Raw genomic sequence first — 288,358 nt, 5'->3', positions numbered from 1 at the left:
CAAATCTTAAAAAAAGTGTAAACATTTAAAGAACCGCTTATTTTTAGACAGCCAGCCAGAAATAAGTACTGTGCATAGTGAAAATGTTTCTGCTTTAAAGTGTAGACTATTGAATACTGAGAAACAATTAATTGGAAACTGCTACCAAGTGTGAATTTAAATCAGCTTAAAATTTTGGAAGCTAGTTTAAATTACTCAATAAAATAGAATGAGGCTATGGAGGAAGCAGTAAATAAAATCCAGGAAAGGTTGCCCCAGAGGAAAGAACAAATAGGCCCTAGATCTGAGCAACAACAATGCATCCTACTACAAATACCCCCACTCTACCTTTAATACCTATTTACAGTGGTTACATTGATAGTATGAGTCAAAATATGTCCAGTTTAAATATTTGTAATAAATTAAACAAACCTGTAGAACGTTACTTGGAAAAATTCACAATAACAAATGGTCTTGTAATCCCTGAGCTACTAAATGTTTTGAAAAATCTGTTGAAACTTAAATTTTAAACCAGCTTATCAGAAAGTGAAATATTAGCCTTGTTACCATGTTATGCAGAAGGTCCTCTGTTAGCCAAAATAATACAGTGTAAGTCTGTTATGCCAAATGTTAACTATATACATAGGGAAATAGTAAGTTAATTTATCTCCGGTGGGCCTACTTGAAAGAATTAGACTAGATTTAGTATTTAGGCCACAAAGGCATGATGAGTCCCTTTATGAATATATCTATACTGTTAAAGAGCTCAGCCAAATAGTATTGTGTAATGTAAGCGAACAGGACTTGGTAACTTGCATAAAAGAGGTATTAATCCTTCAGATAGAAATAATTTGTATTTTTTAACAACCCTGTTTGTTTCACTGATTTAGAAATGTATAGCTAGTAATAGCATAGCTTTTAATGATAACTTAAGGGGTACTTTAAATAAGTTAACAAGATGTATCCACCAGATGTTAAGCCCACAATAGGCACTGTACAGAATTCAAAGTTATGTTTCAACTGTAATAAGCTTTGTCATTTAGCAAAAAATTGTTTTAGGAAACCAAAAAAAAAAACGAGTTGGCAGGGTAGAGGTATTACACACAAATAAAAATATCCCTTCCCGGATTCATAAGTCTGAAAATAACATGTTCGTAAATAATCACTCAGTAAGAAAAGAAAAAAGCTGTTTTATGAACATTTATGTTAATGTAATAAGAAATTGGAGTGAGCTAAATTATAGAAAATCTAAACTAACACTAAAAGTAAGAGATTGTAAAAAAAATTTCTTTAATTGAAATTATAGTAAACATTAAAAACTAAAAATGCTTATTAGACCACAGGTGCAACAAGAGATATGAATAGTAAAGAATTTTATGATAGCCTATTGTTAAACAAATGTGTATCAAAGTTAATGAATTGAAATGACAGGATGTTTGCTGCAAATAATGCTGGAATTAAATATTTTGGTTACTGTTTATGCTAAGATACAAATTTCCAAATTTTGTTGGAAAATAAGGCTTACTGTATTAGGTCATTTAAATTGGGACATTGTATTAGGAAACTCATTTATAACTAACAGCCAACTATTTGTTACTTCTTACTGAAGACTCCGGTCATTTTAAATTAAATTGTAGTAATAAAATACCTGTTGTGAGACAACAGCCCCTAAAACAGAAATTAAATAACATAGATGTAAAAATAGGGTTCACTCAAACTGAGGGTGACATTCCAAACTAATAAGCGATTTTCCAAATGTTTTTCTCCAAAACTAAGAGAGGCTATGGATTAGAATGTCAAATTAACATTAAATAGCTCCACACCTGTAAATATTAGGCCTTATGAGTCCTCCAACCGTAAACAAAATGAAAACTATAATTCAGGATTGGCTTAACCTAGGTATAATCGAACCTATTACTTCAGCCTACTCTAGTCCAGCCTTTTTAACCAAAAAGGACAGACTTGTAGTCAACTATAAAGAACTAAATAAATAGTTGTAGAAAATCTATTTTCCCATAGGTGATTTAAATAATGATTATCAACATGTTAGTGGAGCAAAGTATTTTACTAGATTTCAGAAAATATTTTGCAATGTCCGCTATCAAATGATAGTCAAGACATTACGTCTTTTAGTACAATATTTGGCAAATATAGATTCAAAAGGGTCTCCTCTGGATTATATATTAGAAATGTTGTATTATCCTATTTCAAATCTGTATTTTCCTGAAAAGTTATATAAAATTTAATTACTTGATACATTTTTGTGATGTATAGCATAAGTTGGTGTATAGTAAATATCTTAAAACGCATTTATTGCATGTAAGATAAGTAGTTAATAGATTAAAAAAACGTGGCCTAATGGTAAACCTAGAGAAAGTTAAGTATTGTTTTGAGAAAATATCATTTTTGGGAAATTTAATTAAAAATAATACTGTCACCATAGATCCCGAGTCAACTAGGGGTACATGAGAATTTATGTCGCCTAAAAATGCCAAACAAGTTTCACAGAATGACAAATTTCTTTTCTAAATTCATAAAAAATGTTGCCGAACTGTGTAGCCCCTTAAATCATTTAAGAAGGAAGAACGTTAAATTTGTTTGGTATCAATTTACAAAATCGTGACCATGGAAAGGTATGTTAATTTTTTTTTCCTGAAAACTACAATTTTTCCTGAAAACAATAGTGAAGAAAAAATTCGTCGGCAACGAAAATCAAAGGAGTTACGATTTTTTGAAATCCTCTGAAAACTCTGTTTTTGACAGTACCTCTGGCAATTTTACTGAAATGATGACGTTAATCCTGTCAACGATGCCTGCCCGCTGCGCAGTGCTGCGCACTGCTTGCTCTTTTAGAAAAAAAATTAACTCGAGCTTGCAAAAGTCGAATCCCAGATCACGTGATGCCCCTGATCCTTAACCCTCCAAGTGTTGTTCGACAAAATTTTGTCGGTTATTTTCCATCCTTAATGCAATAATGGCCGAAAGGCATCAATATAATACAATGATATACTTTCCCCCCAGTTTATATGCACCTGTGATAATAATACTTGGCTATAAATGCCCAACCCATGAAAAAAAGTCCATTTTTCATGGTCACGGTATTGTAAATAAATACCATTTGTTTTGTCTATTGAATGTCAAAATTCATTTCTTAAGTTAAAAGAAGACATAAAGAATCTTCCTGTAGAGCAGTTAGCAATTTTTTAAAATTATTTATAGTAATGACCTGTGGCGCATCAAAAATGTCTGCTCTGGGGAGTGTCCGGAACATCGTGGAGTCGTGAGCATGGTAAGCCCCGATATCATAAGTGGGATTCGGGTTCCCCGAGATATTTTGAAATATTAGATTCTAGAATCGTTATTTTATAGTACTTCTGAGCTAATAAAAAGGTGGGCAAAGATCAGGTCAGAGTAAAACCACTCTACCGCCCATCACCAGGTAGTTTATACAGGGATAATTAAAATATTCTTAAATAAAATACAGTTATTATATTTAACTAAAACGAAATTTAGTTATAACATTAACAAAATATTGTACAAAATAGTTGCGTTTAAATCTCAAACGAAGACCGAATATCAATCTTGATGTTTACTCTCGGATCAAAAAGCGTAGATATTAGTGTTTTAAAGTTGACCACAAACTACTTGATAGGCTACATTAACTGGGTTATACCAAAATTTAGTTCGTTTATTTCTGTGTTTCTACATATGAAACTGTTGGCAAAAATAACTTTCCGTTTTATACCGATAACAACGAAAATATATCGATTTTGGCGTTTTTCAACCAACTGCAAACCTTGAAAATTCATAATTTGGAAGCTTCTGTTCCGATTAATAAAAAGATTTTATACAACATATAAGTGTATTACACATGTAAGAGACATACGTAAATTTAGAATTTGTAATAGTATCAAAATAAATTGTTATTAAATAACCAACTTATCTCTTATTCTTCACCGGTGGTTCGGGTGGTTCACAAAATTCGGCACTGGTCACGTTATGGAGTTAAGAGTCATTTGCCTTGAGCATGTAATCTTGTCTACCACTACTTAAAACGTTTAATTTTTAACACATATTACATTGAGCAGGTTTTGATAATTTTCCGGTAACTGCTCGTATTACCTCGCAAGTCGCCAGACTGCGCCCAGGGAGGTGCTGCCTCCTATTGACAACGAATGACAACAAACTATAGTTTGTTTTTCTAAATAAGATCCTTGACGGAGCCGGGTCCTGGCGGCTTCCCTCACACGTTAAACATCTAACTTCAAACCTCTACCACATTACAATACACACTTATGTTACGTATAAAATAATATTTTACTAATTATATAATAATAACTCTTGTATTATAGAAAAAGAATAATATTTTTAAGCTATTATGGTGACCAAAAATATGGACAAAAACATGGGTTTTTTGTATAAAATTTAAGCTTTCTCCACTTTAACTCATCATTATTCCAAAATTAATTGCAGTAAAAAAAAGTCTAATTCAGCATTTGATGTATGTCTCTTAACGGTAAAAACGGTATACCAAAACTTGAGAGTTCTAAGTTAATGATTAAAGGCGTAATTCATATTTTTGTAAACGCTTACGAAATCGGTCATTAGTTATTATTTTGAGATTTCGAAATACTGTGATACTATAGGTTCTGCATGTAAATACTGATTTGGATTTATACTCATTAAACTTGTACTTATTTATAAATCATTCAACATTTAATAATTTTTGTCTTTACTTGTGAGTATTGGTGCAGATCAAGCGAGGTACAGTCATGACACTTACTTCTGGATATGCTTGGTTGAAAGAATGAAAAGACTATGAATGAATGAAAAGAGCAACTATGTAGATGGATCCTTCTATTTTCTTAGATAGAACGTAAACTTTCTTAGAAAATAATCCTAGCTAGCCAAAACAGTATCATTCGGTTTGGTGAATGTGCTCAATGGCCTGTAATGCCTCTCACCCTCAATAAAACACATCCGATGTTCTAGTAAAAATATGCTTTTAAACCATACAATGATCACTCTTGAATTCCCAATTTTTCCATGTCACAGGGTAAACTCTGTGGGGCGGGTACTTCCGTCTTAAATTTGCCAACCAACTTGGGATGCTGCTAGTGATTTAGTGTTTTTATTCATAAAGAAACTAAAAAGAACCTGACGATGTAAATATAACGGCAATATAGTTATTATTACATGTTACGTGAATAAATTAAATTTCATGCTGAAAAATTATCTTATTCACTTTGAATTAAAATTATAATATGTTTGCGTTTTATGGTACTTTGTGACAACTGACAGACAGTAATTAAAGATGAACTGGACGTAAGCAAAAGCACTAATTATGATTTTTTTAGTATGGGTAAGTTACTTTTCACATACGGTACTGAAATTGATCACATTAAGCTAAAGTTCTAAAATAATCATTAGTGAACTAACGATAGTTTTGCAGAAACTAGCAGGAAACTAAAAATTTAAACTAAAACAAATTAAAATGGTTGATATTACTGATATAATAATTCATTCATGGTAACTTACAGGAACCAAAAATATGCATATATCGAAAACCTAATTATATTTAAATGTGGGTAAACTACGTGTTATGATGTGAAATTGACCTTTTCACATTCAATCAGAGCTTCAAATTAATAATATTGCTGAATTGATGAATTTTTCATTAGGAGAAACAGGAACTAACGATGAATATGGGAAAATGTGGTAAGTTACAAGTTGGTTATGTCAACTCACTGACCTCTTGGGAAAGATGACCCTCAGCCACAATTGTCGGCTGAAGACAGAGACTTTACTCCCAGCCCAGGAAGCAACCAACCACTGCTCACCCGTTGTTATCACCAAAAGCTCTTTTTAAATATCTTATATTTGTGGGATGGTTTAAAATGTAATACCACAAATCCTTATCAGATTTCACGGCCGTACTGGAATACCGTAAAGAATAGAAATGTATTTTTAAAATCTCAAAATAACAACTAATAACCGATTTCGTTTATACAAAATCTACGCCATTAATTATAAACTTAGAATTCTCAATTTTTATTATATCGTTCTATAAGAGGCATGCAACAGATACTGTGTATGAATTTATTGTACTGTCATTACTTTTGAAATAATGATGAGTTAAAGTGAAGAATTTTATACAGAAAACCTTGTTTTTATCCATATTTTTGGTTACCATCATTCACAATAGAGTACAAAATATCTTTTCTTTTACTATAATACAATATTGAATACTATTCAATTAGTCAAAATTGTTTTATACGTAATATTGTTGTGTATTTTAATGTGGTAGAGGTTTGAAGTGAGGCGTATAGCGTGTGAGAGAGGTCTCTTGGGCCCGACTCCGTCAGGATCTTCTTTAGAAAAACAAACTATAACACATTACAGAACTGCTCAGAGCTCGGGAAACTCAATCACTACTGTGACAACTGATCACGTCGGAATTACCGCGAAAGATACTTTGTACCGGATACTCGTCTGTCCCGAGAGTAGGTACAAGTTACCGGTACAGGTTACTGCTAAAGGTACTTTTACGATATAGATATTTTACACTTTTACTGCCGATCCTGGTACAAAGTATTCGGACTCGTTTATCAGTAACAGAAGCTGGAACATGTACTAACTATACCATTTTATAAGTATTCTGTAACATGTGTTTTCTGCGTAAAATATTTAGCGTTTTGAACAAAATTGAATTATTACATCTGTAGTGCCGTGTATTTCTAAAGTTAAAATATATGTAAAGGTTGAATTTGTATATTTTATTAAGACTAATATCAAAGATCCGACATAGTTGTTCTTTTTAGCCGATTAAAATAATATTAGACAATCGATTTTAAATCAAATGCTCTTGGGGGGGCCGGTTCCGTTCGTCCCTCCCCCTCCCCAGAGAGTGCGCTCCCTGGTAAAGACAGGTGCTAGCGGAATAGCCGCAGGTGGTTGTTTATTGCGAGAAAACGACCAAAAGGAATTAATGACTATAGCCTATTACTTTAGGAATTTCTCTGATGCCGAGTTAGGGTACACTATTTACGAAAAAAATGATAAGTGCACTAATTTGCACAGAAAAATGGCATGAATTGTTAGAAGTTAAAACTTTAAAGTTAATCACAGATAACCAAGCTTTTTCTTATGTTTTTAATCACAAACGAAAGGTAGGAGACTTCCCCGGTGGGTCGAGAGGATTTTGAATTTGCCTTTTGAAGTAAAATTTAAAAGTTCTACGGATAATGCGTTAGTGGACGCTTTGTCTAGGAAGTTTGTGAGAAACGATGACCCGCCCGAAACAGCTGTTGTGAGTGACCTTGACCGGAATAAGAATAACTTTTTGATCGCTGCCTGTAGTTCAGACTTCTCCTGAGGGTGAAAATCAAAACAAAACATCAAATGTAAAGCCTAAACTTCATGTTATCAGTAAGAACAGTAATAAGGATAATTTATGGTTGTTAATAAACGATTTGCTATTAACTTTTAAGGACTTAGAAAAATATCAGAAATTTGGAAAATTGTTCAATCTATAAAAATAATGAAAATAATTTGTGTTATTTTATTAAAAACAATCTACTTATGTACCAAAAGAATGTAAACAGTAAGAGTAGGATATTTTTACCTACCCATCTATTCCATTTATTGTATGACTTCTTTCACAGCTCATACATTATTAGGTGGTCATTTAGGTATTGCAAGAACTCAAAGGAAAGTATATCAATATTTTTACATACCTAATTTGAATGAGTTAATAAAAGTTAAAGACATAGAATGTAACATATGTAAAGTGTGCCAAATTAAATATGAAGGTGATCTAGTGTTACCATTTAATAACAACATGGATTGTTTATTTATAGATCTTTTAGGCCCATTAGTGAAAATTAGAAACCGCAATTTATTTTTACTTGTAGACGCCGATATTAACTTTCTATGGCTCATTTGAGGGAATGTAAGAGTGTTGAAATATGTAACAAATTATACCGCATAATTTTTAACAACTTCTCTGTACCCAAGATAGTGTCAGACAATGCTGTTTATTTTACATCACTATATTTAAAAAAAACTTTTGATTTTTAACAACGTGGGTTATCCCCTTACAGAAGAAATGGAAATCAGTCAGAAAGGCATATTAGGAATATAACTACATTATTGCGTAGTTTCGATTACAGTTCTAACAGTAATTGGGATAATGACCTAGGATATAGACAATTAAGTTTAAACACCGCCCATAGTAAATACTAAGAAGCACAGGTTTTGCTGCATTTGATTTAATGTTCAACCATTCATATAACAATGCACTATCTAATTTTTGGAAGTTAAATTATCTAATCGGAGAAACATTTTTCCGCGGGATATATTGTAAATAATTTGAAGAGAGCTTAGTTAATGTAAAAAGAAGTATAGCACATAATAGTAATAGACAACAATACTCTGAACAAAATCTAAAACATTCCTTTAAGTACTTGTAAACAAATTCAAAAAGAAAGTGATGAAATGTATTAAATCAAAACTGTAAAATCAAAGTTGATTACAAAGTAGAACAGAAAATACTGGTCCTACTAATATCTTTATTCGTATTTTAATAGGCTCTTTCTGAAATTCGATAACCACCCTTCTCCTGGTTACTTTACGATTATATTATATTAAAACACGCTGTTGGTAAAAGATTATTCGATTAATTAAAAATTCAAAGAGAAAGATTGACAAGTTTATTTGACTTGTGGCCATCGAAACGATATATACAGACCTAGTGGTCTATTACCTTTAAAATGCCCCACACACTATGCGAACGCTTCACTAATTTTAGGATTTTTCTACATCTATGCAACGATCTCTACGATGTTTGCATAGTTAGGAGTCTTGACTGATGCTGACAGCCCTGTCGACCACAACCCACCACTACTGTTGTGCGGTCTATAATAATAACAGCAGGGATATAAATTTACAGGAACCTCTACATTGCAATAATTGCATTTTTCACACAATATGTTTTCCACTTTCATTCAAGGTTAGTTGAATTGGACAGGATATAACAATTTGCTAATATTAGTCCATCTATGGCATGGATTTAGTTAATTCCAAATAATAATTTCCAAATACAACATTTCTTTGAGATTTACTTGAATGGCAGAAGCAGCTTGTAGGCAAGACTCGCTTCTGCAGGTACTCAGTACTTTTTGTGATACAATGTTTACTAAAATATTAAATTAGGCTATTGCCATTTATACGAATTGTATTCATGTAAATAGAGATAAAATATATATATATATATATATATATATATATATAATTTAATTTAATAATATAATTAAGTTTTATTATTAACAATTTATTAATTAGATAATATACATATGTATGTATGTATATATATATGACATTTCAGATACACTTTACCCCATGACGACAGCCAGTGTAATAATTACAATCACGCTGGCAAAGAGCGATCGAGAGAAAACAAAGAGTAACCCTTTCTTAAATTTAGATAGGCAACGTCAGGTTAGGTTTTAATAAATATATATATACATATATATATATATATATGTATTGACTGACTGAACATATTTATATAAAACTACTTGACAAAACCTTATTTTTATAATTACTTCGTAGAAACCTCACACAAATATTTTTATATGCTCTAAATTCGTAATAAGACCATATTTTAGTTATTTCAGCCCGTAAGTATGTAATTATTTCAAATAAGTTGATTTTCTACATGGTGCTTACCTAATTAACGAGGCAGCTGAACAATCGTGCCTTCTAAATCATGCCATGCACTAAAATTTGGTTCACGGGAAATAGTTATAAAATCCAATGTGTTCACAAACTTTCCCTCTTTTCATATGTTTAAAAGTCCTTTATAAGTTTCAATAACGTACATAAATATGTATTTTATATTTTCAGAGATGTGTGGAACTTAATTTAAGACATACAACGTCTGCCTGTCATCGAGGAACGTGTGCTGATGATGTTCAACCTGTATAATTCACCCTATCTGTGGCCAAGTGTTATTGTTTTATTTGTGCGCATTAACATGAGATTATACGAAAACATCTAATTTCAGGTAAAAAATAACCATTGTAACTCCCATTTAAAACTTCGCTACTATATTCACTGGCTGTGAGACATGTGAAATAGATTTCTGACCTCGTATTCTCATAATACCATCTGACTTTCAGTCTCAATGTAAAAGACTACAGTTTTCAGTTAAACAACAAATAAGGCTCAAGGACAATCGTTAAACATGGCTGCAGTGAATTTAATAATATAATAATAATAAATCGGTGCTTTATTTATGACATTGTGCAATGTGTAGGTTCCACGTAGGAATAACTGTAGACTCACAATATTTACGGACACTCTTTTCAGCAATGGCCGTAAGGCCATCTGCTGGGTTGGCAATGAGATAGTATTTATATGTTAGATGGCTTATAACTTTCTACTCTGCATTTAAAATACTAATATAATTTCGTAAATACAGACAACATAATACTTTGTAAATACAAATTATCACTATTTAAAAACAGTTTGTTTCAATAAAATATGTTTTGAAATAGACTAATCTGCAATTTAACAATGTACTTAAAGCTATTATTACATTAACTCCTTGTTTTACATCAAATTGTTTTGAATGAAACATATTGTTCGAGCACAACAAACAAGGTTTTGAAATATATGAACCTTATTCACCTATTCCTTGACAGGTAGATTAATACATTAAACACGACTAAAATAATAAACGTAACAATTTTATTCTAAAATATAGCAGCACAAAACTAAAACAATAAAAAGAAGCAGAACAAAACTAGATTAAGACGTATGAATACAACAAGTAAATGATTTCATTCACACCGATCAAGAAATTAGATAATCTTTTCAAAATTAAAACATGAATTGATGTTAAAAATTTAATTCACTTATTAGTTCCCACCTTAAATTCCTAGCTAATTTTAAATAAACCTCTAACTTTCGCCAAGCCCTACCATTCAAATTCCTCCCTATATATCTCTGCTTTCATAAAAACGTTTTATTTCTAATATTAGCCAATATAGGAAATTTATCAACATAAAGATATACATCTTCAAACTATTGTAAGTTACAAAACGAGCAATTATAGTTTCTGCCAATTATCCACGGTTTTTAATTTAAATCCACTACTCCCACCCTCGCTTTCAATATCCATCGCATAATATCAGTGCCAATATTATCAGTAAGATCAATAATAACAGTGGATTTACGGAGCCCGTGTTTCTGCTACTGCCAGCAGTATCTGGCCTGCTCTCGGGTAAACTCTCTGGAAGTCTGGAGATTTTGTGTACAGGGCGACAAGTTTTAAGATGAAAAACTACCAATATTAATAACTGACTCATGTATTACGATATCTAATGCACAGTCTAGTTGGTACATAACAAAATGACTTAAACAGGTTTAAATTAGCATGGGCTGAATGGTAGTATTGTTATAATACAACAAATTTATTATTGAGTTCTTCTTTCTATTATATATTTGGCAGGTGTCATGCGATTGTGTTTGTCCTTTTATTTTGTTAAAAAAAACTATATTCAACCTTTTTTACTTAGTATCTACCTCATTGCACTGTAATCATGAGCATGTTTCTTGTACAAATGTATATGATGTAATTGTAACACCTAATAAGTGATAATATAATAGTTATTATTACATTAGTTTATATAATTGTAATAAGAACATACAAAATAATATTAAAAATTATGAATAAAGGGCTAGCGAAATTTTAAAAGTATCAGGTAATACTGGCACAATAAAGAATAAAATGTAAAATCACAAAATATAGCTACATGTATTTGGGTTAATTTCTTAACGAGATATTATCTGATATATCTTCAAATGTGAGTATTCAAATATGTCGTATAGGCTCTACTAAGCCAGTGTTGGAAGAAGTAACTTATATAGCGCCTATTGGTAGACCTCCAATACCAACGTTCTGCTGACTTCAAACTCTGTTGCAACTTTGTGAGAGGTAACCTCATTACGTTGTGCATAAGACCATGAACGCCTAATCTCACCAAACCCCTAGAAAAACTCTTTTAATGGAGTATCCTAAGTAGAGCCCAAAATCTCGACGTTTATACGCTCTAAACTTACCCAAAGTATTGTAAGAGGAAGTAACCTAATTAGAAACTGAGATAAAATCACAGCTCTTTTACTGGAAAACTCCAAAAACTATTCCAAAATTGAAACAGAACATAAATACTAACTTAAAGTAAACTTTACAGAATTAGAATACAAATTAAGTAATTCTAGAACGAATTTTCCTCAAACTCAAATAATTTATGTATTAACAGCGTACATGAAATGTTTTGCAAACGGGTTCATTATCAATTATAATATGAATATGTCCATAAATCTGAGGAATATTCGTAGTCAGTCAAAAATGTTGGTCTCCTACATATAAAGCGGTTTTCTTTCCTGCTTACCAGTTAAAAAGGTGAACTATCTTACTGTTGCGTGGAACAGATGGGCGTAGGATGCAATTTTAAAATTAACAAACATTGAATTACAATTAATTTCCGATTACAATATGTATTTATTATAGGAAAGGGATTTAGTGATGGAATTTCTCATTGTATAAAATTTATGAAAGTAAATAGTATATTTTAAAAATATTTTGATAAATAAACCAGAAAATTTCGTATTACATGTTGGACAAATAAGTTTTATGGTAGAGCACCTTCACAATATTTGTCGTTTGATGATAAAAAAATGGATAAATTCAGAAATATATGCAATAGAAGAATGGAAAAAAACGATTCTAGAACTTATTTAAAATTAATCAAACTGTTATATTGTTATTGTCAATGTAAATTTCGCAACGTAGTCAGCCAGTATAATATTCTTGAGGTTTATCTAGAATATTCCAAACGTTTACATGAATCTCATAAAGATTTGCCTCTAGCACCACAATATTATAAAAATAAACTTTGCACAACTTTATTAAATAAAAAATATATAATTCATTCAATAAAAATTAATTAAAAATATTATTTAGAAATAGGGATGATACTGAACAAAATTAATAGAGTTATTCATTTTAATCAGAAATCTTTTATGAAAGAATATAGAGATTTAATACAAACATGAAAGAAAAGCTACAAGTACTTTCGAACAAGATTTTTATAAACTGATGGATAATTCATTGAAAAACATATGGAAAATTTTAGAAACAGAATTTATATTAAATTATAAAATTTAAAATTACGATAAAACAAGCGAAATAAACAGTCTTGTTGTCAGATTGTCAAATGTTGTGACATATTTGGCGAAAATTGTATTTGAAGTCACATGTACTAGCAAAAATTACAATTTAACAAACCGATTTATATAGGATTTTAAGTTTTAGACCCTTCAAAAGTGCTTATGTACTATGAAAAATCTATAAAGTATATTTCAGATTTGAACTTTTGTTATATGGACACAGACAGTTCTTTTGTAGAAATTACAAAACTCCGTATACATTTATTACAGAAAAAGTTAAAAAGTTTTATACGAGTGATAGTCCAAAACTCACGATTTTCTTATCAGAGTTATAAGAAAGTTCTAGGAAATTTTAAAGATGAACTGAAAGTCGAAATTTTAAAAGAATTTTGTTGAATTAGATCAAGAATGTACTCTTATAAATACCAAAAATCTCCTGCTAGATGTAAAGGACTTAAGATAAATGTTGTAAATAAAGCAATAAATATGTAAAATTTTAAGAGTTAGCAATTTTTCAAAGATAAAAATTTTGTTTGTGAACATAACAATTTTTGTCAAGACATTTTTTTTATTATTATAAAATTAATAACACAAATCTTGCAGCTCATAGCATAAAAGATTTAAATGGTGAAGAAATAACCGGTAACTTTTATAAATATGAATCGAAAAAGGGAAAATAAAATTGTTCTTTTAATATTTTTATGGTATACCTTAAGCCTCCAAATTATGTATATTAATATATACGATTTTATCATCATCATCAACGTTTAATCTAATTGCTTGCCTTGTATTTTGATATTCTCAATTTTTTAAAATATCTTATATTCAAACCGAATTCCAGTATTCTTATCTACATTTGTTACAATACTTTTTTAATTAAATACAAGTTGGCTATTTGTTATATCTATAACTGAATTCACTTATATACAAAACAATTTATTTCAGAATATTACTATTCCTTAAATCTTAAATAAACAATTGTTTTACTTTCATTTTTAAACAAATTTCCTTTAGAGTCTTGAATATTTTGGATAATATGTTGAATTCCTTAAATATTATTTCTAATTTGAATATAATCGATTTCACTAATTTTTTATCCACAGGCGAAATTTCAAAAAAAGCATGTAAGATGTCAGATTCTTTATTAGAATGTTCAGATTTTTTTCAAAACTCGATTCAGCAAGTTTAAAATTAACTTCAATAACATATAAAGATACGAATTTCCGATTTCCTTTTAAAATGTTATGTAGTTCATTCATTTGATACTAAAATTTCTTTTTCAAACCCTAATAAATCATCCAAAATTAATTTAAAATAATGGTTAAGTGGAGATTTTAATAGAGTTTTGTTAAGTAATGTTTTAATTTCAAAGTACCGGTATGTTGTATTATATTTAAAAGTGTTATCTGATTGTTTGAATATCCTTAAGTAATTTTCAATAAAATGTTTAATTTTGTAAACAAATCTTATGAATATTGTATGATTCAGAGCGAATATAATTTAATTTGTTATTTGTAAATATCACAACCACGTTAAATTTGTAAGGAATTAATTAAATTCCTTGCAAGTGGGGTTTGCCACGGGCCGAACAGTCTACTATGGCTGGACAATTCCAGGGACCGTAGTAGACTTACAGAAAAAACTGGTAACCTGAACACAGCGTGGAGTTGGGGATTTGGTTGATAAAAGTAGTAATCTAAATCACCCCACTGGCCCGAGTTAGATGATTTTATAATTACAGCCACCGGGAAAGCACGCAAAATGTTCTCCCCTACTACCTATTGGCTATTTCTCGGCCCATCAAAGATCAAGTGCGGATCTAGCCAGCCTTATGCTCCTCACAATCACCGAAAGACCAAGGGAACCTCACGTTGCAGTTGGTGTATATAAACCACGGTCTATGACGACTCCCATACACCATGAACCACATAAACTCGTTAACCCTTGAACCACAGGTCAGGTTCTGAGCCAAGGCTGACACTACCAGCACCGTAAACAATTATAATACCTAACCTGCCAGTTATATGTAACCGATTAAACGTTACTAATTTGTATCAAGTATCTAATGATTTCTAATAATATTTCTATAACAACAAAATCAACTAAAAAATCTAAATACTCAAATATTAAAAACAAGAACACTCACAAATGTTACAATTATACTACTAGTAAGCTTCGTAGCCGTAGTGTAGCTGTCAAATGATCTCTGAACAAGTCACAGGCGTGACCAAAATATACAACTGACATCACTGCACTGTTACATTTCGATCAAATAAAAGCAAAATACTTTAAAATTAAATTGCTTAAAAAAGTACTCCTATACACATCCTCTAACATATAAGATAATGCCAAGCAATATATTACAACTGAAATTAAAAATTAAAACCAATTTTAGTAAGGTCGTACAAACTGGAAAAGCTATTCAGCAATTATTCAAAATTGGCTAAATAAAAATTTATCTCCGAGCTGTTCAGGATCCTAAAAGAATAATAATAAGTTGTTTCGTACCTCATGGGTATTTCAGCAGCCTCGAAGGCGACAGGCTCCACAGCTACAGCAGCTCGACTGCAGGACCCGGTTTGGCAAGTCTTTTACGCGTCTCTCCGCCAACCTGAGTACCACATACCGGCCGTTATTCCGCTCCTGGCCCCACCACCGGCGTGGTTGAGGCTTGTGCTTTCCTGATTGGCTACGACCTGCAATAATGGCCGTTGTTACCTCCTTTCGGATTTACCCCATTAAAACCTCTCTCCACTTCGGCTTCAAAGCCTTCGCCTTGTAAGCCAAAACCTAAACCAAATTAAAACGAAATCAAAATTGGAATAAAACGTTTCTTATAAATAAATTCTGTTAATAACTATAAAGCACTCGCTTCAAATTTATTATTCGACCAAAGTTCTGTTGGTTCTCCAGATCTGCCATATTTCTGCCGGATGATGAAATCATCCATCCGGACACTCACTAGGTTCTACACAATTTGTAAGGACGCCTCTAAAGTTGTACGCCTCCAAACAAACCCCGACGTACTAGTCCTGAAATTTAATTCAGTTGTGGACTATTGTGAGACCTGGGACTTGTGACTATCTCCCCGACGGTGCGGGCCGTGTTTTCTAGCTGGCATATCCTCCAGCGTAGCTAAATATTTCGCGGGTAATGTCGCTGCTTCACGGGTAGAGCTTTCTGTTTTAAGCAAATCCTGAACTCCAGTAGGTGAAAAAGTTGCTCCTGTTATTTGCTCAGACAACGCATGTTTTGTTTCCAAAAATTTACTCATCACGGATTCCTGTTATGCTGATAAGGGTTGAGCGTTGACGGGATCATTGGGGAGTTTCCCCTACCAATGTCCTTAAATATCGCGACAAAGTTCTCTGTCATCCTTACTTAGTGGATTCCAATTTTGCGAAGTTCCGCAAACACTGTCCCGACCATATGACGTTGATTCTATTACAAAGGCTCGGTCCAATGTTACCAGTGCAACTCCTATTAACAACAATTATACAATTATTATTCTCTCATTCATCTCGATACCGGTAATCCTACACGACATGACTCTGACCTCAGGTTCTGGTCGTAGCTGGAGCGGAAAAGATCCACAGAACGTAGGAAATTGAACATTTAATTATTCGGAAATCTGCAACTCAGTAAAAAGTGTAATATTCGGTATAACGGGCACAAAGATTACTGCAGGCACGGCAATTTACTGGTTTAAGAAATGCAGGGAGCTTTACAATTCATACGAAAGTTTCCAAAAATTCTCAGAAATCCAGTTCTTCCTATCTGGTAACCAGTAATTAGGAAATCCGTTAAAAAAGACACTGGGACCGGAGTGTAAACTGTTGATCCGCCGATTGTAGTGTGTAACGTTGGCGCAAATGACAAAGAGGGACTGAGAGTACGAGACATACCTTCGCAAGAAGAGCAGCTTCCGCACACTCACTCCTCCTTCAGTAACGCTGATTCTGTAGACCGCGGACGTTCGTAAGAAAAGTATCGAAAAGCAGTTCTAGTAGATATGTCACGATGAGCGAAACCATTTGGGAAAATACCAACAATGTTGGAAATGTCCAGGAGTGGATTATATTGAAAAGCAATGGCGGACAGAGCAAACAGGGACAGCTCAGGTTACTTGAGCCTGGAATGTTGCGAATCGTGACCTCCGGAGACTGGGCGAAATGACTCAAAGTAATAATCGCGCTCGTTGGAGATGTAGGTTCTACTAAATTGAGAATCCGGCCATTCGCCGCGGCGACATTCTTTATGTGGGAAGTAGTTTTGTAAATATTACACCATACTTTAGTGTATTAATAAGTGTGATGGTATCAAATATAAGTAGTATCTAAATAATAAGTCCAAAATTAAAAATTCTATTAAAGTTATGTAGTAGTTAGAAAGCTAAATATGATATTCCTAGAGACTGTAGTAAACTGTAGAAATTCATAAAGAACGAAAATTCCAATAACGCATTTCGTTGGTTATGGAAGTTGATGGTGTTCTACTGGATCCTCTATTTTGATGTTTGGCATCTTTAAAGATTATTTCGGTGCAATTTTAAATTGCTATATAGTGGACCAGGTGATGGTAGAGATAGCAACGCTATGCCTCTATCCATGGTTATTTGAGGAGCTTCCTACACGATAAGATTTCAGTTTATCTAAAACAATTAAAGTCAAGACCCCGGCATATTCCGTTTTTTCTACAACATGTATTTGAAGCATGTACCGACATTTCAACTCAACAGTTGCTATCCTTTTACAATTTAACTTTAAATCAAATATATTTCTTTAAAAAATTTAAATTAACAATTTTGAATCAGGGAAGGAATCACAGATGATAAATTACAGATCTATGACTGTTTTATCAGCAGCAGTTATTTCAACGCATAACAAAAAATGTTCATATAATTTAGAAACTACTGTCACTAAATACACATGGTGACTGGTTGATCAATTAACAATGGCAATTCTATAAGCTACCATTGTATTAATTGTACACAGGCTGATAAAGTTACACTTAGTCGAGTTAAGATATTACATTATATATGGTCCCATTAATTTTAAAATTCATCAAGGTAGATTCTTGTTTGTTTAAAACAACGATAACAACATGAGTGACATTATAAAATCAGTAGAAGCTCTGTTACTACCTGGCTATTTGATATTTGAAATATCATATTTGTTTAGCGAGTTTTGCAATAAATTATACAGATTTAAATTATATTGTTGAGTCAAGCTTATGTAATAGAATGGAAAATACGTCGCGTCGTTAAATTCCAATGTTACAGGTCATTTGTCTTTTGTTCTTCATCCTACACGTTAAACGTTACAATTAATACCAATTTATCATTTAAAAATTAAAATGACACTGGTTTAAGTTCAGCGATCCGTATGACAGGGTTTATTGCAAGAAAAGGGGGCTAAAATTTTTCAAACTTATTGTATATGGTACATACTTCATCAAATAAAATTTTGTAAACGCTGTCTCTGTGTAGAATTATGATCACTTTATTTACAAAGAAACGTTTGAACAGGTGATTGGAAGTTTTTAAAGTATTCATATAACAAGTGTTTTAACTGTGAATGCCGTACATATTTAGTTCAATATCGTGGGTTAAGTTATTCTGATTCTGAAGAAACGGGTTAAATGATAGTCGCTATGATAGTCGGTGCGCTATGATAGTCGGTTGGATGACACGTAATGTTTGACAAATGCAGGGACGTTTTTAAAGTATTTACAATACAAGAGATTTTTACTACACATACCGTACATATTTAGTTCCATAGTGTGAGTTTTTACATCTAGGTAGGTTTAGAGCGCTTGAGTCTAAAGAAACAGGTTAAAATCAGCAATATTGCCATTTTCAAAGCTCAAAATTATCAATTGGTAAATTTTCACTTCCGAACCTCAGCCAAAAGAGGAGTAGTCGCAGTTTTTGTGCTGAATATTTTTTCGTTTGCTCCTGACATCTTTGACGAAACAACAGACAAACACCTGGAAATTACTGGAGTGAACATACAAACAAACAACATTCCATAGCTCATAATTAGAGTGTACATGTCCCTAAACTGAAATGAAGTTTTTTTTATTTGAAGATTTACTGAGAGACGTGGTGAGAAAAGAACAAAATTTTATTCTCATGTGCGATTTCAATATCGACATTTTAGATACGGAAGGAAGCTTTTATGACGAAACGCTGTGTATTTCGGTCTCGTCTGGTCAATATATTAACCAGCACTTCGGCAACATCAATCGATAACGTCGTCACCAACATAACTGACTGTAAGGTGTTAGTGATCAACATAGACATCTCGGACCATTACGGCCAACAGTCTATAATCAAAGGTCACGAGTTAACACGGGATCAAATCAATAAAAATACAATAAGAAACACGAGGCCCACAAAAACCGCGCTTCTAAATCCTTTGATGATCCCATAGAACAGCAATTTGAATCTTTTGAAGAAATGTTTACTTTTCGCCTGAACGTGAACTGTCCCTTAAAATATCACAACAAAAACCGAGAACAGGGAAGTCCGTATGGGTTACCAAAGGTATATTATCTTCGAGTGAGCATTCAACACACCAAGAATTCAAATTTTTTTTTTCAAAATACAAACGAATTTAAAGAAAATTGTTCAGATATGCTTTAGATATGACACCGCTAAAGCATTGCTCAGATCCAAAATTGTTTCAAAACTACTTGCGTTATAATTAACAATACACATGCACATACCGGCAAACGAATTGATATACAGATTGGAAGTGAACGAGTCAATGATTTCACCAGGGTCGCTGATGATTACAACAAATTCTTTGCTGGCTGGAGGTAACCAAGGATTTAGTCCGCGTCAAATGCAGCTTCCCAGCATTAGTACGATGCTCAACATGGTCACAGAGGAGGAAATTGCAAGAGTAATAAGAGATTTTACATCCAAAAGTCCAATCATTTAAATTATGTGTCAACGTGGCTTCTAAAACGCTCAAAACATTTGTTGAAGCCACTGGAACACTTGATACATGTATCTTTTCGCCCTGGAACTTTTCCCTCCTCTCTCAAAACAACCAAAGTCATCCCGAATTTATAAAAAGGAAACCCGTTTTTTGTTGAAAATTACACACCATTTTGATTTGCCGGCTTTCAGCAAAGATTTTAAAAGCCTTCTTAATTTGAATCGCGATTTTTTACACACAATCTCCTATCAGTAAACCACTTCGGATTCCGAAGTTATAAATCAACATTAAACGCAGTCTTGTGTCTAGTTGGTTTGATAGTAGATTGACTTATAGGTCAAAGAGACACACTAATTTTGTTTCTAGACATCGAAAAGCGTTTGAATACGTTGATAATTTCACCTTGCCTCAAAAACTGAAATATTTTAGGATACGAGGACTCGAGGAGTGCCTCTCGATTGGACCAAATTGTATCTTAGTAATTGAAAACAAGTTGTCAAAAATTTCAAACATTCAATCGGGGGAGGAGTGCCTGAGCTGTGAAGTCTTTGAAGTCTTCCATACACAATCCGCTTCTCTTCTTGTGGTATGTTAACAATGCCCGCTCATCACTTAATCAAGGGCAAATTATCCACTACCAGATGACACGACTCTCTTTTAACTCAAGATCAATCCTAGAACTGGAGGTTGTAACATTCAAGAGCTCAACAATGCAATCCAGCACGTCAACGAGCTCAATCTCAAAACAAATCCATTAAATTCAACTTTCATACAATTTTTTTTATTAAATACAGACCCACATGGGAATTCAACAATGTCATTTTGGATGAAACTGAAGTCGAACACGTCCGGAGTCCGGTTCTTCAAAAATTGCTAAGCGCGATGAAACTTTTTAATCCATAAATTTGGGTGAATGAAAAATTATGTCCGAATAAGAGCCACTGTAATGAAGAATAAAATATTATAGATTTTAAAGTTTATGACGCTTGAAATGCAATTTTTATTATCTAATATGTAATAAAACATTGAATTGAACTGAGACCCTGGTGCGCGATGGTAGTCGGTTTGAATGACACGTAAGGTTTACAAGTTCAGGGAAGATTTTAAATATTTTATAATACAAGCGTTTTTACTGTGTATACCGTATACATTTACTTTCATACAATGGGTTTTTAGATATAGGTAGGTTTAGAGCACCTGAGTCTGAAGAAACGGGTTAGAGCCTGTTGCGCGATAGTAGTCTGTTGGTTGTTACGGAATGTTTGATAGCCATCGGCTTGTTCAGATGCTCCGATAGTCTAAATGTTTTATGGAAGATAAAGGACTTTTCCAAGCATTTGCTATCACTCAGTGGTACAAACACTAAGTAACACAACTGTCACAAGTTTTTTTATCACTGAACTATGATCTGGGAAAAAATCCTTTTTTCCTTTACAATGCTTCCATTGTCTGAAACAAACTTCAAACATATAAATTATTATTTTACAAGTAGTATTTATGTGAGCAATATACAGTTTAATAATAAAGATTTGTCTTTTATAAGCAACGTATATCTAATTTATGAGACCACTAAATGAATAATATTAATATTACACAATTACTTCAGTTTCAAGCGACAAATTAGGAGGACGCCAGACCAGTAACATACTATGTCAAGTAACGTGACTATGGGCGTTATCTCCACGATTTCCTGGTGGGTTATGGTTCATCTCATTGTACTAAAACTGCCTTGACCTAATTACCATGCTAGGAGACCGCAGGGAGAGAGATGGAGAGGGTCAGCATTGGTTCATATTTTCCGTGTTTTACTAATCAGGGGGCTCGTAATCGCCGCCCAGGGGCCCTTGTGACATCTTTTTGCGGTTTCCACTCGGATGGGGGATCGCGTCCGCCGAACTTGCGGTGACGAATCCCCCGAGCTAAAGGCTGAGTCTCAGAGAGATTGATTGATTAATTACTTTATTAGTAAAAAGGAGAAGTTAGGACCTCATGGTCCTTTCTCCCACTTAACCATTATTCTATTTACAAAGCGAATCCTTTTCTTACTTTGAAAGATATTAGAACAAAAATGTTAAACTTAAACCAAAACTACCATAAATCCTATAATATTTTGTTTATTCACATATTTTATTTTATTTGACAAACTAAATTAAATACCATACAAGATTTTCCATTAAAAAAACATACTAACTGGCATTCACTCTTAACACTATCCCACACATACATCATACACACTCCACAAGCTCGCACACAGAGCTATAAAGGTCAGTTGTCCTCGGGCCCGGCGGCCACGGACATCCGCTCCAAGAACTGTCCTCTCACGGCTGACACGAAACCCGTCCGACTTTCCAGTGATTTAATGGTAGTAAGGAATTCCACATTCGGCACGCAGTAACAATAAATGGTTTGTTAAATATTGCAGTTCTGTGATGGGGAATTCTCAACATGGACGAGCCAGTGCGAGTGCTTCTAATGCCTTGGTTACTTGTAATAAATTGAAAATCGTTTAAAAATAATTCGGCAAGTTATACTTGAAAACAGAAAAATATAACGTTAGTATCCGGCAGATTCTTTGGTCAGACAGTTTTAGAATTGAAAGCCTTACATACTAAGAGGTTGTGTGTCCATCTCTTCGTAGATTAAGCAAAAATCTGATGGAATAATTTTGACTTCTTTGCAATTTATTTGCTAAAACCATAGTCATGTCATTAACTACAGTACTACAGTAGGTAAAGTAAAGAAAGACTAGTGATTTAATAAGTAAAGGTTTAATGTATTAAGGTAAGTATCGTTGCAACTTTTTTAAAGTGTGAATAGATGCAAATACTTTGTTACAAGTATTTGTAAATTAGTCAGTCCAGTCTAAGGTATTGGTTACAGTTAGTCCCAAGCGTACCGTACTACTTTGTCACAGAAAGGGATTGAAGTTTTATCTACTTCAATGCTGTGTGTATTTTCGTAGTTTATCGTATTCAGCAGTAGAGAGTAACCAATTATTATACATTTTGTCTTGTCTGGGTTTAGTCTCAGGCCATGTCTTTAGTCCACTTTACTATCCGTTTTATGTCTAATTCATATTGTACACAGTATAGTGTCAGCAACACTACAGTGTGCATAAATTTGTAAGTCATCTGAGTAGCTGTGAAACTTACAGTAAGTCAAAGTTGAAGTTATATCGTTTACGTAAATTTAAAATAACAGAGGCCCCAGAATAGAACCCCCACAAGTCACCGGTTTCCAGTCTGATTCATTGTCGTTAACACGAACGCACTGCTGCCTTCCAGATAAGAATGATCCCATCCAAGTAAGAACATTTTCAGAAAATCTTAAGTGGTAGAGTTTTGCTATCAAAATTTCATGTTTAACTGTATCGCATGCTTAAGAAAAATAAAATAATGTTAGAATATTGCATTAACTTTTATCCATTGTATGCCTTATATCGTCTGTAACACGCAATAACGTAGTTTCGGTACTGTGGAATGCAAGGAAACCAGACTGATAAGGAGTTAGAATGTTATTTGCGTGTTAAAATGAAGATATTGAAGAATGAACAATTCTTTCAAGGCCCTTAGATATAGCAGGCAAGATACTAATCGGGCGGAAATCTGGAGGTCGAGTAGTCGTTGGGATCTTATTGAGAGGGCGAATTGTGGCACACTTCCACTTATCAGGATAAATACCAGTTCATAAAGACCTGTTGAACATTGACGTGAATATGGGGATGAGAACAAAAAGAAGCTTTTAAAAAATTTGATATGTTGTCTGAACCGATAGTATTAGTGCCGATGCTCCGAATGGCTCGTAAAGTGTCTATTTGTAGCACTGGTTGAAAATTAAAATTTGGGTAAGAATGAACTGACTTTTCTGTGTTGCGAAGATATGAAAGATGATTCTGCAGAGCTGGGTTGCTGTTGTGTGCAAAAAAAGACAGGAAATAGTTGTTTAGCTCATTGAGGGGGGTTTCGATTGGAATCGGCGTTGTCTGTTTCCCGAAACCAAGCTTTTTTCGTAGCGCCACAAAATACTAGACGACTGTTGTCTCTCTGAAAATAAACTATTGATGTACCTTAACCGAGAGTTTCGTAGATTCTGTTTAACGCTATTTCTAAGTCGGCGGTAATGGGTCATGAGGTCTGCATCACCAGTTCTCCTGGTTCTCCGGAAGAGTGCGTCCCTTTGAGCCATCAATCTAATAATATCCTTGGTCAGCCAAGGAACTGGGTGTTTTTTGTTCATTCTTTTAGTAACAATGGGTGAATGTTTATTAAAAACACCCAAATTCAGGGAATTTAGTTTATTAACCATTAAATCAACAATATCCAGGAATTCAATGATATTCCAGTTTGTCTTAATAACATCAGATAGAGAGGCAACTTCGTCAATTAAAAAAATCTACTCTCTCCCTTATTCTGTTTGGTAAGATCCACGCACAGGCCAGTGGCCTATGAGGACGGGCAGAATAAGGCAAAAAGGGGGACCGGCTTCTCCTTTAAAAAAAAGAAAAAAAGATGGCTGGAAACAATTCTGCAACTGCATCATATTTCAGATGCTGCACGTGACAGGAAGTTTAACTGAAGCAAAACTCAACATTCTGTATTGAATCAACCCTTCCCACCATAGCTGCATTTTTATTCAGTTTTGCAAATGCATTACTAACCATTACAAATTTACTGCAATAATGAAATAAAACCGTTTTGAATAAGGAACAAAAATATACAAATTAAATTACTTGAACATTTTAAAAATCAAATTAACTAAAATTTTTTAGCGACATAAAGTAAATAATATTAAGAGCAGGATTAAAAATTACATGTTAGGTCCGGTGTGGAGTGCAGTGGTGAAGTCGGCCAGACAAGTGTAGCGACGCCCAGTTTCAGTTTCCATATTGTGTTCCATACTCTGCAATTGGATATACGTTAGACCCAGTCCACGTATTGCGGAATCCGAGCAGCGGTGTCACTCTCCTTAGTACCTCCATCCACTGTGCTGTCAAGTCTTCTCTGATCTTCGCCCCAGTAGACTTTAACTTCACAGCTTGTCGGTCACGAGAGCTAAATTACCGGACGATGATGGCTTTGTGTCTTCTTTTTCCGTCAGGTCCAGGTTGGTGTTGGTGCTACCTGCAGTTGTTTATTATTGGTAACTCCACAGCGAGCTGTCTCCGACAAAGGTCTGTGTGTTCGTCCTTCACCTCCTAGATCCCGAAGACACGGATGTTGTGTCTCCGCTGGTACTATTCCAGTTCGTCCGACGAAAGATTCGTAGTTTAAATAGGATATAACAACTTAAAAAGGAAATTCAGACGACAAATCTAATCGCACTATTGATGCTCACACGTATATGGACTCGTCCTATAGCATTCTTAGGTTAACAACCTCTGTTGGCTGTAGGCAAGGTGGAGACTTGGCAACCCGGACAGATTCAGTTGGCACTCATGGTGGTTCTCAATATTAAGGACAAGTAATATTACTTTAAGCATCTCAAAATATAATTTATGCACTAAAGAAAGACCTTAAAGTGTGAAAATTCCATTTACTCACTAAACTTTATTGCAAGGTTGCCAGATTACCCAAAGACAATTCATTGACGAATTTCATAGAAAGTGTTAATATTAGTGAGTTCCAATCTCCACTACCTCTGTCAAAGAGCTACCCTTTATTTTCCGAGACTTTCGAACAATAAGGATAGGACATAAATAATGCCAGTCACGCTGTAAATAAAACAAAACGACGGAAAAAGGAGAATAGTGATGAAACCGCACATCCCCGTTTGCACACCCAAAGCAGACAATTAGGAAGCGAGCACCCATTGGTGGCGAGCGGGATGGCGGATCAGAACTAAACCTAGAAGGAAAAAAGAAAAAACCCGTGGATATCGTGCTCAGATTCATTTACTAATTCTAAATCACCGCCACAGAGTAGGAAAAAAACATCTTTAACCAAGATAATAACCTTTCTGTCGAAATAACAATATTGGCTAGACAATTAAAAAAATCATTACTGCAGTTAACATAATATTTCTGTCATATGTCTCAGGTGCACCTGGATAAATACAAATTACGAACAGCCATAATTTAAAAAAATAAAAGTCAATTTCACCCGATATCCTTCGGCTAACGGCGGGCTGAAAGCCAAGAAATAAAACTAAATGGCATTTAAACTAAACTTAAAAACTAAATAACAAAATATAAACCATAATAACTGGCAACAATAACAAATTAAACAAATAGCAGGGTATCACAGATGTTGACTAGTGGTATTCAGCTCATCATGGAGGCCAGTTTTCCAGCAGAGCAGGAAAACCCTGGAACTGATGTCTGCGACCACCCGTGATGAGATAGCAGCAGGAGGCAAGAGTTCTTCTCCTAGACCTCGTCAGAGCAAAACGTTTAAACTTACGCCAGCATGTTAGTGGGGAAAATTTAAAAGGAATAGCATAAATAATTTTAAATAGTAAAAATTTACTTCACGTACTTCCACTAACATTCAAGAATATCCGAAGTTCCTCTGAAGAGAAGCCACTCTGAAGAAGATTTGCAGAGCGCTCTGAAACATTACAGTCAGTTCCTTCTGCAGCCACAACGAACAACACTTATATATACTATATAAATAAACATATACAAGAGCCGGGGAGATAACTAGGCTCAAGACTTTGAACCGACTCAGTAACAATAAAGGCTAGGAAAGCTGCAGCTAATCAGTTATAAAATAGTCTTACGTCTCGTAATGCCATTAGCGATCAAAACAGTCGCAAAGTTTATGTTTTTGGAAACAGCCACGCAATAACGTTTATTCAATTTTCATTCCAAAAATTTCACCTAAATGTACCGTAATTGTTTTTGTAAATGCATGCTAGGGTGTAAAAATGAGCTTCTTCCTCATAAAAGATAAAGGCTGCAGACTTCGGGAAGGGCGATATAACAGGTTGGTGTGACTATGGTGTGATAATCACTCCAAGAACCAGCAGACCCACAGCCGCTTTCAAGGGGCAACTGGAGAGGTTCATCGACCGCAATCGACATACTAACTTTGTCGGTGTGTAACTATTACTCCACTACCGCGAACACTAGTTTTCCAAACAAAGGAATTGGAAAAGTAAATCACACCCTAAAGGAATTATAAAAGTAAGGTGTTGTTGTGTATGTGCTTGTGTCAGGCTTCCGGCCTCCATTATTTGAAAGACATAAATGACAAGCTGACTTAGACTTACCAAATACAATTTTTAGGGACACCACTTACTAGCAATGGACTACATTTACAGACGTATTTCAACAAGTAAAACAATATCAAATTTCAATCAAGATTCAATACGGCTGCTTCACTAAAACACTCAATTTGCCACTAACAAACTGGACGAAATAAAACTTAAGTATGAAGATTACAGACAGATGTACTTGTAGTTACCGAGAACGGTTTCAATAACAAAAAAGCAACTGTTGATAAATCCCAAAATTTAAATTGGCCAATTCGTATTTGCCAACAGTTATTTAATTGAGGAGGGGTCACAATTTTTATGAGACAAAAGTTTTTGACACTGTTTCTATTAATGGAACAATTCAATAAGACTTTAAGCTGTCTCTATCAAAATTTACACAAAAATTTCAAAAATTATTTGAAATAACATTTACAGTATATCCAGCGGGAATATAATGAAAACTTTTTTTCAAATAGACTGACTGAGCTAACTAATTACATACAGGATGATGTCTTGATGGGTGATTTTAATATTGACGCACTGCATAATGACTACTCATCCACAAAACACTTATACGGTTTGTTAAGGTCGATTGGTCCTGCGTTATCAGGCAAAACACCAACAATAGTGAAGGTGACATCTTAGTCAGCAATCGATAACATTATTGCCAACATATCAAGTGCCGTAGTGCCTGAGGCAAACACAGCCATTTTAGACCACGACGGTTAAGAGGTAATAATTCGTGAACAAAAATTGGGACCCAAAACTACTAAAACAATAAGAGAAACGAGGCCAGGAGACATCGCTTTCCTCAACATATGAATTTCTAGAAAAAATTTGGAATTTTTAAATTAATCAAGATCTGCTTAACAGTGTTTTTGTCTTTCTCTTAGCCTAATGTTTCAACCACCATTCTTAGCATAGCTGTCCTATAAAAATTTAAGTATGCCCCAACAGTAAAAACAATAAATGGATCACAAAATGAATTTTGTTTTCAAGAGAAACATTCAAATTTCAAAATCAAAATATTACAAAATCCAAAAAACGATTATTAGATGTAACGAAGAGCTGAAAATGTGTATTTGAAATTACAAGGGAAATCCAGAAAAGTCATCCAAGCAGTGAAAGCATATGTTGTCTCTAAATCAATTATATCATCGATGAATTTATACAATTGTTTAGGACTTACAGAAAACAATTAAAGTCAAAATTTGAGACTGGCTAGTGAAGAGAGCGACTGAGGTTGCAAACGAGTTTATCGGATTATTCGTGTCTGTTGCCCGTGAACAAGGTCCCTGTCCACTACCGTTACGTTACGTTATTGGTACTGGCCCCTATATTTGAAGAACTGGAAAAAATCCTTCAATAGCTCCCGGCTAAAATGGTGATCGATGCTAATTTAATGTCTTTGAAGCTCTTAAAAATTGCTTAGGGCATATTGTGGGACGGTTAACTCAATTTATCTCTTGTTTCTACAGCTCGTGAAAATTATCCAGTCTTTAAGAAAGATGATCAGTGATCTACTAGTTTTGGCCAAACTAATATAGGCCTGATTCAGTTTTGCTGAAAAATATCAGTTTGATTGGAATGCTTGAGTGTTTGCATAAACACAAAACATTTTAAAAAACTACAACAGTTGACTCTCCCCACATTTCTGCATATCTAAATGTGCAATGAAAATTGGTTGCGACATACATGCGTATGAAACAATAGACATATACACTCACGCTCGCAGGCAGAAGTTTGTATAGTCAACAAGTTACCAGACGCCAATAAAACGTCTCGGCGCTTAAAGTGTTAAACGCTCGTTTGAAACGTTCCAGGAGTTTTACAGTGCTAGCGTGTTAATCGCGTACGACTGGACGCGCAATCAATGTACGTACTGGCAACCGACACTGGATGTGGTATGAGTGAGACTGCGGTGTGTTTCACCGGGGTTTAGAGGTATTGAGGATGTTTACAGTTTTAAAATTTCAAATAGTACTTTGAAAATTGCTATACATTTTGAAATATTCTAGAAAAATAGAATAAAACATCTGATATTATTTAACTTGAAACTATGAAACATTCCGCTCTTGTTTCTGCGGACCAGACAAATGATTTAACAGGTGGAATGTAGTAATTTCTAGCACTACTCAATGCCAACGTATAGCACTGTATGCGGAATCACCTTCATTTTGCCCACGATAAAGCTCAAAACATTTTAATGAAATGAAGGATATTTTTTGGTTGCTCTCAAAATGTAAAAACATTCTGTTAATTCCTAAAATTTTGTTCAGACCATAACATCTATCGGATAACAAAAATACTTCTTTTACTTGGTTGCGGTCCAGATTTGAAAGATACTAGACAAGTACCAATTTTGACGAAGCCCTTCGGCCTTGGCCCTCATGAAACACAAAACACGCACAATCCTTTGTTGGAATATCATATACAGTCAAGTTAAAAATAGTTAGTATTCTGTGATAAAAAGTTGACTATCCAAAAAATGACTTGCAGCAAATCAAATACGGCGCATACCAAGTTTCTTCAGCCAAATTAGTCTTAAAATACCTTTTTAATTAGGTCACGGCATCTTTTTCAGCAATATTAGCTTGGTAGTTGTTTTCAGGCTCTGCTTTTTTCTGTCATCGCCAGCTCTGTACGAATTGAAAAGGGTGCTGTGGTCTTTCTTATGATGATGAAATGCTAGGTTCATCTTATTATCCGGAAACAGATGTTCGTTGACGTACGTACTGTCTTTTGGAAAGGACGCGTTGACATCTTGAGCTGTCATCTTTGTCTTCTCCCTGAACTTGCCAATAATGTTTTCTCGAGTCAATCTGCTGACGAACTGGGCAGGAAGGTGGGGGTGGTGATCCTTCCTGAATTTCGGCACTCTGTGAGCAGCTGAGATGTCCTTCTTGTCGATCGCCATCCTTACGCCTGTTCCGACGCCTTTGACGAGCTCGACAACATTCTCCTGCGGGGTAACTGGAAGACCGCTGATTTCAATGTTATTCTTTCTAGAATATTGTTGTAATGCTTTTACTTTCTCATTTAGTTTAACTACTTCATTTGTTACACTTATGTTCGTAATGTGGAGCTCTTCGTTTTCCTTTTTTAAAACGGCAAACCCGGTCTTTACGTCTTTCATGACTCGCATGGATTCACCAGGTTTGTCCGAAACAAACTGAACACTTGACGTCAGGTCTCTCATTTCACTTCTGAAAGTTTTTAGCTATTCAAGAAAATCGGTTTTAAAGTCATTTAACACTTTAAAGTCATTTTGTAGTGACGAGGCAAATGGCTCGTTGGCTTATGTTAGTGCCTGGTCACTCTTTTTTTTCCTTAAAATAATGTAAATATTCCGTATCACACTGCCCTAGAATCTCAACTATGGGTATCTTACGTGTATATATTCACAAATTTGTTATATAATTGAATCTTATAGCAATGTTACAATAATTGCCATAAAACACTAAATGGCGGCATACATCATTGTGCCAAACGAAGATTTTATGATACTGCATTTAAAAATTATTTCATTAAGTTTTGTACCGATTTAAATCTGAAAATTATTATTATACCGTAACAAAGACGTATCTCGGGAGTGGAAAATAATAAATAGTTTGACAGGTCAAGTCTCAGACAAAAGTACTGACAGTATTAAATTGGCGGAAGGTACTATTGTAACAGATCCTTGCGTTATCGCGGAATCCCCAGAGGTCTCGGGATCTGGTCTTTTGTGCTCCATCCAGCCTTGACTGTTTAGTTAAATTTTGAAAGTAAAAAAAAAAATAAAAGTATGCCAATCAAATATGCCAATTTATATAATATGGTATACACCTCCAATCACCGATTAGTTACAACTCTACATAGCCGCCTGCCCATTCCCCAGACCACATGTTCCTCTAAATAAAAATAATTTAGTTCACCTTAATTGATGCCAGTCACGAAAAATATATTATTATAAATATATTTATCTAAGATAGACCACCGGGTTCGTCTGTTGGCACTGGAATTTATTCGACTTGTCCACGTCTGAATTCTGCAGGAATGGTGCGGGGAGAGTAAAGCTATGAGTAACCGGACTGCCAGCCTACCACACTCAATTCGTCACAAGCACAAGTTTGCCATGGCGGGCATTTTTAAATTCCGGGCTGACCGCCACAATCTTCCCCCCTGCGGGGACGAAGAAAATAAAAAAAAAAACTAAAATGCGAATGATAGGACAGGAGGACTTCATCAATTAGTAATTAATTGAGGTTGGAAACTGACTAAATGTTGTTTCCCTAATCGTCATATATCTACTTTGAGTGACAAGTATCCCCATCCGGCTCTGGACGGTACGATGACCACCCTACGGTCATGGTTCACGCGCGACGCGGCGGGGGTTTCGGGGAGTCCGAAGATTCCCCAGCGGCCCCTACACGACCCGTTTGCTCAGCCTGGCCCTATTGTCACTTATAGTGGTATCCAAGCTCAGTCATTTGTCCGATACTCACACATCAGATTCAAACGCAATTGATATATAATCTATGCGCCTCGCCAGCGACAGCAGCAGCATCCATAACTCCCCGAAGAAAAAATTGATAGCACCTTTAGATATCAGCCTATGTTATGTTATGTTATGTGCCAGGAATGTTCGGTAGAAAGAGTAACCAAGAACTATACTAGTGACATTCCCTTTTTTTACTCTTTTTTTATGTAACATTTAGGGCTTAGAAACGTAGTGGTCCATAGGTGCCTTAAAACATGTGTTGAATTTACAATGAAAATATTTGACGTATATGCCTTGTAGAGGTAATAGCTTTGGAATAGCTCTTTAATTGTTTTATTATTGTTTGCGGTGTTGTAACAATTTCTATTTAAACATTAAACATTGTTTTAACTATTGGCTTATTGAAGAATAGGATATTTTTACACCCACTGAATATCTGTTGGTATCATTTTATATGAGAAGTTATAACATTTTATGCATAATATTACTGATGCAAATGCGGTCGAAAACCTAAAATAAAATAACAAATTTTGTTTTTTATAATTCCATATTTTCTCTACACAAATAATTCTAATGGTGAGATTTTGCTTTGCTTTGAACTTTAACCTATACGATGAAAATTTCAAGAACCGAGCTTAGATGATGCTCACTGGATACAACAACACTAGACTACTGGAAGAGATTGTGTTATTAGATGTAGGGCAGGAAGATGGCAGGTGGGAAAATTACATCATAAATGTATTTAATTTACATAATCGACTAATCTGTTTTAACATTGAGGAACCAGTTCCTTGAAACACACAAGTCAAACGCAAATGAAGTTTTAGGACACGGTCATCAGAAGGCGTCCTTCGAATCATAAGTAAAATACAAAAGTTAAAAAAGGCTAGTATCATAAAAAGACTGTTTTACAGTTTAAAATACAATTTTATTTACTATGAAAAACCATTCTAACAACCATTTCCAGGCAGTTCAGAGGAAGTGTTTGAAATTAGTTTTCCGGTACGACTCTAGGAGCTTTTTGTTCTAGGGCCCTCGAAAAGAACTTCCTCAGACGGAACTACTCCAGACCCACAATAGGAAAATATTTTAGTGTACGGAAGGGTAGAAGAAACGAAAAGACTTATAGCTAATATCAATACGGAGCATCAGGCTAATACGTAGATACCTCTGGGGTTACAATATTTGGAACAAAAAACATTTTCAATTGAGAAACGTGAGCATTTCCAATAAACTTTCCAGTTGACGGATTTATAAGATGGAACGTCACTGTTAATGAAAACATTCTATAGTGCTCGATTTTGACCAAAAGGGCAGAAGGCAAAAAGGGCAAGTTTATTTGACGTTATCAATTCCTTGTTTATAGGATTCTCCCTAAACATTATCCCATCACAAAGTTTTAATTTGGAAGGCTTACTGTCCTTGTTATACCGGGTTTCTCTACGAATTCAAGCTCTTTTTAAATTTTCGAGAGCCTGGGACCATTTCACACGTGTTGAGTCTGGACGGGCATTGCTTATCAGTTTATCTAAATTTAACTCTAATTCAAGTGGATGGAAAATGTTGTGACCCAAAAAGAGATTGAAAGGTGAAGTTTTGGTGCTTTCATGATTTGCTGAATTGAAAGCTATTTGAAACCAATGTATATTGTCACCCCAATTATCTTGATTTCGGTAGTGGAAAATCCTATTGGCTACCTTCAGGTTTTAATTGAGGAGCCCTGCGTACTATGGCTTCCGATAGTACGGACTTGTATTGATGTGCTGTATTCCATACTCTACGCATATATCTTTCATTTGATATGATCTAAAATTGGATACATTATACGATACAAGGTAGTTTGAAAAACCAAAGTTGGCAAAAACACCTTTACTAAGTACACTAACTGAAGTTACAGTTTTAGTGTTTTTTGTCGGAAGAAATAACGAACATTTTGAAAAGGCATTCACGACTGTTAGAATATATTTATTTCCCTTTGTGATGTAGGTAATGCACCTATATGATCAATGAAAATATTTTCCCACGGATTAGAAACAACTTCTGAAGACAGATTTCCCACTTTTTACGTTGCTTGCTTGCACCTTAGACACAAATAGCAAGATTTTACACTATCACTGATAATTTGTTTGAGATTTTCGGCAAATAAATATTTACTAATAAGATCAAGAGTCTTTTAAATACCTAAATGCGCTGACGTTGGGGATTCGTGGTAATGCTTAAAAGCGAGATCGAAAAGTTTAGCTGGTAGGACCACGCGAAGTTTGGTCTAATTTGCTAATTTATGAAGGAGAATAATGTGCGAAATTGAATAGTTTGGTGGTCTGTTTGGCGATTTTAAAATGTTCATTAAAACCGGATCCTCTTACTGGTGCTGATGTAAACTTTTGAATGATTTTGGGATTCCAAACAGACTCATAGCATTATTTTCCTCCTGTATTTGCTGGGGGGGGGGGGTAGTGTTATCTCGGTTTGGTCGGAATTTTCAAAAAGACGTGAGAAACAGTCAGTGAATACGTTTTCCTTGCCCTTTATATGTTGCACTGTACATTTTAAGGCGTTAATAAGGGAAAACCATCTTGTAATTTTGTCTGCTTGCGAGGGTGATTAAGTAGCCAAGTGAATGCGGAGCAGTCTGTGTGTAACGCAAACTCCTTGTGTTCAAGACTTTGTTGGAACTTCCTGAAGGCAAATACCACCGCTAGGCATTCAATCTGCAATGTCGATTAATCCAGCTCATGTTTATTGAGAGGTCAAGAAGTAAATGTGGTAAAACGTGGTTGTCATGGATTTGTGAGAGAACAGCACCCCCTGCTGAGCCGGATGCATCTGTGTGAAGGACAAACGGTTTCTCGAAATATGACATTCTCAGAACTGGTTGAGAAGTGATTGAAGCTTTAAGTTTCTCTAATAAGGATTGCTGTTCTGGACCCCACGAAGTTTGATCCTATTACTACTGGCAGTTTGGGTGTTATTAAAAAAGGAATATTCCATGACAGATGGTCAATTTTGAAATGTATTATCGCCTCTATCCTAAAATTCAAAGGTATACCTGAAATTGTTGCCTAGGTTGACTTCTGGATTGGTTTTACTGCAATAGAATTTGGTTTTAGGTACTCAATATATTCTTCAGAAATTAAGGTGAATGAGGAACCAGTATCAACTAATGCGTGGATGGAGAATGGACCAAAATTTAAAGAAACATTGCATAGATTTAATTTTGGTATTGAGGGAGCTTTGGTTGACTTCGAAATTCGTTTTGAATGATATCTTAACGTATTACAGTTGTTAGTGGCGGATAAGACTGTTAGAGGGGAGTGCCCGCATCCTACTTCCCTCCTCTTGAGTTTGTTTTGGAATAATATCGGTGGTTAGAACCTTTAGAATTGAACATGGAATATATAAATGTTGTTTGGAAGGGAGGGCTGTGTGACTGGTATCCAGAGCCACTGTTAGAATTGCGAGGGTAGTAACCCCGTCCATGGTTGGTGAACTGGGGTGGTTGATCAGTACTTTGGGGGAATATTGCGAGGAAGATGGTCCAGGGCGATAACTATTTGTGACATAACGATTGTGTAACGGATAAGTAACAGATGTTTGTCCTCGAGAAACAGCTGGACCTGGAACTTCGCCCATATTCCGTGTAATATTACAGCTATACTGGTTCTCTGTAGACTTGATCATTTGAACTCGAGATGCAACCGCCAAAAGATCGCTGATAAAAGCTGCTGCAGGAAATCCTGCTAGCCTAGCACGCGTGGCTGTATTGAATCCAGTGAGAGCAATCTCCAGCAGTTCTTCAGATAGTCTGGCAAAAGAATAGCCGCTAGTGCTTGTAAGTCGGTTACAAACTCAGCAAGGGTTTCGTTACGTTTCTAAACCCGATATATGAGCTGCGATATGGTTTGCTGTTTTATTCGTCCCAGTAAAAATATGGATAAGACCATTACTGTTAAATCGTTGAATTGCGTCTTGTCTTCTATCGTTTGGCTCCACAATGTTCGGGTTTATCTACTGTTTTCGGTAAATGTGCCAATATCAAACTATAGGAATCAATAAGTCCCAACTTGTGAATTTGCGCAATCTGAATAAGAAACCTGTCGATGTTATGAGGATTTGTACCTGAGACTTGGAAGGAAGTGTATCTATCATAGCAATGACTACTTTATTGGAACTTCCTCTACCAGGTGAACTAGGTTGATTATGCTGATAGTTTGCTCGCAAAAACACCGAAGCAACGTGCGGCTACAGTTGATTGCTCGAGGTCGGTCCAATTAGGTGGAATATTTGCGGACTGTCGTACTACAGGAGTTTCATTAACTGCAGAGTTACTCAGAGCCTGAGACTGGACTAAAACCGCCAGCAGTGTGATTTTTTTAATCCTTCAACTTGACTCTATTAGCTTCAAGTGTACCTTCAAAGTTAATTCCAAATACTAGACACTGCTGTTTAGCTTGTTCAGCATTTAATTAGTTTACCTATGAAATTCCAGTTGGAATCTTGTCCAGCTGGTATGGTTGTTTAATCATTTTAAAGATTTTCTAAAAATAAACCTAATGCAAAATGATTTAACTAACAAAATTCCCAAAAAATTTGGCTATTTCTTAATAAACAAAAATAAATAATGGTTGAATAATTTCAATCAATAAATATGTCTGAAATGAGGATTAGGGGCCTACGAGAAAAGCAGACAGCAAGGTAAGAGTACTTTAATGTGTGAGTGCACTACATAAGATTCTACAGTGAAAATAAAATAAATAATCATTAATTATTTCCAATCAAATTGATAGTAACAAACATTTCATACTTTCTTCCTAAATTCCATAACTACGATCACAAATATTTCATTTCCCACAGCAAATATTTCAACAAGTTAAATAAAGCTTTATTACCCCTGGTATTGAGGTAAAGCCCATCAATTCTCGTTGGGTTAGGATAAAATGTGTGAAAAATTTTCATCAGTTACATAGTTTGTTAACCTAACAACTTTAGTATTTGAATCCTGTAAGTAAATTAAAAATGCATTAAATGTTTTTGGTAAGTTAATTTGTTCCCCGTCGCATTAAAATTTAGGAAATTAAGGAAGCTGGACTAGAATTAAAAGTATCAAACGATGTATCCTTCTCAACATACGTATAAGAGATCGTATACGTAAATCGTAAGTCCGGGTCAAAGTCAATCTTAATAACCAAATAAATATGAGACGCACAGAAATCGTTATATTCGTGTTCTAGGTTTGTTATAATATTATATAAATTAATCTTAATATAGTTAAGGGTTGTCAGGGCTGGATGGGCAGTCAAAAAATGTGGGGAAACCCCGGTGTCTAAAAAATATTTTGGACACTGTTATTCATAATTTTAATATATACCTCTGTAACCAATAAATGCTTATTGTTACTAACGAAATTTAAAGGAATGAGTCTTTACTGGCTTTAAAAGATTTAAGTATAATAAGTTTGAATCCAAATAAGAATAATAAAAAGTATTACTTCTTGATTTAGTTACATTACTTGTAATAATATTTTGAAATATAGAAACAACAATAAGAAATTTTTATTTCGTGAAAATGTAAAAAGTTGAAAATGTAACTGTATTGGTCACCATCAATGGCTAGATAACGAACAAGAAACATTCCAGGATACAGACTGCTGCTAGCAGGAACGGAGCAGGTTCGTGACAACAAGTTGTGAGCGATAGTGGAAGTGGCAGCGACGATGTAATGTCGGAGGCTGTGCATGAGAGTCTTACGACAATGTGCATTTCAATACCTGCTTGCCACTGCCATTCTGATCTAAATAATGTAGTCCGTCGATAATAAAGTTATATAAATGTTTAATTGAACACTATTTTACACTAACAAACTAAAAATACATAATTATGTACTATTAGTTTTGGCTCTGTAATTAAAGATTTCAAACATTTAATTCATTAATAATGTTACATACAATAATTTAAGTTCTCAATATAACAAGAACTTTTTAAACTTCAATTAAATTTTAATATTTTAAATAAATGATTTATTGTATGCTCGGATTGAACAACATATTGGGACTACCAAATAAATTGAGCTAAGTTTAGCTATCTTCTTCATTAACTGGTTACGTATTTTAATATGACTTGTTACTACTGTTTTTAATTTAAGACAATATATAAACACCAGTAATGTATTTCTATCAAATGGCTAAATCATTTTGTCATATATGTGTATTCGTTATAAATTAATTTATGTCTTAAGTTACACAACTGTCATAATAATTGTGACTCAAAATAAGATATAACATATGGTTATTAATTTGAAAGGAAATATTATTATAAAGTCCCCATGTGTAACTCTCACTATGAACACAAAATAGTATATAATAGTTGCTCCGAATACTGGTTCGTTATTTTAAGGAATAAATTACAAAAGTAGAAATTAAATATCTAAATGTTAAATAGTTTATTACAAATTCGTGTTAGTTTGTTTAAGACTAATTAATATAGTTTACTGCCAAGCGTACATATGTATCTTCTTTTAAAAACAAAACAATTAAATAATTTAACGACCCAATGGGAGAAAATAAGGAGCTGGGTGGAATAAGGGCATTTTGTCCAAAGTGTCCTTTTTCCGTAAATTGCTTCATTTTATAGCTTTGAATCCTATACATCGGATATTGCAGGAACCACATCACTATTTTGAAAATCAGCTGATCTACACGTCATTTACTGAAATGACAAGTGCCCTTTTTCTCCAGTTATCGCACATGTGAGGATATGTTGCCAGTGTATCAATCACATCAGTGGTTGTGCAGTACTGTGTTGTTTATGTTTAAAACTAAACACTGTAATGTGATTAATATTACAAGTTATTCTTTTATTAATATTTAAAACTTATGTCTACTAAAATGAGTGGTGTTAGTACAGGGTATAACAGTGATATTAGTTATACAAGTGATACGCCTATAACTGAAATATCTGATCTGCTATTGAAGAAAACAAACAATTTAAAAGCGAGTCTTTATGGAAAAAGAAATGTTACTAAGATGAGAAAAGTCCAAGGTGTGTCATATCAAAACAAAAAGATTTAAAAAACGTATCAAAATGTTGTCAGAATAAGTGTTTTAACGATCTACCAATCCAAGATCAGAGCAAGTTTTTTAACTCATTCTGGGATATTGGTCATAAAGATGCTCAAGACCAAATTGTTGTTCACTTGTTAGTACCTTCCACACCTAAGAGAAGTATAGTAAACAGCATCTGTAAGGAAGGAATGTCTAGCTAGAAATATAAAATAAGCATTGGGTGTAGTTCTTTTGAGGTGTGTAAGAACTTTTTCCTAAGTTTGTTGCAAAGTTCTGCTAGACGACTGCGTGTTATCCAGCAAAATTTAAACGGACACATTGTAAAGGACATGAGGGGCCAACATGGCAATAGGCCACATAAACTTGGTTTGGAAAATGATTGAAGAGCATTGAGCCTCCATTCCATCATCCGAAAGCCACTAATCTTTAAATAAAACAAAACAAAAATGTATTACGATAATCTTGATCTTAATTTGAAAAAAACTTACGAGCTCTTTAAAGAATATTTCAAAGAAAAAATGGAGAGGATTTGCAAATGACGTATGAAACATACCACAGGTATTTTAGAACGCATTCACATTTTGCGTTTAGGCAACTAAGAAGTGATGTCTGTGATTTTTGTGCAACATTTTGCTGAAAGAAAATCCGAATGATCCATGTAAGGCAAAATATGATCTACATTGTAAAAGGTTTGAAAAGGACAAGGAGATTAATGCAAATTATTTATTCAATGTAAAACAGATCAATCCTTATTGGTTTTTTTAATTTGATTTTGCCCAGTACAGGCCTCTTCTAAAACTTGTAGTTAATTTTCAATTTTACAAGAGACTTTTGTGAAAAAAATGAAAACAACCACTCTTTTCACTGATGAGGAGATCAAAATAAAAGTGTTAAGGTTACAAAAGTTTGGCTTGGTTGTCTACGGTATTAGCTGTTGAAACAGAACACATGTACCCAGTAAGAGGGCATTCTTACTGTGCGTGTGCGTGTGTGCGTGTGTACGTGCGTGCGTGCGCGCGTGTGTGTGTGTGGGGGGGGGGGATATGAAGAGTGTCGCACACAACCCAATCTATTTCAAGTTATTCGTGCAAGAGACATTTTTTTAAACTGGACAATCGTGCTGGAACCATTCATGTTCAAAAAACCTGTAACAAAAAGGCTAAATGGAAAATTCAACAATACTGTTACATAAAATACATAAGAGGCATTGTAACTCTTATCATGACTTGGTGACGGGACTTTGGATCATGGATTTTTAGTTCCAGTTCCCTTCCGTGTTGTAAAATCATTCTCTGCTCTTTTTTCTTCTGAAATGGATTTAAAATGTGTTGATGAACACATACAAGAGAAGAAAATTAAAGACATTAGAGCATTGATGCCATTTTATATGCAACTGGGAAAGCCTTGTTTGAAAGAAATGTAGTTTAGATTTCTTCAGGGTTTGAAAAAAATAACCTATCCAGTTTCAGTTCAGTTTTGACTATTTGATTATTTTCAACTGTTCATAGTTTTACTTTCATAATTATTATTATTATTTCTTTTTAAGCCAGTACCTTTAATAAATGTGTTAAGTTCACAGTTATAAAAACTTTTCAGTGTTTTACCCCATTGCATGGAAAAAGGGCACTTTTAATTCATAATATTTCCATTATTATTGAAATAAATATACACCCAAAGAAACGAAACTTTGAATAAACTGATTCAAAAACAGTCAATTAACATTACTTGAGAGGATTTAATAAGAGACAACACAATAAAATATGATTTCAACTGATGTCAAACTTTCAGTCCCAGCTCCTCAAATATTAAATTTACTGGGATCTGTGTAGACGACCAATGTCTAACATTAACTATAAAAAATAGCGTAATTCCCACTTTTGTATGTGACATAGTTTAATATATAAGGCAGATACAATTTATTTGAGTTGAGGTCTGGAATGAATATTGTTATATTTATAGATTAAAAAGACCATTGCCGATTTTAAATATCACTAAAATATACACTTACTATTAGGCTCATTATGGTAAAAATAAATCACTTGTAATTCTAAAATATTAAAAGTTTTGATGAATACTTTTATTTATTTACTTTTTATGGCAGTGAACATAGACATCGTGGATAAAATTTGGAATTTTGAAATAGCAAATAGTAACATTGTGAATGAACGTGGTCTGCAAAAATGCAAAATAGTGGCTGGGCACAAATTACGTAAAAATATTGATCTTCGGCCGTCTGCTACAATTTGCGACATTGTAAAATGTAGCTAATTAGTAGCCTTAGTAGGGGAGAGTCGTAATTATCGCCCGGTCTCCTGCTTCCGATATCCTGATTTGGATATTAAATATATTCTAAACGTTTAGATGTCAGGTTCGATCCCGCCCGTAACCAGTAGACCATGCACGGAATCCCCAGAGGTTTCGGGATCTGGTCTTTTGTGCTCCAGCCGGCCTTGATTGCTTAGTTAAATTTTGAAAGTAAAAAAATAAAAGTATGCCAATTAAATATGCCAATTTATAAAATATGGTATACACCTCATATCACCGATTAGTTACAACTCTATATAGCTGGCCAGCCTAACATACTCTATTCGTCACAAGCACAAGTTTGCTGAGGCGAGAATTTTTAAATTCCTGGCTGGCCGCCATAGCTGAACAGTTTTAAAAAACGACTATTCTTAAAGCGACGCAGTGAAAGAGGGTTGGAATGTGGTCAAGTTGAAAGTCATAATTATGCAAACGTATACCAAAACTACCAAATTCACGAAGCAAAAAGTTTATCCTGATTCAACAAATAAAGACTTTAAGAGTAAATGTTCACCTTCCTGTAGTCCATATTGAAAAAGGCAGCCACGCCCGTCACCTTGCCGGCCCGTACAACAGCGCGTGGGCCTGTTGACTAGAGTGAGCGGCATCTGCAGGCCGGGGCCAAACTAATTATTGTCACTGAATCTAGTGTATGCCGCATCGTCACAACCTCCCCTGGGACCATGCCCTGAACCAAAAAAATACCCTCGTCAACTCCTTCAATGTAGAGCTTTACGTTCGATGTTGAGCTACTCGAATTCAATTCGATTGTAGGACGCCGATTTACGAGTGCCTGGTAAAAGGTTTTTGGGGGTCGCTGCTTTAACACCCCCCGGAATATGCACCCCCTGGGCTCTGAATTAGCACCCATCAGTTTCAATATTTCCCAGTTATTTCGTACATTTAAGACTAATGTATTACTGTTCCAATAGAGCATCCATAATATGTAACACCAATATTATAAGGATAACTGGTTTTCAGATACTTTCAATTTTTAATGTTACAAAAATAAAACACTGTGTTTAAAGGATTGGAGTATTTCCCAGTGTAACCAATCAATGTTCGTCCTTGCACCTAAGACATAGGGGTTAAAGTTAAACTCTGTTTTATATTTCTGGAATTACATGTATTTGAACGAAAATATTTCTTTTTTAATATTTCAATTTATTTATCAATCACTATTTATAATTATAATTTATCAATCACACACCCATTAGATCTCTTTATTTAATACTTTTAATATATTAGTTATGATTATTTATTTACTTTTTTAAATCGGAAAGCATACAAAATTTAAAATTGGGTAGATATGAAACCATTCTTTCTGATAGCTTGCATAAAACTTTAAAACTGTATAATTATATACTTGATAAAAATAACAAGTACTGTAGGACATAAGGTATTTTTGACAAGCAAGGCCAGTCAATAAAGTGTCCTATTGCCTGAAATGTCCGATATATTTTCTAAAAATCTTTCTAAGCTTATAAATAAAATAAATGATGATAAGCAGTTGAAAAGAGATCCGCAAATGATATAACCAGTAGCATTATTTACATAAATACGTATATAAGTAAATGTTTGTTTCTAAAAACGGCTGGACCGATGTGGCTATTTATATTTTTTGTAATTATCTTTTTATGGAGAAAAATGGAAAATATATTTACCTATAGATCTCAGAGTATCCAATGAAACAGGAAATTCCAATCATTTCGAGAGATAAAAGTGCACTGTAAACAGCAATGACAATGTATAGTATTATCTTACTTTTCGTATGTATGGCGCTATTTAGTGTACCGTGAATATTATTTTAATATTGATATAAAATTCAATTTCATGATCAAAATAGTGAATATATGCGTGTAAGGTACTCATAATTGAGATTTGTGGATTTTGTGGCACAGAATATTTACAATAGCCGAAGGAATTAAAAATAGTGACCGGGCACTAACACAATCCAACGAGCCATTTGCACCGTCGTGCAAATATATAAACATATTTAAGGATTAAACGAGCTCAGCGAGCCCGTGACCATTGCAAATAGAATCCATGGGGTGCTTATATCGACATGGTCAAGGCGCTGAATAAGTACCCCCGGGGTTGTTATATCTAGGGAGTGCTATGTCAGACGCACCGGTTTTAGTTGCTCCGCTAGGTCGACTGCTGCAAGGTCCTCGCCCCCGCACAGGCCCACTATTGTCGCATCTGCTTGTGTGCGTCCCTCCACGCCTGTGTCCAAAACAACGAAGCCAATATCGCCGCCAATAAAAGGACACTCCCGCACGACTGCTTTGCAGAGACTGTGAAGGGCGGTAGTAAAACTCCAGGTCAACGTTTCACCGACAAGCAAAACATCTGGGTTTTAGGCCCCCCACTCTCCAACGAAGGACTTAATTAAGGAATTCAAAAAAATCAGAAACAAACAAACTCGTAATTTCCTAATCAGAACCAATCAGCTACTTCATCAAAGTGCCCAATTCGCCACCAAGAAACTTGATAAAATCCACCTTTAGAGCCAGAACAGATTTGCCTGTCATACATGAGAACGTTTCAACAAGCAAAACATAGATCTTTGTAAAATTCCAAATTTCAACCTGGCAAACGCGTAAATCGACATCAATCCAAAGGAGTTGGTGGGGCAATTGTTAAACAAAATTTCAAAGCCCCAATTTTTTAGCCTAAGAAAATTCCTTGAATGGTTTCGAAACAGACAGAATCATAATTCAAAGAAACTCATCAAAATTAACGGTTATTGATATACAGATCTCCCAGTGGTAATGAAGACATTTTATTCTCAAAATTACAAATTTTATTAACAGATTTAACCAATTGCAATCAAAATTTCATCTTTCTGGGCGATTTCAACATTGACGCTTTGAACAGCGTTCATCCTTACACTGTTTGACTTGCCGATCTATTAAGATCATTGCATCTTAAGCTGCTGGTGAAATCACCCACACGAGTGACGCCTACTATAGCATCGGCAATTGACAACATTATCACTAATCTTCCAAATGTCACAGTGTCTGTGGTTAGTACAACAATCTAACACTACTATGGTCAAAAAGCCATAAAAAGTTGAGAAAATCTTGAAGGAGAGTCGAAAAATTACAAAAACAATAAGAGACACGAGGCCAGAAAATATTGCTGTTCTTAAAAATTCCCTCTCAAAAGAAAATTGGACTTTATGAAGTCTTCTTATAATATAGAGTAGCAATTAAACATTTTTTAACCATAATCTAAATTTCTACCTCACCATCAGCTATCATACTACAAAACTTACAAATTTTCTAAAAAAGGATTGGATCATTAAATGAATTCTGGTTTCGAGAGAAAAAAACTAAAGTTTTTATCCGAAATATACACAAACATTGCAAATGTAAATTCCAAAGTTCATTTCCGAAATTATAAAAATACAGGGATCTAATCTAGAAAAGCATATGATGTCTCTAAACACATCCTCTCTTCAAAAAATGTTTCTAAAACAGTATGGGACATCATCAGAAATAAAAATCAGAAGTCAAAACAAATCAAAGTCAACATTGGCAATAACCTGGTACAGGATGAAGCGAGGATCGCCTGTGAGTTTAACAAAGTGTTTTCATATGTTGCTTGCAGCCGAGGTCCTCTCCCATCTGAAACAAAAATTGTCACCATGGGAAGACAAAGTACAGAGGTATCTATGGCGTTGATCCCTTTATTTGAGGAAAAACACAACTGAATTATCAAGCAGCTCCCGTACAAAAAATCAAATGATCTTAATCTGATGTCTATGTCGATCATAAAGAAATGCTCAAACAGTGTAAAGAGCCCTTTAACTGAATTAGTAAATTTATCCTTTAAATAGGTGTTTCCCCATCCCTCCTGAAAATTTCAACTAAACCAAATTTTTGAGAAAGACGATTCAGTGTCCATATACAATTATGACCAGTTTCAATTTTACCAGTTCTAAGTAAGCTTATTGTAAAACAGTTCGCATTAAGAATGTTTCAGTTGTTAAACAAACAAAATCAGCATTCAAATTACCATTTTGGTTTGGTCGATATGGTTGTAAAGGAGACAGAATGTCGGAGTTCTACAACTGGTATGTTTCTCGAACTAAAAATCGTTAGATTGCGTATACCATACCACACTGTGTGATAAATTGAAATCACATGGAAATGGGCGTGCCCCTATCGTGGCTTAATATATTTCTTAGACATCAATGACAAATTGTTTAGAATTCAAACCAATTTTCAAACCCAACCAAATTGAGCTATGGCCTGAGGGCTCCATTTTCAGTACGACCTTTTCTTAGTCTATGTCATCGACATAGGATCAACATTTCTGCATGAGAAACTCATACAGTATGCTGACGAGACAAATCTCTGCTTAAGTAGAAATTCGAAGACAGTTGTGGAACAATCGGCTTTGGTTGACCTCAACAACCATATCCAGATCTTTCAAAGCCTCAATCTGAAAAAGATTCTTCAAAATCACACTTTTCGAATTTGTCATTATGCTCTGTAGAATCAAAGAACGGCCCGGACATTATGCCAGCAGATTCCATACTGGAAGAAGTATATGCCTCAAAGTTCCTTGGAATATACCCCTAGATCGAGTGTTGACATTGAATGCACACATCGTTTTAATTTGCCCAACATTTTCTTTAGATATTTATGTTTTGAGTTCCCAAGGCCAAATACTGCCCTAATCAAGTACGGATGACAGCGTATCACACAGCTAATTTATCCACATTTTCCTACGGATTGGTTTTGTGGGAGATACGTGCAAAAAGTTACTTTTAAGCGAGTTCATATTGCAAAAGAAAGCGATTCGAATAATCGCAAACATGAATTTCAAAGAATCCTGTAAATACACTTTCAAAGAATTGCAACTGTTGTCTCTACAGTTTGCAAACGATTCCATTTTGTAAGTCTAAATGTGCCCCGACAAGGGGCCGAGACATACAAGAGTATAGGACAAGAGGCAGAGACAGCTACCAAACTTGGAGGCACAGAAATAGCTTGTGAGCATTTACCTTCACAGGCTGGTATTCATTTAATCAACAGATTATCCGATTTTATCCAAAGTTCCCCAAGGCGCTAACATTCGCCTCAAACGCTTTTTAACATCAAAGCATTGTATATTGTCAGCGAAGATATGACACATGACTGGGAAACCGATCAGTTACAATACTGACGCCGACGTTAAAAGTGGGTAGTATGGACGTATGTACGGGACAGAATGAATGCAAAAACTGTATGCCTGAATGGGTATTGTAGTATAAATGACAAAACTATTTCAATTAAAATTCTGAGACGTTTGATATACATGACGATGTGTTTCGCAATAAACGATTTGACTTTGTTATTGACGATGGATGGTTTTTAAATGATAATTTAATGTAGGATATTTGCCTTTGTTATATGTTATATAGTGTACAATACTATATGCTGTGTGATACTTTTTATAACATATAATAATGATCCCATTATCCTTTTAGAAGTATTTTTAAAATTTGCAAACGTCTTAGAAATACTCTCAAAATCTATACAAATTACACAACGATGAGAAAACTTCATATGGTAGTTGAACATTTTGTCATTTGACCTTAAAATCGAATAATTAGTTTATAAATTCTTAAGTGATCTAATAAATCTCCGGACTTTTAAAAGTGAATTAAACGTCTTCTTCGTATGAATTTCTTATGATTATTGTGTAATAATTGGTAATTTGCTCATGCCTGCTTATGTTTTTCGTAACAGATTTATTTCTTTTTTTTTTTTTGTATACAACAAATCAATATTTAACTCACCGTCATAAATTTATGTTTTTATTGAAATAATATCTCATTATTATTACATTTGGTTAGAACACGGTTACGCAAGTAGTTACTGGTGAGGTAAATGTTGACTAAGCAGGGTACATTAGGTTGTAGCAGAGAGATGCGTGTTATTATCAGATCTGATTACATTTTATAGTAAATATGTCTGGTCAAAAACGTACCATACGACTTAAAGTAAATAATTAACATGAGGTTTTATCAAATACAAAAATTACTACAAACTACTAATTATTACTTTTTTAATAGATTATAAAAAAAATTTAGACAATCCTTGCGCAGTCCTTCGCCTAAAGCCTATATAGCTGAACATTTGAGAAGATATCAACTGTATATGACAAGAAGGACCACTGTATATTCACCAAGGAAACACAGAAGAGATGTCAAGAATAAAGCTATTCAAATAAATCATTCACCTTTTGCAAAAAAATGCAACACCACCCTATGGAAAAATATTTTGGGACGTATCATTTCAAACGACATTTGTAAAAGAAAGAGATAGTTAATGTGTTATTTAATACCGTCACGTGTTATGGATATGTTGACTTTTTACGTTTTTTAACATAAACAGATGTAAAAGTTTCAATGAAACATGCAATATTTGTACTATGGCATCTTTATACTTACATCTGCGATTATATCCAAAACCTGACCCAGAAACCGGGAATTTGACAGACTGGGAAAACCTCGGAAATTAGTCGGGAATCTTTCTTTAGAACCGGGAAAACTTTAAAAATAACTTTTCCGTTTCCAAGAAATTATAAAATCAAGGCGTAGTTTGACAGCTCCTTGGATCAAGAACTGATTAATCACGAACATCGTATTTTACGCGACGTGATCCGTAAAATTTTATATGAAGGATCAACATATGTTCGTGAGCTCCACCCACCGCTTGTTGATCCAAGGTTGCCTCCATTAATTTAGTAGAGTTATCTGGGTTAGTTCAGCTCCTGTTCCGTGGCAAGCCCCCCACCCCCTCCCCCCCCCAAAACAAAACTCGTAAAAATGCTTTGGACAATTAAAGTCGGGCGACGGATCGTCTCGGGCCTACGCAAGTCATTATACGAGCGTTCTAACCGGCAGACCAATGTGACCGCGACACAAACGGGTTTATTGTTTTAAGTATTATTGAGTCGCCGAGGTGGGGTCTCTGGACGAAATTATGCACCGCAATGACACAATGAGCTGAGGGCTGATAGCCAGGAGAAATATTTTATGTCTGGAATTGGCGGCGTATCTGCGGCACTGGGTGGTACCACCCTGCCGCTCACCTCTCCCGTGCCAGTGTCGAGTGTTATCCATACAACACAATGGAATCATAAAACTTTATCAGCGTTAAGCGCCCACCGCTTACCGCTCGTATCGTGGCTGTGGCCTCGCTTTCGTCTATAAACGATTGCTCCTCACACACACGTTCCGATTGGTCGTCAGATTACATTGGTTAAAACAAAGAAAGTGATGTTATGTTATGATATCACGGTCACATCTAAACCTCTACTGAACTAGCGATGTTTACACTACCAAAATGATGTTATGTTATGATATCACGGTCACATCTAAACCTCTACTGAACTAGCGATGTTTACACTACCAAAATGATGTTATGTTATGATATCACGGTCACATCTAAACCTCTACTGAACTAGCGATGTTTACACTACCAAAATGATGTTATGTTATGATATCACGGTCACATCTAAACCTCTACTGAACTAGCGATGTTTACACTACCAAAATCTGCGTAAGTTTTGTGTCCGACAGTAACATTCGTTAATTTAAACAGGCGCAAGAGCTCTCGCGGGCGCTGCCGCGACCAGTGTCGGGCAGTTATTTGCAAGAACTGAAGAATAGTGTCGGCTTTTAAAATTTCAATTATAAACATTGCCGATACATCACTGTCGTGTGTGAACAGGCTTTGTATTGACTACTGCAACAACCAGCGATACGACTGTAGCAAGTATTTGCGACAGTTCTGAATTACTTCCCCGCAATCGGGGATTGTAGGACTGTAGGTCCATGCCTAGTTTTGACAAGGGTGGCTGACGTCACTTTTCTGCAGGGTAGGACAGTTAGTCCACAACGTTTCAAAACTGACCTGGCCGTGCAATAACTTTTCTACCTGCGCTCATTATACATTCTGTGGAAGAATGTGAGTGATACTTCCTAGTTTTGACAAGGGTGGCTGACTTTTCTGCAGGGTAGGACAGTTAGTCCACAACGTTTCAAAACTGACCTGGCCGTGCAATAACTTTTCTACCTGCGCTCATTATACATTCTGTGGAAGAATGTGAGTGATACTTCCACTACACACGCACAGCGTACTGCTTAGGTAGTAAATATAAACAACAGCTTACTCAAACCAAAACTCAAGGTATCACATATGAAGTTGATTGCTAATTGGGATTAAATTTGAACAAATTCCATACATCACTACAATACTATCTGAGTAATTCCGCAATATCCTAATGAATGATAAACATCTACAGTAAGTTTGTTTTAATTATACGTTATAACATTATACATTATTGTCTATACCTTATTGTATCTTATACATTATTGTCCATCGTTAGTATAATACGGTATATGCGCGTAGACACGTCACTCATAGTACACGTTAATTGAAATGGATAGTTAATTGTTTTATTACTACTGTTATTAGTTAAAACAACACTTTATATCATATTTAATATATCATATTTATGATTGTATTAAATTACTTTCAATAGATAACTATACATAGACAAAATATTGTATTACCTTAAATAGTGGCTATTGGCTTATAAACCAAAAATTCAATAAAACTGTCTACAGAGACATATTAGCTTACACAAAAGAGTGCGTGTATATACGAGTACCACCATGTATATCAGGAGGTAAGATATATTAAAAATTAAACTTTTAAAAGATGTATAACTCAATTAGGGAAATTAGTTGATTATTTGTACTAACAACGAACTTTATGTTATTAAAAAAACATGCTTGCAGTATGGAAAACTTTACAAAAGGTTATGAAAAGTAATTATGATCTCATATTAACAATTCTTACTTTTTGCGTTATTGGTGAGATGGTAGTTACCTAACGTGTCCTCGTGGACGTTCCACACTCCAGGAGGAGAAAGCAATGGAGAACTAGGGGTTTGTCCAACGGTTCCGCTTACATATGTGGTGTCAAAGTAATACGAGCAATAACTCCAAATGCTGAAAAGGATCAGCTCCCCATAGAAACTACATTCCCAACAGAATTTCCTTCATCTTTGTAGTACATAGTAGTATTGTGTTTGTTTATTATTAGCCTATTTTATATCATTTTCTTCGGAATTAAATTTTCTAAAACTTTTGGTTACTTTGGTTCTAAAAATTTGCGTGTTTATTACCCATTTAATGAAGTCAGGTAATGTATTTAAATCTAAACAAAGAATGTTTTTCGAAACCGAATATTGCACACTTTGCCTGCTATCTCTGAAATGGGTGGTTTAACAGGTCTGGGACGTATTTTATATAAAATCCAAAAAATTTAGCAACTATCTTTATACCATAAAAACATCAGTTTCGCTTTGTTTTCCGTCCTTTCCTGCAAAATCGCGCGAAATGTCTCGCTAGCCGTAGCTCGCTAACAAAGCGTTTCCGGACATAAGTTTATATGAACTTTTTCATTATTTTGATGGGAGGAAACCACCTGAGATAGTTTGTCAGGTTACTGGTGGGACGTCCATTATATTTAATTTACAATTCTTGTGGGTTACTACGAGTGGTTATCTTTAATATTGCAATCATTAACGACAAATTTATGAAGAAACAATAATTGTTAAGTTTTATAACAGAACATATAGTTAAATAATAACATCCATTTAGTTAAATAATCGTAAAAACGTTCAATGATTGGGTGAATTATTTAAGTCCTAAAATTACCATTTGATTGGATATTTTATTATCTAAACAATTTCATAGTTACATATAAAATCGTATTTGTTTTCGTATATTTTATCTTGGTTTTCTATCCATTAAATCATGTAAATGGATCCAGTTACTTGCCTAAACATCCACGTTAGTGACACTTATGTGACATTTTATGCGGTAAAAATTTAATAAAATATTAAAAGAGCATATTAATAATCAAATTAAACGGCAGCGGTTGCATAAATGTCTTTGCAACTATTCTTACCAGTTATAAATACACAAATAATGTTAGTACAAGTTATGATGTTGAAAAAACTTATTGTTATATTTTGAAATATACTAAAGCTACCAAACATTTTTAACCTTCAAAACTAGGTTTGTTTTGTTGATTATACGGTACTACAGTGACTATAAATTTCAATCTCTCAATTTTAATTTCATAAAGCACACGTTGTAATATAGTGACACGTAAAGACTAAAATGGCGCTTTAGTTCAAGCTTAAACTGTATTATAATTTTCAATGTTTAAATTCCTTGACTTTTACGTACTTTTGATAAGACACTCCCTCAAGGTGGAAGAGTAAAACATTAACTTCCGCTTTGGTAGAAATGTAAAGGGCCTATTAAGGTATGAAATGATAAAAAAATAATTTATGCTATTACCATGTTGTGAATTGATATTGCCTTTGTATATAATAATGAGCGAAAGAATTGCCCCATTAGCTCATATATTTATGTTGTTGTACCAGTGTTAATATTGAAAAATAATTCAAATTTGTCCATATAATTACAATGAATGAACATTGCGGCCGGCGAGACGCTGTTGCGATAGAATAACATGTTGAATAAATAATGGGAGCTGAATATTAGCTTCTCGTTTAACATGAGTTCACATAGTCAGTTCCTTTAAGAATTTTTATAAATTTCATATTCTTAAAGCGTGTTTAATTTGCTGCCTTTTCGGCACTGACGAAAAACATCCATATTTTTATTCATCGGACAGACAGCCAGGTCGTTTAGCCAAAGATTTAGAGACCAATGCCCGAAACCTAAATTACATAAACAGACTTGATTACTTTGTTCAACACTTGATGGATGAGAACCACACAATAAACGGAACTATTGTGTCAGTTGTCCTGTCTTCTGTCGGCCGCGATGTTCCGTCATGTTTAATATTCGTGTGTGATAGACCTACCAATGTGTTTCTCGTACTATTTATTTATTCGTTGTCATTGTACTGTGTTCGTGAATTTTAAACTATGACGACTCCAGATGGATAATCCTCGCTTTTAATATTTATTGAGACTAGAAAGTAACTTTTAAAGGTCAAAACTATAGTATTGTATAACTACAGTGTGAACTGTTTGACAAAGGTACGTAGTTATTGTTATTAGTCAATCCGCAGTTCAGGGCTATACAATACAAAAAATTAATTTAATTATAATATTTCCAAACAAATGGTCTTAGGCATACTAAATTAGCCTAAAGATAGAACACTGTAAACACACACTGTTACGTTGCACTGTAAACATAAAACGCCTACACAACGTCTTATCGATTGTTGCTATTATTTCAAAGGATATCATCTCATATTATATAAAAACGATTAAAACAAATAAAATTACATCCTACCATAATAATTACTTTAGGCTAGTAAAATTCACTTGAAACTAAAAACATAAACCACTTGGAATGGTTAATATAAATAAATACCAAACTTGTAAGGTTGCACAACATAAAAATACGCATCTATTTCAAATCCAGCTCCCAAACACAGCAGATTTCCTAATTTTAAGGTTTTATTTCTGAATGTTATAGTAATTGAATTGCACACCAAGTTCATACATTATGTATCGTGGTTAAATTTATTATTTTAAATGTTAAGTTTATTCGAATTATTTTTAATCAACTATCAAATGAAGTTTTGAAAAACAAATACTCTTTTTTTAAATGGTTATATTAACAAGTTTTAATAAATAATTTAAATGGTTCTCCGTAGAAACAAAAATTGGTACTTTATTTATTAAATAGGTTAACTAAAAAGGAAATTAATGTAGTAACCTTTTTTGTTTATCATCGTGGAAAAGCGTAAGCGTTATGTATCTTTATTACTTATTTATTAGAAGTAAATAATGTATTCCGTAATTCATAACGGTACTTACATAATAATATACGTTTAGCATTATGTAGTATAATATTAGAGTAACAGATATAAAATCAACTATAGCTTTAATAATTAATATTCTTACTATTAATCTATAGCATTTTATCAATAAAATACTTTCTTTTTGATACATGGTGTATAAATTATATAAATATATAAATTATATAATTTATATTAATAAAAATATAAATCATAAGCGTTCAAAAATAATAATTTTTGAATTAAAAAATATACTGAATGAAAAATTTGTCTGAGATAAGACCATTCATTGATGTGGTAAAAATTCTATATGTGTAAGAAAATTATTTGTTTTGTTAAGCTAACACCGAAAAAATGATATTTACGTTCTTTTCTTCTACTATTTTAATCTTTAAGAGAACTTTTCATTATCAACGTGTTACACAAGTTCTTCAAAAGGAACATACGTATACAAGTACATTTAATTTGTCCAATGTAGTATTTCTCTTTATATTTTTAAGACTTTTAAGCTAAGATTCTTCAAATTTTAAACTACATATAAATTATTTGATTCTTATTGAGATGGATAGCAACATTCGAATTGTTGCATGTGTTGCATATTTAACATATAAAGATGTTAAATGTCAAAACCCTACATTCATATATGGTAAATTTACTGCAAAATTTGTACAAAGAAAGGTAATTACAATTTTAAAATAACAGTAATGGATATGTACTTACCGGTTTTGCACTCGTTGTAATGCTTCCGTTGCAAGAATATTTCCTGTAATAAGAACATCTCCAACGCACAACACTAACACCGTCTCTTCTTCTCTTGGAGTATTGATGTCACCCGTAAAATAAATGTTCTGCTCCCCGTAACCCTACCACAGATTGTAAGGAGTCCATCCTGCTTTACGTTCAGACTCAGAATGACAAAATTAAGAAAATGGCCTCACTACTTAAACGTTCTAGGCAATGCTCTCGCAGAGTGGTCTATCCCTGGAAATTCCAGTTACTTGGAAAATCAATTGATTTCAACTTCCGCCCCTATGCGACAAGTGTTAAATATAATACAAACAGTGATTCGAAGTAGACCAAATGCAGAAAGAATATGTTTCTGACCTTTACGACCGTATGCCGCTAACAATAGGTTGTAAATATCATTCAAACATCAATTCGATGAAGACCGGATACAAGAGATTTTTAAGTTCCATTCAAACATAAAGTTGCTATTCATAGCTATATGCCACTTCGACATAATTTTAAATTAGTTCAAATACAGGAAAGACAGTATATAATATTTTTAGTTACTAGCAAGTTACCAGCGACTTCGGTCACAACAAACTATTTAATACCTTCTTAAATCCTATTACTTTTATTCCTCTTTGAAATAAATCAAACAGTTTAAAATTTGTAATATCTTAGTTGATAAAAAATACAAATGATGTAAAAGTTTTGAAAGGTCACGATTACAATTCATGTTAAAACTATTAGTTCCCTGCTGTTTCATACGCAATTTCGAAGGCTGTCGTATGAGTACTTCTGGTTCGCATAATTTATATTTCCGACGCCAAAGTTGAGATTTCCTTGTTCCTACGATCCAGGAAATATGTCTAAAAGTGTGTACTTATAGCGATTGTAATTTATTCCTGGCTTAATATATATTGTGCCTTAGTTGGTTTTGTTACCTTGTTTGCTCGATCAAGAATATATATATATATATATATATATATATATATATATATATATATATATATATATATATACACTCACACACACACACAAAGGTTTGAGAAGCCTATTTCTGTCATAAGTGAACTAAGATACATTTTAGAACAGTCTTTAAATTTATAGTAATAGTTATTATATATATTAGCTTTACAGTACTCACCAAACAATGCATACTCAATATTTGCTAAAGTGTACAATTAAAAGTAGATTTTTACCAGAACTTAATTTTTTTATCTGAATATTTCTCTTACTATGTGTTCAACAGTGGTTGCAGAAAAAGGTTAAATAAGTAGTTGTTACTATCAAGATAATTCTATGCTTTCAACACCAAATATAAATTAATTGAAAATAGCGGTAAAATAATTACACATATTGTGCTATCATAAAATAATGTTTAAACAGAACAGTTAAACAAAACTGTTAACTGAAGTTAACAGACTCGTATTATATAAAATTCTTGTTCTAATTACCTGATTTTTCCGTGCACGTTACGATACTTTAATAGTTGTTTTGATAGCGGGGTGAAATTGAATGCACAAAGCAAAGACCATTATAATTGTAACAGGAGTTCTTAAATTATAAATTGTGTATTACTTAACAATACACGAAAATAAACCCAACTTTTATTATGCATTTAGCTTTTTGTTTCAATCTTTTTGTATGAGTCTTCTTCTGTAGCGAGTCAGAAAGAACTAGTAAACAGACAGTGGTCTACTAAATAATATTTAGCAGATATAGAGTGTAGATCTCGAAACATCCTTTCAGGGCAGTAGAGTGAGTACGGCGATCCCCTGTCAAACCCTCGTTAAAAGAAACCCGTGAGTCGGCCACTGTCCACTGTCCACGGTCCCGGCCTGGGACCCACTGTTCGCCCCTTCAGAAGCAGGTAAGAAATTACCCCGACAGTTTTACGACGTAGACCTACCGCAATCGGGACGATCGGACGGACAATTCGAACTGCTCAAACCTACGTGTAATAGTCCTACGTGTATGAGGAGCTGTACGTCATGTTCTTTCGTTGTCCTTGACTGCAATCTAACAAATACGTTGTGACTTGAACCATAGCCGTTCGTACGTTTATTTACTTTGTAGTTATGATGTCGTGATAGGGTTACTCTATTCTTGCATTATCTTAAAAGGCTAACACAACATAATTACGATCCTGTAATAGACAATATTAATTGTGCTCACTTTCTGGGTGCAACTGTAGAAGGTACTGTTCTGTACTGATGTATATGTACTTATTCTACAGATCGCAAACAGACCGCACTTTGATAAGTTGCAGATAACTTTCTGGTGTATTCTTCATGTATTGGCCATCAGTTGGATCTATTCGAAACCGCCATACTTTAGAGGGACTCTAATCAAGGCTAAAACCAACTATGTGAATTTGGAAAAGCTCAGATTATGCATGCATTTTGGCCTCCGGGAACAATTTGTGGATTACGCGTGAGTTTCTATAATGTCACTGGAATTCTTTTTACTAGGGATTGTTCGTTTCCGATAGTCGATATCACGGCTCTTTTCACTCGATCCCGATACCAACAGAAGTGCTTCAAATAAACTTGAAAGATCATGATTTCACAATGTTACGACTAGTAATTTGGGGAAACTGAATCTCGAATCCAAATGTCTATTCGGACGACTACTGATCGGCAGTACGCAAATTACCGATTTCTGAAAGATTGTTGTACTTTCTGTATGAAAAAATGAAGTTAGATAACAAAACTAACAAACTACTTTAGTTTAATAAATAATATTTTAGCTAAAATTAGTATTTTCTATAATTATTTTGGCGTTACGTTGAGAGTCTTCTCTATATATTTGTGGAATACTGATCGGCAGTGTGCAAATTACCGCTTGGTAAAACGTGTTTTTATAATTCTTTATATATAAACACTTTTTATAAACAAATACTAAAATTATAACGTGATTTAAAAATAATATTTTAATTTATGTTCGTATTTCTATATTTGCCTAACGCCATTGTGTGCTGGTTCTCTGCGCGGACGTTAGCTGCTCAGCGGAAAACAGACGATCGCTAATTTTTACTTCATTTGTACTTCGTACTCGTACTTTGTGTTGTTATACATAAATATATTCTCTATAAATATAATAAACACATGTCCATACATTTTTCCGCAATGCTGGACTTCAGACTGCCTCATAATAGGGCTGTTATGGTAATTATTTGTTTGTGTTGTCTCTATTTTTCCGAATTTAATATGTATTTTCCAAACATCACAAAAGAAAAGTTGTTAGGAATACGTAATAGTGTATTAAGGAACCTAAAATAATTTGTAGCGATAAATCGTCACGGAATTTCTCGCATTTTGACATTTACAAGAACATCTCAGCTTCTTGGCATTTCTTGGAAATACAGCTGATGACGATAAACTGTCACTGTTGCACTCGGAATACGGGGAAAAAGCAGTATTAACGGTGTAAATTAGTTTTTCAAAATAGACCAGGTAATCGGAAATATTCGATCGGGAAAACTGAAGAGGTTTTGAGTGGCCACCCTGATTTGTAAAAATTGGGCTGATAAACCAATATTTCAGTGTCCAGTTTTATATAAGCGCTGAATTTTAAATGTGTACAGATATTATAAATTAATGCACTACAAATAGTGAGTTGAGACAAGAACAACACATAAAATAGTAATGAATAAGAGATGTAACAAAAATAATAGGTAATCAAAATCGAACATCACTAAGTTGAAGTGAGTGTCTTACAGCCAAACAGGTTTAGAAATTGGTTCAAAAAATAAGCAACACCTAATAGCCTTGTAAAAGTACAAAGATTACCAGTGTTGCTGGTTGAAAAAATATTATTCTTTTGGCAGAGCAGAAGAGAAGGTCTAAGGCGTTGGACATGTAAGGTGGCATTATCTAAGGATAACATTTTCCATGTCTGTGCCGGTTGCTTCATCTACTTTGCTTGATCCTCCCAAAGTCCTGTAATCCTCGAGTATAGGCAGAATTGGGGTGTAAATTATATAAAAGTAATCTTAATATTACATTGTTTAGTTTAAACTCGTTACACTGTTTGATAACGTTGTTATAAAGACTTGTGCTTTGCGTGGATAGGCAGACACAAGACTTTAACACTATTTCATTCCGTAACTAACTTTAACTCAATTTTTTTTTTCCTTTGGGATATTGGGGTGGATTCCTAGATCCTCACACGTCAACCTGAGCTTATTGTGTGCCCCTTTGATGTTAAGAGGGGTAAGCCTATCTTCGTGCCCTTAATTAGGCTAAGAAGCTTTTTCCCCGATACTAGCATCTGGTTCGTCGCCTGGTTGTTTATCACCGAAAAGAGCCCTTCTCCTTGCTCCCAGTCTCTCACAGTCCAGTATTATGTGTTTTTGCAGTCTCTTCAGACTTATTGCAGAGTCTACACTCCGAGTCCTCATTTCGTAAACCTAGAGTGTTTAGGTGTTTCCTGAAGTGGCCGTGTCCAGTGATCAAGGCAATCACTTGCTTAACCCGATCCCTCCCCAGCCCCATCAGCCATCTGGTGAATCCGGAGCTAGAATCGGCAAGCAGTCTTTTGCCGAGTGCTTGTCCTTGGTGACTCTGCCACCGCAAGCGGTGTGTCTTCCTGGACCATTTGTTTATACTTTGATAAGCGGCTGACTTGCTTATACCACAACTCGGTTCTAGACCGGTGTATGGCATGCTTGCTCCGCTTTTTGGCAAGCCTGTCGGCGCATTCGTTGCCACCTATGCCTGTGTGGCCCGGTACCCAACCAAGACGCACACAGTTGCGTGATCCAAGCTTGCAGAGAGTGTTAAAGCACTCCCACACAAGCTTGGATGAAATGCTGTTGGAGTCAAGAGCTTTAAGAGCTGCCTGACTGTCTGACATTATACAGATGTTCATTTCCTGGTACCTTCTGGTGAGGCCTAGGTTGGCACAGGCTAGGATACCATAGATTTCGGCTTGAAATATGGAGCAGTTCCGACCCAAACTGCCGCTAAGGGCAGTTCTAGGGGATTGACTAAACACTCCATATCCAGTTCTACCCTTAATAAGCGAGCCATCCGTGTACCAGACAGACAAAGCTCTTTCTTATTGTTGGGATGTTATCTTGCGATTTCCACTCATCTCTGGAGTAGAAGTCAACAGAGAATGGCTTATTGAATACGAACTCCGTTCTCATTGTGTCGGAGACCATTTCGAGAATAGCGCTTGGGTTTACAGCTTCAGTGATGGCGCCATGGCTTGCGTTAGACGCGCCATTCCTCCACAAGCCAGCAACCATCAGCCGATAACTTTAACTCAAACTCATACAAGGTGAGTTGACTAAGCATTTGAAAAAATTGGGATATTGCACAGGGTTATTGGAATACAACAGTGTGTTTTTTATTCAAACCTTTTACAAATAAGTATTTTTTTAAATTAATAACATCTTGTTAATATATGTAGTTTTTTAATTTTAATTTAAATACACTTAAAAAAGTAAATTATTAAACGTGATAATCGAGAATAAATGGGATTTGTTCCAATTATTATCTTTAATTTTGTTGTCTTAAGTGACTGAAATTATAAGAATTGTAGTAAGTTTTAAAAATTCACTTTTGAATTTTTAATTACTCAAAGCAAGTGTGAAAAGTGGCATATGCTTAATACACGTCCTCAAAAACGGTCTTGTAGTTAGTACCTTTAAGGTAAATAACGACATTCACAAAGCTTATTGTTTAAGTAACGTAAACGGCTTTCAACAAAAGATAGCTTTAAAATCATTTTATATATTACCAAATAATACTGTATTGAGAAATGAATATGAAAGCTTTTACAGCCAATAGGTTTGAACGTGTACATTTTTAAACAACTATTTAAAATAAAACGTTTAATTTTAGCACGTTAAATTGAGCAGGTTTTGATAATTTACCGGTAACTGATCGTATTAATCGCCAAACTGCGCCCAGGGAGGTGTTGCCTCGTGGTGACAACGAATGACAACAAACTTTAATTTAAAGAAGATCCCTGATGGAGCCGGCTACCAGCGATCTCTCTTACACTCTAAATATCTAACTTCAGACCTCTGCCACATTAAAATATACAACTATATTACCTCGAAAATTGTATTTTACTAAATGGGTAGTATTCACTCTCATATTCAAATAAAATAAAAATATGTAGTGTGTTTTTGTAAATTATGGTAACGAAAAACATGGAGAAAACACGGTTTTCTGTTTAAAATTTAATACTGTATTATACTTTACGTACTAGCTGTGAGTATTGATAAGGATTCGTGGTAATTTCATTTTAAACCATCCCACAAATAGAAGATATTTAAAAAGAAATTTTTGTGATTATAATACAACGGGTGTGCAGTGGTTGCTTTCTGGGCTGGGAGTACGGTCTAATGAGTATACATCCAAATCAGTATTTGCATGCAAAAGTATCATACACTACTTTCAAAATCTCAAAATAGTTACTAATAACCGATTTCATAAAGGTTTACAAAAATATTAATTACACCCTTTAATCATTAACTTAGAACTTTCAATGTTTGTTATATCGTTCATCAAGACACATACAACAAATACTGTATAAATATATTTTACTGTTATTAATTTTGGAATAGCGATGAGATAAAGTGAAGAAAGCTTACATTTTAAACAGAAAACCAAGTTTTCTCCATATTTTTGGTTATATTTATACCAAATATTTATACAGTTTTAAAGTTGTTTGCAAGCTATCAGGATTGATATCTATAGAATGTTGCGTGTTTATATTGAAAACATATATGCAGTTAAACATTATAATGCCAATTAACTCCTTTTATTAGTCATACTGTCATACTGTTATTAGTCGTTACTGAGTCAAAAAATATAATTTATCGAGTAATAATATTATAAAGTTGTTTAAAATTCACAAAAATGCATCTCTTTCCTTAGTATGGGGACGAAACATTGGTTCTTTTTAAAAGTTGACTACTTAGGTATACTCCAATCTTAGGAAACGCTATGTTTTATTTTTGTAACATTAACGATGGAAAATATCCGAAAATCTGTAGTCACCCGTAACATTTGTGTTAAAACACGGTTAGTCTATTGAAACAGTAATGCATTACTTTTAAATGTATGAAATAACTGTGGAATATTGAAACTGAGAGGTACTAAATTAGTGCATTGACCGAGTCCGTACGCTGAATGTACGCTGTCGTCACCCCAAGGCGTGACGTCAGAGCCCAGGAGGGTGCTAAGGCACCCTATAAGTACAGGGTTAGCCAGTGAAACGGAAAAATTTAAATAAGTAACTAATTCTTTAAGAAAATTAATTTTATTATTTAATGGTTATAAATATAAAGAAAAAAGGTAGCCATTTACTGCACAATAGGTGAAAAAATTATTTTTCGAGTATAACACTTGCCATATGTCCTCCATTGGAATCTATGCACTGCTGCAGCCGGGCCTGGAAGTTTCTCAATGATTCTCAATCAGTACTAGTACATTTTGTCCTTGTTTACTGAAAGAACCAAGTACAAGCAGACACCACAAGTAATAGTAAGAAGTAACCTCACTTTCGTAGTTGCTGCGTGACGCTAAAATTCAAATATTTAGTGTTTGGAACAAAATTGTATTATTATATCTGTAATGCTGTGTATTTCGCAAATTAAAATGTATGTAAAGGTTGAATTTCTATATTTTACTATAACAAATTTTACAGTTCTGACATAAATGATCTTTTGAGCCAAAAAAGTGCTATTAGACAATCGATTAATGGATTGTTTTAAAATAAAATGCTCTTGGGGGTGGATCCCGTTCGTCCTCCCGCCCCGTCGGTGCACCCCTGCTATAAAGCCGCTGCGCGAATTTAGCGGAAGCTTCACTTTCATGAATTTAGTTAGAACAAGTAATGTACGGTCAGGTAAGTTTTGGAAAGTAAAATCGCTAGTCTACAAGTGTTGACGTGGACTAACTGTCCCACCCTGCAGAAATGTGACGTCTGCCACCTTCGTAAAAACTAGGCGTAGACCTACAGTCCTACAATCCTCAAAACACTGGCTGTAGTAGTGCCGATTTTGGTCCCGATGGCCTTTGTCAGATGGTTCTTTTTTGTTTGTTGATGGTTGTTTGTGTTTGTGGTTGCAGTAGTAGTGCCGCTTTGACATGTTTCGTGTACAATAGACAGACGGATTCCCTCCAAACTTGTGTCCTACCCCGATGCCAATGTATATTGTTAGTGACAAGAGGGAAGTGTCTTAAGTGGCCCTCCTTTCCATGGATCCCGCTACAGTCCTGGAGGCCCTGAACGATATGGAAGTGACCCCCCTCTCACCGCGGGTATGACGCCAGACATGAAACTAAGACTAAGACAACGTCGGCGAATTGTCATCATTTCAGGAATCCTTCACTTCTACCTCCATCCCGTAAAGTATATCTTTTCATATTACTCTAAAATCTGTAAACGATACATCATATAGTTTTATATGAATTATTGTCGTCGACATATTTCCTGCGGATAGTTATTGTCTTGCTAATTCATAAAACAAATCCTCGCATACTAATTTTCTTGCAGCAGTATTAGGTAAATATTACGTCAATTTTTTTTAAACATCATATAATATGAGATTATAGGTTTAATAAGGATAATAACTATCAGTCCACTCTTTAGATTGTACAATTTTCCAATTATCGTATTGTTAGTTTTAATAACACATTACGATATAAATATATGTGTACAATCCTCTCATTCTCAGGGGGTATCGCTAACATTCCAGTAGCAGTGACCGAGACGGCTCACCCCGGCTGGATAGTTTATGGCTCACAGTTGTTCTCCGGCTCCCGCTGTCTCGCACGTACAGCCCATAAAACAGCAGAAAGGTGTTAAAAAACCCATTAAAACATTGGCTTGAGCTCTCTAATAGGTTATGTCCCTGATCCCAGCAAGACTCACCGTGAGAGCAATTCCAGATTTCTTTTGTGTCTTGTTCTTTGAGACAAACCCTAGCTCATTCAAAAATAGGGTAATAGAAAGTAAAGTGAATCCTCTTCTTGAAATATATATAGTGATGAAACTTCCATTGTAAAGTAATAACAAAGCTTTCGTGCAACCGAACGATATCATTCGATTTACCATAACTAATTTATGTAAATATAAACATGTTAAGCAATACAAACATCTTAAATATAAATATAATCAGCAGAAATGTAAATATAACATCTTGGAGTGCCGATGGCCGAGCGGTCTAAGTCGTTGGACTTTGGGTCTGAGTTAGAGATAGCGCAGGTTCAAATCTTGCCTGTAACAGTTGCACTTTTTATCAGTACTATCGACCTCGTACTGTGTCGACTCTCCCCCTTATTCTGTTTGATAAGATCCTCGCACAGGCCAGTGGCCTATGAGGACGGATGTAATAAGGCAAGATCCACCTTATGATCGTAACGAAATAGACCTTAAGTGTGTACTAGATAGGCTGGATTAATACTCCAAGAGTCCAGAGACAGTTTATATTGTATTAAGTATACAATACCTGGTTTCCCTTTAAACGTTTTATCCTAAATAACAAATTAACAGTCAGCCACTCTACTTTTGATGGATATCGAAGTGTGAGGGTATCTAGAGCCTTAAAAATGTGAAATTGTAATTCTAAATCTATCGCATCATATTTTCCTTACTTAGACATACTTAAAACCAACCATACAAAGTAAATAAGTGCCAAATTAATATCATCTAACCACATAAAGACCCTTAAAGTGGTGACTCGATATAGGGGATACTGCCTTAGCACTCTCCTTGGTTCTGACGTCACGCCTTGGGATGCTTATTCAGCGTATGGACTCGGTCAATGCACTGAATTAGTACCTCTCAGTTTCAATATGCCACAGTTATTTCATACATTTAAAATTATGCATTAGTGTTTCAATAGACTAACCGGTGTTTTTAACACAAATGTTTCGTCCCCATACTGTATATTATTATTATTCAATAAATTATATTTTTTGACTTCTCAGTTAGCCACGGTCATTATATTTCAGTATTTCGAATTTCGATTTCAGCTGTAAAATAATGATTAATTTATTTTTATAAGAGCATTTGAAATATTCACTATTATTTGTAAAGAGGTATGACTAATAAAAGGAGTTAATTGGCACGATAATGTCTAACTGCATATATGTTTTCAATATCAAAAACTCAACATTCTGTATATATCAAAGCAATCCTGATAGCTTGCAAACAACTTTAAAACTGTATAGATATTTACACGTTAAAAGGAACATATAAACATAAGGAACATAAAAATTATTATGACAAACAAAGTCCAGCCTGTTAGGTATCATATTGTAATATGAGCCATAACAGCCAATTCTATCTATAAACTGTGTTAACTGTCAAATTTACTTGGATGAACAAAGATTCGCAAATTATATAACCAGTGTCAGGAAAACGTCCATGTCATCAGAGCGTTATTTATTTATTCTTCCAAACGGAATTACACCAGTAGTACAGTTAAATAAGTTAAAAAGAATACTAACGATTAATAGCACTAATAATATTTACTTATATAATTAAATAACAAACCGTGTTAAAAATAAATAATCAACAAAACAGTGAATAAGTAAGTAATATAAGTTAGTTAAAAATCAACAAAAGGGTAAAATAGCAAAGATGTGACAAAACTCTTCATAGAAAATCCTCAAAAATCAAAAGGCACATCATATTAATCAACATACATAGTGTTTATACTACCATTGTGTAACGTGGTAATATTTTGCATGAAATTATTCTATAAAGATATAAGCTTTTACTTTAATTCCTATTACTGAACCACCTTTACAGACGAATAGAGATGGTTTTCAATGGCTTTTCTCTAACAATGCAACAGAAATACGGTAAGCTCAGTAAAATATTTCCCATTAATATAATTAAAAGTCTGCAAGTTTACAAACAACATCCCATTTTCCCCTATACTCTTCGGACTAGCGATAAAGATCCCTGTGGATGTATGTTAGCCACTAGATTCATCGCCGCAGGCCACATCGCAACAGCATCGATTCGTGCTCACTTCTGTTTTTATCGGAACACAGGACGTTTTTTCTCGTCTATGTGATGTCCTAACTGCCCTTTTGTCAAATAACTCTTTATGCTAATGCATATAGATTAAATATCGATTTACTATTATTTTACCGTTTCCAACGTTTTTTACCCATATTACGATAGTATATTTTTAAAGAAAATCAGTGAGTGCCGCCAACTTCACTGAATATCAGCTCCTTGATCAAAACTTTAAATAATCAATGATTGTACGATTATTTTTGGGGGGAATCTTATGAATGTAATAATTTGAATTATATAAATATCCGTGCAGTTATGTACATTTTAAAGCACGCTACCTCCCAGAATAATTGCGGTCGTTGTGCTTGCTCAATACTTCGCAGTTGGCATTACCGAGTCAAGTACTTGGAAAATACTTGGTTTTTATTTTAATGTGCGTCATCATGATGCAAAGGGTACTACATTTGTAAAACAAGGTATTTATTGTTTGTAAACTTAAAATGTACCTATAACAATTAGTTGGATTTCACGTCAGAGGTTTTTACTTTTTATGTCCATTTCAAGATTCAATTATTGAGAATGTAAATAAAATTTAAATAATTACTGAATTATTTTTTGATGATTTTAATAAATGTTATTATATAACCAAAGCAGTGATGTAATATAGTGTTACAAATTATATTAAAGTGTTTGAGTCGCACCAAATTGTATTCTATAAGTAGAAAATTGGGATATATATATTTCATATATATATAATATTATATATATATATATATATATATATATATATATATATTATAACTTTGACCTTTTTCTTAATCTCCCATGTCAGTCGAAATGAACTCGTATTGGACATTAAACGCTACAAATATTAAGCGTTAAAACATAACCTAAAGTGCCAATAAATTTGATGCCGCGTCCTCCTGTTACAGAATATAAATAAAAATAGCTCTTCTCGGTTCGGCTCATTTGGTCCTCGATTCGGTTGTTTCACTCGTGCTGCTTCAGCTGGTGCGGAACGCCCGTTAATAAGCGTTCGACTCTAAAATAGGTCATAGCTAACGAAATATCCACTCGAAACAGGCTGAAGAACCATAACAATAAACTTTAAAGTGTAAAAGGAGATTCAGTTTGGCTACAGTAATTAGTAATTATGTAATATAGCTCCTAATATACGTTTCAAAAGAGGATATTCTTTCTTCTTTGTGGCAATGCCAAGGATCTATATTTTATCTTAAACATCTAGTAATCTCAGGGAAAATACGGTGATATGGTAACCCTATTAATTCCTGAGTACTTAATTATATTCTGTGCCTAGTAGATGACTATACTGTATGCAAGATTCTCCAGACAACCTGTCCTCTATTTATATAAGGAGAACCCTATGAACTAGTATCACTGTACACACGCTAAATAAGCTATTTACTGTATGATAAAATTAGTTGTAACTGTTTCAATTTACAGAGTCTTCCTGAAATAGTAGGTCATAGGTTGAATCACGTAAAGTTTAAATTTAAACATAGATCAATTGATAAACCATTGTAAAGCTTTTTAAACCAGATTTAAAAAAATCTATAATCGTTTCAAAATGACGGTCTAAAGAATCCACAATAGGATTTTTACCATTTTATTCATCCCCAAACATACCTAATCAAACTGAAAGGTGCACATTTAATGAATTTGTATCGTATTCCAGTTAATGGTTATTTATAGTGTAAAGTCTTATGGGGTTTAAGCTGCTCCCATGTTTTCTATGAAAGACTCAGTCAGAGACATCTGGGACCCCGGAGACTACCGCCGTGACTAGTAGGAGATCTGTGTAACTGTTCTTCATATTTTTATATTACAATTAATAATGGCCTAAAAACACAAAATCGAATCAGGAGTTCGAAGAACAACCATGAAGCCAAAGAAAGATAATCAGCTTATTGCGGTACGAAGCACTATCTTTTATTTCAGGAAAACTCTGAATGCATAAGGAGATGCGCCCAATGTTATTATACCATAAGTTATTACACATTAAAAAGTCCATGGTAAACCATTAGCAATATACTCAATTAGTACAGGCTTCGCAAATATGAAGACTTCATGAAAGGTTACTGTAGATAATTCGATCATCATTCTTTTATATACTGTTGCATTTCTCTGGGGTTTCTAGAATAAGGTGCTTATTTACTTATCTATTGTTAAACGTCTACTATTATATATTCGAGTATAATTAAGAATTGGTTTTCAGAGAAAAGTCAGGAATGTACAATATAAAGTAAAAAAAAGTAAAGAATGTCTTATTTTACCAGGCGAAGTTAGGGCTAAGAAGCCCTCTCTAACACTTAACCTGGGGACCAACGGCTTAAAGGTGACTTCCGAACCACCACCAATGGCCGGGCAGGCGGGCCGCTTGCAAGGACAGGATCGCTCAGCGGTCAACTATCCAAGCAGCAGCCACGCTCGACGTTGCTTGATCTGGTTATCTTGCGATAACCGCCGTACCCGCTACACTGCGCCATTGGATGATAATTGCGCCATCTTTATAATTTTATTCTTCATTGACGACGATACACGAAGATAACATATTTTTAACCCGCGTGAGTTACTTTATCCATTATAATACTTAACATTTAAACAATATTAAGGTTTGGCGTTGACTTAAAATATTATAGAACTTGGTGTGAATAGAGAGCAACCAAATATTATTAAAAAAAAAAACACACACACACACAAAGTTTCGATGGGATATAACTCCGTTCTTTATAATTTTATTCTTCATTGACGACGATACACGAAGATAACATATTTTTAACCCGCGTGAGTTACTTTATCCATTATAATACTTAACATTTAAACAATATTAAGGTTTGGCGTTGACTTAAAATATAGAACTTGGTGTGAATAGAGAGCAACCAAATATTATTAAAAAAACACACACACACACACACACACACACACACACAAAGTTTCGATGGGATATAAACAAATACTGCTTTTATAGTAAACAACATAGATAAAATTCAAAACATTTATTAAGGAATCAAAAAAATGAACCACCAATGGTAAAATATCCTGCTATAAAAGTTTGGGATAATAAATAAAGAATAATAAGAATAAACCCCCACTGGCAAAATATTTTGTTGTGTAAGGAAAAGGCAAATATATTAAAACTATCTTAGTAAGCATTAGGAAAACATATTTTGGTTGATCTAAAAAATAATTTAAATAGAAACGTATCTTATTTTATAAGATCTTTTTGTATCCAAAACTCCTTCCATCAAGGCGAGCACTAGTTAACTAACTCTCAAATCATTTTTATGTCAGGACTTATTTACTTTCTTTTCATGCTGTGGGGTTATTTTAAATCGTTCAGCACGGGCTTAACAATATTTGGACAAAGAAAAAGTGTAAGTAGAAGATGTAGATTAAGACAATAATAAACAGTAAGATTACTTATCATCAGAGCAGAGAAAGAATAACACCAAACTTCGCGAGCAGTAACCAAGCAATGATTTCTCAGTGACTTAAAATTCAGGGCAATGAGAAGCTAAAAACAGGCATAATACCAGTTTTAATAAAATATGAAACAGGCAAATATGAATCAGGCTAAAAATGGCAAAGTAATCAGAAGAGACCCTAGATTGTCTAGATGGACATGCGTGTTCATCACTGAGTATAATAATAAAATATATTCACATTCATGAGACAACAACCAATGGACCTTTGTTTAATTTACATCCTTCCCAATATTTGTACTGTGTTGAGTGTTTAATAAGCTTCCCCAGCTCTTAGGAGATACCAACAACCATGATGTGCCAACTGTTAACTATTTTGTGTTTATTCTGTGAACCATAGTTTTCTGTGTTTATTAATATTTTAAGTTTAATGATATGTGGGTATTAAAAGCTTTTGTAATATCTGTTTAAATTGCTTATCTCGACATAGTTCCAGACAGCCAAGAACAGCCGCTGTCTCATGGGATTGACGCTAGTCATAGAGCTAAACTAACTCATAACAAAAAAAGATCAGATAAAACAATTAACAGCAATAAACATGTAACAGCTTAAACTGATACTAAAATATTTAAAGGAACAACAATAAAAATATTGAGGGTATTTATTGTTCAACCGCCGTTACAGTAGGCCACAGCTAGGCTAAACATGCAATTTAATATTCTAATATAAGAATTTAACCTAAGGCCTAAACTAGTTGAATAAATTAATAATATAGTATGTGGATAAAAAAATAACATTGATAAATATTTGGAGTTGAAACTGAAGTAAAAGATTTTAAACAAAACAATGAGAGTAATAACAGCGTACAACTATTGGAGTACAAGTACATACACATTTTGGGTTCTATTTAGGATAGTGTGAAATCATTAGCATGAACGGATGAACCAGGAATGAGTGAGGTGTAAGTTTGCAATGGAATAGATGCCAGTCTGAAACTATATTTAATTAGTTAAAGGCAATCATGCACTGCCATTTTGAAAAGGTTAAGAAAGCTATATGTCCTATACCTTGTGGAAAACTGTTGTAAAATAAGGGTACATAGTACTCTGGTAATCGTTCCCATATAATGTTTGGACCCTCATATTTCCAAACACTTCTCGATTTACTTTCTTGTCTATATTATTCTTAAACTTGTGTGTGTGTGTGTGTGTGTGTGTGTGTGTGTGTGTGTGTGTGTGTGTGTGTGTGTGTGTGTGTGTGTGTGTGTGTGTGTGTGTGTGTGTGTGTGTGTGTGTGTGTGTGTGTGTGTGTGTGTGTGTGTGTGTGTGTGTGTGTGTGTGTGTGTGTGTGTGTGTGTGTGTGTGTGTGTGTGTGTGTGTGTGTGTGTGTGTGTGTGTGTGTGTGTGTGTGTGTGTGTGTGTGTGTGTGTGTGTGTGTGTGTGTGTGTGTGTGTGTGTGTGTGTGTGTGTGTGTGTGTGTGTGTGTGTGTGTGTGTGTGTGTGTGTGTGTGTGTGTGTGTGTGTGTGTGTGTGTGTGTGTGTGTGTGTGTGTGTGTGTGTGTGTGTGTGTGTACAATCTCGGGAGAGGATTATATTCAGTACGTCTTGGTTAATGGGTTCACTACTTATCGGGTGCATACAATCTTCCTTCAAACATAGTTTTCAACACCTTTACTGAACTTTTTAATTAATTTAATTTTAAAATTGTGTTATTGTGAATACAATTTATTGAAATTTTAATAATACTGCAACTTTTCTAGGAAATTTATCAAAAGGGATCACTAGATTCCTTGGAAAGCACTTTAACGAATGAACTACAACAGTATACAAATCTATAAAAACATGTCGACCATTTTAATTTAACACAGGTAACATTGGACTGATCTCAAGGCTATTGAGGGGCGTTTTGCATTCATAAGGGCTATAACTCACCTTTGTAACCGGAATGCTCTGCGCCTTACTGTGACATGTACATCGTACTGTTTTAACTGTGTGTGTTTGTCAGGGGTTAAATTAATGAAGCAATTAGGACTGGAAGTTAGGCAAAACCTACAAAACAAAGTATAGGTCGCGTAGATGATGAGCGAGTGCGAAAAGTACTCCATACTCATTAGGAGAACATCGCTTACAAATTAAGTTGGTTAACTCATTTTAGGTCCCGTTTTTATAAGTTTTATTGAAAAAACAAAAACAAAAATATCAATGTTCCTTACTATAAACCATCTTAAATTTAAACGTTACAAAGTAAATGTTATATAATAACTAAAATGGTGTCTACTTTTCCTGTGCATTGCATTCTACGAAGACCAGTGTTATCGATGTATTGTATATTATGTGTAAGTACAATTTATAGTGAGGTCAGGTAACGTACAATGCTTACCTATTGTTCAGAACAAAAATTCTTTTTGATAAAACAAAGCTCAATATTTCCAGTCGGCCACCAGTTACCTACCAATAGCAATACCTCTGATACATTTACGTTAACAAAAGGAAGTGCTAACTAACAATAATTTCTAAGAATTTTACGATTGCATGCGGTAATAATTACTATTCTCTTCGAAAGTTTTACCCACAGTTCATCCTTTATGATTGTAAAGCGTAACATTGTCTTCTAGAACGTATTTTACATAAGAAAAAAGTTATTTTGCTTTATACTTGGTATGCTAGATATTACGATCAGAATTTATTTATACAAATAGCCTGAAGAAACAGCAGTTTTACTAACACCTTATTTCCACAGTTTTGGTATACAACATTTTGTTAATTAATTAGTTGTATTTTTTATGAAGTATGTAAGGTTTAGTGATAATGAAGGATGATGTTAAAAGTAAAAGATCAAACTGAGCATGTTATTGTATGTGGGCGGAGAGGCGGTATTACAGTTAGTACACTCTCAGGAACTAGTCACAACGGTAAAAGGACTGTAAGTCCACGTCGTAAAACTGTCGGGACTTACGTTTATTACTACTTAAGGGGCGGACACTGGGTCCAATAAAAAATATTAATTTTCAATATGATATCATTATTAGTTTTGAAAATGTTTTTAAAAATTGTGATTACTGCAGGTTTGTTACTTTCATAAACACAGGCATAGTTATTGGTACAAATAATTAGCAAATATCCTTAACTGTGAAATATATCCCTTATAAATTTAGTTTTAAATACAATTTACCTCCTGATAGACATGTTAGTGGTTCTTATATGCTCGTACTCGTATTATAAAAGATAAGCATATCTCTATAGAAAGATAAGTTTCGTGTAATTTGTGTATGCACCAAGCGGCATTGTTAAAGATAATACTCTTTTTTTATAATTGTATGGTTAACTATTTTAAGAAATTTGATACAAAACTATAAGTGTAACATTTTAGATTTTAAATAGTTGTTTTAATTCTTGCCAGTAGAAAAAAGTAATAAACTATTCTTTACAGTTAACGTCTAAGTCTAATCGCTTGTACAGCAGTACAGTATACCAAAGATAGAACAAGAGGGAGAATTAATATCAACTTACTGTAGACATTTATGATTCATAAGGAGATTGCGCTAGTATTCAGCTAGTATTATAATGTTGTAAAATATAATCACAATTAATTAGTAATCTACAGCTCAAGTTTTTGTTTAAGTAAATTGTTGATAATATGTACTGTATATAAAACTCAAATAACTAAGATATTTGTTAGAAATTTAAACATTTCAGTTAACTGAATAGAAGTCAGTTTATAAATTTCCGAGAATTACCTACTAAACTTCAAAACAAAATCCATTGGAAATTGTATAGGTCAATATTACTGATGACAGTATTAAATTACAAATATATACAGTGTTATATTTAAACTGTAATACGTCACGACAAAGTAACTTTCCAAATACAACAACGTAATAGATTTCGCGAAGAAGACACCTTATTTTGGAAGTCTAAATTTCGAATATTACCATTAATTCAACTAAGATTATTGAAAGATATTTATTTGGTGGTATAAATAAAACACTTGGGTACATTTTATTAACATATTTGGATTAAAGCACACTTCAGTATTGTTATACACAATTCGTATAATCTCGGTACTATTCTAACAATGATATTTCAGATATCAGGTATATGATATCTGATATTAGGTATTCTGCAATTCTATGTAGATTAAGAGTTTGTAATCATATATGCTTAAGTTTCAAACTATTGAATTTATAACTATGTTTTTTAATGTTCTGCCAGACCACTTGTTTTGGTGAATTAAAAATCAATTATAGTAAGATTTAGATTCTATTATCTTTTGCAGTTCAATACCTGACAATCTCATTTTTTTTATTATTATTAGATTACTATTATGTGCTATTCTAAAAATATATTACTACAGCGTACACTTAATTTTAAAGTATATTATGTACACTGTATGTATATGCGTATAACTTTGATTTGAGGGGGAATTATTTTTATTTAATATAAACAGGATCAAATGGCTTGCTTATTTTAATGAGCATTAAGAGGGAGACGATAATCTATTCCATAAATTTATATATTTATAGTAAAATTAGACTTAAACCACTTCATTGAGGTAACTCCGTATTAGTGTATTAGTGTGTCCAAATACAATTAATCTTAAATAGATCATATGTTCTCTTCTATCTATAAGACGATAAACACAAAACTTTATTATCAAACCACCATTTATATTTTGTCACTTATTATGATAACAACATTTGCCATCGATTTGATTTATATATATTTATATATATATATACATATATATATATATATATATATATATACAGGGTGATTCATGAAGTTCTCCCCCCACTTCTACAGCACATTGTACTAGTAAAAATAATGAAAAAATGTTATATAAACATAGGTCCGAAAACGCTTCGTTAGCGAGTTACAGCTAGCGAAAGATTTCGCCTGAATTCCTGGGTAAAGAGTAAAATAAAGCCATACTGAACTTTTGGAAAGGTTAATTAAGTAAGAAATATCGTGGATTCTTATGTATTTTTACCTGATAAAGCTAATAAAATAGGTTTCAGAACTGTACCTGTAGTAGTTTTTGAGGGATTCAGGGTTAAATGCAAAAAATTGGGGCACGAAAACAATGTTTTTTTTTACGTTGATGTACAATAACTTTGTTAAATTGGTAATAAATACATAAAATCAACAAAAATTAATTGTAGAGAGAATTTAATTCTGAGAAAATTGATATAATCAAAAGTCTAATAAAACAGAAATAAGTACCAAAAAATCGATTTTATTCAGTATATTACATTACTAGTTTTAAGCAAAATTAATCAGGTTGGGCCAAACCGTACGCACCTTTTTATAATAGATGTTCGAAAATGAGGCCATCATTAATCAATACATTTTGCAGCACGTTTGTGTATTGCTTTTGTTGCGTTTCTTAATTTTTTCGGGACTTCCCTGTATCTGCACAGCCGAATCCATAATACGGGCAATTAATTCATCACGAGAATTCACTTTTTGTCTTGTATACAATGTCTTTCATCCATCCCCAGATGCAATAATCCAATGGAGATAGATCTGGTGATCTTGGTGGCCAAGGGTGAGACCCTCCACGACCAATCCAGTGTCCAGGAAATTGATGATTTAAGTAAGCAGAAACGGCGCGTGAAAAGTGGGGAGGTGCTCCGTCATGCTGGAAGTACAAATTTTGTCTGAGATGTAAAGGAACATTCTCTAACAGCTGCGGCAACTCTTCTTGAAGGAAATGCAAATAGAACTCAGCATTTAGGCGTTTCAGGTAATATGAAAGGTCCAATCAGCCGATTGTGCAAAAGGCCACACCAGACATTGACGCTAAATCGGTGTTGAAAGTTCTGTTCCACTACCTCATGTGGATTTTCTTCTGCCCATGAGTGTTCATTGTGCAAGTTATTGACACCATCCCGAGTGAATTGTGCCTCATCCGTAAACAAAAATACGCTTGTAGAGTTGATTATTAATATTCAAAAAGTTGCAAAACTCCAAGCGAAGCGGACCATCCCCTAGCTGTAGATGTTGAACCTTTTGTTTATGAAACAGATAAAAATTTGTTTCGATTAAGTGACCTCCACACCAATTGACTGCGAAAACTCCTATCCGCCTAGAAATACGTTGTGTAATTACACCTGGACTGCGATGAACAGCATTAATAACAATATCATCATCAAGTTGGACAGCTCGTTCATAATTGGTTCTAGTACTTGGTAGTGATCCTGTTTCCCGAAGAGTACGAAAAGTTCCTGAAATTGTTTTGGTATCTGGAATCCTCCTATAAGGGTAACGTAGTTCATATTCTTCTACAGCAGCTCTAGCATTACCATTACAGTAACCCAAAATAAAAACCATATCAGCGTATTCCTCTGATGTAAATAAGTAAGGCATTTTTTCGCTGAATAAACAATCGAATTATAACTCACAGAAAAATTGCATTTAATAACACGATTCACAGAACCCGATCTCCTGCTGTAGCTTGCAAAACACCAATAATATACAGTTCTAACGTAACAGTACAGAATACCATTGTTGATCAGCTGTTATTCGTGCGTTACCAACTTAGAAATTAATAAAACAAAAAAACTGCATTTCGATGATTAGTAAACAATAATGGGAAAATGTTTTGCTTCATTTATTTTCGAACATTTGATGTAAATTTTTATTAAAAAAAAAATACAACGTAATAAAACATGATATTTTTATTTAGAAACAAATTTTATTAACAGTTAATCTTGTTTTTCTCAAATTTATCTCATCTTTTAAGGAACAAACTTTTTGTTTTTGTTTTATTTTAACTAAATACCGTACGGTATTTCTTTACAGCTAGTAATGTATTATACTGAATAAAATCGATTTTTTGGTACTTATTTCTGTTTTATTTTAGACTTTGATTATATCAATTTCTCAGAATTAAATTCTCTACAATTAATGTTTGTTAATGTTATGTATTTTATTGCCAATTTAACAAAGTTATTGTACATCAAAACTTAAAAAAACATTGTTTCGTGCCCCAATTTTTTGCATTTAACCCTGAATCCCTCAAAAACTACTACAGGTACAGTTCTGAAATCTATTTTATTAGCTTTATCAGGTAAAAATACATAAGAATCCACGATATTTCTTACTTTAATTAACCTTTCCAAAAGTTCAGTATGGCTTTATTTACTCTTTACCCAGGAATTCAGGCAAAAATCTTTCGCTAGCTGTAACTCGCTAACGAAGCGTTTTCGGACCTATGTTTATATAACATTTTTTCATTATTTTTACTAGTAAAATGTGCTGTAGAAGTGGGGGGAGAACTTCATGAATCACCCTGTATATACCATCACTTATTTTGAGTTGTTGTTTCGTTGTCAGTTACTGTACAACAAAGGGAAGGACGCATTCAAAAAGTCGCAATAGATTTTTAAAATGTTGTGAATTGTATCTCAAGATCTTGGGGTAAATCTAGCCTAGAGCACGTTACTGATCAGAAAAATGCTTTTATATTAAATTTTGAAAATATTTGTTTGATGGGTGAACTACGCTATGATTTCTTTGTCTAAAGAAGATCCATGACGTAGCCGGCTCCCAGCGTCATCTCACTTTAAACGTCTACCACATTAAATTATACACCTATATTACCTCGGAAATACTTTTTTACTGTTTTGGTAGTATTAACCCATGTATTCGGGTAAAAGAGTAATATTTTTTTGCTTTTTTAGGGATGATAACAAAAATATGGAGAAAACACGGTTTTCTGTTTAAAGTTTTAGTTTAATTAATCATTATTCAAAAAATTATGTCAGTAAGAATTTGTATACAGAATTATTTTATATCTTGAAGAACGCCATACCACAAATTAAGAGTTCTAAGTTAATAGTTAATGGCGGAGAATTTTTAGGCTAGGCAGAGCAAGACGAAAAAACAGTACAAACTGGCTTTCATACTTCGACAGGCACGATATATGAAATGAATTCAGGTTTAATGTTGGTAATGACGTTGTCAATGCAGATATCACTGTTCATCTAATTGGACTAACTTTATTTGTTACAAACAGAATTCTGATATACTAACTAACCTATAACTGCAACACACAGTAGCTGACCCATTTACATGCAGATTACTTGTCATGAATTATATGGGTGCAATTTCATGATTTATTAATAAAAAAATACTGAACCGTTCAACTGACAATGAGAACTCTAAACTGTTACATATTATGTTGATCTGGGATCGGCTCGATAACATTAATACAAGGCACGGGATTAAAAGAAAACATTATCAATTCGGGCTTGTAACACTAACTTGTTCTGCACTGATTATACAGAAAGTATTGTGCCTTAGATGAATTGCTGACTAATTTCTGGTCTGCTTAAATTAGCTCTTTGATGACTCTTTCAAGATAGTCGTAACCCTAGTCTTTCCTAACTATGAACATTGGTAAAACAGACCCAAAACTAATTGGCTATAAGCCAAGATGTTAAATTATAGAGGAAAAACTGCTTCACCACACATGTTAATTACGTGAAACTTTAATTTTTTCAGCAAATAATTAAAGACTAAAGGCAAGTAACAGATGCCTTGCTAAATTACTCATTTATTTTTTGTAGTTATTACTTAGACCAAGATCTTGACTTATTATATATTGTTTCATTTGCAATGTGAAATACTTACGGACAAAGATCGCGAGATTTGGCTCCGCAGCTGAGACCTACTTTCAGTTTAACGACAATCGTAAAAAGGGGGTCGCTGCATTTTACAAAATTGGCTCGGACCCTACACCTCCTGCTTGGTGGTCGCGAACAAGTTTTAATTCTAACATTTAAAAACTAGAAGACGTTTCATGCAGATTTTATGTTAAAAAACGTTTCTATATAGGTACTATTAAGAGAGCTGTGACAGCGAGTGAAAAACACAACCAATAATTAACTTGACCAAATTAATTTGTTAGTCTTGTTATTACGTACAACTATGCCCTTTTAATCTTGGCTGCATCTCTTATAGTTTCCAAGATCCCTTAAGTGTGCATAAAATTTGGATCACTCCGTATAAGACGGATCTGACAAAAGTTAGTTGAAAATCTAATACCACTCAAATCCTCAAACAATTTGCATGTAATTTTAAGTCTCTATCATCCAAATATCTTAATTCAATGCTTCTTTTGAGATAAATAGTGTAGTTTAAATAGGATCCATCATTTCCATGTATAGAATAATAATTGCTTTTCATTTAGAATCCTTCATAATTAAAATCACTTAAATCTACCGATAATATAATGTGACGATTCACTTCATGTATGGTATTAAATATATATATATATATATATATATATATATATATATATATATATATATATATATATATATTTATGTCTATTTTAAAAAGGAAAATTGCAAGTACACTCATTTTTCATAAGCAGATTAGTATATATATATATATATATATATATTTCTTTTATTAGGTTTTGCGGTTACTATGAATACAGTATCGTATTCACACTCGTTGACACATTGCCTACTCAATTACATTCATGGATGTCGGCCTCGCATTTCCATTGACTGAAAAGATGTCTAACCGGCTAAAATTAAGCATTCGTCTGTACGGGTAAGGGGCGGAGCTTTTGATGAATATGTCTTCTGTATTACGAGTTGCTAGTTTTAAATATCTACACGGTGCCTTCTTTGTAGATGATTTCTCTCGTGATTTTTTCTACGGTTTTTAACATTAATGTTAAGTATTACTAACAATACTAATATTATTACTTTAACGCTCAATTAGTTTATCTGATTTTATTTAAGTAAATTTTTAGCCAAGAACTTTTATTTTTCATTCAATTTAATTTTGAGTTACCTTTTATAGAATCTTATTTATTTAGTTTAGTGGACGAGTGTCAAACAAACAAACTTTTTCTATCAAATATTTCGGTGAGAAACAAAATTATCTTTTAGAAAGCTATTTAATTTAATTAAAAGTTTATGCATAGTTTAATAAGGTGAAGCTATACAAACAAGCAAATATTTATTGAAAGGGATGTTTCTGTAGAAATGTTGATTTAAACTAATAATAGAGTTAGTTTTAAAGACATCAAAATATTTTTTTTTAGTTTTATACAACTAATCTGCTTATTAAAAATGAGTGTACTTGCAATTTTCCTTTTTAAAATAGACATAAAAAATATATATATATATAAATATATATATATATATATATATATATATATATATATCTGAAAAGTGCAAAAATGTATACATTGATAATATGGATGATGGTTGTTTAGCCAAAAAACATGCAAATTTTGGAAGACTTTTCCTTCTATTACAAGAAAAGGAACAGCATCAGTGTTACAGTTATTTTGGAAAAGAGATGATTTTATCCGTAGAATTAAGTTCAGCTATAACAATAACAGTTATTTTTGCTTTAAATGGACTTATAACTTAGAATGTAATTTGTGTCATTCTATACATTTTCAGTCGAATGTTTTAATTACAACTACTTAACTATTATAATTATGTAAAAATGAAGAATGTTCAAAATTTGTGGCCTGAGAAGTGAAACATCTGCGCAATAAATGTCAGTAGTACGTAACTTAGATTGCCTCTGCCAAGAAACATTCAACAAAATGTACACCCTTTTGGCAAATTAGCAAATCCATTATGCTAGATAATAATTTGAATTAACCATACATAGGATATTTTGTTTGACGAGAGCTTATAAATAGACTGCAAAGATAAATTTAGAACAAAAACATAATCATTGTATTTGTAGGAAAACTAATATTTAGAATATATATTTAGATAACACATTTGAGTTGAAGGTGTTTGTAAATATATTTAATATATAAACTATTGGTTGAAGCTGTCAAATTATAAATATTTACTATTAAAATGTAAAGGGAAGGACATACTAAAAACGTCACCGAAGACTTGGGAATGCAAATGATATGTGTGGTAAGGCAAGTGTATACGTGATTGTATTGTTATCTCAATAATTTCAGATTGCTATTAATATTAAAATATAATGAAGAATTATTATATTTAATTTACCGATCACAGCATTAGATTTTACTTGCTGAGTAATACATGAAAATACACACACATATGTAAGCCGACGCAGTTACAGACCTGACTCCTGGAACCTGGTGTCATGTTCGTAGAAGAGAACCATAAAAAGTCGGCCTATGAAGAAGCACAAAATGAACTCTGCATCGAACTACATCGTTTAGATATCAGAGACACCTAACTACAAAATATAGTGTTATCTAGGTAAAGAGGTATGTACACCTGATGAGACAATGAGAATACCCTTTCAACTAGATTACACTATATAATGCCTTCTATAATTGTATATTTTTATAATACACATAAAATTATATTCAATTTTATTTTATCGTATGTTTTAGTGTGTATATACATAAAACAGAATGAATATAATTTTGTTTAATAATTCACTTTTTTGTAAAGAGTTTATTAGGAAGCAATCTGAATTTACATCGTAGGTAATTAATTTAAAGATATATAATATATATTCTTCACTAGATAGAAGATAGAATAATGTTTAAGTGAACTGTGGTTATCGTATATTTGGCTAATAATGTTTGACATTTGATTTATAACGAGTTTAATTCCTCAGCTCACTAAACAGAAATTAGGATCACTAATTACTGTCTCCTCAATATGAGTAGGCAATATAACTGCACATTGCTCAGTTACATACTCCACAGAGTATAAATATTTTGCAATATTCAAGTATAAGTTACATCACTGTGCTTATCGTATATTTCTCTAATAATGTTTGACATTTGATTTATAACGAGTTTAATTCCTCAGCTCGCTAAACAGAAATGAGGATAACTAATTACTGTCTCCTCAATATGAGTAGGCAATATAACTGCACATTGCTCAGTTACATACTCCACAGAGTATAAATATTTTGCAATATTCAAGTATAAGTTACATCACTAAAGTACTATTAATTCTGTAGATTGATTTTTATATGTCAAACTTTTTTAAAGCCTACTCTTTACTCTGCACCGAAAGCGTTTCGTATAAAAAAACTACATTTTAAATAGCCACCATTCCGTAGGTGGAAAAATTTCAGCGTTACGTGGGTTTTTTACATTTATTTAAATGATAGTTACATTTAGAAACCACTTAACACATGACAAAATAAGAAGAAAAGGACAGAATGTATTGGCTTTGTGAAACATAACCCAGGTTATAAACTCGCACACCTACCTAGAAGTAATACAATAGCCTATCATACATTACTGCGATAACAAGCGATATGCGTGTGGTTTTAACATTTTCAATGCGTGATAACGTGCCTTTCTCTTCTGCATGCTATTGCACAATAGAATGGGTCCTTGTTCGCAGCCATCAGCATATTCTCATGGCCTGCAGTTAAGATGGCATTGTTCTTTTTCCTTATGGGGGCTCTTTTATGAAATTGATAAAAGTATGAATATAGGACGTTTTGAATTATTAGCAGGTTATTGACTAAATGAGATCCAACAAATAGAAACCAATTACTGTTTTGGTGTACACTTTAAAACTATTTATAATAATACAGATGTATGGTTTCTTTATACAGGGCTAATTTTCTACAATCACCATTGTTGAAAGCTATAACACCGTCCAACACTCTTAGCTGTAAACATTTCTGATGTTAAAACTTTCGTTCAAGTTTTGGGTTTGCTCTTGAAGATAATACACATAGGCTATACTTAAAATGTTGAAATAAAAAGCGGTTTCCTTTCCCTTTAGCTTTAAACTGGCCATGTTGATCAATATTAATCTTGTTGGATGATGCTATTTTTAGTCCTTCATTGAGAAATATTCTGAGATGATGTTCGTAAAGTAGGTCTATCACTAGACGCCAACATTTTGGCCTAAGTTAGTTTTATTATGAGATTCTTTACCGATGTGTCCGTTGCCATGAAAACTATTTTTCTTTTTGTAAGACACTTTCATACAAAGTATTTTAGTGAGACACAAAATCTAACTGTACAGATGCTTACACTTTATAAAACACACTTTGCTCCAAATTCACTAAAACACAGGCAAAATCAGCAAAGTAAGTATAGAAATACCAGTAAACATACTGTTACAAAACAGCTGTTTTAAGATTAGTTAATTAATGAATGAAAAATGTTAAATAGATTAAAATGAAGAATAAAAATGTTATATTAAATATCATAAGGTGTCCTATTCTATCCGTACACAATTATACTTAGCGTATTACTAGTAAGCACGTTTCTGACTTACTAAACATAGGAAAAATTTTGTTTTAATAAAGATAACAATTCAAGAAACCGTGTTAAGCACGTCAAGTCAGTAGTCGTAACTGGAAGGTTTCGTGGCGCTCGAGACAAAACACTCCGACATAGATTTTTTCTTTGGTTCCATAGACATCCGTAGCCTAGTAACTGGAGCTGAATGTACATATCGTATGTTTCACTGTAATAAATAACGGGTTTGACATAACTGATGTGTTTGTAACTTGGGTACACTTTAAACATTATTTTGTTGACATAATAATTGTGTAAAGACATGTCATCAATTAGTCATCAATCGTTTAACCGACTGGACAATGTCTCGTCAGAAATATGAACCTCATACTTAACAGTAAGAGGCCTTTTATAATATAAGATCACAAATAAATACTAATCATATAGTTTACTATTGTCTTAGGCCTACGTATCGCCATGGACTAACGTAAAGCATTTTTATAATATGAGTCTAAAAAGAGTTCCATTCTTTACAATCCATTATATAAATATAGATCAAACTGGTTTTGTATTTCGTCTATACGATGCATATTTTAGTTATCAGTTCATAACAGTTCAAATTAAATTATTTTAATTATACGTAGTTTTTGTCTCACTAGGAATTAACTAAGAGAAAATTGTGATTATACTTTCAATTTATAACTATGGCTAGTTGTTGAGAAATCTAAAAACACTTATATTACAAAACATTTGAAGTTTTTAAAAATAACCTAAGCAAAAGATAAACCATCGATACAACTAAAAGAAAATTTGGATGAAAAAAAAATAATGTTTGCTGTTCTAATGAAATCACACGTAAAGTTTATGTTTATTTAACTTATTTTTTATCCACAGAACTTTATTTTTTTACAGTAACATTTTTGTGAGCTTGTCCTCTCTAAAGGGGTTTACCCCTTAACTTGGTATTTTAAAACCAGCCCTTTATACATATCCCTTAAACATACTGTCAAAAAGGGAATCGGAACTAAAAACTGTGGTGGTATATTTGTGGTATTTGTCTATCTCAGACTAGTTTGGAACTACTACTATAGAAAGCGGCCAAACCCACTTGCAGGAGCATAAATTAGATCCTCAGTCTAGTGACATTGAAATAAAATTTTATGATATGACTTTATTTATTGTATGATATATGTATGATGGTACTAATTACTTGTTCTTAAATTAGACATTTTAATTTTTAAAAAGATCATAATCTGAAAATCTGTAAAAAATTATTTTGTTCCTACCTGCTCCCTTTATGGGAAGTCGTCTTACGAAGATTGTATCAGAGGTTATTTTTAGTTTTTTAAAAGGATTTTGTTAGATTTTTAAGTCTCACGATTTTTCCTGAAAGAAGTTGATTCATCAAATTAGTTTAGGTTTTGTTGTGGTTTCCTGGAAAAAAATCTTTGGGATTGCTTTTCTTAAGGGATATTATGGCAGTTGTGACTTTATAAGTATACATTTAAACAAAAATAAAAAACCACAATAGGCGTAACTATTTTCCAATGATAAATTATGTAAACGGGGATTTATTGGAGTTCCCAAGACTCTCTACAGTTTTTTGTAAATTATAAATAAAAGTTCAAGCCATCTTGTAGGGATCTTTGATTAGTCGTCCTCCGAATTTCAGCTCAACTAGGAAAGTCAGATGGAAATAAAACACCGTATTATGTTTATTGCGGAATAAGTAGCTTCAAAATATTTTTTAATAGTGCTATTCTGCACTATTGAAAAGTAAATCTTCATAGCGTTCGTATTTTGTAACATAGACGTCGAATAACATACAACGCATACAAAAAAACAATATATTGCGGTTTCAACTATAATTCATTCAGGCCCTTAAAAATGCTACTAGAAATTTTTAATATTAATGGAAAGGACCATTTAAAGTAAGCACATAAACTTTATGAAAGTGGAAAACGCAATTTTAACGGAAACTTCTTGCAAACAGTACAGACTCTCATGTCGTCATTTATAAACACTGTTTTAAAACTTTCCTGTCCTAGACATTAGAATTCCTCAAAAATACATTGAACAATAATATTTGGAAATGTTTATTTTAAAATAAATATTCTCAAATTGACCACTATAATCTGTCAAGCCCTGGTATGTCAGAAAAATACAAATAGTTATTAAAGATATGATGTATTGCAAGATCCTTTTTGGATACTCGATTAGTATCTAGAATACTCCTTTTGATAATTAAAGAAGCTGATATGGTCTTTTTGAACATTACAATAAGTTTGTATTGAAACATACGTAAAATTTAATGAATGAAGACAAACCCCAAAAAATGTATCTCAGGCTACAGTTAAGACACCACTAGAGGATCTGTACAGACAAACAGCCGTTTTATATGTCAACAAAGGAAAAGCGGATACATCAGTTTGTAATTCAACGCCGAGCCTCACGTCATCGTGATATATTAAAATATCCCTACCGGCTCATTAGGAAAAAGGTATATTTCAAATGAGGTCGTCATCTCGGAATGTCAAACTAAGGATGCATTATTTGTTTAGATGTGTGATTCACATATCATTTATGGGACAATAACCCTTAATATTGGCGTGTTAACATAATCATAACACTTATAACAACATTTATAAAGTCCATACTCTTGAAACCTTACGAGACAAAAATTGTTTTAACCATATAAGTATCTTTTTAAAACCGTGGACTTAATTTATAACTACAATTAATAAACATTATGTTTGAAAACATATTCTTTTATAACGGTTAAATTGTATAATTTTTTAACTTTAATCTGCCACAATCACGAAACTTAAAAAGTTATTGAAAAATAAGAACGAATAAATGCTGCTTGGAAGTACTTGAAAATTTTATTAGGCGTGTCAATTTTTATTTATCTTCTAAAATACTGGAGATAAAAATGTTTACCAAATGCGAATGCCGCCATCTTGAAACATTTTATTGATTATACTTGAATGAATTCATCAAAACTGGTACAAATCTGTAATACAAATACTGAAACTGTGTAAAGTGTAGTCTGGATCTATTACGAACTACAGTAGTTACCGTGTTCACAATTATTCCCGCATTGCTCTATACTAGTTGAAACTTTGTACACCTGCTATCTGGAAACCATACCAAAGAACACGTCAAACAAACATTATTGTAAATGATCTGAGAATACAATGTTGAACCTCAACTTAGACTAATACAAGCTCAAGTATCCCAATTTAAGAATGTAATACGTGTGCAATTGAAGAAATACCCCTCAGACGAAAGTTTCTGAGCTGAGCTGCTTTTACGATATGTTTATATGGGTATTCCATTTCAGATCGTACCTACTAGAGATGGATCACTAAGAAGCGTATGGATAAAGAACGATTGATGATATAAATTATTAGAAGAGAACCAACCTGACGTTAAAGAATATATAGCATAAAGTTGGTTCGTTAAAATGTTTGTTATGAAGGCCTGTGACATCTGTAATAATATTTTACTGTAATCTGTGATACTATTTGTATGGTTGCCAATGTGTTTAGGAAGATCATTTATGTGAATGAGAAAAAAAAAATGATCCAGGAATAGATCCCTAAGGCACACCGGTTTAAACCCTGAAAAAGTCAGAAAAATATTGTTGACCGTCATATCAAATTTTAACACATTTTTACGCACCCAATATGACTTAAACCAGTGAAGTACCAATCCATGGAATCCGTACCCTACGAGTTTGCTGAATCACATGATCTACTAAATCAAATGGTTTACGTAGATAACAGAGGATGCGAATTGTGTGGGCCTTTGTGTAATGAGAGAAAACATTATTTCCATGATGGAGTTGGCGACGGCAGGCTGGTGACTTGGACCGAGCGCCGGGCTTGTGCACATGTGCAGTAATAAAAATCTGACCTCCCAAGAACGTGACGAGGGCACCCAACGACCACTGTGTTCCATCTGCGTTTAAAACCTTACTGATTATGAATGGGAATGTTTTTTTTTCTACGTTAACCCTGTGTACAACCGAGTTGAATAATTATCCAAGAACGTACTCAGGGGAATCATTTGAGAAAAATATATAAATAAATATTGGTACTAATAAAGAAGTGTAATGCAAATATTTTAGCACTTTACTTTTCAAAATGCATTAAAATAAGCATGGCGTATACAAAATTGGCCTGAGAATATAAAGTAAAACCATTATTAATTATTTAAATGGTTATTAACAACAACACTAATATTTTTGTATATATATATATATATATATATATATATATATATATATATATACATCCCGCCATAATCTTATCTCCTATTCACCTTAGATAAGATCAACGTAAAATTTGGTCGCGTATTAAAAAAAGAACAAAAAAAAAAAACGTGTATTAAATATGGTCAGTTGGACGCTATTCTAAAGATGCAATACTTATCACCATGTTGTCATTTAACATGGAACTCAGCTGAGATCTATATCTCTAACATGAGTTTTAAACCAGAGATGCGTATCTCTCTTAACGTGCCTCGTATTGTTTAACTGACAAGCAATAACAACCAAACACAAAGAGAAATAAAGTGAGTTGTACCAACGTACAGATCAGCTACTCGGGGAAGATATTCCATGTAACAGATATAGGACAGATAAAGTTTATGTTACTGTAGACTGTAGTTATCTTGTAACTTTATCTTCCGAGGGCATGTGTCACATCTGTGTCAACAGTGTTGTAAAAATATGGGGTGACGTAGGAGTATACAAAATGATTGAGCAAATCACTTATTTCAAGAGGATTCATTACGATGTATTTTTATTTAGAGCAATACCAACCATAATAACATTCTCTGTATGGGAATTATTTTTTTTATTTGGGTAGCTAATAATGGGAAGAATATTTAAACATGTTACATTAGACGTATTGGGGGTTTACTTTAATTTGTTCTGTACAGGCATCAAAGATTTTGAAAAGCCAATAAATAAATATTTTCCTTAAATAACCTAAATAAATCTGGTTACTCTAGCACCTGATAACATTATTACACTTTCTGTACATGCATAGTACACCGATCTAATCTACAAGACCCATCGTGCCGTGTAAGGGTGATCTCCATTTGACAAGAGACTTTTTAAATGTCAACCTGGTGACCCTAGAACCTGATAGTTTATTACACTTTCTGGTGACCCTAGCACTTGATAGCATTATTAAACTTTCTAAACATGCATAGTACACCAATCTAATCTACAAGACTCTTCGTGCTGTGTAAGGGTGATCTCCATTTGACAAGAGACTCTTTAAATGTCAACCTGGTGACCCTAGAACCTGATAGTTTATTACACTTTCTGGTGACCCTAGCACTTGATAGCATTATTAAACTTTCTAAACATGCATAGTACACCAATCTAATCTACAAGACTCTTCGTGCTGTGTAAGGGTGATCTCCATTTGACAAGAGACTCTTTAAATGTCAACCTGGTGATCCTAGAACCTGATAATATTATTACACTTTCTGGTGACCCTAGCACCTGATAGCATTATTACACTTTCTGAACATGCATAGTACACCGATCTAATCTACAAGACTCTTCGTGCTGTGTAAGGGTGATCTCCATTTGAAAAGCGTCTCCTTAAATGTCAACCTGATAAGCTTAACTTCTGAATACATTATTACACTGGATATTACCAGGAGTGTTTGTTGAAGTATTGTAGTTTTTCGGAAATAAATACTGTAACCATTCTTTCCGCATTATTTAAATGTTTATTCAAAAATGCATTTTCTTTTAACACTAAGAGTGTTTTCAATACATATAACCTACCTTGAATCTAAACTAAACATTTGTTTTTATTTAATTTTATATAATATAACAGTTGTACAATTTAATTTCGCTTTCAAAACATTTAAAAGTGACTATAGCGAGATATTGTGAGTTTCTAAAGTGTTTATATCTTTATAGAAATACACTCTGGGATCACATGCTGAGGTAAACAAACGAACTGGAACGAATGGTGAAACAAGGATTAAAACAACAAATTTCCAACAAATAACAAGTACAAACTAGTTGAATGTGGTGTACGTAGAGTAGGTATAATACAAACATTGCTCTAGTGATCTAGAAACAATGAAGTGTTGTAGTAATAATATAAAAAAATAAACAACTAACATTTTATTTAGAATGTGGTTTAAGTGAGACAGATCATATCCATTCTCGTAGATAACAATACAAATACCAGTAGTATACAATTTTATATATTGATATTGGATGATTGGTTTATGTTGTTTTATCATAAAGACATTTTAAATGTTAGTTCACATTCTTGATTCAACAGGGATTTGCTAGTTTTGCGTATATGGGTTCCAATACACTTTTATTATATGTATTTAGTTTACTTTTTTCTTCTTTTCTTGTTTTCTTAATTCTTTAATAATATATTAGATCAATTATTTTAGACAAATTATTTAATCATTTCTTCTTTTCTAAAATCTTTTGGTTTTATTGGAACTTGATGTATCTACTAATGACAGATTTTAACTCAGCCATTTTCGATGACGTGGTTGATTTGATGAGTTTGCATGAACCGTATGCTACTTATAAGTTAGCTTATGCCTAGGTCCCGTAAACATAAAAAGTGAAGTAAAACTTTCCAGATAGTTTAAATTACTAGACTAAAATACTTTTTGCTACATACTAAAATACTAAGTATGCAGTCCTATACACATATAATATAAACTTCACACAAACTTCGAAGGTGATAAATAAATAAAATCATGTAGTAAAATAGGGAAAAAGTGCTAGAAAAAGAAGAATCAACTTCAATACTTAACTAGGACTAAATTATGCTGTATATCAGTAAAATTACAAATATCTTCCAAACTCAACTGAGCAGTAGAAAATTATATATGTTATACAACTTTATCTTAAACAATAATACTCACTCGTACATGAATGGAAACCACTCCTTATCTACACGAGGCTGTCTCTTAAAAAACGTATACTTGACATGAAGTTCGATCAAATACCAAAAAAGGTTTATGAATTGAACATACATTTCTAAGAGCTTACATCCTACCTTTCTCTCGCGATTGGTTACATTTTGTGATATCATTAATTAACAACGAAATAATAATATAATTCATTTCACTCATGAAGAAAAACAGATAAATTCTTAGATGTGTAAAGATTTCATAGGGACGGTATTTTAATCTGTGAGTTTGTTGTTGTGTATTATTCAAAAAAAGTGCCAGGACGCTATTTAAAACACATAACAGTGATTTTCACTTTAACCTTTCTTTAAAACTCCCACAGTTAAATATCCTGTCTTGATTGTTATTAGTATATGAAATATAATTAGGCTTCTCAAACAGTATTTAACTGCATTAATAAACCTGCGCGGCGTGTTAACTACGAAGCTACAGCATTATAATTATAGTGAACTTATTGATTATCTACCAGTAACTTGATATTCATTTAAGTTTGAAAAATGTAAATAATACATATATCATCAAGCTTCCCATCTGCAATCAAAGCACTTGATAACATTAGGGATAATTTAAACATTTGTACATTACCCAACGTGAAGATCAAAATTGCGTGTACAACAATTTATTTACGCTTGTGTGGATCAGAAACACTTTTCTCCTGTGTATAAATAGCTATATTAAAACCGGTAATGTGGTTCAGTAATAAAGAGAAAGGGAGAAAAAGGGTTTGGTTAACCTTGCGGTCACTTGAGGTTGATGTTTATTCACGTTAAATAATCTAGTATGCCCTGCACGTGTATGTTTTTTTAGTCAAAAGAAGCACTAATTGTTAAAAGTGACAGGAATAATTCTATTTCGATAATTATTAAGTGGATTGATCACCTTTGGGGACGTCTAGAAATCCATATACGTTCCATAAAAACGTGTCATGAAATTTAATGATCTAATCATTTGTTATTGCGGATTAAAAAGGCCTGAATTAATAACCGTTTGAGCTCAACCATAGCCACATAACAACTTTCTTAGTTCCGTAATGTAAGATCGGCCTCAGGTTTCCTGATTTTGATAAAACCGCACCCTGGGGTGATGTTAGCCGATGTTTGCTTAGCCTTGCTCCCTTGAATTGTATTGTGTCTTCTAATGAAAACAACATCGGTCTTAAGTGATGAATTATCATTGGAGTAGTATTCGAATGTTTTTATTTGGTGGTTAAATCAGTTCGAAACTTACATTCACTTGAGATTTTTACACATGCCCGTTTATTAATGTGGTACAATGTATTTTTCGTTGGGATACATTTTAAGTCATAGCCCTTTAAGTATATTTTCTCAAATGAAATAAAATACAGTTTAATAAATTAATATGTTTTTAATAATGATTTTATTAAGGAAATTAATTGGTTTTGTAATTAAAAACATGTAATTACCCTGTCACCTATCACCCATACATACTGAGACAATTCCTATCCTTAACTTCAATGTATTTCTTTTGGACCTGATTATAAGGTACTCCTTATGTCGGCTACCAAACGTCGTGGATTTTTAAAATAAATGTATTTTTTTCTGTATCTTTTGGAAAGGGGTGAGACTTAAAATTTCCATAAACATTATGCTAACCTAAAAATGATTTAATCACCTTACTTCCGAACCCACCATATAATCTAATGTGCCCTATATTTCCTCCACAATATAATTGAAGTTGCGTAGTTTTAGTTTATATCTGTATGGGTGCGTGGGTTGACCTTTCCCACAAGTCCTTTTGAGCTATCCTTATTAGGTGATAAAATTGTAGAAAACTTTTGAAGTGTTTCTTCTTACAATACCAACTGTAGTGGAGGACTTTCTAGCTATCAATACCGATTCGCCTTCGAGGGCCATTAAAGAAGGTTGATAACGTAGTTTATTACCCGTATTAACAGGGAACCCGTGAAGACAGAGCTTATCTTTGTTTCCGCTCATTACCCTCCACGCTCTAGATTTTCTACCTCTCTTCCACTCTGAAACCCCAAGCCCAGGAACTAAATATAATTTCTGTAAATAAAAAAATATATATTTTGAAAAAACCTTTTTAAATTTTATATTTTGATTTGTTACGCCATCTTTGAAAACAGGATTAGCTAAAACTATACAAAAAGGTTCGGATTTATCTGCTATCTTTATAGAAATGGGTATGCCTATTTGCACAGACAATGGTTGGGGTTCCTTATACCTTAAAAAGTAAAATTTGCACGGCACCATTTCACCATTTATGGTGGCTATAGTAAAAATGAACTAGAGTTTTGCCATGTAACACGTTGTTAAACACTTTAAGCCCTTAGTTTTGGTCGTATAAGTATTATTATAAGTGTTAACTTACTTTGTTAGAAAAATAATGTTATAACGCATAATTGTAATATATAAGTATAAAAATATAGTATTATTTTATACTTATAGTCAAATTATTCATTATTACTGTGTACCTTATTATTTAGTCAGGTAACTTATTAATTCTGTGACAGAATTCTCTCCATGAATTTCTCTTAGTTCTTCTCACCTCTTCATTATAGTCTGTTAGATCATTAGTGTACCTTTCCCAGTTCCCTGCACGTTAGGACGTTTTGTATGTTCTTTGCAGATTTCCCTTCAACGTTTCTATACCTTGGTTTCTACAACACGCATTTCTTCTTTTACTTCTTTTCCGTTTCAGCGCAGGCTTTATGGCACAGCTCTTTAATAGTGATTGCAATGAGTTGGCCACATAATCGACCGCTTATACTCGATGCCCGTTTTTCTTTTCCAGATTATTTCTTATCTCTCTATTTAAAGCTACCAAATCTGTTTTCTTTGGATTTCTGTAGCTCTGATTTATTTCGCTCGACCTCATGCTTTATAGCTTTGATCTGAAGCACATGCATCATCTAGCACACTTCAGTTTAGAACCTTAGTAGCAATATCATTGCTAGCCAGAGTTGTATCTAAGGCCTCTTCTCTCACCCCTGTACCTCTTCTTTGTACAAATTTTGCTTTACGGTTCAAATTAAATTCTGCTTTAACGTCTAAGATACACTCTCCCCGATTGTCAATGTTACCGCTTCCCCTAGCAATGTGGTGAGCATTTGCATCACAACCGATAATTAGGTGCCTTTTACTAAGGATTACGATCTCCACAACCCACGTCATCTCCGCAGTTTCCGATGGTTCTGGAGTGTCGTATGGGAGGTACAATGTACCAGGATTCTGATTTTGCCATCAGCTCTCTGCAAATGCACCCCTGTCACGGCGTGTCACTGGAACACAGTTGTGCCATTTGTAGTCATTTGATTTTGTTACTGACATATATACATGCCCTAGGGTTGTTACTGCCAGCATCACAAATCAACTCACTTTCAAAGGTGCTTATTCCATTACTCGGTTGTCAATATCCATGATTCTTGAACTAGGACGACTCCTTTGTCCTCAGCCCGAATCTTCTGGCAGAGCGTTGGCGTAGCTGTTCTGCTGCGGTGAAAGTTAGCCTGGAGTACCGCTATCATCATCTATTGATCTTGACCTACCTGGAGCTTGAAAGGTATCTGGTCGCTGCCCAAGAATGGGTTCATGTTCAGAGCCTTCAGCTTCTTCAGGAATTCTTCGTCAATTTTTAGAACCAGGAATTCGCCGTTGGAGATTCTTTTTCCCCGTTTTGGTTTTTGAGGGCTTCGAGCAGCTCTTACTTACTGTCCACCGCAATGTCCTTTGGAATAAAAGGCAACACCTTGAAGTTTTTTAACAGCTTTTCGCTTGGCCCATTTTCAACTGAACCACTTCAAAAGGGTTCAGCTTCTCAACCTGTCTCTCCTGCCACTTCTTGGTTTCTGCGTTGACGCAACTAACCACCATCATCCACCTTCAACATGAACGCTGAACATTCTAACGTGTTTGCCTTTAAAGGCACGTTTACCCAGCACTGTCTTCAAGTTTTTAGCTTCCTCGATTGTTAGTTTGGACTCTGGGTGTTTGAGCCGTACAATGGCCAGCTTCTCCACAGAGATCTTCTCGGCATATGGTACAGGTGTCTTCTTGGTAACACCTCCATCTTGCCTCTTTCTTCTTATTCCCTCATCCTTTGCTAGCTCCTCAGTTGTCACTGCGATCGCGGCCTCTTCACACCTGCATCGCTGGGGGTTTGTTGTGGTTGTTTGTTAGAAGATTTTGAGGAGAAGTCACATAGTTTCAGGACCAAAGTAAAAGGAGGAAAAGATTTTCTTCCCTTGCTATTCGGTTATTTTCAATAGAAGGTGGTTTCCTCATCTCGCGCTACCTTCCCTTTACGGAAGCTGCAGCACAAGACAAGGAGGGTACGTCATTCTCAATCCCATCTGGAGGAAAGGCATATGTCGTTAAGGATGCCAATACCTCACGGGATAACCATGTTTAGTTATTAGCTTCTTATTTGATAGTTGAAACTTTGATTTTATTAAAACACATTTTACTACCAAACCAGTGAGCATCGGTGGAAAAAACACTAGACTACAGGGGTTTGAACTGACCAGCTGCAAAATAACAGTAATGAAAGGGCATGTCAGTTTTAACAAGGAGAATCGGCAGTCCATGTGTGTCGCCGTGAACACACTGCCCCACATTGCAGAAACGTGACCCACCCACACTCGTCAAATTAGGCATGGCCGGTCAGTCCAACGATCGTGTTCTTCTCATCCTAACGAAAAATAAAAACAGCTTATGATCGTATTTTTAATATTAAATTTATAGTAATAAAATCGTACCTAAAATTACTACTGAATATAAGAGTTATAAAGTTTGTCAGTATAGTTTGTTATGTTCATATCATTTTAATGAACAATAACGCAACTATGATCGTGAAAAGAAAGTATGCTTTCACATAAAAATACAAAAATGGTACAAAAAAATACAAAAAGAATATATTTTTAAGATTTCATCAGTTAAATATTTACAATATACTACTATAATGTTCTTGAATTTTTTAAACATACAAATTGTAGACTATTATTTGTTCTTTATAAAATAAGTATATTTATATTTAAAGGAACTGATGATTGTACCTTTAAAGTTATTCACATTACATAAAACCATTTTATGAGATTTTAAATCAAAACCAAAATGTCCATCTTTTAATTAAATAAAACATTGTATATATTTGAGTGTAATACTGCTTCATTAGATACAAAAATATTATTTAATATCTTATAAACAGAAGAATAGTATGCCTCGTACACCTTACTACACACAGCAATTGTCAATTCCTTATTGTCAATTCCTCTGAAACGACGTAAACAGAGTTAGAAAAAGTGTGAAAAGGCCATTATATTTTTTATATGCTACAAACAGTACAAATAAACTCATCATATCTTAATAGGACAAGAAAATATACCTTTTCTTGACTTATGAAACTTCGCCCTATTTTCAAAATACGGTATTTGGTAGGCAGCCCTAACTACTCTTATAGAAAGCCCCATAAAGTGAAACCTCATTTTAAAGTTAGCGGTAAACGAGAGTTATCTCTAATTCCACAAGGAAGTGCAAATTTCTAATAAAGCAAGTTGACATTTGATATAGGTGCCATTTGATATAGCACACTGTTTATATCCAACTCTTACATTTTTTAAGGTTTCAAGTTTCAATTACAAGAAATAGAACATTAGCATTTGTAGAACAGAAAATGTATGCTACTAAATGAGAGCAACGGAAAACTACTATACGCAATGTAAAATATTTACTGACACGTCACTACAGAGTCATAGGATAATTCCTGACGGACAAGATATCTGGAACTCTAAATTCCACCTCGCCTTCCAGGTATATATGGTACAGGATACTGAATCCGTGGATCCATCGAGGTCTTGGTTTTACAGGACAAAATCAACCAAGTTTCTCATATCTTGTGTTTCCAGGAGGACAAATTCCACCTCGCCTTCCAGGTCTATATGGTACAGGATACTGAATCCGTGGATCCATCGAGGTCTTGGTTTTACAGGACAAAATCAACCAAGTTTCTCATATCTTGTGTTTCCAGGAAGACAAATTCCACCGGGTCTTTCAGGTAGTAGCCTACGTGACTTCATGGCAATTGTGATTCAGTCTGCGGTATAAATACGGCAGTGATGCGCAGGAGGAGAAATGGCAAACCCCGCATAACTCTAAAACAGGAATCTACAACTCAGAATCAAAGATGTAATAAGCTGTACTATTTGTAATGATGTAATTATTAGAGGTGTACATGGGAATTTATTCTAATAAATATTACGTGTTGTATATCTGGAATGATCACGTCAATCAGATGATTTTGTCCTTTTTTTTGGAGTATGAGAGAATTAAGGCCTATTGCAATGTTTTTACCAGGGTTTATATGAATTTCTTGAAGAAATTCGTATAAACACTGCAATTAATCACTCAATTAATTGCGTGATTTAAGCCTCTGTGGTATTTGATGACTAGATATGGATTTCATAAAAAAATTTAATCAATTAAATCCTGTTGATGTCAAATCAGTCAAGTCAGTAGCTTCATATTTTATATTATATGGATTGTATTCCAAAAAGGTTTCATATTCAAGAGTAGAGACTTGTTCAAGCGATTATATTACTATTTTTATATTGTTTCGTATTGCAGTCAAAATTTAAGCTGTCGGCCACGCATCCAAGGGTCTGCGTTTAACACGGAGCTAATGATTTAAACTAAGTTAAAATAGAAGTTCGTCTCAGTTTTTTGCTAGAGGAACATACCTTTTAGTCGAAGTTAATACATTATAAAACTACGATTATTTGTTAATACTAATGATTTATAATTTATATTACATTTTCCTGTAAGAAACTCTACTGGTATTGAATAAAACTCTTAAAACAATAGTATACAATACATATTCGTAATGTTTAAAATGCTTTAGCATCGAGATACTAAAATTTAAGTTTCTGTAGTGACAAATTTATGGATTTGAGACTAATTCTTATTTATAACGCACTTTTAATATTGTTTTCTACGATAAAAGCGGAGCCTCAGATGAGCGGCCAGTAGCTAACTTGTGTGCTATTTTAACATTTAGCATTGCTGAAGAGTTCTACTGAATTCAGTTTATTTAACACAAATGTACTCTAACATTTATATAACATACAATTTCAATGTTTAACTCATGAGAGAACCAAGGAACTCACGATAAGGAATTCAGCTCTTGATTTATTATATGGAACGTTGGCCATCCACTATGTAAAAGAATACCCCACTACAAGCATTAGCTGAGTTCAGTATGTATCTCATGACGGTAACAAGGATTAACGTCGAAAGTTATAAAGATATCGAGAGTACATCGATTAGTGAACATAGGCACTTCGAGATGGAAAGTAGGATGAACAGCTGAGGACGCTGCTTTAGAACCTCCCGGAATAACTCACCCTCGGGCTTTGACGTCACAGCAGGGAGGGGGTGCTTATTCAGCGCATGGACATGGTCGAGTCACTGTATTCAACCAGCAACAAAAGCAGATTTATCTTTTAGAGTTTTAATTTATTCGTAAATATAATTGTCATCTGGATTTTTGTGACGCTTTCACTTATAAGCTACTATCTACGATTGTTTTGAAATTTCGGACAAACGATGAAATAATGTTCCTAAAATATGCCTACTTTCTCTTCAGAATCACCACACGACTTAATATTACATAATAATGCTCCGACTAACAAAGCTAATAGACCTTAGGATTCCTTCCTCTCGCACCCATTTTCCTATAATTGTAAACTTCTTTCACTCATGACGTTGCTTTCTGAATTTTTTTATAAACATCACCAATTAAAAGAATTAATTGAAGTATATCCATCATTTATTCCACTTCACTTAATGCTTTCAATTAATATAGTTATACAATTAATTAACGCACTGATCTAGATGAAAAATGCATAAACCTACAATTTTCAATTTTGAGCGCACAGGTCATTAAAGCCCATATAGGCTCTTTCCCCTTTAATTTTCTTAACTATTGTCTACATTAATTAGATATGTAATTAAAACTAATAAAAAATTATGTTTTTATTTGTTTTTAATTTGAATTGCTTTCTTAATTTCCATGTATGGATTCATTCTTTTCAGATATAAAATTTTTATTATTGTATATTAAGTTCTTTCATTTCAACTATAAAAATACCATAATTTGTTATTTTTCCTCTTCAGTATAAGATATCTACTGATATTATGTACAGTTATACATTTTTGTGAAAAAGGGTATTTTTGATTTGATTTGACATTGGGTTATTTGATTATTTCAGGAGGAAAAAGTCGATTTTTGGAATATTACGGAAGATAAAATGTAATTATGGTTTTTAATACACAGTTAGTTAAGTAGCTATGCTGTGTCTTTTTTATTGTACAGGCATTGCTTACTGGGTGTCCCCACCGAGGGAAAATCTACTGATAAAGAGTATTCACTGATCGTTATCAGTGCAAGTTTAATGCAATCATGAAAACTCAATGGATCATGTTTCTCGATATAATTAAAACTACGTTAGTATATGAAGCCACGATTAACGACTAAATTTACCAGTTGCGACGTGGCGGTGAAATTCAAATATTTAGAGTTTTAAACAAAATTGAATTTTTTACATTCATGCCTTGTATTTCGTAAATTTAAATAGTCATAAAGTATGATTAAATAATTGTCTTATAACTGATTTCAAAGTTCTAACATAAATATTATTTTCAGTCGAAAATAGACTACTGGGTGGTCGATTATGTGGTAATAAAAGTCCCGTTCGTTGCCCCAGTTGGGGCGCCCCTGATCCTGTCATTGTTAAATTGTATACAGTCGTCATTAGGAGAACAGGCTTGGTGATGGTGACGGATGAAAGAATAAAAAACCGGGGTACAGTAGGGTGCATAAAAGTTCACCTTATCACAGACGCAAACCGGACTTTCAGCACTGGTTATTAGTACGTGCAAGATTGACGAGGACTCCATTAATAATCTACGATCCTAACCCCACTCCGGATCTTGGCAGTAGATGTTTTGCATTTCCGTCATAAATTACATAGTGGTTCGTACTATTTGGACAGAGCTATGATCTGATCTCTTACGTCTCGACAAATAATTGTAAGAAAGTAGACTAGACTGAGCAATTACGGAATTCATCACAACACAGAGGGAAACCCGGCTGTAAGCACTGACGCCCCGCCCTGTAACTGGATAATGAGGCTATTATGCATACAGTCGAGAGCCCGTCTGGCGGGCGCGCATTCCTTTTTATGTCTGCGGTTTACAAACCTGTTCCCCACTCTGACTCTACGCAGCAGATGTTCGGTACTCCCTTGCCCTTTTTAAACGATACAGTAGTTCATGTCCCTTGGACATGGTTTTGCACTAATTCTGAAATCTCAAAAAATAACTGAACGAAAGTAAACTAGACTGAGTCAATAAGAAGTCCATAACATCATAGAGGTATACCTAAAGTGAGCATACGTCCTGGATTTTCCGGGACAGTCCCGGATTCCTGAGCGGTGTCCCGGCGTCCTGGAATTGTCTTAGAATGTCCCGGGTTTCAGGATATATTAAATGAAAGCATACTCCAACATATACTGAGGTCCGATAACAATGCCAATACGCATTATGCACGCACCGCGCTATTGACCGATCATTCACGGATATTCTGGCAGGATAGCAGAAACCATTCTAGTTTGACCGATGCGCCGATTCGATTGCTAGAAAACTCAGCAGAAATCGCATCTTTCAAACTGCCTCACCCTTCATCACGTCGTGAGTATTGAGTGGTTGTTTCGTATGTAGCATACTTACCTTGTTGTCTTTCTATTGATAACTTAAAACGAGTGGCAGTGAGGAAAAAAATACACAACCCAAATGTGTGTTCAATGAAAGTTTTCAATAAGGATATTCTTCATTTGGTAAACGTAATAATCCACATTGAGTATTGTGTACACAATTTAACAGTAAAATCAGTATTGCCTCTGGAGATATGTCTGACATAAAAGATCACCTGAAATATAAAAACACTTAAATGCTGTTTCTCAAATTGCTGTGAACACATCAATGACCAATGTTTGTATTAATGTCGATTCTCAGAAAACTGGATTTGTTGCTAAGGAAGAGGTAATAGCCTATCACGTGGTTAAACATAACCGTAACTTGGCCGAAACGCTCTGTTTTTCAGTAATGATAGATTCATATAATCATGATTCTGATAAACTACCGTACTGCCAATCGTAGTAAAATGTTTCCATGTAATGTTAAACTCTTAGAGTTGGAAACTTTACCTGGAGGGACCATCAGTGAGTAATTAACTGCCTCTAAACAAACATGATCTTGTGAAGAAAGTAGTTGGATCGTCGGAAGATAATACCAATACCAATTTTGGTGGTGGTAAGAGAAAAGGAACTAAAAATCTGTTCAAAAAATTATCTACAAGTACTAAAAACGTGCCTTTCCCCCCATACTTTTGCCGCGGGAAACTTAAGAATGAGTTAGAGGTATCACTGCGTTCAGAATTTATTCCCCAACAAGATAATCTGCTTCAAACATTTGTTTGTTGATATGTCTTGCTTGCAAAGGAAAACCTTCAACGTAATCATCGTTTGCGACATTTCTGTGATGTTAGACTAGTTTCATTAGTTGCTAGTATTTTGTTGGTTTTCGTAATATTATTAGAGCTGTATTAGTAACAAATGACTGGATTGAACTTTTTCCTTGTGAAATTTGTCATTAAGTTGTGTAGATATCTCCAAGGAATAAGTAAATTATAAGTGTATTTATGATCAAACTTTATATTTTCGACAGGACTATAGCCGCCATATTGATGCACCGGTATTACTCATAGTTTATTCTAAACTTTTATTTGTGAATTCAAAGCTTGTACCTATAAACTATACCGTGATCAATGGTTTATTTGTGCTTAATTTATTGTACAATAATTTTGTGACATTCACAGGTTTTTAGGCTAAATTGTGATATAAAAATCGTTATACCTAGGCCTACGCCTACATTACAAATATTGTTTATTTACATTGTTTTTATTTATTTAACACTATGCGTGACCTAGTGAATAAATCAGATAAACTTAGACAATTATTATTATATTTTATGATAATACATTTACTTCATTTTAAACATTTTATGACGGAATATTATTTGATTTTACAACTTTTATTTCTTGACAACGCTTCTTAGGATTTGTAACAAACAATTTTAGATATAAAAGTATAACAAAAATTATATTCAGCACTTTTATCCTCCACAACATAGAAAAGGTCTCAAAATATAATAAGCATACATAAAATATCAAAAAGTGTTAGAATATGGATGTGTCGTTTTTTGTAAAAACACAACATTTTACTATTCACCAAAAACAATTTAAAAATGTTGGGGGAAAGTGGATTATTTAATGATTTGCCTTATTTTAAAACATTTTGCATATTTTGAAAAGTAATAAAAAAATGTATTTATAGTTTTTATAAGACCTTAATTTTAGATAGTTTTGTTTTACTTTTCGTTTTTTCACCTATTATAGGTGAATTATAATAATGAAAAACGAAAACCTAAATTTAAATAACATAATTAATCCAACTAAATATAAATGTTCCTTGTTTTGTACTGAACAATAAAATATTTAATGATGTATACTTTATTTGAATAATAAATATTCTACATAGGCTTGAATAAAGGTGTGCACAACTAGCAAAATAGTGCCTGCCATCATAGGAATTTCAACTGCCAGATGTAGGGTTAACTGAACGACGCCGACGCAAATCTTGGCTCCGCGAGAAAGTTACTGGCACGAAACTTGACGACCTCAAAGTATTGCTACCACTAACCTGCCTAAAACAACCTCAGATAAATTAGTTTATACCAGCGCTCACGTGGGTAAACGGACTGTAGGTCCACGCCGTAAAACTGTCGGGACCATTTCTTACTTCTTACCTACTTCTGAATGGGTGTACGGGTTTGCCAACTCACGGGTTTCTTTTGACGAGGGGTTGACAAGGGATCGTCGTACTCACTCTACAGAACTTGAACGGATGTTTCGAGATCTATACTCTATATCTGCTAAATATTGTTCAATAGACTACAGAAGAAGACAACTACATAAAAAATTAAACAAAATCTATGTTCATAAAACAAAGTTAGGTTAGTTACACCACTTGTAACTTAAGAATGGCTGTAACTATATAATGGTCTTTACTTTATTGGATTCCTTTTCAACCCGACTAACAGAACCACGATTAAAGTATGGTAAAAGTGGACGGTAAAAATCAGGTCAATAGAACAAGATGTGTATATAATAATACAGATTAAAAGAGCCTGTTAACTTTAGTCAATTGTTCTGTGTAAACATTGTTTTATGAACCAATCATATGTGTATTTAATTTAACTCCCATTTTTAATTTGTTTATGTTTGGTCCTGAAAACATAAAGTAAGCTTGATAATAACAACACTTCTTATTACATTAACCCTTTCTTCAACCACTGTTGAACATAGAGTAAGAAAAATATTCAGATAAAAAATTAAAAGTTTTAGTAAAAATCTACTTTTAATTGTAGGTACACTTTCGCAAATATTGAGTATACGATACAGTGCTTGATAAGTACTGTAATTCAGATCACTTACTATATAAATTTTACTAGCAATTTAAAGACTGATCAAGGACTTGATCGAGGAAACAAGACAACATCAACTAAGGCACAAAATCAATTACAATGGGCATAAACACACATTTACTTTATCGTGGATACAAGGAAATCACAACATTGGCGTCGGATATATACTTTACTCGAACCAAAAGTGATCATACGAAAGGCTACGAAATTGCGTGTAAAACCGCGGGGAACTTCTAGGCTACTTAGTTTTAACATGAATTGTAATCGTACCTTTCGAAAAATGTACAGCATTTGTGTTTGTCTATATATTAAACTCCAAATTTTAAAACGTTTAGTGGTTAATGGTTTATTAAAGAGGGGTAAAACTAATAGGGCTTAAGAATATATTTAAGAAGTTGCGTTTGAAGTCGTTAGTAACTGCTCGTATCTGCATGTTATTTCCTGTCGTTCCTGTACCAATATTTGAATTACTTTGTCTCAGCGGGATATAGCGATGAATATCAATTGGAAGTTTGAACGAAACTAGAAAATCTCTTGTATCCGGTCTTCATGGAATTGAAGTTTGAGTGATATTTACAACCTATCGTTAGCGGCATACGGTCGCTATTATGTAAGCTATTATATTTCTGTAGGCAGATATGTTTCGTTTAATGTTTTGATTATAGCCCAGGAGCATATATTTTAAGGTAATAAAATATTTTTTCTTACAGTTATCTATTTAACGTAATTTGATACAACTATAAATGTGATATATTATATATGAACTAAATGGTTGTTTTAATTATTAACAATGTTAATAAAATAATGAAATATACATTTCATTTCACGTGTACTACGAGTAACGTGTCTACTCGCATATACAGTACAGTATTATACTAACGATGGACCAAAAGAAAAAATAATTAAAGCAAACTTGCTGTAGATGTTAATGAATCATTAAGAAACGCCGAATTACTCAGTCATATAGTTCTGTTTTGAATTTGTTTAAATACGATCCCAATTAGTATGTACAAATACAATCCACTTCATATGTGATAGCTTGAGTTTTGGTTTGAGTAAACTTTTGTTAATATTTACTGCCTTAGAGTTCGCTGTGCGAATGTAGTGGAAGCATCACTGATCAGAATGAAGAATGAGTGCAGGTAGAAAACCTAATGCACGGTCAGATCAGTTTTGGTAAGACAATTAGCCCTCGTGTGTCGGCGTGGACTAACTGCCCTACCCTGCAGAAAAGTGACGTCAGCCACCCTCGTAAAAACTGAGCGTCGACCTACAGTCCTACAATCGCTAACGTGATGACCATTATTTTCGATCGGTACTTTACCGACCCCTGATCACATGCCAGATTGTTCAACGTACGCAAATATATATGAACTTATTATAAATAGAAAAAAACTTAAAGTTAGGCCTAACCTTATCGCTCATTGAACTGAGCTTCAATTTAAGTACTGACTCGAGGGATGTTTACGGGGTAGCGCCAAAGATCACGTTGGATAATCTGGCAAGTGGTCTGAGATCGGGAAAGTACCGATCATGAATGCCCCTGACCACCATTACGGGCTTTGGAGATGAGGCGTCAGGCCGCAATTCTATCGAAAAAATCCCTTGACATAGTACCCAAATTCACGCTCAGATCACGTGAACGCTCGTAAAGGTCATCTTTAACTTTTGTACTACTGTTAACAAATTTATGATAACCCAATATAAATCTACAGTCGTGCGTCTAGTTGACTTGATAGTAGATGGACTTGAAGGTCAAAGAGACACACTTAGTGTGTTTCTAGACTTATCTAAAGCTTTTGACTGCGTTGATCATTACACCTTGACTAACAAATTGGAATATTACGGGATACGGGGAGTGCCTCTCGATTGGCTCAAATCGTATCTTAGTGATAGAAAACAATTCGTCAAAATTTCAAACGTGCAGTCGGGGGAGGAGTGCCTGAGTTGTGGAGTCCCTCAAGGTTCCATACTCGGTCCGCTTCTCTTCTTATTGTATGTCAATGACGCTGGCTCATCGCTTAATAAAGGGCAAATTGTCCAGTACGCAGATGACACGACTCTCTGTTTCAGCTCAAAATCAATCCCAGAACTGGAAATTGAGACATTCACAGAGCTCAACAATACAATCCAGCACTTCAACGAGCTCAATCTCAAAACAAACCCATCAAAGTCAACTTTCATCAAATTTTGTTTGCGAAATACAGACTCAAATTGGAATCCAACAGTCATGTTGGATGAAACTGAAGTTGAACACGTCCCTCTCGACTAAATTCCTTGGGATGTACCTAGATAGAGGGCTGACATGGAATTCTCACGTCGACAGTGTCTGTTCAAAGCTGTCTTCAGGCATTTATGTTCTGAGGCAGCTCTCCAAATACTGCCCTGCCCAATTCAGGTACTGATGACTGCATATTATGGAATAATCTACCCACATCTCTCGTACGGAGTGATCTTGTGGGGAGCTTGTGCAAACACACATTTTCAAAGAATTTTCACCCTGCAGAAAAAAGCAGTTAGAATAATTGCAAAACTTCAACAGAGAGAGTCGTGCAGACCAGTATTCAAAAATCTCAAACTGTTGACGCTTCCCTGCCTCTATATTCTGGAAACAACTCTTTTTTTCAAATCAAAATGCGAGGTCATAAGAGGTAGTGACGTACACTCTTATGACACTAGAGGCAGGAATAACCACCGTACTGGAAGACACAGGACGGTGGCTTATGAACGATTGCCTTCGCAGGCAGGAGTTCAGTTCGTCAACAAATTACCAAATTCGATAAAAAATGCCACAATGCCTAAGGCATTTAAAAACTCGTCTGAAAACCGCGCTAATCTCTAAAGCTTTTTATAGTACAGACGAGTTTATGGCAAACGATTGGGGGACCACCTAATTGGCTAGCCATGTGATTAGAGTGGGAAAATTATGTAATGAATGAGAATTTGGGTGAATGAAAAACTGTAAGTTTGAATGAGAGCCACTGTAGTGATGAGTGCAAAATTTTAGCTTTAAAATGTTATAACGATTGCGATGCAATTTGTATTGTTTTTATGCAATAAAACATTGAATTGAATTGAACTTATATCGCACAATTACAAGTAGTAGATAGGGACAGACTGGCCTCCGTATAACAAAATACCCATAGCAGTTCATACGACTTGCGCGGCCGTGTGACCTCTTGATAAAAAGAAACTGTAGGAAGGTCAACTAGACGGAGTCAATGTGTAGGCCGTCATTTAACAGAGGGAACCCCGACTGTGTGGATTCACGCCCCGCCCTGCGCAAGGCTATTACCCTATTATTATGTATGTATGAGATCATTAGAGCCTGTCTGTCGAGCGCATTGGCTGACTCTCAGCAATCTATAATCCTATCCCCCACTCTGACTCAGCAATCCACAATCCTATCCCCCACTCTGACTCTGCAGCTATCGGTCATTGCTCCCGAGTAGTGTGAGGCTGGCGGCACCCATTTCAAAACATTGAACCATATTGCAATCGTTTATGTAGCGTTTGTTTAGCTATTTCAGCATTTGTTTGGCATTCATGTGCATATGTGAAATAATAAAAAAACATCAGTCACCAAAACCCATTCACCAAGTCACGGCAAAAAGTAGTGAAATCGTTCTTTTAGCTATTCAGCGTTTTGTAGAAAAATTTTTACAACAGTTATATGTTAAAACGTTATATTATAAACGTTCCATTAATTTATGAATTCATTTTTTATTGCATTATTGTACACTATAATATGATTCATTATTTTAGTTCCTTAGTTGCATTCTTAAATAGTGCCATGTATAGTAGATATTATTATGAAATATTCATTAAAAATGTATATAGGAGACAAAAACATAGAATTAATTATTCTTCAAGCAGAAAGTAATGTATTTGATATAGCCTACTTTATCATCAAACACGAAACAAACAAAATGCGTCGTTTTTAAAAGATGTTTGGTAATGGATACCGCAAGCATTTTTGTAAACTACGTAAACGTTAGCGATCCAGCGGCACCTACTTCATTTTTGGAAGTTTTCGCATATTAATGCCAAACAAACGGTAAAAATAGCTAAACATATGATTCCACTAGCTTTTTGCGTATTTTGGTGAATCTTGCCGCTGTTATGAAGTAAGCGGTGCCCACTTTGTTTTTCTCACGACTGCACTTCCGTCGTAAATGTCATAGGATTTCTTCTCCTTGCGTCGCAGAAGTTTTTATTCATGAAATAAATGCTATTATCGTGTATCTAAAATTAATCATTTTGATTTGTTTATTAAATTAATGTATTTATAATGCCTTCAATGGTTTATTTCTTAGAAATAAGTGTATTTGTCATCCTTTCTGATAATTAGATGAGGATGTTTGTGTTAACCTGTTGGTGAGTTATAATTTGACATTTACTTTGCTATATATTAAAAGGCCTTGTATTTTAATAGGAGGTATACTTGTATAGACACTACAATCGCCATGACAGGATAGTGCCAGTCTTTGTTGAGGGAAGACTGTTATGTCAGATCATCATTCAGCCAATTTACAAATAAAATTATAGTATACACAAACAAATTAATTTCGTAATAATGTCAGTTAGGATATTTATTGTATTAATTTACAATTATTAAAACTGCACCCTATATTGGTAAGTTTCCGGTTTTCCTATTTAACCGATACCCTTTGTTTACAGTTTGTTATTGATTATGGATGATTTGAAAGAATAATAGGATTTCAGATATTTGTCATTCTTTTATGTTACGAAAAGTCATTTCGAGGATTGAAATCAACCCTCTTCTGTAAGAAACCCTAATACATAAACAAACTTAAAAACTAAAAAGTGCGGCAACGGACTACCACTCAAAGGTTTGGTACTGGTACCAAAAACATAGTCAAACCATAGCCTGTACCCAAGCGATGTCACGTACTAACCAAGGTAAAATACTGTCCAGAAATTCAATGTCAGCCATTGTTGTGGTATCGCGGCGAGTGACCGGAAACAAAGAGCAAATTGCCATGACGGGGGACAGCTAAAATACAGCCGCCTCCTGCTTAATGTCTTGATCCTTGGCCCCATGCTCGAATGTTATTGGTCGACATTTCTTTTACTGTCTGTAGTTTTTTAGACCAGTTTTTTGTGATCTTTGTGTGTTTTCTCGTTCAATGTTTTGATATTGGTAGCCAAGTGGTATAATCTCATCAGAACGTTTAATTACATCAGAATGGTTAGTCAATTTTATTTATGAACCCTTAATGATTTTACGTTTGAAAAGATTGTTCATGTAATGTATTCCCTTTAAAATAACATGTTATGCTATAAACATCATGGTGTACCAGCCAACAGCATGAAGTTACACCTTAATTGACATTCCATTGCTGCACTTTTAGTTTGTATGATTTGTTATGTATTAGGAGTTTTAACACCTGAAGGAGAGGGTATTATAATGCTTATTGTGCATTAAAACTACGTAACTTAGATACATTTCCCACAGATGACTGTTTAAGGCCGTTCTACAATCAATTATCTTAAATGAAATCAGTACAATTTTCACTACTATTAAAAATTTTTGTGAGTGGAGCTTAATGTTGTAAAATACGTTACAAAATCATACTGTCACTAAATGTTAAATGCTTCAAATGTAAAAGTAGATCAATACCATGTGATTTATGTTTTTGTGATATTCAAGAATTTTATGACTGTTCAAATGAAAAGCTCTAAAACTTGTGTTTTGCTGCACCTGAATTACAATAGTAAAATATCATATTTTATTATTTATATGGCTTTAATATTACGTATGTTATAATGACTTTTCTCTGTTTATTGTATGCACAATTAAGAACGATGAATTTTGAATTGCCACTTGGACTGGGGCTTTCACTGATCAGGACTGAGTCAGTAGGAAGTCCATCAAACCATAGAGGGAAACCCGGATCTGAGCATTTACGCTCCACCCCGTGTCTGGCTATTATTATTTACAAGATCAATAGAGATTGTCTGGCGAGCACCTCACTGGTTGTCTGCCTGCAGCCCACAGTCCTATCCCCCACTCTGACTCTCGGCATCAGATTTCAGTACACCCATTCCAGTCTTAATCTACAGTGGTTCTAACCACCTGGACAGGGTTCTGTACTGATGTCTGAATAATAGAAAATCACTGTGAGAGTCAACTTAGACTGAGTCACAGGTCCATGTCGCTGGTCCGGCACCTGCGGTCTTGTGAATTCAAACAATGTTATTACCTAATTTGTACTAAAGTATTACAATTTGTACAAGAATAATAGCGCGATCAACTCTGCTGGTTCAGCAACATAACAGTGCGACACATGCAGAACTTCAAGTTGAAACCTACACAACAGCGAAGCGTGTCACTTGTATAATGTAAGTTCGTCATATGCAGCGGGCCAGCGCCGCTGTAAGTGCACTTAAGAACAAATAGAACCCACAAGGTGAGCCGAGAACTGCATTTGGCTGCCTGACTGTGGTCTACAAAAAAGATTGCCATATCAATAGATTTCCCCGGAGATTAATGGATTCTGAAAATAAACATTTAACTTCATAAAAAACCTTAAATGTTCTCTTAAAACGCATTACAAAAGAAAACGTTGTGTTCAAATCGTTATTTATTACAAAATAATTTAAGTTTGCAATGGTTGCTAAAGCTATATTCACTTCCCCTGTCTACTCTGACGTATATTGCTTATTACACTTTGGCTATATTTCGGAGAAAAACCTTCGTTAACTATCCCCTAAGTTCCATATTGTCGAACTGCGAGGATGCCGATATTTAAGGACGCCGATGTGACGCGATTTACACCAAATGGATATCAGTGTTTTGCCGTATTTAGAGTGTATTTTAAAGCATCCGACAATATAATTGTATTCTTAAAAGAGGGAAGTAGCATAAAGTTGTTTTCGTCGGAAATATATACATTAAGCTGTAAAACTTACCACAGGAGTTTTGTACCACATCCCCTTCTGTTGAAATTAAAACCTCATTCATATGCCCTTATTACATTGGTATGGGCATATAAAAAAAACAAATCACTACATTGTCAACAAATGATTTATTTCTACTTCCAGCAGAAACATGGTATACTGATATACATTTTAAGTTTTAATTTACTAGGTAAAGAAGTATGTACTGGTAAGAGAAAAATAAGTTAGTCTGTCATTAATATTTATGAGATTGCATTTTCTTAACTAACATTTCTATTCTTGGTTGTGGTTTAGTATGCAAAGTCACTACCAACTTAAAGTTTTTTCGTATACTTTGCTTTTATTGCCACAAGCGTTAAAATACATTTTCACACAAGTAGTAGCTTTAAAAAGGAAAGTAAATCGACCAGCTTCCTGTGATACATTGGGATACACTTTGAATTAATCCAAAATGATGATTTGTTCATTTCATCATATTTGGTAGAGGAACAATTTTTATTTTCAAACCTTCTTCTTGCTGTGCTTTTGGCAAGGATTGTATGTTGACATTGAACGGGCCAGTTGAACATATATATATGTAAGTATTGTCGTCATAATCAATTGTTTGGACAATATATAATGAGGTTCAGTGAGGTTCTCCAAATGATTTGATATTTGGCTTTTCAAATGTGATCCATTCAAAAAAACCCCTTCAAGCGTGTTCCTTCCTAGATTTACACCACTTGAAATTTGAACAACTGCAGCGTCTATATCTTACGTCTCCAAAGTTACATTTAGTTTCCGTCTAGATTTCAGAATCTTGTTTGTGTTCCAATTGCTGCTTGGGAATTTTGCTTTTCTTTGAATCTTTTGAACGGACACATAATGTCCACGTAATTGTTTAGGCATCCGTACCCGTTCAAAAAGTCCCAATTTTCATATTCTTGTGTTTTTAAAGTTCTTTAATATTTTGTATTTTTAGGAGGGTTTTCTAAATTTCCTCCATGAGATTGGAGCCTCCTGAGGATAATAGTTGCAGTGTGAATCACATTGTTAAGTTGACAAAGAGATACAAATAAAGTTAAAATATTGAGACATCCATAGATGGAAGGACGGGTGAGACATGAGGTATAAAGGATGCATTTGAAGATAACTTCCAGCTCGGTCAGGGCCTCTACGGCTGCAGTGGGATCCAAGGATGAACAAGTCACTTTCACTAAGGATCTTCACCGGCATCGGAGTATGAACAAGTGTAGAGAGGAACCATCACGAGGAGTAACCTACCGGACCATGTCACCTCCGACGGAAGCTTCGAGACACTAACCAATGAATACGAAAAGAGAGCATAGAGACCCGGGGCGACACTTTCACTACCGCGAGAACAAAGGGATGGGCGATCGCGACCGGACTATGTCTCCAGAACGGCTCCTACGGTACTACTATACGACGAATACGAGAAAATGGGGCATAGAGACACGGGACGGCACTACTTTACCCGAGAAAAAAAAAGTGCACGACATAGTGTCCTTGAGGGTTCCTAGAGTGAGTAGTTGAAGAAGTCATCACAAACTGATTCTCTGGCAGATATTTTACTGCAGAGCGGGGTATCTTCTTGAGTCCAGAAACACTGGAGAGAAGAGTGGAGGTCTACCTCGTTGATTGAGAGTAGAGAGATAGAGACTCGAGAGGCATGCTGCACAGGATACAGACAGGGGGCGGTACCCATTACCACGAAGCCTAGAAAGGTGCCGAGAACATGTGGCATATTGATGCCGTGAGAGTAATGCTCATGAGTGAGCTGCTGAGGGTAGATGGCAGTACCTAGTAGTATGTCAATGGTACCAGGCATATTGAATGATGGGTCAGCCAGGATTTAAGGCTTCACCCGCCTGAAGACTTCCGGTGAGAGTTGAGTGAGCGGTAAATCCACATATATTTTATCCTAAATATGGAGAGGATAATTAGAGGCCAATATACGTCCAGAGAGAGATTCCACATGAACTTGCAGTAAGCCCTTTGTAAAGACAACGAATATGCCTACTAGAAAATAGGGCATAGAGATCCATGACGGCCCGATAGAAAACAAAGTGCGAGACTTTGGAGTGACCGCGGCCGGACTTCATCTCCAGAACGTCTCCGGCGATACAACTGAATGTTCGGGCGTCTAAGGGACGCTCCTGGACGGCAGACAGATAGACAGAACCACACGATGTATCCACCAATGAGAGACGGCGGGTAAATCGGACGATAGGTACAACGGTCACTTGGATAACCTAAACAGTATTGATTTTAGTATAGGAATGCCCTAAACTATTTTAAAGAAGAACAAGGAATCTTCTACTGAATATTATAAACTAAAACCTACTCTACTAGATATACTGTAAATACTAACAAAGGTCCCCTTGAATTCAAGCAGGAGTTCAACAAATAACACGAAAACACTTAAGAGCTGCTTAAAATGACAATAAAACGAGAGGAGACTGTAGAGCAGCTTAGTTGAGAAGTGGAAATACCTGGTCTGCAGGGCTGACCAGGGTTCCGCCTGGAGTAGGTACGGCACTGGAGGTGCGGGCTCCAGTATAGAGGGGACGGGTGGTCGGCTCACGTGGCGCGGTGCTCTGGTACAGCTCAACTGGTGTGCGTTCATGTGCTTGTGCTACACTGTTCACCACATCGTCTTGAGGTGGCAGGGGGGGTTTGTAACCAATAAAGGGTTATACAGTAGAGTCACACCACAAGTTAGACTCAATGGTAAAATGTTTACCTAACTATTCAGCGCAATAGCTAACCAGCTGGGATAAGAGGTGCGCGGCACACAATTCCAGTCTTGGTAGTGTACACACTTAAGAGGGGCAATATGATTTTTTTTATATAATTTGGCAAGTAGGCTATAGGCCTACTACGACTGCGTAACCACTTTCTGACGTGTCAGAGCACCCATGTATTTCATAGTCTACTGGGTGATTCAACTGTAGAGGACGAGGTATAGAGATATTAGACATGGATATATTGTAAATATTAAACACACATACAATGAGTATTTAGAGACATTGGTGATAACATTGTCGATGGCCGAACTCAATGTAGGGTCACACAAGTACCTTTACTTAAACTATGTTATGTTGTTAATTATTCTAGTTGGCGATTTCACAGAATAATTTTAGCCGAAAGATGAAAGAATGTCATGTAGCCTCTAAGCTCGGGTCAGTGTGGACAAAAACGTCAATATTAAAGTCAACTGGGATTACAAATGTATGCCTATTAAAAAGAGTTATTTAGGATTTTATCAAAAAAGTTTATACTGCTTTCGGAATTTAGCGATCTATAAAGACCTACTAAACAAATATAGTAATCTGAAATGGAACCGATTTAGATGCCTGCTACCTCAAGGCTACGTTCGCAGGCAAAATCGATTTCAAAAAGTTAAGTATATGATTAAAGGATTTGGCAAATATGTAATTTTCAATTAAAAAAAAGAAATATTTGTTGTACTATAAGCATGATCATAAAAAAGAATGCATACGGATTTAGTTATTTGCATGGGAGCGTAATTTCATCCAGTTTGTTATTAGCGGTTTAAACATTTTTATATAACATTTGTATTTAAAATTTGGAAACGTTTTTTGTTAGATAAATAAGCAATAAATAATAAACATGATTCTGAACGTTTTGTAAATTCAATGAATATGAATATTTGTCTTCTACAGATTGTTCATTATTTTATAGCGTTTGCATTTTGCAATGCTGATGATGATTGCACAGCTGTATAGCTGCCGAAGAACTGCGTCGGACGTCCCGTGACTAGAAGGGTCTCATGCAGCCGTGCTACAGACACCCTGCTGACTCCAGTGGCAGAGATGAGGTCAGAAGTCGTTTAACTGTACCACACGTTCACAGCAGACATTTTAGTAGCCTATCTTTTGGCCAGAACTCGCTTTCCTCTCATCCGCAGATGCGTCCCATGCTAAGTGAAATATCGGTCATCGTTGTGGTGTCTAACACACAATTCTTCAATGGAGCTGTTTGCGGCGGTGGTCTGTTTGTGCACAGATTGATCCTCTGCGTTATAGACAACATTAGCCGAGCCAAGGTGGGCAGTAATGTATCTCTTCAGTTGTTCCTAGATGGCCTGTAGCTCGCCGCAGCTATGTCGTTAGTTCCCTTGAACAAAACAGTACAGCTTACCGGTGGTGGGAGAGGACCAGATGATATCTGTTGAAGTCGCACCCCCGGTTTCTAGAAGCCACTGACAGAGGTTTGGTTTTTTGAGTCACCCGGCGCGGCGTTGGAATAGTCCGGTGAGATGTTTCCCTCAATGATAACTTGGCTAATGTTATTTTTACGATGTAACGGATTGGCTATTGTTGTTTTTTAATAGTGTTGAAATCACGGTTTTACTATTTTTTTAAAATGTTGTTGCTGCTTTTTTATTAGTTATATTTTCATCGAGAAAAAAATGATAATATATAATATTCTGATTATTATTAGGAGTGTTGCACTTCTGAAACTCAGTCTTCAGACATCGAATCTCCGCCTCTAATTGTCGTCTTGATACGAGGCCGCGAGCATCAACAAACCACTCGTCCAGCCAGCAGGAGCCAGCTCGCACTGCGAGACACGGTCCGTCGTAGAAATACACTTCGGTGTACTACGAAGGCCACAATTATACTTCACGGTGAATTACAAAGTATAATTGTTTAAAAAAATCTCTGGAAACACATATTATCTAATCATGTATGATGTAGTCATCTCCATTTGAAGGGTAAAAACAGTTTAGTATAAACCAGTATAAACGGTTTTCTTTAAGTAACAAAACAATTTCTTATACACTCGACAACAGGTGACATCTTTCACGCTCATCGAGCCTACACACAGACAGATATCAGATTTCGTTCATCAAAAACTGGCAAGAGAAGCTCCGCTACTCTCAGCCAATAAATAATTAAAGTTACGACTGAGAAATGCATTTGTGTTATTTCATGTCTACTACCAAATGCGTAGATTTCTGAAGACGTTTGAAATTTGTTGTGAATTGAACATAAACACAAGAAAGATACAATGCGGCAATCATTTACCCTTTCTCAAAAGCAGCATACAGAAAGACAAATTAGAGTATTGTGCCTAGACCCGCTCTTCCACGAATTCGGGGTAAAGAGGAAGTGCGGCGGTCAGGTTGGGACTCCAGGCCATAAAACGCTGGCCTGGAAATTCCAGTCACTATTCTATTGTCCAGCGCTCCTCCTTCTACCCCAATTTTCAGCGAAACCAGGAAGCGCAATGAAATAAGCTTAATATATTCCATATTTATGAGAAGACAGTTATTATTAAATATTTAAACCTGAATAAAGCTATACGTCAACATAACCTGATTTATATGTTGTGCTGTGTAACGTCAAAACTAATGAAGTATGAGTTTTTTGAGCAAACCCACAACACATATTAAAACACTTAAACAGTCGTTCACTTTCGTTAGCTGAGTTTCCAAAGTGTTTGTTTTGAAGACCATTCAACTCTGGACATCAAAGGTTTGTTAATCGCGTGTTATGGGCAAATTTACCCCTATCTTAGCTACGGTGTTGGTATATTGGTTTTTTTTCTCTCTCTCTTAGGACAAGAAGCTTATAAATTGCACTTATTCCTATAAGAACCTTTGCGTTGCTTCCGGAGTGACAGGATATTCAGGATGGGTAAGGTTAGGGAGTAGGGGCCGCCTCCTATCGAGATCCATGAGGAAGAATTAGGGCACTACATCTCAAAGTCATGTCTCCCCGGAAGAATGGGAGGCCAGCTCCAGTCAACCAGCCTCTCCAGTCAAAGTAGGCAGGGGGTGGCACACCCTTGTTGAGGTTAACAAGAAACTCTGAGGTTAGGGAACAAACCCCACCAACTCCAACAGTCATCTCCCACAGTAAACTAGACCTATCAAATTGCCCATGAACCCCAGAATCTCGACATTTGCGGTTAGTGATGTGCCGCTCCTGGACATCCATAAGGTTGCCCAGGTTGAAGTGACACATCGGTTTTTGCTGTGCCCAGTGCTGAGTCTGGTGTATTGGTTACGAAAATGTGAAAAAAGACCTGGTCTTCATGTAAAACATGTTCGAGCAATTTTTCATCCTCATCACAGGCGCTCTTTTAGATAAGATTTTCATGAGAACAACTTAACACGCGAGCACACGCACCCGCGGCAAATTGCCGCATTTTTGTAATATTGGGTGCTACTGTTTCATTTTTTGCGGGAGAAGGTTGGGCGACTTTGTAATCCTCGGCAAAACTATCCCCCTACGTGACCTTGGGCTGGGTTACCGTCTTGCCGGCCGCCGGGATGTGCAGTCCTTATCTTATCTCAAGCGCTACCCCAATTGTGAGCAGTTTGCCTACGTGCGTGCTGTCGCGTTTTTACCGTTAGCGATCTGCTCACGCGCGTGCTGCCGTGTAATCTGGTGTATTCAATATATGATTATCGATACATAGTTTTTTAAAAATTAGTTTTAGTGCGCAAGTTTTGGATATTGAACTTAAAACATCTTTATAAGGTAAAATATGGATACATATGAAGAGGAACAGAGACGCATACGAGACTTGTTAGTCTGTTCCAGAACCACGAACGAGCGAATTAGACGCTCCATCATTACATTTTACAATAAGACCAATGTGGTGTTGATGTAAATGATGCCATGCAAAAACAATATACCGTGTCAAGAATCTCTAACCGTTGGCCACTAACACTGTTTTTTTTCCTTCTCAATGTTGGAGGTATTAATGCTTATGTGATACACAAAGCAAATAATCTAAGAGTAGCTGATGATACAGTCCTTTCAAGAAGAGTGTTTGTTTCTCTCAAATTTAGGGCGACAACTTTTGACGGACCTTGCACAAAGAAGAGTAAATGACAAACTATCATTACCTCGACAAATCAAAGACAGATTAGCTGACATATTCAAGATTCGACCTTCTCATATTCCTGTCGATGTACAGCAGGCTCATCAAGGAGGCTATGCAAAATGTGGTATATGTCCGAGAAGGAAAAATCTAAAAACAACAGTGCAAACAATGCACAAGATGTTCAGGTGAACCAGAAGACGCCAATAATGAAAGTATGGATTTTTGAGTAGAAATCAAGTTTTCAAGTTTCATACTAAAATTATTCTTTTTTTTACCCAAAAATAAATGCACAAGTGATTTTCTTTGTATTTAACAACAGAGAAGGGCTACACAGGTAATTTAAATATAATTTTTATCAAAAGGTAAATAATTTATATAATTTTAGTAATATTCTTGTATATCACTGTAGTCCTAATTATGAAAATAGTATAAAGTAAGTTAAATTTTGTTTAAAAAATACATATAATTGACAGTACTATATTTCTAACAATAACTAGTACATCATTAGGATAAACATAAAAAATTATCATATCATAATGACATATTTTCTATCTTTTTAGACGCTAAAAACATATAAATTGTACTGATTTTTATACAATTGTGGCATAATTATTACTTTTAAACCTGATTCAAACAAACGCGGCAATATGCTAACGGCGCGTGCTCCCGCGTCATGACCGGAGATTCTTAGAGATCCCGGCAATTTGCTAACATGGCGTGCCACGGCGTAGTTAAACGAAACTATGATTTTACAGGATATTTTAAATATATTTATTTAAATAAATTGGAAAACTATTATCAAAGAATATTAATACCTAGAACAAGGTAATATAACGGACTACACCCAACAATTAGTATTACAGCATAAGGATTAATGTCAAGACCGTGAGAAACAATATAGTAAGATATGAGCAAATTGCCGTAGTGCGTGTCCTCGCGAAAATAAATGGGTGCGTGTGCTCGCGTGTTTTAATAGCATTTCTGTCAAAACACACCATCTGACAGTGTTTCAGATCACTGTCTCAAACGTCTAATGGTGAAACGGCTAACTGCACAGATTTCATTTAAACGGATTCACTACTAAATAGACTTTAAAGAATTTGTTTGAAATAATTTCAACCCTGAAAAATTCAGAATGCCCCAACAACAGAGGGTCCCATATTCAAATATCAAAAGTTGCAAATGCAAAAAAAACACATGTTGTACATAATTTAAAGGTCTTTGTATCCTAAACATATTGGTAAAGAAAAATTTTATTATCTTTATTCGTTTCAAAATGGTGGTCTAAAGTGTATAGAATACTGTTTTTTTATTGCCACTCCTGTGATATGAACCCAAACGAAACATTGTTGAGTTCGTTGGTTGGTGTTTTGTATTGGCTTTGGCTTACAGTTTGGTTCTCAGGCCATGTCAACATTTCCAGAAAGACCATGCTTTTTAAAGTGCTCTATCCGAAGTGAAACACTAAAATAATTCTTAGTCTTTCTAGAGTTACTTTTTTCTGAAGGACTTGAGTCTGGACTGAGGCCAAGTAGAATGGTTATATGTAATAGCCTATTGCGTTGACAAGATTGTTATTTTTTGTGTCTGCCTCCAACAGTGGTTTTATTTTTGAGGGTTGGTAACTTTTTAATTGTATTTTGTTCCTGTAGGTGATTAACAATACGTTCCAAACTGTCCTGTCTTTCCTTTAAAAGTCATAACACCATCATAAGAGCTGGAGAGGTACGGATTGGTTCAGAAACGGTTTGTATGTGTTTCACAATGTCTTATGCATAGTATCGTTCTCTTTGAATAATTTTGATTTCTTTGGAGCTTTGTAATATTTTTCAAGATTGTTTAAATATTCATTAATAATTTGACCTTGAGAACTGTCATGGTCTTCATAAATCTGTTTTAGTTCCAACTGGTACTTCTTTACTTTTTCTATCTGTCCCTGGCATTCTTCAATGTTCTTGTATAACGTTTCTATTTTATCCAAATACTTCTTTTCTTCCATATAACTAGCATTAATTTTTGCCTCGAGATTCATAACTTTAAATGAGAGTCTGGTGTTGTGTTCTTTAAGGTAATTCTTACGTTGGAATGTTTTTACTTAAAAGAGCATTTCCTGCCTCTGCGGCGTCAGTGTAGTTTCAAGGTCCGGTTCTTTTGATTTTACATGACCTTCAATTTTTGAGTCAAGATCAGTCCAGGGGACTGGAGTTGAAGTGGGGTCTTCCAGTAATTTGTGTGCCAACTCCTGCGATTGTTGCTCTAATAACTTCTCTGTATCGAATTTTTCAGTTTCTGTAAGAGTTTTATTGAAAATGTAATTTTTAAAATTATCTATTTTTGGCTGCCAGTGACATGATATATTTTTCATAAGAACTTACATCTGCATTTTTGACGTTTGCAGTGGGTTTGTAAAAAAAAACTATCTTTATTTAATACTTATTTGATAATTGCTGGTCAGAAGCTGTATCCTCTTATTTTTGCAAAGAAATGGTCTCCTATAGAGAAATAATAACTGCCCTGTAGTCTTCAAGTCATGTTCATTACAGTTGATTCTCATTTTCTTAACCAGCCTTCAGATGTTGCAAGGCAACTACAACACACACAGGTGTATAACGTGTTGCATATACAGGAAATGAAGGCAACAAATGTGGGTTATTGTCATGGAAAATGCTGTCTTTATAGCAAGGTTTGGCAGACTCCAAGTTGTCAAAGTAGGGATGTATTTAGATGAGCTAGTCAACTATTGTCAAATATGTCAGATAGCAAAAAAATATAATTCGTCAAAATACATACATATTCTTGATTAAGTGACAATCAAGTGCTGTGTCAATAGCATGAGTACAGCAGCTGGCTGTATTGCTGTAGGTCAGTGCTGACACAGTCAGTGGTCAGTGGTCTAGTTACAGGTGGCCAAGCAGCTGTGTGCTAACACTGCATGATGTGGAATGCCACTATTTGATTGTGCCACCAACCCTCACTGTTTTTGGGTTATGCCATAGACAGTAATCCAGAGATTGTATATTATATTATTTTAATTCTTGATATTTTCTTGAAAGGCTTACAAATCTTAGAGTGAGTGATATAGTTGTGTGATATTAGAATAATATATTAGATTATTTACTTAGATTTGATCCAAGGTGAGTGTTTGTGCACAAGTAAATAATATTTTGTTGGATTATTAACACTTATATACACACATTTCCTGGGAGTTCACTTTACTGTGACTATAGTCAGTCAGCCATGTTTGAAAGTACCCGGCCTACAAGCGTGTATTAAAGGAATTAGCCCCAAAGCGTATTATAGCCCAAGTGTTGCACAGTTACTCAGCTTAGTGGGCACATGTACTTTGACTATTTCTTGTTTAATGGAAATGAATGTGAAAGAAGAGCAACGTGTTTGTGTGAAACTGAACTAAACTCTTCCTGAAACTTTTTTATGTTACAAGTTGCTTTTGGTGAAGAATGTTTAGGCAGATCATGCCGTCATCACTGGTACAAGATGTTTGAAAATGGCCAAACATCCACAGAAGATGATGATGCTTGTTCCGGATGCCCTTCAACATAAGTCAACGATTACAATGTTGATAAATTGAATGCTCTCGTACAATCACACTGTCAACTAACAATCTGTGAAATGGCAGAAAAATGTAACATTTCATTTGGTTCATGCCAAGAAATTTTAACTGAAAAACTTCAAATGCGTCGTGTTGCGGCAAAATTGGTCCCAAAACTGTTGACCCAACACCACAAACAATGTCAGGTTCAATTCAGGTTTCCGAGTAACTTCCTGAAACGGTAAATGATGTCGAGATTTTCTTGAAACATGTCATTATGGAAAACGACGAGACATGGGTTTTTGCTTATGATGTGGAAACAAAAACCTAATCATCACAATGGACATCAAAAAGCTCTCCAATACCCAAGAAAGCTCGACAAGTCAAATCAAATGTGAAGGTCATGGTTATGGGTTTAGTTGATTGTAAAGGTGTTGTCTAATTAATTCCTTCCACAAGGTCAGATAATTAATCATATTGTTTATCTTGGGTACTAAGACAATTGGGTAATTCTGTGAGAAGAAAGAGACCTGGGCTGTGGCCAAGTGGTGATTGGGTTCTTCATCATGGTAACGCTCCTTTTCACCCTGCATTAGACATTCGTGAGTTTTGTGCAAATAACACAATGACTGTTATCCCTCAGCCCCCCCCCTCCCCCCACTCACCTGACCTGGCTCCGGCCAACTTTTTTTCTTTTCGCAAACCTCAAGAGACCCCTGAAAGGACGAAGATTTGAAAGTTAACGAAATTACAGAAAAAAAGATGGAGTTGCTAAACACCATTATAAAAGAAGAGTTTTCTGGGGCCTTTGATCAGTGGAAACACCGGTGGGAAAAGTGTGTAACTTCCCAAAGGGAGTAATTTGAAGGACACAAATTCAAATAACTTGTATGTTGTATGAATAAATGTATAAAAATTCGTCCTAGAACCTTTTGATCACCCCTCGTATAATAATTCAATTCTGTTTAAAACACTAAATATTTTAATTTCATCCTCACAACAACAATGAAAGTGAGGTTTTTATTATTTATTGTGGCTTGTTGCTGTAAACGTTACTGAAAGTAACCGAGTACAAAATGTACTCGTACTGATTTAGAATCATATGTTACAGAATACTCCTAAAGATGACACAGGTACATGTTCCAGCTACTGTTAACTCCTGAAGTTACTGTTTTCTGTACAAGGAATGGCAGTGACCGTGCCGTGTACAGTATCTGTATCGTACAAGTACCACACCTATAATGGTAACCTATACCGGGTACTCTCAGACAGATGAGTGCTTCGTACGACGTATCTGTTACAGTAGTGAAGTGAATTGCAGAGATCTGAGCAGTTCTGTACTGTGTTAGTTTGTTGTCTTCAGTTACATGAGCCAACACCGCCCTGTGCAGTCTGGCGGTTTGCAGTTCAAACAAGCAGGTGCACTAAATTTTAAAAAAAAAACCCTGCTCAATTTAATCTGTAAAAATTAAACGTTTTAAATAGTAGTTGACAATATTACACACCCAAAGATCTTCATAACGTACCAATGCAGAACTTTCTAGCCTATCCAGTCAAGATTAAAAGTTGATTGTAATTTAATATAAACTTTTTTCATCTAGTTCTAACATTAATAAATAACATACTCAATAACAGTACATATTTACCTATCTTGTATAAAAATTGGGTCTTAGAATTTGGATTTGAATTCACACAACTTAACCCCTCCCCCCCATCAGACATTGTATGTGTGGTTACCCTAAAGATTCCCAGTGGACATCTTCATGTTCTGTGGTTAATGTGTTCCCACCTCCCCTGTATAAACTGAAAGCTCAAGTCCGTCCCCAGTGTTACGTATAACTTAGCTATTATTCTTTTCAATGTGTTCTATATCTTTAATGTCAAAGTTTGTGCCCTTCACGAGTGCAGAGGATTCAGACCAGCCTGGCATGTGCCACTTTCCGTCCTGAGTTATTCAGTACTATCTTAGACTCATGACTGAACAATACTCTGGGGCAATTTCTGTGTATTACATGTTTGCTATAATTGGTCTCGTTATGATGTTAACAATCTATACTTACTAACCTAGTTACTTCAAGGTAAAATTACAATTGAAGAAACCTGGGTTTGAATGGCGGTTTCAAGAGGTGACTACTAACAGGATGGAAATATGGCTAATATTAATCTCCTCTGCACTTGTGTGTGTATATAACTACATGGGCCACCGGAATTCCCTATTTGTTAATACTACAGTACAGTCATTAAGAATAAAAAGTAGCATAGAGTTGAGCGTGAATAGTGGACTATCTCAACTTTGCAAACAGGCAAGTTATATTTCTTTATTTTGCCTTTAACTTGGATACTATGTATGTAAGATGTAGGGTTTACGGTATAAATTTATTAGTTAACCCTAGAGCTGGTATGAAACGAATTTTCGTCGCCAAAGGCCCGTCCGATTTGGCAACGACGAATATTCGTCGCCAAAGTAGACATGTACAGTTATTGAAATTTTAGGCAATTAAGGTCATATAAATGATTTTTATTTGATATATTCTGGAAGAGCAATAACTATAGTACCGATTTACTGTTCTTACTTCGATTATTGTCTTCTTTGTTTACCGTAAAACATCGTTTTTTTTTTACAGCTGACGTGAACGTAGTACGGGTCAACCACATTGTTGTGAAACTGTAAACAAGTGCCAGGTTTTGTGTTTGAGGTTACAAATCCAATAGTATTTGGTGTTGTTATTATTGTTTTTTTTAGCTTTCTTAGGTTATAGTTTTAGTTGTTCAGTATGGGTGAAAACTTTAGAGACAGATCAAATGATCTTAGAGAGCTCGCAGGGCGGGATCTAGTGACACTGAGTGAAAAATGAAACTTTGTATATATTGTACATATGTAAACAAGGTAAGATTAAAATTTATTATTTTATTTTATTTTTGTTTTAACTGTCATACTTATATAAGTATAAATGCAGTCAAGAGATTATGTTTACCCACGAACAATAATATTTATTTAGAAATGTACGCATTTTTGAAAATAAGTAAATATGGGTGCTTTTTCATACAAAGCCCTGTAACACATACGTTTTGAGGTAAAAGTTACAATAATTATATATTTTTGGAATCAGGACAAAATTTCGAATAAGTTATACATTTACGGTTTTGATGTAAAGCTTATTGCTAAGCAGTTACACAACAGAATATTTACAAAAAACATTTTTCTTACATTTTGTAAAACAAATAAAAATATGTTTCCATGGAAACAATAAGATATTGTTATTACAATGCTCTCCATATAGTTGTGAATACATTGACATATAATAGTTTATATTTGGACTAACAGTTATGAAATGTGATACATTATAAGAAACGTCTGCGAGGCTGTTAAAATAGAGCTGCCAGTACAGAGTGACACCATTGCCAGTTCTAGGGTTATATAGAAATCAAAGTCTAAGATTTCACGGAGGTTCTATTTCAGTTTTGAGAACTCTTCTATAATAAATTGAAATAAATTTAACAACCCTCATTTGTAATGATTATCCAAACCATTAAATTCCCAATTCACAGAAATTAGATTACCGAAAACCTGGGGATTATTGGAAATGACTTGAGAAACAGTGAAAACGGTTCCAGTAACCTCAAATCAAGAGTCTAGATGAGAATAAGTAGATTTTCATGCAGCAACCCCAATATTATATTCACAGCACACAAAACATCTATTGCAAGGGGTTGTTAATGGAGCATGGTACCACGACCACCTCGCTGGCGGGATGATGTTCACACATAAGAACAATAGAATCTTCCTCACCCCCATATGAGCTCTCACTAGTGTCCCCAGACATATCTGTGCCATCAGTAAATGAATCACCATCCCTCCCCACTGTCCACTGTCTCTTCCACATCTTATCTTGTAATGTCAATGTCGCCCTCTTCAACTCTTCTGACAACCACAAAGCATGGTTTCCCACTGTCACTCAACGCTTGTCTTTACTCTTACCTCTGATTTGTCAAGAAGAAATAAGTTTATTTATTGTAAAAGTTCTGTAAGATATTCCTATGTTGTACATACTATAAAATAATGCAGTAATTTTATAATTTCACTGTACCTTCATTTATTTCCCTGAAGTTCTGAATATTAACATTACCTCGTCTTATATGAAATTTTTGTTATCTGAAACGTGCTCAGCTCCAACTATTTCTGATAATCGAGGTTTTACCGTATAAAAAATATTTTCTTGGACGCTTATGTAATTTCTATATCGAAACTCCATTGTGTATAGAACTTCTAATGTATGAGAAAACTCAGGTTTTATAATAAAAATAAACTCTGTTACATGAAGATTTATTAAAATGTACAAAATGAAACAAATTAGCTCGTAATGTGGCTTGGAATACATTAGTATTAAGTATTTGGTTTAATATCACGCAAGACAAAATCAGTCATCATGTTATACTTAACTAAACACAAATCAGCTAAAGATACGGCAGTAATTTTGTACTAAAAGTAACTTGTGATAGAATTATGCAATAACAAACTGTACTGTAGATCATACTTATATCAAGAGGTATTACTGTTGTTTTAGAAATTGATGGAGACTTTGTGATATATGTGCTTATTGACTATAAGTTGAGAAAGAATATTTTTATGAAGGAAGTTTATTATGTTGACTTTTTTACTCTTGTAGTTGTGAACTGCAACGAGTTTGCACATTACCTTCCCGCTTCACTAACAAACCAGCATGTGCAATTTGCAGTTCTGTAGCTAACCTGATTTCTTAACTGTGTGTATTTAAAATGTTACATATTAAATGAATCGCTCTCCACGCATGATATGAGATATTTTATTAAAATGTTCGCTTTATTAAGTTCATGTTGATAATGCAATGAGGGTTGAGTCATGATTAAGTGGAAAAATTAGCCGAGACTGAAGGATGGCTGTTTAAATGCTTATGACAAACATTCAGGTCAACCATCTGTGATCAGTTAAGATATATGTTGAAAGAAATTGAAACGTACTAAATTCATAATTAACAAATCCGCCAAAGAATTTCCCCAATTGTGCTTTAGATGGGTATCCAAACTTCTCACAGAGATTGGACAGTTTCTTGACTCTTTTGACGCGTTATAATAGAGAAGACGATGACATGTTGAGGCAAATCATCACGAGAGATGATACTTAAGCCACAAGGAATGACTACCAATGGAGAAGCCTACTGTGTAACATTGACCAAGCGGTTCAGAACAAAAGATGCAAGATGCTGATAAAGAGAATTGTTCCTCCACAGAAATGCAAAATCTCATACTGCTGTCAGCACTGGATCATCTGCCATATAACCTCTACCACGGCCCGAGTGATTTCCACCTTTTTGCATCTTGACAGGATGCACGTTGAAGAAATAAAAACAGACATAAAATACTAGCTGCTAAAATTCCCTTTAAGTTGAAATTCAAAACTTAGTTTTAATATATGATACGTATCTAAGGAAGCTGCCTTTACATAAAAAAAACTAAAAGAATGTTAATGAGGTAAAGGTATAAAATAAAACTTAAATTGAATTTAAGTATAAAGCGAATTCTTAATTCACATACATTAAAGAAACCATTAAATATCTGTGGCTGTTAATTATTCAAGATGCCCACCATATGTTGAATGAATTAAGTTTGTCATATCACATATTACAAGGTCAGCTATGATGGAAGACAGATGAAATAGTCAGAAATAGAGCAATAATAAATATTGAGTGTTGTTACTGCTGGTAATATAACCTAATATGTTATATGACATTAAAAATGAAACACTATTACTGTTCACGATGAGTATATAACCTGAGTGAACGCTTGTGTTTAAAATCAAGTAACTTGTGGGATGGGAGAGTTCAACAATTTATGTGGTTGTGTGCAAAGAAACTGTAAATGATTAGCTGCTGATAAAAAATGGCAGCAGAGGTTTTCCTTTGTTTGTTTGACTGGTGACCACAGATAAAAAAACACAATATATCCATATTAGTCAGAACTCTTTGCAATGTTAAACAAAGGAAACTTATTGAAGCGGTATTTCCTGGAACAAGACAAAGGTTTATAGATAAAATGTGGAAAGAAGTTCAACCGTCACAACTGAAGACAAAAATTCCTGAACATCCAAATAAGCTTGCCAAGCCAAACTGACGGAAGGTCATGCTTACTGTTTTTTACAAGGTGCTGCCCACTGTGAATTTCTTTCACAAGACGAGATAATAAATTTGTTTAGCTATCTTTAAACGCTGGGACATTTGTACAAGGCTGTTGATCAAGGTGAAGAAAGGATTTCAGTAAGGAGCAAACAGATTTTCGCATTAAAAACACAGAGATAAACATTTAAACAAGATCAAATATATGGTTAAATAATCTGATTCAGTGTTTAAATTCATTTAACAACTAATTTAATTCATAATTTTATGAAGTCCTGTATAAGGCAATGGCTGCAAATAAACTCTGTATCCAGTTTCCTGTTGTTCTTCTACCATTCTTTGCTATGATGACTTGGTTTTATTTATTACTTTAGACTTGAGATGTTTGGCCTGAATTTTAAGGCTTCACAAGTATTGATACTTAGGTAATGATGATTTAAATAGATCGGTACTCAATGACAAGTAGCAGTAAATTTATTATTAGTTATCTATTGTTATAATCAAATTCTTGTTGTAACTTTGCTTGCGTTTTTATTGAACGACTACATTTGACACATGGTGTTTCAATTTATTAAAAATATAAATGTGTTGCTATCTGCATAAGTAGTTATAGGGATGTTGCAGTAATACTTGGAGAGAGTGATTTGTTCCTGATACTTTAAAAGAAGTGTTACACTAAAATAATTTTATCTACCACATTTAAAATGCAATCAAATGGCATGTTTTATCATACAATAATAAAGAAGATTTATATATCACATATGGGGAGACTAACCATGGCCATAACACAATACAAATATCTGCTAGTGGACTGTTATGAAGTATATTTTCAGCGTCAATAATTATTCAATTTTTTTAGAAGAGACATAAACTAAATATGAATTCTATTTAGTGTTACAGAAAATGCTGAACAGTTGGTTGATGTAAAATTGTGAGAAAAAAACTTTCAGCTCTGGTTCAATAAGATGAATTAATTATGCATATGTCCATTAAATATGTCCAAGAGGGGGGGGGGGGAGCTTGCCGCTAGTCACTTTTCAGCCATCAAAGTGAGTGTATTAAACAGTGGTTCGTAAGAAATACGATACGTTAGCTTTTACGCTTGGATTTTCGGAACTTTATAAAAATAGCTGTGCGTCTTTTTCCTTCTTTTCTTGTGTTTAATTGTTGCAAAAGTAGTGATTCTCTATACGTGAAATGGAACGAAGTAAATTGACCGAGACTGAACAAATTTTAAAGTATTTGAATGATGACGAATGTTTGACTACAAGTGACGTTTTGGAAAGTGAGAAAGATGAAGTGGAATTCCAAATTGACAGCGATGACACAGATGCTGATCCATCCTATTCCCCTGCAAAGAAAAGATGAAACTCCAGTTCAGATGAAGAACTACCATTATACTAGCTTTTGAAGCTCTAACATTGCAGTATGATACATATACATGTTCACTTCCAGAAGCAGCTCTTATGTGCTCCCCTGGTGGGTTTTAATAAAACAAAAATTCTTGTAAGCTAGTTAGTCAATTGTTCGTGATCTCCCAGCTACGTCAGCTTCCGCAAGTTGCAGCTTTCAATGTTGAACCACAATTTTAAGTTTTACATTTATTTAGTTTTGCCTGCTACTATCATAAAAAAATTAAGAGCTGATGGCTGCAAGGTCGTGTCAATATCGGATCTGAATCAGAAGTAATACAAGTTCAAATCCTGTCTGTGACTCTGAACTTTACCGATCTTCCTCCTTATATACAGGTTTTTTTTCTCTTAGGACAAGAAGCTGTGAAATTGCACTTAGTCCTGGAAGGATCTTTGCGCTGCATCCGGACTGACAGGATATTCTGGATGGGTGAAGTTGGGGGTAGGGACCACCTCATGTTGAAATCCATGAGGAAGGGTTTTGCGTATTAATCTGACATGTCTCCTTGGAAGAAGGGGAGGGCAGCTCTGAACCAGCCTCTCCAGTCAAAGTGGGCAGGGGCAGGGGTGGTACGCTTGTGTGTCTAGGGTAGCAAAAGCCCTTAACACTTAGGGAGCCCCACCAACTCCAACGGTCATCACCCGTAGTAGGCTAGACCTATTATTGATCTACCCATGCACCCCAATATCTCGATATTTGCAGTTAGTGATGTGGACATCCATGAAAGTGACACATTGGTTTTCGCTGTACCCAGCCTAGGTTTAACTGGAAGGTATAAACCAGCCAGAAGTGAACCCTACTGGGGTATATATGATTTTAGAACAGCCACAAAGTCTTCCACAGACCTTTTGTCAGGAAGTTTTCTGTACACTCCGGGTACAACAAACCACTCTGTCTGGATTTTCTTTCTTACACAAGTTCTGCCCGATATTGTATTAAACAGAAAGCATATAAATAACCTATACAATTCTCACAATGTGACACTATACATTTTAAACTGAACTGTATGTGGTCACTTGTTAAAATTGAAAAGGAAACAGTTTAGTAAACACATTCAAGTTAAAAAAAACAAAACAATAAATTTAAACTTTACAACATTACAAAATTTTGAATTAAAAAAAGACTGATCTAAATCAACAATTGACAACTTTTACAGTCATTATTACAACTACCACTGCCAAATAAATACATTGCCATATAATTATTTTCCTCAAATCAGCACAATAAAAACCTAATTCCAATTCATAGTTATCCACTGGAAATTTTGGAATAAACATTGTATTTAGAAGACGTTGGTTGAGCCTGTGCTCTCTATTTGGTGCTTATTAAAAAATTGTTTAGGTAGATAAAAACACACTCAAAGAATCCAGTGTTAAAAACTATATTAAAACGTTGACAATGGATAGGACCATTAGAGTGTACCCAATCTTTAGACTTTAACAATGAAAGTGGCACTCACAGAGTCTGTCAATTAGTGCAGTGTACATTTACACTTTAGTATTTCAAGTTTTAAATAAATATAAAAACTTAACAAACATCTCAGAAAAGATTCTAATATTCCTAAAAAATTACCGGTGAAACTTCATAATACATGCAACAGTTTGTCAAGGGTATTTACGTCTTTCAAAAAATCAAAAGTAAACCAAACCTACAGTACAGTTTATTGAAATCATCTCTGTTTTGATTTAACAACAAAAACAATAACAACATACATAAATGCATTCTTAACCTATAAAATGCATAGAGCTAAAATTATTGAAATAGGGTAACTTTAAGACTTGACCTATTAAGTCTTGAATAAAAGTACTTAAAAATGTAAATGCCGATAGTACTGAGAAAATCTAGACTAAAGAATTAACCTTGAATTATTGATATTTATTTTGTGCTTATAATGTAAATGCCTTTAAGTTTTAACGTACATCACGAACAATGTAGTGAACACAAGCTGAAAATTCCACAACTATATTACTATGTATTATGTGTTTTAACAATTCTTTTTTCAAAATATTTACTCTCAGGGCACAAAGCAACACGGGAATGCATTAAAAAGCAACATGGGAATGCATTACAAAACAATGATTTCGTTGCACATTACAAAATATATATAAACAATGTTTTATTCATAGCAAAATAACAACCCTTCTCTTCTTAACACTCATAAACTAAGCACTCGCACCTTCAGTTTACACAAAATACTTTACATGTAAATAATCAGTTCAAAGCATTACAAACACACTTTTAGCTACAACACTCCAACTCTAGATCCGTAAATTGGTATCTATACATTAACACAATAGCCACTGTTTCATTTCATATTGCATTTTAGAATACAGTTATTCTATACTAATCAAGAAAAACAATAGGCTTTCTCAATGCCATAAAGGAAATATGAAGAAAATAACACATATACAAGTTTTTTACCTTCTAACTATCCAAAATTCATTTTGCTGACGACAACATGTTGCCATCCTTACGTTGTTCATCATCTTAATGACCTGCCATCAAACTTTAAATTGAAACATATAACATGAACAGAAATAAAATAACACTCACAGTCTAGATACAATATATTCACGCGAGATGGTCGGCTAGTCGCAACTGATGTCATCCACCAATTTATCTGCATAAATTGGAGTTTTGCAGAGTTCAGTTTTTATAGTTTAACTGTGTTTATATATCTCTCAAGTTTCAACTGATAAGTGAGCAAGACGTTTTTACTATTTATGTTGTTAAGTTAAAAACTTTTTAAACAGCAAAAATGGCCCACATCTATAAAAAGCAGATACCGAGATGACCAGCACTCGAAGTGTTACAGTGATGGAAAACCTGAGGCTACCGCTTTGCTGGTGCCTTTAATTTAATGAATTTTGATAGTTAGAATGTAAATAACAATCATTAAGACATCCTGAATAGGCAAAATAATCACTTTAGTTACTACAAAATCATCATAAAAATTAGTAAAGTATAATTTAAAACTGTATGGCTTACAAACAATAATTTAAAATGTTTATCAGTCTAAAACACAAATAAAATAAAATATTAGATTATTTCAACCTAAAAATAAATTTGTGGCAAAAATCTACCTTGGAAATCATGCAAAATAACAAAATTAAAGTAAACAACTTTAAAACAAGACATTTCAAAAGAAACAGAAAACAGGAATGTAAACAATTTATCACAAATAATTAATAACTAATATTATGAAACAAAATAACTTTTCTGAATGTCTATAAAGCTACAAGAATCAACTAGAGTATTACAGTTACTAAGAAAATAGCGTGATTTAGTACAGTTGAAAAACACAGCATTATGGGTTTCAATATTCAACATATTTTCATCTCTATAATCTTCAGTAGGCAGTTAAAAATATAACTACTAATACTTGTATCTACGACAGTATTAACTTTAGATACAACGAGCCCTTTAGTATAACCCGAAGAAAATACAATCCATCTGAAAAGTGTCATCAGATGATAGTGAAGCTCTTTCTCATCTACGGAAAATTACACTTAAGATCAGCCCAAATATATAACAATTAGAAACATGGTTTTTATACTATCTAAAAGATAGAGGATATTAAACATTCTTCGGCACATATTTATTTTTTGTCAATGGAATACAAATGTTTCAGTAAGAATGTGCCACATGCCTCTGGAGTACTCCATAAATCCTGCTATGGCTCCTCCATTGAGACCTCACCACTGCACCAATAAATCTTGCAAGTTGCCTCAAATTTAATACAATCCAGTATCAAACTGAAAGGTAAACTTGGAATCACTGCTATATTTTTATGAGAATAAATCAAATCAATCATCAATTCTCTTACGCATACGTTAAGTATGTGAATGATAAATTTTGCTAATATATCTAAGATTACTTCAAGAACCAATCTGACAAACACTCTTCAATCTACCAAACTTAAAATTCATTTACCTTTAAGGCTTTATCCTAAAGTGCATTCAAAGATTTGAAAACAAATGTTTATCTGAAAACTCTTAAATACAGTATAAAGCTTAAACTGCAAATGAAACTTTGCAAGATGCATTTCTGAATCACATTGGCAAAGCCAGAACCTAGCATTAGCTACTTAGAACTCAAAGTTCGATGATGTTCTAGTAAAATTATTTGTGCTTGCGATGAGCTTGCAGCTTGGCCACAAGCTGTTCCAAGTCTTTAATCTGCCTGTCCCGACTTGCAAGCTGCTTTCGTAGAAGTTTTAGCTCTTCACCTTGCCTCAAATAAGCCCGCTGCAACTGCAAAAATCAAACATGATTTAGCAATTTTATGACCAAGTTTAATTGTTATACAATGCTCTATTTTGTATTTTAGCATGATTGAGAATAGTACAAGTCATTTATATATGTTTTTGTCAGCTGTCATTTGTTTTTAATTCTATAAACTGAGAAACTGTCTAATTCCAAAATAACTCAAAATTTTTCCTAATTTACATATTTTAAATCCCAAATTATTTAACCCTCTCCCGCCTGCATTGTTTCCAGGCGCTCACGGTGTTTGTAACCTCATTTAATTCGCTCTGCCGGTCGCGCTCGGTCAAAATACGCGGCGCCTCAACTTACATACGTTCTGTCATTGTAATTAACTATAATTATATATATTAATTATTTTACTATATATTGGTTCAATGAAGTTGATTGTATGAGACCAGGGAGGGGGCACACGGACAGCTGGGCGCCGGGTTGTTTGGTGCGCAGTTACTTGGTGAAGGTCATTGTCTGGCTCGCCGTCACTGCCCCTGCCACTGTGATCACTCCGAACTACATCCTCAATGCCACCAACCACTTCACAAAGCTCTGGTACATCACTACACTCACTTGAATCGTCGCAATCACTACTAATAACGAGATCGATTTCACTGTCACGAAGTGAACGACTACAACCCGCCATTGTTTCCGCACAACTAATATAAATACAGTAGAGTCCGCCAATCCGAACTAATTGGGACCCGAACCTTGTTCGGATTGACGGGAAATTCGGACTAGGCGGATTTTTGTTAAATAGTACCATTTATCAAACTTTCAAGTGCAATTTACGTGGTTTTAAAACAATTAAAGGCATACAATAATCAAATGCAATAAACAATAGTAAGTACGTATTAAACGTAATAATAATATTACAGCTTCCTGTCTTTGTACGGTAACATCGCGTGGTCGAAAACTGAGTGCCATTGTTTGTGCGTAATGAATCTAGTAGAAGCCACCTGTCTGTGGTGGGCGGGGCGAGTTGGTCGGTGACCTTGAAACAGTGTGGCGCGCAAAACTATTGGACTGCCACTACCTCACCCCTATCCCCTCCACCACCCACCCCGGTGACGAGTGGCGAGACGACAGTTTAGTGCAATCTTCCATACGCGCAGCACGTGCTCTTACTGTGTATTCTGTAGTTTGTGGTTTGCAGTTTTGTTTGTTCTTTGCTCTGCTCTGTGCGTATATCCGATATCATTATGGCTAGTAAACGTAAACACAACTCGTGTACGTTAAAAGAAAAAACTCGAAGTTCTCAAAAGACTAGACAATGGTGAAAGTGCTACTCAACTTTTCCAATTGAATTTGGTGTCGGTAAAGCGACGATCAGTGACTGGAAAAAAGAAGCGGGCAAAAATCGAACAATTTTGCTCTGTTACAAGTGAAAACACTCTAGAAAAACGTCAAACTACTACTGTGTCCTCGTATGACAAACTCGAATGAAGCACTTTACTGTGGTTTTTCTCAAGAGAGACAAAAAGGCATTCCCATTACCGGCCCTCTTATTAAAAGAAAAGGCGCTTCTACTAAACATCCTTATGGGAGGCGATCCGTCATTTTCGGCTAGTTGCGGTTTTTTAGATCGGTGGAAAAAAAGGGCACGGTATCAGGCAACTGACTGTAACTGGCGAAAAGATGTCTGCAGACAGCAACGCAGCCGCAGAGTATCTTCAGGAGTTTCAAAGAAATTACATCCTCCTACTCACCCCAGCAAGTGTACAACGCTGATGAAAAACGGGGGCTAAATTTCAAAGCGTTGCCAACAAAGAGCCTAGCTTCAAGAAAAGAAAAGTCCGCTCCAGGATTTAAAATGGATAAGCAACGACTAACCGTATTAGCATGCAGCAACGCTTCCGCCACCAATAAGATACCTTTGATGGTTATCGGTAAATCCAAAAAACCTCGATGTTTTAAAAACATGAATATGAACGCTCTGCCGGTTTAACTATAAAAACCAAAAGAAAGCTTGGATGGATCGTGCTTTGTTTCAAGAATGGTTTGAGAAACAATTTGTGCCCAACGTGAGAGCCTACAATGAAGAAAATGGGACTGCCTGATAGAACGTTGTTACTCATAGATAACGCTCCGTCCCATCCGGATGACTTACAGCTGGTTATTGGTGATATAAAAGCCATTTTTTTTTCTACCACCGAACGTTACTTCGATCATACAACCAATGGACCAAGGAGTTCTACAACAAGCGTTGAAGCAAAATTATCGAAAAAAGCTGCTCCGAAGCCTGCTTGAGGAAAATGAAGACCTCACAATTCTCCAAAAGCTTAAGAAAATCACGATCAAAGATGTAATTTTCTGGGTGGCAGAGGCTTGGGAGAAACACAAGCGTAGGAGCTCTGCAGAAATCTTGGAAAAATCTTTGGCCTGATCTGCAGTTTGTGTTGAAGAGGTTGTTTACACCGGTAAATGAATGCGAACTTCTTCCTCTTGTAAAAAAAAATACCGGGATGCGAAAATGTAGAGAAGGAGTGTGTTGATGAGTGGACGGCTGTAGATGACAAAGGCTTCGAGGAGTACACAGACGAAGACATCGTGGCACAGGTGCAAGGAGTCCCAGCTGATGACTCATGTAGCAGTGAGGATGAGGGAGACGCCCAAAACTACCAATATTGTTCCACACAGCGCAGCTGCAAGTGCCTTTGACCTCGCTCTACGCTACGTCGAGCAACATGCCGCTGCTACTCCCTATGACGTAATGTTCATTCGGCGTTGGCGAAACATTGCATCGTCCAGTCGTTTTAGTGTGTTGCGTCAAAAGAAGATCACTGACCTTTAGGTCTTAAGAAAGTGTTGGGTTTTGCAGTGTTTTTGTTTTAAACGTTTTTTATCCCTTATTGTGTCCAAGTTAAAGTACAAATTATTTGCTAAGCCTTGCGTAGGGGTTTGTACATTATAAATACAGTACAGTACAGTACTATGTTTCATTTATTAACAGTATAAATTCCGTACAATGTATGTATCATCTAACGTTTTCAAATGTAATTTCAGTTTTCTATATGTCAGTAAGTAAATGCTTTGAGAAAATAAAACTTACGTTTTACTATTAATAACTGGTTTTAATTAATTTTCCTGCCTTTTTAGCAATTTTATATTTTCTCCTAGCCGTGTTCGGATTAGGGCGGATTTTCGGATTGGCGGGGTTCGGATCGGCGGGACTCTACTGTAGCAAAATAATGGAATAAATCTACTGTAAAAGTAAAGTAAATGGTCTCCTGATAGCAAACAACCCGTAGTAGTACAAACTATTGCTACTCGAGAGCAGCACTTATCGGCTCTAGTAGATAAAGCAGTGCGTGCCGATCTGTGCCGTTTAGGCTGTAGTGGCTATGTCGTGGCCGTGCCGATTCATGCCTTGCGAGCGGGAGAGGGTTAAAGAAGATGGATTTACAGTTTAAAAAATAAAAAATGTCTATTCTAGTATAAAAGTTTTGCACATTGTCACAAACTTGTTAAAAACGTATCTGCAAAAAAAGACACTTCTTGGGGACTTTTTACACAGAAATGGCTGCAGTAAATGGGGTTATTAAGCAAAACCTTACCTGATATTCAGTCTTCGGAATTTCTTCATAGCCATTGTGATCAGATATCTTTAGAGTCATAATGTCTTCATTTATGATATCACCCTGAAAAACAAGTTTCAAGTGTAAGAAATAGATATTAACGAGTCAAAAACATTTGTATCTCTAGTAACTTGTAATGATTACGTAACTAGTAACTTTAGACCAATGAGATAGGGACAATAGTCTATTTAATAGATGCAAGGAAAGGCCCATAGACCGAGTTACAAGATTTGTTCATGTGATGTATTTGACCTTTGACATTGTGCTGTTCATATACTTTCATAATGTTCTGACTCCCATTGATGGATGTTCATGTGGTGTTATTTTGGACAGAACTGTTTCAGATTTGTCTTTAATCTACTGTAAAAATAAAATGTTAAGTTTTTCTAATGTTCCTGGACGTAGTTTTTTGATTGGTCAAGTTTGTTTTTGAAACAAAAGTAATAAAAAGCTGTGTGACAAAATTGTGGTACAAGCTTGGTACATTGTTATTCGGCTCTTGTTTCAGACATGATTAAAAAGCATTTAAGAGTGCGGGTTCTCTATAACACGTTTCAAAACATCCACTGACATTTCATCATTAGTAGCTGACTTTGATCTTACAATTCTGGGAGGGCCTTGACTGTATCTACAGAATGTTTTAAGGCTTTTTGCGCTCCTGACTTTGAAATAGGGCTGCAGTTTGGAAAAGTTTTTTTGAATAAGTTCCTAATGATTTAAGATAGATGAGATAAAATCTAATCTAATCTCCATAACCACGCATCACTAAAATCGTTATACATTCATGTTTACTGAGCTCCATGCTGTACAACTACATGAATAACCACTTCTTAACTTCGTGAACACCATCAACAAACTAATGCATGTTCCTGTATATCAAAACAATAACTCATAAGACTGGAGACCCTTGTTGGTTGACGCAGGTCAAAACTTGCTAGGAATGTTATTGTGAGTTTTGCTACCGTTAAACTATAAATATTGATATTCATTACTTTTCAAATTAAAAATTTGAATTAGCTGCCATTTAGTATTGGTTTTAAATAGCGAACTCTCAGTTTCACCACTAATTTTCTTTCATAAAGACCTTTGAAACGTTATGTAACTTGTGGGGCGAATAAATTTAAAATTTTGAAGTTGGGCCCAAAATTTATTATGTTTGGGGGGGGCAAGGGCAATCTTGTGATACTTCGATGAGTATACTTTATGATTAAACTGCAGTTTTGCACTGAACAGAGGTATACTGGGTTTGGTTTCCTAGGTGAGGTTGTTAAAAAGTTATTAAGGAGTATTCATACTTTTTCCTTCTCGATAAAGAAAAACTGAAATTAGTGAACAGCAACCAAACATTAAATTTTGTGTTTTGTTTCAAGTCACCTACAAAGACTCTTGAGTTATGGTTATTCATGGTTATGGGGATGAGGCGATGAAGTTTATGAATGGCACAGATGATTTCGTTAAGGTCTTGTGTACTTTGAGATGACCTTCAACTGCTACCAGTGATGAAAACACTGAGCATGTACGGCATGTTGCACAAGAAACAGGAGATTAACAATTGACAAAATTGCATTTGATGTAAATTTATCACATGGTAATTTCCACAGCATTCTTCAAAATCATTTGAACATGCATTGAATTTTATTTTGCTCCATGACAATGCCCCTCCACATTGGACTTTGTTAGTACATAATCCTCTACCCAAGAACAGTGCTACCACGCTAGAACATCCACTCTACTCACAAAAACAATTAAAGAACTTTCACAAAATGATTTCCAAAAGTGTTTTGAACAGCTATATGAACATTGGGCCAAGTGTGTTGTTGCAGGAGGAGAGTAATTAGAGAAAAAATAGATTTGTAGGTTTTTAACTTTGTTCAATAAATATATATATAAACCAATTCCGGGAACTTTTTGACTCTACCTTGTATACATAAAAGAAATACCCTGTGAAGGTTAGTTCATCTAGTCAGAGCATCTAATTTGTTGTTCACACTAGCAAACGGTTTTGCAGCAGAGACTGAGGTGTGCAGCCTAAGATTGTTGTTTGGCATTGCAATATCATTGTTAGGGTAATGAACACTCCTAAGTGTTCAGCGTTTAACTTACTTATGCACTCCAGTCTCTTGCATAGGCTGTTATTCCTTCACTTGCACATGAAGTGCACAGCAGGTAAGTGCTGTAAGACTTTTAAGGGATGAACCCAAGGAAGCCAAGTTACTTGGCTGGACATGTGCGCATATCAATAACCTGAACAATTTACATATGCTTGTTGTTTGGAGACTATGGTGAAACAGTTTTGTTTTCATCATCATTTTGAGGTGATCATGCTAGAAACGCCATGTATAGTAACATAAAGGTTCTCTTCATCTGGTACACAGATGGATCAAGGAAGGATGGAGGGATGTGTCTGGGTGTCAAGGGACCTTGCTTTCTTCCTGACCATCTTTCAAGCAGAGATGCACAGAAATACACCCTACACATCCTATCGGACATTCAAACTGCACTGAGGTCTCTCAGCAGCTGTGCCTTTGTGTCTAAGTTGGTTTGTCTGTCTACTTTTACTGAAGAGCCTTGGCTATCCACAACAGAATCACTCTGATGTAGGAGTCAGGCGTGAGGGGGTTGTTGAGAATGAGAAAACAGATAGATTGGCGAGAGCTGAAGCTATGTTGCATGTCATAGGACCAGAATCATTTTCTGGCTAGGTCAAGTTAAAAATGCTGTGACAGAATGGGTGACTGTGGATACACCCCTCTATGGAAAAGCTTCCAATGTCTGAAACTGTCATAGACCCCTTATCAACTGTTAACGAAGCTACTGGATTCAGAAGACCAGACATTAAATTATTCTTTAACCTATTGGTGGACATATTTTGCTTCTGCAGGATGTTAAATGAGACTGCCATACAAATAATTGGTGATTGTGAAGTGATCGACAAGGTGGAAACACTTCCACAGGGCATTTCTTAAATCTGCTAATAAGATCTTTTGCTCCTAGGGGCGCCTTCAGGTTTTCAGATGTCACATTAGATTCCTAGGACCACAGTGAGAGGTATTCTCTTGTCCAACCTAAGCTCTGTATTGTATCATAACAAGTTATAACCAACCAACTTCTAGAAACATGTTAACCGGTTTTGGGTACATTCTCCTTCAATTCCACGGATCATAATTGATAACAGTTTGTAAATTATAATACATAGTTGTTCAAAGTTTTGTGAGTACTATGTTTTGATGACAAGCAGTTGTAAGGGAAACCTAACAATGTGAACATATCTGAATCAAGCACTGGCATTTTGTTTTGGTTGACAGTATTCACTTTGTAATCACAATCCTAAAAACTTGCTAAGCCTTTAGGATTGACATTATTGTGTAAGCACCAAGAACACTTTTTCTGCCAAATAATCTGCTTGAAGATGTAAGAAAATTAATATAGACAATACAAACTGTAAGCAAAATATTAGTTATGAACTATGGTAATTTGTTAATTTGGTTTTCTATCTATGTTTTTCATACAGAAAGTAAGATAATGACACACGTTTCGATCTGTAATGTGATCGATAATGTAAATATTGCCGATAAGCCGTTGTCTGCAAAAAGTCTTATGTAAGGTTTGGCGAATTTGAGATTCAGTTCCAACAAATTGTCTAATATTGACTAGTCATCATCATATTGTGAAATCATGACTATCCAAGCGTATTTTAAGCACTTAAGTTGATTCTATTCATTATTTTGCAATGTAATACCTTGGGAATATTAGCAATGGAGCTGCAGTATTGGGAATTAGTGGTATCGTTAAGTATGGACTATTACAGTCAACCCATCTCTTGCTACATTCAAATAAACACCTATATTAAAAGTAATTGAAACCACCACACTTAATATTTCTGCAATTAAAGCCAAAATGGTGTGTACCCTACTACTGAACTAGTATTTGTGTATTGTGTTACCTGGTTGGTGTAGTTTCCAAACATCTGCTGTATTTGCTGGAATTTGGTACTTTGGTTGTTGGAAGTCTTCTGACTTTTCTCACTTTCTGGCAACAGCTATAAACATCAAACAAGTGCATATTATAAATAGAATTTATAAGTAAATACAATAAAATTAAAATTAAAACACGAGAAGTGCTTCCATCACAAATAAAATTTCAAAATGATAAATGACTGATATGAATTTTTGGAAATTCCTTTGAATTTTTTCGGAGCCAGGTAGCCAATTAGGCAATACACATGCATCTGTAGGCCCAAACACACACAGTGTAATAATCATTGATCGATGGCCTTAACATAACAGGCAGGACTCAGTGGATTTAATTTACATTGAATTGGTCAAGAGTTCTTGCAGAAAGCTTCACCAATAGAGGTTTTAACAATATATTCCGATACCAAACAATGATTTTGAAAAACAGTGAATGTAAACTAAAATGATCTACTTACAAAACTAGTTTCATTTAGCTGTGATAACAATTATATCTCAATGTATTTGTCTTATACAGTGGAAAAACGATCACTGCAGTTACAGTAAAGGGCTAGATCTTCAAATCAGATCTGTTGAATGTTGTATACATTGAAATTCCCCGTACGAAAATACATGAAGATTCCATCCCATCCCCATGAGAATGTAACCACAGTTATTAACCATGAGAATTCAACTACCAACAACTATGCTTGATCAAGTCATGATGTGTGGGCCTGGACGGTCTGATTTTTGTAGTCAAGAAGAGTAGTCAAGCCAGAAATAAATCAAAACCAAGAGCATCGTGAAGGTTGGAATGCATTGCTGCTTCTTCGTGTGGCACTTATCCGAGGATTCATCGTTATGAATAACTCAACATACCCCGTTTGTCCTACTGAGGTTTTAGACACTGATGATGGCATTAGATGTGATGAGACGTGTGAGCGGAGGTTTCATATTGGTTGTGTGCGAATGTCTAAAACTGAATATTCTAAGTACGCATCGGACAACAGGGGAAAATGGTTCTGCAACCGGGCTGAATGTATACCGCAAGATGAAAACCCTATACAAATTGTTTAATATTGAAGGACCTAAAAGAAAAAATGCCCCGCTCATCGAAGCTTATGTTTAAATCGGTATCTCATGTTAAGCTCTTTATGGATAAGTTCTCTGAAGCCAAATTGAAAAGCACAGACACTAAATTCTCTTCAGTAGCAGTTTCCAGAGATAGGACCGATCGCAAACATGTATATTTGAACTCTCTGAGGACTAAACTTGATGATCGAACCAAAAATGGCGAGAAAGATACAGGAATGGTGTACCCACTATCGTATCTCTGTCAAAAAAACGATTAGATCTTCGTGGTGTTAGGTCTGTTTGCGCCTACTGCCAGAATGTTAACCGACTACGGAGCAAGCTTGATCTCATAAGGGAATCTCTTGTTTTACAAAATGATGTAACAAGACGTAATAAGGAGTCTGGTGGTGGAGTTCTGGTTGCAATTCAATAAACACCCGAGCATCTCGACTTCAGTTGATAATGTGGAATGATTGTTATCGTGGCTAGTATTTATGATCAACCTGCAGTAATTGGAGGTGCTTATATTTTCCTCCTCAATCACCAAGTCATATATTTTCCAGCTTTTGTGACTCTGTTGAGGAAGTCTATGCCTCCTGTGAACTGAATGCAAAAATCATTCTAGCCGGGGACTTTAAACAGCCCAAAATGAACTGGTCCTCTGAAACTTGTGTACCTGTAAATGCTGCACCTGAACATCTATTAAATCTGGCTAATTTTATTCAAGTATCTCAAATTAACACAGTGTGTATGTAATTCACGTGGGGTTCTTCTTGATCTCATTTTTTCCTCCTCCGACCGTATAGTGGTAGAGGCTGCCACTGATCCTATACTTAGACAAGAAGCTTTTCAACCTACACTTGAGTTTTGAGTACTTATCAGCGTGAAGCCCTTTGATTGGAATGTTACTTACTACGACTTAAGGAGGTGTGACGTTGATGGAGTCAGAACGTAGATTGAATCACTCGAATATCCTGATATTGATCACGTGAGTGTGCTGTTAACTCTTTTTCACAGTTTTGCTGTGATCTCGGTGACTGTATTTGTCGTAACTCTCCCTTGAGGAGAAAGGCAAGATCGAGCTTCCCACAATGGTTTTTGGCAGAATTGAGAGCTTTGGTTATTAAAAAAAAAGAAAATCATGCACAAGAAATATAAAAACAGCTAGGCTGACGCTGACTATATTTCCTTCAGGACTGTTAGATATTGATACAAAGCTCTGGCTAGATTGTGTCACAATAAATATTTGAATGGCATTAATGATGATGTCAGAAATAGTCCTAAATCTTTTTGGGGTCATATGAAGTCTCTGTGTAAAGCTAATGCCACTCCCAATAAGCTTCATTATGACCACATCACTGTGGATGAGCCACAACGAATGTGTGAACTGTTTGTTGATTATTTCGCTACTGTGTATGCCCCTCCCATGAAACATAATAGTGCTTATTCATATGATTCCAAAGTCAACGTCTCATCTTGACATATATCTGCTGAAGAGGTTGAGAAAAAGCTCTGCTGTCTGGACAGTGCAAAGAGCGCTGGACCTGATAATATCACTCCAGCTGCTCTAAAGGCGTGTGGTTCCATTATTGCTCCTCATCTGTCTACCTACTTCATCTAGCTCCTGAAAATGGGCATATTTCCCGACATTTTGAAGCCAGGATATTTGATACCTGTTCAGAAATCTGGTGCTGTATCCGTTCTCAAAAATTACAGGCTTGTGGTAATCCAGTCAGTTATTGCTAAAGTCTTTGAGGCCTTGATACTGGAAGCTTTTTGTCCTTCACCTTCAAGAACTTAATCATTGCGGAGAAACACGGGTTTTGTCCTGGGAGATCTACGGTTACCAACCTGTGCGTCTTCACTAATTATGTGTATTCTGCCTTCTCTAATCGTCTCAAGTGCACTGCATATACTTGGATTTTGCTAAAGCTTTTGATAGAGTCAGTCATGCCCACCTAATCTCTAAACTTGAGAGCGCTTGGAATTGCTGGCTCTCTTTTGCAATGGTTTCATAGTTATTTGACCAGTCGAACTTTACAAGTGAAGTTTGCTTCGTCCCTTTCTGATTCTGTGGTGCAGGCTACGTCTGGTGTGCCCCAAGGGCCACTTCTGGGCCCCTTTCTGTTCAGTCTCTTCATAAATGACATTGGCAGGTCCTTGGATTGCAAGTTTCTACTGTTCGCAGATGACATAAAGATCTTCCTGGAGGTGTCATCATTTAGCCAGCATTATTCGCTACAAACTAACTTGAATAAAATTCTTTTATGGTGTGAGGAGAACGCTATGCAGTTGAATGCGGTCAAGTGTCAAGTGATGACGTTTGGGAGATCAAAATCTTTGCTTTCTTTTGATTACAATCTGTATGGATGACTGCTGAAGAGGGTTACTATTGTGAGGGACTTAGGGCTGTATTTTTCATCTAGTCTTGATCAGTGAGAGCAAATAGCAGTTGTCTGCAGTAAGTCCAATAGAGTATTGGGAATTATTGCTCGTGCATCAAGAAATGCTTTTTCACCTGGTACCATTAAGTTACTGTACATGACACTTGTGCACCTTATCTTGGAATATAGGTCTGTGATTTGGGCACCTTATCAGGTTGGATATTGCTGTTAACTTGATAATGTACAGAGACGCTTTCTTTGTTTGATGGGTGTTAGGAGTAGTCTTAATTACTCTGATGTCGACGTCCATGAAATTGCTAATCAGTACAGTATTAACTCCCTCTCTTCCAGAAGAATTGCCTTGGATCTGATTTTCCTAAACTATCCTTTTTTTCAAGGTCAATGGCTTACTTGACTGCCCCGAGCCCCTTCAGCTGATCGACATCCATATTCCACAGAGAACTCGCCTGGTACAGACTTTTAGCAAACATCACCATCACAATGAGTATGCCTACCACAGCACAGTCCCTCGTCTTATGCGCTTGGGAAATGCCTCTCAACTGGAGTTCATTGGACTGCCCCTCCAGACCTTCAGAAGGCAAGCCCTCTCGCTTCCACCTGAGTCTGATCAATTTACTTTCTAAGTCGTTATATTATATTATTGCTTATAATGTTGTATACCTTATCTTTTATATTTTGTTATTGTTATTTGATTTGATTACCTTATATAGTCTATTTCTTTATTATCACGAGTATCATGATAATATCATGATAATGACCCTTTGGATACTTAATGCTTACCAAACAGTATCCCAACCATCTGTACTCATAACTGAACGATCAATTCTATTGATCTACTAGCTTTCAAGAGGAAGCGAGTGTACGAGGAAATCCTGAGTACAGACCATGGAGGATTGGAAAGAATGATTATGAAATTATTACGTGGGGAAAAAATAGAGAAGAGCTCCTCAAGAGAAGTCATTGACCAATTCTCATTGGACTCTATCATCAGGCTAATGGACTCTGATCAGTAGATATTAGTATCTCTGCATATATAGAGAATGTGCTGAAAACCAAGAAGACACTTTATGCAACATAATTGTTGCCCAGTTTGATGAGACGAATCTTAGAAAGTCCTGTGAGGACTAAAAAGATAGCATGTTGAAGTAATATAGAAAATAGTCTTGAGTAAGACTAAATTACTTTATCCAAAGTAATTAGGACTGATTCTCAAGACTAATTTTATATTCATGAAAATCAATCAGTAGGATTAGAATCATCTGTAAAATCTTTTTTGATTATTATAACCTAACGTTATAAGAATTGCATGTACAAACTATGGCATATCATAATGCAACACGAATGAAACATTAGAAGAACAAATGAAAATGCAAATCAACACAAAAATATTCGATAAAACACAAGCTACTGATGTACAAACAACTAAATAACTTGATGTGATAAAAACAAGGACAAATATGCAATCATTAAAACTGTAGTGGTGGCAAAAACAATTTTAACACTACTATAACCCCACAAAAGATGTTAATTACAGGTCTTTAATAAACCATACATAATTTTAATTGGTTCTAAATCTATCTTATAAATATTATTTATAAAAAAGTGTGAAGATTGTGGGGATAAATTACGTAATTTAGGTAATAAAACATTTTATCATACAGTAGCAATAAAATCATTAACAATTCTAAAGCTATCTAACTTTATATCTGTTTCAGATAGGTCACAAGAATAAAGACAAAATGAAATATTTAAATCCAAGTTATCCAAGGAGTTAACACTCCACAATATTGTTACATATAAATTTTGAGTTATGTCAGTTTTTTAAAAGCTCAAAATGTATTATTAAGTGTGGAGATTTATTTCAATGTTATGATATTTTAAGCTTTATTTTTGAGTCCCACAGACATTCACTTGTCAAATATACACTGTACATCTTCTGACATGCACTCTCCTAAAGAAGTAGTCAGTTAATTAGTAATCAATTAATTGTATAAAAATGACATTTAAAGAAGTATGTAGATTGCTGTGGTCACACAACTTGATGAAGTGGATGGTATCAACACTATGATTGCTAACAACACAATAAACTCACATCCAGGGGCCTGTAATCAGGTACCGTCTGCGTAGACAAGAAGGCAAACTTCATGCGGTAGTTGTTATCAGCTGTGGCAGACCTCGACAATTCGTTGCCTTTAAAAGCCTTGGGCTTGTGAGTGCACACGGTTACACCTAGGGGCAAACACTTTCTTATCACTAGGAAACAAATATTATAAATAAGAACAATTACTAAAGTTCAGTTAAATGTTAGAGCTTGCTATTTCAATTTATGTTGTTTGGTTAAGGTAACAATAGTAAAGAATATATGTTAAGTACCCAACACATTAGATATCTACCCAATTTTATTGATACGTGGATAGCTTCCAAGAAAACAGTAGGTGGTCTTGTATAGGAAAAATTGAATGTATGTGATTCAAATTACAAATTCAACAAACTACTACTTTTGGTACTACTTAAAGTAAAGATGTCTTATTTTACCAGGCGAAGTTAGGGCTAAGAAGCCCTCTCTAACACTTAACCTAGGAACCAACGGCTTAAAGGTGACTTCCGAACCACCACTCATGCTGTCAGATGGTTTTGGCCACAAAAATAAAAGATTTATATAATTCTCTGACAATCTGATAGTGATTTGTTTTGGGGAAAATGGCATTTTTAGTTGTGAATTTTTCCAGCAGTTCTACTTAATGTGGAGGTTGCATCCGGGCATGAGAATGAACAGAATGGTACTACAATCACCTTCCTCCAGAGTGGCGTCTGACCTTCTCTCACTAAATAGATCAATGTCTTCTCGAGTTATAGGTCTGATCACGGGACATGGTCACCTGAGGAAGCATCTTCACAGAGTCGGCATCCTTCAGGAGGATCCGCTCTGTAGAATGTGTGATGAGCAGGATGAAACTGCTGAACACTTGCTCTTTGATTGACCTTCAATAGCAAGGGAGCGGTATGCCATCTTTGGTAGTTTAGACAAGAGTAGTAAATTTCCCAAGGAGGACCTGATAGGTTGTTTTCGGCGGTTTGTGGAACTGCTGGAATCATAGACCTCATGGTGTTCTTCTGGGGCGCGCAAAAGGCCCTTGAGGCTTAAGGGGAGCACTTCGTAAAAAATCTCAAAAATTACAAATTTTTTTTTTTTTTTTTTTATTAAAGTTTGGAATTTCCCGATAACAATGGTGGTATTAAATTTTTTTTTATGATGACTAGAAAGTGTCCGAAATATTTTTTTTTAAATAGGCCTGCAGGCAGTTTCGGGCCTGTAGCAGTCACACTTTGAATGGTGCTGTTATAGTACTACTTCGTTGCAGTCATGTTCATGATTTGGTTGGCAGTGACAGTTTGTTTATGTCAACAACTTACACTAACCAACAAAACATCTGTTTTATAACCATTGCTTATAACCTAGGTAGCATACATGTTTTGGTTACTGACATTTCTGTTTTAGAGAGTGAAAATTTACGTAAATGATTATGGTTTTTTGTGAGTTTAGTGGAGAGTTCTGAGTATTTTTTGTTATAAGTGTAGTGAATTTTATAATGCCACGTTCAAAGCCTGCTTTCCAAGAAACGCGTTTTCAAAAGGAAATCAACATAACCCTCCAACTAGTCCTAGGCCTAGTTTCTCAGGATCAAGTAACAATCGAGGTACCAATACTCCAAATGTGGATAGGCCAAGACCTCAAAGTGCATCTTCTAAGAAGGTCAGTCCTTTTTTGAAACAGTACCAATTGAATGAAAATGATTGAGTCTGAAAAACTGTATAGTTAATATAGGATTGTTGAATGAGGCTCTTAGTAAACGTTTCAGTGTGTAAAAATTGCCATGGCCAACTTGTTTACAAAGTAAAACACATTGTAGGCCTAGCATCAAAAATTATAGTCAGCTGTTCTGATTGTGAAAACACTATTACTGTGACAAACTCTGAATTAGTCAGGCCTAACACTAATCAGAATGAAGCAAAGTCTGATAGGCCTAACACATTTTATGACCTAAATCTTCGTTTGGTTTATGCTATGCGTAACATAGGCAAAGGTAGAGTGGCTGCGGAGAAAATTTGCGCTTTTATGAATCTTACACCTCCGCCTTTGAGATATCATGAACATGAGCATTACTTGGGTTCAATTGCTGAGTTAGTGTGTAAGAAGTCAATGCAAAGTGCTGTGCAAGAAGCTGTATCGGATAATGATGGTTGCAGAGGACCTCGCTATAGCTGCTGATGGCTCATGGCAGAAGCGGGGGTCACCTTTCACTAAATGGAGTGGTATCAGTGACATGACATCTTTATCAACCGGTAAGGGTCCTAGACATCGAGATTTTATCTAAAATATTGCAGATGCACTAATAGACTAAACAACACGCATGGTGATGGCTGTAATCGCAAACTTTGAAGGTTCTAGTGGAGCCATGGAAGTTGCTGGAGCAGTCGCAATTTTTCAGCGCTCGCAGGCATTGTATGAGGCTCGTTACCTTGAATACCTTGGTGATGGAGACAGCAAGGCGTACTCCAGTGTATGCGAAGCCAAGCCCTATGGTGATACTGCCATAACAAAGATAGAATGCATAGGCCATGTCCAGAAACGGATGGGATCGAGATTAAAAAATCTAAAAGCTAAGACTAAAAAACACTCCCTGACGGCTCACGACTTGGCGGCAAGAACAAGCTAACAGATTCTGCCATTATTCAGCTCCAAAAATACTACGGATTGGCAATTAGACGCAACACAAAACTCTGTTGAAGACATGAAAAAAAGCCATTTGGGCAGAGTTTTTCCATGTGATGTCTTTCTAATGAAAGGCCTCAACATGGACTATGTCCCAGATGATGAAGAAACCTGGTGTAAGTACCGCAAAAAACCGTAAAATCCAATGAAAACTATGATCATGGCAGCCATTTTCACTTGCCTGAAAACCTAATGACATTTATTAAACCTATTTTTCAAGATCTAGCCAATCCAACTCTACTGGGCAAATGTACTAAGGGAAAAAACTCAAAATCCCAATGAGTCCCTCAATCAATGTCATTTGGACCTACATACCTAAAAGAACATTTGTGGAGATTAAAACTTTGAAATTTGGCATATATGAAGCTGTTACAGCTTTTAAAATGATGGCTACATTGGCAAATGCAAAGTATTTCAAGAAATAGGAGTGGTCACCAGGGCAGCATTTTATTACAGCAATGAAAAAGCTTGACCGGCGGCGAATTTGGAAGGCAGAGAAAGCTCAAGAAGATATAGAGAAAAAAAATTAGACAGAAGAAAAACTTACTAAAAAAGAAGTCTGGAGGATGAATATGAGGAGCAGGAAGGAGATCAGCCAGCCTATGCACCTGGAATGTACTGAAAAAGGTAATAAAGCAGTATTTTTTTTTTTCCGTTTTTTTGTGTTTTTCCGAAAGTTGCGGTTTTTCAATACAAAAGTACATGTTTCTCAAAAAACTACAAATGGTAGGAATATGAAATTTTTTTTTGTATGTTTGTAGCACTGTTTTACATATGTGGAACCACTAAAAACATCACATTTCACTGAGTTCAATATTTATATACATACATATACACATATTTATATAGGTTTTTGACAAGCGTTATAAAACAAAAATATATAACTTTTTAGGGTATATGCCAAAAAAAAAATTTTTTTTTTTGGTTCCACGTGGTTCCCCTAGAAGCCCTCTTTTAAATGAAAAAAAAGAATTATGAAGATACCTCAAGTAGTTCTTGAGATAAGTGTACCTATGTTAACATTACGAAGATAGGGCGAAGTGCTCCCCTTAAGTGAATGGCAGTAGAAGAAGAAGAAGAAGAAGCTGGCAACTATACTAAGTGCACCACTAAAAAAAACCACCAAACTTTATAAACACCACTTTGACCTTTGAACAGTTTATAATCTTCAATCTCCTTTGGGGATATGACAACATTTTTATAGGTTTAAAATTAATCCCTTATCCTCCAAACAGTGGTGGGAAACTCCAAAATTTTAAATGAAATGACTCGTGTGATATCTCAGATTGAAGGTGTTGATGAAACAAACCATTGACACTAACCAAACGATTTATGACTACTCTGTCAAAAATAGATACAATGAGAACAACAATAAAATTACAACTTGAATTAGACACTATGTTTAATGGAGTAAACTTGGATAACTCTAATTTTCGTTATTCTTCTTCTTTTAACAGCATCTTCAGAATCAGGTACAAAGCGAAGGTTCAAAATCTTTTACATTCTCTGCAAACACACATTTTGGAGAATATTATAGAATATTATTTGAGCTAAAATTTTCCTAATACTTTATCTTTATTTGTTTTTGAGACTATGATATTGTATAAGAAGTGATTTAAAATGTGCTGCCAAACTTTGGGAAGTATTTATAGTAATAGCAAATAGGGAGTGAGCCTGAAGGCCCAGGCAGTTGCCTCGCATGCATGCGCCAGGCATGCAAGTTGGGGCCAGCTCAGCACCTGTCATTTTCCGTCCCATTGTGTCGCCAAGTGTCACTGACCTGGTCATTCAGTAACATCTCAGACTCATGATAGTGCCACACCCTGTGACAATTTTAATGTATTATACGTTGTTTGTTATTGTTTTTCTCATTATGATGTTTAAAATCTATATATACTAATCACTTTAAGATAAAATTAAAAATAACAAAAATCTGGGTTTGATTGAGGGAGTGAGGGGGGGGGTTTGAGGGGGGGTGAGTGGGGTTGTGTTGTTGTTGAGTGAGTAACAAGACAGAAATTGTGGCTGGTCCTCATCCCCTGCACTTGTGTGTGCATGTGAAACAACATGGACCCAGCCGTAATTGCTATAATAGAGTAAAATCTAAAAAGAATCCAACTTTTGTATTTCTAGATTACAGTGTTTTTATAGGTAAACGTTAAGGTTATAAAGTTGATATTTTGATTATATGTAAGTGGCCTACATTACTGAGGAAAGAAACAATAATTTTTTCACATAAGTTCAAAAAGGTAGCATATTTTAAGCCCCCACAACCCAGGGGTAGAGGGCAAGGGTATGGGGGGTTTTATACCCTTCCCATGCCGTAGAGATATATTAGAGTGGCAGACTTTGACTGAAATGCCAAAACAGTTATCTCCAATATTATAGATTGTCTCTTGGAGAGTTTTTAGTTCACAAAAGGCCTTCGAAATGCCCGTTGCATGCTCCATGTTTATCGCGGTTGCCAAGGAAGTATTTATAAATGACTTTCACCCTGTGACAGGGGAAGGGGAATGCCCTTTGACTAACTCTGACTACCTGCTTGTCAGTTCCGTGTCTCCTACAGAGGCATAACCAAACATATCCATGACTCGGTTGTCACAAGTGCGCGTCTATTCCATAACTCGTTGTTATTATTCATCGTGCGGTAGTGTTGTGATCAGAAAATATACTAATAATTAGTAGTTTATAAAACTTTTCAGTTTAATTATATTTTACAATGAAATTTAAATTTATTTGAAATAAACAGTTTTATAAATACTTCTTTTTTTTTATTTTTATCAATAAAATTAAAATACCCTGTTTTATACTTTTTTTTTCTTTTACCTTTTATAATTTAGTTATAATAAAAATTAGCTTTGAACTTAAAGAGAAAGAATTTTTTTACTTGTCTTGACGTTATAGGAAAATTAATGAGCTTATTAGTGGCGTGTGAAGGGTTTTATTTAACGGTACATAAACCACAACTTGTATAAAAAATTTAAGGAGTTTTCAAATTTTATCGTAAAACCAACAATTTTAAATTTATTATCTTATGGCTTATTCCCATCTCCTCAGCTGAGATATTTGTCTAGAACAGATGATAGTAAATCCTGATTTGATTACTAAATAGCATGTTTGTCTACATCTTAATGATACTTATTTTGTCTATTGTCTATTTGCTCAGTATGACTTTACCAGTTTTCATGGACATGTATACAGGTGGCCTATTAATGCCATTTTGCCAGTCACCAGCTGTAAGAGCCGGCACAGGAGCTGCAGTATCAGGGTACAGGTCTTCTTGGAACTGATCGCTCTGAAACACATTTAAGGCTATTGTTAGTAAACCATACAAGTATTCTCATACTTAGTGATCTGAGATAGTAAAGAAAACATCAAAGAATAAAAATCTTTTTGTTTGCAATGTTGTTCTATGTTATAATTATCCTAATACCTTCAAAACTCATATAGTAACAACACAGTAACAAATAAAATATATACAAAAAACAACATTGCCAAGTTACTTTCCTTTGAAATATGAATGTTTATGTTTTTGACAAAATAAATTAATGTTGAGGTACCATAAAAAGTTTGTTATTCAATTAGCAGTTTTTCAACTCGGCAGCAGTTTCCTTACAGCTGGTCGAGTCGTCTGCTTTTCCAGATGGTTAACCTCTTCTAGATGTTTCTTTGGAATTCTGCCTGTTATGGTTTGTTCTAGTGTTCAGGCTCCTAGATTTCTGGAATTAGGTTTTCTCACGTGTTTCTCTTCAGGCTTCCGTAGGGCGAGGACGTTCTACGATTTTCAGTGGTCGGAGTTCAAAATCAAAGCTGGATGCCTGCTCCCTTGACGAACCGGCACGGCGTTTTGGTGTTTAATATCGTGGCCTGCCTTCCAATCAACGTTCCACGACCTCATTTAATTATTTAGGGCCCAGTCATTCCAAATTCAGTGTACGTGACAAATAACAATTCGCCACATATTGGTAGCAGATCGTGGTTACTAAGATGGAAGGCTAGGCATAGCCGGTGGGAGCGGAAGAATTCTACACAACTATGAGAGCTAAGTCCTAGTTTTAAGTTTTTTAAGCGGTAGACGTTTTCTAAATATTCTTTACAGTTTTTACTCAAACGTATATACTTTTTCGAAGTAGCATGTTTCTAATGTGCAGGTCTGTGCCAAGCATTTCTTGCAACCAACTGTTACCTAAGCCTAGTTCTGTTATAATAATTCAAAATGTTGAGTTGCAGTATTTCATAAACTTTAGTAACTTGTTTTCACTAAATATTTAGACATAGGTAAATGGTTGATGGTTTTCAAGCTTAAAATTTACTTTAAACAAAAATTAATAAATTTTTTCCTGACCAAGTTTAACTCTTAACCTATCTTTTTAACACCACCTACAGTTTAGCCTCTTGCTTTAACCAAACCTTGTACTTAATTATTTGTAGTTTTTAAACTTAGCAAGCACCTTTTGGTATTTTACAATTTAGCTTTGGCTCAGATGTGTGCAAGAAAAGTTGAAGAGAAGGGCAGATGCAGTTGGTGGCCGCTTATTATACTGCAGCCTTTGAATAGCCTACTTTTTGTTTTTAAAGTTTTGGCTTTCTGGTTACTATTTAAAACTCCCAATCAGTTTCACCAGATTATTTACTATGGGTTGGCTTATAATGAAAATTTTTCTTGTTTTTTATATAAATTGCATTCCTTTCCAATCTTTCACCTTTTCATCAGAATGATTAAAAATTAACCTCTCCACACCAACCCTTGGTTCCAAATGCAATTTATTGATGTTATTCATACTTGATGATTTTTTGTCTACTGTGTTGAATATTTTCAAGTGTTACAATGTATTGTTAATTAATGTTAGTCTACACACAAGGTAAGTGAAGCTTTACTGTTAAATTTATCTGATTATTTTTCTACTTTGAACTATGTCAAACTTTTATGTAGGCCTATGCTATTTGAATGTTCAGGACAATTCAAACTTAAAGGATTGATTTATGCTAACAGTTTGAAATTTTTTTTAACCTTCTTCAAAACTTTAATGTTACTGTGAAAATAATTCTTTTATAACCTATTATAGCCTTTTGACTAGTGCCTTTTTAATTTAAATAGTTAAACTTAATATGGAGTACACCTTTAGTTTGAACAATTAATAAAAATAACATAGGCCTATGTTTGTTTTGTAATGAGTATGAAGTGGCAGCTTGGGGTTGGATTTGACATGCTGACATACACATAAGTGATTTAATTACTTACAAAACTAAACTTTTCTTTCCAAAATGTAGAAACATCCTTTGTTTTGCAAACTTTTAAAACTTTAGTTTGCCACCTTGAGGGTTCACTGTTAGTTAAAAAAATTTAGGTTTCAGTCAAAAAAAAAACTTTACAAAATACCAAACCCTAGTGGACTCTTTGGATTGATTGATATGTCAGCTTGCTTGATTCAACTTCAGGTGTTTAGCATACCTAATTTTTAGTTTAGGCTAATTTAAGCCTTAAGTAGTTTAATTTATTTTTTCCTTTGGTCTTTGCTTTCTAAATTTTAACTTTCACTGGGTTTTTTGGAGTCATGGTATCAAAACAGATTTTTTTTGGGGGGGCGTTCTAAATTTCTTCCAGTTTAAAGGGAGAGTTTATTATATAGACTTATGTCTTATTCAATTGGGCCTTGTTGAGTTTTCTGTAGTGACCTGTAGCGCTACTATACGCCTTGGACCACATATTGTTTTTGCACTTCAACAGTACAGTTGCTCTTGATTTTAATTAAATTTTGTTTACTTTGTTTTCCTCTCTTAATTTTTAAGGATTTGAAAGGTGTTTTGTTATGTTTTTTGAATACATTGAACTTTCACTACCTGCTTGAGAGGAAACAAATTGCGTTTACCCCCCACTTGATGGCAACCAACAATTTTTGTTCTGAAAGCCTTTCTTGTTGATTTTTTTTTTCTGCCTTCACATGTTAGTGATACTGGAAGTTGAACTAGTGGTAATAATAAAGCAATGTACTATATGCTTTTTATTTATTGTAATACTAAAACCTCTTTGGTCACGCCCTCTGGTAATTCATGATTTTACCTCTCCAGTCACCGTGACATTGAGGTGTCCCAAGTCAGGGAAACTTATTAGGTCGGCCCATGTTACCCACCTGAAGAAATATTCTGGGCCTATCTAAGACCAAAGCGCCGCTGCCGGGACGTTTATAGGGATAAATTAGGGCTTAGTGATGTTAGTTTAGTTTTTTTTTCTGTCTTCTTCTTCTTCTTTTCCTTACACGACACTAACACTCTGATACTTTTACTCTTCCTCTTTTACAGTACATATACATGGGGGGATCAGGGTTAGCATTGGCTGTTTAGAGAATTTTTTTTGCTTCGGCAATTTTTCTAGGCTGTTCATCGGGAGTGGACTTTATGTTTATTTATTTTTAAAATTCCCGAAGGCAGTCACGCAGCCTGTTATCCTTGGTTTGGCCAACCCATTACATTTTACAACACAAGCTTCCATTTACTTTCCCCTTTCCTTTTTGTTTTTCTCTTGTAGAGTAGGGTCAGTCCGTTGGCAGTAGGTGGAATTCATTATTATTTAGCAGAGTTAAGCAGCGATGCATATGTTTAGTTTTTGTTATTGAAAAATTGTTGAAGGTTGTAGTTTGTCTATATATTTTTTGTAGTTGGTTTTTGTTGTTGTCTCTTTGTGTCTTTAAGACTTTATAATTTTGTCTCTGAAGCTGCTAGATGTTCCAGCAGCTATATTTGTTTTTGCTTTTAGTGTTTATATTGGAAGTGTTTTTTACTGTTGTTACTGTGATCCTTTGAAGACTTTGTTATTGTTAAAGATTTAGAAGTTTATTGATTGTTAACCTAGTTTTTTGGGTTTTGGTCCTGTTAGTTTTTTGGGTCTCTTTTCCATAGGTTTCAGGATATTTTGCCTTTCCTGGCCAACACTTAAGAAAACTGTAGTTTTTTTTTAAAGTTCCTAATTAAACCACTTTACCACGACCAAATGATTTCCTTACTCCGTTATTCTCCATTTAGCTTTTGCCGTAGCTCTACAAGGTTTTTCTTTCACGCCTTTTAAGAGCCTGAATTAATTTGTTCCAATTCTCTAAATTTTAAACTAGTATGGAAAAATAAACTTTATTTTATCTTTTCCCACTGGCCACCACGTTTTTTTTCTCAGCCGTCCCGTAGGGGGAGGAGAGTACTGGCCCACTTTTACAAGATTTTGCCAGTACCAGGTTATTACCTAATTAGTCTTTTCAACGCAAACTTAGGTCTGTTGATATTATGATGGGTGTAATTTTCTCATATTTGTAATTTTGCTTTGAGATGGTCTCTTCATCCTTTCTGATCCCCCCATCATTGAACAAAAATACAGAATTTATGTCTGGAATAATACTCTCCTGGTGGTCCAAGGAGTTCCACCAACCGTTCGGGGTTTCCATCCAGGTGCCTAAGTGGCCCTTGGATTCCGGGGTGGAGATAACCGGATGGTGGAGACTTAGGGAGTGCTTTGGCTAATAAGTGTACACTTACTTAATTTCCTTCCCAACCTTACTGGAATACCCTCTTTGAGCCTTTGACCACCGAGCGTATTAGTAATTTGGAAAGAAACGAATAAATCCATCCTTGTGTCAACACTTCAGACCTTTATTTATTGGTAGCTACCACTGAAAGCACTTAAGATTGTTTGAGTTTTTTTACTCCCACAAGGCCCTCAAGCCTCTTTAAATTAAAAGATTTATTCTTGACTAGTGTGGTCAGTCGGAATGGATTCTAGCCGTTACGCTTTTGGAGCGCCTCACGAGCGTGCAGGAGATCCATACCAGTGCATTTTCTAGCAGATTGCTAAAGACAGTGTTTTGAACCAGCGATACCAGTTGTAGTCTCCAATCTTTCCGTCTTCTACTTCCTACCTTATCCTTTTGAGTTTTTTTCCTTGTCACTCCCGGGGTAGAGGGGGAGGATGTGGCGTTTGCCACTTTATTTTTGTTGGCCGATGGACCTTGTTGGCCGGCAGCAGTTTCCCTACAGCTGGTCGAGTCGTCTGCTTTTCCAGATGGTTAACCTCTTCTTCTAGATGTTTCTTTGGAATTCTGCCTGTTATGGTTTGTTCTAGTGTTCAGGCTTCTAGATTTCTGGAATTAGGTTTTTCCCGCGCTCTTCTCTTCAGGCTTCCGTAGGGCGAGGACGTTCTACGATTTTCAGTGGTCGGTGTTCAAAATCAAAGCTGGCTGCCCGCTCCCTCGACGAACCGGCACGGTGTTTTGGTGTTTAATATCATGGCCTGCCTTCCAATCAACGCTCCACGACCTCATTTAATTATTTAGGGCCCAGTCATTCCAAATTCGGTGTACGTGACAAATAAAAATTTGCCACAGCACTAAAAATCTTCTAATTACATATCATCATTATTATTAAATCATTACTTGTAAAATTACGTCTTGCAAACAACCAAAATGTATTCAAACAAAGTTGGCAATCTTATGATATTTTTTATATAATAATATCACATATTACATAACCACTTTTATACACAGATCAAAAGATAACTATCGATGGAAATTATGTTCTGACAAATATCTTAAAATATTTAAACTCAATTTAAGAAAAGCTAGAGATTTACAAAAATGTTGACCGATACAAGAATCCATACGGTTTGAAAAAAGTCAGGCTCATATAATCATAGTAAATATTAGGCAGTTACAGAAAATACCTAAGAGGACTGTTACTCTTTTATAGGAAAGTTTAAAATTCCCCTAAAATTGAACGTTCTTATTGTATAAAGCTGTAGCAAAAATGTTTAATAAATACAACTCTGTACCAGTTGGACATATTTGAGGATATTGTGTTAATAAGTTATATCAACTATGTTTGGTTTAAATACGCAACTAACATGTAAACTCGTTTCAGACAAAATTTATTGTTAACCTTAACATACTCTTAATTTAAAAATCACAAAATTACAACTTTTACCTTCCTCGGTACAATCATGGAGACAGGCTCACACATGCCCCGTGTCGCATGCAGCTTGAAAAACCTGAAGATTTCACATTGACTCACATCGCACCCTCTCTTGGGCATGAACCCCAGTCCTCTCTGTTAAACAAGATATTCAGTTCAATATTGAAATAAGTGTGCACATAATCACTTATGATATGAAAACATTCCAACATCAAAACCCAAAACTGTAAAATTTGTCTTTCTGCTCTCTACCTCATAACAACTGAATATTCTTCCCAGAGCCTGTTTTAAAATGGACCCAAACACTGCATAGAGACAAATTATTAAGCAGTGCTAGGAATCTTTACTTTCCTATTTGTAGTTTTCCAAAACTAATGGGCAGATTTAAACACAGTTTAGACGCTTCCATTTCTTCAAGTTGCAGTGTAGAAGTATGCAACTTGGTACCCGATGACCGCCAAGTGCTAAGTCATCTGACTGAATGTCACCAACCTGAAGACTCGCGCTATGACTGAAAAACACCGTGGAGAAATTCACTAATTAAAATATTTAAAAAGTTATTTTAAAATTTAGAAAAGTGTATATACAATTATGTATCGTATGTTAACTTTTTATTTTTGTAAACATAATTATTGTATGAGAATAAAACAAGTTTTAAGGTGAAATATTCTAACATACAAGTACGTATTAGTAAAAAAAAATTATTTTTGGTAATAATTATTCTTTGCAAAATCTAGGTAATTTCTTATTGTTGAGTCACAATAACACCATTTGAGTTCTTACATTGTACATGTTAGTATTTAAAATTATTTAAAAAAAAACACAACTTATAATAATGACTATAATCCTGAAAAAATACAATTCATTTCAAATTTTGAAATTATAGTGTAATTGTAAACTATTTTCAGGCTGAAGAAATAAAAAAGGAAAATATATTTTTAATACTATTCACACATATATACAGATTATTTTAATCAGCTAACTTAAGCATACAGCTAGCGTGTCACAGCCTACTTGATATCTTTTGTTGTTCTGTCACTCTTAGGTATATTAATTTTGTAGTCTTACACAATGTAACTATTTAGAATCTTACAGGTATAGAACTATTTCGTGTTCTATACCTGTATTTTGGTATAAATTTTACGTTTATTAGTAAAACATAAACACGTAGAAAAAAAAATGCAAAACTGATCTAATCAGCCTGTGGAGTTTCTCAGTTTGAGTGCTTGAGCTGAGTACATCTGCCCATAGTGGACTTCAAATCAAATCTGACGGCCGATTAGATTAGATTGGCCTGTGGCAGTAAAAATATTAATGGATTTACAAACCATACAAACATTATTCAAGGCCTGATCAATATTTAGGCTACCCTCTTCATACCCTTCCTTGGAATGGTAGTGTTCAAATCATTTCAATTGTTAAGTCACAGCATCCCTGTGGCTTCTTGCCTATAGAAAGAAAACTCTAGAGGAAGTCCATTTGGACAATAACAAAGCTTCATAGACCTACTGATTTCCTGGTTTCCACCAATACCAATTTTTTATTAAATTCCTATTTAAAGAATATTCAGGTGTTTATTTATAATGTGTCAGATTGCACTGAATTTTCCATCCAAAAGAGGGAAAACGCTAACTTATGATCAATAATACAGAATACTGAAATGTCTCCATTATATTAATATACCATTATGTAACGAAGGCACGGCTAAGGGCTTTTACTTCTATGCAATGTGCATATTCTTCATTGTTAACATATAGTGTACAAATGATTAGTAATATATACGTTATACAGCACTATTTCAAACTATAACTCAAATATACAGTTCATTTAGACACACATCCCTCCAAGTACCAATAAAATGTAAAGTCAAAAATTAAATAAAATATTTTAAATAGTGACTACTGATTAATTAATCAAAATGTATAAAAGAATCTTCAGCACTTAGTAAGATTAAATTATCCTCAACGTATTTCAAAAGATTTGGAGAAGAAATACTTAGTAAGGCTAATCAGATTATTTTTATATGACGGTTGATATACGAAAAAATATATAAATCCCATATATTTTGGTTTAAGAAAAATATATACATATATATATATATGTATATATGTACAGTATATATATATATATATATATATATACTGTACATATATACATACAAGGGTTGTCCACAAAGTAGCTGATTATCTTTATTTTACTGAAAAACTAGGATCCCAACAAAACTTTAGTATCCTTCAAAGTACTTTCCATTCAACAGATGCACTTGTTAAAAGATTCTCCAACTTCGAGAAACAAGTTACAAAGTCCACTTTCAGGATTGCTATTAGCTCCGCCATTGCATTCAGTTTGATCTCTTCAGCTGCTTGAAATGTGGTTCCTCTGAGTGAGGATTTTATTTCGGGAACAGCCAGAAGCCGAAGTCGATGGTCATGATTCACACAAGTCTTCTGTGGTTTTCGGTGAACACTCATTTCAAATTCAAATCCAGAACACGGATTACTTTTAATCGAATTGCAGCCATTTTTAAAATGGTTTTTAACCTACAATTTACAAAAGTCAGGGACACAGCTTCCTCCTGAAAGGTTTGCTGGATTATTTGAGTTGTTGCACCTGTTTCCTTGAGTTTGAAACAAAATTTACAAATTCGCTGATCTTTACCTTCCGTCATTTTTGAGAAAAAATTTGACAAAGGCTTGAGAAACACATGCACTAAACACTGACTGACAGCCAACTTATTAAAGGTATGGATGAGATCTATTCTCGGTGCAAGTTCGGAGATAGTGTGTGCTGAATCTGATAACAGTAGCTGCCATAGGTATGGAATAATCATCGAATATGGAATACTATTCAACGTCAGAAAACTGTCAGTCAAAAAAATTTAACTTCCTCAAACCTTGATTCAAAGGCTTGATCAATATGTATATTGCAAACAGTTTAATTTCAACTATAGTATGTGACTAAGTCCATGAAGTTTGACGATAATTCTTTATATGTACCGGTAAAAATACAAACTAAACTCCCAGTGCTCTTTAATCTTATGCTGAGAGTATTTTTTAGTATTTATCCAAGTAGTTTTAGTATCTGTTGTTGAAATGAATTGTATTTAATGTTGATGTGCATTTTTCAAAATATTAAATTGTAAATGTAAAATAATTTTTAAATTAGCTTTAACGTAATTTGTAGAACCTTAAATAGTTGTCCAATTAGTTTTATAATTCAATAAGTTCCAAGTACCTATAATACATTTGAATAAAAAAACACTAAAATAAAAACTAACAAAATTCAATGACATTGTAAATTACGCAAAGAGGATCAATGACCAAAACCTTCAAAATTCTTCTGTAGACTTCAGCATATTAAAAAGATGGATTCGAAAATATATCTCTGCAATATGGTCTCAAAAAACCATTATTAGTTTCATTTCTCCCCTACATAAATGGTTGGCATTTGAAAAGAATTTCAGAAGACAAAATAATTCGTTCTTTCATAACCATCATAATGAGTAAAAGAATTGTGTAAGGGCTAAACATTTTTTCCTTACTTTACGGATAAAATTTTACGTATAACATACAATGCTACAATGATAGTGCCATATAAAGAGCAATAGTTCTGTGGAGTTAACCTCAACTAAAGGTTTATGAAAGATTCTATCACTATAAATGTGCGATTGTAACATTTCACAGTCAGATACTGACCTGAGGAGATCCAGAGATGAACTGACTCAGAAAGTGTATGTAGGGTGCCTGGTCCACCATTTCATAGTATCGGATGTTCCCATCACCCTAGTCAATAAAAGCAAAATTAATTTACACAATAACTAGAATAAACTGAAAGCAAAACATAAATAAATAAAACCATTGGCCATATACATAAGAATGACCATTTATGCCGAAGTAAAAGTACACTAAAAAATAAATCTTAAATGCTAATATTCATTTATTATATCACACTTTTAAGTACTGACACTATACCTAGGACAAATATCAATGACTGACTTTTATTAAGTAATACACAATCCTAAACAAAGTATACATAACATGTGTTGTGTTGTCAGTGTACCCTAAACATTTCCTTTCTAATAACGCAAAGTTCCTGAATAATTTTCCTCATAAAAAAAATTTCCCTTTAACTGGAAGAACATAAATCTTGGCTCCACAACATAAAAATGATTACCACTAAAGTTGACAACCACGAAATTATGCTGCCCAAAATCCTTGACCACGAACCCATGTGTGAGTTAGCATTGTGGCTGAGACATGCCATTACAATTATCAATTACATGTAACATGTGTGCATTAGCAGGAATTTCTGGCCAGTTTTTATTGCACAAATACAATTATATGATTTTCCAAACTCTCTTGACGTATTATAGATCTGAGCTTTTTATGATTAACATGTTCGCTGCGGGCAGTAACTCTGGTTACCTCTGCTACGCTGCGCTAGGAGCAGGCAGTAACTGTGGATACCACAGAGCCTTTATTCTGAAATGAGGTCAGTGTGCGGTCAGCACTCGAGCTATCACAAACGATGTATTTCTCACTCCTCGGGAGGTACTTATCCCGCATTTTTATGCACTTCGTTTTCACATTAGACTTTTTCATTATTTTTAATGATTTTTAGAGTTTTTATAGTAGTAAGTGATTGTGCAACACAATGCATCTTCCCCCAGGACCAAGTGGTGTACAATAACCAAGTTCTAAGCGTACAACAGAGCCAGTATTGAGTTCAAACGACGAGGATGACAACATGCACAATGTGGAGTATCAGACGAACTCGGAAGTTGAAGATCCTGATCACAAGACCAAACCACGCCAATGGAGCATTCACAACCGGATTGGAATACATTTTTATAAAAACTATGTAATACAATATTTTTTGTATCATTTCAAGTAAACATTTAAATATATTTTGTTATAATTACTCACCTCATATTTGAAAATAATAACTGAATTTGAGTGAGTTAGCGGAGATTTATATAAACGTTTTCACATTTTTATAAACTTTTACATTCATTTTGGTTTTCACATTTACGTATAAATATTGTGTATGTTTCTCTAAAACGAATAAAATACAGTTTACTTAGCTACAATGTATTCATGTGGAATATTCCAACTGCCATAAAAGGGCGGTCCCTAGTGCGCGGTAACTAGAGTTACCAGCTGGCAAGGAAGACTGTCCCCAGGAGCTAGCAGTAACCACAGTAGAGCCAGAGGTAGAGAGTGATAACTTTTGTGACTTATGAGTAATTTTCATATATTTCTATCATATTTCATCCAAAAGTAAGTAAAAATACAATTAAAAAATTTCAGCATATAGGGAACTCTATATAGGGATTTTTAGCAGCGAACGTGTTAAGAAAAACTATATATTATTTATAGGCATTGTGAAAATATATCAATAAAGGCAAATTTAAGTTTTCATATGTTGAACTTTCTACTTTAAAGTTCAGAACACTTTCTAATTTAATATATTTTACTTTTATTTTTAAGCTAAACATAAACTGTTCAATCAAACTATGTTCCATACACTCTTTGATGGATTTTACAATTTTGTTTGACTGATTATACCTATATAACAGAACAAGCTTATGAATGCTAAACACATATAGAGTCTAAAAGATATTTTAGTTGTAAGCTTCAAAGTTTCATTGTTTGAAATTATTTTCAGATATTGCATCTGTTTTGCTTTCATTAACATCAAGAACTAATGGACTAGCTAAAGGAATTGTAATTTAATAAGATTATTCCTGTTACTTGTGCAGGTATTCAACAAGGAAATACTTACACAATATGTATATTAGTATGTATACATTAAGGATGAAGTATATTTATTTACATCTGGTCTGTACTCCAGCAAATTCACAGATAAAAAAAATGCACAAAAACTACATCTCTCTAGACCATATCAACACATATTACATTCAGCTTATTGCCTAAAATATGCTTTACACAACAATAGTCTTTATTAATAGTTTAAACAAATCTCTCATATTAATTTCTTTTTAATGTGTAAAACACATACTGCTCATAGCGTAAGGCTGTTCTGGGATTCAATCACTCATGGTAAAAGTAACATTTTGGATGTGGCTGTTATGATTATTACCGTTCTCAGTAGCGTATTCAGTAATTTTGGTCATATTTGTGAAAAACACAGTTTATTTCCATACATAAGCTGTACACATCAATAGCTATAAGAACATCAGTCTCTTATCCCATATGCTTTAATTTTATGTTGTCATTTCCTTTAAAAAGAATTTCAACATTTGGCCAAAACATGGAATTGGCAATTACATTTATGTTTCATTTATTTATAGTTCAGCCTCCTAGGTTATTATAATCTCTTAGTCCTTTCTTTTTGTTGAAATAAATTATTAAAAAATGCAAGTGCAATGTAGTAATTGAAAAATATTATAAACCACAAAAATTCACACGCTCTGATTAACTAAATAAAAATATATATAAAGTTATGACGCACCACACTCTTGTCTCAGTTGACATCACTAATCTTTATGACAACATAGCCATCGAGGAAACATTACAAATAATATCTGATAAGCTGAGTTATTTCTTTCCTTTCGTTTTTAAAAACTGAATAACTAATGATTTTAAATTCGCACATGAAATATTACAAGTAAGGAGTGTATGAGTGCACATTATTTCCAAAACCTCTCGCTATACCTCAGGTCCAAATAAAAATATGTGTATTAGACAGCTTTTAAACTTGTCATGAAAGACATCGCTTTCTAAACACAACATGCAGAGTTTAAAAATTTTCTAATAAATAGTCTGATAAATAATTTAAGTGTGACAAAAAGAAGAGTCTTATTGAGTTTTAAAGTAGTAATCAAGTATTAGAGGAAATAATTTGATTTGAAAGAAGGAAAGGGCAATGAACTCGGAAACGGAAACAAGAGCACATAAGTTATACTGCCACTGTCCCTCCCCCCACACTGGAGTTCTCACGGTCCTTATGACATTACTGAAAATAGATTCACCTTGACCGACGAAAACAGTAGCAGGGAGATAAACCACCTGGAATATCTTGTCTCAATATTACACAACTTAGTTTGATCTGTTCTTCTCATAACTCAAGGTTGAAATAATCATAACTTTATTTAAATGGTACTTTCATATATACCACTAAATAACCGTGTGTGTGTGTGTGTGTGATGGTATTATATATTACCACTATGACGTTATAAGGAACCATTTTTTTACCAATGGCAATTAGTTTGTGTATACATTTACCAAAGTTTACACAGTTGTGATTACATCAAGTTGATTTTGGATTTTGTTATAAATAAGTCTCTTTCTTGGAATGTACAATCAGTAGCCTACTTATTTCCACCTCGTTTCTTAACTTTCCATCCTTTATTATGGACGACATTCCCTTTATGAAATTGGTTTATAAGGAACAATCATTGTTTAGAAACATTTCTTCACAAATATGCTGGTTGCTTAATAATTACAAACAAATCCTATTGGTATAATAAACTCTTACACATAGCAACGTGATAATGCAACTAAGAATACTATGAAGCGTCCAATAAATTAACTTTTTTAAGATATAATATCTACGTAAATATACTACATGGAGGCCGGATTTAAGAATAGGCGACGTAGGCGCGCACCTAGGGGCCCGCACCACAATTACAATTACAAACTAATGTCACTGATCATGTTATATTATCGTAGATAGTACGTTGTACATACAGACTTGATACAAGATCATGATTGTGAATGTACAGAGTTAGTGTGTGGTGACATTGGGAGCAGAGCAGCGGGTTGGCGTGCGTTTGAAGTATCTCTCACCGGTGCGAAGAGCGAGTAGCGAGTGCCGTAACTTCGTGAGTGCGGGCAAAGGTGCATGTTGGTGGCTGCTTTGGGTATAGTTTGAAAAATGAAAATCTTGTAAGCAGGACAGTATGTTGTTTTTTGGGACGATATTTTGGGTCAGATAAAGAAAACTAGTGAACCTTTAGACAAAACCTTAGAATTAACGTGAAAACAGCTGCATCTGTTTTGAAATCTTTGAGAAGCCTAATTCAATGCAAACGGGAAAGTGTCGAGGAGTATGAGCAGAAACCTATGAAATTAACTGATGTTTGGGTTCCTTAAAAATTGGACATGCTCTCTAATGATCAGGTTTTAGCAGCAAGCAATACGTTAGTAGACAGCTACAAAGAAGATATTGACGAAGAATTGGGTAACAAAGTTTTACAATTCAAGAATTTTCCCAACTAGCTTTAAATGAATATGAGAAAAATGAAAAGCGCATTAGTAAAGCAATGTGTACGTACAAATTATGTCGGAAAACTTCGTAAAAGATTGTTTTCCTAATGTAGAAGTGGCGTTAAGAATGTATCTTTCCATAATGGTGACTAATTGCTCTGCAAAAAGATCTACACTGCAGCTGATCAAGAACGGACTCCGGACCTCTATGTCTGAAAACAGGCTAAAGTTTTGGCCTTGCTTAGCATAAAACACGACATTCTGAGACTTAATATTGATTTGTAATTTGATTGTTGACTTGTTCATTAAAGTGTTAAAGTTATGTTTAATTTTGTGGTTTACCTTTACCTACAATAACCTGAGTATAAGTTAACAATATTAAAGTTGTCAAATGTCTTAAATCTTCTCATCCATTTGGATACAAATATTATGTTATAACTGACGAAGTATTATTATTTTCAGGCCAGACAATACAGAATATTTTGCACAAATTCCCTTAAAAATCACCATTTTGCGATTAATTTTTCAAATATTCTAGGGGAGAGAGCTCCTGGACCCACTTTCATTGGGGAGTATTAAATACCCCCTAGACCATGAGTCCAAGGTCCAGGATGAGCCTAGTCGCCTGTATTTTCTAAATCCGGCCCTAAACATGTATTATCTAAATTAAACAACAGATTGCAGATCAAAATAAATTGGTTTGATGACTTTTCTTAATATTTGTAATCTAAAGAGTATTAGCGTGTAGAATAAGTATAATAAATATTAAGTACTAAATTATTACAGTATTATAATACAAGTAGGCTTAAATATACTTCAAATATTGGCACTTCTGAACAGAACCTTAACAAAATCCTAATACTTCAGAAGAAAGCAGTGAGGGCACTAGCAGACCTTAGTCCATTAGAGAGTTGCAGAAGTGCATATAAATCACCTAAGCTTCTGACGGTTGTGCCTTTGTATATACATGCAGTGGTCATGTACACAGACCAAATAGACTGCAAGAGGAAGTGATGTACACTACTACAACACTCGTAGAGCTAAAGATTATATTCTACCAGCACATCACACCACTAAATACAGTAAGAAACCCTCTTACATTGGACACAAGATTTACAACTCACTCCCTCTGATCTGAAGAATCTTACTGGAAGACAACTAAAAAATTCAACTCAAAGACTGACTGGAGCAGTCTTCTACACCTTCTACCCTTCAACACCCTAAATGAATATTTTTACAAATAAAATTTTGAGTAAAAATTTGAGTAAAGGACTCAAACAAGACTTTGTAAAGCAAGACTCAACTTTGTAATGTACTATTTTACTTCTGTAATGTATTGCATTTTAAGCTTGACACCATGTTATTTTTTGAAGAAATTAACAATAAAGAATTCTTTGATTTGATACAAATTTATATTCAAAATTCTATTCTAAAATTGGCCGGTATAAGATAATTAAAAATTCTGAATTTTGTATATTCTAGTCTAAACTCTGGAGAGCTCATGCATCTGGCTGACAAATTCAAATTGATCTATGAAACAAGTGCAAGAGAGATAAGAATGGCCTGATCAATGCTTCTTATCTCTCACCACCAAACCTCAACTTACAATAAATCATTTGTCGTTACTGCTTGCCAAGCATGGAATTCCCTTCCTAACCATATTAAGTCAGTTGGGAGTCCGAGGGGGATACCGGATTGCAGCCTTAATGAAAGCTCAATTGCCAGAAACAATGTCAGCGATGGGTTAGTTGGGGTAGGTCTTGGAGGATGGATGTGCTGATGAATGTGTGTATGAATGAGATATTTCAATTAAATTCTTAAAGAGTCCTTTATTTTATATACATATATTTTTTAAATATAGTAGTTTTACTTGACTTAATAAGTATTATTGTATTAAGGTTAATTGTAAGACAAGAGCCCTAAATTAGCCCTTTTGTACTTTATGAATATGATAGAAATAAAAATTATATGATTATGATTATAAAAGGTGTTGAAACATGTGTGTGACTAGTCTGTTTTTGTCGTTTTTATTGCCGGTTTCGCTTGTTATCAGCTGGTAGCTTTACACTGTGTTGTTTGTCAGTTTTTTTGCACTACGTATTATAATGGAGCATGGACTTGTGTGATTCTGAGGTTGATAAGGTTTTGTGCAGTCTATATATAAATAATTCAAGTGACTTGATGTGTGAACAATGCTAGTGATGCTACATCTCAAAAATTGTTTTAACCCTTAGCACGCATAGACAAAATAGTCAGCGATGTTTGCAGGTCTTATAACGCCAAAGACGAAATAATCCGCTGATCGATATAAATATATTTTATTACTGTTTATGAAGTTTATAAGCTCAGTATATAAGCCACAATACTAAGTAATGTACTGGCTTGACCAAATAATCCAGTAGCAGCTGTCAGCTGGCTGCAGTAGGTAAACAATACATTTTTTTGTTGCTGGCAGCTGTTCTCCCACTCCCGTCTGTACGCCGATGACGATACTATCCGCCATTACCGACTGTCAGTGGAGCATGCATTGTGCCTTTGGGAAGTGTTCTTTCATTGTTATTCCTTATACAAACAGTTGTAAAAATTTATTGTTACCATGTTTTAGGTGTTATAATCAAGTTTTTATTGTTTTGTCTGTTGTGTAATTATGGCTCATCACCCTGACGATTTTGATTATGACCATTTTGTTGCTAACGTTTTGAATGCTACGTTTTTTAGTGCTTATAATGATGTGGATGAAGATGATATTAGTGATACTCTTTTAAACAATTATACTGACAGTGACGATAATGATGATGTGAATGTTCAACAAGCACAAGTATTAGGCCTAGACCTATGTCAGCAACAGGTAAGAAGTCCTACCTTGCACAATAATGCTCAACCTACGCCTACATCTGTATGGATCAATGTTATAAATGATGATCCTGGGTCATCTAAAAGTATACCAATTTATAATGTGAATCACGGTCCAGTTTTACCATCTCATTTTGATAGCAACACCAAACTCATAGAATATTTTGAATTATTTATGAATGATGACATAGTAAAATTTATTTGTGATAAAACCAATATTTATGTCAACAAACGAAAAGATAACACTCACTCTCCTCATGCACGAGTAAACAAATGGGTAGATATAAATCCTTGTGATTTCAAAGCTTTTATTGGCATTATTATAAACATGGGTTTGATGCCACTGACTTCAATTGAGGCATACTTTTCTACAAAATGGGATAGTAAAATCCCATTTTTCAACAATGTTTTTTCGAAAAATGAATTTTTGAACCTATTTTGGAACATTCATTTCTACCATGAAGTAGGTCAGGGTGATGCAAAACCCAAAGGATACCTGATTCAGCCATTTGTAGATCATATACAGGAAAAGTGTGCTCTATTTTATAATACTAGCAAATATGTAGCTGTGGACAAAAGTACTATTTCTTTCAAGGGAAAAGTATCTTTCAGTCTACAATCCACAGAAACCCACTAAATTTGGAATAAAAATATTTGTAATTTCATACAGTACAAATGGGTATATATACAATTTTATACCTTATTATGGGAAGCAAACCCTAATTCCTAATTCTACCCTTCTCAAGACTACACAAATCGTAAAAGTGCTTTGTGAGTCAATCTTGCAGAAAGATCCTCAAAACCCTTATGTAGGATTACAAGTTTATACAGACCGTTACTACACAAGCCCTGAAGTTGCTAAAGAACTCCTTGATTTAGGGTGTGTTTTAACTGGTACTGTTATGCCAAACCGAGTTGGTATGCCTCCTAATTTGAAAGCTGATAGTAAAAAGCTCAAGAAAGGAGAGGTTCTCTCCAATAGAAAAGGAGATTTATTGGTCGTGTCCTGGAAGGATAAAAGGGTCGTGCACATGTTGAGTACGAAGGGCAAAAGGAGCAGACGTAATATGAGCTTTGTACAAAGTAAGTGGCCAAATAATCCTCCAACCCCTAAACCTACATCTGGTAACAGACTATACCAAAAGAATGGGAGCAGATGATAGAAGCGACCATTTTATCGTGTCTTATCAGTTCATGAGGCGTACGAATGGATGGTACCACCATAAGGTTTTTTTTTATTTTAGAAATGGTCACTGTCAACTCTTACTTGTTATACAAAAATGTTCAAGAAGCAGATGGAAAAAAACCACTTACCCATAAAGATTTTAGGAAAATTTTGGTTAACGACTTGGTAGCAGATAGAGTACATCTATGTACACTACGAAGAAAGCGTGGAATACCAACCCTAAATGTTCCTCAAGAAAAAAGCAAGCAACATTTTGTGGGGAAAAGAGCTCAAGGATCCAGGAGGTGTGTTGTTTGTACAAGAAATGGATTACGAAAGGAGACAATGTACTTCTGCAAATCATGTCCCGAGACCCCATGGCTTCATCCCGATTTGTGTTTTGAAGTTTACCATACAACTTGGACTAAATCTATCATCAGAATTTATAAACTAATCAAGATCAGCATATTACACTTTATTTGTTTTCTTATTCTTGTACATAGCCTAATTTTCATATTCTTCATCACATGTATTTGATTACTCTGTAACCTGAATTCGATTTTTATTGAAATATTCCATTATTATTAAAAAATGTGGTTATTTTAATGGAAATATTACATTATTGTAAAATTTACTTTTTTGTGTGTTATTAGTCATTAGGAATGATTTAAAAAATTAGCTTTAAGGAATTTTCATTTTTTCACCTTAACCCTTATAAGGCCGACGGCTACCTATTGTAGCCGTCTTCAAAATAGCGTTGTAGGCCGGCGGCTACAATAGGTAGCCGTGATCATAATGGCGTTCGCGGCCGACGGCTACAGTAGGTAGCCGTCCATTATTTCCGGTTTACTGGCCAGTAAACTTTCCAAATGCCACCAACAATGATATTTTCTTGTTTGGGGTTAGATGGGCTTCATGAGTAAACGCAAACACTGCCGTTTCTTGCATCATTTCTATTATTATACATCTATGCATTTCGATGAAATCGTCTGTCTTACTACAACGGCGTTGTTGTGTATAGGTTAAAGTTGTTGTGGTTATATTTTGTTGATTCAATTAAGTAATTATGTGCGATGTTAGGTATTTCTGAGTATTTGCAGTGAACTATTAAGTGTAAATATGAGCAAAAGAACGAGAGGCAAATCACCTACAAGTGAAAACACTTTAGTAAACAATTTACTTGCTAGTGGTACCGGTGTTCAGTTTGTTGATGGTTTTGGGAATTTAGGTGATAGTGATTTAGATGCTTTGTACGATGATGATTCTGAAGATGAATTAGAAAATGAATGAACTTTTTAATTACTAACAGTGTTTTGTGTTTATTTTGTATGGATTCTTGTGAGTTGTATGAAGAAAACAGATATTTTGTGTATAAACTGAAGACAAGACTAGCTTTTCTACAGTTTTCACAAATAAGCCGCAGTTGCAGATTTTGAATAATTCGTGCCTACTTCACTTCTATTATTGATAAGCACTTGAAAATTGGCATGTTTGTTGTAAATAATATGTAGTTTTAGAAAATATGTGTTACTTGGGTGCAAAATCTTTTGTATTTTTTATGAGGTGTTAAAACCAAAAAAAGTAAATTACGCTTACAAATTTTACATACAAACATGTGTGTAAAAAATATTTTTTTATTTTATATGACCAACCTTATAGTTTTCTGTCTAAGCCTATAATTTTACAAACAAATTAAAAAAAGAATTATCAGTTTTTACTTAGCAATATGGAAGTTACAGCTTATTTACTAAAACTATGCAAAAAGGAACAAAAATAGCCTGGCCTTAAAGGTACCTGAGCAGTATCAGGAGCTGGCCTTTGAGACTAGTGCAACTCAATTGGTCATTGACCTTAAAAGGGTTAAATGAGCGTAATCTAAAAAAAATACTAAATTTAAATCGGCATTCAAAGGGTTAAGTCTTTTCATACTGTAGCAAATTAGGTGGTTTCAACTCCTTAAGGATGTTTCACTACAGCGCCTCTTAAAACCTTTCAATGTTCCTTAATAATAGAAAACAAAATGACACAGAAAAATACCATTCCAAAAAATGCAAATAAATTAATTTTGATGATACAAACCTTTCCTGCCAAGTAGAGAATATTAGTGTCAGAATCATAATATGGGAAGATGACTCCAGAAGAAGAGTCGATAGTTTCTTCATGCAGAGGGACTGCAAGATTGTCATCATTCCAAACAGAAACCTGACGGTCCGAGTGGCGGGAGAAGCCAGTGGTCACCACACGACCTGACCCACCCAGGTAGGCCACTTTACTGGAGCGTGTTCCCGCATGACAGATACCTTCCTGCAATAAGTCAGAGGTTATCTTACTTTTCCATCATGATTTCTCTAGATTTGGTTATAATAATACTACATGATATCTAGATCTACATCATTAAATCTAAAACTGAGTTGATTTGTGAAATTATTGTATTTCTAGAGATGTATATTTTCACCCGAAAATGTTCATAATGAAACTAAGTTTTTCGACTTATTTAAAGAACATATAATCCATATTCTATAATATCTTGTTAACCCATTGCGGATCATATTGTTTTGGCGCACGGGCACGAATTAATTTACGGTCAGCGGCCCGAACGAACAGCAATGGTGCGCCACATCGTAACGCTTGCTATTGTATACTCACTTCATATATACGTTGAACTGGATTCCAGTTCATAAAAATGTCCAGTTCCAGGTATATAAAAATGTCTCCATCTATATTCTTAAAAATAAAATAGTTAAATACAATATACAGTTTATGAACTATTGTAATAAATATCTCTAATAAATATCGATCAAGTTCAGACGATTTTCCATGTTTTCCATTTCGATCAGCTCATATTATGACACGCAAATTTTATACCATAAAATGCGATACTAGTAACTATTATAATAACAGCTGAGGGAAACAACCAATTAGAAGCGGTAAAAGGCAGAGCGTAAACTCATATGAATGATTTTTAAACTTCAACATACAACTGCGATCTGTAGGATATTTATAATACTTTTGAAAACTCTGAATGTAGACCGTTGTTAAACACTCTTAGTTGACAAGTGAAGAAGATCGCCCAATCTATCAGATATTAATAGAACTATTTGGAGGGAAACTCAAAGCAGACCGCTTTTGCGACCTGAGCTCGTCATCGTGCCGTTAGGCCCAGCCGCTGCGTGACAAGCCCAGCTCGTCAGTGATCCGCAATGGGTTAACACAAAGTTATTATGAATTTGAAGCAGGCCTCCTTACAAACCAGATACTATCTCTAAAATTACATACATAATGTCATTAATTATCTATTAAACAGGATGGCTGCTAGTTTGTCTAATACAATTTTCTAAATCCTAGTCTAGTTCAGTTTATTAGTGGTGCTGAGAAAAATTGTATAAGTCGAAAAAGGTAGATAATAAAAGTAATGAGTTATTAAAGTGTTTAAACAAAGGTATTACTCCGTTCTGAAAACATTTAATATAATAAGATAATTTACTTGTTATCATTAATTGATTATTGTTACTGTATTGTTCTGGTTATTGTAACACAAATTTATCAATTACAACAATTTTATCTTAAGCCTATAAAAAGAAAAAACTCTGTACAAGGGGTCTCACCAAATTCTAATCTAAACTATGCAATGCTATCGATATGCCCCTGTGTGGGGTAACGGTGAGGGAAGAAACTAAGATAGAGAGGGAATATTAACCCTTATAAGGCCAGGCAGCGATATATCAGTTTCCCGATTTACGTTTCAAAACGGCCATGCACCGATTTATCGGTGTTGGAATTTACCTATGAAAACGGCCACGCACCGATTTATTTTTTTTAGCATGTTTTAAATTTTCAACTATCTGAAACCAAATGTCCGTATAATGAAAAAGGAAGAGTCATAGTTTATATCCCTTGTATTGAAATAATCAGGAACTGTCATTTATTTACTGTTTCAGCTGCTGAATATCAGTGAGTTGGCTTATTCTATATATATGAATATATTGTGCCGATTATATTGTGATATGAGTTTTCTAAAGCAACAAGTGAAGAAGATCGTTTACATAACGAAGGCGTAATAGATGTTTAACACTACTTCTGTAGTGAGTTGGCTTGTGTTAGCCTATTATTTCTGCTTGTCAAGAAGACGTAAGACGTTGTTGGTAGTTTTGTTTGCTTTATTTGCATGTTTTATTTACTTTATTTGCATTTTTTATTTACTTTATTTGCATGCTTTATTTACTTTATTTGCATGTTTTGTTTGTAAAATGAGTAAGAAACAAAAATGTGTGTCAGCTGCTAGTGAAAATACTATACTAACCGGTCTTATCGTCACAGGTAACAATGCTATTGACAATGGCAGGAATGGTTACATCTCAGATTCAAGTTCAGACAAGACTGATATAGATGATACTGATGAGGACCCTACTTTTTTGATCCTGTTGAATATGATTGTCCTGGATCTTACGGGAATTAAAGACAGTTCTTTAGGGCAGATAGACTTGATCGCGTTGATTTGTCATCTGAGGATTCAGATGATGATTTAAACTATCAGCCCTTACTTCAAACACGAAATTTTGAGTTAGAATGTACCAATAGCCTAGGCCTAGTCACACCACCTAATAGGAGTAGGAGTAGAGGTAGGCCTAACAGCAATAGGAATCGTACACCACCTCATACAAGAATGTGGTTAATGTAGAGGAGGAAGGTCATGCTCACCAATTTTCTTTTCATGGACTCCAAGGTCCAAAACATTACCCCTCCCCCCCCCCCGGAGCCTAAGCCTATTGAGTACTTACAACTTTTTGTCTAAACAAACCTGATCGAGATGTTTGTGAAAGAAACCAACAGATATGCTGATGCATACATATTAAATCATACCCAAGCCTAATTAAACAATTGGAAAAAAGTATCTTTCATAGAGATGAATGCTTTTTTTAGCTATAATTCTAAATATGGGCATGAAAAAAAGCCAACAATTGATAGTTATTGGTCTAGTTCATCCTCTCAACAGACATCTCGGTTTGGAAAAATGTTTATCAGAAATAGGTTCGAGTTGATCTTAAAATTCTTCCACACTGTTAACAACGACACTCTAGCTGTACATGGTAAACCCGAATACAATCCTTGTGCGAGATTTCACCTCTAATAGACCATTGATTAGAGCCCAAACCAGGACATATCTGTTGATGAATCTCTAATCGGAACAAAAATACCAAATAAGGTATTAAGTTCTGGGTACTATATGATGCAGTGACTCGTTATTGTTTAGGGTTTCACTGTTATAAAGGGACCAAAAATGAATCTGAAAAGGCAGAAATTAATAAAAAAGGTCTTGCTTGCTCATGTTGTAGTTATTAGGCTAGAAATGGGGAATTATTTACATAAAGGACGTCATAATACCTGGACAATTACTTTACAAACATCCCTCTTGCAGATTATCTTTATTCTAAATAGACATTTGTCACCGGAATACCCAAAAAACAGACTTGGAGTACCAAATGAATTTTTGAAGAAATACAAAGTTGGGGAGAAAAACTATAAAAGAAGCACTGAATTTTTAGCACTAGCCAACAGAGACAAGACAACTCAAAAATCACAGGTAGTACTCATATCCACTAACTCAGAAGCTACCAATGTCCAAAGGAGTAAAGTGAAGAGAAATAAACTAATAATGAAGAAAAAAACCAAAGATTATAGACCAGTACAACCAAATCATGGGTGGAATAGATACGGCCGATCAAATGCTATACTCATACTTAGAGGAGCGGCGTACAAGTAAATACTGGAAAAAAGTAACTTTCAATATCATTTCCCATATGGTACTGAATGTGTAAATATCATATAAAAATAATTGCACTGGGAAACCAATGACTAGACTTAATTTTACTATATCAGCAATTGAAAGTCTGTCTGAAGATTGGCTTTCCACAAAAGAGATGCCTGCAAATCAAATGGGTGGAGTGACAGTCTTGTTGGAGGATTTAGACTAAATAAAATTCCTGACAAGAAGGAGAAACACTGTGCAGTTTGTTCCAAAAAAAGAAATGCAGATGGCTCAAGGGTGAGAAGAAGAACACGGACACTGTGTGTACACTGCAAAAAAGGTGTGCACGCAGAGTGCTTTAAAAGTCATAAGTGTGTGTAATTGAGAAAGGTTTAAGCTAAAGTGTACATATGGTAGGCTAGGTGTATTGTATATACATTCTTAATGTGATGTGTGATACATAAAACTAAAATTGTCCTTTTTCTTGTAAATACAAGGTGTGATCAGAAAGTTCCAGGACTTTTTATATACTATGGGAATGCAATGTCTCACAGCGATGCGGTTGGCAGCATTGTATTCCCTGACTCAACAGTAACACAGCTGTGTTTGCAGATCAATCATAACATCACTGAAAGTAACATTAGCACAGTTTGTTTGAGATTAGTTTTATAGAGTTTGGCTATTTTTTTTTTTAATGAAAATGAATGTGAAAGAAGAGCAACGTGTTTGTGTGTGAAACTGAACAAAACGTTTTCCTGAAACCTTTTTGATGTTACAAGAGGCTTTTGGTGAAGAATGTCTAAGCCGATCATGCTGCTGCCATCAGTGGTTCAAGAGGTTTAAAGATCCACAGACGACGATGCTCGTTCGGACGCCCTTCAACGTCAATCAATGATGACAATGTTGCTAAAGTGAACGCTCTTGTACGATCAGGCCGTCGACTAACAATCCGTGAAATGGCAGAAGAGTGTAACATTTCATTTGGGTCATGTCAGGAAATTTTAACTTTTAACTTCAAATGCGTCGTGTTGCAGCAAAGTTTGTGCCAAAACTGTTGACTGAAGACCAAAAACAACACTGAATTCATGTTTCTGAGGAACTTCTTCAAAAGGCAAATGACGACGAAAGCTTCTTGGATCATGTCATTACGGGAGATGAGACATGGGTTTTTGGTTACGATGTGGAAACAAAAGCCCAATCATCACAATGGACATCAAAAGGCTCTCCAAGACCCAAGAAAGCACGTCAAGTCAAATCAAATGTGAAGGTCATGCTTACGGTTTTCTTTGACTGTATAAGTGTCGTCTACTATGAATTCCTTCCACAAGGTCAAACAATTAATCGTTTTGTTTATCTTGAAACCCTCAGAAAATTGTGTAATGCTGTGAGAAGAAAGAGACCTGAGCTGTGGCAAAGTGGTGATTGGGTCCTTCACCATGACAATGCTCCTGTTCACTCTGCATTAGTTTATCCGTGACTTTTGTGTAAAAAACGCAATGACTGTCATTCCTCAGCCCCCCTACTCACCTGACCTGGCTCCAGCAGACATTTTTCTCTTCCCAAAGCTCAAGAGACCCCTGAAAGGACGAAGATTTCAACCAGTTGCTAAACACCTTTACAAAAGAAGAGTTTTCTGGGGCCTTTGATCAGTGGAAACACCGGTGGGAAAAGTGTGTAGCTTTCCAAGGGGAGTACTTTGAAGAAGGCAAATTCGAATAACCTGTATGTTGTATGAATAAATGTATAAAACTCAGTCCTGGAACTTTTTGATCACACCTCGTATGAACAACAATCTTTAATTTAAAAAAAAAGAAAACTATGTTAGGCCAGGCCTATATATGGATTTTTCCAGCTAATATGGTAAGTGTATTAAAATATGTTTATATATGCATGTGTGTGTATTCTTGTTTTTCTATCAGTTGTATAAATTTTATCAACTATACATAAGTATGACACTGAACCTGAAAAATGTGTTCGGGTAAATTATTTGTAAAGTGACATAAAATCCTTATTTATTGTCCAAATCCCTTAAAAATTTTAGTAATTACCAAAAAACAGTGTATAAAATCAAAAATTAATAATAAAAATACCCAAACATAATTTGTGAACTTACTTATATTAGTTCAAACTTAAAAAATAAATATAGAATGAAAAAATTCTAAACTTAAAAAAATTTCAGATTATAAAATTATATTCTCAAGTATAATTTTATACTATAAATATTGCTTAGTATATCAGTTTAAAAATAAAACAAAAAATTACTAAGTTAGAACATGTTTTGCCTGAGTTACAATGTGTTTTGTAAATACATGTAAAAGTAGCAAATTGAGTCTGGCCATTTTCTCATAAATCAGCTGGCTCTGAGCATTACCATCATACATCAATCCTTGGCTTTTCAATAATTTATTTTTATTTGCTTGGCCTTAAAAGGGTTAAGGTCAAGTTTCAATTTTGTTATCAGTAAAAAAGTTTAAATAGGCATGTAAGTTCAGTAATAAATATCTAATTACCTGAGTATTATGTTATACAAATGAATTATTCCAAATGAAAATTAAGCACCATTGTTGGACAACCTATGTACTGATGTGAATTAACATTTGTCTGAAGAATCATTAGATCTATTTGTTTGGTCATTCTTGTTTTAGTCTATATTATGATTTTTTTATTATTGCATTTAAAAATAAATATACACAAACTCTAAATAAACTTAAATAAATAAATTCAAAAATCTTTAGCTTTTGTACATATTGGATAACAAAAACTTTGTTAACGTACCTAAAAACTGAAACTTTTCCAAAACAAGGAATACAAATTTAGTCTTTTCTTTTGAGTACTATGAATACTTTATCTCCGTATTAAAGTGCCAGAGTGAGTGAGTGTCCAACTGTGCTGCAATTGTCTACTGCCAGGTGTATTTGGCTATCTATGTAAAGTAAAAGAATTATTGATGCATTTGGAGTGATTTTCTCATAATGTAGATATGAAAAACAAGTATATTATATACACTAGTAAAAACACAGTTCACTCCTTTTAGTAGGTTTTAAGTATTAATTGGTGAAGCAAGGTGAATTACTTCATATTTAACGCACATATACGTGTTTTCCGCCCATCATGATCAATTTCAGCGATAAAATAAATAAATAAATAAAAATGTTGTTGCCTTAATTTATTTAATACAATTTTCCTTTCTTCCCTAGAGTAAAAAAGATGTTACAATGCCATTAGAACAAACATTAAAATACTTTTATACTATCTTACCTATGTTCCACATAGTCAAACCAGCAATAAATTAGAAGAAACCACTGATGTGGACAATATATGATCTATCCTGATACAGATGTGGTTATAATCACGACTCTTAATTTCTTTCCATTGAAATATTATGTCTTCTGGTTCAAAAACTAAATTTTTGTAAAACTGACAGAGATTCATATTATCTGTTGAAAACTAACAAAATGTTTATAACCTCAAAATGGTAGTAATCTTTTGTTTAATTCCTTTAAGACAGCATGTCATCAACTACTGAACACAATTAAACTAATGAGAAAAATAAAGTGGGAATTTTTTTCAGTTTACCTAACTGAGCTGGTAACTTATTCCTGTCAGTCTATATAGATGGAAACACAGGACCAATAAAATATTATTGAGTAAAATATTATTGGTGTTTTTAGTATCAAACCGGTCAAAAGGATATACCAGTACTCAAAACAAAAAAATAGTTAGTTGTTTTTTTACTCTATAGTAGTACTAAATAAATGTAACCAAAATATTTACCAAATAATACAGAGAAACTTAAAACCTTACAAGTAAAATATTGCACCAAACATTTACGAGGGGGTACCCAAAAAAACCGGAATTATTTTATAAAAATTATATATTATCAAATTGTTTACAATACGACCTTATCTCCTTCAAAATAATCTCCATTACAACTAATACACTTGTCCCAACGGTATTTCCATTGATCAAAACATTTTTTGTAGTCATCTTTAGAAATGGCTGCAAGCTCGAGCTTCGTTTTTTTCTTAACCTCTTCAACGCTGTCAAATCGTTGACCTTTCAAGCCTCTTTTCATGTGTGGAAATAAAAAAAAGTCGCACATAGCGAGGTCAGGCGAGTAAGGTGCGTGGGGCAGCGGAACCATGCCGTTTTTGGCTAAAAACTGCCTAACTGAGATGGCTGTGTGTGCCGGTGCGTTGTCGTGGTGGAAGAACCAGTCTCCAATCTGCCACAAATCGGGTCTTTTCTGGCGAACTTTTCGCTGAACCGAGCTCCTAGTTAACCCACTACTCTCTGATAGTTCCTCAATTGTCTGTCGACGGTCGGTGAGCACAAGTTCACGAATTTTCTCAACATTTTCGTCCGTTCGAGAGGTTAATGGACGTCCAGAACGAGGTTTGTCTTCAATCGACATGTCGCCATTTTTAAATCGAGCGAACCACTCGTAGATCTGAGTTTTCCCCATAGCATCATCTTTGTAAGCTGTATTCAACATTAAAATAGTTTCTGCAGCATTTTTACCAAGTAAAAAACAAAATTTCACAGCTGCACGTTGTTCACTTAAACTTGCCATGACAAAAAACGAAACAAGAACAAAACAGGGTTAGCGAAAACAGTCACTACGAACGAACAGAATGCACTAGGACAACGGAACTGGGGTCACTGAGCTCGCAATGGGTTGCGCGTCACACGCCTAGCGGCAGGAATGTGTACTACACGCTGCCGGCTGCCAGCAATACAATTCTGGTTTTTTTTGGGTACCCCCTCGTATACAAGAATGAAAACAAAGTTTTCGAGAACTGTAAATTTCAAGTGCTCCATCTTCTTAAATCTTACGACAAATGTTCACACAGTTACACAAAAAGTAAGGTCAGTCTACTTACTATCTACAAATAAGGTCTACTCACACTGATGACAAAACCTGTGCGGGGGTCAATGATTCTCAGCTTCTTGTCCTTGCAAGTTGTGGCCAAGCGGCTGCCATCTCTGTTGAAACTCATGGAGTAAATTACATCGGGGTGGCAGTCAATCACGTTCAGTGCTTCTCCTTTCCCCACGTCCCATACTATCAGCTAAAATATAAATGATCACTTTTGGTTGGCAGGTTTGATACTACATTCACTAGTTCTATTAATAAACATTATGGTCATTCAAATTTTTACTACAGACTGTCTAAGCTTAAGGATAAACGTACACCTAGTACAATTTGATTGAAGCCGAACATTTGAAACATTTTTTAATGTTTTTATCTTTACTTGTTTCAAAATGGCGGCCAAACATATCCAAACTTGAGATATTTTCAATTTGAACCAAAACTAGGTTTGCTGTTGTCAGTAAGTTCGGTTTAATTTATAATTCTACAAAAAATACTTTTTAAACAATACCTTACAAGGCAAGATTAAGGATAAACGATTAAGGATAAGATAAGATTAAGGATAAATTAAGGATTACTGTCTAAGATTTCAGGGTCTATGTCCTTCCCAAAATTTGTAAAGTTAAAAGTTTGATTAACTATAACATTTTAAGCACAAAGGTATTTCTCTCAATGCGTCTAGTCCTAAAAAGACCTTAGCGCTGCTTCAGGAGTGACAGGATATTCAAAATGAATAAGGTTGGAGGTGGAGGCCGCCTCCTGTCGAGATCCATGAGGAAGGATTATATTTAAGTCATATCACCTTGGAAGAAGGAGAGGACACATTAGTACTAGCTTTTCCAGTAAAACCAGGCAAGGGTGGGAGGCCCTAATGTCTAGGCTATCAACTGCCTACACTTAAAGAACAGAAAAGAAAGGCATTGTTAATATTCATTCATAGGCTTATGAAGTCAGTGTCATGATTAACATCGAAGTTTTCTGGTTTGCATTGTGTTGAAACATTGCTTAGACAATTACATTCTTGAAACTATTTCAGTCTCGCTGTAGAGAGCCATTGTAAACCAGTTTCTGTAAACATGCACATCAAAGGGATGAGGCTTCCTAGGTGGTAAGAATCAGAAATGCTATAGTTTCCATCTCTAAAGAAGAAGTTATTCGTGCTTGGGAGCATTTGCAACCAGAATTAATCTTTGTTACAGAACCATGGAGGACACTTTTAAAATTAATAAGTATTTTAATGCATTGTCCATAAATTACCGTAATAGTAAATAAATCGTACTTTATAACTAAAAAACCATTTACAAAACTTATGTTTGTGTGAGTGTGTGTGTATGTTAGCACATTCATGCACGTTGAGATGTTTTCCATATCATAACAAGAAAATCATTTTGTGCATTAATTTCCACTATAATTTATTTCAAGGACTATGGCACTGTGATACGCTGATACATGTGATTTATTCCTTAGCAAAAAAATTACCTTAGCTTGACAAGATTCAAAGCTAAGACCCTATTTCAGGAATACTCTGTAAATTGAAATAGTTAAAACTAATTTTTATCAGATAGCCAATAGCTTATTCGGTGAGTTTAAAATTTATTTGGTAGTTCTATCTCATACCATTCTCCTCATATAAATAGTGAACGGGTGGAATAGGACACTCTGTATAACCCTCGAAATGTTAAAGATAGATTCATAAATATAATTCAATTATACATTTTTTATTAATGATTTTTAATTTGTTATAAATTTTGTATGATTTTAACAAAAAAATTTGGCTTAAAAACAAACATACAGTGATAAATTTCACACATATATTTACACAATAAACATTATGAACTTTGATAAAATTTAAACCATGTAGCATAATAATTTAAAGGTACAGAGATTATCGGATCAAAATTTCTAATAATGAAAGCCTCCATTATAAACCTGCTTCCAGTTGGTATTGATATCTTAAAATTAACCAACAGCATCTCAAAATCTCAAAATAAGGGCTCCCTTATTTTCAGGCCTGAAAAACTTTCAATATTAAGGGAGCCCCACCCACTCCAAGAGTCATTGTTCACAGTAAATTAAACCCATCGACCGGCCTTTTTTTACTTCAATATCTAGACATTTGCAGTTAGTGGTGTGCAGTGCTTCAGGACAGTCATGGAGTTCCTAAGATTTAAGTCATACTTCGAATATGCTGTACCCAGTATGGGTTTTACTGGCACGTATAAACCAACGAGAAGTGAATCTACCTGGGATTTAGCAAATAGCACGATAGTATACACAACATAAAATTTTTCTTTATTATAGAGAAAACCTTACCAAATAACATATTTATTTGTTAAATCGTAACAGTATTTTATTAATTACCATACCATATCCAAACAGAACAAGTTTAAATAGTAAATTTTTATTCTACAATGTTTTTATAAAACAATGTTTAACCCTCCAAGTGCTGACTCTATTCACTTGTAGTGCTATAAGTATTTTAGGAGTTTTGCAAGCATATGTTGAAAGTTAATGTAAGATCTCAGAGTAACTGGATGAGTTCAAGAAAATTAGCTTTTTGTCGTCGGCCTAGACTACACAGCATGGGATAGATATTTGTTTATCAGTAGACTATTTGTAGAACTCGATGAGTCTAGAAGGATGTTTGTTTATCAGTAGACTATTTGTAGAACTCAATGAGTCTAGAAGGACGTTTGTTTATCAGTAGACTATTTGCAGAACTCGATGAGTCTAGAAGGATGTTTGTTTATCAGTAGACTATTTGTAGAACTCGATGAGTCTAGAAGGATGTTTGTTTATCAGTAGACTATTTGTAGAACTCGATGAGTCTAGAAGGATGTTTGTTTATCAGTAGACTATTTGTAGAACTCAATGAGTCTAGAAGGATGTTTGTTTATCAGTAGACTATTTGTAGAACTCGATGAGTCTAGTAGGATGTTTGTTTATCAGCAGACTATTTGTAGAACTCGATGAGTCAGCCACATTTATAACAACGTGGAGGGAGGGGGGGAAACCTACCTGATCAGTTCAGGCTGTCACTTGCTATGGTGTATGTGTCCCGATTCTTTTAACTGAAATATTGTTGTCAGTTCAGTTTGTGTGTGAGTTCATTTATAACACCAGTAGCTTTTCTTTTCTCTATTGTATATGTTGTCTAGTAAATTTCTATGTTTTTAAACAATGGCAGAAAACGCAAAAATATTGTTACAATGGAAAAACGGTTCCAAGATTTAATTGATAAAGGTGAGTCATTAAAATGAATTGCAGTTGATTATGGAGTTGGAACTTCTATGGTCTCAGACTGGAATAAAAATAGGAAAACCATAGAAGAGTTTTGTTTTAAAATTATGTCTAAAGACAGTTTGGCTAATCAATGCAAAGTAAGGAAAGCTAAAAATGAATCGCTGGATGATGCATTGTTCGTTTGGTTTTGTGCAGAAAGGGAACAGAGTTTACCACTATCAGTCCCATTGTACAGCAAAAGACTTCTTAATTTGAATAAGCATCTGCGAGGTGGTGATCCAAATTTTACTGTCAGTCAAGGGTGGCTCAATAGGTGGAAAAAACGCCATGGTATTCACCAACTTACTGTAACTGGCAAAGCTTGTCTGGCAATGTTGAAGCAGCCGATAAACTCAAGAGTGTTTGAAGATTTTGTAAAGAAAGAGAATTCATCAGTAGATCAAATTTATAATGCCAATGAGACTGGTTTATTTTATCATATGTTACCAAGCAAAAACACTGGCCATGAAAATTTATGAGTCAGCAAAAGGCTTAAAAAACCAAGGATCGCCTTATCATAACGGCAGTAGCAATGAATCAGACAACAATAAATGTTCACTACTTTTAATAGGTAAATAAAAAAAACCCCTACACACCTGGTTGCTAAATCACTTGCCAACGGGGACATCACAGTTAAATATTTACCGCCTAATGTAGCTGCGCTGATTCAGCCAATGGACCAAGGCATTTTAGAAACCATCAAGCGTGACCCAGCAGGGATCACTTCTGGCTGGTTTATACCTACCAGTTGAACCCACCACTGGGCACAGCAAAAACCGATGTGCCACTTCAATCTGGGCAACCTCATGGATGTCCAGTAGCGGCACATCACTAACCGCAAATGTTGAGATTCTGGGGTTCATGGGCAATTCGATAGGTCTAGTCTACTGTGGAAGATGACTGTTGGAGTTGGTGGGGTTTGTTCCCTTACCTCAGAGGTTCTTGTTAACCTCAACAAGGGTGTGCCACCCCCTGCCCACTTTGACTGGAGAGGCTGGTTCAGAGCTGGCCTCCCCTTCTTCCGGGATGACTTTGAGATGTAGTACCCTAATTCTTCCTCATGGATCTCTATAGGAGGCGGGCCCCTACTCCCTAACCTTACCCATCCTGAATATCCTATCACTCCGGAAGCAGCGCAAAGGTTCTTACAGGACTAAGTGCAATTTATAAGCTTCTTGTCCTAAGAGAACAAAAAAAAAAAAACCATCAAGCGTGTCTACAGGCAACACATGTTAGGCCAGCTAATTGAAGGGGAAGAACAGGGTGAGGTAGACATTCTAAAATCATTTAATGTCGAAACAGTTTTGTACATGGTCCACAAGTCATGGGAAAAAGTTGGTAGAACCACGCTCAAAGTCATGGAAGAAGGTATTGCCTAATGTGTGTGACTTGCTAGAGAATCAGACTGAAGCAGTGGGGAGAGAAACTGGCAACGAAGTGCAGACTCAGGGGTTATTAAGGATGTATAAAACATCGATAGATGCTCAGATTTGACATTAATGATATTGAAAGTTGGTTGGAAACTGACAACAACGGAGGCTACGGTACTCTTACTGTTGACCAAATTCCATGTATTGTGACTTGTTACGATAAAGATGCCGACATCAGGGAGGATTATGACGAAAAAACACAAAAAATATCGCAGTTATAATGGATGCAGAAACAGCATCTCATTTGGAAGAGTTAATACTTTATTTTGAGCAACAAAAAGACTACACCAGCAGAGCTTCTCATATTGAAAATAATGCATGACCGCACAGCACAGACACTCAAATTAACAAAATTCGTTCAGAAGAATTAAACTGTATTATACTTTATCGTGATGTGAATTTTAAATGTGTTTTAGAAAAATATTGAATTATTTGTACATGTTTTTTTGTTTTCAACATTCTCCAACTAATCCGGATTTTTGTTATGTCACATCGGCTGCGATCCGACTTAATGAGGTTGCACTGTATATATCTTTTCTTTCAGCAAAAGTAAAAAATTTGAAAATAATAATTACAATTACTTACCGTAGTATGTTGTAACATTATTTATTGTTTAAAAAAAGTTTTGTTTACGTTTACAACATTCAGCAAATTACTTTACTAAACTCATTCAAATAACAATGAAAAATATGCAAAATTAAAAAAAATATATTTAAATTTAATAAGCCGGTCCCCTTTTATGCCTTATTCTGCCCGTCCTCATGGGCACTGGCCTGTGCGAGGATCTTATCAAACAGAATAAGGGGGAGAGTCGATACAGTACAAGATCGATGGTACTGATAAAAAGTGCAAAGATCACAGACAGGATTCGAACCTGCTCTATCTCTAACTCAGACTCAAAGTCCAACGTCTAAGACCGCTCAGCCATCGGCACTCCCATACTTGCACATTTACATTTAAGAAAAGAGCACAAGAACAAAGAATGTGTTATTTGAGTACATTGAAAAGCCCTAAAAATCTGGCCAAGTCAAACTATTCATCAGATGAGTTTCATAGCATCCAAAAAGAGTCCTTGTTGGTATTTAACATATTTGTGATAAAACAGAAGATTTTAAATTCAATAATTTGTATACTAATACACAAAAATTACGTTTCGGCACTAATATACATTACATTTCTGACCTGTATTATGATTAAAAAAGCTAAAAATCTTAAATAAAACACTTAAGGAAAATAAAAACTACTTTTGTTATCTGAACAATTCCAGCTGACGATATGTACAGCTAGAATCATCTGTGGTCTAGCAACAGCATTTGGGAAAAAATAAAGACGGCATGTAGATAAATGATAGTGCAGTTTTTCAAGTTTATTACTATTAAAAATACATTAAAAAATATTTTAAAATTTTGGATATTATGTTGTTCGCAGTAGATGTAGACCTAACCATGAGCAACGTGATGTTAGCACTACTGGACAGGTAACTGACATCGCGTGGTACGCTATCAGCACTTCAAAAGTTAATAAAATCAACATTTAAATGTAATGTAAGAAAGTAATCAAGGAATGGGAGGGAGGGGTTGCATGTGTAACAAGTACGTTAAATTGTCAGTCATGACCACGACACTTGCATGCAAATACCACTATCAACAAATACCAAACACAACACAGTCGGGCTGCTAGCAGCAGTTACTTATGACTTTTCACTGCCATGACACTTATAAAAGACATTTTATAGTTGGACAGCATTATTGTCTGTCATCTTGTAGTAATGTATTAAAAAAATAATCCATACAAATATTTATTTGAGAAACTTTTTGTTTTAAAATGGATTTATAACAGTAACAACTGGATCACGAAAAAGTAATGAATTCTTATAAAGTACCTTGGATAACCCGTAACTTTAGATAATTGTATTCCATACAATTATATCTCTAATGTACATTCCATTTTAAAATTGGTAAACATTAGAAAAGTGGATGTGTGGGTATCACATGTTAAAAGTTATACTAGGATTTTTTCAGTGAATTATTACAAGCTTAGTTAAATTTGTTTATATAAGGACTTTCGAATTATAAACTAAATAAATGTTACATAAGCCATTCATAAATAAACTGCACCGAAAATTTATTGAAGCCAAATAAATTTAATTGATTTTAAGAAGTGTAAACAAACATACTGAACTAACCGTCACACAAATTTAAAACAATTTTGAAACTACTTTGTTAAAATTTAAGCGGTATCAAATCTAATCAGATTCCCACACTGAAGGACTAAATTAAAGGTAATCACTAATAAATAACATAAATGATGCCAAAATATGTTGACTCAGATGGAGGAGTTTTTAACTGCAAATAAAGCTGTTAGCGTAATATCTGGACTAGTTAGTCACAACAGTTAACGAGAAGTGTTCACCAATAAAAGTATTTTGACTTACTTCAATTGTTTGTATTTTATCTCTTTAGGTTCAACTTCAACAACCTGCAGTGCTTCCCTACTTGTTTTTTTGTATGTGTACTTACTTATATATGACCAGAAACAGATAATCATCTTTACCCATCACACAGCAACACCTTGTCGCATAATTAGAGAACCTCTTCAACTAATGCATCTTTTAGAAAGAAGTTAAAACACTACTTGACACAAAATTAATTGTATTAAATGTTTTGATGGCAACTCACTAAATGGTCAAAGCCAGCGCTGATAAGCACATTCTCTGCTGTGGGATGCCACTCTATATAGCCCACCCTCCTCTTATGGCCATGGAGATCTATGAGCCACTCCGTCAGGTGACTGGCCAGGCCTCCATCAGGGATGTACCACAGCTTGACTGTGCAGTCGTCACTGCACGATGCTATGATGTTATCGTTGAATGGGTTCCACTTGATGTCCAGCACAGGACCTTTATGTCCAGTCACTCGAGAGGTATTGAAGTCCAACCTTCCAGTCTGACATCAAACAAATTTCATTAATTCTAAAAAACAAAAAGATACTTCTCAATTAAGAGATGAATTAAATTTTAATGACTTGAACTTTTTTATGAAATGAAAAATGGCTTTATTAAAGAGGGGAAGGTTTTTTATGCCATAGTGTTTAGTTTAAGTAGGAGTAAAAGGTTAAGCAAACAGGTGACGCTGTGCCATGCCTATGTACATGTTATGTATTTTCTAAATCGTTTTTGTTCTTATCATGTGAAAATTGGATTAGAATCTCAACGTCTATTGATATTATAAATTACAATGGAAATAAAAAAGAACTATAAGAATACTTTACCAACAATAAAAAAGGCTCATATATAAATGTAAATATGATAACAAGTGAAGTCAGTTGGCTTAACGCAAAAACATCAACCATTATTAGTTATATTTTTTAATATTAATTTCATTGATTAATATTTAATATTTTTTTATTATATAAGAAGTGGTCTTAAAATTTCAATCTTGTTTTACGAGTTTATAAAAATTAAGAATCCAATACCTGGAAAACCAATACAAATACCAAATACCAATTTTAAACAATAAAGATTTTGTAGTTATTACAAGAATAAGCATTCACAATACAAGATAGAAAAATCGAAGTTGCACAAACAGCAGAAAATTACCGGGAATTGGTTAATAACTTTTGCTATAACTTGTTCCTAGACTCCCCTCGCCAATCTTGCTCCCACTGCCCAAGTTCCTCCACTTGTGTCACTTACTGTACTTGCATTTTCCTAAAACTGTGCCTAATCGATTTGGCCAACCTTGCTAGATTAATGTAAACCGGCCTATAATTTAGATGTGTCTACAGATAACAGCCACAATAATTGAAAAAGACTAAATTATAAAAAGTATACACAACAATTAGGATACACTTTAATAGCACATATTTCTTGGATACCTTAACCCTTTTCGGGCCAGGCGGACCATAGATCGCGTCTGAAAAGTCCCAGGCGGCAATATATTGCCGTCGGTGACATACACGAAAAGCGCCAGGCGGCAATATATAGTCGCCTTGATATTCGTTGTTTTCTTAAATAAATACGACGTCAAATGATTAAAGTTTTATGTTTTTTTATTCCCTGGTATATTTGTAGATAATTAATATGAATATCATTTTTATTTTGGAGGTCTATGCATTTTTATTTCGTAATTGTCACGTGACATTATCAGCTGACTCGATCTATTGTTGTTAATTCTTTATGCTTTAGTGTAATCGTACTATTGTATGCTGGATTTTTCTTCATTATTTTATTTTGTGGTTATAAATATTAGTAGTGTTAGTAGTTACGTGCTTAGCTATTGTGTGTAGTAGTTACAATGACTGACAATTTGCGATCTCACGGGAGTGAAATTGTAAGTAGCATATTTGTAAATAGAAAAAGTGTAAATAAATTTCAAATAAAATTGTGTAAATATTTCTTGGTAAATAGTGTTTTTAACTGTATTGAAACTGTTTATGGATCCTACAATCATCTGTTTACCGGTACATTCCATAATGTGAATATTTATTTTAAGTTTCTTAAAGTGTAAGAGTCAGTTGCTTTATCACTTGTTGCGAAGTACAATTATGCGTATTTATACAAAATGTGTCATAAAAAATTTATTTATGAGAGAAATAACACAAAATTTTGTATGGTTGTTCCTTTCTAAATGTACAATATAATCAAATAGCTTCCCACAGTAAAATTATTTTTCCTTTTTTAGTTATTTACAAAAAAAATTTTTTATGTGATCTATTAAAACATTTTTTTTATTTTAAATTACTTAATTACTTAATTAATTACATCTATATATATATTTTTTTGATAGTATATATCTATACGAGTAATTTGGTGCAACTTTTAGGTAATTCTCTAATTTTTATGAAAAGTTATAAATTTTAATCTAAGAGACTGCAAAATCGCCAATTTTAGCCTGGCACTTTTGACTAGTCACAAGGGGATATGATATGTGAAAAAATTGTGCAACATCTCATATTTGGTCCTGGCCCTGAAAGGGTTAAGGAAGTTTAATCTGAAAGTCGTTGGTCGGTCAGCACTCATGACTACCTTGATTTAAGACTAATGGAATAAAATTAGTATTTTCTACGACCACAGTAGGAGACTGGCTTCACAAATCCTTTAGTTAAGACATTCCTCATTAAGACAATAAAAGCACAATGACACACTGTCATCATGATAAATTTCATTATGTTATAATCATTTACAACTTTCATTGGTTGAACATTTAAAAACGTCTGAATAGTTATAAACAAGATATAATTACTACCTGACTACAACATCACTTCTTAGTTTAGTTTGGTTCTATTGAACTACTTTAAATAATTTGATGAAAATGTTCATATACGGATTGGGTAGGTAGAAGTGTGCCTGGTTACTAGATCCCCAAAAGAGCAACTCTTCTATCCTAGATAATTTCAAAAGTAGTCTCAAGAGTGTTATGGCCAGTTTCATCAAAATTACAATTTAGACACCTTTACATGTTAACACTATAACAGGGAGAGATGATATACTGCAGGGCATGTTCTAGACAGTTTAAAATAACATAAGGTTCATCTATTGCTAGAATGATAAAATATAAATATAGCAATTAATAAAGTACAAAAAATCTATGTAAAACTTGGTTCTTTATAAAAAAATAACATTAATGTACAATCTTTAGATTTAAAGTTCTCAATAACACATGCAGCAGATCTTCCCCTTGCTTAAGTTTTGCTTCTATAACTCTTGCACACAACAAAAAAATTTTAACCAACAATATGGTGGCTCAATGTTAAACTGATTTTATTTTTTGTGGCTAAATCGGGCACCCATTTATTTACCTTCCTAAAACATATTCTATTTTTAGCATATAAGAAAACAGGCTACATTAAATACATTTTACATTCATTCGATTATTCTAGATTTAAAATGTCTATACAACCTAATAAGACTAAACATTGTAATTTAGTTATAAATAAAAAAATAATTCAGAGGATAATTTAATAAAGCATGGCACTCTGAAACGTAAGAAATAGTAATAATAATCCCAGATGTTCCAATCAATGTTCTACATTTACCTACTCAGAGTTAACCTCGATACACAAATTTAACTAGTGCCACACCTGGTTGATGGGAAGGACCAGAAAAGCACCACCTCCTGCGACCTCGGTGACGATAGCGACAAACTTGGGGTTTACCGCACAGAAGTGCGAGTCATGTGCGTTCTTGGTAATCTTGACATTATCGTAACATCGCTCTCTCTTGGCGGGCGAGCCGAACACATGACGGAACTTCGAACTGCGTACCCCTCGGAACCACAACTGCCAAAAAACACAACTTTGTCAATTAAAAAATATAAATAACTTTTCTATGGACATGCACAACTCAGTCAATTAGTTCTGATAAAATATAAACTTCCTACACAGAAAAATAGATTGTAAGTTTACCATTTTAGGGAAATTATGAGTGAATGACAGAAAAAAAATATGTTTCAAATACAATTATCCATGTTGCTATTTAAAAATTTTTTGACTTAGTACATGAATTTTGAATTTTTCCAAATTTGAGTTGGGGGTCAACACTTAAGTACTCTTAAAATTAGTCATATAGCATATCAGAATGAAGCTGATTTTCTCGTGAACTAGAAAGCGGCGTCAGAATATACAAAACTCAAACGGATAAAAAATACAGAATGTTCTGTGAATTTCAATATTTTTAAAAAACATGGCCGCCATTTTTAAATGGATTGAGATAAGTGAATTCTGTTTTCACCAATAAGTTCCTTTTAACAAGACCGGCCGATGACTAAGAAATTAAGCTGACTTGAGATAGATTTTGTTTATAGAACTGACTGTAGACTTCAGCATACAGCTGAGTCATAGCGCTGTGGTACTTGCTACTACCCAACTCTACTATACAAGTGTGGGTGGGGGTGGATGACTCACAAGCACATGTTGTGACAAGTCCCTGGCCCTGGCCAATTAGTTCCCACTCCTTCATCTGTCATCATTACAGACTGTCATCATGGTTATTTGTGACTAGTTATATGTTATTATAGTATATTATTCGCTTTTGTTGACTTCTATAATTTTTTCTAAAATTACATGGTTATACTCTCATATCTGATTTTAGCAGAACACAGCATAGACTAGGAGGTACAACCATTTACTGTAAAGACAATCTTACAAATAACACAGAGGCTATTGAAATAAATAACTTCTGTGAGGAACTTCTCCTTGAGGCAGCACTGATACGCATCACGCTAAGTGGGAAGAAAATTTATGTTTTAGGAGTATACCGACCTCCGGGAGGAAACATAAGAAATAGCCTGGACGTCTTATCTAACATTCTAGACCATAACCAAGCACACAAAAAATTGTTCTTACTAATGGGTGACATAAATATTGACAGTCTTAGAAGTAACAATCCTGACAGTGTAATGTTTAATGATGAACTGGCCATGCAAAATATGAAGACTCGCACTCCCTGCAACTCATGTCACAGCTGATATAAACACCTCTATAGAATGTATATGTACTAGTATCTCAGAAGAAAAAGTTGTTGTAACCATCTTACAAACTGGTCTCACTGATCATACAGCCCAGCTTTGCAGTGTTGACTTTAGTTATAACAAATATATATCTTTCAGTCTTAAGCGCAAACTAGGCAAACAAAATCTGGAAAATCTCAAATCTTTACTATCCAATAAGAACTGGGATATTGTCAACAACGCTGAAGGCGCAGAAACAGCCTACAACAACTTCAATGAGATACTATCCATTGCCCTAAACATTGCCTGTCTAAAGAGGAAAAGCAAAACCAGAGTTGGCACTAAGCCATCACATTACTATGACTCAGAGTGTAGAGATGAAAGCCTCATACATAAGAGCTCTTAATATTTATGAAACAATAGGAAACCCTAGAGACAAAGAAGTAATGGTGAATAGAAAGAAACTTTACGATCAAAAGCTAAAATTGCTGCATCAGTAAGTTAACCTTCAATATATACAAAACTCTGACAACATGGCAAAAGGCAAAAGTACTATGGAATGTTATAAACAGTGAGGGACTTAGCAATAAGAGTAGTCAAACATGTTCTAAGCTTAACTTTAACAATATAACTATAGACAACCCTGTGGATGTAGCTGAAAACCTCAACTCCTACTTCACCCAAATAGCAGACATTACAGTTCAACAAAACAATTTAATACCAACTGACAGGATAGATGCGGGCCAGTTAGAACATCAGCAGTTTGAACATCACTTATTGTCTTAATTCTTCGGATGACGTATAGCCGAGGGGGAGCTTAGCTTCTTACAGAGACTGTCAACATGACAATAGACAAAATTCTTTATTAACATGCTCATTGAGAACAGTATTAGCGTCATAGTAAACAATACAAGTGTTTTTTTTACAAAATATAAAGTTTTGTAATGATATAAAAGGTTACATTGTAAAATTTAAATGTCAAATGCTCTTTGAAAGAATTCTTCTATGGAGTAGAAGGGGCGGTCAGCAAGCCATTTGTGTGGTGCTGGTTTGAGTTAATTTTCTCCTTTGGCTCTCAGCTCTGATGGCAGGTGGTTGTGAAGCTTCCTCCCGATGTATGTAGGCTTCGTTTCGAACTGTGACAGTCGGTGGGCTGGTAGGTTATACAAAGTAGTGTCTCTGAAGTTGTACTGATGAACTTCATCCCACTTCGGTACGCCCTCTCTTACTGCGTACATCACAGTTTCATGAATGTATAATGATACGATAGTGAGGATCTTATGGGTTCTAAAGGCTTCTCTACAGCTGTTTGGTGGTTGCAGTCCTGCAAGTGTTCTGACTGCGGTTTTTTGTTTTTTTGAGAACCCTTTGAATCTGACCAGCTGATGTTCCTCCCCATGCTACTAAACCATATCTTATGTGAGCCCCAAACAAAGCAAAATAAGCAGCTCTTGTAGTTGTTTCATCAGTAGAAGCTTTGATATTTTTAATTGCATAGAGGCTGGAACTCAACTTCCTACAGTTTGTCTACATGAGAAGTCCAGGATGTTTTTATCCAGAGTTATGCCCAAAAACTTGACTTCGTCATTCATTGCAACCTCTGGTATATATGGCACACATTCAGATCTCCTTCTAGAAGCTATTTGGGCAGTTTTGGTAGTGTTTACTGCTAAGACAGTACTGATAGGCCATGTTGAAGGATAGGTAGAATGTGATTGCCATATTTTCAGTTGAGGTTTCACTAAACACCAAGGTTGTGTCGTCAGCATACATCAAGGTTAAGCATGCATCTACAATGTATTGAGGCAAGTCGTTAATGAAAAGGATGAAGAGTACTGGTCCAAGAACTGATCCTTGGGGGACACCTCGGTTTACAGGTAGGAGACTAGATCTTACATAATTGGATATTCCATTTTCTGTTTGGCTTAGCTCAACCAGTTGTTTTCGTCCTCCAAGGTAACTTTGGAACCAATTTTTAGCTGTTCCTGCTACTCCCAAGTTTTCCAGTTTCCGGATGATGAGATCATGGCTAAGACAGTCAAACGCTTTACTAAATTTGTCAGTAGATTATGCTTTTCGCAGTGGTCCAGTAGCCTTCTGAGAACAATTCTTTCGCACAGTTTTGAGAAAGTGGATACAAGAGAGATAGGTCTATAATTACTGGGATCTAAGTAGCTTCCATTTTTATATTTTGGATACACTTTTGATAGTTTTAGAGCTGAAGGAAATTTACTACTTCTAAAGACTTATTGAATATGTCAACGAGGGGAAGTGCAAGTTCTTCAGAGCAAAATTTGAGTATTTTTGAAGAAATCTCATCTAAACCTGATGAGTTTTTTGATTTGAGGTTGTTAATGACTGTTCTGACTTCATTTTCATTTGTTTCTCGAAGGTTTATGAGCTGTTAAAATGCTGGCTGTACAGGTGGTAAAAAAGTTCTTATTATTCCATAATTTTTTCTAACGTTTTTTCAGCTATGTGTAAAAAGTGACAGTTTAGATGGTCTGCTACTTCTACAGAGTTGTCAATGATTTTTTCATTAACTTCTAGCTTTATTTTGTTCACCGACTTTCCTTTCTTGGACCATGTTGTGTTTATAACTTCCCACATAGCCTTGGATTTATTGTCGGCACGGGCAATGTGGTCTGATGCTGCTTGTTTACATTTGCATTACATTTTGCCAAAAACTTGGCCATTCAGCATCACAGACGATTACTACGATACAGAAAGTTTATGGTGACGTGTCTATGTGCAATACACAAATAAAAGATTGGTTTAGGCGGTTTAAAAATGGCCGCATATCAGTGGAGAGTGATGACCGATCTGGCAGGCTTTCAAGAGCCAGAAACGCTGAAAATGTTGAACGTGTTCGTGCAGCAATTAATGAAAACCGTCGATTGACTGTCCGAGAGTTGGAAGAAGATTTAGGAATACCAAAATCGTCAGTTTGTAACATTTTACACGAAAATTTAAAAATGAACCGTGTTTCGGCAAAATTTGTTCCTCGGCTGCTGATAGAAGACCAAAAGAACTGTCAACTTGAAATCGCACAAGACAATCTGGATTTGATAAAACGGGACCCAGGGCTATTTAAAAAAAGGTATTACTGGTGATGAGTCATGGGTTTATGGGTACAACCCTGAAACAAAGGCTCAATCTTCACAGTGGAAAACTCGCGAAGAGCAACGGCCGAAAAAAAGCAAGACAAAGTCGAAGCAATGTCAAGACAATGATGACAGTTTTTTTTACCAGGACAGCGTTGTTCATCACGAATATGCTCCAAGAGGCCAGACAGTTAATAAGGAGTATTATCTTGAGGTCCTAAGGCGGCTACGAGATGCAGTGCGAAGGAAACGACCTGAACTGTGGACAAGCCGTGACTGGATCCTGCACCACAACAACGCGCCAGCTCATTCCTCAAATCTTATTCAGCGTTTTTTGGTCAAACACGACATCAACTAACTACAACAGCCTCTCTACAGACCTGACATAGCTCCTTGTGGCTTCTGGCTATTTCTGAAATTAAAAATTCCTTTGAAAGGAAAAAGATTTGACGATGTTGAACAAATAAAACTAAATGCGACGAAGGATCTGTTAGCCATTCCGCAAAATGAATTTAAGGAGTGTTTCCAAAAGTTGGAGGAGCGTTGGAATAAGATAGTGGCTTGTGGAGGGGAGTACTTTGAAGGGGACCAGATTGCCGTTGCCGCTGAGTAGGTCATGTCAGACGTCAAGGTCGGTTATTTTTTGGACACACCTCGGATTATTAAAAGGTAAAGGTTTGTACCGCCGTTATCTCAAAAACTTACAACAGAATAAACACGTAACAAACATTGTGAATTACCTGAAAATTCTAAAATCTTTTTGTGATAACAATGAAAAAAAAAAAACTTAAATATAACAATTCATTTTCACAAAATACATAAATTTAAAGCAAACATTATACTCATAATTTCAGTATTATCCAAGTTCCCATGTTTGTATAACCTTCAGTAATTTTTATTTTGAGAATCACGTATTGAAACCATCATCAGACTGTGTCTTATGTATATACAGCTGCAAAAACAACTTACTACGCTCTGATTGAATCCCACTTTAGGTATGGAATTGCTGTATGGGGCAGATCATTAGCCACTACCAACAACAGAATCCTTATTTTACAGAAAAAAGCCATACAAATTCTTGCTGAGCTTGGACCTCAAGAGAGCTGCAGACAAGCCTTCATAACCCTGGGGATACTGACAGTTACAGCACTATACATTCTAGATGTTATTTTATATATTGACAAGCTAAATCTGCAAACCAATGAAGACTTCCATAAATACAATACAAGAAATTCCAAAAACTATGTTCTGCCAACACACCGTACAACCCTGTATGGAAAAAGTCCATCTTACAATGGCCTAAAACTGTGGAACCTTCTACCAACATCAATAAAGCAGCTCAAAGGAACAGCCCTAAAAAGAAGACTACATGACTTCTTCTTGAACAGACCAGTCTACACAATAGAAGAATTCATAAGTGCAAGACAAGATGACCTGAGATGCACAAATTCATGAACATTCACATCTGTAACATAACAATATTTACTTGTACTCATGACACTATTGCTGTTCTTATGAATATGTAATAAAGAATTTTGTCTATTGTCTATACAAACAAGATAGGAGTACACCACACCTTGTGTCGCATAATACGCTTCGCCGAGGTTGTAGTTACAATTATAAGTCTGTAGCTCATTCCATTCTTGATATGCCTTGTGGACAGACAGACAGTAATACAGAAAATAAACTTTTCATCTCCTCGGTAGACAAACAAGAAATTGTGTCAGTGATAGGCTTCAATAACGCTTAGTCAAATTTCATGGTTGGGCATGCACCATCATTGAACTCGATGTTCCTTCTATAAAAATGAAATTTATGCAAAACTTAATTTGTAAAAGTCAGAAGTCAGTTCATTTTTTAGATAGTATTTGTATAGACAAGTAGAAATTAAATATGACAAAACCTCAAGGATAGGCAGTCAAACACAGATTAACTTTTCAATAAATAACTCTGAGAAGTGATTTTGTCAAACATATTTTCGATCACTTTACAGGAATTTATGCAATTGTGTAACTAGGCTCAAATAAAAACAGCTGAAAATAATGTTTTAGCAGTATGAATGTATTCGACCAAGTTGTAAAAATGGTAAATTATGTTAAAAGTAAACCACTGAAGTGCAGGATGTTACAAAATATGTGTACTGCTACGGATTCTGAACACACGCAGCTTCTTCTTCACACAGAGGTAAGATGACTGTCTCGAGGACGAGTTCTGAACAGATTTTATGAATTGAAAGACGAGTTACTAACGGTTTTTACGTGTGAAGGGTCAGAATATGCAGATATACTTAGTGACGACTTTTGGTGCACAAAGTTAGCTTTTTTTGCAGACATATTCCAGAAGTTGTATGTACTTAACAAAGGTATGCAGGGAAAATGTGAAAATTTACTCACCTTTACTGACAAAATATCGTTCAAAGAGAAGCTCTTAATTTGGAAGAAAAGAATTTTAACAGACAAATCCTAAACATGCTTGAACTGACAGAAAATTGTAACATTGAAAAAACTGTTCTTGACATGATTTTGGTTTGGAACAATTAAGTGAAAACATAGCAAAATATTTTCCCTCTCTTGACACACCTGCATTCGATTGCGTAAGAAATCCTTTTATGGACTTGGACGATAGTGTAGTAACCTAATTTGTAATTATGTATTAGGTTAGTTAGTTACCTGAAGAAGAGATCACATTACAGATCTCGAAATGTAGTGTTACTGATTTTTTGTTTCACTGAATGATGGCAAATGTCCAGAAAAATCCTGTTTCCTTCACGATATTGTAGTATTCAGTACAAAGAAGAAGAGGAATTAAGCGATATAAAAAATGACCGTGGCCTAAAAATTTAATATAAAAAAACTGGTTCAAGATGAAGAGGAAAAGTCAAAACCAAATAAGAAAGTAAATTCTGACCTAACAGCTTTTTGGCTGCCTTTAATAAACGAGTACCCTGCAATAACTAAAAGGGCATCTACAGCATTGTTGCCGTTTTCAACGTCCAACATTTGTGAGGCAGCTTTTTTGACTATGAACCAAATCAAAACGAAGAACAGGCCACAGATACAAACAGTAGAGCACGACATGAGATTGGTCTTATTCGTTGTTCACTTCGAAAAATGGAGTTAGTGATAAAAGAAAAACACCAAGCCCATGTGTCACATTAACCAAGAATGTGAATAATGGAAAGCAAGAATTATTTGTTTAATATTTTCCTACTTCTACTGGTTGTATTATACTACTGTATTTTGCTCAATAAGTCCAAATAAATTAAGTTTCTTTTAAATGTAATGTTTTTCTTCGACATCCAAGAAAATTCTATTATTTATTACATAAGTATGTTTATATCAAGTACTTAACCAATGGCATAAAGTAATAGGTATGCCGCGGCTATTGGCCGTTTAATTGTGGTGTGCCACGAGAAAAAAAAGTTAGGGAAACACTGAGTTAGAGATTAACGCCATAACCTGAAAATTCCTAATCAAAAAATTGTGTTTTTAATACAGACAACCAATACATTTGACATATATTGTAACGTAATAAAAAATACATTACATGAGTAACATACTGATTAATTATAATATTGAACCACTGTGTGACATGAAGCGTCAGGGATTGTAGTAACTAGTGCCTGATTCCATCGTTAGCAGTGTGGACTGTACTTTTTGGCACTAATCCGACTTAACACTGTCCCGATATGACAATACAGTTTATATAACTTTTCTACATTATTACCTACATTATTCAACCTTGAATTATTTAAAAATGTTTGACGAAGAAACACGAAAAACATCTTAACACTAATATGACTCGACACTATTACAACAGACTTTTGACAAATATCTAGCTGAAGATATGGAAATGGTTATATTTCATATCACATCAATCATGAAGTACAATTAAAAGAAAAGTAAATATGTTATCTGCATGTTCCCAATTAATTAAATTAAGCTACTAATACATGTTTCATATTTCAAGGAAAATGCATTCTTCAATGTAAATATGAATACTATCTAATTTCACATACTTTATATTCCTTCGTATTGTTAAATACTATTAAAATGTTTTATTTTTTCAGTAAAACATACTTTTGTATTAGCAGCCATAGAACGAATTTATGGTTATGGTTTATATGGAAATAACAATTTTGTATTGGGCATAAAAACTCTGCATTCCTAACAAATTTGCTAAATTTTCAATCCATTTGAATTTTACATGTCAAAATATTTTCTATAAGTTCTTATTCGCAGATAAGTTTAGCATCACTTGAATAATTTAATTTATGATCAAAATTCTTTTGATCATATTGCACACATCTCCCAGATTGAATTTTGAAACAAAAATTATATATAAGCACTAGTTTCAGTCAATAAATGGTGTGTGTGAGTCAGAAGTTACATTTATTCTACATCATAATAAATCTCTCGATTCCAAACCAGTAAAATTTATATAAAGCATAATTTTAGTCATAAACATATTACATATAGCAAATAAAAGAAACACAAATGAGCTAAAACAGTCCTACCAGTACAGGGAAAATAATGAGCAGTTTTACAGTTACACCATAATTTTACGCAAACGCTTTACAATCTTTGTACAAAATAATGAATAATAATATAATTGCTTTCGTAATTTTTTATTTATTTAGGAATCCGTCTGCAAAGTACAGGTATTGACTGTGCTCAGTTATAAAACATAACATAAAAGTATATTAAACAGTTGTGTTACACAATTTACAACCGCTACCTAGTTTTTCATGTAGTTTGGGTACTATCACAAAGGTCAAGTAGGTTTTGTAAGCCAGTGCCATGCCATTCTGTAAACTATTATCAGTGTTGATCCCAATTTTTATGAAGATCATTAATGAGCCATTAATAACTCAACACGTTGAAAACATAAAACAAGAGTCTTGGTTATACATACAACTGCCTGCAACATATGTGGAAAAGTTCAGACTATTTTTTTTCATTTTTCATTTGTATATTTTCAACAGATAGTCAAACACTCCAACTTTCATCATGGACATTGGTTTGTTCACTCTGAAAGTATGGCATGAAATATGCAAGTAATAAATTTTCATATAAATCACACACTATTTTACAACACTCTACACGTACAATAATTGAAATGGCATATATACTTTATTAGGTATTTATGTTAAATAATTCATTATAATTCATTAGGATTACATCATCATTCACCAATAACCTTAGCAAAATACAGTCAGCATTGTTAATTCCTAAACTAATAATAATAGATGTAAAATTAACTATTATGACAATGACTTTCCTTTGTACGTTAATCCATACTTTGAGAAATTCTTCACTCTTCATGAATATTAGGAATGTTATATAGGTAATTATGTGTGTTATTTGACAAAACCTATAGAAATCAAAATGTATATTTTATTCGAACCATTTCTTTGACCAATACATTGGGAACCCGTGAATTTCTCATTAAATTGAAAGAACTTCGGCTTACTTCAATCTTATATCAATTTCCCACGATATTTTTCACAGATATTAGCAAGTTCCAAATGAAAGTACAAATAACCGTAGTTGAAGAATGTGTGACTAGTTTTCTTCATCACATGCAATATTTCAGTTGACTTCAAGACTGTTTTCAATACTTCACTCTTTGGAAAATTCTACTGATCTAATGTCAGTGACCAAGAGGATGAATTTTGACATAAATGTATTACAGCTGGCTTCAAGGCTGTCTTTGATAGTTCATATGACAGTTCAAAATTCTACTGATCATATGTCAGAGGCGAAGAGAAGAAACTATGACACAATTGTGTTAAAATCAATTTTATATATTCTAATCAGCACTTATTTAAATACTTTTCTTATTTACTTTACTTCTTAATACTTTTTCTTATTTAAGTGATATATCCTTGTGTTCACATATCAGTTTAAGGTGTGTGTGTGTGTGTGTGTGTGTGTGTGTGTGCGCGCGCGTGCGTGCGTCCGCGCGTGTCCGTGCACGTGTGTGTGTGTGTGTGTGTGTGTGTGTGTGTGTGTGTGTTGACAGGTAAATCAGCACTCAAAGTACTCTAAAATAGTATCTAAAATACAGTTAATTCTCCATAAATTTCTTCCTCATTGAATTTCTGCCCTTGAGAGGATCAGTTTGGGCCTGAACACATATGGATACAACAAAACTGTTTCACCAGTTTCAATACTACATAAAACTAACTACAACAGCAAAATTCACATCCAATTCTAGTGTACAAATATCTATTTAACTAATAGCTAATAAGACAAAATTAAACATATCTTACCTGTGTATTGGTCATGTTGGGGGGGGATGAGGATAAGACAAACTCAGCACTAATTAACATTTACAACTGCAAACAAACAAAACAAAAAGATATAGCAACCACTAACTACAATACGCATGCATCAAATAAAAAGCAAATAAAATTATAAACTAAAAAAAACGTTCTCCAAGATCGTGATTGACATTTAGAGCATACAGAACTTAATAATTTGTAAAATAGGATAAAATAAAAAGTAAGGCAGTTAAATAAGAAAGAAAACATAAGAATCTTTTAGTTTACTTTACATTTATTGACACCTTTGTTAACTTTTACACACAATAAAGCTGTCTAAAAACAGGCTTTGTTACATTTAGTTTTAACATAAATGTTTATATATCACTTATAATTTAAATTCATAGTAAACATACTTGTAACATAAGTATGGGAATAGAATTCTTGATTTTTCCACATTACTAAACCTATCTAGTTCAACTCTAACTAGCTATTCAGCTACTGATGGAACCAATTAATACAGAATGAAGAGGAAGTACCATCATTTGTAACTCAACACCATATGAAAAGTTAACAGAATTTTTGCTTTCCAAAATTCTAGTGCAATATCAGATCCTTAAATTGGATACATTGTAGTAAAACTCTTGGTTCTAGGCTATTATGTAGTTAATCCCAACAAAACTCTGTTACTAGAGCGAAGTAATTGTCCTAATTTTCAATGCCAGAGAAATATATATTGAAGCCATAATTTGGATCATTTAGCTCTCTCTTCCTGAACACCCAGACTATGTATAGAGTAACTAACCATTAGACTCAATCAGGAAAAGAATGGTAATGGACTTGTTCTAACAAACTGATAACACCCAGCCCAGCCCACCAGTTTATCACTTCCTCCCACTGCAATAGCTACAAGAGATACCACTGTTGTACACCATTCTAGGCTTTAGCATTCCTATAATCATCATTATGGACTTTCATCTAACTATATCATTATAATGCTTCCTATATATTTTTCAGAACAGAACACATTTACACAAAACATACTATTCAAGATGAGGAATAGAATATGTCTCAATACTCTGTATTAACAATTTCCAACAAGTAGTTATTTAAACACATTATCACCATATGTTTAATGACTGACTAAAATTCTCCTGTACAGAAATATAAAGATTGATTAAAATTTTTAACGTGTTTCCTTATATGATAAAAATATGTGATGTAGAAGTTAAATAATTACAGAATATGGATACAAATTCTGAAAAGGTTTTTGTATATACTATTCTAACTTATGTGTGAACCATCATTCAGGGTCAACATCACATTTTATTGTGCAATATTTTAAGCTTAAACACTAAAATAAATATTTTTTTGATCAACATTTTTTGTGAAAAAATTATCTACCATATTATGAACGCTAGACATTTTTTTAACATTTTGGAGTCAAAACATCAGGTTTACAGTCCCTCAAAAAACAGATTGTTAACCCTTAGAGTGCCACAGCATATTTTCCCAAGTCATACGCATAAATTGCCGGAGCATTTCCTTCTGTTTTGCAAGCGTGTGGGGAAAAAACTATATTAAAAAAACTATTCAACCGATTTGAATAATTTTTTTTTTGGTTTGTGTCTTATAAAACAAGGTATTTTTTCCATATAATTTTATTTTTATTTACACAAAAAGAATATAGGTTATAACAAAAAACTAAAAAATAAAAAAAAATTTCAAGTTTGAACTAAAATTTTATTTATACAATATTTTTTTAAATTTTTTTAGCTATACCATATGAAAGAGCATGAAAAACTGAACAAAAATCATGCATAATATGGTGTGTTACAGTAATATTTAACCAGATACTGCAATATATACAAAATACAACAAAAAGCAATTTTTGTTCAAGTTTGTCAAAAGTTTAGAAACAATATTATAACTACCCTATTTCACTCAATGAAGTAAGACGACTGTAAAATACTAATTATATAAAAAGTATATAAAAATATACACAGGCCTACAATATAACCTTACTTCACCTAAAATCATTAGTTTGATTGGAACTTGCGTTTTAGTTCATCACCAATCCAACAATAAAATATATGTCACTAAACACGGAAAAAGAAGTTTATAAATGCATTGTAAGTTTTACTGAACACAATTGCAGAATAGTAATAACAACAGTTTTCAGCATAAACACACGAAACTAGCACAATGTAAACACACAACGAACGAAACTGTGTAGTTAATGGCAACAAGTAGCAGCTGACCAACTATTGCGTCATATGTTTTTTTCTGATGACAAATAACTACAAGGGGGCGGTGAACAATAAAAATCAATCACAATTGATAGTTCGAAACTTGTAGATTGCCGTGAAATAAGTTATTTGTCAAAACAAAAATGAATTATATGTGATATTAATTAAATAAAAATCGTCTACTGGGTAGATGCCGGCAATTTATGCACATTTCACAACATCTACTATGTAGACGCTGCGGCACTCAAAGGGTTAAATTAGAATATTGATTATAGGTCTTTGATTCTAGCAGCTGAGCAGATATCAAGAATTTTAGTGTACACAGACATAAGGACGTAAATAAAAAACCTGTAATCAATTAACACCTCAATTTATACAAAAATCAATATTACGACCATATTTTCAGTTTTACTATTCATTTAAAATTGTATTTCAGCTGCTTTATCATAGATTGTTTTAATTTTATACACGCTTCCTGTTTATATTTCAGAAGTTGTTTCCATGGAGAAATCACCTTTAAGCCATTGGTCCCCAGATTAAGTGTTGAACAGGGCTTATTAGCCGTATCTTCGCACGGTAAAATAAAACTTTACTTTGCTTTATAACTTACAATGCCCTAACCGGAAAATGTGTTTTTATATTAAAATTATGTGGAAATAAAATACATGATCTCAACTCTTAAACCTTACTATTTCCATCAAGAATATAATGCAGAAAATAAACTCAATAAATCTTTATTAACACAGCTTTTGGCATATGCAATTTTTTAAACTTGCTTTTAATGTGGTGTAACTTTCAAATCCAAGGTTTTGTGTTTAGTTATTCCAAATACCTTAAAGTACTATTAAATTTTAAGCACTACATTTTCTTCTGTAGCATTTGTGTTTAGTTTATTATGAAAATTCATATATCTACGGTTTAGCCTAGTTAATTTATTTATAAGAATGGTAATTTAATGAGGAAGTGTATTGTATGGACCGAACTCAGTTATGTCTTTTAACAATAAATTCATTTTTTGAATAACAATAAAATGCTATGGGCAACTCTGCGCAAGTAACTGAGTAGGTCAAAAACTCCAGAATACACTAAAATTAACAGATTATATTTTGCAACATCTCGAATGAAGTAACATAATTGGATTTAATAATTATCTCATTGTAATTTCTACTAACAATTACTGTAATACTTGTGTGTGCACTGTAGTATATGTTTATATGAGAATGCAAAGACGAGATTGCAACCTGATCTGGGCACAATATTCTTCAATGAACAATGTTTTATCAATTTCCTGGGGGAATCTTTACGATATCACCTTTGACGATAACCTAGGTGTAAACACTTATTACCTGTTGACATATAAGATTACTGACTCTGATATAAACATGAAGATTGAGTGCTTTCAGTACCAAATTTATCTATGAGTAATTGCACACATCATCAAGAAATGAGAATTGGGGCAATTCATTTATACGTAATAATATACAAAACTATCTTCACAGTTCCACAAAACAGTTTTATAACATAAAAAATGTTCTGTATCAATATTTTACTATATAAAAAGTAATGATAAAACTATATTGACAAAACGCATAAGTATCCTGTAATATTTGACTGATATGATGCATTATAACTTATCTATGACACAAATTTACTTCTATGGGGAAAAATAATATTTTTCCGATTCAAAATAATTCTGTTTTGTGTTCAGATCTTGTAATTTTTAATTTCTTAGTTAAAAAAATATTTAGTGATTACTTATGAAATTTTTAATGTACATGATAAGAATTGTTAGGATCCATTGTCTTACAGAATGAAATAAAGTAAAACAATTTAAATGGAACAAATAATAGAAGAATAAATTTATATGTCCATAAAAGCATAGCCATATTTCATTAGCATATATACATCCATCTTATGCAAAAACATGGCAGGCATCTATAGTAAGCAAAGAGAAGCTAGAAGCACATGTCGAGACAATAAGCTTATCCAACCACTATATTTCATAATTCAATTAATACTTAATGAGAGATGGGTATTTATTTTATCAGGCCATCAAGTCATACAGAAAGTTGGTTGTGATTAGGTACTTTGTACCACTGTGAACACAGGCATATACTGTACCAACACTTGACAGCGCTATATGTCACCTGCCTGGGAACATGCAAATGACCTGACACTCATTAATATTCAAACGCAGTTGGCTTCTCAGGGTCATCAAGCTAAAATACTACACCAAGGCCACTAACATCTCATAGGGCCCTACAAAATATTTAGCTATTACTTTACTCCTTAAAATATATATAATCTATCATTAAATATTAAAATTCTACTAAATTTAGGATCTAAAGTGAACATGTTGACTAAACAAATCTTTCTAATTAAATAATAAAAAGAAAGATTACACATGTTTTTCTTTTTTTATAAGGTTAGATACTTTATTACTTCTACTTCCCTACATCCACTTGTCTTCTGACCACCTTAGAGAACATCTTATTGCAAATTCACTATTTGTTTATTTTATACATGTCCATTATATTGTAATATTGTACATCCTTTACCAGAGCATATTCACTATAAGCGGTTTCGAGGTGTTAAAATTATGGGATGTTTAAAAGTACATAAGGCTACGTATTGTGTCTACTAACACATAATGGTTTGCAACATATCAAAATAAACAGACCGACATTAATAGAAATAAATATTGTGAATAACTCAGAAAACATTAAACTTTGGATAATTCCCTTAAAAATGTTTTCACATCTTTATTGCAGCAGCACGTAAAACATGTAACACTTTTGGTAATACTTTTGATTTTAATCAGAAATAAAAAAACTAACAGTAGGCCTAATTATATCAGGTCTATAAAACTTTGTGAAATTTTCTATTATTTGTTATCAAACACTAAATATGTCCCCCAATATCATTGTTTATACATCTTTTTTTAATAACATCATGCTATTTTCAGTGTTAGTATATCTTTTGCACAGTGTTTCCAACAGACAATATGGCAATACTTTTTATTATTTATTTATTCATATAAGTGAACACCCAACAGCAAACCTTATCACTACAAGTTTTCATCAAGTATATTTAACCTTGAATATACCGTAAAAGAAATACTGACAGTATTATGATTGTGGTAATACAAGCGTAAAGATGCATGAGAGAAGAATGCCTCATTATGGAATACATTAGGTGAACTAAAACAAATATTCCTATTCCACCAAAACCATTGACAAAGTGTTGAGCTTGTTTCTTTGCAACAGTTCAAATGCTTTTTTATTGAAACATTTCTTCACGATTTAAAAAGTTTATATGGTGTGTATGTGGGTATAAACACACGTAACAAAGAACTATGATTCATAAATTGTTTGTTGCATGCCGGTGGTACATTTTTGGATCACCAATAACACCTTTCAATTTGAATTTGAAGTATTTGATGTGAACACTTGGTTAGCCCCTGTCATTCTCTTTGAGCACTACAAAATATCTGGGATGTACAAGTCACTGCTGACCCCAACATAAGCTCAGACTCTACGTTTCCGACTGACAGTAGATGGCGTAGCTATTTATGTTAACGAAAGACTTCCTTCAGATATGTTTTGTCTACCTGATGTGCACCCTGGAATATAGTACTGTTAGTGGTACTCTGAAACAACACTAAGAGTTCTATTTGCACTGTTTAGTTAGTCATATTAGTTATACTTGTTTAAATTTTTTTCATATTTGTTACTTTGTTACAAGGCTACTGAAGTAGATAATGAGACATAACATGGTGACACAACAATGATTTAAAATCCATAATGAAAGGCTAAATACCTCCCATTTGTCCCATTTAACTTTTCACACAGTACAGCATATAAAATAACCAACAGAGTCACTGCCATCTCAGCACCCCTAATAGATCATTTAATTGGAGAAAAGTTAGTTCAATTGGAATGCTGTGGTGTAACTGATGATCTCTCTAGTATTACGTGTTACATTATGAAAGAAATAAGAAGAGAAAATTTGTTGGTTGTAAAGGTTATTCCATTGATTTAAATAAAGTTATTACTTGTAAGCAGACATTGATTGTCAAAAAAAATCAGTCAAGACTGCAAGTGCCAAAAATATGCAAGATTTACTGAGAAATTCATTACCAACAATATAAATAATAGGTCTTATCAAAATGCACTCATGGCTGCTAGCTCAAGGATCCCGGAAATATTGAAGGGACTATATATTGTTTTTATACTGGTACTCAAGCTCACAATCGTTACAATCGTGCTGTTGTACTTTAGTATTGTTTGCCATTTATCAGAATATTAAATAAGATTTATTTTAATTGTTCTCTACTCTACCCAGGCTGACAAAGCCTACAACTATTAACTTGTTCGGTTTTTAAATTAGTAATCATTACAATAGGATGTATCCAATCAATTAAATTATTTATTACATTGTCAAACAAAGTAACCAGTTTCAATTTTTTTTTAATTATCGAGTCAAGGTAAACAACCGACTTTGTAAGTTAAACGTTTGAATAGTACAGGTTTTTTTTTTTTTTTTTTTTTTTTTTTTTTTTTTTTTTTTTTTTTCTTCGAAAGGTCATATATCAATTGTGAGGGAACAGATAATCCCAGAACACAGAATTAATTGTTTTCCCCATAGAATTAACTCTGGATAAGATATGCCAAAATTTGGAGGTCTGGGATATGATTCTCAAGATTTTAAAATATGAACATTTGTAAAGTTACACATAATTTTAAAGGTACTGTAAGCCAAATATTTTTGTGATAACAAAACTTAATTATTGTTTTGTTTTAAAATTGTGAGAAAATAACTGTGAAATATAGGTTTTTATCTATTTCATTGTATTCACTGTGGATTTAAAGCTAAAAATGCTTCCTTTCATATTTACTTTCACAATAATCCCTAGATTATTTTGGCATGCAACATGATAATTTTTTTAATCCTAGCCTCAAAAGTTCAAATATTTTAAAACTCTCATTTTAAAAGTAATTTTATATACAACTAAAATTCTGAGTATATTGTGAAAGCAAAAATGAAAAGAAACTTTTATCTTCTCACTAATAGTCCATATGACAAACACTTAAAACACTACATTACACAGTTTATTGATCGCTACCTTAAAACAATGAATATTATGGAATTTTGTTTCCACCAAATCGTTTGGCACACACAGACGTTTAAAGTAATGTAAAGCAATACAAATAATCATATTTTTAAATCACAACATTCAAATCCCAAACCACTGGATTTTGATATACAATTACTTATAAATTCATGAAAACATGTTCAAACTATTCTCAAGGTTTGATTTTGTGGGGGAAACATTTAGTTCATACAGTAGGATAATTTGTTCTCTCACAATCAATTAGAGGTTACCTATATGAAATAAATTGCCATAAATCTGTGAACATCACCCAGGTTTTATAATTGAAACTTGTTACTAAAAGAAACACAGTAATTAAAATGTATTTTATTCCCTAGTTTTGCTGTCATCCTTGGGAGATTCATGATTTATGTTATTTTATAAAACTATTTTTAACATTAGGTGATCATTATAAATATACATTTTAGAAACTGTTTTGAGACTTTGGCAACCACTTCAAGGAATTGAAGTAGTGAGGAGTACTTTGTAGTTGCTCCTTACTTACTGGATTGAATTTTCTAAATTCATTTCTAATAATTATAAACACACACCACAAAAATAAAACCTTATTAATGGATGGTTTGATTTGTAAATTAATGAAGAATTTCAGTACTAATTAGAACACATAACACTTATTTATGGAATAAATAATTGTGAACAATAAGAAAGTAATAAAAGATTTTTTACTATGCTGTAATAAAGAGAAAATATTTGTTCATATTCTGCTAAAAGAGAGGACATCATCAAATATTTTACTAGGCTTAAACATGAGAACAAATTCCTACCTAGATCCTGCAAAACAAGTCCCGAGACTTGCGACCTTACAGCTCAAGGTAATCTAGCTGTCTAGTCTTATGTATCCTTTCCATAATTTGTTGAGCAGTGCTATTCTCAACAAAAATCAAATTATATACAGTTACCAAACCCTAAAGTTGTAATATCTTGAATGATATTAATTATAGGGAGGTAACACTGGACAAACTTCCACGTTTACACAAAAAATACAATAAATTAAATATGACTGTTATGTAAGTTATTATATGGAAAGTTAATTAGCTTTCCCACTATAGGTTTTATCTAGAGAAAATGTCTTGTTTGATTACCAACACATTTCTATCTGGCATTAAATATTATAAAACTTGCTATGAAAAATATGATATCTTTAAATTGACTTGTATTTTGCAGACAATGTTCATATAAATTGTGTTAGGATCGCACAGTTTATAGAAACTAATTTTTAACTTTTAACTAAAACATATTAATATTATAATAATAATATGAATGAACAGATTTGTAATGCTGTGCAAAATAATTAACCAACATTCTTGTACGATTTCTTAATAAGTTTGCAAGTTTGGCGAAAGTCTGCAATAATAAGTTTTGTAATAAAAGAGATAAGAATAGCCATTGATAAAGAGATAAGTTTTTAATTCACTGAAAAACACTCTTTGTTATTCTGAATAATATCCTACAACACACAATGGAGGAGGGTATTGAATAAGTGATTGACATTTGCAAACAATACAGCAGTGAACACACGACACCAATAGGCTCCAGTATTTATTGATCTGTTGAAGGTCAGTGACAAGCGACAGGCCAGCTAATGTTTCTGTTGTAACACTTGGAAGCATGCGATACAGTGTTTATTGTCAGTTACATAACGTCATCCAGTAGTACAACATAAAATTGCAGTACGTAACTACAAAATATTTAAATAGTTATTTTAACTGCTATGTACAACAAACTAAATAAAAGCTGGAAATGTGCTAAAACAAAGTATTTAGCTATTATTCCAGCTTTTAAATAATTTGCAATAAAATTAAAGTCACTAACCTTTTAGTTTTTTATGCATTTTTGTTAACCTATACTTCAGTGTAATGTCCCCAGTTATTTTGCTACTATTTCTTGGCAATCTATTCATGCGTGTAGTTATTGAATGAAGACTAAAAGTATGAAAATATTCAACAGCTTCGGAGAAATATTTTACATGGTCAGTCACAAAGTTTGACTGATTTTGGTCTATCAATGACCCCACAATTGAAACTATTTATTTATTTATTAAAGGCATGTTCAATTTAAGCAGATTCTAAACAATGCTATGCTGTTATAGTAAATCTTTTATATAATCATAAGAGAACATATGATATCTACTGTATTTTGAAATACTATAGAAAATATTTGACAATTTACTGGTTTCGCCATGGCAATAAAGATTTTTCATGGATTAATGGATTTAATACAAAAATTATTTGTAAACCATAATCTAAAATAAAAAGTAAAAAAAGCTGAGTGCTCAGGTTATATTTCTTTAAACTTAGCTCAAAGGAATTTTAAAAACTAAACCCAAAAATTATAGTAGAAATTGTTTTGTTACCCGTCTTTTTACATTTTAGAGTTTCGGCTTTAAGCAGTATATATGACATTTAAGCACACAGTAAGATCTACTACAGAAGTGGCTTAGACAGACATTATACAATACCTAGCTTAACACCTCATAAACACTGTACATTAACAACAAGCTTAAATGTGTTATTATTACATGTGATTTATACAACAGGCATCCTACCTTTATACTGAATGTGGTCAATCAAACTGCCCAGCTGTCTAAAATGTCCTCACTATTCAAATATGATAGAGAATATTGCTGAATGTCTAGATTATATATGACAACATTGCACAGATTTATTCATACTTGGTGAATTGCTACTTTATTGATGTATAATTTACTTTAGACAAATTAAGTTAGTTTGCTCAGATTATGATTAGGATTCCACCGACTCAATAATAATTCTCTATTCATGTATTCTAACTATTCCTTTGGATAATAAAATGGCTAGCAATGATTTTACATGCAAACAGGTGCTGATCTGTTTCACTGTTATTGGTGGACGCACATCAAAACTTTGCAGAAAGTTATTTTTTGCACGCTAATTTATAAATTGGCTATAACATTTAAGATTATGTTATTATTTTGAACATTTTCAATGAATTTATAAACTTTACTAATGTGGTAATCGTTTTTAGTCTCTTTATACAAGAAAAAGAAGTAAATAATTTTGTTTTATTCTTAGAAATTTTGTGAAACTAGGAAATCACTTCAATTTTCCAGCTCACACGCTTTGGTTAACATCTAAGTTATTGACTAAAAATGGCTCTTCACAACGATGCTGAAAAATCTCAAGACAGTGTTAACAATGTTTTTACACAGCGTGAATCTACAGAACTTAGATGGTAGTGATAATAACAACCATAAGTCTGTACTGAATAAGTTACAGAACAAGGAAAGTTTTTAAAAGTAAAACTTGTTATATATTTTGTATGTAATTAGAATAAACCTTGTGCTTAACTCATACAACACCACAACCTCAGCACTTTGGTGCTGTATGAGGCAGGACTACTGTGTGTTTATGTATCTTTGTATAGGCTACTTATACATCTGAGAGGTCATATGTTTAACAATAAACTATGATTTCTTGTCATTTTGATTGTTGTCATTTAGTTGTATTAATCATTCAGATATTTTTGTAAATCAATGTGGTTTATAGGAATTTTAATGACAGAAATAGAACTCTTCGCCAAACCATTTATGCTTCTTATAAGAATATATAACTGTGGATAATCTGTTCTAATACCAGAAATACTTTAGTTAAAATAATTTAAATTTGGACATTCAACCCAATTAAAAAGAATAAAAAATAAACACGAATTTTGAAATGAAATTCGGATTATTAAGAGCTGTGCAAAGATGTTTTAGTTTATAAAAAGGTTAAATAAAATGTACTTTGGTTTGGCCAAAGACAATAGTACTTCTTTACACAATCAAAATTAACACTGCAATGGTGTGCTATTATTTTGTTAATATGGTACTCTTATGAAAATTAAGGAAAAGAATAGAAGAACTAAAGAGAGGAAAGTGGAATTATTTTTAAGTTAAATAAATAATTAGAATCAATAATTTTCCAGCAATGTATCATATACAGGGATTTCCATTTTAAAAATAAGTAGGAAAGCTCGTACCACAAAGAGGGTGGTACCACATTTTGTGTTAACTGGTAATCCACATTGGTTGAATAATATCTCAAAAACCCTATTTAAATCAATAAATTCCCCAAAAGTTATTTTATGGAACAACTTTTCAACACTCTCTAAGTGAAGTGAAAAAGTTTCAACTATGAAAATGCATAGATAAGTTTAATTTTCTTTAAAATGTAATTTTAAGTTAGTTATACTGACATACATACTGTACATTTACTTGAACTTTTAATTTAAATTATACAAACATAAATAATTATAATATAACATTGTAAAACACAAACCGTTTATATATTTAATCTCTAAATCACACTGAAAATCATAATTAGGGATTTAACAGTGAGTTGTATTTTAACTTTAAAAACTTTGTAATAATTTTTTTTTTAATTATTGCAAATGAACCAATAACGAGTTGGTCAGTAAATTACTGAACAATAAAAGGTTTATAATTGTAATTTTGAAAGTTTTTAAACTACTGAACCAACTAGTAACAATCATTAAAGGCCAGTCTTTAAACTACTTACTTGTTGTCATCTTAAATCATAACCTGTCAACAACAGCTTAAACACACCAGATGAACCAAAACTAAACCAATAAAACACAAGCTTGCTGTAGGGAGCAGTAAGCCTGTCTAGCTCACCACAACACAGACTGGGGCACAATGGGAGATGGACCTCAAGCAATTAAGCGTTCCACTCTCTAACCCTGCTTAATTAATCTGTATGTCTGCGACCAGACGCACTTCCCACACTTTCTTCAGTGATAACAGGAAGAGATTAGATGTGGCGGCACTCGTCTTTACTCTCCGCTTCTATGCGCAAATTGGCCTGTGCGCATATTTCCTTGGAACGCTTTGGAAAAGTAAAAACCAAGTAGCCTAGGTACTTTAGTGAGAGGTGATATATTCAAACATTACAAACTAACTAACAAATATGCATGTGATGAACATCTGATTAACTTTCATAGGAGCATTCTCATTTACTTTTATTTCCACATTCTTCACTAATTAGCTGGGTGTTGGAGTTAATCGTTTTGTAAGATAGTACAGTATCAGCGCATTACAAAATGTATTATGAACTTATACTTCAATTTTTAGTCTTTTTTATAAAAACTAATAGTAAATAAATAAACATTATTGGATTATACATACAAAAAATTTGTGGAACAACATTTGTGGAAGCACTGTTTTTATAGTTAGTTTAATATTGGAACAAAGCTTGTGTTATTTAAGATGTGGTGACATTCAGTATAAATAACAATAAGAATAGAGCCAGTTTCTCAATCAATAATTATCATATAGACATGTATTAAAGCTATATTAATCACTTATGCATTAAGCAAAAAGAAGATAAAAAATAAACTTCAAAAGAGAAAAGGGAAAAACCATTTTATTTACAAATTTGTTTTATTATTTAAAAAAGTTGAAATTTTTGTCTAGCTATGAGTTTGGCTGTAAAAATAGTGCTTGTAAGAATGCAACAAAACGTTTATCCATGTTTACTCGCACCCAACTCTAGTCTGTTTGGCCTTTGGTTCTGTGAGTCACAGGATGAGGTTGATTAGTTAGTGAGCATAATTGATCCTTCCTCCTCCTCTCCTGCCAACTCTCTTGTACTCTACCCCCCTCTTCCTCACTCTCTGTGAAGTGATTCCATTTCCTCTAACAATCAGACTAGTTTTCTCGGCTGATCTCACCTTGTAGTAGGTCACCTTATATTGTTCTTTAATTACAGTATTGTATGATAATCAAATCCTTAACCCCAGTACAACATGGCAGAACACAAAGAAAGTTTATAAACTCTTCTACATGCCATCTAAAAAGCCCCATCTTTCACTTAGGAAGCACCATCTAAAATATAAACTGAATAACACTCATGAAAATGTACTTTCCTTTAGTCTTTCCCTCTCACTGTATACAGTTTAGTTTTGTTAATGGCTAAGTCCATTATTCTGGGTAGCATTAAGTAACAATTAAATGCTGATAAGGTCAGTGTATATGGGTTCACTTATCATAAAATAAAATAAAATAGCTCTTTTTAGAGTACCTCTGCCACCAACTTTGATTGGTTTAGAGGCCAACAGGTCTACACTTTCTCTAATATGGCGAAGGCTAAAGACACAAGTCCTCCATGGCGAACATCACAAAATGCAGCTTATATCTTCCCCTAATCTCATTTTATATTTCATCACTCTTGCAACAATGCTAAAAGTGAATCAAGAGCTCAAAGTTCCAAATTCTCAAAAAATATTACTTAGTGGCTATATGCGCCACGGAAAGTAAGGAATATACAGTTTAAATTGATAACGAACCACCATTTTGACCATTTGGTTTTAAAATACATAATATGTCATGGATTTTAGAAATTTTCTCAATTTTCATGATGGTAGTTATCCTAAGTTTTTATAAAAGGAAACTTTTTTACTAGAGGCAATGTTCATAGATGGATTGTTGCACCTAAGTTTTGTATGTTGTACACATGTTAAATAAAAAACATAAAAGAATGTCTTATTGTAACAGACATGGTAAGGGCTAAGAAGACCTTGCAACCCAGCCTGGCACTAACAACTTAAAGGTGACTTCTGTACCAACAATGACTGGACAAGACAGGTTTCTGCTAAGACACTATCTCTCCTTGGCTCATTTACCTTAATAGGGACATTTTACTACTAGTACACCAGGCCATTGGCAATTCAACGTTCATTTGAATTTTAACTTGACTTCTGAAGTAGCCCACGAATTTATTAATTTAAATTATTGTAACACTAGTTTGAAATATATGCCCCACTGAATTTGGTAGTACTAAAAACATGATATTTCTGTTTCTATTGAAGGCAAACTTGAAATGGAAAAGATGCAAAATTAATTCTATATAGTTAATTTTCATTCTAAAAGTCATTTAATAGTTTTATAACAGCAAATAAATAACCAGTGTTATTATAAATTCTTTTCCCGAATTCTTTGGAGTTGAAATATGGGGGTTTTTGTTAAAAAGGAGACAGTAGGTTTCTCTGTTCAGCCGCTATACATCAGGGATGAGTGGTCTGCTTCACCATGTATATTATTAGACTTAAAAGAAAATCGTTAGAACCTAATAAAATTGCTTTTTGACAATTTTTCATCAAACTACGATAACTTTTCTCTATATTAATTTATTTATACTAGAATGAGTTTGTACTCACTTTGTATATCTCAGATCTTGTACGACTATAAAAACTTTTCTAGTGTGTATGGATTTTCAGAAATTTTCTCTACAGAATGCCCAGATTTTCTTCATTATATTTCATAAAAACAAAATGGCAGTAAAACATGTTTTCCTACAAGTTATTATAGTAAATTTTAAGAGTATTTCTAATAATGTTTGAATAAAATAACTTTATAAATACAACGTAATATGCTTGGCACTATGCAACATCGTTACTGGCAGATCCACGGTTATAGGGCTAGTACAACTAATAATTTTTATTGGCATAGAAAACTTAAATTTTATTGTCAGGGATGCAAATTCAAACTTTTATGTTATCAATTTTTATTTAATTATAAATCGATGTTTAAAAAAACAAAGTAAGATAAATGTATAAAAATCTAAAAAATTGCAAATGTTTTATAAAGAACATATGATTAAAAATATATTACTGATTAATAATAACCAGATGTATACAAAACTGAAATCACCAAAATCATGATTTGAGTTTTACACTCTTGAAAATAAAACCTGCTTCACTAGATTTTGCATATAAAATATGTTTTAGTCAGTCTTAAGTTCTAAGATCTCACTTATTCAAATGTCTACTGAATTTGTACACAGAGGAGACCAAATACATTGCGAGTTTAAAATATATGTTACCTGATACTACCCTGAGGGGATGTCGATTTACAATAGGCTGGTGAACATATTATCAGTTATCTTATCAGAGACTGACAATGATTATCTATAGTAAAGAAGAGGAGTATACTGCAAAGTCCATTCCAACACATTAGTCTTATTAGATAGTGGTATTATTGTTTTTACAGTCAGTAAACATATTAGTTCTGATCATTTTTGCCAGTTTTAATTTGGTGTTTGTCTTGATTTATAAGAACAACAAATATTTTGATAGAAAATTCATTCTATTCTTTATATCTATGGGAACAAGGATAAAGAGGTCAAACACTCCAAGTAAAAAAAAAAGAAAAAGAAAAAAAAAGAGTATTTTGCTTTGAACTATCAAACAAATTTAGAACATTCTAATGTTACTTATATAGTATTTATTGTTAACTCCTAGCTGTTAATTGTTTATGTAGATTTTCCTCTTTGAATATAAAAATGGCCAAGAATACTAATTCTTGCAGAAGACACATAATATAGTTTTTAATTAATTCTCAAAAGTGTTATGTAATTTTATTATTTAAACTTTAATTATATCCACACAAGGATATAGCCTAATAGATAGATGGACAGATCCTATCAAGGAAAACCAGTAGGCTATTGATTGGATACACTGAGAAAAGCACAAAAACATAACCTGGTGAATATCTAAAGTGAACTATCACGGACTGAGTCTGTCCCAAATCTGCATCATATGACAGGCGGAAGTTCCACCCTGCACTTTCAATCACACTACCGGGCCCAATTATGCATGGAAGATCTATTAGACCTGCTCAACAATGAGCTAGAAGACAAAGAGAGACGGATGATGAAATTTGTGTCGGTGCTGGGTGCCGTCATGGTTAGGCAGTGGACCGTGACTCCTGCCTGTAAGTTTGTCTGTCTGTCTCTACCTGTTCTTTCTTCAATATTTTCTTACAACTGCTGTTAAGAATGTTTATATGCTGGTACCAGCTTGTAAATGTACTACAAGTTGAAGTCTGCACTAAAAATGTTTGATCAAGTCCTACAAATTGCTTTTCAAGCTTTGTAGTACCATACACAGTTCCATAATCTTTTGCAAACTATAAAAATTTGTATACAATATCAAATTATTCGACATTTTCAGAACTAAATATCAACATAAATTTAACCTAATCTTATTCCAAATCCTAATATACAGTTATAATTCGAAGGGCTGCCATTGGTAATTAGGAAATATTCTATACAATCTAATTCTATATAATCTAATTCAATATAATCTACAGAAACATTATATTTCTAATCTAAGTGGCTAAATGGATATATAAACATATAGTTCAACAATAAACCAAATCATTTATAATTTTGAAAAATATTACAGCGAATTACTGATGGTTTCAAGAAAACTGACAACACAAATAGATACAAATTATTTCATACGCTCCGATACAATCATGACTATTTTAGTACAGACTGCACTATTCCATTTCTTTCCAACTGCAACATCTGTACATCAAACCTAGATATTTTAAAAACTCAGGTCTCATGAAAATGTTTAATTCATTAAGACAACTAACTTTATATTAAAATTGAAAAAACTTCAGCAAACAATTAAACACAACTGAGTAATTTCAGATAAACTAAGTATCACTATTAAAATAAGGTCTTCAATAGTAATATCTAAATTAAAATATGAAATTGTTATATCTCATGAATCTGGAAACAGCCAAGGGAATATGTTGGAGATACTCCTTGGAAGTAGGCCTACTACAGATTGATATTACTGTCTTAGATGTTAGACATGTTTATTAGACTATTTATATATTTATAATCACCCTGGATGTGTGTCTGAAAATTATATTCATGATTACGTTTTAAAAAATGGCACTCGCTTTTTGAAACTTTTTAAAACATCCTCCACCACATATTCTTACTAAATAGCATACTTTATACACAGAAACGTGTTACAAGCTTTAAAACTCTTAAATTATTCAATTATTAAATACAAACAAAATATTCTTTGTTTAAATCGTGTTATTAACGATGGAAGGTTTGAAAGGATAACAGGATTTCAGACATTTACCATCATAATATGTTACAAAAGGTATAACACGTTTCCAGGATTGGAATTTATCCTCTTTGTCAGGTGGCGGCATGTATTAATACAAACAAAAATGTATTGTTATCCTTTCCAGCAAATTATGTTAGAATTGCTGAATACAGTTGGCAGGCAAAATGCCAAACTTCTGGATCAACTTTGATATCAAATTATATACATTAGGGAGTAATGTTTAGAATATGAGTGTTTTTTTTTTTTTTTTTCAGAGAATGTTTTCAGACTGACATCAAAAGCGACTCTCCTATTATGTTGCTGGTAATGGAAACAAACTTATGTGTTTTGCAATATTTTTATGTGTTATTAAGAATACTCTACTTATGTACTATAAAATACAATTTATAGTTAGTACAGCACTTTGTTTAGCTTGTAAATAATAGTCTATTCTAATCGTAGGTAATTGTATTAATATTTTTCTCTAAACAATCTCAAAATTTTCTGAAAAACATAAAAAATTTGCTTACCCCAATTGCTAGGAGATATATACTGGTCTTCGAAGACCACCCCTTAAGGGAGATGTACGCCCGAAAATTAAAAATTTTTATTTCTTTTGTATTGTTTAGTTTGTTCTGATTAAATGATATATAATACATGCATATACGGATCCTAAATAATATAAAAATAATATTTTTTCTTGGCAATTTTCTTGCATAAAGCGTCCACGGACGACAACCCACAGCATCAGCTTTGCGACATATCATGGTGTAGGTATAAGCAAGCCATTCGGGATGCTAAAACATATGAACATAAAAATTCACTGAACCAGCCCATAAGTGATCTGATAAAACCTATATTCAGGGACCTGGCAAAAACTGAGTTGTTAGAGAAATGTCTGCACGGCCGCACTCAAAATATTAACGAAAGCTTCAATTCTGTTCTCTGGTCCAGAGTGCCAAAAAATAACTTTGTAGGACTACAAACTCTAAAGTTAGGCACATATGATGCAGTTATTACTTTTAATGAGGGCAATCAGGGGAGATTAGCAGTCTTAAAAGGGCTTGGGGTCAAAATTGGCAAAAATTGTGCAAAGTGCCTTAGTGAAATTGATCAAGATCGGATGATAAAATCAGATATAGCATGTGAAGAGAAGACAAAGCTAGCCAGAAAAAGGACCAGGATGATCAGGAAGAAATTCCTCGATGCTGAGAAAGAAAAGGGTCAGAATTACGAAGCTGGAATGTTTTGAAATATAAGTAAATATGTGTTTATCATGTTTTCGCGATTTCCCGAAAATCTATTTTTTTACACAAAAGTCCCATTATCTCAGAAAGTAGAAGGCCAATACATTTCAAATTTTTACAGGTTATTAAGAATGCCTGTTTACACAACCCCTACTAGATTTAGACTTCTAGCTCAACAATAAAAAATTATTTAAAAATAGTACTCCAAAATTATAAGCAAACAAATTTACAAATATTTAAAAAATAAAAATAATGCCAAAAAGTTAATGGAATTCAATGAAATTAGTAGGGTGTCTTTAGAATACTATGTTTATTGTAGGGTAAAAATTTCAATTTTATAACTCTGATACTTTCTGAGATAATGGGTTATATATTAGCATATGTTTAACATTACGGGCTTATGGGCGTACATCTCCCCTTAACACTTCCACGATTTTTGGATTCATTGTTGAAATATTCAATTATATTTTGTTTGTCCAATTTTGAGTTCAAGGGCCCTTTGTCAATCATAAAATATTAGAATATTATCAACAATACAACACTGAACTAAAATTTGTTTGTGTACTTACAACAACACATACTTCAGTGAAAATCAATACTTACTTCACTGGTAGGCCTTTTTACATTACAACACTACAATGTAATTTATAACATTTACTGGTCTCATAAAGTAAACACAATAAACTACTAGTAACTAAGTAGGCTATTTGTTAAGTGATGTTTGAAAACTAATTTAAGTACCGTACCACAACAGTAACATATCTAGCATAATTTTCATTTGTTGGGTCTTATTGAACTTTACTACCCTTTTCCTGACATAATTATCATTTCTATGCTGTGTCAAAAAGCTGTGTAATATAAACTTGTGGCTGCTACATCAGAGCTGTATTTGCCTTTGTATCTCTAATCTTACATTCCATGACTATAGGCCTATTTAATATTTTTAATAAAAAATATGCACTCTAAAGCATGCACTTAGTTAGGGTTACTGTGCATTGAATAGAAACACAACATGGCTGTTGTGGTACCTGACTTATGTATGCCACAACACTCTGGTATTTTTTTAATTTTTTGCTTTAAGGGGACATGGACCTTAAAAAAAAATTTTTTTGTCTTTTTGGGGTATTTATTGTTTATAGTAGCTTAGTTCATTACGAGTATTTTGATATATAACACATATATTTTTACAAATAATAGGTTATTTGTACGAACTAATTTATAAACTCTTGCATAACAATCTTCAGGTAAATTTGTCAGTAACGTGCTCAGTACCGTAAACCGTCCTGCATTTGTTATAGTACACACATCTTGATTCATTAGATTTGTTTGGCTTTGGTTTTCATGCTGTTGGACTGGCTAAATTGCAGTATGAACACAGATTTTTTTCACAGCTGTTTAAAATAAACAAACATCAGTGAATTTATTTAGTGATCTAAAATCCAAATGAGTCTTTTAATGCCATAATTTGGAAAAGATTGCCTAAGACAATTTTTGTTGGGATCACAACCCTGAAAGTAGGAGTATATGATGCTGTAATTTCTTTCAATAAAGGGGCACTAGGAAAATTTAGTGTATTAAAAGCATTAGGCCTAAAAACAAGCAAATTTTGTGAAGCGCGCCTACGTCAGATAGACAGAGTGCGGATTCAAAAAGCGGAGAAAAAGGTTCTTGATGTGGAAAAAAGCAAGAGAAAACATAAGAGACAAGAGAAAAGGAAAAGAGATGATAAAGGAAAGCACACAGACTATGAAGCTGGATGTTTTAGTATGTAAGTAAGCATTTTTTGTAAATACAGTGAATGGTTGATCTTTTATTGCGTTTTCTGAAAATAAGTATTTTAACTCACAAAAGCCCTGTTTTCTCGGAAACCATTAGAGATAGACATTTCAAATTTTTACCAAAGCTTACTATCACTATTTTACACCTATAGAGGCAGAATTATAATGTTTAATCAAATAGGTTACCCATGAAAAAATATTTTGTGAGTAAAAACAGGGGTTTTTAAAACAATATTTTAAAAAAATTATATTTTGTTGCTCAAAGAGGTTACAGTTTTAATTCTGCCTCCATGTCTTCATAAATACCCCCCAAGTAAGCTGTAAAAATTTCAATGTTCTACCATTAATAGTTTCAGAGATAATGGGGCATAAAAACAGCAAAATTAACATGGGCGGTATAGAGTGTTCCATGTCCCCTTAATATACTTTGTTGTTATCTATTAGGTCAGTTATTAAACTGAGGAAGAGACCAGATTGCAGATTCGAACATAGTGTTATTGATTGTTTGTATCACTGAATGGTGGAAAATGTCCGGAAAAATCCTGTTTTCTTCTCAATCCTTCCACTGTCAAAAACAAAATTCAAACAAAGAACATGTTATAAACATCCATTATTTTGAAACTATCCTTTATTACTAGCTCTATATCAAATGCTATTAAGACAAATCAGTTTAGAAAATAAAAATGCTGTAGGCTAACTCAAAAGGTTTAGGACTGAAGAATTTTTAAGTACAAACAAATCAGCATGCATAATAATCAGGATGAATTAAATTTTTCTGTTTAATGGAAAAACAAACTCTTTAAGAAACATGTTTAGATAAGAACCATTTTAATTATATAGAGTGAGTGTAACCACTTTCTGAAATTTGATGCAATGTTTCAAAATCACAATGTAGGTCTATAGATATCCTACTCATAAAAAATAGCACAAGTAGATAATTTAAGTGTTGCTGATAGTACGCTTTCCTTTGATAATGATAATAAAACACAAAAATAAACTAATTGTGAACTTTTTAATCCTCTTAAGAACACCCAATGAAACAAAGAGCAAGTCTTTATCAGGCTATGTAAAAGCAATTCATAGAGTTTAAGAGAAATTGCTGGTCTATAATTAAGTAATATGTCTATTTCCTTTTACTTTATTTGATAAATTATAAAATAAGCTTCATGTATGTATGCTTTTTGCTTGGATTTTATATGGGTAGGCGCCTATATATTTATATTGCAACACTATATAGAAATTTGAAATTGTTGAAAAATATGTTCAATCACCAATACCCACGATTAAACAAATAAGGATAGAACCTACTAATATTCTTAAGAATAATGTATTTATACTTAATTAAGGTACAGAAAGAAATTCCTCTCTATCATAGAAATTCCAAAAGTCTGTTTCTTTATTGCTAAGCAGTTATTGGTATATTATGACACTGAATATACAAGCTTCTTATTTACAAACTGCAGTATTTCTTTACTTTGATTATCTGATAAGGCTACAGATTCTCAAGTACATTTGACCAATATAATATAAGGGTATCGGTGAGATTATTGGCCAAAGATGCGTATCACAATTTTCATGTTGGCAATGAACAAAAACATTACAAGAGATAGTACCGTTAAGTCCAATATAAAAATTCTACATGAATCATCACAATGCTTGAGAGCTAAAATTACAACAAAATTAACAAACCATATTATTCTACGTAGCAACAGAACAATGGCTGTCATAGTTGTTTACTTTATTGCACACTGCTTTGATATTCTCTGATTAACCAAAAACTAAATAAAATCTTTCCTTTTCATTCTCACACATCAAAATTAACTTATGACAACACCCACTATATAAATTGTCATAAGTTTCAGCAGGCAACATCACTTTTGTTGTAAATATATAAATACAAAAGACACAATCCATCTATACTAAATGGCCACATCTTTCTCTTGGACTATGAAGCTAACTATAATTAATTAGCCAATAGGAAAATTATGGAAACAAGAATGCAAATAAGATTTACAATGCCTAACAAGACCAAAAGAATAGAGAAAAAACAACAATCTTCATCACTAAGGAATAAACTGTTGCAAAAATGAAAAAAATATGAGAAATTAATAAAGAAACCCTATAATTACCCTCAAACACAGTTGGTAAACAGTTGTTTCTGCTCAAAATCCCTGTTTTTTTTCAGGAAAATATTGACAACACATCCCTTTCCTCCTAAGCCTGCCCCTCCATAGTATACTGCACACCACCCAAAATTCTGATTTCCCTGTTCCCCCGAGATAGATGGAAAATCTTAGGTATTTTTTTAATACTCTATTTGAAATATACAAAAAAAACTGCAAATTGACAAACAAAATGAAGACTTTTTATTGGCTAGTAAAACTGAGTTTAACTTAATAACCTAACATTGGTTATATAATGTTCTATAAAGGTAGTCAGTCCTATTAAAAAAGTATGTTTAACTGGATGATTAATTATTATTAATTGCACCTTGTACTGACAAAAATGTAATTAGAAAATCAATAAATTTACAGTACTCATTAAAATATTATAAAACACGAAATAAGTATTCAGAAAAAACATACTGACATAATATATAATAGTTGAATCTACACTTTTGATTGATATACAACACTTGATCAATAGGATACTTATAATTTTATATGTAGCCTATCACTTGATTGAAATACTGAACTAATGTATCAACATGGTCTGCATCAACCAGGCGTTGCATTTATTTTTACACTTCATTAAAGTTTACAAACAACTTTTTAAAAGTAAAAGTACCTCTTTTTAGCTTAATTCATTAGGAACATGCAATTTATTGGGGTATATATTTCAATTGATGGTTTAATATCTGATAAATACAAACACGATACATTGTCTAAATTCCAGTTGATGCCCACTAGGAAGGTTAATAAATTATTAAAAGTAGTACCAGATCATTTTTAGGTTATGCACAAAAAGGTTAGGTTTTTTACTATACAAAAGTTCATTTCAGTCACAACAGAATGTGAACCTGTGCTATATCTAGGACCTAATTCAGATACAAAATCCGACAACTTAGAATACAGCCAATTATTTCAGGAGGATAAGAGCGATAATTTAACTAGAATAATGCTCAAATAATGATTTCCCACTCCAGCCAATAATTTCATATTTACAAAAATAAGTGTAAACTATTTACTGTTACTAGAATATTGCATTACTCTCAGAAATTTACAGTACCTATTCACTCCTACTAGAAACTTTCAAAACCTATCTGAAGTTGGTCTACAAACAGTTAAAGCCACTTAAATTACTTTCCAACAATCTGCTTCAGTCATAAATAGAATTTATAAATTTCTTTCTTTCAATGGTTCCATAAAATATCTTCTTAAATTGAAATTAGTAACAGAAGATGTTCAAGTCTATATATTCAGTATTAAATCAACAAATAGAGCTAACCTTATTACAATTGGACTCACAAGTTCGTCATTGTTAAATGTTCACAAGTTTCACTTTGCATGTTTTATTAATTTTTTTATGTACTTATGAAGTAAATAGCAAAGCAATATAAATCGTATAAAAGTAAGGAAAAACCAAAAAATTATCCAACATAAGGGAAATAAATCACTCAATGTACGAAATTTTAATGCATCCTATTATATACCCACAATAATATAATTTTAACAAAACAATCACTAAAAAAAATAGGCTATCTAACCATAACAATCAAGATTATTATTGTATTGCGGGAACTAATAAAAATTAACATTAACCTAACAAGCCTACTTGACCATCACTTGTACATGCTCAGACCTTCCTTACCTGAAAGCTTACTGCCTTATCCGAGGGCATAATAGCCTGCTTGAGGGCCTATTGCCTTAGCCGAGAACACTTAACTGAAGGAGTACCTCCCTAACCAAAGTGCTAAATACCCTACCTTACAAACAGATGTTCTTCTTATTTAAAGGAATGTTACTTTTAGCTTGTTCATTCACTTTTCTTTAATTAATACTACTAATTAAATCAAAATAATTTAAAATAATTAATTCAATTATTCATATCTAGAGCACTTTTAATTAGAAATAAAACTAATAATGTGAAATGGGTAAGCTCATGGAAAAAAGAATAGCTAGCAAAGCTCAAGAGGATCAGTGTATTAGGCTGAAGAATTTTAAAATCATTTTGGAGAAAATTTAATTTAAATACTTGGTAGGAGGAAATAAATCAAACAAAACTTAATGTTAGAAAACTCTAAAATAACTTCAATAACTATGCCCATCTAACTACCCTACAAACTTTAACAGTGGACACTGGTATGTGAATACCTAGACTTGCGAGCACGACGCTTAAGAATCTGTCTCATCAATTAACTTTACTATATAATAAAATGCATGAATAATTTCATTACTACTTACACGTTCAACTGGTTTGTTGCAAGCTCTAACATCAACCATTGCATTCGACTTCCCTTTGTCTTGAACGATGAAACTGGCACTTTCATCGACGAACCCACTCATAATTTAAAATAATACAAGTCGATCAATATATGTTATTTTACTAAGAATGTCAATCGACGAATAACAATTATGATTAAGCGTCACAATACACTACTCATTAAAAGTATCTTCACCGGCTATAACCGAACAATCACACTACTACTTTAATGCAGTCACTACCAAGCGGAGGGAAGGTAAACAGACACAGTAAGACAGTAAACAAATGGAATATCAGATGACTTGTCTATATGGTTTTTTTTTACGAAAAGGAACGAATAAGACTTTACGAGTTTTGCTAACCAGTAAATAGATACTGTATGCGAATGTAGTTTAATAATGAACTTACGTATTTGTTTGAAAAATATCTCAACACTTTGTAGGTAAGCTATATATATATATATATATATATATATATATATATATATATATATATATATATATATATATATATATATATATATGGTATTTTTGGTGAAACGAATACTGACTAAAATAATAGTTAACCTAAAAATCTCCCTGGTGCGATGCTTTTTTTTGGCTTTTTAATTTTATGTTTTATTGTCACATAGATACCGAGAGTTCATATTTGTAGCCAACAGTTATAAGATTTATTATTTCAATAAATAGTAATAAGTTAATATATGTTTAATTCAGGTTAAATATTTAAATGCCACCTGGAAAGAATTGCTACAAATTTTAACGCATTTTAGGATTTTGAATGAGATGCAAAACCACTTGATTGTATAAATTCAAATATTGTTGAAAATAAATTTGCATTCGTTTGGGAAACTTAAAAATTTGCCAATATGAGCCTAAACCAAATTTTTAAATAACCAATAAGCACTTTTAGCTAAAAGCTTATGGCTTACGTTGTAATTAGTAACATCAAGGGTTATGGCAACGGGCAGTAAGATTTGGTAAAGGGTTTTTCCAATTCAGCATCAATTCAACCTTTATATGAAAAAAAACCTTATCTCACCTTTATTATTTGGTATATATATATATATATCGTGGTATCAATGTATCAATAATTATGTTAAATTACATACATTTAAAAAATATATTAATGATTTTTCTAGGCTTGAGGAATTATAGGTGAAAAAACTGAATGAAATTAATTGCAAAATAAGTTTCCGACATTTCCCACAAATAAATAAAACAAGCAAATAACTTATAAGTATCGACATTAGGATTTTGTAAATCTTCACAACAGTAGATTTTTCTTGTTCTCTTAATTACTCCTACATATGGGGTCAAACCATATTTTAGCTGATAAAATTAAGGATCTAATAAGATATATGAAACTAATATAGTAAAATTTGTGCCGGCAATAAACTCACTTGTCCATTAATTTGCCTCACTATTCTTATATCTGACTTCAGAATATATTTCCTAATGCACCGAAAAGTGTTATTGTCAGGTACATAGAAGGTAGATATAATCGCCTGTCTAGGAGGGATTGGAGCATCTCTCCTTATGGAAGGCTTAAAATCATCAATTGGTCATTGAGTGAGATTGTGTTAACTGCATCAATCAATCGTTCATAATTACTTAATTACGTTATTGTGCAGAAAACATTCTGTATAATACCATAGTAATACACAATACAAACTGTCTTCGTTTTAAAATAGTAATATATTTAAGCCCATTTTAGCACACATTTATCGTCAAACTTTTAAGAAATTTTATCAAACTAAATCTAACTAAAGATTTTGCTCAGCTAACACCATATCCAAATACCATTAGAATGTAACACTTGGTCTTCTTGGTTTGAGAAAACTCCTTTACGACAAAGTAACTGCAGAAGAGAAAGAGGGGTTTAACTTATTTTCTTGAAACAGAAAACGTCAGCTTCAGAGTAACCAGGAAGTGAATTATAAAGTGCAACAGCATTAAAGTGAAGGTGTTTAAAATCTGTTGTGTGTCGTAGAATAATTGGGCTTCCTATTTCAAGTAATTCATATGGGCAGAAGCGAGGACCGATGCCAAAAGTCCATTTGTATAAAAAAGGAACAGAATAGGATATTTATAGAGAAAAATAAAAAAATATTTCGTTTACAAATTTTATTTTCAGTTTTCCAAAGCTAGTTTGGAGTTTAAAAACTAATAATGCTACACTAGTAATTTATACAGCTTGACAGAATGGCAATACATAAACAGCTCACTACAAACGTTGGCTGCACTGCCTTCTGAGCACGATATCGTCTGCTAATAGTGCTAAGTGCTAATCTTGTTAGTTTACACTGTTGTTAGGGAAGAGGTTATGGTAATTTGTTGTTTTCAAATAGAAAATAATATAAAGTTTAATTTTGAAGTTGCAAGTATAAAGATCAAATACATTGAAAACACCGAGATATACTTTTTTTATTGTTAGTAAGTGTAATAAAATAAATAATAGTGAGCAACAATTACGAAGTTTCTTAAAAGGAACAAGAAAAGGTGAGGTTATGGGTAGACAACAAGTGTAACGCAACCATTGGATATATATTTATAAACTATAAAATATAGATATTGTAATAGATCTAAGCCTATTTCCAGTAAGAAACATAAGCATTCAACTTTCAAATAACAAGTTATCACCTGTTAAAGAAGAAAGCCTAGGAAGCACTGACAAACCTAGTACATCTAAAGAGTTTTGAGATGGATTTTCCGGAACATTATTTGCACCTAAGGGAAGTGTTAAAGTGTCTGAGTATTCACAATTTAACAGCCAATGTAGAGAAGATTAAGTTTTGTTTTAGTGCAATAAAATTCATAAGCCATATTGTGAACAAAAATGAATTAAACATTGATCCAGGTAGAACTGTAAACATTCAACATAGTACTAGGTTTATTGGCATGACTTCTTATTTTTCAAAATGTATACATAATTATGTGGAAATAGCTGCTCCACTGAATGCTATGCGAAAGAAAAATGCGGAATTTGTCTGGACTGAGGAGTGTGATTGAGCTCATGCTTATTACAAAAGGATGAGAACGGCGAGATGAAGGTGATAGCCTATTATTCAAGAAAATTTAATTAAGGTTAGTATAAGTTAAGTACTTACCTTAAGGAGGCATTGCCAGTGGTGTGTTCCATTAATAAATTCAGAGAATACCTGGAAGTGTGTCACTTCAACCTTATCACCAACAATAGTGCGCTAAGGTGAGTATTGTCGCACCACAATAAACTTGGAAAACTGGGGAGGTGGGTTGAAACAGTATTGTCTTTGCCATTTAATGTACAGCATATAAGAGGTGAGCAAAATGTGACAGCTGGTTATCTCTCACAAATATGAAGTTGATGGTGAGATTTTACAGAAATTTAATCTAATGAAAACTTGGTAATAAATGAATTTGTAAATAATGTACAGAATTGATTTGATTGTAAGTTTGAACCGTTGTTGCATGTTGATATTGCTGATCAGTTGATAGTTTGTTTAGAATTAATCCAACAAATAAAAAGGGGTGAGAAATTCATCAAATTTTATGTAAAGAAAAATATTTAATTAATTAACTTTATTATAAGCAAACTTAAAAATTGTGATGTTTTTTTAAGTGACAAGGCGAGTAATTAGAGAGATATAGGAAATCTACTCTCCAATTTCAGTGAACGACCAATGCAGAAAGTGATATTTTTGGACCACTACCCAAGAGTACATCTTGGTGGCTGTGATTTCCTCTTCGTAAAATAACTTCAGGTAAAATTATATAATCATTAGAGGACAATATATTAAAAAATGTTGGGCTATGTGAAATAATAGTGTCGGATAACGCGGCTTGTTTCACTAGTGAAGAGTTTAAGAATAGTCTGTTTCAGTGGGGAATAAAACTCAAACAACTATACCTTAAAACGCCCAAGGTAAAAAGTGTAAAAGGTATATCTGAAACCTGAGTAACATTTTAATTTGTTTATATTATAATGATAGGAAAAAAATATAACAGACAATTATGTAAAATAGAGCATGACATTAATTCATGTGTAAATAGTGAAACTAGTTACTCAAGTTTTGAACTTTTATTAAATTACAAACCATATAATGAGTTAGTGTTGAAATGGGGACCTAGTGACATTTTGGATCTTTTTTGATATATTGTTTATCTTTTTAATGTATGCATATTGAATGACAAATATTGAGAAGGTTAAGAACTGCATGGCATGAACATTGTTTCCATGGTTATATTTATTTAAACTATACTTGAATTATCGTGCAAATGGCTATGAACCTAACTACTTGTAGACGGTGCATGAAAATAGTATTAGACTCGGAGGACGGCATCCAATGTGATTCGAGGTTTGGCGGCTGGTTCCACCGGGGTTGTGTTGATGTATCAAAGAATGAATATTCCCAATACATGAAGGATGTTTATAAGAAATGGAACTGTAACAGAGTTGATTGTAAGCCTCATACTGACAATCCCATAATTGCTCTAACTCTAAGTGTGAATAGCTCATGGACAAAGTTGAGCTGGTCAGAGAAAATTGATAAAATAAAGTAGGTTTCAAGTGGAGTTGCTGATATTAAATCTGATATCAGTGTGATCAAGGAACAAGTATCTAAGCTGGAACCAAGAGTAACGGGAAATGAAACAAAAATTGCAAACTAGTTGGTTGAACTGGTAAAAAATATAAAAGCCACCAAAGGCCTTCAGGAATCTTATAGTAACAATGTCAAGGACAAAATACTTGTCCTTGATAAGAACTCTTTTGATGTTATACTTCAGTAACTCAACCTGAATAGCCTTTTCCGTAATAAAATAATTAGAATTGTAAAGGTATTAGATGACAAGCCTCGTCCACTAAAGGTTACCTTCAAGGATGCAACTGGGACTATCACTTTCTTCAAGGCCTTCAACTCAGATTTATTGGTAAACTCATTCCCAAATTGTGTTATTGATATTTCTCATGATTGTACGCCAATGGAAAGGGAAAATCTGCAGAAACTCAAAGTTTCACTTGCTGCTAGAGAAGAAGCTGGCAAAAGAATCTCACCATTAAGTTTCTAAACGGTGTACCTACAACAGTTAGACGGTCAAAAAACTAAATAGGTTCAACGGGCATCTCGCTTTCTATTATCAGAATATTAATGACATGAAGATTAAACTAAGTGAGCTTAAGTCATCTGTGAGCGTGTGAAGCTTTGATTGTATTATTTTGGTGGAAACAAATCTGCCCGAAGACATAGGAAATTCTGGAATAATTACAGACAAGTATACACTGTATAGATGTGACATATTCCCTTTAAACAGCACCAAACTTAGTAAGGGAGGCATAATGGTAGCAATCAATGACTCAATACCTTCTTCTCGAATTTGAACAGAAGTGACTGATGTTGAGCATATCATTATTGAGATTAAGCCTGGCAAAAATGTGGCTTTTTGTCATGGCTTTTAGTGGGATGTTACATCCGCAGCAGCCTGTCAGTAAATACAATAGGCTCCTCTTCTCTATTGAGGATGTCATGTCTTCTGGACGTAAAATAGATGAAATCATGGTTATTGGAGATTTCAGTCTCCCTGGAATCAACTGGGATGATCCCTCTCTCTCCACCAACAACCTATCTTCAAGTGTAATTTTGTCCTTAATGGATGTATACCAACTTAGTCAAGTTAATCGTGTCTTCAACAAGAGAAATGTTATACTTGATCTTGTCCTGTGCTCAAACAAAAGTACTACGGTATCAATGGAGGAAGACTACCTGCTATCAGTAGAGGAAAGACACCATCCCCCTCTATCTTTTTCTTTCCCTTATAGTTCCTCAAGCAAAATCCAAAACTTTAAACGCTATTTTTATGACCTAAAGAACTGTAACCATATTGATGTCTACTGGGCCCTTATTATCTGCAGATCCCTTATCAATCATGAACAACCGAGATGCAGATGGTGCAGCTGAGCACTTCGTTTCCACAATTGCTAATGCTGTGAAAACCAACTCACCTATCAGAAGAATCGGTCATTCACCTTTCCCGAGATGGTTTTCCTCTGAACTGAAGAATTTGGCACTAACAAAAAAAAATTCTCCACAAACACTATAAGCAATTCCTGTCGGCATCAAACTACCTCAGATTCAATCCTTGATACTCAACCTTGATGAGTATATCGGAAGAGTTGAACAGAGTATTCCAAAAAATCTCTGCTTTTTTTGGAGTCATATAAAATACCTGAAGAAGTTGTCTTCAATACTGACTCGCATTGTTTATGATGACAGTATTGTAACGGAACCTCTTGAAATGTGTTAATTGTTCAAAAGATTATTTTCTTCTGTTTGTCAGCCCTATCGAAGCCTTCAATTTCAGCAGGTATGACTTCTTTGGGGATCGCTTATCTTGGAGCTGCACTGTGGATGATGTTTTAGAGAAGTTGAGGAGGATTGATGATTCAAAAGGTTTGGGACCATATGAAATCCCGCCAAAGGTTCTAAAGTACAGTAGGAGTGTATTAGCTGAACCAATTTGCAAACTTTTTAATGCCTCACTTGCCTCTGGTATTTTTCCAGATGTGTTGAAGTCAGCCTATGTTGTGCCAATTCACAAATCAGGACCTATCGATGTGGCATTCAACTATAGACCAGGTCTCGATCCTTTCCACTCTGTCAAAGATTTTTGAGGACTTATTTCTTGATTCGATCAAGTACAGAGGGGCTGATTTGATATGTCCACGGCAGCATGGCTTCACAGCAGGTAGGTCAATGATACTCATTTATTACTGTTAAATATTACATACATTGTTACATTGAAAACACAACATTGTACATTTCAATTTTAAGAGCAATGCAATCCTCCAGTTCGTCCAGATTTTTAAAGAAACAATCATTAAATAAATAAAAAATCAATTTATTAATTAAAAACTAATTACAACACAGATAAAAGAATTTCCCAAGATCAACAATAATTGTTTAATTCATGATTAATCCCAAAAAACTCATCTACTTCATAAAATGGGTGTTCCAAAAGGAAAAAGCCAATTTGTCTTTTGAAAATACCAAACGGTAGTAGGTCAACAGTGTCCAACCTAATAATGTTTCAAAACAAAATTCAGGAAGCCTTTGTCTAAATCAACAGGTAGATGCTGTCTTTTTAGACTTCTCAAAGGCGTTCGATTCAGTGGACCATGTCTTGCTTCTGAAGAAAATGATTTTACAGAGATTTGAACACACATCAATAAAATGGCTAGCGAGTTACCTCTAAAACCGACGCTCGTCAGTAAGATTTGCCTTATCAATTTCATCACAATTCATCTTGTTATCTGGAGTTCCACAAGCTCTCTCCTGGGACCTTATCTATTCTTTCTTTTCATAAATGATCTCCCTGGTGCTATTGGCAATCATGACTCTTAAATGTTTGCGGATGATGTAAAAATTTTCTCTATTTTTTCCAATGAAAGTGATTTTCTGGGACTTCAAAGTTGTATTTATAATTTGTACACCTGGTGCTTGGAAAACAGAATGAAACTCGATGCTAAGAAGTGTCAAGCCATTAATTTTCATCGTGTCCAATCACCAATAATCTTCAACTATATAGTCTTCTTGGAGAGACGTTCATAAGTGTCACAGGAAGTTAGGGACATTGGCATCTTGTTGACACCTTCTTTGAATTCTGATTCACACATTCAGAGCATTTGTAGGAGAGCGAACAAAACACTTGGTTTCATACTTCGAAATACTAAACATTTTGGAAACATTGCTGTAATGAAGACTTTACATAGCGTTTTGGTCCGTCAGATCCTTGAATATGGCTCTCCAATCATTATTGAGGGATATCTCCAGAGATATCTTTGTGAGGTAATTGAATCTATTCAATGTTGCTTTGTTCACATGATGGGCGTCAGAATTGGTTTCCTCTACAATGAAGTGCCAGTTGAGGCCCTATCTCGGAAGCTGGGTCTGCAACCCCTTGAAAAGCGAAGATTTGCTACTGATTATGTCTTCCTTCACAAGGTTGTGAACAGTGGAGTAGACTGTCCTGACTTACTCTGCTGGATTAACTTCAGGACTCTCTCCTCTACTTGCTCCACTGACCTTTTTGCCAGGCAGCATCGTCGAACGAACTATGCAGCTGGCAGCACAATGGCACACCTCCAGAGAATGGGAAATGGCATATCTGCGAGTGTGGACTACTTCAGAGATAATGCGGGCTCGTTCAGATGGAAGGTGATGCATCTTTAGCATTTTCATCAACGGTTTGCTGTTAGGGTGCACTGGATTTATTGCTTTGGGTGGTACCTTTAGATGGCCACACAATTCCAATGCAGTCATTCAGTATCCGGAGTGATGCCTTTTTATGTTCCACAGAATTGGTTTGTTTGATGCCATTTTTTCTTTCAGAGGTTATTTCTTTGTCTAAATTGTTTGTTATTTATTATTGATATTATTGCCATGTTATTTTTTCGCCTTTCTCATTTATTGTTGTCTGCTTCTCATTGTTGCTTCTTGTGTTAATTGTTGCATTGTTGTCACCCACTATTACTTGTTATTTTCTTTGTAGTTTATGATATTGTTACTCTGTTACATTGCCTGTTATTCTTTTTAAATTTTATCATTGTTACTCTGTTGCACTGCTTGTTATTCTCTATTTATTTTAACATATTGTTACTCTGTTACTGCATCTACTTGATTGCTAATTATCTTATTATGTTTATCTTCACATTTACTACAGTTATCGCACATTAATGTTGAATCATTAGTTATACTATGGCACGGTACAGTCATTTTGTTGTGGTATTAGTATTAGTGTTAAATATCATGCATGCAAGATTTATTGATTTCAAAAGAATGTTTATTATAATAACTAAAGCCAACTATGTAAGTAAGCTATTATGTAAAATTGGAGATGTCTATTGGAATAAAATAAAATAAATACATTTTTACAAAAAACTCTTTGTTAATAAGTGTAAACAATTGGTGGTGATTTCTGATTGTAGTTATATAGTGCAGCATACAAACGATTTAAGCAAAAAAAAAACTACCATGTCCAGGACTTGAAAGGAGTTCAATATAAAGGAATGTATACAGTTTATTCATGGGAAGATGGACAATTACTTTTTCTTTCAGGAAATATTTTCCAGGATGAAATAAAAATTGTTAAATGAAATACATTATAGTCCAAATTTATATCTATTTCGTAATAAATATAAATAAATAACGCAAAAAAATTATAATCAGTAGGGATAATGCCAATTACTTGTGCATATTAACACAATGAATGCATGATATCATTTAATAAGACTTTGAGGGGCTCAGCTTATCCCTTTACTTAGTATAGTTTTGATAAGAGCTGTCTTTTTCTGGTTGGCATTACAATGTATGGGATTATTTGCCCATAACTTTTGCTAGGATCGCCGTAGAGATATTTTGTTCATGTCATTGTGTTTATTTTGAATAGATCTTTAAAATAACATGTCACAAGATAAGGATTGCAATTTAAAAATTTAAAGTGACTCCCCTGAATCCCCCTTGAAAAAGGGGGTAAAATCAATTTCCCTAAATTAGTTGTTAGGATCTAATTAAGTTTACTAATCTTATTAAATCTATAAAGACTTATATGTTTTTGTTACTTTATAAGTTTAAGAAAATAATATGATCATGAAAATATTAATATCGTTTGAGAAGTAATGCCAAAGCGTAACCTAATATCGATCATATGACAGGATATTGACTTTTGATTACATTTTGTAAATATTTGAAGAATACTTAAACCTAATTGTGTTATATTCTATTAAGTTAATTTAGTAAACAGGTATTAAGGTGATGATTGACAAGGTGGAGTTATGCACATCATGCATCATGTAACAGCCTTCTCTGAGAATCAATGCAAGATTTCAAGTCTACAGCACATTTTATTACTGACTGATGGAACAACAGGCAATCATATGAAAAAAAAGTTTTAATATTCTCCAGAAAAGAAAAAAGAAATTATAGTTTATTGAGGCTTTTAACAGGCTTCAACGCAGCTCAGTCAAATTCCATGACTGGAAATGCACCGTTATGGAAGTTATGCATAGTTAAGTTTTATTCAAAATTTCAAGTTAACTTATCAAATATTTGTCAAGATATTGTGTTATATGATACATTAGCACACCAAGTTACCATAAAATTATGTTTTACATGTTGGGATAGTTAGACTACACGTGTCAATATGTCATATGTTAAAATGTCTTATGAGTGTACTGAGTTTGTTTACACATTTATTTATTCTACTATTTTCTTGTTGCCATCATGGTTATCTGTAACTCATTAAACTCAGTGTTCTAATATAAAAATGAAGCTTCATGCACAATTACAGTTAGTCTAGAGATCAGTTTATTTTCAAGAATATATCGTGCAGAGAGCCCTTCCTCTTCTCTTCAACATTCTGTAGATGGATCTAATCCTTTAATCCTGGTGTTACATGGAGTTGCACCAAGTCAACAAATAAGAATGCCAATTGAGGTTTTAAATCCTCTTGGGGGAAAAAAAAACAGATAGGAAGAAAAAATGTTAGAAAAGCATATAGAAAGATTAAAAATTACAAACAGAGTTCAAAGTAAAAGTCAAAATATAACTGATACTAAACCAACTATTTCAGAAAACTAAATAAACAGAAACCTTTGGAAGAAGTGACCGATAAAAAATAAGAAATATGACTAACAGTCTCAAAACATTACCTACAGTCTTCAAAAAGAAGACCTGCTACAACCCTATTCTGACTCAGGAGATGAAGCAGATCACAGCAAGCTAAATGAGAGCCCAGTGATAGAAATTCCAACTACTAGAATCAACATTTCCTTGAATGAAAGAATTAATGAATGTTTATTGTCATATTGCATCTTACAAGATCCAGCTATGCTGGTAGACAGATGACATAGTCAGAAACAGAACAATAATAGATATTGTCGCTGCTACATAATATAACGTAATATTATATGATATTAAAAATTAAACACCATTAATAAACTGCACCATTAATAAGCTTTACGAAAATGCCAGACATTAATAGGATAAATAATGCAATTTGTCAAACTTTGACATCAGTAATAATACTGCTAAGTAAATGTATAGGTATACATCCAATAATTTCTTTTCCTCAGTCTCCCATTGTTAGTAGTAATATTAGTATTAGTTTAACAACAACAAGATTCTAACTAAAATGATTAGCTAACAAATAAATAAGCTCTAATATAAATAATTGTATTAACACTTCTTATGACAAACATTTATTTTGTAAAACATTGCTGAGTCAGATAACGTTAACACACCATAATGTAATAACAATCATTTATTAAATCAATTACAAAAAAAAAAAACAATAAAATTGGGAACAATTTAACATATTCAAAATAACAAAATGGAGATTAAGCATTGAGTTTCTTAAAACACTGGATCTACATATCTAGATTATTACGTTTTTGTCATTTAGAAATTTAGAAATCTTGTAGTAGGCCTTTTCGACTAACAGTCTTTTTATTTGATCTAAGAACTCGACCTGTGGCATTTGTTTGAAATTGTTAGGCAATTTATTATAAAGTTTAATGTCCATATAATAAACACTTTTTCAAATATTGCTGTGTTGGTATGTATTATGGTATATATTAACAGATTAGTATTTCTAGTATTGTGGCGATGAAAAGTTTTTTTCTTCAGAAAATCAGTTCAAATTTTAATGAACTTGGCTCAGTACTTCATACATGTACACACAAGGGACAGTAAGGATCTTCGGTTTCTTAAAGTTTTCTTTACAAAAAACTTCTGGATGAAAATGTCACTATTCTATAATTGTTTTTGGACTTTTAAACCTTTTTTGCTAGTTCTACAGAGCCCCACAATGAAATTCTAAACTTCATAATTGAGTAAAAATAACCATACTATAGGGTCATCTTTGTTTTTAAACTTGTGATGTATGTAACACAGCTCATATTGAAACAAATAGTAGTGAGTTTTTTTAGATATGTTTTGTATTTGTCCTGTCCATGTCATATGTTCATAAAAACAAACTCCCAATAGTTTTACATCCTTGCAGCTATTTATTTGTTCACTATCTATGGTGACTGTAAAAATTTCTTCTCTGTGCTGTCTGTTTTTTAAGTGAATATTTGTTTTTGTAGTATTCAGAATCATTCCATTAACTTTAAACCACTCTTCTAATTTAACTGTAGTTTGTTCTACCAATAGTTTCAACACATGTAAGTTTTTATCCTTGATTATAACTGTGTTGTTGTCAGCATTTAAAATTAATTGCCTATTTATGTCTTATGGTAGAGCATTTGTATACAATGTAAATAGTAATGGTCCTAAAATTGATCCTTGTGAAACTCCAGAACCTATATTTTCATACTATAAATGATACTTTTTATGGTCTGATACTAAAGCTGTTTTTTGTCTTCTCCCTGTAATAGATGATTTAAACCAATTTAAAGATGTGCCCTCTACCCCACTTGATAAACACTTATGTAATTGTTGTTTGACACAAGAAAAGGTTTGTTTTATTATGTTGCTCTTGATTTCACAGGGTAATGTTGAGAACAACGTAAATATGTTTACAGCTAACTTGTTGAGGAAAAATCAGCATGGTTATTTTTCTTTCCTAGCCAGAAAGGATAAACTATATCTACATAGAAGATGTTGCTCAAATGTGAGCTGAGCCTCAAATAACACGAAGACAAACTTACTTATTTACTGACTTAAGTGTGAACAGTTTCAATAATTTTGAAAAAAATATAATAAATAATAGATATAATGTGACAAAATGTATTAAGATTTTTTTATTTTCCCCACAGCAGGTAACTTGAACTCTTATCTAGAAATATGAAAACTTCATCTATAAAATTAGATACAGACATATTGAGGGTTTCAACATGCAATTTGTAACTATTTTCACGGATGGCATGCCTTGCTATCACTGGGGCTTTTCCTAGTGTGCCAGGTGCGGCTCTGGATTGTTGTCTTAACCTCGCCCCCCTGAACATTGTCATTCGGGCTATGGCCGGGAGGAGTGCCTACTGTCTTCAGCAGATGGGACTCTGGTCGGGCTGCAGTGGTGGGCACTGTAGAATTAGCATCCTGATACAGGAGGATGCTCTGCACATGATCTCTGATCAGATGCCACAAAAGTTTTCCTTTGAAAAACCCTTTAGGATTGTTGTACCCTCTAGGGATGACTGGTCAGAGGGAAGGAAACCTCTTCCACCAGCGGAGCTCGAGAATGGTTCACAGACGGCTAAAACCAAAAGCGGCACAGGCGCTGGAATTCTGGGAGTGAGACCATGTAGGGAGCTGGTGGTCCCTATGGGTCCGTATCCGACAGTTTTTCAAGTGGAGGTCGCAGCTATTATGGAATGTGCTCGTGAGAATCTTCGTCTGCGATATAGGAGCAAGACGATTAATATTTTCACGGATAGTCAAGCAGCGCTGATGGCACTGGACTCTTGCGTGATCAAATCCAAACTGGTTTGGGATTGCTATCAGGCCGTTCCTCCCTTGCCAGAATCAACAATGTGACCTTTTGTTGGGTACCTGGTCATGAGGGGATTCTTGGGAACGAAAGAGCTGATGCCCTGGCCAACCGGGGCTCAGTGACAAATATGACGGGCCCTCAACCGTTCTGCGGTGTTCCAAGGTGTGAATCCTCTAGGGTTATCTCGAAATGGATTCGTGCGGAGCATGAGAGAAGGTGGAGGTTGCATCCGGGCTTGAGAATGAGTAGAATGGTATTACAGTCACCTTCCTCCAGGGTGGCTTCGGACCTTCTCTCATTAAATAGATCAATGTATTCTCAGGTTATTGGTCTCATTACGGGGCATGGTAACCTAAGGAAGCATCTTCACAGAGTCGGCATCCTTCAGGAGTATCCGCTCTGTAGAAGGTGTAATGAGCAGGAGGAAACTGCAGAGCACCTGCTCTTTGATTGCCCCGCAATAGCAAGGGAGCGGTATGCCATCTTTGGGAGTTTGGACAGGGGTGGTGAATTTTCCCAGGAGGACCTGATAGGTTGTTTTCAGCGGTTTGTGGAACTGCTGAAATTGTAGACTGGTGGTCCTCATGGTGTGTTTCCGGGGTGCGCAAAAAGTCCTTGAGGCTTAAGTGCATGGCAGTAGGCCGCCCCAAGGGAAAAAAAAAGAAAAAAACTATTTTCACAAACATTTTATTACTTAGTTTATTTTATATTGAGTTTTAACCGCTGGATAGCCATTTGGATATTTTGTAAGTCGTATAGTTTTAGTAAATTATTTTAGGTGTCTACAAAATGGTGTACAATAATCATTTTATATAATATGAAGTAATCTCTACATTTTTATCATATTTTATTAAATTTAATATGGAACCCCTAAATAATATACACCAACTATGCTGAAATTTAAACAAAAATACATTAGTACATTGAGTAAATATATTAATTATAAGTTTTTGATAGCTTCACTTATATTATCCTGTGTACAAATGTTTGCAGGTACCTCGAATAGGTAAGGTCCAGGAGGCAGTGGTCAGCAGTGAAGGGGACTTTGGCAATCACCAACTTTATCCTAACTGAACATGTGTTTATTTTCAATTACCTTTGTAACAATATTAAAACTTAGGAGTGATTTTAAATGTACCTATATTGCAATGTTTAACCAGTTCTAATGGTTTTCAGAAATATTTTTTGTTTAATTTACTTTATGTTGAGTTTCAACCATTGAAAAACTATTTGGGAATTTTGTAATTCAGATTAGATGTTTAAAGTTGTAATAAATAACATTTGGTACTTACATGTTTTTTAATTATTTTCCCTACTACAGACAATTTATTTCTTACGCCGTTCACTAATCACGGTTGTAAAAACTTATCCATGTTGTACCTCGTATTACTCTCAAGTGTGGATTACTTAAATCTAACTAGTTCCTATCGGTAATTTTACTTACTACTGAATGTCACACATAAATAATATAAATTACTTATTCTGATACAGTTTTGTTGTTAATTGTTGCTAGTCTACTCACAGAACGATTCATAGTAAAGTCCTTTACTTGTAACAATGGCAAATGTCCAAAATTATATTATTCTTTTAACTTAAATCATTCATTGCCAATAACAAACTTAAACAACTCAAAATTTATGAAGAACCAAAATATTAACACTGTATTTAAATATATTATATACTGTATACAAAATCTAACCTGGGATGCCAGTTAAACATTTTTTTCAGCGTGAAAACTTTGAAACAAAGCCACACACAAGCCTACATGCATTCAGTTTTCCATAATGTAATCTTCATGTGTCCAACAAAAGCATAATAACATACCCACACCAACTAGTAGCAAATCAGTTACTTACGTATTAATGTGAGGTCACCTTTTCTGCTGTCGAAAGGTAAAATAATCTTTTTTTGCTTTTTTGCAGTTTTCAAGGTATGAACTGTTCAAGCCAAACCTTGAGTAGAGTTCACTTGTAATGTTAGCTGATTTTTCATTGATTCTTATGTAAACCCCAAGTGGCGTTGAGTCCAGCCAATCTTGTTTCTTATTTATCCTGTGGTGAGTGGCTAGCAGAGGATGTATGGTCGTATGGTCATGTTACAAGAGTAAAACATATTAGTTAAAAAAGTTTAGTCATAAGTAACTGGTCCGAATAAATCAGTATTAAAATCTCCCATCACAATAACATGACTGTAGTGAGCCAAAAAACCCAGAAGATCATGTTCGAACTCAGCTATGTAGCCCAGGTGAGGTGCTCTGTAACAAACAGCAATTAAAATGTGTGCTCCATTAACACAGACGTCCAGAAACGTCACTTAGGTGAGGTTTCAGCCAATTAGAATTAGTTTCTGAAATTAGAATAATGTCAATAGGAGATGGTTAAAAAATAGAACGAAATTCATCAATGTGCCCATAAAGAGATTGAGCATTGACATGAGCTGCCTTTAAGAAGTTTGAGAAAGGAGTAAGAGATTGGCAGAAAAGATCTGGGAGGGCTGATGGAAGCACACGCTGGCTCGGGGCAGCACCATCGGGCGCCAGCACCATAACACGCCACGAGACTCCGAGGGCAGCGACTGACAGACCGTGGCTGCGTCACTGCAGGCAACCCTTTCATGCAACACACACACACATTTCCAACTTCACCGTGTGGATTTATTTTACAAAACTTAAAACTAACATTATTTGAAAAAAGGGGTATACCAGACCACATAAGTGACATACAGTAACACAGGGTTATGGCCTGAGAGTAGGCCTTGTGAGTAAACAGGGGTTTTATCAGCTGACTATTTTGTTTTTAATTTGTGGAATATAGAATTTTGAAATGTGTAAATATTTAAAAGAGTGATATTAGTATCTTATTTAAACAACTATAAATCAAGCATGGGTTTTTAAATTTGTGTTTTATAATTATCCTGTTAAATGTGATTGGTGAACATCTTAACCTCTAACTCTGATATTTCAGTGAAATTTTTACAAGTATATTTCTACTAAGATTAAGTTATAATATATAAAAACAGCATACAAATAAGTATAACCTTTGTATTTCATAACAATTTTTTTCATTAAAAACAATTTTTAATAAGATTTTGTACTTAAAAGAAAGTATTTTTACTTACAATAAAAGAAATGATCTACATTGTATTTTAACGAAAAACAGAACAAGACTTTCATTTAATTTTACAATAAAGTTTTTAGCTGCATTTTAGCTGGATTTGACAGTTTTAAGAAATAAACAAATAAATGACGAAAGGGGATTTTCCAATATAAATATGTCACAGGTTATTTGATGGACTTGTCTGTGATACAAGGACAACTGGGTTTTCTCTTGTCAACAAGTAGAAGTGGCTCAGTTGATAAAGGCACCAACTGTCATCTAATGCAATTGAATGATGGGCCAGTGTTCAATTCCCACCAAAGGTTATAATACTTTTGCTACACAAACATTTTATTTTTATTAAAAAGAACAACTGTAAAAATGATTGTTTACTTTAAAAATTAGTTTTTCTTACTTTTAAGGGAATGAAAATAATTAACTACATTTGTTAAAAGAAAGAGACAATCCCTTTCAAATCAACAAATGAATTTGTTGTGTTTTTCACCCGTGAAAATTTTAAATTTACACAGCTACTGGACCCTATCTCTGACTACTAGTTAATGTCATTATAAGAATAATTATAATAATTATGATACTTAAGTCACCAATAAGCACATTGCAATAACCTACGTCATACAACTTTGGCTGTCTGTCGTCTGTCACTAACATCGTTTACAGCCAGCTGACCTTACTCAATGACGCACAACAGAGTAGCAAACACTCAACGCCAACTTTCCCTTTAACCACAGCCTTTTATATTTTGACATCTCACTAACGTGACATACTGTATTTAATTCCTAACAATGGAGACTAGATTTAAAGCACACAAGCGGCTGTTAGCACTAAAAGAGCAAGATATATCCCTATTAAGCAGTTCCCGACACTCAACAGATCGAAATGAACTAACCTGCCCACTCTGTGATCGATTTGTTAATGACAATGAGGAAGCGGTATTTTGCAAAGGTATCTGTAATGCATGGTATCACAGGCTATGCATGGGTATGACCATTGAGCATTACAATTGGCTCTGTCCGATCGAAAATTGGCTCTGTCCGACTTGTGATATTAGGGATAATTCATTAAATGCAGATCTAAATCATGATCTACCAGCAGCAACAAGTGACAAATCCCTAGAAGAACTTCAACTAATACTTGCCTGTTACTCCGAAAGGGAACTAACTGATGAAATTAAGTTACAAATATCTGCAGAAATAGGCTCTAAGCTTCTAACACAAAATGAGGAGTTAAAAAAGGAAAATTCAAGCTTATCCTTTACCATTAAATCCTTAGAAGCAAAAATAGAAGATATTTTAAACACAATTGAAGTCCTGGAAGCAAAGGAGGGAAAACTTGTAGACAGTCTACAAACAGCAGAGAGACAACATTTTTTTGAAAAAGAATTAAGGATGCAATTGCAAAAAGCGATGATAAACACTTATGTACAATCAACTCCTATGAGCAGAAAATTGTTATTCTAGAGAAGGAGCTACTTCTACTTAAATCAAACGCCCAAGATCCCACAATCCCTAATCAAAACATCTCCAAGACTAACTTTTCCGACCTCATTGGGCCCACTCCAACCGAAAGCACACGTATTGAAACTGATGTCTGCAAACTGAAGGCTGGTTTATCAGCTCTTGAAGAGAGCTACAGATCTTGTACACTTTCTGCCAGGATTCCTTTAAATGTCAGCGGATGAAATGTGCAGTGCCGACACACCCGGTCCATCCCAGTTCGGGCATAGACGAGTGTTTACAGACAGAAACAACTGTACAAGAGGAAATGCACGAAACCGGTAGTAGACCAAGCGAACGCTCTCAAAACTGACTATTTTTCACGAAAACACGGACCGCATAAGCAACAAAATAGACAGAATAAACCATCTTCTTCTTTCTCTGAACCCGGATGTGGTTGTTCTAACGGAGAATGGCCAATCTGTGAAAAAATAACAAACACTAGACTTGCTAATTTTTCACTGGTGGCAGCATTTGGCAGAGATCATCATATCAAGGGTGGAGTAGCTATATACAGTAGCATCAATTTAACGAATGAAATTTCAAATCTGGAATTGGAAAACCACAGCATACCCCTTATATCAGAAATCAGAATCTCTTTATTTACAAAATCACAAGGAAATGTAATGGCGTCAATTTTACAAAGTTTATGATCTTGAGGTTTCTTGCTTTACAGATCAAATCAAATCAAAAAATTCTTGAGTTATATATATTGGTTGCTCTATCAGCCAGCTTTGTAGTTGTCTGTGAAGATCTTTCCCTCTTAGGCGTTTCAAGAAATCTGGCAGCGAGTTGTAGAATCTCTGCCCCGCATAAGATGGCTTTTTTGTGTACTTGGTGGTATGGTGCAAGGGAAGGTGGTAGTCCAAAGCTCTTCTTGTGTTGTAGGAGTGTATATCCTTACCCCTAGGGAGTCCCAGTTGGTCCCCATGCATAACCACTGCATGTATGTACATGGCTGTGACCGTTAGGAGCCATATGTGAGATCGCGGCTATAAAACTTTGTTTGACCAACTCTAGAGGTTTATGTATTTTAGGAGTCTACCGACCTCCAACAAACTGCCTTGTTAAGACAAGACAGGCCCTCGACCTTCTTGCTTATGTTCTGGAAACACTTCCAGCAACAAACTCTCAAACCTTAATTGTTGGAGATTTAAATATAGACGACCTGCGATCTTCAACTGAAAACAATTTGCTGCACGAACTACTAGCCTCCTTCAATATGAGGTGTATTCTTCTACCAGCAACCAGGGTGACCACCACTTCGGCAACATCAATCGATGTAGTCTGCACAAACTTGAGCCCAGACCATCTGAAAGTGCCTGTGTTGCAGACTGGGATCTCGGATCATTCCGGACAGCTTTGCTCACTCTATGTGCCAACTTCTGTCATTAATCCAATCATCTCTACCTACAGGAACATACACTTGACATACCTTTTCCTTCTAAAAAGATTATTGGCAGAAGAATCGTGGGAGAATGTCAAGAGTACTAACAATGTCAACGAGGCACATGACAAAGAACTCTCATCTTAATCCTCAACCACACATGCCCATCCAAACAATCAAGATGCAATAAAAAAAAGAGAGTATTATGTGATGCGGAAACCAGAAGGCTTAAGTGTTGTTTCTTGGAGGCCAAAAACAGGTATCTTTTAACCGGGAGCCAAGAGGACAAACTTACAGCAAATGCCTGCAAGAAATCCTACGATCTCAAGTTGAGAAATCTTCGTCGAACGTATAGCATAAATCACATTATGACTGCTGACAATAAGAGTAAGGCTATCTGGGACATAATAAACAGTGAGCGGAACTCGAATAAGGCCCTGCAACCTCAAATAAAGTCCTTAGTTGTGGAAGACAAGGAATTGGAGGACGCCATGGACATTGCGCACCACTTCAACCATTACTTCACTACCATCACTGAAGAATCACTCTGCACAGTTGTTGGTGCTAGGAATCTATCTGCACTTCCTAACAGCCCAGCGTGTCATGAAAATTCTAGACTTCATGAGTTTAGACCTACTGACGGTCTGGAACTGGCTAAAATTATAGATTCCATGAAACTGAAGTCATCTGCAGGACTGGACGAAATCGTCAAGTTCTGCAAAGAAGAACTGTTGTGCCCTCTCATGCACCTTACCAATCTGTCACTTTCTCAAGGGATATTTCCTACACAACTGAAAACAGCTAAGGTCTTCCCCCTGCACAAGCGCGGAAAAAAGAATGAAATGAAGAATTACCGACCCATTTCCATGATCCCCACCTTCTCCAAAATTATCGAAAGGGTGGTGTTGGCAAGACTCTTCCAGCATCTAAACGCAAATAGCCTACTTACGAAGAGCCAACATGGGTTTGTGAAGGAGAGATCAACTGTGACAGGGCTTGTGGAACTGATGGAGGCAATCATCGACAATCTTGAAGAGGGAAAAAATGTCACTGGAATCTTCATGGACCTAAGCAAAGCGTTCGACTGCTTGGGCCATGAACTTATTCTTGCAAAGTTGAACTCCCTGGGAATCTGTGGTAGAGCCCATCACTGGTTTGCCAGTTACTTAGAGGACAGGTCTCAGATAGTTGAAATTACTAACGGCTACAAAGGAGAAACCTGCAGAGGCCGATCCTCTCCACTCAATGTTTCAAAGGGTGTGCCGCAGGATTCAGTCTTGGACCAGTGATTTTTATAACGTTCACGAACGACTTCCCCTCGTGCATCAGACCCTTTGGGGAATGCTTCATGTATGCTGACGATACTGTCATCCTATCATCTGACAGATCCGAGGAGAGTCTCGAGATTGACTCCTTTGTTGCAGTTAATGTGGCGGTCGACTACTGCAACAATAACGACCTGGTCTTCAATGAAAAAAAAAAAAAAAAACAGTGCAGCTTGTATTTGGTCACAAGAATAAAGAGATTGCTGTTTTGCCAAGTCTCCGGACCATGAACCACATCAAGCATTTGGGAGTTACCATTGATGTCGATCTTTCTTGGCAGGACCACGTCGACATCCTCTGCAGGAAGCTGAGCAGCGCCTTATTCGCCCTGTGAAGAACCCTGGCAGTCAGTTCAATGGAGTCAGCAAGAATTGCTTACCACGCCCTCTTTGAGAGCCATATGAACTATGGTATTGCCTTGTGGGGTGGCTCATCTGGCACAAATCTAGAGAGAGTGCTGCTTCTTCAAAAGAAAGCAATTGGACTCATGGCTGGCTTGGGAATGCGAGACAGTTGCAGGACAGCGTTCCGAGATTTGGGAATTTTAACGGTGGTTTTGAGCTATTTCCTGGCTGCAGTAATGTCTGCATGCTCAAGAGGCGTACGTAGACACGCTGAAGTCCATCGCCATAACATTCGCTTTGCCATGGATTTCCACCTTCCTTCACACCATTCTGCGCTCTTTGAAAAGCGACCAGCATACAGCGGAGCCAAGTTTTTCAATGTTCTACCCAAAGAACTGAAGAGCCTAGATTACCCTAAGATAAAGTCTCCTCTCAGGAAGTGGCTGTCACAACGACCCTTCTACTCTGTAAATGAGTTCATCTCTTGAAGAGACTGGGATATTTTGTGTTAACTCATAACTAAACTATCTTTGTTTTGTTTATTTTCAATGACGATTAATGACATTTTGCACATTGACGCCTGTCAAATCTTAATGATTTTGAATAAAGACTTCTCTCTCTCTCTCTCTCTCTCTCTCTCTCTCTCTCTCTCTCTCTCTCTCACACACAAAATAGATCCATAAGCTCAAATTCAATCTATTCAACTAAAATAAACACAACCATATCAATAATGCGAACATAGTGTCTAATAAATACACCACAGTCGACTTTCACTTACTGTAAGAGAAAAAAATCATAATATAAACAAAAAAATTATAATATAATAAAAATTAGATATAAGTAATACTATTTACAATTCACCACAAACTTGTATATATATTATGACTACAGATTATCATGTGAGATTTAATAGAATATATCATTGTTTTGTAAAAAGGTACCTAATGTTCTGAATGTTTTAAAGAATAGTATTGCGTAACGAAATAAAAGTTATATTTTATCCTTTTATTACAGAGAAAATGCAGAGAGAATAATTCATTTGTAGTATTTAATATCTTCCAGTGGTAATGCATACTTTCTTAATAATATAAAAGAAAGTACTTTTATATTATATTTTATATAAATATAAAAGTAGCTCTTGAATATGTTTTCTTTTAACACTATTAGTCAAAGTGAACAAACAATACAAGTTTAAATTTAATTCTACTAGAAAAAAGTATTAATTTCAATAGTATTCAAATGCACATTATTGGTATAATTTTATATAAAATAGTTTAAAACTATCTTCACTATGAGCAATTGGCTTGACATTCATGATTCCACTCACCACTTTACAATTGATTTTAAAACATGAATCTACTATTAAAAAAAATTGTCCGTGGTTTAACAAAATATAAACTCTAAAATTAAAAGTTTTGTTATAAAAATGTATTTAAATTCTAAGAGTAAACTGTTTTTAGACAGTAGGATATATATATATGAGTAAGACCTCCCCTTACTTGCCTATTAAATCAAGATGTTTATGTTATAACAAATTGAAACATAAATGGAACATTCTTTTCTAGTGTCATATACTGACATTTTAATTCAATTTTCTTAAATGTTGAATTGTTTATATTAATGTAATATAATATAATTTTACAAAAAAACAGTATTTGGTTTAAATTTGGATTGTAAATAAATAAGTTGGGTATAACAAATAATAAATACTTAATTTGCTTTCAACATACAAAAATAACTTCACTTTCTGTTATGGCAATCTCTTAATGAGTGTTTGGAAATATTCAAATCAGTTCAAAAGTTAAAAGGGGGGACCTTTTACCCACCCTGTATTTTACAAGAGCATAATGTTAATATCAGATTTTTAACCTGAACATTGCCTAGTCTCCCACATCTGAACTTAATTTTCAATGGAAATGTTCACAAAAATCACATTCAAACCTATTAGACACATATACTGTTATACTGTTAATTCATCCCTTAAGTTAAATTTTAAAATACTTAGCATGGAACTGCCAGGTAAAAGCAATAAAATAAAAAACAATCTTAAATAATTCTGATAAATAAATGATATTGTACTTTACTAATTTGCAAGGTAGTTTTAGTATGCCATCAGTCCCAAATGTTGACTAACTATCTCAAGAAAGGTTATAAACAGATTTTTAAACAATGGAGAAAAAATGTTTTGTTGGGTCAAGGATGATAAATAAAGAATAAAACTTGTATGTTTTAGTAAGTAATTTTGTGATTTTTAACTTTCATAAATATGATTCAACTTGTATTTAATTCATTGTAATGCTGAATATACTATTTAATATAAAAGTTAGCTTTATTCAGCTATCTTAAAATGAAGTTATAAAGCCTTGTTATGTTGCTGAAGCGCATCATGTCAAACTTTTTAAAATCAGATAACTGATGATGAATTTAAAAGATTTTATTAGACACCCTGTATCCCTTTGGTAAGTGAAGCAAATTGTAGACCTATCTCTGCACTCAATCTTATCTCATTGCTTCAGGATGGATTACCCTTAAACCACTGAAGCCATTTAAACCATATACGTATTGTCTCCTGCCTTGTAAATATCATGTACTAATTTGACCTATTTTCCGATAAGTTTCATCACACCAGCAGATCACAAACTGTGATGTAAGGTCAAAGTATTATTTTATGGTGTTTGTTTTTTGATAGATGCGGCATCAAGCTTCTGTGACTCAAAGTTTGGTCAGTGTCATCTTGCTTAGCTGTTTAACAAATATTTAGATTGTATATAGCATATAGTTTAGAAACACGTAAGTATTCAACAATCCAAATGTTTTTGTATAGCTTGTACTAAAACCTTGAGTTGGAGTGGTACAATAATTTAAAGATTTGAGTTAAGTATCAGCAGTAGGAGTTTATTACAAGAAGTCAAAACCTAACATAGTCGATGACAGCAAACAGTAAGTCGGTATTTGAATCTTATTACAAATACTCAGTATAGTGATGATTTTCTAACGCTCAGAGCCATTTCCGGAGAACATAAATATAATTTACTCTATCCCTATTTACTATTGATGTTTTGCTTACATTCAGCCATTTCCTGTAATAAAAATTACAATTTACTCCGTGTATATCTACTAGTGATGATTTGCTTTCGCACAGCCATTCTATTTAATTTCTATAAGTTCTATTTATATTCTCCAGAAATGGTTGAGCTTAAGCAACTAATTGTATCAAAAAGTTGAATTTTATTTCCTATGTCACTGTACAAAGTTTAATGTTAGCTAATGTTGTTCAAAAGCCAAAAGTAAAAAAGAAACAATAAATAATCTACATTTAAACATAAATCAATAATCAGGAAGCAATAAATCAACAAATAATGTACATACAGTTGAAGCCTTAATTTCACTTAGAACCGGTAACAAGATAAAATAGTAAATACTATAGATTCATGGAAAATCAAAAAATAGCTGGTTATGATGATTTATTTGTCCGTTTCAGTATTGAAGAAAGCAAAACATGACTTAAAAGATGTTCTGGCACAATTTATAAATTATTATTTTATAAAAGGTTCTTTTCCAAATCTTAAAAAAAATTGTTAAGTTCATAACCCGACAGAAAAACTATCCATAAAAACTCTGACAGAGACTTCTAGCCACATGACAACTTTTCAGGCAATAGAGTTGACAAGGGGAATCAGTCAAACCCCGACAGAAAAACTGGCCTTAAAAACTCTGACAGAGACTTCTAGCCACATGACAACTTTTCAGGCAACAGGGTTGACAGGGGGAACCAGTCAAACCCCAACAGAAAAACTGTCTCTAACAAATGTGGAAAAAGATTTTATCCACACGACAATTTTACAGGCAATAAGGCTGACTAACTCATTGACTGAAGACACTTACTCAAAGGAGAACCCCTCTCCTCCGAGTGATCATGAATATTATGACGTCGTAGTTGTTGAGGCTCAGGTTCATCACCCTGCTCCAGCATTGAAGCGTAATAATAAACACTGAGGAGAAATGGATTCCAGGAAATTGGAGCACAGTGTCGCTGCATTTACAAAAACTTTCATTCATTTAGAAGGGAGTGTAAGCCTCCTTCCTCAGCCATTAAGTTAAGAAAAGGGCAGTCACTCAAGGACTTCTTTAGAGAAACATTAACATTGTGAAGACAGCTGCCTCCTGGACCAATAGCTCTAATCAAATAACTACTAAAAAAGCTTTTCAGATCCAGCATAAAGAATCAAGCTGCATTTCACGCGCCTACAAACTCAAAGACACGAAATGATATTCAACACCAGAATTCATCACTGAGAATTTATACTTAAGAGAAGAACAACTGAGACAGGTTGTGAAACCTCAGCAACAGTGAAATAATGATCCGTCATTTCTGCTTTAATTACACCGCATTTTACATCTTTCGTGGTACGTGAGTCGACAAAAATATGATCAATGCAGGTACTTGTATTTGTGGTGACACGAGTGGGTGCGTTAATACCACAGACATAGCCCGCGCCGTAGAGCACGTCCAAGTAACGTTGAGACGTTGGGTTATGTGTGTCTGAACTGCGGCAGAATACATCAGTTTACGTCACATATCAGACAGTGTGTCCTGGTATCACAATACGACTCCAGATTAACAATAAATAGTTCAAGGTCAAGATCAGGTGATGGGCTGCGGTACACAGCCAGGATACTGTGCCGGCCACTACCAGTTACTATATCTATTTTAATGCTAGTTGCCCCGTGTAAACTAACTTCCTCACTCATTCAGATTTTCCCTTACATACACAATCACTCCATCATTCTGATTCCTACGCATTTTGTTAACTAAAATAACGTACCCATGCATTCGCTCAAACACGCTACTTTCATCAATCCAAGTCTCCGTTAGAACTATAATATAAATTTCTGGTTATAACTGTGTAATATTAACATGAGCTCATCAATATGCTTGTTGTAACTACGAATATTACAATAAAGTATTGTCATTAGGTTATCAGAAGTACTGGAAACATCATCATTTTTGAAAAACCAAAAGGAATTTATTCCCTCGAATAATTCAATATTAATCGTAAAAGAGCCAATTTCTTCGATAAGGTTTGGATCCACTAGAAAAAGTGGATGCACACCTAAAACCTAAAAAAACACACAATGTTTACAGTAATACTTAAAACTAAAAATGAGTTGACTCATATAAAAGATGTGTAAACGTGATAGTACAACCATATATAAAACTGAATTTAATATAATACACTAAGTATGTGCCTTATATTCATTTAACTTATATCATTAAACATTATGTACCACAATGGAGGTTTTGTAAAAATGTAACTTTTACAGATTAATTATTATTTCATTGGAGCTTGAAAAATGCATTTTCAATAAAATGTATTTGTGTCAAGATTGTGATTAAATTAAAAAAAACAACTATTGACAATAAGTGAAGATTTTCATTAAATTAAAAATATAAACTATTAACTTATCATTTGAGTGAGTTGATTAGTCTACGGATCAATGTACAAGATAATCGATTCCAAAAAAAAAATAATGCAGAACCTAGAACCATAATGCAATTTTAAGAGTAGTTAAATGAAAAATGTTGTTTCCTGTACTAAAATTTAAACAAAAATACAAAACAGTGTACAGATAGTACATAATCAATGTAGGATTGAAAGCAAACAATTTCTCAATATACTGTATTGTACAAAGTAACTAAATAGGGGAATTCTTTCAGCATAAATTAAAATAGCGAATAATAACCAATAAATCTACAGGTAAAGAATAGTATTAACATGTAATGAAAATTAAAATAAAATTGTTAAAATGGAAAATGGTTATACTACAATGACATATTGAAAAAGATCTTTCGTGGGCAAAAAACGAAACCCTTGCATATCAGATCAAACATTTGTTATAATGTATGATAGCAGTGTATTACTGAGTGACTAATATCCTATTATATATTATAGTTAATTGAAATATAATTATCTTTAAATTACTCATACAACATTTATGACTACATGTTTATGTAATTATACTTTACAAAAAAATATATTAGTAAAACTTACATTGACTTATTAGTGTCAACAATTGATGCTATCACAAGCCTTTTGGATGCGATCGTGGAGGGTTTTGAGGGTCGGGAGCACACAGTTGGTGTATTTCTCGATCTTTCGAAGGCCTTTGATCATGTTTACCATGCTAATCTTTTGCGAAAACTGGAATCGTATGGGTTTACGTGGTGTGCCACTGAAGTGGTTGAAATCGTATCTCAGTGACAGATATCAGTTTGTAGAAATTTCCAATGTTTAGTCACAGAGAGTTCCTTTGAATCAGGGGGTCCCCCAGGGATCTATCCTTGGACCTGTAGTGTTCCTAGTTTATGTGAAGGATCTTGGACTATCAATTCAGAATGGAAAGATAGTCCAATATGCGGATGACACGACTCTCTGCGTCAGAGCAAAATCAAATACCGCTCTGGAAATAGAAACTTTTGTTGAACTGAATTCTTGTATTCAGTATTTCTTGGACTTAAATCTTAAAACAAATAATACAAAAACGAATTATATAAGTTTTTGTCTCCGTCAACAAGTTAACGAAATTCGACCCATTGCCATGGTAGAGGACACCCTTTTAGAAGAAGTGGAATCCACTCGATTTTTAGGAATATATCTCGATAGAGGATTAACTTGGACCGATCATGTTGAGCATGTAAGTGCAAAGGTTGCTTCAGGCGTTTTTGTCTTGAGGAATTTGGCACAGGTTTGCTCTTTTTACGTTCTAAGGATGGCCTATTTTGGCCTTTTATATCCCCATTTGACCTACGGCATACGCCTTTGGGTGGATGTGCCAGGATCAACAGAGTTTTCAGGCTTCAGAAAAAAGTCATTAGAGTCATGTGCAAATTGAATCCTAGAGAGTCGTGCCGCGATGCTTTCAGGGAGCTTGGTTTTCTGACTCTACCCTGCCTCTATATCTTGGATGTAGCTCTGTATTGCCGATTCCGATGTAAGTTAGTGCGTGGCAGGGACGTCCACAGGTATGATACTAGAGGGGGGGACAGCTACAGGATGCAACATCATAGAACACTGGCATCTGAACAACTTCCTTCATAAGCTTGTGTCAGATTTATTAATAATCTTCCTGAGAGGACATAAAATGTCAACAACCCAACCCTGTTTAAAGCTCGATTAAAGGACCTTTTAGTGTCTGAAGTGTTTTACTCTGTAGGTGAGTTCATGTTACGCCGCTGAGACCACTAATTTTTCGTAACTCAGTACCGATACTGAAGCCATGTATGAATTAGAGGGAGAATGTAATTTAATGTATGTATGCGAGCAGTGAATGAGTCTTAGAATAGCAAACTGCAGGATTTTTAGCTTTATTTATTGATGTTTGCAAATACAATGTAAAATTGTTTAAAAGCAATAATAAAAATATGATTGATTGACAATTTTAATGGTCTTTAGTAGTTCATACTGATGGAAATGTTGCATACAGCCAACGTGTTAGTGGACACGTTGATACAGATTGGCAAACCGTAATATTGATAAATAAGTATTTTTGGGTATTTCAGTATATTTGATCATTTATTATTTACCCTCGGTGGAAGATTATTTAACCTGTAACCTTGTAGACTGTAAAATTGTGCGCCCCGCAGTGACTCTAAAACGTTACAAGATAACAATAATCAATCAATATTGTCATGCCAGATACAATAAAGATGAGCCACAACGTGGAACTGAGGCTTATGATACATTGTTCAAAGTTAAAGGCGTTCTGAACATTTTAGAATCCTTCAAAACATTTTATAAACCTGGTTGTGATCTTGCGGTCCAAGAGGCTATGGTCAGATTCAAAGGATGTTTGTTTTACAAAGAATAGAAGTTAAAGAGACAGACAAAATGGTGACCGTAGGTTTGGTCAATATCTTTTAGTAGAACTGGCTATTAGGCGGAGAGGTTTACTGAGGAAAAATATTGCAACGAAATGAAAGACTTTTACTAGGTAAGCAGGTTGTGTTGACAACCATTTTGGGGTTAGTTTACCTAGTAGAATATTGACTGTCTTAGATGATAAAAAGATTAAAAAATGAATAAAAGAAATAATTTATACTTAGCTGTCACTGAAAAAAGGTAAACATCATGAATGTGCTACAATTAAGTTTATAGAATAAAGAGTTTTTTTTTATTAGTTCGAAGTTGATTTGACAACATTCCCAATAGATTTTAATTGATTTCCAACAGATTTGATATTGATTACAAGCAGATTTACATTTATTTACTTCAGATTTTTCAGTCACCAGTAATATTTAGATTTCTAATAATACTGCTTAGAAGTACACAGCATGTGTTAGATTAATTGATATAATATTAGAGTACCTGTATAATATTAAACATACATATATATATATATATGTGTGTGTGTGCTCTCAAGGGAAAACTTTAGTAATAGAATATAATATTAGAGTACCTGTATAATATTAAACATAATATACTGTTTGTAATATATAATGACCACACACACACACACACACACACACACACACACACACACACACACACACACACACACACACACACACACACACACACACACACACACACACACACACACGCACGCACGCACGCACGCACGCACGCACGCACGCACGCACGCACGCACGCACGCACGCACGCACGCACGCACGCACGCACGCACGCACGCACGCACGCACGCACGCACGCACACACGCACGCACGCACGCACGCACACGCACGCACGCACGCACGCACGCACACACACACACACACACACACACACACACACACACACAAAATATATATATGTGCTCTCAAGGGAAAACTTTAGTAATAGAATTGGTAACAAGGGAACAGTAGAGGGGGGAGCGAACTCAGCTAAGGTTGTTCAACTAGCACTGATTCACTCACTCATACGTTGACGGCAAGGCGGGACGCGCGGACTAATGCTATAGTTCAAATAAATAGTCAATCTTATCGGTGATGGCATAGAGTTGTATAACGTTATCAGTGACAGTATTGAAACATTTACAGTGATTTTGAGTTTTTCGAAAAGTGTTGCGTACCTAGATAGAATGCATTTTGAACAACCTTTGGACTTGTTAACTCCAGAAGTATTCAACCAAGACTTCGGCTATGTTGAAGGTTAGTGTGTAATATGAGTAACAATCCAATTAGTAACACCAATTTTTATTGTTTTTTCTTATTACTCAAGTAATTATAGTATATCTTACAGGAGGTGTCTGAAAACTAATCTGATCTGATCTGAACCAAGTTCGTGAATTATAAATAAATCAGAGAAATACCACCAATTGTAATTATTATTGTGTATTTTTGTATTGGAGGTGGGAAATATCGTTATTTTGTGATATTAAGATGTGCCTAATACGGTATTGAGTTGCATAATGCTATAGCAACCAGTTATTTTGTCCCAGTAACGAAATCAAATCAGCCTACCTTCAAACTTGCCTGTTATAGTTATCGTGTACTGTTATCGATTGCGCCGCTATTTTGACTGTTGTATAACCATTTTCCAATAAAAATAAACGATCATGGCAATACTATTTTGTTTTAGATTTATAATTGATTTCTAATATGTGGTTAAGTACTATTTTATTCTTTTCTTAAACTATACATTTAACTGTAGCAACTATAATTATACTATAGTAAAATGTTTAAGTACTAAAGAAAGCAATTAATACGTTGAAAATTATTTAGTTTATAAAACTACATATGTCCATTATTATTTAAAATTTCCTAAATTTTACTTTCGCCAATTTTATATTCAGTCTTCTATTATTCTTTTTCTGTTCAACTCTACAAGCCAATACTGTTCAATTGATGATAAAGTAAGATAATTTAGTTTATAATGCTCATAAAAGTGGACCTTAAAACAGTTTTTCACTATTAATCACTATGCTGAACCTCCTTCTCCAAATGCAACAACACTCACGGTTTCTGTTCTTAAAATGTAAAAGACTGAAATGTGACTCACATGTCCTTTACTCGATTAAAACATCAGTCTATCTGTTGTATTAATTATGTGAAAATAGGACTATTGACCAAAGGATTCAAAATATTCACCATACATTTTCTCGGTAGAGTTTCCAAAGTGTATTTCTTCAACATCTTTCTTGAGCAACACTATTTTTTCTCTCCCTTAATGCGTCAAAATATCTGCTGGTAATCTTAAAGAAGTCTTAATGTCTTTTGGACTTTCTAGATAAATAGGCCATATAACTTTTATATACAATTGCCCCTTATTCAAATAGTGCATATAGTCTTTTCATATTTAAGGTGTTATGTCCTGAGGTTGCAGAATTAAATTAAATTCATGTTTTTTTATTCCTGCAGGTTTGCCGAAATGAATGTAAAATGATAGCCAAAAGAATGTTTTCATATTTAGAATATGAGGCCTTCCTTCTACATCGACTTTTGCTTTCATTGTTATATAGTTCCTTTTCCCGTTTATAAAACTGAAATAAAATTTGGGACAAGTTTTGTGCAATGGGAGCTACTGTGACATACTTGTATGGTATGTTCCAGGCATTTACTTAGACCTTGCACCAGTTCCACAAAATAATACTGGTTGTAGCTATCTCAAGTATACTATTAACATTATTATAAACACTGTCCAAACGTTAATGACCCCCCGTAATCTCAAGACTGTGTGATATGTTCCAGGCATTTACTTAGACCTTGCACCAGTTCCACAAAAGAATACTGGTTGTAGCTATCGCAAGTATACTATTAACATTATTATAAACACTGTCCAAACGTTAATGACCCCCCGTAATCTCAAGACTGTGTGATATGTTCCAGGCATTTACTTAGACCTTGCACCAGTTCCACAAAAGAATACTGGTTGTAGCTATCTTAAATATACTATTAACATTATTATAAACACTGTCCAAACGTTAATGACCCCCCTAATCGCAAGACTGTGTGATATGTTCCAGGCATTTACTTAGACCTTGCACCAGTTCCACAAAAGAATACTGGTTGTAGCTATCGCAAGTATACTATTAACATTATTATAAACACTGTCCAAACGTTAATGACCCCCCGTAATCTCAAGACTGTGTGATATGTTCCAGGCATTTACTTAGACCTTGCAGCAGTTCCACAAAAGAATACTGGTTGTAGCTATCTCAAGTATACTATTAACATTATTATAAACACTGTCCAAACGTTAATGACCCCCCTAATCTCAAGACTGTGTGATATGTTCCAGGCATTTACTTAGACCTTGCAGCAGTTCCACAAAAGAATACTGGTTGTAGCTATCGCAAGTATACTATTAACATTGTTATAAACACTGTCCAAACGTTAATGACCCCCTAATCGCAAGACTGTGTGATATGTTCCAGGCATTTACTTAGACCTTGCACCAGTTCCACAAAAGAATACTGGTTGTAGCTATCTCAAGTATACTATTAACTTTATATAAACACTGTCCAAACGTTAATGACCCCCTAACCTTAAGACTGTGTGATATGTTCCAGGCACTTACCTCGATCATGCCGGGGCTGCATTATACCCTAGATCACTGGTTGAGGCTATTTCAAATGACCTGTGTACTAACCTGTACATGAACCCACATTCAAGTAATCATTCTGTTGATGTTATAAATAATGTTCGAAATAGGTAAGCTCATTCCCACCTAACTTTTGTTTCCTCAAAAGCTTATATTTTATCTTTAATAACAATTAAGCAAGTTTAAATTCATGTCTAGAAAAGAATTTTTTATCAATGAAACGTTTTATTATAAATGCTTTTGAAAGTAGAGGTAATTCATAATTTGTATAGAAACATTTTTTTTTTCATTAAATAAAAAAGAAACATAGAAAAAATCCACAATATTTGTTGTCCTATGTGTGTACTAGAAACGTACTAGCAAAATAAAAACCTTTTCAGTTAATTGACCACAAACACATTCCTTTCTTCAAATTTGTAATATGTTTAGCTCTTAATCCTAAAAAAAAAAAACACAGGAAACAGGTAAGTTTCAGAAAAGCCACCAGTAGATAAACGGGCTGACAGTAATGCATCCGGCCTTCAGCTCAGGCTGCCCTTCCTGGCGGCGACTACGTAAAGCATCCCGATTGTACTGATCAATAAAGTATACATTTTCACGACCACTGATACTCGAGAGTTAACTATATTACAAAGTCAATAGAAAAGTACTGGTACTCAATTAGGAAAAGATCCAAAAATTATACAGCAATGAAAAATAGTTGAAACCTAGAATACAAACAACCCAGAGTTTTCAACATTTTATGGTTTTTTTTACTTTTACCCAGCACAGCTTGTTACTGTTGTTACATTTTATTAGTTGCGAGTTTAAAACTGTTTAGTTCAATTAGTATTTTTAAAGTTCTTTTCTTAAAAGTTTGTATGAATACGATAGTTGTTTCAAATTGGCCATATTATTTTTCAGCTCATCAAATTGTCTTTAAAAGGAAAGTGGTTCAATCCTAAATAAAATTTAAATATTATTAATTTTTTTATGGTTTTATTTAGTTGTTTTTAGTTTGGAATTATAAAATATATTATTCATGTTCTAATTACGGAAGTACGTCTAAATGTAGTACACAGAATATATCAAGTAATTTTAATTAAATATAGACAAGCTATAGACAAAATAAATAACTAAAAACTGATCAGTTCAAAATCAGGCTTTCTTTAGTCTTATGTCTAAAATCTTTTAATAAAAAGTTATGTTTCTTGAAATTGGTCTTGTTCTTCAACTCATAATTTTCTTTGAGTAAAAATAATCCAGCCTAAATAAAAATACAAAATATTTATATATTTATTTATATTATTAGTTTATTTATGTTTAGTTCGAAATTATAAAACATTACTTTTTCATTTTGTTTGTTTATAGTAATGCATGTAAAACGGAAATACAAATGATGGGCTCAGTACTGTATGAAAATATACAAAACAAAAAAGAGATTTTCATTCTTGATTCATTGATATGTAGCTCTAATAATTTTAAAGAAATAATATCAATATGCAAACTTATTACGCAGCAAAGAAATATTGCTTCTACATACCTTTCGTTAAAAAGACTCACAGCAGTAATTATTGTGACACAATTTTCGGCGAAACGCGTAACGATATATCGTTGCAGAACACCCAAAGGGTTAAGAGATATATTGTGGGAAATAAATAATAAAACACTAACAAAATAACTTTATAAGCTACACAGTGTTTTTATAATAGTTGAATGAGGCACAAGTAAACAAATAAATAACTCGTAAATATGTAATTTAGATAAAATTAGGGTATTTTGGTATTTTACTTAGACCACTATGTCCCTATCTACTACTTGTTATACGTTATATAAATAGGTTTATATTAGGTTGTCATAAATATGTTAGTAGTTAAAGTTAAATTTAACCTTTACGAGCGCTTATAGGATATGACCTTGAATTATGGTACTATCTCGAGGGATGTTTTTCTTTTACTGCTGAAAGTGCGGGTTGGCGCAAAAAAGTCTGACGGCGGAAAATTTGGACGATCTGGGACATGATCTGATTTCGGGGTATTACCGATGAGAAATGCTTCTGGTAATAAGTTCAGGCTTATGTCTAGAAAAGAAAATGTATTTTTATAAATGGAATGTTTTATTATGAATACTTATTAAAGTAGCGATAATTCCTATTTATCTGAGTTATACTAATTCCTATTAATAACAGCCTTTCAATTGGTATATACGCTGAACGTTTTCGAAAGGGGCTATTTTCTGTAAAGTTCTGTAATGATAGCCACTATGCGGCATCAAGCAAAATATGATAAACAGGCTGTGATAATATAATGCACGTTTAAGATGATTATCTGAAATTTGGTACGCATTTTTGAAAGTTTTACTATATTAAACTCCATTTGAAAATACGTATCAGCTTGGAAATATGTTTGCCATTAGTAAAAAATGTTTCATGCCGGTCATTTCCTGCCCAGCACAAGAAGATGAGTTGTGCTCAATGATCAAATTATCTTTTGTAGAAAGTATTTTTCTTGTTAGTTCAGTTGGGAGCAGGGCTTGGTTTGCAGATTCAGAACCATTGTTTCCTTTCATCAGACAGTGTTGGCATGTTGCTGCTAACATTTACAAACTAGATGATGTAATCTAAGATCTACTGGATTATCAGCACGGTGTTTCTATAGTCAGCTGTTTATTTTTCATGTTGTGTTACTACGTTTTTTCAACTTATGTAGTCGATTTCTGTGAAATGCCTTATTTATTGTTTTTAAAAATTAAAAAGTAAAGTAAAGTAAAGTAAAAAAAAATTAAATGGTTTATACAAAATTGATTTAGATTTAACATCTGATCTTTAACAGGTAATTTGTTTTGGTGAGAGTAGAAGTTTAATAAAATAGATGTGGTACATTATTATCTCTATCGTAACTCAAAGATGCATTTAAATATGTGACTAAGCTATGGCAGAATGTATTTAATTTGGTATAATAAAAAATTAAATATAAATAAGGATAAAAAGATTATACCTGAAAAAAACATTTTCTACACGGAGGATCACACGTTTGTTAATAAAATGATATGTATAAACTACATTAAATTACTAAAAGGATCAATTGCTTTCACTATTTATTTACAAAATAAGGTTTGTTGTCTACATAAAACAAATTTGGGATCTTTACGGTTAATTCACTACCACTACTTTTAGTTTAGGTTGCATACGGTTAGCTAAAAACAGATTTATAAAACACATAATTTTAGCCAACACTTGTATATAAACACCAAGTAAGCGGGGCTAGAATTCAGGTTGAAAGGTTTTCACAGTTATCTACTGATTTCACTATGTCTAGTAGGAGACATGAACTGTAAGATATGACGTACCATAGTTTCAAACAGATCTTCAGGGCCATGGCGTTTACACCACAGCTACTCATTTAAGCTGTGTAACATTGGTCTGCATGTGACCCACTGCTTTCCTTACGTACTTTTATCCTACCCCATGAACATTTGATTCTGTTGGCATGAGCGTGTAGGATCCACAAAATCCAGTGAATGATTAACGTCGTGTGCTGATAGTTATCGTGAAGGCTACGATTGAGCGCCACTCATCAGTAATTACTGTTATAAGGTCCCAACATGTCTATTAGTAAATGGGAAACAATGTGCGAGCTTATTTCAGGAACAGGAGCTAAGAAAAATTCTTTAGTTTCACCATAGATACCTCCTAAAAACCATTTATTTGGCAAAAAACAACCGTACCTTTGATATATTTACGTTTTGTGAAGAAACTTTCATTTTGAAAATACTTTTCTTCAGGTTATTAAAGAAAACAAGGATTCTGATCAAATTATACAAATGTTTTGCATGCCATTTTTGAACTATTCTTTTAATTTGGCCGAGTTTTTGACAAGATGAAGTACAATACATGTTCGGTTTTATAAGAATCATTATTTTATGCTACACAATTTTTAAATGGTTACAAGTTCTAGAGAAATCATCTTATCATTAACGTTTAAACATTGATATGCACTTTAATAATTATAATTATAAATATTTACAGAAAATGTATATGTATGTAGCAAAATTAAATTAAAGAAAATTTGTTTAGTGACATCTCTTAATGTGCAATGTACAGCAAAACAATGGTTACACAATTGAAATTGTATTAGTTAAAAGATTTTAACAGAACTATTAAAAATATTTCTTATGACTTGGCAAAAATAGGTTTCCCTTTAAAAAAACTTAATAATTTCCAATAAGTCGTAGGACAGCCCAATCGTTTGATTTCCAATTTTTATTTAAAGCTACCAAAAAGGGCAGACCTACTTCCTATGTCCCACGCCCTCAAATATCGCTGGACTTCTGGTCTGTTGGCGAAAGCAGGGGGGTAATTTCGTTGGTACCCCTGTCTCGGCAACCCTTGGGCCGCCTGGGGCGCAAGGTACCAGGGCCACCTATTTTAGCACTGTTATTCATTATGGTAAATTCACAAACCTCGCGCCTCATGTATATCTTCCAGTTAACTATTTTGTGGGTTATCCTCACAAAGCCTATACACATTATAGGCGCACACAGTTGTCCAAATGTTTATTTCTAAATAATATCGGATGATGTAAAATTCTACGTATTTGTAAAATATCTCACTGCTCGCTCATTTGTATCATATCGACTTGTTAATTTAAGCATATTCATGATTATTCTGTCTATACAATGCACAGTCGTTGAGAACGTTCGATCGCACAGAACGTTATTACCAGTAAATGATAAGATAAGTATTCCGAGCAACCGAGCGTGCAGACCATTGTTCTCATTAAGCGTAAAGATAAGGTTACTGGAATTAGTCATTTCATTCCAGGTATACGAGAGTGGCCGTTAAACATTTGTGGAATACATTTCAAAACAGTCCTCATATTTACAGCTATTTGCAAGCTTATACAAAAAGACTACTCTAAACATTATTAAAGGGATTACAGTAAAATATTTATTTTATAAATGTTAGGATTTAAGGAACAATCGTAAACGTTTAGCCTATATTATTTCACAAGAGATAAATGATTTTTTGCAATTAGTTTCATTTAAAATTAAGTGTTTAATCACAATTGTTAAATTTTTAAGCAATTTAAGATATGTAAAATATTCTCGCTATATTAAAAATATAAATATTCTTGTTTTTTAGGAATGTTATCTGATTTTTTCTTTTAGATCTATTTTATAAAAACTTTACCTAGAATAAGAGTAAAGTGATGTAGAAATATTGTAAGGCTTGTAATATTTTTGATACTACCCTCAGTCTATTTTTTATTTAGTATGTAGTGCGAAAGGCTATACCCGAGTCCTTGGGAGAGTAATAGTTGAGATGTTAACACTCGATCGTTTATTACTCTTAATATGTTATGTTAAGCTATGTGACTACAACATGCATGAATATGTATCAAAATTGGCAATTATTATTCCACCCAACGAGTTGCACACAGTCTAGGCCATAGTACTTTTTACTTGTATACAATGTCAAGATATAGGTCATTTTGTGATCCATTTGTCGTTGAAAGTATTTGTCCAATTTAAATTCACAGGAACATTCAATTTGTGAAAGACAAGGTTTAAAGTATTATACAAGAACAAATTTAAACCTATTCAGCATACAATGTTTGTATCCCTTAATTTCCCTCAAAACACGATTTTAGATTATCAGATACAACAGAAGTTGAACCGAGAAGCTACTAGGTAGCACGATCTCCTTACCATAGTAAAACTTGATCGTGAATATCTGGGAGTACTTGATACCGAATTTTAGGATTTTAGTGGGTCTGCTTAGTAACAGCGTCTTAGCTTTAGTAACACTTGATCGTGAATATCTGGGAGAACTTGATACTGAATTTTAGGATTTTAGTGGATCTGCCTGGTAACAGCGTCATAGCTTTAGTAACACTTGATCGTGAATATCTGGGAGAACTTGATACTGAATTTTAGGATTTTAGTGGGTCTGCCTGGTAACAGCGTCATAGCTTTAGTAACACTTGATCGTGAATATCTGGGAGTACTTGATACTGAATTTTAGGATTTTAGTGGGTCTGCCTGGTAACAGCGTCTTAGCTTTAGTAACACTTGATCGTGAATATCTGGGAGGACTTGATACTGAATTTTAGGATTTTAGTGGGTCTGCCTGGTAACAGCGTCTTAGCTTTAGTAACACTTGATAATGAACATTTAGTATATGGGGGTACTTGATAATGAAATTTTAGGTTTATTGGAACTGCTTTATTAAGTTTGGTTTCTGTTCATATTTTCACACAATGAATAAATTAATACATACTGCTAAAACATATTCACTTGAGTATGTTAAAAAAAATGTTCACTAATTGAATTTTCTTCATTGGACATAATTAACTACCAGCTCAACCTAAAAATACATAAAATGAGGAGATTCCAAGGATTCCCAATAGAAAAAACATTTAACAATATATGTTAATAAGACTAATTTTTATATAGTTTTTGCACATTTTATAGAGAAGCATTATCACCATTGACCATATTATACTTTCATGGGTTGGTATTTATATCTGTGCTGTGGTTAAAACCTTGAGTTTAATTATTTTGCAACTATAAAAAACAAACAAAACAACCTGAAACCAAGGTAAGCATTAAAAAAAAAAATTGTCTCAAAATGTACGCATGATGAATGGATTCCAAAAGTGTATAAGGCCGTACTTGAGTCTTTTTATCAGTTTTTTTCCAAGCAGCCCTACTTGATGGTATTCAAGCAGTATGGCTTTGAATATAAAGTGCTTTCGAGTTTAATCTTATTTGATGCTTTGAAAATATAAATTTCTTAAATGTGCTGTTTAGGACACTGCGGTTTTTCAATACTAATGCAGAGAACTATTCTTTGATATTTACCTCTGGAGCCACAGAGGCCATCAAGATAGTTGCAGATACCTTCAACTACACAGGCACAATGCTAAACTTAGCTGGAGTCTTTAGAGGTAACATGCACATTTTGTACTTTTTGTCCTAATGTTCATTAAGGATCAATAGTACCAGTGGCGTAACTAAAGGGGAGAGGATGAATGGGCTAGAACCTCTCCAAAAGTATTACAAAATTTAACAAATATACATATAACATCAATCCAGCTTGTTTGAAATACAGCAAGTAAATGCTTTACTTTGAAATAGGCCTCTCTAATTTATTTAAATTTAAATTAATCATATTTATTCCATACATCTTGGTGTGGTGTGCTGTTCAATTAGGTTCATCCCCCCCCAAGTCAATTCCTAGCTACGCCACTGAATAGTAAAGAGTGAAATGTTCTTCACTCTCTTAAAATATGACCTTTTTGTACACAATGTTTGCACCAGCAGTTTTATCAGTACTTTGTTTTATTTTAATTGGCACATCCCATTCGTTATGCATAGTCCAATTCAGTATTTATAGAATGAGAAACGAATGTCCAGGTATGTACAATTGTCTGAAAACACCTTACGAGGTGAAATCAAAAACGAATGACTCTTATAAAAACGCGATTTTTAAAATTCTTTGGTCGTTTTCAAAGTAGTTTATGCTGTTTTAGGCGTCTCTAGAACTTTTCAACTCTGATACTGTCCAGTGTATTTTATGAAGCAGTATTTACCTCCTACGCATAATCAAATACAATAAAGGAACTTTATTTTTAGTTTTTTCCTCATTGTCGGATGAGAAACGGCTAGGACCATTTATAATAGAATGATTACTTAAATATAATACGATTTTTTTATCGATACAGAGAGTTCAACAAATGTGAGAATATATTTTACGATATGGTTGTTATGTATATGTGAAAATGATTACTTAAATATAATACGATTTTTTTATCGATACAGAGAGTTCAACAAATGTGAGAATATATTTTACAATATGGTTGTTATGTATATGTGAAAATGATTACTTAAATATAATACGATTTTTTTATCGATACAGAGAGTTCAACAAATGTGGGAATATATTTTACGATATGGTTGTTATGTATATGTGAAAATGATTACTTAAATATAATACGATTTTTTTATCGATACAGAGAGTTCAACAAATGTGAGAATATATTTTACGATATGGTTGTTATGTATATGTCAAAATAAATAACTGCACCTTTAACACTGCCGTTTATTTCACTTAGTCTAGTGCCTGTCTGTGTTTTTCATTACAAAAATGATAACTCAGAAATGGTTTAAATTATAACATTGTAGTTTTGCACATTCAGGTCAGTATTAGTATTCGAAGTGGAAACTTCAACCTCCAACACAAGCTGTTTCAACCTTCAACACAATCCGTCTGTTTTTAATTCGATTGATTAGCACTTTCATCACATCTGTATTAAAAATTCAGAAGATCTTGAGAAGTAGCGTTCATTTGATGAACATTTGAATTTTGCACCTCCATATTCTCCGAACTGGATGATTGTCGAGAGCCTGTAAAGTTACTTAAGCTGACATAGTAATAATAGGTGTGCAGTTCATGACAGGAAAGCAATCTGTATTAGCTCATTTGAGAATATATTATAGTGTATATTAATTTACATGTCCACACTTGACACCAGATCGCATGTGATATTTGAATGTTTTGTGGAATCTCTCTCTATCTAAGAATGAAACTTAAGCTTTTTCAGGCGTGTAAGGTATTAATGGCTTCGGATCAGAATAGAAAGATAATTATTTTTTGATGCTCGTCGTAATATTTCTAGTTATTGTAGAATCATGGTAGCATCTCCTTTCTGGATTTAAGTAGGCCAAGGCCTGCCACAAACATATGCTCTTCGGTGAGGTCGTAGAACTTTAATTCGTTTCGACTGGTTACTACCTGAACGAATTCCTTAGATTTCGTACAGATATTCTTATTGACGTTCTCGCTATATTTTGTGACTTTTTATAGTTTACGATGCACTTGGCTGTGTTACAAAAGTTTGTAAAGTAAACTGTAGTGAACCGTTCGTTATTCTTACTAGAAGCTCTTCCAAATAACGATTTTTACCCACTTTTAATTCAGCCTAATCCAAAAATTCTGTAAAACTTTTTGGTTTTAAGACACAACTCTTCTTTTTTACTGTACTTCAAATTCCTTTGAGTTAAAACATATTCAATCACAACGCCGCGCCGTTTCCACCCGAAACAATATTTTCGCCAATATTTACGCCAGCCTTCAAATAGCTTCCTCTTAGACACTGACATGTTTTGGAAAAATATGGCAAAAGTCAACTAGCAGGTATATGCATCTCCTCAAATCTAAAAAGGGTAATTACTTTTTGTAAAACGGTAATAAAAAATGAAGCCGGTAGTTTTTTAAAATTTAGAATATATGAGAACTTAATGAATGGTTAAATGTGATTGGATTAAAGACATCATTAAAAGAAAGGTTCTCTACTAAATGGAGAATTATGCATTTTTTAACTAATTTAACTAGAAAGTTGTAAAAACGTTGAGGCGAATATCAAACTGATATAAACAACTTTATTTAGCTTGTATGTGTAAAGAGGCGCCCTGATAGCACGCATAAGCTAATTATTCTGTTACTTACAAAACATTAGAATTCGACCCTTTACTAGTTGCTTCCTACAGCAGTCAACCCAGTAAGGTCTCATATCTCCATTGTGTGACGATCCAATGAATACTGCTTATACTTGTCAGATATCCAGGAATTATGAATCGTTTGGTCTAAGAACTTCTAATGTTCAACTAAACAGATTAATATACAGTTGATATGGAACCTTGGCACTAAACCGCTTTGTTTAATGTTAATGTTCGAATTTACACGCTTCGCAATAATGGCTACATATACTAAGCACCACCTTTATCGTAAGTGATGTGGTAGTTTTATCGGTGACTTCCTTGACATGCCTATTACACTTTAGTTTCAAATAAAACAATAAAATACTTCACCTGTAACTTCCACGCAAGGGATTATCAACCTAACTTGGCAGTTGATGGTACCGTACTTTAATTCCCTTCCTCTTCCAACTAAATGTTAATAGGTTGGTGTTTGTGTGCTTGATGGCAATAATCACCATCAAGAACCATCTAATTTGTACAGCTTAGTCCAACCTGTAAAATGTTACAGATTATACTTAAAGTCTGCCTCTGAAAATGAAAATGATGTCTGTGTAACCAAAGCAGGTGAGCCCTTTTATGGTTAGTCCACTGAGGAGCTCATCCACAACCAGACAACATAGCATGATGATAGTATCCGTTCCTGGAGAGAGAGCCTTTCTCTGTAGTTGTTTTAACGGAGTTTAAGCTCAACTCTTACTGTAGAAAACATATTTATTATCCATCTGGATATTGTATTGTCCTTCTATCTTCCTTGATTGTTTTTATCCGAGTTGTTATGAAATGCTTCTGTTATACGTAGGAAGGCTAACGTCAAGGTTATATTGATTTTAACGATTTAATGAATGATCCCAGTCAGCTTAAATAAGGCAGTATCTATAAAATATTCTTTTTTATTCGAGCGTGCTGACAACCGAGTAGCATCCATTCCGAGATCCCTGTTCTCACGTAGTTGTCTACTACCTCTTCCATTCAATCAAAGGAGGTTAGACAGATTTGTTGAAGCGACTTCAGTTTAATAGTATCTTTCTTCCCGGGCTCGAGAATGAAGCATGAGGCTTCCTCTATGACTCTGACGAGAGCTGAACTACCCAAGTCAGCTGGTCAACTTATCTTAATGGGCATCTCCTATTGTCCCGCCTGGAGCAGGGTAGGATATACGCCAAACCCGATAAATGGGAGGGCTGCTTATATTGCTCACTCCAGTGTTTGTGATGTCAAAGTAGCTTTCATTACCTTCAATTTATTTTTGGGACTTTTTACTCTAGTCTCTCCTTCGAGTACTGACAAAGCTTCACTTTCCGCGAAGTGAGTTTCCAGAAGAAATAGAACCATGCTCATTCTCTGTGTACATATCTAACTTGGTTTCCAAAACACTATTAGTTCCTGCACCCTTCTCTAACCATGGCTTTATTTAGCTTGGCTGCAGCACACGGATGGAGGTGATTTCCTCTCATAAATTTCAATAATCTTTCTAAGCTTCTATATATACATACATATATATATATATATATATATAATACTACTACATCGCTTGAGAGGGGTTTACATTTGAAATTTTTAAGTTACCACCCAAAACCCCCATTTTTGTGGGACACAACAAATTTTATAAATCAACAAATTAAACTTCCTTTCCACATTGCACCATTACCCAAAGCACATCTTCTTCTAAAACCTTTAGAACAAAATAGAAGAGAAGAGGTACTGACTTTTTATTTGCCGTGTGTAATTGCTAGAAAAAAAGCTAGTGAAAGGAAATAATTAGTCTCAAGTTTAGGTTTTGAGGATTTCTTGATTTTGTTACCCATTGGTAAGCTAGTTCCCTTATGCTTAACTGTGATAATAACAGCCTTTTTGTAATTAATTAATTACTTTGGATAATAATAACCTAAATAAACCAAAAGTTGAACAAGTTGAAGTTGAGTTAGGTTGTTGAAATCTGTGATGTTGTGGCTAACAGGGTTGGCCAAAAAAGTCAACTTCACCCGATCAAAAACATATGTTTTAAGAGTTTCAAAATAAATATAAAATTATTGGCATAAGACTTCAAGCCTGAAAATTTAGATTTATACCGCACATTTATCTCAAAACTCAAATTTAGTTTTCAGTATTTATTGCATTGGTTTAGTTTGCTTGCCAAAGTCAATATTACTTTAAACGGTTCCTAACCATCACAGAGAGTATTTTGCGTTATAATAAGAACTTTGAATGGTACAAATATCATTACATATTGTTTTTACAACATTCACAATATTTTAAATAAACAAAACACTGTAATTTATTTTTCACTATTTTTTTTCTACGCTTTTCTATGTTCTCATTCCTTTTTCTGTATTTATAAACATTTACAATTATGCAAATTTTCGCTAATTCATACCCATGACAATCATCATCCAACCATGACTCACAACGGGGAGGTGGTCGCATGTCGAGTACCACATGTGCCATCCCGACCATCCGTGTTTTTCCAACCACGAGAGCGTGGTACCGTCTGTATCTCTGGCCTTCAGACTAAGACAAACTACTTCTTGGACTAAAATGTTAACCTTATAGCTGTGTCCTGTAATGGAGATTTTATTATTTCATCTCATTCCTTTCCTTCACAGACTTATTAAGAAGACTTTATGCCTCCTGTCACTGCTCTTTCTACAGCTTGGGTACGAATTGGTACTTGAAGAGATTTGCTACAATGACTTAGCTCTAGGACTCAACTTAGATCTGCTTGAGATAAATGAATTGTAGTCGGTGATTCTTTTCCACTACGTTGAAGATTCATTTCTGTGGATTTATTTAGATCATTGTTGAGTTATATCAGAAACAAACAAGGGATTATCAAACCCTGTGAAACCACCTCAGTCACTTTATTTCCAGAATAAATTTGCAATTTCATTATATTTAGTTATTTTTCTTCTTTGAAATATTTTTAAAAATAAAACACTAACCAATGTTATTTATTTTCTCTGATTCAAAAATGTTCAAGTTATTAATACGTTTGTTAGGGTCAACAAAATCAATTTACAGAACAATCTGTTCAATTAAAGTAAAATACTACTGGTAACAATACAAAACTTTAATATTTATTAATATTTTGTATAATGAAGGATGAGTGATGATCCTGAATCCACAGGATATTCATAACTATACTTATTTACTTTGCTGACTTACTCTGTATTTCAGATCCTGACTCCGGCGGCGAATTCGTTTATTTACACGAGAACCACACATCTGTCCTTGGGATGAGGAATGTTGACAACGTGTTGAAAAATATTATACCTGTGAGGAATGTTACACGGGAATATGTATTCAATACAATAGCAGAGCGTCACAGGCAGCAAAGAGAATATGCACTTCAAATAATGCAAAGGAATGTTGGGCAACAAGAAGTACGTCAAGAAATTGGACATCTCAGACATATCAACAGAGGAAATTCTTTGTTTGCTTATCCTGCCCAATGCAATTTTTCAGGGTATAAATACCCCATGAATTGGGTTAATGAAGTCCAAATGGGCGTTCTGGAGAGAAAGCCTGAAAATCCATCTAGGTACATTTAACTTTTATTTATTCTAACTGTGTGCCTGGGATCATGTCATTGGTTTCTGTAGTAAGTAATGCCATATGCTATGAACTAATGGTAGAAGCTATAATTCATTAACTTATTCACTCATCAACCATATCTTCAATTCATATTTGACAACTGAATTGTAGTGGATTTTCGAACTGTTAGTGTTTTTTACTTTGAAGCAAGAGTGAGGGAGAAGGGAGAAAATAAATTGGAGAGGGAGGGAATAATCTTTTTTTTCATAAATATAAAATAAATGTATATGAATAGTGGCAAATAATATAAAATACACACATCTGAAACCACGGTATTCTAAAAACTAAAACTTATATTTAGATTCTCCATATTTTCTCAATGTATAAAACTGTTTACTCTAATATTTACTAATCTTGCCTACAACTTAAGGATTACAGCATTAAAAAAATGAATAAAGTAAATCAGAAATCATGAATAAGAAACGTAATGTGGTACAATTCTCGTGCATATATAATTTGAAAGTAATGGTTTAAGTTCATCATACGTACAGTGATAACTAAAATTAAATATAATAGTATATACATATTGAATGGAATTTTATTCAACTAATACATTACTGAAACCCCAGTAAGTACAATACTTGTCAGCGGGAACCTTTATAACTATATTCTAATACAGTAAAGACACATTAATACATTAAATTAAATTTCAAACCCTTAATATATAATTTTAAATTTAATACAAAATTGAATTATTAATTTGGAGCGATTTACAAATATTCCCGCTCTCTCTCTCTCTCTTCCCCCCCCCTCTCTCTCTCCCTCTCCCCCCCTCACTCTCCTCTCTCTCTCTCTCTCTCTCTCTCTCTCTATTTAAATATATATATATATATATATATACACACACACACACGCACACACACACACGCACACACACACACATATATATATATATGCTTGTAAGTTTGTTGTAAATAAATCATTAGCCAATCACGCGTTCTCCTGCTCCTTCACAACCAGTTAACAACTCCCAACAATCGCTCTACGTTATACGTGTGCAAGCGGGAGACAGAACAGTTACGTGATTGTCCAACTACGTCTTCCTCTCCATCGCAATCCACGCACAACCGAATAGTCAACTGCGTTTTAACCTCCACTTCCAAATGATAATTTATCTGTAACATATTTTATAACCTTGCGAGTATGATCAATGCATGATGAAAACTCGGTTACTCTAGTTGATTTGTTAATAAGTGATTCAGGGCTGCTTCTTTGTTAACAAGTATTATAAATTTAACTACTAACCCACGGCCACTCCTAGTCCATTCTCCTTCCGACTCTGTGATACGCGAAAGTCGTCCAAGCAGTAATCTCTATTTCCAAGGCATACCCAACAGTCTTTATCAATTCAAGTACATCTTTATCTTTTTATGCAGGTTCTGTATTTGTGTGTTTTCAATCTCCTAAACACAAATATTTAGTCCTGCAAACTTTGTTTCTTAAACATATGTTTTAAATCTACATTTTTTTTGGAATTCTTCATGTTTACCCAACTTATTATTCAGAATTTACGTGTTTTCTTCAATATTCTCATAAAGGGAGGACTTCGTCAGATGTAATGAAGACAACCGTCTTCTTTTGTTCTTCCTGTATGGATTTTAGTATCTGCAGTTAAAGAGTCTGCGTCATCCAAAGTAATGTCACCCTTCTGCATGTAACAGCCCAACCTCATGCGTTTCCTCCATTCAATCCTCTAACCTGAATCTTCTTGCTCTTTGGGGAAGTCTAAATCAGCTTCTGCTATGACAAACATTACAAATCCTCTTTAGGCATAGAAATAACCCCACTGGGCTTGCAAACAAGTTCAACAGGAGATAAAACTCTTATTGATGCAGATTTCACTTGGACAATCTATACTGACCAGTTATGATAAAAGTCTTAGAAAAACGAGATAATAAACACTTAGAACTTTGTAAGGTCCATATTCGTTTGTGTAAAATTAATAATTTGTGATTGACAATTAAATCAGTCACTAATTAAAAACATATTTGCATCTTTTAAAGGATCTATCAATGCTAAAATACATTTTTATGTCTATATGAAATATATAAATAATTTATTGCATAGTTACTTTAAAGGAATTTTAACTGGTGGTTAATTAAATAGATGATTAATTTTGTCAGAAGTAAAACATATACATCAATTATAAGGAATTAAAGCTTTTTCTATTATTGTAAAATCAGTAAACATTTTTGAATCAAAAGGCACTTTTTCAGGTTGCATATTCAATCTTGATATACAAATAATTTAAATTAGTTAGAGACACGTCAAGAACTTTTAAATGTATGTTTACTGGAGCACATAATGGCATAGAAAAGTACCATACATAAGTTTCTTGTTCATTCTTTAAGTAAACGACTGTGAGGAGTTATTAGTGTAACTGAAACTTGTGGAAGAGTCATCAAATCTAAATTACTTTGTTTGAATCACTATATTACAGATGGTTTTGCTTGTTGGATGCGGCAGCTTTCGTCTCCACAAGCGAGTTGAACTTGGGAGTTGTACAACCAGACTTCGTATGCATATCTTTTTATAAGATGTTCGGCCTACCGACCGGGCTTGGTGCGCTCTTGGTACGTAACACGAGTGCCCATGTGCTACAGAAACAGTATTTTGGTGGTGGCACCGTGAGGATAGCTATGGCCTCGCCGCCAACTCAGTTTCTAAAGACCGTACTCCATGAAAGGTAAAACATCATACTACAACAGACAGCTGCTATAAAATCAAACCAAACTACTATACATTAAAAATAAATTTAAAGAAAATAAAATATAATGTAGTCTTTACAAAATGCACAGCTGTATGATGTATTTCCTAAAATGTTCTTAACTCTTGTTAAACGTATCCCTGTATTAAAAATTATTTTGTTTTGTACCTTAGATATAACTACTTTTTTCTGAGGTGAACAAAAAACCTTTAAACTATAAATATCTCACATTCAGAACCCCCAAGTATATCAAATGCTTCTAAGTAACAACATTTTTATGCTTCCAACCTCTTTGTACATTGCTATGCATCGTAAGTAATCATTTATTTAATGTCTTCGATTTTTATTCACTTTTACAAATTACACATTGGATAAATTAAAATAAATAATTAGCTTAAACATGCTTTCTATTTGTCTATTCATAATATGTGTAGTTCATAAAAACATGTAAGACATAAAATAAGTTTGAAATATTGAACAAAATATATGTAATAAAGTACAAAATTACATTAAGAAAATAGTTGGACCAGTGAATAGCTCAGATTCCAATTGTAATTTTAGACTTCACAAACTACCTAATAGGCTACGATGACGAAAATTCTATACAAATTTAGTTCGTTTATTTATTTTTTTCTGCATATAAAACTGTTCGCTAACAATAACTTCCAGTTTTTATAGCGATCACCTGCAGCGAGTGATCAGAAGTTATAAATCTCTAAGAGCTCTAGACCCTTCACACAACATTTCTTAGATTTACCGTTTTTATCACAAGAGTGTTTCATAGTGAACAGTATTGATATGAGAGACCTTGTGAGTAATTGGAGCGGAAGAACGTGATCATAACAATGGGAGCCTGCTGGAATGGCGTTTATTGCAGAGGTTTCTAATCAGTTTCCGTGTAAGAGCTACCTGATGATAACACTAGGTGAAAATACTGGTAGGAATCTATACAATGTATTTATACACATTTCAAAACCCACTCTTTTATCAGTGGCTTCGAGAAATGGACACTTTCAAAGTTAGCTTTATCCTCAATTCCAATATACTTGTCAATTACTTAATAATGGGCAATGGCGGTAGTGGCGCACCAAGAAAATCTCTTAAGGGGGGGGGGGGGTGTCCGGAACATCGTGGAGTCAGGAGTTCGGAAACCCCCGATATTAATAGGGTAGTCCTGGGATTCTCCCCCAAGAAAATTTTGAAATAATAGATTCCAGAATCGTTATATTATAGTACTTGTGAACAAATTAGAGGAGGGCTAATATCAGGTCAAAGTGTATAGTGTACAGTAAAACCACTCGACCACCAATCTCCAGGAAGTTTATACATGGATAATAAAAAAAATTAGTTAGTTTATTTATATTTTCTACATATAAAACTTTTTACTAACAATAAATTCCAGTTATTATATCGATAACAACGAAAATATATAAAACTAAAACTTTGAAAATTCACAATTCGGGAGATTCTGATCCGATTAAGGCCAAATGTACATCAAGATAGATAAAAATGTACTGTAACTGAATATGTAATTTTAGAATTTAAAATAGTATGAAAATAAAGTTTCATTCAATTAAAATCTTATCATTTATTCTTGAACGGGTGCTTCACAATATTCGGCACTAGTCACGTTATGGAGCTAAGATTCATTGCTTCGAGCGTGTAGTTTTGTAAACTAAAATTTAGAAAGTTTAATGTTTAAACACAGATTAAATTGAGCAGGTTTTTTTAAGTTACTGGTAATGCTCATTTTAACGCCAAATCGCTAGACTGCGTTCAGGACGGTATGTGTTGCCTAACGAATAACAACTAACACAGTATAGAACTGATCCATGCTCGGGGAACTCAGTCACTACTGTAACAGCTGATCACGTAGGGACTACTGTAACAGATACCCATCTTCGCGAGTAGGTGCAAGATATAGCAAACCAAAAGTGCCTAGTACAGTTTACTGCTAAAGGTACTTTTACGGTATGATACTTTACACTTTTACGGTACCTGGTACAAAGTAATCGGGCTTGTTTAACAGTAACTGGAACACGTACCTTTAAGATCTTAGGACTAATCTGTAAGGTATACAGTACGAGTACAATTTGTGCTCGGTTACTGAAAGTACCAGGTACAGGTAGAAGACACAAGAAATAGAAATAACTAACCTCACTTTCGTAGCTGCTACTTGATAGTAACGTTTAAATATTTAGTGTTTTGAACAAAATCTAATTATTATGTGTGTATACATTTAACAAATATATATATATATATATATATATATATATATATATATATAAACGCAAAATCTGCGTCAATAAACTGTAACTATATCGCTGTTGTAATGGTTAAAATTGCAACTAAATGATCTTTGTTAAGAATTTTAGCCAAATAACAAAATTCCTGAATTCGAGAATAGCCTATGTTGAATGTTCATTGTTTACTATGAACATATTTGGTAAATTAAGTTAAACAAGTATAACTATTTAGGTAAACATAGGGTCGTTCAAGTGGTGTAGTTAAAATTCAAACTTAGCTAGAAACAATTAGCACATTTGAATAAAAGTATTTGTATATAATATTAATTTAATGCGCCTGTAACCATATGCTTATCTAGGATGACCAAAACGAGGAGGTTACCACTACAAATTTTGTGAACCTCCCTGTCAAGCTGAGGTATAGGTATAGGTATAGGTATAGCCTTCTTAACTGAATTGTGGTAAGTGGTGATAATAATTCAAATTGAAATTAAAAAGTTTGACACCCGTGTGAGGGCATATTATTCTGATTTTAGGCTTAGCAAAAACGGCTATAGCTTAAGTGAAAAAGTACACTTTAGGAGACTGCCCGATAACAAAAAAGAATTTTATGAAAACTACGCTATATTAAATATAATAACAGAGTCTTGGAAAATGGCTATACCTTAAGAACCAGAAGATACATTCTCCACCTTTTACATGTATTCTAGGAAAGAATGGATCGTTGAGGCATGGTAGTATTGATTTCTCTGTTTTTTCCATAAGCCACAATTAAAATGTCATGTTACAATGTCAAGGAAACCACCAGTTTGGAGTACCTCAAATGAAAAATTTCATAGCTTTGCTCATTAAGGTTGGGTTTGTAACTGTATTTAAATAGTAATTACAATAAATTTGAATGTTTAATTTCATAACTGGCGCAATCTGGGGTAAAATTATATATTAAATTTTTATTTGGTATCTAAATTACACCACTGATCAAACACAGTATATTTATAATTTTATGAAATTTAAACTATCAAAAATGTTTCTGCCAATTCGTTGAACTTTAGCTAAAAGTGTCATTAGCTGTTGCCAGGTGTAAGTTAAATTTGGATTATGAAGCATAAATTAATTTTTTTTTCTAAATTTCAAAATATTCCAGTTAATTTTTCTAGTATTTCTCTTCATATAAACCTTCATTAAATTTCAATGATATAAAAAAAAATTGCCAAATTATTTCACCCTTTCTCAATATTAGCAACATTTAACAATTCATGTTTATTTATAAAATTATTAATAGGTAATAAAATCCCAGGATATGATGGTCATGCAATGAATCCTTTTGTACAATATAGTACAAATAAAGCCATTAGTCATATGTCACATACAGTACACCATTAATGATACATATGTATCGAATGGTTTAAGTTACCGGTCCCATCTGGGTATGCCCATTTATGATAGCATTCATACACAAGATGAATAGTCAAAGTAAGTCCACTTGGAATAAGAGAAAATGATCTAGGCCGAGAACAATTTTATTTCATGGTTGACAAAAACACTTAGGGTGTTCACCGTGCGGGACATTGGGGAAGTGCGGGAATTGTAATTATATTTACTATTTACGGAGAAAATGTGGGATATTTACAGCAGTTTTGAGCAAAATAGGTAAAAAGTGAAAAAATATACGATGCACGTCTAACGCTGATTTGATTTGTGAGCAAGGTGAAGGATATTGGACGACCCAGTCTTCATTAAAGAGTGGGTGAGGGTTGGGGTGAGTTGACAGTTCAAGGCTACTCGCACAAGTGAAAGTTTCGTGGTTTTGTCCCGGCCCGCTGCCGCTGCTGGCCCGTCATTTAGAAGGGATCCCACGTTATTATGTCAGAACTACAGTGTCAGAATTGCCCTAGAATAGAAATATAGTTGAATCACCCTTATTAGAAAAACATAACTACAATGAGTTACCCCAGGTTAGAACTACTGATGAATTACCACAAGTCAGAACTATAATTGAACTACCCTGGTCACACCTACGGTTGAATTATCCCAGAAGAAAACTGCAATTGGTTCTATGTTAGAACTACATTTAAATTTCCTCAGCTCAGAACTAAAGTTATATTATCCCAGATTACCAATACAGTAGAATCATTTTAGATAAGATTTATAGTTAAATTACTTCTGTTGAGAACTAAATTTGAATAATTTAGGGTCAGAACTACCCCAAAAAAGAACTGCAGTTGAATTTTCCCAGGTTAGAGCTATAGTAAAATTATTCCAAGTCAGACCTACACTTAAATCACCCCTCTTCAGATGTAAAGTTAAATTACCCTTATTCGGAACTACAGTAGAATTATTCCAGGACGGTATTCCAAATTGAATTATCCCGGTGAGAACTACGGTACAATTACTCTATATTAAAAATACAATTGAATCACGACGAGCGGATGTACTATTAAATTACTCGTTATTCCAGGTCAGAACTATAGCTGAATTACCCCATGCATTAACTTCAAGTCAATTATTCAAATCAGGTTGGATTACCCAAAGTCAGAAGTACTGGTTAATTAATCTATATCAGAAATATAGTTGAATTATCCCAGGTTAGAACTACAGTTGAATTAACGCAGGTCAGATATACTGTTTGGATTACCCAACGCAACGCCAGGACAACTGCTGAATTACCCCATGTTAAAATTACATTTGAATTACCTTTGCCCAGAACTGCAGCTGAGTAACAACAGGTAAGAACTACAGTTGAGTTATCCCAGGTCAAAACTACTGTTGAATTACTCCAAGTCATAACTACAGTAGACTTAACCCAGGTGAGTACTGTTCGATTACGACAGGTCAGAATGGGTACGTCACTACTGCAATATTTACTATAATATTCATATTATAGTAACTGAATGTTCTTAGTTGATACAATTTTATTGATCTTAAAGAATTACAAATTTACTTTACACGAGGCCCTAATGAAGTAAAATGTCCAGATTCCTTATTCCTTTTAATTTATTTGTCATTTGAGGTATAATAACGTACCAACAACTTAACGTGAATTCCAAACCCATATTCCGTGATAGCACTGTGGGCTAGGCTGAGACTTATAGTGTTAAGAATTTAAACTCAGCACTGTAATTATTTACGTTCTGGCTTATTATTGTTTCACAATGATATTAAGTGAATGATCTTTCAGCCAAAGTTAAGGCCATATCGCCCTTTCTTGCACTTATTCTTTTCCTATTTGGCACTCTTCCTCTCTTCTGAGATATGTAACGATAAGATACTTTTTTCCAGATTTGAAGATGGCACGGCTCATTTTCATGGGATAGTTGCTGTCGGCCATGCTCTGAACTGGCTCGAGTCATCTGGATTAGACATGATCATGATTTCTGATCACTGCCACCGCCTTATCAGATACCTGTTTCATGCACTACGGGAAATACGCTACTACAACTTAAGGCCAGCAGTGCTCATCTATGCTGATTCTAACTATGAAGATCCTTCTATCCAGGGACCCATCATCAATTTCAATTTATTAGATGAGAATGGATCTATCCTTGGATATAACACTGTAAGCACATCCAGTAGTTTTCAGTCTATAGTGAGATACCAAAATATTGAAAAGGCCTGGGCACTATGACATGTAGCAGTCGCCTTATCTCGAACCGTGATAAGAATTTTTTTTAGAATAGAAAAATGATTTTTTACAGTTGATAAATTGTAAATTACCCTTTTACTATACTTACTAAGCGGCGATAAAATAAAACAGTTTAATTTTAAGTACAGTAGTTCTATAAATATTATTTATATAATTTAAGTATGAGTTATTAAACTATATATTACAGATTAACATATCTGTGCGTAGGCTAGAGTCGTACTAAAAAGTTTATCTAGATGTCGAAAAAAGTGTTACTGTTACGTGTGTTTTAAGGCATAAAATGTAGAAATATTGAGTTGTGTGATCGAGATAACAGATAACACTGTCGTACTAGACAAAACCATCGGTAGAAGTAAGACCACATACACGAGATCGTGATAATGACGAGCACGTGGGGGGGAGAGGGGCCAAGGTCACGTGTTTGAATAATAATTATTTGTTTCCATCTAAAAAATCATACAATTTTTATAGTTTAAAATTATGTAACCTACCTACATTAAGTTCTTAATTAGTAACATTTTCATAAAGTTTTATGTTAATTAAATAAATTAATTTATATTTCACTGTAAAAAAAATATAGTTTGAAAAGCCACATGATTTTTGTGATGATGAAGAAAATGCTAATGTACCCAAATGTCACTCGTACCATTCTGCCCACACATAAATTCTCCTCGAGGCTGCTTACCTCCTATTGTATCAGTTCATCGTTTGAGCCACACAGAGTCCAATAAACAACTTAAACAAAGAACCGAGGCTGTCCACCTTTCTGATAATTTCTTGGTTTTCAGCTGATGCATATGCAGAGAAATTGCTACAATAGTACTGGTGAGAGTTCGCCTTTGGTAACTTCGAGATCCCTTATTTTGTATTACCAACGTCTGGAAAATAAGAACGTGTGGTTGGTGTCGTTCATGTTTGTGGTTAAATAGCTGCTTATTGAGTTTCTGTTTGCATCAGAGATTTGTTGTTTTTAAGATTTGCAAATAGGCGCTCGACTTTGTCCATGTAGTTCCACACTCTCACTCACGCATATCCTACACACACAAGTGCATGGGATTAGGGCCACCTGCATTTCCAGCCTTGCTCCTCGTTACCTAGTGCACTTCCCCAGTCAACTCAGATTTTTGTTATTTGTAATGTTATCCTACGTGATTAGTATATATATAGTAACATAACGAGAAAAAAAACGAAACAACGTATTGGAATTGTCACTGATTATGGTTTACTCAAGTCTAAGATGTTACTGAATAACTCGGGATGAAAAACGCAGGTGTTGGGATGGCGCCAACTCTGTGCTTGTGAGTGTGGGGGTAAACATGTGTGCAAAGCAATTATCTAGCACATTAGTTCCGATTTGCCAATACTATAGCCTTGCACTGTCAATTTACATACATTTTTTGTTTCTATTAAGTTGCAAAACTATATACCTAAAATAATTGATCTCTTTTCAAATTTAAATTTTGTATACTAAATGTTTTAGTTATTGCTTCATCTGAGTTTATGTTTAGAAACCATTAGTCGATGTATAGCTATTTGCCTGTGCACAGTGGTACGTGTACTGTAATAATGTAGCCAAGCTCAATACGAGTATTTTATTTTTAGAACTTCTTAAAAATGAACCCTTTAACTGCCATACTGTTTATGTATTTTATGGTTAAAGCGTGTCAGGCAGTTTTAGTGACATGTATCTGATGACTACCGATCCTAACTAGCGTATGCCTTCCGGTACTGCCAGGCTTAAAATGATATATATATATATATATATATATATATATATATATATATATATTTTGTATATAGGCAAATAGGTTGTATTTAATTATACAACATACGTACAAATATTATTAATTTCATATTTGACCTGTGTCTCTTTCAAGAATTTGTAGTAAGATTTATGACAAGGGAAATATGACATACAGTTGAGCCTACAAGCAATACAATGCTAACATGGTACTTGAAAAAACTAGTAGATGGTAGATTTGTAAGTATAATATCTCAATTGTTATTATTCAGATGATGAACATTGCGGAAGCAGAAGGAATCTACTTGCGTGTCGGGTGCTTCTGCAACCCAGGGGCGTGCCAGAGACATCTAGAGATCAGTGACTATCAATACATGGGATTCTTCGTGGTTAGTTTGGATTTTTTTCTATTAGAAAATTTGTGTTGTTTTTATATTGTGCTCGTTCACCCCAGTAGGTACCAATTAGAATACGGTCACAGGCCAAATGCCAAATAAAGCAAACCCATCTATTTTTTTTAGTGAAACGATAAAAACAATTTAGTTATATCTTAAGATGTTAGAAATTCTTAACACAGCTACTCACGATTGTATTAAACCCTTCTGCTACACTTTAAGTACAGTGGGGTCATCACATAACGCACTCTGATATAACGAGCTCCCAATAGAGAAATTGAGACAATTCCCTTCAAAATTATGTAAAACTCAGTTTTAAAAATAATTTTGTATAAAACATAATTACCGACAGTAGCCTTGATACACGAGTATACAATATTTCTTACTATTTGAGTTTATGAAACTTATATATTATGAATATACAACGTAGAAAATCCTTACATGACAAATGTCGTTTTTAAGTAACGGACTTCCCACATTTACAATCCTCTTGTACCATTAGTATTCAAAACTGAATAATTCGACATAAGTCCCTCCAAAATTTATGAGAAGCATAGTGAATACTGGCCACAATTAACTTCAGTAAAAAAAATCGCATTACAGTATAGCACGCCCTACTGTGCAATACTGGGATATGGGACTATACACTGAACTATATACTTTGCCGTGTTTATGGGATTTAACGGATTTATATTTACTCTATTTCCTGGACACAAAATTTGAATTCAAATTGGAAAAAGTATACATTTAGATCTTCTAATCAGGTAAATGATATTTGTCAGGAAGCTGGTCACGAATGTGGTGACGATATCGACAAAGTAGGAGTAATGCCTACAGGTTCCATCAGGGTCTCTGTGGGGCTGTACACCAGAAGAATGCATATTGACACGTTGATCTATGCTATCCAACGTTTCGTGCTCAGCCGTACACCAAGAATCTATGCGGTAACTTCCTTTATATATCTTTCATTAAAGCTTCTACAAAATAGTTTATTTTAGTAATATAAACAACACTTTCAAATTATTATTGTTGTATTAAAATATTTCAGAGAAGCTCACACTTAATTTTGATTCAATTTGATTGGCACATTTTTAGCATCCAGATGCAGTTGTTAACATCATCCGTGGAAACCGGCCAGGTCGTGTTTGACGAGCATTAGCAATAAGAACAGAGACCTCCACCACAAGTGTTTTCCATAGATTGAGGTAAAATTATTATAAATTACTCTTCCTGCTGAGATGTTTATTAAGTCTTAAGTTACGTACATTGAGCTCATTATAATTTATTCTACTGGTAGTAAGTTAGAGTTTAATAAAAAAAGGCAACTAATTTTGTTCTGAAATAAATACTGTTTTCATCTATAAAAATAAAAACATTTCTATGACGTGGAATCACGTTTATCTTCAGACCCCATGACTGCCAAGACATAGCAATCTCACATAGCTAGCATGACCCACAAGCCTAATCATACTTAAGCACGCTATTTACTTGTACTTTGAAATAAGTTACTGTATTTTAATACAAATTTAACTACAATTAAAGTCAGTTTAATTTAAATTTTGAGAAAGGAATTAAAAAATATCCTAGAACTGTATTGTAATTCTTGACGCCAGGACCCGTGCTTGGTTACAAATACAAGGAAGACAGTGGCAGGGGACCTACAAGATATCAGAAGTAAGCAGTTACAGTTTGTATTGAGAACTGCGTGCTGGTCTACACGTAAATCCTCCTTCCTCACTCTCACGTCTAGTCTAAGAGTGTCTAGTGTGGTTGAAAAGAAACTGATGTGATTTGTGTAGCGGGTTAGAATAAAAATCAGATTTTTAATGGTGTATATTGTCTGAGGGCTGTCTTGATCCGATATATGCGATATTCAACTATTACTCCTTATCTGCAGCTATTGTTAACAGATCCAGCATTGACTATCTCTGTACTCTACTGCTTTAACCGATAATAGCTCTCATATATAACTTAAATAAGCCGGCTGTCATGCAGTGTCCGGGACGTATTTTACCAAGCCTTCATAAGGGTTTTCACTCAAAAGATGACGGACCGTGAATTTACATAAACATTAATTTCAAACTCGGAAAACCGTGTGCGGAGACCAAGCCTTTTAGGAGGAAGATGTGTATTCTATTTCCGTGAATTGTGATTCAAAATCGCCGCTGATGAATTGAAAGTAACCCGAATTCTGGTCAGCCTTCATCAACGTAAACATCTGAAAACATCAATCGTGTGCAGTTAGTGATGAAAACGGAAATCCCTTAACAGTGTGTGAGTTGGAGGAAGATTTAGAAATGCAAAAAACTCAGGTTGCCGAAATTTTGTCCGAAGATTTGGGTTTCAAATGAGTGATTGCGAAATTCATCCCCAAATTGCCCACCTAAGATAAAAAAGAGTGATGTTTTGAAGTAAAACAAGATTTGTACGAAACCACGATCATCGGACCCGAATACAAGTGATCTCTAGTGATGGGGTTTACGGCTATGATCAGTCCAACCGTCAGCCTGGATCAAACCTGAAATGTTTTTGTGTCGTTCAAAATCACTTTTTACGAATTATATTAAGAAAAAAAGCCGTGACAGTTCTTTTCCTTTGTTTATGGAGTTAAACATTTTGCCCATTCAGCATACTTATATCTATAAAGTTCTTAGATTATTTTACCGGAGAAGCGGCAATACTGGAACTACTGATCTTTTATACTTAACGCGTAATATAAATCGTAGAATATTTAGAACTCCAAAAGTATATAAATCGTCGTTTAAATGTTCATTTCGTCATAGTGGCCCTACGTTTTTTAATAAGCTACCCTTGTCAATAAAAGAATCGGTAGGACTAAGAACTTTTAGCTTTAAGGTAAAAATATGGTTGTTTTCTTTGAGTAATTTGTAATTATTTTTAATTATTGTAATTTAGAACAATAAAATTTAAAACTTTATTATTGCTAAAATAGTTTTGATATTTTTTTAAAATTATTAATTGTATTGCTTTATTAAATATAACAGTGTAATGGTGGCTGTATAATTTAATGTATTTGTAGTGTGATACAAAGAACAGACGTCACAGTGAGCGGCTCTGTGTCATTCAATTGAAAATCTGGACTCTAGCTTTTTTGTTGTTATTCTTTTTTGGCAATCTGGCCGCAATACTTGTAAACGTGGCCAGTTCTTATTCCGTAGAAAGAGTTTTTGTTCTTTTTTATATGTAAAAAAATGCTGGAATAAATCATTATTTCATTTTTTTTTTCGTTTGAACCAAATGCTAAGTACAACACGAATGACATCTCAGATATGTGGTGCTACGGAAACGGCCTAAATTATGGGCCAATAAAGACCGAATGTTTCACCACGACTATGCACTCGCTAATTCCTCAAACATGATGCAACAGTTTTTGGCCAAGCACTACACCAGCGAGATGTCACATCCTACTTTCAAGAATTTGCAAATATTTTAAATAACTGAATTATTTAGAGATGTGTTCTTCTCTTGCTATGTTGAACATTTGTCATGTCCTTATTTTACCTTTATCAAATGTTTAACTATAGAAACTATACATTTATTGTAGTTTTTTACTTAATTTAAGTAGAAAATAGGAAATATGTAGAGACAAGAGGATAGTAAGGACACATGTAGATTGTTTGTAATTTATATTCAGTATATACTGTTCCCCCCTATGTAACATTATTTAATACGATAATGATGGAAAGTAAGTGCAAACTTTACATTATTATCGTAAATATTTAACTGCAGAATCTCTTGACTCAGTTAAGTCAGGAGCTCTTCTAGGCCTGACATTCAATACTGAATTTAGATGGGTAAAACTGGCTCTCTGGTAAAAGTTGCCTTGGGGAATATTTGTTTTGTTGTTAATAATAAAAATGGCCAAACTATTCTAGGAATATTTTGTAATACCATATAAGAAATAGGAGAAAGTTTATGACAATTACAGGTTATCATCTATTTATCTGCAGTGGTTCAAAATAAGATATTCTTTCGATTAACTCAACCATTAGTATATATGTTGTTAAATAATGAATCTTCATGTCTCATTGTTTTTGATTCAGTATTACTTATTCGCATAAATCTGTGCAGGTATAGCAGGATCTCTGGGGATACCATGGACTCTGATGGATGCTCTAGCCAGAAGTGTGAATTGTTCGTGTTGAGATTTTTAATTGATAAATTTAGCATAGTTTTTTGTAGTAATTTAGAACAAATAGTTTTACATAATCATAAGTAAGAAATATTCTAGACAAAACTTGTTTATAAAGGAAATGGAATATTTTAAAGGTATAAAAATTATACCTAATAATTTAAGGCTTCTGTTAAAGGACGTCTTGCTTGAAAATCCTGTTTATAATTATGAAATAATTTAGAGTTTAAGCTAGTTCAGTTAAATGCTACAGAAAATGTACAGTGTCAGCTCAACAAATTTAGATAGAAAACTTGAATTTATGTGAGTCGTTTTATTGTGTTAATATTGTGTATTCTCTCTCTCTCTCTCTCTCTCTCTCTCTCTCTCTCTCTCTCCTCTCTCTCTCTCTCTCTCTCTCTCTCTCTCTCTCTCTCTCTCTCTCTCTCTCTCTCTCTCTCTCTCTCTCTCTATCGCTCTAAAAGTAGCCACCATACTTTTATACCTAATAATTTCAGGCTTCTGTTAAAGGACGTCTTGCTTGAATTAATCTTAGATTTTAGATTGAAAACTTGAATTTATGTGAGTTACGTTTTATTATGTTAATATTGTGTATTGTCTGTTTGTATTTGCCATATTTCAAGTGTGCCAAACGTTTTTCCATTAATGCTGGATGTGGGATTGCTTTTTAAATATATTGTAATACGTTTAACTCTTCTTTTATTTTTTATACCCTCAGCTGGTTTTTAGGGTGTTTTGAATTTTCTTTAAACGAAATTTGTTCTTCGAGGCAAAGGAAACAAAAAAAGTAACATAAACTTGGGTAAGACATGCTTAGTTTTCGTCTATCTTTTTGCATGTATTAAAAAAAAAAAAAAAAATTTCATTTCATTTTCAATATAGATAAAAGCTTTAAATTATGCACAGTTATTGTTATTGCAGTCTAAAATCAAGAAATTTAATATTAAAATTAATATTATATTATCATATAAAGTTTCAAGATTGCAAAAAGTTGATTTTTTTTTAAAGCTTAAAGCAATAAAATCTAAGCTTTAAAGCGATGGTGTAGAGGGAAAAATAATAGCGAGTCCTGTACTTTAGCGATGTATTATTTTTGTCTGTAACACAGGTGAATCAACATTGTTAATTTCATTTCACTGTGTAGTGGAAAATAATGTATCTGTATTTAAAATATTCAGAGAATATTTAAAATAAAAAGAATAATCAAAGTTGAAAGATGTTTATATTACAAATTTGTTTGTCAGTGTTTGTCAAAAGTAACATGTACTCCATTGAACAGAGTCTGTAATAGTTGGACTGAAGGATCAGCAGTCAGTTTCTCAAGGAAGTTACGATCTTCCCTCGTAATTCCTTGGGCCAATCCTCTTTATTATTTAAACACGTTAATGAAGTAAACGATGAAGCCAGCTGTACTGAAACCCATCAATAATATCATATTAAAAAACACACACACACACGTACACGCACAGTGATATCTGCAAAATTTTAGTTTTAAAAAAGACATTGAGTAATAGTTTCTAAATCTTATTGAGTAATTTTAATGTTCCATAGGTTGGTTTTGAATTGGAAATTTTTCTTCTAAATTTTTTGTTCAGATGATATTTTCAATTGTAATCATTATTCAGTACTAAAAAAAATATAAAACAAAACGCAATACATTGATTGTTCCCAAAAATTTACCAATATTGTAGTAGAGAAAGAAACATTTTTCGATAGACTATTTTTCGATATCATACCTACTAAAATGGCAAAATTAGTATCACAAGTGAATGCGCATGTAAAGAAAATATGATAATATTTTTTTACCTAAGCATGTCTGATTAATATATTTATGCCTCATTTGGTTTATTTTAATACAGTTGTGTACAGAAAAAGATTAATTGGGGTGAAATTTTGTAAAGTTTAACAGAACTCTTTTAATGTTGGCTCTTACTTTATGTTGCTCAGGTTCAAACTAATGTTACCACGGTGGGTTAGGGGGGGGGGTGGTCGCTGGACGCTGTCTGGGTCTCCTCTGCCTCGATGTACTTTCTCAATGTGTTCGGCCTACGTAGCATAGCCTACGTAGCGTACTATGGTAAAAGGATTAATTCTTTATTTCAACTGTCCACACGCAGAGTCAGAAAAATATAAACAGTTTAGTAATTTATATAAAATTTGCAATTAAAACTCAAAGTCAAAGTAAACCCTACACGGTTCGGTGGTGGTACGGAGGTCACCTTTTAGACGTTAGTATCCAGATTAAGTGTTAGAAAGGATTTCTTAGCCCTAACTTTGCCTAGTAAAATATGACATATTTACTTTAATGTACACGTCAAATATTAACATAAATTACTTTTTATGTACGGTAATAATAAAGTATATATCTATGGTATAGGCCATCAGGAAAGCTATTTAAATATATATGTGTATGTCGTGTCCTAAATCATTTTATGGTTCTTATAAGATGAGAGCAAAGATAATTAAAATTAAAATTTCAGGATTATAACAAATGATAACCATTGTAAGAATGTATTGATTTCTTAAATATAATATTTCAAGTATTTTGTTTTGGACCATGAAAAAATCATGCACAGCGTAAATTTACGATATGGATGGCCATATAACAATGTATAACCAGTCGGATTTTGTTGTCAACTCAATTTGAGAGACACTAACTCTGGAAGTGACAGTAATTATGTGTGGGGGCGAGATATGGGGATATCGCAACACTCGCAATCATTTTAAAATTATTCGTTTTTACTGTAAATATTGCTTCTGGTAATTGTATTATATGTTGTTTTGTCGCGGAAGATCGGTAGAATAATAAAATATAGCAATTCGTTATGTAAATTCACATTTACATTTGTAAGACTGAGTTGCCTTGAAATTTTTAAAATAAATGTAACAATTTGGGAGTACAATACATATATAAACGTACAAAAATATAAAAAATAACAAACATAACCTATAGGAATTTAAATAATTGTTTTTAGTGACAGTATAAAAGTTAACTAGTTGTGTTAAAATAAAAATGTTTAGCCAATGTTAACTAAATATGATCTTAATCACAGTATTCAGTATAAGTAAATCCTTTTACCATGTTGTGTCATCGTTTTTAATGACTACCACTGTAGAGACACGGTCTGTTTTCAAAATATTAACTATTGCCAATGTTAACTAAATATGATCTTAATCACAGTATTCAGTATAAGTAAATCCTTTTACCATGTTGTGTCATCGTTTTTAATGACTACCACTGTAGAGACACGGTCTGTTTTCAAAATATTAACTATTGCCAATGTTAACTAAATATGATCTTAATCACAGTATTCAGTATAAGTAAATCCTTTTACCATGTTGTGTCATCGTTTTTAATGACTACCACTGTAGAGACACGGTCTGTTTTCAAAATATTAACTATTGCCAATGTTAACTAAATATGATCTTAATCACAGTATTCAGTATAAGTAAATCCTTTTACCATGTTGTGTCATCGTTTTTAATGACTACCACTGTAGAGACACGGTCTGTTTTCAAAATATTAACTATTGCCAATGTTAACTAAATATGATCTTAATCACAGTATTCAGTATAAGTAAATCCTTTTACCATGTTGTGTCATCGTTTTTAATGACCGCCACTGTAGAGACACGGTCTGTTTTCAAAATATTAACTATTGCCA

General features: G+C 34.0%; 2 protein-coding genes and 1 long non-coding RNA gene across 8 annotated transcripts; 2 read left to right on the top strand and 1 right to left on the bottom strand.

The window, feature by feature from the left end:
* Positions 1-122,624: 122,624 nt before the first annotated feature.
* On the bottom strand, positions 122,625-224,289 carry LOC124369774 (coronin-2B-like). 3 transcript variants are annotated; one of them, XM_046827861.1, is made up of 13 exons: positions 224,003-224,289; positions 199,274-199,339; positions 188,529-188,726; positions 185,126-185,392; positions 177,770-177,934; positions 169,196-169,420; positions 158,563-158,649; positions 154,880-155,002; positions 149,096-149,213; positions 143,237-143,373; positions 137,659-137,754; positions 133,695-133,778; positions 122,625-130,131 (listed from the first exon to the last, which is right to left on the bottom strand). In XM_046827861.1, exons 2-13 carry the CDS (start codon positions 199,331-199,333, stop codon positions 130,000-130,002), a joined length of 1,692 nt encoding a protein of 563 aa, XP_046683817.1. In that variant the 5' UTR covers positions 199,334-199,339; positions 224,003-224,289; the 3' UTR covers positions 122,625-129,999. The 3 variants fall into 3 exon arrangements, with proteins under 3 accessions (XP_046683817.1, XP_046683818.1, XP_046683816.1); XM_046827862.1 differs by lacking the exon at positions 224,003-224,289 and adding an exon at positions 211,222-211,378; XM_046827860.1 differs by lacking the exon at positions 199,274-199,339.
* A 2,012-nt stretch (positions 224,290-226,301) lies between these two features.
* On the top strand, positions 226,302-238,781 carry LOC124369775. 4 transcript variants are annotated; one of them, XR_006923085.1, is made up of 4 exons: positions 226,302-226,522; positions 227,622-227,763; positions 230,560-230,743; positions 238,484-238,781. It is a non-coding gene; the product is annotated as an uncharacterized LOC124369775 (long non-coding RNA). The 4 variants fall into 4 exon arrangements; XR_006923088.1 differs by lacking the exon at positions 226,302-226,522 and adding an exon at positions 226,529-227,107; XR_006923086.1 differs by lacking the exon at positions 227,622-227,763.
* Positions 238,782-254,234: 15,453 nt separating this feature from the next.
* On the top strand, positions 254,235-285,106 carry LOC124369543 (molybdenum cofactor sulfurase). Its single transcript, XM_046827568.1, has 9 exons — positions 254,235-254,304; positions 256,665-256,766; positions 269,393-269,756; positions 272,250-272,495; positions 278,042-278,318; positions 280,419-280,535; positions 281,324-281,485; positions 281,637-281,746; positions 284,634-285,106. The coding sequence occupies exons 1-8, from the start codon at positions 254,235-254,237 to the stop codon at positions 281,688-281,690; spliced, it is 1,392 nt and encodes a 463-aa protein (XP_046683524.1). The 3' UTR covers positions 281,691-281,746; positions 284,634-285,106.
* The last annotated feature ends 3,252 nt before the right edge of the window (positions 285,107-288,358 follow it).

The sequence above is a fragment of the Homalodisca vitripennis genome, chromosome X, assembly GCF_021130785.1.
Source record: "Homalodisca vitripennis isolate AUS2020 chromosome X, UT_GWSS_2.1, whole genome shotgun sequence".
Lineage (NCBI taxonomy): Eukaryota > Metazoa > Arthropoda > Insecta > Hemiptera > Cicadellidae > Homalodisca > Homalodisca vitripennis.
Note: the sequence above shows the minus strand (reverse complement) of the source record. Positions and strands in the feature narration are given on the sequence as shown.

Excerpts from the sequence above, each read along its gene's own strand:
- LOC124369774 (XM_046827860.1), bottom strand. The coding sequence starts at position 224,104 with ATGAGTGGGTTCGTCGATGAAAGTGCCAGTTTCATCGTTCAAGACAAA. Across the intron at positions 188,727-224,002 it reads GCAACAAACCAGTTGAACGT|TTGTGGTTCCGAGGGGTACG; the intron begins GTAAGTAGTAAT and ends GTTTTTTGGCAG. Across the intron at positions 137,755-143,236 it reads CTGATTACAGGCCCCTGGAT|CTGTTGCCAGAAAGTGAGAA; the intron begins GTGAGTTTATTG and ends TGATGTTTATAG.
- LOC124369543 (XM_046827568.1), top strand. The coding sequence starts at position 254,235 with ATGCATTTTGAACAACCTTTGGACTTGTTAACTCCAGAAGTATTCAAC. Across the intron at positions 278,319-280,418 it reads CTATCCTTGGATATAACACT|ATGATGAACATTGCGGAAGC; the intron begins GTAAGCACATCC and ends GTTATTATTCAG. Across the intron at positions 281,486-281,636 it reads GTACACCAAGAATCTATGCG|CATCCAGATGCAGTTGTTAA; the intron begins GTAACTTCCTTT and ends GCACATTTTTAG.